This window comes from Dendropsophus ebraccatus, chromosome 3, assembly GCF_027789765.1.
Source record: "Dendropsophus ebraccatus isolate aDenEbr1 chromosome 3, aDenEbr1.pat, whole genome shotgun sequence".
In the NCBI taxonomy this organism is placed as follows: domain Eukaryota; kingdom Metazoa; phylum Chordata; class Amphibia; order Anura; family Hylidae; genus Dendropsophus; species Dendropsophus ebraccatus.
Genome location: NC_091456.1, coordinates 176,207,256 through 176,495,613, shown reverse-complemented (window position 1 = coordinate 176,495,613; position 288,358 = coordinate 176,207,256). Strand labels below are relative to the sequence as shown.

General features: G+C 42.7%; 1 protein-coding gene across 1 annotated transcript; it reads left to right on the top strand.

The window, feature by feature from the left end:
• The first annotated feature begins 60,843 nt into the window (after nucleotides 1-60,843).
• On the top strand, nucleotides 60,844-275,662 carry CCBE1 (collagen and calcium binding EGF domains 1). Its single transcript, XM_069964814.1, has 11 exons — nucleotides 60,844-61,571; nucleotides 64,779-64,859; nucleotides 244,796-244,848; nucleotides 248,616-248,750; nucleotides 261,200-261,337; nucleotides 265,188-265,291; nucleotides 267,849-267,969; nucleotides 269,896-270,035; nucleotides 270,874-270,909; nucleotides 272,201-272,236; nucleotides 273,177-275,662. Exons 1-11 carry the CDS (start codon nucleotides 61,465-61,467, stop codon nucleotides 273,408-273,410), a joined length of 1,185 nt encoding a protein of 394 aa, XP_069820915.1. The 5' UTR covers nucleotides 60,844-61,464; the 3' UTR covers nucleotides 273,411-275,662.
• Nucleotides 275,663-288,358: the final 12,696 nt, after the last annotated feature.

Here is a 288,358-nt window from a genome sequence, read left to right as displayed (position 1 = left end):
ATCAAAACGTCCGATCTTCACAAATATGGTATTAATAAAAACTAGAGATCATGGTGGAAAAAATGACACCCCATACAGCCCCATAGGTGAAAAAATAAAACCGTTATAAGTGTCACAATAGGCCCATTTTATTAATATTTAATTGCCAAAAAAAAGGATTTCATAAAAAAAAAATATATATAACATTAGAGAATCTGTGTAACCTGCATATGGTTGTGTTCGGGCTGACCTATAGAATAATAGTATCATGTCGCTTTTACCATATAGTGCATTACGTAGACACAGGAACCCCCCCAAACGTTACCATATTGCATTCTTTTTTACGATTTCACCTATTTATATCTTCATAAATAATATATTTGGGATTCCGTCATACATGTTATGGTAAAATGAAAGACGCCATTACAAAGTACAACTATTCCTGTAACAAATAAGCCATTACATGGCTTGTAGATAGAAAACTGAGAGTGCTAGAGCTCTTAGAAGGGGAGGAGGGAAAAACAAGATCAACACTAAGATCAAAATTTGCACGGTCCACTGGGTCATTTTGGGCCTGGTCCTCAAAGGGTTAAGGGGCACTCCGGAGAACAAAAAATGTTTTTAAATCAACTGGTGTCGGAAAATTATACAGATGTGTAATTTACTTCTATTAAAAAAAACTAAGTACTTCCAGTACTTATAAGCTGCTGTATGTCCTGCAGGAAGTGGTGTATTTTTTCGAGTCTGACACAGTGCTCTATGCTGCCACCTCTGTCCATGTCAGGAACTGTCCAGAGCAGTAGCAAATCCCCATAGAAAAGCTCTCCTGCTCTGGACAGAAAATAGGTGATCTCTTACTGCCCCTGCTGACTGGCTGAGAGGGCAACACCACATGCTGACCCAGAGTTACCCCGAGGATATCCCTTCAACTTACTGATGTCAAGAAAAGTTGGGTAACAACCACAATGGTAACTGTAATAGTCACCACCCATGTTGTTTAGAATCAGCTAACCATAAAGTAAGTGCCCCTTTAAGACAGACGCATGCTGCAGCACTAGCCAAATCCCTGTTTGGGGTATATTTACTACAATGATGTGGCATTAATTATTATTTGTTGATTAGCTCAGTCACCTCATTGTGATGTCATAAAGTAGGGGAGCGATGATGTCACCATTGCAGGTGCTATCTGTGTACTGTCCATACAGCCCATTGAAACATAATTGGCCAATACAGGCAGACAATTGCTGACCAGGGAGCGGAGTGTCCTTTTAATTGCCGTTAACGTTCCCTTTGCGGAGCGCGCGCATCTGTTTTTCTTTCTACTTCGATATTTTTGGCTTTGTCACAAAAATATTAAAACTAACATTTTCTGCTATAACATTATCTTATTGCACCGGAGCCAAAGTAAATCCTGTTTTCCGCCGTCTCTTTCTATAAGATGTCAGTAATGCAGGATCTTACGACAGGAATTTTTTTTCCTTTTCTTTTTTTTTTTTATGGATGTTAACTACGCAGAACCAATTGTCCATTACATGGAGTAAAACATTGTAAACCCAGCGCCAAGCCATATAGAATTTTTATCTTTATGCTGTAGGAGCATTGACAATTGTAAATGGGAACGGCTAATACAGTATTAGGCTATGTTCATACTAAGTGAGGTCACAGAACGGCCGGTCTCTGCAAAGATCAATCCGGCCGGGATCCCATAGCAGTAAAGGCAGTGTTCCACACCGTACAAAGTACGGCCGTTGTTGCCAATTTTTGTACTTTTACGTAGTGTGAACATAGCCTTACCGTGTTTCCCCATAAATAATACAGTGTCTTATATTTGTTTTTGCTCCCAAAGATGCGCTCGGTCTTATTTTCAATGAACAGAGTGTACAATATGGCAGCTTCCGGCCACCAGGGGGAGCTCACCACAGTACACTCGTACAGCACAGCAGGGACAGCTTACCGTATGGCGGCTTCCGTCCACCAGGGGGAGCGCACCTAAGCACGCTCGTACAACAGAACAGGGACAGCGTAGGCTATGGCAGCAGGTGATGGGATAACGGCAGACTGTGTAATGCATTTGTTACAATACATTACATTACTTATCCTGTACTGATCCTGAGTTACATCCTGTATTATACTCCAGAGCTGCACTCACTGTTTTGCTGGTGGGGTCACTGTGTACATACATTACATTACTTATCCTGTACTGATCCTGAGTTACATCCTGTATTATACCCCAGAGCTGCACTCACTATTCTGCTGGTGCAGTCACTCTGTACATACATTACATTACTTATCCTGTACTGATCCTGAGTTATATCCAGTATTATACTCCAGAGCTGCACTCACTATTCTGCTGGTGGGGGTCACTGTGTACATACATTACTGATTCTGAGTTACATCCTGTACTATACTCCAGAGCTGCACTCACTATTCTGCTGGTGCAGTCACTGTGTACATACATTACATTACTTATCCTGTACTGATCCTGAGTAACATCCTGTATTATACTCCAAAGCTGCACTCACTATTCTGCTGGTGGGGTCACTCTGTACATACATTACTTATCCTGTACTGATCCTGAGTTGTCCTGTATAATACTCCTTAGCTGTACTTTTTTTTTTTTTTTTTACTGCCAGTGGTGTGAAGTATAATATTCAGTCAGCTGCTATGGTAGTGTTCCAATACGTGTTTTTCTTTTCTTCTTCTTACACTTTGGTAAAAGTGTCTCACTCTAGTGTCACAGGTTAGGACAGGAGGCTGCTGTTCCTTACTCCAACCACTAGATGTCACACTCTCACAGCACAGCTCCAGCTAACACAAGGTCTAGCTACATACACACACTTCCCTTTATAGTAACTACTTCCCATTAGTTATTAGTTAGTAAGTGGCTGGCTTCAGGCCAGGCAGGGCGAGTCTATAGATTGCTCGGTAAGACTTCTAGGGAAACCAGAGAAAAGGGAGTCTTCACCTTTGCCTAACCTGTGAATTATACTTTCTAAACCAGGACTGTCGACTACCTTAGAGAAAGGGACGGATAACTCAAGACTGGAGCTGCAGTAGAGCACAGTGCCATTAAGTCGTTCTCTACCGACAGATGCTCAGCTTAGTAGGAAGGACACTACAAGCCAGCTCCACCCAGAGCCGGGGCCTGGGACTTGTACTACCCCAGTAGAACGGAAACCAGACACTGTGGGGCAGAAGACGGTTAGGTGAGATAACAGACTCATCCATACGTGAGGACAAGGATTTCTTCAACACTACAGAAACACTCCACCTTATCCCGGCAGAGTACATAGTATATTAGGCAGGGGCCCTCCTATCCAGTCCCTGACACTTACTTCTGTCACTTTTATCAACTCACCTATCAATCTATTGGATCAGTATTATTGACAGTAAGCACTGTTTGTGAATATTTTTGACCTTTTCTAAGTAAAGGTTGAAAGTTGCTTAAAGTTAGGCTCTATAACACCAGAACCCACCAGCAGGCCCAACATCAGTTCCAGCAACCCGGGCCACAGCATTATGGGTCGGACCCTCAGGTATCTGAATAAGAAAATGATTTATTGTCTGCTTAGGAGCTACAAAAATTGACTCAATTAAACCTATTTGAATATAATATTTTTTATTCTGTATTAGAATTCTGACTTTTACATTTCTTTGTCATTTGCTTTGTTGCCTGAAATCATTGTCCCACTATGGCCCGGAGCTAAGTACTGTTACCTCGCAGCGCTGGGGCCCTGGGTTCAGGTCTGACCAAGGGCAGCATGTTCAGTTTCTATTTGCTCTCTGTCTGGATTTCTTCCAGATTCTCTGATTTCCTCCTAAACTCCAAGAACTTACAGGGCACTAAGCGGCTTCCTATGAAATTGCTCCTACTGTGTTAGATAGGAAAAATAGATGTGAGTAACATGGACTGATGTGAGTGATAACAATTTATGTACAGTGCTGTGGAATATGTTGGCACCATATAAGCTATAATCCTATGGATGTAAAAGAAAACAGAATAAATTGACATCAGACGTTCCTGATTATAGATAAGGCAGACATAGAAGGCGGAATAATAAGAATCACAAAAGGCTCTGTAAATGATCAGTGAGCGCTGCCAGGTCCGGGCACTGAAGCATGGCCTCCCCTGGCTCGTGTGCTGGGCTGTCAGCAGCCAGTTCCCCCCGTCAGGCCACGGCCAGGATCAGGATCTGCACACTTGGTGGTTTTTGTCATTCAAGCAAAACAAACAAAACCACGTCCAATTCTCTTTGCTTACTTAAATGAAACACTACTGAATGCCCGAAGAAACAAGCTCAAGACTGGTGTGTGTTATTATATATACATCATACCATCCACCATATATAACATCTAAAGGAAACATGGGGGAATCCAGAAAGGTGGCAGCCACAAGAGATGGTATATATGATATAACACTACTCATAGAGAAGGATCAGAGAGGCAGTAAGGTTTGTGGTAACCAAGGAAAATTTGATTGCTTCACATCAATGCTGCAGCCATGATTACATAGTTAAAGGGGTATTCCGCTCAAACATAACTTTTGATATGTTGCTGTCCATGGTGAAACTTAACAATTTCTTCCATACCTGTTATTACCTATTTAGTCTCCTTACCCCAGTTCTCAGCTGCTGCTTTCTGCTGAGAAGGCAAAAATCTGTGTGTGAGCATTTCTTTCTGTCTCCCCCTCCTCCCCCCTCCCTTCTGAGACGGCTGATGTAAACAAGTTCCTGGCAGGCTGTATTTGCAACATTGTAGTTTTTTTTTGTAATGCTAGGAGGGTTAATCTGAGGTCAAGTTGCTAATAAACTCACTGCAATTATTCTCCCAGCATTACAAAGAAGTTACAATGTTGCAGATAAAGCCAGTCAGGGAGCGTCTCCCTTCAGCCGTCTCAGAAGGGAGGGGGGAGGAGGAGGGGGAGACAGAGAGAAAGGCTCACATGCAGATTTTTGTGTTTTAAGCAAAAAGCTGAGAACTGGGGGAAGGAGACTGAATAGATAATAACAAGTATGGAAGGAATTGTTAGTCACCATGGGCAGCAACATATCAAAACTTATGTTTGAGCGGAATACCCCTTTAAAAATGTTGAAAAAGAACAAGAGTCTATTAATTTCATCCTACAGTATCACCCTACTGTGTTGATCCAGAGGAAGACAAATACCCTAATGAGGCAGATGACAATTGCCCCATCACAGGAAGAAAAATTCCTTCCCGACTCCAGAATAATACCTGGATCAATGTTCTATCACATGTAATTTAGTGCCCATAACTTGTAATGTCAGGAACTATTCAGGTCAGTAAAAAATCTCCATAGAAAACCTTAAAGTGACTGTACCACCAGGCCCAGGCTGAAGCACTGGAGGCGGCCGACCCACCCTTAGTGGGAGGAAACCCTAGCCCCTCTATGATAGGGTTCCATTGATTCTAATGGAGTCAGGTCATGGAGGGGCTGGAGTTTCTTCCCAATAAGGGTGGGTCGGCCCACCTCCAGTGCTTCAGCCTGGGCCTGGTGGTACAGTCACTTTAACTGCTCTGGACAGTTCCTGACATGGACAGAGATGGCAGCAGAGAGCACTGTGTCGGACTGGAAAGAATACATCACTTCCTGTAGGACATACAGCAGTTGATAAGTACTGGAAAATTTGATATTTTTAAATAGAAGTAAATTACAAATCTATATAACCAGTTGATTTGATAGAAACATTTTTTTCGCTGGAGTACCCCTTTAATAACGCAGCAAATTGTTTATAGAAAATAATGGTGCACTTTGTTGTATGTTCTCTTACCGCAGTACATACTGAAACTTTTTCTGTTACTTTGTGCCTGTGGTTGGAGGCAATTTCTTGTATTTTCTTGCTTGTTTATCCATTTGTGAATCCTGCTTTCATTTAGTGAACGTTACAGCCATGGTGCGGGGAATCGCATTCAGCAACATTTCCTTTTATTCTAGTTTATAACCAAATCAAAATAGATGAAGTGGTATAAGAGGATGGATTATGTCATGTTGGGACTGGATGCAAAACAGCAGTTCATTATGAGGTCAGACATATTGGGATTTTTCTGGATGTGGTTTTTCGCCGCTACTTTCCACTGAACCCCTGATGTAGCGGTGAAACATGTCGGGTCAGTCGATAGTGTTAGGGTGCTTTCCCATGGGGCGGATATGCCGAGATTTTCCCAATACTAGATTTTTGTGCAGAAATTGTTCAGTATATTACAATGCCAGTGCTGTAGATGAGGTTTTCTGCATGGAGTCTAGACAAAAGGATTAGGCAGTTCCCTTTTAGATGGTCAGTATATTCTGCTAAAATAGGCGTCTTTGGATGATTTTAAAGGGGGTTTTCAGGGACTTATTCATTGATGGCAGATGCACATGGTGCATCCCATCTGATCAACTCTTTGTCAGGCTGCTTTGTACATGGTGTAGTGGGTGTGTAGTAGTAACATTAAGCTCAGTGCCTGGGGACCTGCAGTAACCCAGCACGGCCACTACACCCTATATGGAGCTGTCTGCTTCTGGTTCCTTTCACAAGCGCCATGGATCTGGCAGAGAACTGATTACTGAGATGGTATGGGTCAGCCCCCACTTACCCCCCACTAGATATTTATGATCTATCCTGAAGATAGTTTCTCAAAAAAAAAAAAAGTCCCTAAAAAGCAGATTTAGGGCCCGAATACACAGGCTGAAGTGGCCTGATTCGGCTGATTATCGTTCTGTATATTAGAGACAATGATCGGCTGATCATCTGCCGCCAACTGCGCATCACTATGTGTAAAATAATAAAGTATAAAAGTATAAAATAATAAAGTATAAAATAATATTAGTATAAAGTATAATAATAGTGTAAAATAATTTTATAAAGTATAAAAGTATAAAATAATAAAGCATTTACTTACCTTACTATGTTCCCCAGTGTCCTTGGACCTTCCCCGGTCTTTGCAGCTGCAGCTCTGCCTTCTGTTCCCTTCTGGTCCAGTCTCTGCACCGACAGGCCGCTCATCCAATCACTGGCCAAGACAGGACTGTGGCCAGTGATTGGCTGAGCGGCCTGTCAGTGCAGAGACTGGACCAGAAGGGAACAGAAAGCAGAGCTGCAGAAACCGGGGAAGGGCTTTGGACACCGGGGAAAGTAGTAAGGAAAGTAAATACTTAATTATTTTAAACTAAAGGCAAGGGTTGCACGGACATCGCTAATGATGTCCATGCAGTACCCTAAGTTATATAGGTAAAGAGATTTTATTCTCATTTACCTTCACGCTTTATGTCTGCAATGTGGGAAATAATGTAGATGGAGTAATATGGAGCATACAAACTAATAAGGCTCAGTTCACATTGTGTTATTGGGATATGAAATCTCCTGGCACATTGCACATTCCTATACAGTTAAACAAAACATCCATCAGGTCTATAGTCTTCTATGGACCCATAAAGTACATTTGTACAGCATACATTCCCTGGTGTATAGACAGACCAAATGTATTGTGAACATAGCCTTAGTGACCCAGACTATGTATTTGTATCTGTATAATATATATGTATATGGTTATATATTTATATGGTTACACCCTGTGTGCTGTTAGCAACCAATATATTCACACCACTGTTGCCGCAATCTTTCATCTCCTCCAGTAATGAAAACTTGTATGAGCTACGGATGATACATCAACGACGTTTTTCGGCGATACATGTAAAACAATTTTCTTTTCTATCTCTTTCACATCTGGAAATCGCTGTGACTTCACTCGAAGGCCCATTAATCTTTGTTCTCCTCAGACTTTGTGTTCTTAGGAGAGTGTAGAAGTATGCATGTACTTACGGGCCGACGTGGGAACGCCAGCCACTAACATTTCCATCTCATTTGAATAAATGGAGTCTGTGAATGAATAGGGGAGAAGTTATGTTCCAGCTGGGACTGATCAACCTGTGGGAAAGAGAGCAGGTGTAAGGACTCACATGTCCCGCGCTAGATATTAAGGCTGCGTCCAATTAGGAAATCACATATTATATATATACGCCATTGACATTGATGGAGATGTTCTGTATAATGAGTAATAAGGGTTGTGAGATGATGGAGGGGAGTGTGTGGATTTGTAAAGATGTTCCTTGGTTTGTGGAAGGTTCATGTGACCCTTATTATCGGACCTTTGGGAGGTAGTGGAGCACCTGGTGTGAACCTATATAGACATAGAGTATATGAGCACCATACAGATATTGCCAACTGACAGAGCCTGCACTAGACATTGCTGGAACCAGGGATAGAAGGGCCCTATAAGCATTCCCCATTGTTTTTTTTTTTTTTTTGGGGGGGGGGGGGGGGGGGCATATCATATCTCTTCCTGCCCCCCTGAGCACATACTCTACTGTTTGTAAGGACCGTGTATCATATTGTGTAGTGCATCCTCCTCCAGGAAGTTTTTTGTTTTCATAACAGTCCAACAAAAAGGGTCACAAAATTGTGGGTTCAACATTAGCGATAAGCAAATTTTTCACAATTTCACTTTGGCATGTCGGCAAACATTTAATGGAAAGTTCAGCTTCATCCGAACCAAACTTTAAATAAACTGCACTAAAACAGCAAAACAATTGAAGGCGTTTAGCTGTTTTACTTCTGTTCCAAACGTTTGCTCATCATACTTACCTCTCCGTGCTCCACCGGTGTCCTTCATCACTCCCCTCCCGTCTTCTCCAGTGACAGCCTGCTCAGCCAATCACTGACCATAGTGCTGTCCAGTCCTAGTCAACCAGTGATTGGCTGAGCAGGCCATCACTATACAGGGGCTGAAGGCTGAAGCAGTAGCAGATTACAGTAGGTCCGTTTAGGGCGGTAGCTTGAGCTTCTGTTGGGCCCACAGCCAGCCAAACAGACTCATAGTTTCAGTAGTGTATTGTCTTCTGCCATGATTTGCAAAACAAATTGCTGCTTTTTTTCCGCATTTTTGCACAAATCAGGGCAAAACTGCAGCCAAGAGTCAATTCAGTAACATTTGAGAACATACTGAAGGACCTTAACATGTGACTATGATGTCACCACAGGTCCTTTACTATGGAGGAGGAAGACTAAAGCTAGTGCTACCATAGTTACAGTGTGGTGGGAGGCCCAAGCTTGGTGAACAACCCGGGGCCTATGGTAAAGTTAATCACCCCCTGGGCTGAAGACACAGGAGACTCACAAGAGGACACTGAGGGAGCCCGGACAGGTGAGAAAATTTTTTTTTTTAGGATGTTTTTATTGTTTAGATGTGCGCCCACCATCTTCCTGAACTTGTTCCAAACTTTGCAAAAAGTTTGCAAAAACTTTTTCCAAAGCTCTGAACGAATCTGAGATTAGGAGACTTGGCTCGCTCATCTCTAGTAAACAGGCATCAAGAAAAAAGGGAGCCTAGGAATCCTGTATGAGTGCCATAGCATTCTTTGCACTATGCCTTTTATGAAATTTACATGGGTGTGCCGGAAACTTTGGAGTTAAGCTCAGTTCAGTGCTGACATTTGTGGTCCCATATACTGTTAACAGTTGTCCCTATTCTCTTCATTGCCCCACTTCCTGTCCATTGTGCTTATTGTAATACACATTTCTGATGTACACTCTAGCTGGGAATTCAGCCGGGAATTCAGCCAATTCCCTCCCACTACACCTTCTTGGCCTTTCCACCTCACCAGGGTATTTAGATCCAGGATTGAAGCACTGGACTGAATATTTGCTCCGTATTAACCAAAGTCTAGTTATAACCATGATGCCATGCGATAGTGTTTCTTTCTTTGTGTTGACTTCTATGGAGATTAGAGGCCGGGCACCCAGTGTCATCCTGGGTAACCTTTCCTAACTCGGAATGATAAGAGACGGCAGTCTGGCTGTCACACAATGTTCCCCATGTACCAGATGGAGGTCACTAGTCTCTAGGACATGAGCGTCTCCTCCATGTATTTCCCACCCCTGTGCTGAAAATAAGACAGAGTCGAGGTGACAACTTTACTGTGCACCCAACACGGTGTGAACATAAGATATTATGTAATGCTGCATGTTGTACTTGGACGACGTTCCAGCTGTTTTCCATTCTGCAAACTGTGTTCAGATGTCACGCTTGTGATACAATGTAGCAGAGCTGAACTCAGCCATGAGACGGGGGAAGCCTCCTGCTGGGGACATGCTGAATATAGTTTCCAAGTCATACTATGAATACGTCCGATAATCGTTCCGCGTAATAGGGCCTTAGGTCTTGTATTATAGATTGCATTATATGACTATTACTTTTTATATGCAAAATAGGTTGTACATTGAGGATAGTCAGATTGTATGAACAGCTGTGATATATGAAGGCTAACCCAATGTACTACATAGGCACTCATTGACTTAAAAGGTAATTTAGCAAAAATCAACTGGTGCCAGAAAGTTATATAGATTTGTAATTTACTTCTACTTAAAAATCTTAAGTCTTCCAGTACTTATCAGCTGCTGTATGTCCTGCAGGAAATGGTGTATTCTTTCCAGTGTGACACAGTGCTCTCTGTTGCCACCTCTGTCCATGTCAGGAACTGTCCAGAGCAGCAGCAAATCCTCATAGAAAACCTCTCCTGCTCTGGACCGTTCCTGACATGGACAGAGGTGGCAGCAGAGAGCACTGTGTCAGACTGGAAAGAATACACCACTTCCTGCAGGACATTCAGCAGCTGATAAGTACTAGAAGACTAGAGATTTTTTAAATAGAAGTCTATAAAACTTTCTGAAACCAGTTCTGATAACTGTTGGCTGAATAACCGCTTATCCTGCGGTATTTCTCCTGGTCTCCCCATACTCACACGTTCCTTATGAGAAGGGATATGCTGCAGCCAGAATGCTCCGGCACCATCTCAAATCTCCTATAGCAATAAGGTTGGGGATTAAAAATACCCTCTCCAACCAACCTATTTTATTGGGAACACTACAGTTCCTTATTGGTTACCCTTTGTATTAGAATCAGTGGATTGTGCAGTATGGTGCGGATGTTTTTTCTTGTGACTGTTAGCTATAAGTCCTAGGGGTATCTGAGTACTGGGAGCCACAGTTAGGACCCAGAAAAGGTCATTGCTAAAGGTAAAGTCCAGTTATCGAAGTCTTGTGACCAGTCCGTTTTGTTATATTATAATCTGCACCATAATGCAAAAGCCACATGTATTCAGCAATGGAGAGAAGTGACCGGACAATCTTCGAGCCCTGTCGTTGTATGTCGGTGATGAAGTAGTGGTCACAGGGGCAGGACGTTTTCTAGACTTTATCAGTAATTTCTTTGTACAACACTACAATCAGCTTCTTCCCATCCAGACACGGCTGATAACAGAGAACAATAGACGCCTTCAAGGACTTTAGTTGTCAAGTCCATTTGATGGTTAACCGGTTCCACATAAGTCGTACAAGTTGTGTCTTCATTCTCCGACTGTTTTTGGATACTGAAGGTTGTTGTGGTTTTTAGATCATCCTTGAATTTTATGTTTCGTATAAACAAATCAAGTTCTAGAAACCGAGTCCAAGAGAGAATCGTGCGGAAAAGCCTCGCGCTGACTATAAACAGATGGCACCAAAAATAATGCAATTATAAACAATTCAATGACTTGGCTGATAGAGTCCCATCGCTTTATTATATTAGTCCCAATGATAGAAAAACATTGAGGGGACACGTTTTTTTTAATTTTTATTTCCCTTGCATTCCTTTTTCTCTGTTTTATTTCTATTTCCAGGGGTACAATTAAAGTGTCACTTCCGTCTAAGTTTTTTTTTTTTTTGCAGAAATCAATAGTACAGGCGATTTTAAGAAACTTTGTAATTGGGTTTATTAGCCGAAAAATGCATCATGAAAAAGCAGTTTGAAGCTCTCCCCCCTGTCTTCATGGTTATCTATGGAAAGGGGAGAGGTGGAGGGAGATAAGGCACCAAAACTGGTCAACAAAGAGTTAATTTACAGCTACATCCCCGGGCTATCTCCTCTGAAGTCAGCACTGAGCTCTCTGACCTCTGAATACCGGCTTTCACACAGGTCCCACTGTGTAATCCTTTGTTCTCTGCTGGCAACTAATCTCCCTCCTCCCCCTCCCCTCTCCATACACAGGGCTCGACTGATGTAAAAGAGTCCAGATTTCCTGATAATGAGAAGTGAATGAGAGAGAGGAGGGTTATGATTATTATTATTATTATTATTATTATTATTAATAATAATAATAATAATAATAATAATAATAATAATAATAATAATAATAATAATAATAAAAAAATAAAAAATATATAAATAAGTAAAGTCTTAATTTTTAATTTATTAGAATTTCAGACTGAGGTCACATTTGGTTGCCCAAATGTTAGAGCAGCTCTCTCTTCCTCTCTCACAGCAGGAAGTCACAGTATAAGGCCCCGTTCCCACTGAGCAAAACTAGCGGAATGCCGTTAGCCTCCCGCTCATAATGGGAGTCTATGGGAAATGCGCGCTCCTGCTCTGTCCGCGCTGAAGAATGAACAAATTCCGCTAGTTTTGCTCAGTGGGAACGGGGCCTTAATATCTACTTTTCTTCAGTGAGCTGCAATACCACACACAAACTCAGGACAAGAGTGGTGCTGTTTCTGGAAGGAAGAAGATATGTCTGGCCAACCTTGGATAACCCATATAAAGTGGTGATTTTGGTTTATGGGAACCAGGCGCGGGTGTTTAACTTGGAGATATTGCGACCCATTGTAAGTTTTTTAAAGGGTCCATACATGTCAATACATGCATGTAAGTACAGACATACATGCTTTTCTTATAGCAGTTACATACATGCTGCCTACATACATTCATGTATATGTAGATACTGTTTGGGTTTTGGAGTTCGATTTTTCGAGCAATACAATAAACTATGGGGGAGATTTATCAAATATGGTGTACAGTTGCCCCTAGCAACCAATCAGATTTCACCTTTCATTTTCCAAAGAGTCTGTGAGGAATGAAAGGTGGAATCTGATTGGTTGCTAGGGGCAACTGAGCCAGTTTCACTTTACACTATGTTTGATAAATCTCCCCCTATGTATATTGCTGTATCTGGGCTATAAATATGCTGTGTGTCCTATAGCATAAACCTGCCAGCAGGGGGTGACAACGAGCAGATAAGCAGGATCCCTCCATGATGCAGCTAACATTAAATCTGTGACCATCCTGCTACTTGATGTTAACCATATAATTCTTCATCTACCGCCTAAATCCCCAAACCTAGGCTTATATGACGAGTGGGATCCAAGTAACTCCCTTTTGCGCATAGAAATTTAAAGGGGTTATCCAGGATTAAAAATAAAACAGCAACAACAAAACGGCTACTTTCTTGCAGAAAACAGTGCCGCACCTGTCTTTTAGGCGGTGTGTGGTATTACAACATTGTTCCATTCACTTCAATAGAACTGTGCTGCAATACCTCAAACAAACTGAAGACAAGTGTAGTGCTGTTTCTCTAATCCTTAACAACCCCTTCAACTTGCTCTGTGCAAGATATCCCTCTATTATAAAGCTGGATACAGATAAAACAGGATCACTCCAGTACTTATCAGCTGCTGTATGTCATGCAGGAATAGGTGTATTTTTTCCAGTCTGACACAGTGCTCTCTCCTGCCACCTCTGTCCTTGTCAGGAACTGTCCAGATCAGTAGCCGATCCCCATAAAAAAACATATCCTGCTCTGGACAGTTCCTGTCATGGACAGAGGTGGCAGCAGAGAGCACTGTGTCAGACTGGAAAGAATATACCACTCCCTGCAGGATCCATCTTTGAAAGCAACAGCTCAGGCATGGCGTGATTCATACATCTACATTCACCGACAGGTAGCATGGCTGTACTTTTACATCCTACCCTCTGAGTGGCCCTTCTGAAATGATTGTGCATCACCGGCTATAAGAGATGAGGGCACAGTATATAAAACAAGGGAAAAATCTAAAAACAAACCAAAGGGCTAGACAAATAAAGAGAAAACACTGGGCAATTTGCAAGAAATTGAAGAGGTTTATTGTGTTAAGCCGTCTGCTCCAGTGAGTAAATATAGTCAGGATAGACTTTCCATGGAATAACACATCTGTGAGTTCACATAAAATGTTACCTTGGGGCAAAAACTCTGCCTCAGCCCAACCCGGGGGACATATCCAGACCTGTACTTGTTATGCATGTAAAGTATTTATAATGTGATATATATATATATATATATATATATATTTTATAACCATGTCACAGAGTTAGTATACAGGTCCAATAATTCTTATCATAGGAAGGTGCACATTATTCATTATAGCCCACACCTCAGCTGCTGCATAACCTCTTCTTGAAGACTAGGGAGCAGCTCCCTGCACATTATTCATTCATATGAGGCACCCTTGGTAGCAGCTTGGGGTAATATACACTGCAGGAAACATGATAAATGTGAAGATGTTAGTAGATTGATGTGAATTAAAAAAAAAAAACTGTTTATGTTTGTAAACTTTGTGTTGGTACATGAATTTCCCTGGACTGACAAACCACCTGTGTGAATGGTTCTTTTGTTTCTTGCTTTGCTTTTCTCATTAGGCTGGCCACCTAATGCTCTCATTTTTCCCTTTCATTTCTGGTATTGCCACCAGGGAACAATGTACTAAAACTAAGTAAAAGTGCTGTGATGTGAAATATAACATTATAACAATTGTGTATTTTCATTTAACTTACCTGCCTGGAGCAGCTGCAGCAAGGTGTGTGCTTTGACCATGTAAGAGGCAGACCAGCAGACACTCAGGGGTTTTATAGGAAAATGTGCAAAGCATTGTGGGAGTTGACAAGGGTATAAAACCCCATCAGGTGTAAATGATTGTGTGGATTGTGAAGTTTTGTACTATGTTACAAGGTGGAAAGCAGCAAGCTGACTGCTGTCATGTGAATTATTTTTGTGGAGTAAAATAAAAGTCCTTTGGATTATTTTTCTCTGATCAAGATTGATCTTTTTGAAAGGCCCATGCCCAACATATGGTGTCAGAAGTGGGATCACATTTTTGAGTATTGTTCCAAGTACTCTTATTGAAAAGACTTATGTATAAAACTCGTTCCTGGCGCATTAAGCCAAAAGAGCCTGCATCTGCAAAGAAAACTGCTGGAGGAAAGCTAAAGCTCAAACAGATGGAAAGTCAAGGTGCCAGACCTAAAACCAGACCTGAAGAGGAAGCAGAGGTGCTGGGTGCTGCTTCTCCAACAGTGCAAAAGGTTGCTGAACCTGCTGAGAAGACTTTACCCGAGAGCATTGCTGACCTGATGAAATGGCTAGCTGTGCAGCAGATGGAAGCAGACCAAAGACAAAGAGAGGAAGCCAGGAGATATCATGAAGAGCTGCGACGTCAGGATGAACGCTGGAGGGAATTGTTCCAAACACTAAAACAAGAACAGCGTACAGTTCCACCTCCTCATCCTTCATCTGTAACTATCTCTCCTTGGAAAGACCCTCATATGACAAAACTCACTCCACAGGATGATATTGAGGCTTATTTAACCACATTTGAAAGGATTGCAAGTACCTGTCAGTGGCCTAAGGAACAGTGGGTGGTAAGACTGGCCCCATATCTTACTGGACAAGCCCAGCTGGCGTATAGCCACATGAATGTACAGGATGCAAATAACTATGACTTGGTTAAAGAGATGATTTTAAGGCGATATGACATCAGTGAGGAAACCTACAGACAGAGGTTCAGAGAACTCAAGTATTGCTACACTGATAGTCCAAGAGAAGTTTTCACCCATCTGCAAGATTTGTATATGAAATGGATGAAACCAGATACTAAATCTCCTCAACAGATTGGTGAAGTGATTATACTTGAACAGTTCCTACAGATTCTTCCAGCCGATGTTAATGCTTGGGTTAAGAAACACCGACCCAACACTGCTGACAAAGCGATTTCTTTAGCAGATGACTTTATTCTTGCAAAGAAGGATATAAGCAAATCTATAGCTGGTATACACAAAGCCCCCAGAATGATCTCTGGAGGAAGGATTCAAGTAGCCGGGATGCCATCAAAGCCAGTCACTGCTGACAGAGTCTGCTATATCTGTCAGGAGAAGGGACATGTGGCCAAGTTTTGCCCTAAGAAAAGTGCTAAAGGCCCAACATCTGCCTCATTCTTTGCTTGTAGTGACTTTATCCGGCCTATTAAGATTAATGGACACAATGTGGAAGCTTTGCTTGATTCCGGTAGCAAACTAAGTCTTGTACAGGAGGATTTGATAACCCGTAAGACAGAGTTTCCTAAAGTACCCATTACATGTGTTCATGGAGATACAAAGAATTACTCCACATCAAATGTTGAACTACAATTGGATGAAAAATCTTATATAATGCCAGCTGTGGTGGTTCCTGAACTACAAGTACCAGTAATCCTTGGCAGAACCACTCCGGGATTTAAAGACTTGCTAATGGGAGAAGGCCAATTATCTGCTGTGACTACAAGAGCGCAAGCACAGACGCAGAAGAAAGCGGAGACCTTGGAGGACATTTTCCCATTTCATGATGACATCTTGGAGCCGCCATCAGCCAAACATCCAAGTGTTCCAGAGCAGCAGGATGTCTTCAGGAAAAGACTTTCCAGGGAAGGCAAGTATATGGTTGCTGGACTATGGGACACTGATATTGCATCTGAGCAAAAACAGGACACTGACTTATGTTCTTTATATGAACAAGGTTTAACTAACAGTAATCTGATTAAGAACAATGGTAGGCAACCTACTACACCTTATTTCCTTGTTGAAAATAATATTTTGTATAGGGTGTGTAGTCATCCGAAGACAGGAGAGACAGTACAACAGTTAGTTGTGCCAAAAAAGTTTAGAAAGGACATTTTAAAATTGTCACATGATCTTCCTATTGCTGGTCATTTGGGTTATAAAAAAACATTGGCCAGGGTGCTTTATCACTTCTATTGGCCTGGTGTTTATGATGAGGTCACCACTTATTGTCGTAGTTGCCCCGTATGCCAATATACTGCTTCTATCCCTCCTAAAGCAGAACTTATACCATTGCCAGTAATTGATGAACCATTTCATACTGTTGGTATGGATATTATTGGTCCACTTGAAAAGAGTTCTAAAGGTAACCGTTTCATTCTTACCATAGTAGACTACTGTACTAAGTACCCCGAGGCAATTCCTATGCGCACAGTTACTGCTAAGAGAGTGGCTGAGGAAATTCTGAATGTGTTTAGTAGAGTTGGGTTACCTAAGCATATACTGACAGATCAGGGTAGTAACTTTACCTCTTCTTTTCTGTCAGAAGTGTACCAACTTCTTGGTATTCAGCCCTCAGAACCACCCCTTACCATCCACAAACAGATGGGTTGGCTGAACGGTATAACCAGACACTGAAAAGCATGCTTAGAAAATTTATACATAATAATCCAAAACAATGGGACAAATTTTTGCCTTTCCTGTTATTTGCCTATCGTGAAGTTCCTCAAGAGTCTACAGGATTTAGCCCATTTGAGTTATTATATGGAAGACGACCTAGAGGACTCTTAGATGTTATTAAAGAAGTTTGGGAGGATAAAGCAGGCCATCAGAAAAATGTGGTGGAGTATGTGTTACAAATGAGAGAAAAACTACCTAAACTAGTCAAAATAGCCCATGATAATGTCCAAAAGGCTAAAGATTACCAAAAGAAATGGTATGATCAGCATGCTAGGAATAAATCCATTAAAGTTGGTGATAAAGTTCTTCTCTTACTGCCAAGTAGAGAAAATAAGTTGCTAGCCAGATGGCAAGGACCATACAAAGTGCTTAGACAAACAGGCCCCGTAGACTTTGAAATTGAAACCCTAGATAAAAAACAAAAAAGTAAAGTCTACCATGTAAATTTGCTAAAACGTTGGCTTGAACCAGAGGTTTATTCAGACAGTAACCCATCTTGTACTGTGGTTACAGATTCCACACAGGATATGTCTGAAGAGGTTTATGATTTGTTAAAAAATTGTGCAGAGTGGTCGGATGTAACTATGAATCCTAAATTATCTATAGAGCAACAGTGTGATCTAAAGAACCTTATACAGGCAAATTCACATGTTTTTGGCAGTAAGCCTGGCCGTGTATCTTTAATTTCTCATGAAATTAATACTGGGGATCATCCTCCGATCAGACAAAAACCATATAGAATACCAGAAAAATTAAAGGTTAAGGCAGAAAATGAGGTTCAGGAAATGCTAAAATTGGGAGTCATTGAACCATCTAAAAGCCCTTGGTGTTCACCTGTAGTGATGGTCAGGAAAAAAGATGGAGCAATAAGATTTTGTATAGATTTCCGTAAAATAAATGCCATCTCTAGTTTTGACAGTTATCCAATGCCTCGCATTGATGATCTCATTGACAGATTGGGAAATGCAGCCTACATTTCTACCCTCGATTTGTGTAAGGGTTATTGGCAAATTCCTCTAGATGAGAAATCAAAAGAGAAGACCGCTTTTGTGATGCCTAGTGGTCTGTATCAGTTCAGAACAATGCCATTTGGTCTCCATGGTGCTCCCGCCAGTTTTCAGAGAGCAATTGACATCCTACTAAAAAACCATGTAGAGTACAGTGCTGCCTATTTAGATGATGTTGTAATTTTTAGCAAGTCATGGAAAGACCATTTACATCATTTGGAAAAAGTAATTGCTGAAATTAGAGACGCAGGTTTCATAATTAATCCACATAAATGTTCTTTAGGTTTTCAGGAAACAAAGTACCTTGGGTTTATTGTTGGTAATGGCAAAGTAAGGCCAGAAATTTCAAAGGTACAAGCCATCCAATCAGCTAGTGTTCCAACCACAAAAAAAGAGGTTCGGTCTTTTTTAGGTCTTGTTGGATACTATAGACGCTTTATCCCTAATTTTGCTGACATAGTTGCCCCTCTGACTGACCTAACGAAGAAGACCAGTAGAGAGGAAGTGTTATGGACCAGAGAGTGTGATCTAGCCTACAGGAAAGCACAAGAGATTCTGTGTACAGAGCCAGTTTTACAGAGTCCAGACTTTGACAAACCATTTACTGTACAGACTGACGCTTCAGAAGTTGGACTTGGTGCCGTCCTTAGTCAAGAGACTAATGGTGAGGAACACCCTATTCTTTATGTAAGTAGAAAACTGTTTCCACGTGAACAGAAGTATTCCACCATAGAGAAAGAGGGATTAGCCATTAAGTGGGCTTTGGAAACTTTGCGTTACTATTTACTAGGGAGAGAGTTCATTTTAGTAACGGATCATCACCCGCTTACCTGGATCCATACTATGAGAGACAAGAATGCCAGAATTACAAGGTGGTATTTAGCCATACAGCCGTTTAAGTTTGAGATAAGACATCGATCAGGGAAGAAGCACCAGAATGCAGATCATTTGTCTAGGTATGGTGCTGAGGTAAAGGAGTTGTCTGAGGAAGGACAGGCTTCCTTCTAAGGAGGGAGGAATGTGAAGATGTTAGTAGATTGATGTGAATTTAAAAAAAAAACTGTTTATGTTTGTAAACTTTGTGTTGGTACATGAATTTCCCTGGACTGACAAACCACCTGTGTGAATGGTTCTTTTGTTTCTTGCTTTGCTTTTCTCATTAGGCTGGCCACCTAATGCTCTCATTTTTCCCTTTCATTTCTGGTATTGCCACCAGGGAACAATGTACTAAAACTAAGTAAAAGTGCTGTGATCTGAAATATAACTTTATAACAATTGTGTATTTTCATTTAACTTACCTGCCTGGAGCAGCTGCAGCAAGGTGTGTGCTTTGACCATGTAAGAGGCAGACCAGCAGACACTCAGGGGTTTTATAGGAAAATGTGCAAAGCATTGTGGGAGTTGACAAGGGTATAAAACCCCATCAGGTGTAAATGATTGTGTGGATTGTGAAGTTTTGTACTATGTTACAAGGTGGAAAGCAGCAAGCTGACTGCTGTCATGTGAATTATTTTTGTGGAGTAAAATAAAAGTCCTTTGGATTATTTTTCTCTGATCAAGATTGATCTTTTTGAAAGGCCCATGCCCAACAAACATGAAAAGAACATGACAATAAAGCATGACATAGAAGTAATGATTTATACATATCTGGTGTGCAGTTTGTAACCTGCCTCTAGTATTAGACTCTTCACAGGTGGGTAAGTGCCTCCTAGTAATAACATATTAGGGGTGAGATCTGTGGGTACAAGAGAAGATAGAGTTGCTATGTTCAGGCACAGTGTGGTCGCTGGGATAGATATAGATAAGAGTTGTTACAGTCTGTGCATACTATAGACACTTGTAGTAAAGTATACTTTTATGAAAATAACTTGGAATAGCTTTGACTTAAAGTAGTTGTAGTGTTGGGAGTCTGCAGGCTACAGACCAGGGGGACCTATTCAGACATGAGGTACTCAGCTGGGCTGTTAGAAGACAGTCCTGTATTCTTGGGAAAAGACATCCACCTACGCTATCCTGCGAGCACGGAATGACACATGATCAGGGATTACAAATCCACAAAGTGGGTAGAGGTAGCCGTTGGAGGTACCCCTTAGGAACATAGCATGTTGGCAGTAGAGACTCAGCCTCTGCGCTTAGTTAAACTACTGGCTTGTACGATACCTTAATATACTTGTATAGCCTTCAAAGGAAGAAGGTCAGCATTCCAGCGTTGAGATCCAGTTCTCACCGCAGTCCCTCCTAGAGGTGCTCTAGCCCGACATGGCTAGGGTGTAATCAGACATAAAGACTAAAAAATAGTCCCACAACAGGGCCTGGAAGAATCTCTCAGCGTATTCTCCGTAATAATAACTACAGAACACACTCTCCTCTACTTATATCAACGAGTCCCACCAATGTGTATATATATATATATGTATGTATATATCTCCCTTTAGGGGAATCTAGTTGGAGAAGGGGACCGGACAACCCCTGGTGATCGGTCAAGATCCTCTGAGGTAGCTAGTTCAGGGATTAATAGAGACATAATTTAATCCTTTTGTATAATTTACCTTCAGCTGTGCAGACATAAATTACAGTGACACCTGGTGGTGGGAGAAGCATCCTTGTGAACGGGCAGATGGAGGAAGTGGAGCATTGGGGAGCAGAAAAGGTAGGACATTTCCTGCTTTCCAGATATCCCCTTTAAGAGACACTGGGGGAGATTTATCAAACATGGTGTAAAGTGAAACTGGCTCAGTTGCCCCTAGCAACCAATCAGATTCCACCTTTCATTCATCACAGACTCTTTGGAAAATGAAAGGTGGAATCTGATTGGTTGCTAGGGGCAACTGAGCCAGTTTCACTTTACACCATGTTTCATAAATCTCCCCCACTGTGTCAAAAGCAGGACAACCAGCTATGTGCAGGAGTTACAAAGACTTTACAACAGCAAAATGGTAGGATATAAGGCCTCCCTCACACAACTTTTTCACGGTATTTTTTTTGGACTGAAAAAACAGCACAAAAAACCACAGAAAAAACTACCAGCTATTTTTTTTTTTATCTCTGACCTTTTAACCCTCTGCATTTAAAAGTCATTTGACTCTTTATCATCTGATTCCAGGATTTCCAAGAATACTTAGCATCTAGACATAATGTTTTTTTTAGCGTTTTTTTTTTTTATTTATTTATTACCCCCCATAGAAGTTTATGGGGGGAAAATACCCTATAACCACTACTTCACACTGAGGACATTTAAAGTAATTGTCTGTCATTTGTCTTTCAATGGAGCTATTGTGAGTTTGATCGGAATCCTGGAAGTGGGACCTCCAAACACCATCAATGTTGAAGCTCAAGAAAAACTATTTAAAGGGGTTGTAGAGAATCGTAAATTTTTTTTTTTTTTTTACAAAAACAGGTTGCAAATGGTATTTTGTCTCAGCTTCTAAACTTCAGCCCAGTATCAGTACCAGACGCCATCCATGGACAGGTCCGGCTCTATTGATGAGAGAAGTCATGTTTTTCTGTATCATCCCTTTAAATAGAATTTTTGAACATCTTGACGGCAGAGGACGACACTGGACCTGAACTCTTCCCTGGTAATTGAGGATCCGCTGATGTATGCCTCCTCTCTGATTAGATCCTCCATCTTCTTCTCTTGGGTTTTCTCCCAATACTAATTGTGTTTATGAATCCAAAGAAACAAAACAAACAATTGTGATCAGCCTAGCGCAGACCGCAATCATGGTGAAAGGTGAAGCGCGTGTCTCCTCCGCCGCGCCGCTCACAGGCCTCTATGTCACTGCCTGGCTGATAGAAGGAAAGATATTATTAGGAGAGAATGCCAGTCATTCATCAGAGCTGATTATAGGAATTTCTGCATCTATGTCAGTCCCAGGCACAGGGGGTATAGAGGACTAGGCCTAGAGCCTATTTAAAGCAATACTGTTCCTTTAAAAAAAATTTCACTGCCATTTTACAGTTTATGTATAGAATCTATCTTCATAAAAAGTTGAGGCAATTTATGAATCTATTACATTACTTACAAACTTCAGAGCTGCACTCACTATTCTGCTGGTGGGGTCACTGTGTACATACATTACATTACTTATCCTGTACTGATCCTGAGTTACATCCTGTATTATACTCCAGAGCTGCACTCACTATTCTGCTGGTGGGGTCACTGTGTACATATATTACATTACTTATCCTGTACTGATCCTGAGTTACATCCTGTATTATACTCCAGAGCTGCACTCACTATTCTGATGGTGGGGTCACTGTGTACATACATTACTAATCTTGAGTTACCTCCCATATTATACTCCAGAGCTGCACTCACTATTCTGCTGGTGGGGTCACTGTGTACATACATTACTTATTCTGTACTGATCCTGAGTTACATCGTGCAATATACCCCAGAGCTGCACTCACTATTCTGCTGGTGGGGTCACTGTGTACATACATTACATTACTTATTCTGTACTGATCCTGAGTTACATCGTGCATTATACCCCAGAGCTGCACTCACTATTCTGCTGGTGGGGTCACTGTGTACATACATTACATTACTTATCCTGTACTGATCCTGAGTTACATCCTGCATTATACTCCAGAGCTGCACTCACTATTCTGCTGGTGGGGTCACTGTGTACATACATTACATTACTTATCCTGTACTGATCCTGAGTTACATCCTGCATTATACTCCAGAGCTGCACTCACTATTCTGCTGGTGGGGTCACTGTGTACATACATTACATTACTTCAAAATTTTCAGGCTTCAGAGCTGAAATCTTCTTGTATTTCCTTAATTAGCTGAATATTGGAGAAGGGCTTATACATTACTTAGGAGCCAGCTCTGGGCTATACACTGCTGGTGTGAAAGGACCATACGCACCCTGTAAGGTATATCCAGCCCTACTCTGTTTGTCTCCATTATCAGCAGATTATGAGATACAGTAATGACATTCTTTGATAACACCGACCACCCCCCGCCCTACCTTCTCCTGGTTGCTGTTAAGTTAAATGGCCCCCCTGACAGGCTATATTTACAGCACTGGAAACATCTTGTTAATATGTTTGCTTAACAACATAGAGTGTGTTCTTGGCCTGTGAATAATCGGGCGACCGTAAAACCCTCCCGTGTGAAGTGCCTGTGAGTGAGACAAATGGCAGTCAATAATGCATTTAGATTGTGAGCTCTGTTATCAATCGTCCTGGACTTTGTTTTTGTAATTTAATTATGGGAAAATTAGGCAGACTCTGAAGTTTAGATATCAAAGTTCGGCAAGTGACAGGACCACATGGAGACTTGGACGCCAGCTCATCCGAAACGTGCGTCCTGCCCAGAACATTGTCCTCGTCTAATAACAATGTATAATATATTATACCAGCAACACAGATACAAGCTATCTAAATAATATGATAGGCCACATATGGCTAATTACTAACACATCTGGCAATGGAGAGATGCTCAGATCCTGAATGATGGTTTATTCTGAGCCTGAAGTCATACAGCTAGCTTATTATAAAAGAGAGTGTAATACTGTACAGTTCATGTACACCAAAATGTTTCATCACTTTAGACATTCATACATACATTACATTACTTATCCTGTATTATACTCCAGAGCTGCACTCACTATTCTGCTGGTGGGGTCACTGTGTACATACATTACATTACTTATCCTGTACTACTAATCCTGAGTTACCTCCCATATTATACTCCAGAGCTGCACTCACTATTCTGCTAGTGGGGTCACTGTGTATATACATTACATTACTTATCCTGTACTGATCCTGAGTTACATCCTGCATTATACCCCAGAGCTGCACTCACTATTCTGCTGGTGAGGTCACTGTGTACATACATTACATTACTTATCCTGTACTGATCCTGAGTTACATCCTGTATTATACCCCAGAGCAGCACTCACTATTCTGCTGGTGGGGTCACTGTGTACAAATATTACATTACTTATCCTGTACTGATTCTGAGTTACATCGTGTATTATACTCCAGATCTGCACTCACTATTCTGCTGGTGGGGTCACTGTGTACATACATTACATTACTGATCCTGTACTGATCCTGAGTTATATCCTGTATTATACTCCAGAGCTGCACTCACTATTCAGCTGGTGGGGTCACTGTGTACATACATTACATTACTGATCCTGTACTACTAATCCTGAGTTACCTCCCATATTATACTCCAGAGCTGCACTCACTATTCTGCTGGTGGGGTCACTGTGTACATACATTACTTATTCTGTACTGATCCTAAGTTACATCCTGCATTATACCCCAGAGCTGCACTCACTATTCTGCTGGTGGGGTCACTGTGTACATACATTACATTACTTATCCTGTACTGATCCTGAGTTACATCCTGTACTATACTTCAGAGCTGCACTCACTATTCTGCTTTTCTGAATAATTCACCAACCTTACCCTTCTATGAAAGATGAATAAGCAACCAAATCACATTCCATATTTACATACCCTTAAAGGGTAAAATTCTAGCATTTGCCCTTAGTCTCCTTTAAATTATTCTCAGGGCTTAACTTCTTAATTCTCTGTTATGGTATTAAATCCGCCCGGCTTTCTTTTGGGCAGTAATGAAATATGGTTCCACTTTGTAGTGTTACTGGGTTATACTATTAACGTCTTCACAAAAAAAAAATATAAATATAAAATCCCCGTCCAGCAAATTAAAATATCCAGGCAAAGCGAAAGAAGTCATTAAACTGTGTTTGATATGGAGAAGGACGGAGGAAATGTATCTCTGCAGCAAAGCTCGGGTGTTTTCAGTGGAAAGAAATAAAAGAATATTTAATAAACATTCTTCCTGGCCAAGAATTCGGCTGTTGTTCCCATAATTCCTGATTAGGGCCAATTGGCCGTTAATTGGGATTGTGTGAATCTTTGCATGCGAGGCCCCGGCGCTCGTGCTCTCTTCCCAGTTGCAGTCATGTACAGTCTCCTTTGAAATGCTCTGGGTCCGATCTGATTAATTAGCAGAGAAATCTGATACCGATTCACGTTCGTAATGTCGAGACACTAGTGAATTAGTCTCCGGTGCACAGTGGATGGCTCGGCACCCGCAGTGATCGTGCCCCCCTCTCCCCCGTCACAAATCTAATAGCAGGGAAGGGGTTTGTGCTACCGCTGCTGAGTTTGTGGAGTTTTACTTATACTTGATACACTGTACCAAAACCCCAGCTGTGAAAAGTAGTGCTTGCCTCGGGTTAGAAATAAGAATGTTTGTACTCATGGTCAAGAATTGAAGCATAAAGTATGTTAGAAAGTTGCGAAACCTTTCATCGTTTCATAAAACTGATAGATCCCTTTTATGTCGAAAAGAAAACTTGTAAATATTTTCCATTACTTTTTAATATGGGATGGACTCGCGCATTCCCTTTAAGGGGTTGCCAGGATAGAAAAAGAAAACACAGCTATTTTATTCTTAAAACAGTGCTGTTCTCAGATTGTGGAGAGTATTACAAATTGGCTCCATCTACTTCAATGGAACTGATCTGCAATATCGCACACAAACTGGCTGCTATTCTAGCAAACCAGGTTAGTTAAAGGGCACCAATGTTCACTGTCAGCCTGTTCACCGCCATGAGGTTAAACATCATCTGTCAGTTAAAATGGATTAACCATAGGTTACCTGCAACTTCCCCTGCAAAGAGTCATTCTCAAGCACTCAAGAGAAGATAAACCCACAGTGGAGGAAACCACTAGGGAACCATGGCTAATGGATTGCCCTTCCTTTGGGCTTGGAGGATAAACAGAAAAAATGTATATACCAGCACTCAGAGACCATATTATTTAACAGTTTCCATGGGGCTTGAAGGGTTATTTTCTACCTGTTTATTTTTTTCGATTCTAAAAACTTGTAAGTATTTTCCATGACATTTAATATAGGATGTACTCTTACTTCTCCTTAAAGGGGTTGCCAGGATAGAAAAATCACACAGCTATTTTCTTCCAAAAACAATGTTGTTCTCAGGCTGCATTACAACTTGGCGCCATACACTTCAATGGAATTGATCTGCAATACTACACACAAACTGGCTGCTATTCTGGCAAAACCAGTACAATTTAGGGGCACCAATGATCACGGTTAGCCAGTTCACCACCATGAGGTTTAACATCATCCACCTGCAAAGACTCATGCTCCAGCACTTGAGAAGATAAACCCATAGTGGAGGAAACCACCAGGGAGCCATGGCTAAAGGATTTCCCTTCTCTTAGGCCTGGAGGGTTATTGTTGACCTGTAACTCACATTTATAATAACATTTTACATGGTAACAAATATACAATGGTAATATGAAATAAATAACAGATGCGCATCATTATACAGACAATAATACAGGATGTAACTCAGAATCAGAACTGGATTAATAATGTAATGTATGTACACAGTGGCCCCACCAGCCAAATAGTGAGTGCTTCTCTGGAGTATAATGCATGATGTAACTCAGGATCAGTACAGGATGAATAATGTAATGCTTGCACACAGTGACCCCACCAGCAGAATAGTGAGTTCAGCTCTGGAGTATAATCAGTACAAGTAATGTAATGCTTGTACAGTGATTGCACTAGTAAAATAGCCATATTTCAGTATAGGTTTTCTATCCAATCTGGCTTCCCTTTAATCCAATCTGTGTCCCTGGACCCTCTAACAACCACTTGAGATGTAGTACATGTAGTTACAACCATCCCTACCTGGCTCTATCTGTAGACATTTACTGGATTGTACGGTCCCTACTGAATATAGTGATTGTATTATGTGCCAGAGCTGGAGCAGTATATAAGAAATACACTGTCAACCCCAATACCGTCCAGTGTGTGTGTGTGTTCCCGGCTCATATTCTGACAACACGGTGCTGGTGTTTCTGACATTTTATTGCTGTAGATCCCGTTTTTTCCAGCCACGATATAATTTCTGCCACGTGTAGTTTTCATTTCTTTTCTTGAGTCTAATTCAACTCCCATCAAGAGATTCATCATATTTTCAAACAATTATTTGTAGTAGTTTGAGCCCGAAATCCGAGGTCACAGAGACCAATCGCAGTAACTTGGCCGTTCCGAGCTCGGTCTGTAGTTTGAAGTCTTGAGAATTTAACATCATTAGCGCTGAGTTTGTAGCATAACATAATAGCCGTGTCATTATATAGAGGGGAAAATGTCAATGTAAAAGAATATAAGATCCGAGGAATTCCGGCTAATAAGTCCAACATGGACGGTAATGATTGGCGAGAACGCCGCGCGTTGTGCAACAAATTAGTCAGATACCATAAAACTGATTCGCTTTTTTTTTTTTATCTCTATAAATTTCCTGTCATTTGTTTTGCTCGGTGGGATTTCTGTTTATCTTCACTCTCCCCAATTAATAAAGCGAAAAATTTGAAGAAATGTTTCCAAAGTGCAACAACGCTCTAAAAATAAGTTGTTTGGAACATATAATTGGAAGGAAGGTAAGTAATGAGAGCCCATAACAGGTCACTGGCATCCTCTCCTGCCAAAAGGCGCACTATTTACGAGTTTCTTTTCTTCTCTTTTTTTTAAGTAGAAAAAAAAAAGAAAAAAAAAGATTAAATTGAAAAGAAATTAAATAGAAAATAAATAGACTTAAGGGTACAAATCCTCCAGTAATGCTAATGTCTTGGGAGGGGGGGTTAATTGTCAATACAATAGACTGGCCCATTTTCTCCCGACAAACTGGTGAAAGTTCAATTTGGGAGAAATTTACAAAAAGTGGAGCAGATCTATTTGTAAAATCTCACCCGGTAAGATGCGCCAAACTCTTAAAGGGGTTTTCCAACTTAAAACGAACTTGTCCCATATCTACAAGTAAAAGATGCAAGAGAAACAGATCGCTGATCTCAGGGAGACCAGCCAAACGATAACACTGTCGGCTGCTAGTGAAAGCGCTCAATGCAGTGAAATCCTAGGTGCATTGCCCCCTGGGAAACACGAATATGCAAAAGTAGTGCCCGTGGAGCCTCATTGAAGAGTCTCGAAACACAGGACCAGCCAGATATCCCTCTGGGAAGGATACAGCCAAGGGGTGGCTCCTGTAAGGAAACCACCAAAACCACCATAATAAGTGGCTCTATAAGTCAATGTAATGACAAGGGAAAACCAAGACCAGGTATCCATCCACATACAGCTGTTTCGGGGTGTTGCCCCTCATCAGTGTGGAGCAGGATTCTGGCTAGGTGGGAGCAATGTCTAGTAGAGCCATTAGAGAAACAGATTGCTGATCTCAGGGAGACCAGCCAAACGACAACACTGCCAGCTGCTAGTGAAAGCGCTCAATGCAGTGAAATCCCAGGTGCATTGCCTCCTGGGGGCAATTGGGGGGTTGACCTCCGAACCCCTCTGTGATCTACAGATAGGCCTCAAGTTTCTTTGTTTGAAATAAGACTGTCACATGCCGTACCCACGGCTCTATTAGTTTTCTATGGAGCCGTCGGAAAGAGCCGAGTGCTGTACTTGGCTTTGTCTAGTGCCTCCGCAGAGTATGGAAGGAGCCAAAGAGATATCTGAGCTTGAAGCCGATCTGGATATCGCCAGGGGATGAGGTTGGACCACCCCCCTCTTCTCCCATGATTTCTTACTCGTCTCATGTCCTGCAGATAGAGAACAAGTTAGTCCAAGCTGACATAAATTATGGTAAATACAGGGGCTGTGGTGGCCATGCCCTTTGCATCAAAGCCTCACACACTTTTTAAAAAGTGGCAAACATAAATAAAAGGAAGTTGCAAATGTGTGCAAAAACAAGCCTTGTGCAAACTTTTTTTTAACTTTTTTTTTAATTACAAAACCTGGCAGAAAACCAATACCTGCGCTTAAAAGAAGAAATAAATAAAAACATAAAACAGCACAACACTCTTAACGGTTGATTTCAACTTGGTGGTCACAGCACACTCCACTTGGTAGGGGGCAGTGTAACAATATTTTTCTAGAACAGAGCTGTAAATACTAAAGCTATACCTTGATTCACACCAGTGTTCACTCACTGTTCCCTGGAAGGTCACCTGTGCCCATACATCTTTAATAATTGATGTCTCAGTGATCTTTCATTCTTTTGTTATGCTATCTTTCTCGCCCTTGGCACGGCCGAGAGCTCCTGTGTTGTTAATGGGAAGGGGTAAGCTGCAGGGGGAGCGCTCTTGCTGCAGCTTATCTCTTTCTGATTTTCCATCACATCCAACCCCTATCAACACTGACATCATCTGTCAGTAGTTGTCCGCAGGTCCTTAAAGGGAATGTGTCACCTAAATTTTCGGTTACTGATTAGAGTCAAATACTAAAAATTGTTCTTTTATTCTAATCTGTTTCTATTTTCTGACTGTAATTATATATTTTTCTTCACTTTTTTTATGGGGGTTGCCTTATTGCCTGAGCTGTTTTTAACAGCATTTAGTGACATGCTTTACAGCAAGCCTCATGGACATAGAGGACAATAGTATGTTCCCTTAAGATGAATGGTTAACATCATTGAGCACACTCTGTTACCTTTAAAAAGGTCATTCCACAGGGAGCTGCTATTTTCTCCTCTATCTACTGGTGTCACATGACGCTGCAGTTCTGTGCAGATCACTTTACAGCAGCCTGCTCCTTACAGTTTTCATTCTTACCACTGGGGCTAAACTAAGCTGAGACTTACATAATATTTAAAAGGCAACAACTATATGGGCAACCCTGGCAGCAGCTCTAGTGACACAAACTATTCTAATGGTAACATGTAATGTATAGACATCATGGCAGGCTGCAGCACTAGTGACCCAGACAGCTTCCCCCAAGGGTCTATTATAATGATAACATGTAATATATAGACATCAGGGGAGGCTGCAGCACTATTGTCATGCACTGCTCTACCCAATGTAATGTCTATTCTAATAGTAATATGTATTAAATAGACATCAGGGGAGGCTGCAGCACTAGTGACACAGACAGCTCCCCCCAGTTTAATGTCTATTCTACTGGTAACATGTATTATATAGACATCAGGGTAGGCTGCAGCACTGGTAACACAGACAGCTTCCCCCAGTATTATGTCTTTTTAAATAGTAACATGTAATATACATCAGGTGAGGATGCAGAACTAGTCACAGCCTTTAAGAAAAGTAATTTCTTAGTAATGATTTTGATCCACAGAGTCTTGTTTCTAGTAAAGCGATTAAACCTAAAAATGGCGACATTCCATTGGTTTATATTTATCATCTACATATCTATAGGTGATGAGGTGTCGGGACTTTTCTTATACATATCTTCTTCCGTTATTGATCAACTAATGGGCTAAAAAAAGAGTTAAATGCAATATCAGGTTGGGCAATGCACAAAGGTGTAACTTGATCTATGTGAACCCCAATACAACATCTGTAAGAGTGTACTCCATCTCAGCTACCAGGTATTATGATAATACTGCTGTATGACTGGGCATTTTAGCCCCCGGGGCCAAGGTGGGTCTGGTATAGCTAAGCCAAAGGATATTTCTAACTACACATCAAATTAAAAGTGAGTGTAATAGGTACCCCCTGTAATAAAACCAGATGTGGGATCTGAAAAAAATAATTTCAAGGTAGAATATTTGACAGATCACTTAATAGTTGGAGATTATAAAATCCCCCATTATAGAATTATTGTTCCCTGATAGGAAACAGCCGACTGCATAGAGCCATGTATATGGTACTTCTCCAGCATGTCCAGTTGTGTGAATACTCAAAAGCATTATAGCCATGTAAATGGCTTAGAATGTGTCAGTCTTGTTAATGGAGTGCAAGCTGAGCAGAGTCTGATAGATAAGCATAGTGGCATAGGAGAAGGTTTGGTGGGTAAGGATAGTGACATAGGAGAAGGATTGGTAGGTAAGGATAGTGACATAGGAGAAGGACTGGTAGGTAAGGATAGTGACATAGGAGAAGGACTGGTAGGTAAGGATAGTGACATAGGAGAAGGTTTGGTAGGTAAGGATAGTGATATAGGAGAAGGTTTGGTGGGTAAGGATAGTGACATAGGAGAAGGATTGGTAGGTAAGGATAGTGACATAGGAGAAGGACTGGTAGGTAAGGATAGTGACATAGGAGAAGGTTTGGTAGGTGAGGATAGTGACATAGGAGAAGGTTTGGTAGGTAAGGATAGTGACATAGAAGAAGGTTTGGTAGGTAAGGATAGTGATATAGGAAAAGGTTTGGCAGCTAAGGTCAGTGACATAGGAGAAGGTTTGGTAGATAAGGATAGTGATATAGGAGAAGGTTTGGTAGGTAAGGATAGTGATATAGGAGAAGGTTTGGTAGGTAAGGTTTGTCTGTTTGCTGATAACACTATAGTGTGCAGTAGGGTTGGTATTCCTGGAGTCGTCTGTAATTTGGAAAATTATTTAGCTTCACTAGATAAGTGATCAAATAAATGGAAACTGCAGTTCAATGTTTCCAAATGTAAAATGATGCACTTGGGGAGGAGTAATCCTCTATCTGAGCATCTTTTCGACAATTCTGTGTTAGTGAAGACTTCAGGAGAGAAGGATTTAGGGGTAGTGATTTCTGACATCTCACAATGAGTCACCTGTACAGCCAGGCGGTAGAGAAAGCAAATAGTATGCTGGGCTGTATATATATAATAGTGTGCTGGGCTGTATATATATATAATAGTATGCAGGACTGTATATGTAATGGTATGCTGGGCTGTTTATATAATAGTATGCTGGACTGTATATATAATGGTATGCTGGGCTGTATATATATAATGGTATGCTGTACTGTATATATAATGGCATGCTGGGCTATATATATAATGGTATGCTGGGCTGTATATATATATATATATATAATGGTGTGCTGGGCTGTATATATATATATATATATATATATATATATATATATAATGGTATGCTGGGCTGTATATATATAATGGTATTCTGGGCTGTATATATAATAGTATGCAGGACTGTATATGTAATGATATGCTGGGCTGTTTATATAATAGTATGCTGGACTGTATATATAATGGCATGCTGGGCTGTATATATAATGGTATGCTGGGCTGTATATATATAATGGTATGCTGGGCTGTATATATATAATGGTATGCTGGGCTGTATATATATAATGGTATGCTGGGCTGTATATATAATGGCATGCTGGGCTATATATATAATGGTATGCTGGGCTGTATATATATAATGGTATGCTGGTCTGTATATATATAATGGCATGCTGGTCTGTATATATAATGGTATGCTGGTCTGTATATATATATATATATATATATAATGGTATGCTGGTCTGTATATATAATGGTATGCTGGGATGTATATATATATATATAATGGTATGCTGGGCTGTATATATATAATGGTATGCTGGTCTGTATATATAATGGTATGCTGGGCTGTATATATATAATGGCATGCTGGGCTGTATATATAATGGTATGCTGTACTGTATATATAATGGCATGCTGGGCTATATATATAATGGTATGCTGGGCTGTATATATATATATATATATATATATATATATATATATAATGGTATGCTGGGCTGTATATATATATATATATATATATATATATAATGGTATGCTGGGCTGTATATATATAATGGTATTCTGGGCTGTATATATAATAGTATGCAGGACTGTATATGTAATGATATGCTGGGCTGTTTATATAATAGTATGCTGGACTGTATATATAATGGCATGCTGGGCTGTATATATAATGGTATGCTGGGCTGTATATATAAAATGGTATGCTGGGCTGTATATATAATGGTATGCTGGGCTGTATATATAATGGTATGCTGGGCTGTATATATAATGGTATGCTGGGCTGTATACATATAATGGTATGCTGGGCTGTATATATAATGCTATGCTGGGCTGTATATATAATGGCATGCTGGGCTATATATATAATGGTATGCTGGGCTGTATATATATAATGGTACGCTGGTCTGTATATATAATGGTATGCTGGTCTGTATATATATATATATATATATAATGGTATGCTGGTCTGTATATATAATGGTATGCTGGGATGTATATATATATATATATATATATAATGGTATGCTGGGCTGTATATATATAATGGTATGCTGGTCTGTATATATAATGGTATGCTGGGCTGTATACATATATATTGGTATGCTGGGCTGTATATGTAATGGTATGCTGGGCTGTATATATATAATGGTATGCTGGGCTGTAAATATAATGGTATGCTGGACTGTATAAATATATAATGGCATGCTGGGCTGTATATATAATGGTATGCTGGGCTGTATATATAATGGTATGCTGGACTGTATAAATATATAATGGCATGCTGGGCTGTATATATAATGGTATGCTGGGATGTAATGGGCTGTATATATATATATATATATATATATATATATATATATATAAAGGTATGCTGGGCTGTATATCTATAGGTATAACCAGTAGGAACAGGGAGATTGTGATCCCGCTGTATAGAGCTCAGGTGAGACCACATCTGGAATACTGTGTCCAGTTTTGGAGGCGTCACCTACACACAGATATTGATAAAATAGAACGGATCCAAAGATGGGCTTGACTATGAGATGCCAATGAGCCTTTTAACCTTTTGTGGTAGTTGCATGATCCAGAACAATAAGTGGGGCTCATCAGATTTTTGCGTTGACGTTTTATCGTTCAAACTCAAGACTTTCCTTTTTTTATTTCTGCAACTATGGACATGCCGACCTGGATTGTGAATAGACTATTGTAGTCTATTCTGTAGTCTCCTATCATGTATTATTTACAATACTGGGAACGTCCTGAAGCCAAAAGGCTTTTGGTCCTCTTCATGCATCAGGCCAGAGTACAACCATTACCTCTGTACCCCCTTTAGCTGTGCCCTCGGCTTCAACTCTCGAGCTACAGGAAACTTTATGCCTCTAAATCTGAAGCCGTAATGGACCCAATTCATGACCCTCACTCCGGTAGTAAAGATACAATCCTTATGTAAAAGGAATCGTAAAAATTACAAAACAGGGCCATTTTATATAGCAATAATCCCGCAATGAGGCCCTCACACTGCCTCCAAAGTGTTAATCTGATAGTCCAATCTCTTCAGCACGTCATCGCCCTCTCTAAAGCTCTCTCAGGCAGAACAAACTACTGGCTGGAGAGTCGTAGACTTTGGAAAATAATTCTTAAGAATGCGAGAAGTGGTGACATGCGAAAATTCTTACAAAAAGGAAGAAACATTGTATCAGCGTTACAGGAACCAACATAAACTTTTGTGTCTGTGGATAAGTAAAATATCATGCCTGATCTATTAGAAGGTTTCCAGTAACATGGAGATGGATTGTGGTGAAAGCTTTCTGTTTGGCAAACCCAATCTATAGCAAAATCTTAGGTCATCTGTGGTCTCTTCTACCCCAGGTGGGTAGACGGGCCCGCCCTTTGACCTTTTCTGAAAATCTGAGTTGATCAGGACATCATTCGATGATGTCAATGATTCCACCAACACAAGACCTAGATCTGCTTCACCAACTGGTGGACTGGAACCTTTCTAAGACGTAGCAATTGAATTCATAAAAGAGGCAGAATGATTGATTTTAGGTATAGCCGGTCGGTGACAGGTGGGGTTATAAGGTGGCAGAGAAAGGAGACTCAGACATATGAACGACCAATGGACCAGGAGAGGTCTATTAATAAGTGACAGGAAAATGTCCCATGGCTATGCCCAGATTGCCCATAAGCTAAGCGACTTTCAATACTGTAACTAAGAGACCTTGGCTAGAGATGAGCGAACCGGGTTCGGGTTTGAGTCGATCCGAACCCAAACGTTCAGTATTTGATTAGCTGGGGCTGCTGAACTTGGATAAAGCTCTAAGGTTGTCTGGAAAACATGGATACAGCCAATGACTATATCCATGTTTTCCACATAGCCTTAGGGCTTTATCCAAGTTCAGCAGCCACCGCTAATCAAATGCCGAAAGTTCTGGTTCGGATCGAGGTTCGCTCATCTCTAATCTTGGCATCTCCTGAAACCATCAAAGGTCGGTGGTCTAGAAGGGTATATGGCGCTATCTCTACCCTGCCCCTCTGGGCAGAAATTTCTACAGGCTATACCACCTTACACAATCAAGACTTGCTTGTACTCTCCAAGGGCTCCACAGGTAGGAAGATGAACTATTGTAGTTTTCTCACTTTTGCGCCGTGACGGGAAAGAGGGCATAGCTTGAGTACCACTTTGTGATTCAAAAGTTCTCCCAACATTTTTGGACACATCTCTGGCATAAAGTAAGCAAACTAATAGGTATTGTGATCTTAGGATTGTATAACTCTGCCTGACCCCCTAACCTTACTCGATACTAGATGGTGCTCATTTACTAAGCTTATAATGTGTAACGATTGATAATGTGGATCCGCTGGACCATGGCAAGTGGTGGAGAAAGCCGCACCAGGGAACAGGGTCTAAGAGCTTGTTGGTCCTCCCCAGAGCCACTGCAAGGTAGGATGGGCTTGCTGTGGTAGGCAACCGTAGGTCGCTTCCCCTGGTGTGCCTTGCGGGCAATGTACTGTAGGTAGGGTGAAGCCGAGTACAGTAACGGGGAACAATACTACGGGCAGGAACATGGGTAGGTACACAAGCGGGAACACGGACTGTAATAAGGGGAGGGACACAAAGTCACCAAAAAGGGAAGAGAGCGGGGGGGGGGGGGGGGGGGGCGTGTGCCGTTGAGGAGGCTGAAGAACAGGAGCAGGCACTGATAAGGAAGCCCACGGGGGACCCGTACTGTAGGCGCACCCGTGCTCACCCATGAAGGACATGGAGGAATGGATACGAACACGGCCACATCTGTGACAACATGGCTCAGTATAAGACAGACAGGGCCACATGAATGATCACTGGGTTGTTAGTGCGGCCCTTCATTTCTCTCATTCACCCACCATACATGCCTTATTACAGAGAGGACACTGATCTTATTATACAGGGTGAAAATTGACTCAATAATTGCTCAGTTTAATAGGGTCTTAGACTAGACAGTATAAACTTGGACTAGATAGTCTAAGGATGTGCAAAATTAACTAGCTTCATGCACTATGATAAATGTGTCTGGTCTACATTCGTGCTACGATTTACACAGTAATAGTTACTCATGCCCCATGGTTTCTATTAGAGACAAACAAATTTACTGTAAGAACCCAAACTCTCGACATTTGATTCCTGGTGGGCTAGAGAAGATTGATGCAGCCCTAACTTAGGGTCCTATTAGACAAAGTGATTTTTTAGCGATAATCGATTAACAATAAACAATCGCAAATGACATTGTTTATCGTTAACCTGAACATTTTCACCATATTAAACAGAATCATATTCATAAGTTACGACCGTTTACTCCATCTCATCCCAGCAAAAGAAGGAACGATTTGGAATTACGCTGATTGATTAGTGAACAAATGTTGAATTACAGCGAACGATTAGCAATGACTTTAGGGTCAGATCTAAAACAACGATCAATGACGCACAGACGATTTTTCGATGGTTACCTGCAATTATTGTTTAAATTTGAACGATATAACGATTTTCTGCACAATAATTGTCCTGTATAATAGGGCCCTAAATTCGCTCATCTCTTGTCTCTGTTGTCTCTATAGTAGACAATTTTATACAATTTATATAGTTATTTGGTATTACAGTGATCATGTGACGGCCTTTGTACTTCTTTGGTGGCCCACAATTGGTTTTCCAGTCATTCCAATATACATGTTATTAAAGTGCTATCAAAGCCATTAACTCCGCATGGAGCCAAGCATTACAATGCAGAGCACTATGCAGTGGCTGCGGACCCCGATAAGAACATCACTTACATTCCTCGGACCATTAACTCCAGTAATAATTTGCATCTGTTGTGAAATGCGTCTACAGAACGGCCCCGGCTATTAATATGATAACATTTCAAGAATTCGCCAAGTCTATAAGTTCCTTGTATTAGTAATTCAGTGGCGAGGGAAATAAAACCTTCCTGATTAAACTATATCTATTCCCCCCCGACTTGTTAACATGATGGTTTTCATCTTGGCTTTTCCTTCTTTTTCCATTTCTATTATATAATTGTATGTGAAGCTCGAAAGTCTGTAGTAAATAATGAAAAGGGAAGAGCGGAGCGGCTGTATTTTTATTGGATTGCCGAGAAGATATTCCGCCTCGAGGAATCTCATTTGTAAATGTCCTCCCTTCAGCTTGGATTAAGGAATAGAGCGTTATCTGGAGATGGGAATAATGTACAGAATCCACCCACTTCTGACATTGAAATGAGGATTTTATGGGCTTACTGGATAACATATGACTTGTGAACGAACAACTAAAGCTGCCCGTCCACTCAATGGAAGGTGTATGCATCTTAGTGGAGTGAGCTCCCTCTAGTGGCAGCTGCCTGCAGACAGTATGTTATTATTTATAGGGAATCTGTCTATATATTATCCCAGTAGAGTGAGCTCCCTCTAGTGGCAGCTGCCTGCAGACAGTATGTTATTATTTATAGGGAATCTGTCTAGGTATTATCCCAGTAGAGTGAGCTCCCTCTAGTGGCAGCTGCCTGCAGACAGTATGTTATTATTTATAGGGAATCTGTCTAGGTATTATCCCAGTAGAGTGAGCTCCCTCTAGTGGCAGCTGCCTGCAGACAGTATGTTATTATTTATAGGGAATCTGTCTAGGTATTATCCCAGTAGAGTGAGCTCCCTCTAGTGGCAGCTGCCTGCAGACAGTATGTTATTATTTATAGGGAATCTGCCCTGGTATTATATAGTATAATTATGCAACATGGGCCTCCATGACTTAGAGAAACATAGGAGATTGTTGGCAGCAAAATCTCTCCTAATCCTTCTAGTTTATCCAAGTATCTACTACTCTATCCGTAAAGTATCATTTTCTCATGTTGCTTCTGATCTTTCCCTCAGACCTCCGACGTGGGTTATACTGATCCCTTTAAGAGCTGTTGCCGTATGCAGAATAAAGTAGCATTTTTTTCCAAATCAACTGGTGTCAGAAAGTTATACAAATTTGTGAATTACTTCTATTTAAAAAAAATAAATAAACGTAGGCCTTCTAGTACTTATCAGCTGCTCTATGCTCTGCAGGAAGTGTTTTTTTATTTCCAGTCTGACACAGTGCTCTCTGCTGCCACCTCTGTCCATGTCAAGAACTGTCCAGAGCAGGACAGTTCTTGACATGTTTTCCATGTGAATTTGCTACTGCTCCGAACAGTTCCTGATATGGACAGAGGTGGCAGCAGAGAGCAGTGTGTCAGACTGTAAAGAATACATCACTTCTTGCAGGTCATACAGCAGCTGATAAGAGCTGGAAGGCTTCTTTGGAGTATCCCCTTTAACCCTTCCGGAATATTTTAGTATTTTTGCCATTTTTGACATAACTATATAGGCTTGTTTTATGTACATCAAGGATTTATTTTACCATATAATGCATTTTTAAAAAAAATAAAATCTTTTGGGACAGGCTTATTTTTATATGACATTTGCTTTCCAGTAAAAATACATGGCAGTTTTACTCTGCAGGTTAGTACAGTTACAGGAAAAACATATTTGCATAGTTTTTATGGTACTACTACTTCTAACATGCAATAGAATAGACATTCAGGAGACTCAGTATCCACATGTAACAGTGCTCGCTATGCTATATATAAGGGTCGTGTTACACGGCCAGACATTAGCTGTAATCTGTAAGCTGTGCTTGAGCTGTATATATATATATATATATATATATATATATATATATATTACACAGAGCGGTGCACGGTTGACTCCTCAGCTGATCGCTGTTATTATTAAACATGGCGATATTTGCCTGATAATCGTTCCGTGTAATAGAGATGTAACTACCACAACCAGGGCTTGTGCAGCCCTGCAGTTCCCAACACAGCCACTAGTGGCAGCAAAGAGGCCATGTCTCCCCTTACTTCTGCCACTCAATGTGAAAATGTAAAAAAGTTATATTACAGTCATATGACTTTATTTAAAAAAATATTTGCTATAATATCCCTTTAAATCCTATTACCCATGTAAACAGATTTCTCAAGGTAAATGTATTGCAATTTTTTTTTTAATTCTTAATAAATATAAATGTCATTTGCTAATTCTTTTCTGGGCAATCTGTTGACATGCCTCTGCTGTATGTTACAGTCTGATCATTTTTACCTTCCCGTCTCGGATATAGAAGTAGAACATTATGTTGCTCTGTGAATGTCGTTCCGCCTGACTCCAGTTCTGCGATGTAGTGTAAGACGTCTGCACGGAGTTTATTACCCTACAAACAGCCTGCGACTGGTGAGTGACGACTCCTGGGAGCCCGGCGACTAACAGGAGTGACTGCCGGATCACTTTATAAAGGACATCTCATAAAAAAGGATCCTTGTAAAGAGGACTCAATGGAGAACGCAGTGACGGGAAGCACGCAGTGCGCCGCTCAGATAGATGGGATGTCTGCTACCATAACTCCAGGGCTGGTAAGGCTGGGCCATCATGTATTTCATATATTAGGAAGAGCCTGGCACTCACCAAGTAAATTATGCTTCTTTATTGTAGTGTAGCAAACATATGGTACAAGGACGCGTTTCGGCCAAGCATGGCCTTCATCAGCTTAGGGGTGTACATTATTTTTATTGTATTCTCTATGCTTTGTACTGTGCGTGTGATGTTACATTTTTATGCTGAAATAAAAATATTTGGAAATAATTGGAAAGTTGGAATGAAAAACAACACGGCCTTTAGTAACAATAATCAGGATCATTGTTTTTGTGTAAAGTTTCTTTTTTTAATTTTATTAAAAATTGCTGCTCCTATGTATTATAACAGATTTCTCTGATGTTAAAGAAGCATTCCGCATTTTTTCCCCCCCAGGCAGCAGGCTGGCACATATACTTACCAATGATCGGTGTGCTGCGACGCGGCTTCATTCTGGCCCTGCGGCACCATTCAAATCCCATGGGCGCCCATGTGACCTTTTCACTGACTGGCCTCCACCTTGACTCCTCAGTTTGAACCCACCCTAAGGCCATGTTCACTCACTGTATTTTTTAGTAAAATAATGCCCGCCGTTATAATTAAAAATATTGTAAGGATCGACGTTAAAGTATGTTAAACAACCGCCATGGTTTTGAGTATGAAATAATGAAAAAATCACAATGTGAACATAGCCTAAGCATGGTGGCTTCTAATCTTAGCTGCCCACCAACTTGAGATGCCATCTACCATACCGGGTCCCATGGTCATGGCAGGCTAACAGGAGTCCAATTTCTGCTACAAAAAAACCCTCAACAATAAGTTGGTCATAGGGTATCTTGATGTTGGGACCTTCAGTTATCAGCTGTAATGTGTGGAGGAATGTAGTCATAAGTGTTCTATTCTCCTACAGTGCCACCACAGGAGAGATGAGGTATTACACAAATGTCATTAAAAACAATAGGCTATCCATGGAATGTTCAGACCTATTAGGTCCTCCATAATGAGAGGGCACAGTGGCGTAGCTACCGCGGTCGCGGTGGTTGCCCCCGCGACCGGGCCCGCCACGAAGGGAGGCCCTCAGGGCCCCGCGAGGCCCTCCCGATCAATCACTCTTGTGACTGCAAGCATTGTTTTGCTTGCGGTCACAAGAGTCCGGCTCCGTCTTCCCCTGGCTGCTGCGCGGCTGCCGGGGGTGTCGCGTCTTATCCCCGGCAGCGGGCGCATCCCAGAGCTCCCTGTGCGCCTTGCGCCCTGACTTCCGGGAGCTCTGGGATGCACGCGCTGCCGGGGATAAGACGCGACACCCCCAGCAGCCGCGGACAGACCAGGAGGAGAGAGGATCAACGTGGGAGCGCGTTGTCAGTTGAGTTAAGTTTTTTTTTTATCAGTTTCCGTGGGGGGGGGGGGGGGTTGGGGGGGGGGGAAGAGGGGGCATCTATGAGGGTGGGGGGAAAGAGGGGGGCATCTATGAGGGTGGGGGGAAAGGGGGCATCTATGAGGGTGGGCGGAAAGAGGGGGGCATCTATGAGGGTGGGGGAGGAAAGAGGGGGGTATCTATGAGGGTGGGGGGAAAGAGGGGGCCATCTATGAGGGTGGGGGGGAAAGAGGGGGCCATCTATGAGGGTGGGGGGGAAAGAGGGGGCCATCTATGAGGGTGGGGGGGGGGGAAGATGGGGCCATCTGTGAGGGTGGGGGGAGGAAGATGGAGCCATCTATGAGGGTGGGGGGAAAGGGGACCATCTATGAGGGTGGGGGGGAGGGGGGAGAGGGGCCATCTATGAGGGTGGGGGGGAAAGAGGGGCCATCTATGAGGGTGGGGGGGGAAAGAGGGGCCATCTATGAGGGTGGGGGGGGAAAGAGGGGCCATCTATGAGGGTGGGGGAAAGGGGACCATCTATAAGGGAGGGGGGGAGGGGGGAGAGGGGGCCATCTATGAGGGAGGGGGGGGAGAGGGGGCCATCTATAATAGAGGGGGGGAGAGGGGGACACCTATATGGAGGGGGGAGAGGAGGCCATCTATAAGGGAGGGTGGGGGGAGAGGGGGCCATCTATAAGGGAGGGTGGGGGAGAGGGGGCCATCTATAAGGAGGGGGGAGAGGAGGCCATCTATAAGGGAGGGGGTAGAGGAGGCAATCTATATGAAGGGGGGAGAGGAGGCCATCTATAAGGGAGGGTGGGGGGAGAGGGGGCCATCTATAAGGAGGGCAACATGGGGGGGAGAGGGGCCATCTATTTGGGGGGGGCAACATAGGGGGAGAGGGAATACACAGAGGGGTACATATATTATTAGGGGGTCACATAGAGTCAGGGCTACCCACTAAATGAGGGTGTAAAGGGGCCAATACAGATGTGCAGTGTGTATAGAGATGAGGATGGTGCCGGAGTGAGGAGACTAATATGTCTGTCTGGCAGATTCTGTGGTTTCGTGGCTCGGAGAAGTTCTCATAATGGCCCAGGACAGATGGAGAAGAAGATGAAAAGGGAAGAACTCTGATTAGAAAAGACGTCTCCTGTGAGTCACCTGATGTAACTGCACTGTAAAGTATATGGTGTATAGAACCTGTGTAGAGCTGGGGCCACCTCTATATGACTGGATGAGGTGATTTAGTATACTGGATTTGGTCAGTAACAATATGGTGGTAATGGTAGTGGTTGTGGTGTGGCGGTATTGTTTCCCTCCTATATACTGGTATTACTGGTAATATTGGTCTCAGTATACAGGATTTGGTCGGTAACAATATGGCGGTAATATGTACGGTGATAATACTTTCTCTTCCAATATGCTGGTGTTATTGGTAATATCTGTCTTGGTGTGTGTATATATATATATATATATATATATATATATATATATACACACCAATAGCATCACTGGGTCGTGAAAGGAGGGGGGGGGGGCCAAGTTGGCCCATCGCACCAGGGCCCAGGAGACATTAGCTATGCCCCTGGTTGGGCACCTCTATCCTGGATACAAGATGAGATACGGTTGGGCACCTCTATCCTGGATACAAGATGAGATATGGTTGGGCACCTCTATCCTGGATACAAGATAAGATACGGTTGGGCACCTCTATCCTGCATACAAGATAAGATATGGTTGGGCACCTCTATCCTGGATACAAGATGAGATATGGTTGGGCACCTCTATCCTGGATACAAGATGAGATATGGTTGGGCACCTCTATCCTGGATACAAGAAGATAAGGTACAGTATGGTTGGGCATAGATGTATGCAGATTCTGTATGGTTTCCTGCTGCACATTTGCCCACAGATGTTACAGCAGTGTTTGGAGATTCTGCCCGTGTGTTTGAACCCGACCAAACAGAACCTGGATTCATTGCTAAAGACAATACAGTTCATGCAGCCCATAGTGTCTCTTATTCATGACACCACTGCAAGGCAATGGTGGCTTGTTATCAATGGCAGGACACATATTGGGCACCATGACCTCAAATTTCCTTCTGCTAAGCCCTGGGAAACAGTCTGGGTAGATGCAGGGTTCAGTAATGAAAGGGTCACCTATGTTGGATGGGGGACAAGGAAAATGTTGGAGTTACTCCAGCTTGTCAATAGATCCAACAACATTCTGGTCATCTGGACAAAATGTCTTCGAATGTGTTGTAGAGTCATACTTACCAGTCAGTGATCTCTCACTAAGTGGTGTATAACCCATAGGTAACCTCTAAGAAGGGTAGGGCAGGCTCTTTTACGCCCTCTAGTGGCAAGACACAGTGTACAACCAGACCACACGTCTTATCCTTTCCATGATATAACTGCACGCTAATTTTTGCAGTACATATCAGTAGATAGCATTGTCACCTTGCAGTGCTGGGTTCCTGGGTTCACATCTGACCCATATCAGCATCTGCATGGAGTTTGTATGTTCTGCCTATGTTCGCGTCGGTCTCCTCCAGGTTCTCAGGTTTCCTCCTGCACTCCAATAGCTTATTTGTGTCTCCTCTAATAGCGGCCCCTGTGTATCTGGGTGAGATAGGAACATTAGACTAGTCGATTAGTAATAACAATCTATGTACAGCGCTGCGGTATATGTTATAACTATATAAGTAACAAGAATAAATAACTCATGTAAAGGCTTGAAATTGTTTCCTAAAATAAGTTCAGGTTTTGTCTGGCTTCCCCAAACAATGTCTGCGGTAAAACAACCCACCGTCCTCCCTCTACCGATCACCCTGTGTATAAATTACGCTGAGAACATGTGTGCCGTCCCCTGGTTTTTATCATTTTGGACAAGAGGCATTTTCATTTATTAAAATAATGTGAATGCGAAGGCCGGATGACCTGAGAAAACACGGTGATGGCTGTCTCCCCGCTGAGATGAGGGAAACGAGGAGTAAATTGTGCTCAGAGCAAGACAGCAGCCCAGACAGAGTATCACCCCGGCGGCTTCTCTTCTCTAGATCAGACTCTGCATAACGCAATGTGAGACATGTATTATTCTATAGCAAAGAAATGTTTAATCACAGCCTAAATTTTCTGTAAGATAAAGATGCATTTAATGGGGTTGTTCAAGTGTTTTTTTTTAATATAAAAATAAAAGTTATACTCACCTATCCTGATCCCCCCGTAGATGTTCTTCTACTGTCTCCTGGTCCCCACTCATCACCTATTCTTCCTCATTCACAGACAAACTGCGCCAGCAGAAACTACCCACTCAGCCAATCACTGACTGGCAAGACAACAAGGAAGCCAATGATTGGCTGAGAGGGGAACTCCTACCCGTCTCAGAACCAGGAAGAATAGATGACAAACAGGGACTAGGAGATGGTGGAGCAGCATTGGCGGTGTGGTATGTATTACTTTTATGTTACTTTTATACTTAAGTTGCACCCAGGCTTATATTAACAAACTTTAAGGGGGTTCTCCAACACTCCAATACAACTGGTCACATAGGTTGCATACTGCTATGGTTAATATACAGACAAAAAGAGGAAAGGGCAACAGAAACCTGCCAGTGCTAAGACTTACCGTATATACTCCCCTACTCATACACACGTTAAAAAAGAAATTCCTCTAAGGGTAGTTTCACACGTACTGGATCCACAGCGGATTTCACGCTGCGAGTTTGCAGCAAAATCCGCTGCGGATCCAGTACTGTGAAGCTGAATGGGTCCCATACACAAAGCAGCTCCTGTATGGGACCCGGCCCCTTTAACCCCCCCGCCACCGGCCACCCGCAGCCCCAGCACCGAGCATACATTACCTGCTCAGCAACAGAGCTGTGTGAAGCTCCCGGATCCCCTTGCTCCTCTTCAGCCAATCAGTGCTGCCGTGCACTGATTGGCTGATGAGGAGCGAGGGGAGCCGGGAGCGTCACACACAGCTGCGGTGCCGAACAGGTAATGTATGCTCGGGGCCGGGGCTGCGGGCGGCCGACGGCACTGGGAAATCCCAGGCCACTCAGCCAATCACCGGGACAGTGCCACAACGATGTCCCGGTGATTGGCTGAATGGCCTGTCACTTCGGACAGTGCCAGGAGCGGGCTGAAGCTAGCAGGGCGTCAGGGAACACGGACAGGTGTGTAGGGGTTTATTGATGCATGCCGACAATTTTAGGTCTGGACCTAAAGAAATAATCAGCTGATTGTAGTCTCTATTACACATAGAGTATTGTTGTACCGTGTTAGCCATAGACATCAGTAGAATAGAGAAGAAATCAGGCGAAGTTTTGTATAACATCATGTCTGACGAAGGGAGCTAGACTCTCGAAAGCTTACAATCAAATATACTCAGTTAGCCTCCAAAAGGTATTGCCTGATTTCTTCTCTATTACACATAGCAATAATCGGGCAAATCGGCTGATTATCGTTCCAAGTAATAGAGCCCTAAGAGTCCAAGTAGTTCAGATAAGACGTTGCTTTATCTTTAGGGCCAGATTGGTCTGAATTCTTAGAATTCCTGGTATTGAATGGGACATTGGGACATATGGTTCTAATAGTAACTTTACATTATTAGAGAAGTAAGATTTTTTTGGCCATTAGATGGCACCTCATACCTCTCTGCCATAGAATATAAAAATAAAATACATTCCCAGAGTAGTTTTTTTTTTTTTTTAAAGCTAGGGAGGTGACACATGGCAAGCCACTATAAAAACTATGCTTCTCTTATTGTTCTACCTTCTACAAAGTTGGCATAGACATAAGGTCCCACTAAGACAATGGAACCTCATGTCTATCCCAACTTTCTAGAATGTAGACCATGTTTCCCAGATCTCCATAGACCTTGATGTCTACCCATCAATTGGAACAGAGCTGATGCCAGTCCTGTGCCATACAAATCTTTATGCATCAGTGGCTATTTGGACGATTAAAGCGAAGAATGGTCCCTGTAGTGGCCTGCCTCGTAGCACCATCCTAGCCGTAAAACAAAAAGTAATTTATCGTTTTCAAGAGTAAAACATACAATAAACAAGAAGTAGACATCATTACGGGAGATGAAAGAATGGCTGATTTATGTCCCGGAGGATTAAATGTTATTAGCTCTCGACATATTTGATTTGTGGCTCGTGGAGGTAACGGTAAGGAGCGGGAATGAAGACCTTCTGACCAACCATGACCAGCTATGGAGGAGAACTACTATTAATAGCATCTGGAAATATTTACTGTATGTAACTGTCAGAGAATTCGCTCACAGCGTTATTTCATAAGCCGTCCAGACTTCTTGTCAGCAGTCCTATCAAACCAGGGAGTCTTCTGGTTCTCGATAATAAGAATCTAACAAAGTCAGGATCCGAGAGGGGGCAAGACGTAAATTGCCCGAGGCTGTAAGTAAATGGAGGTAAACATTGTTCTTGAAATACTACTTCCCTTTGCTTGTAAATACTCCAACGTTAAACCGCACATAAATGTCATGATCTGTGGAAACGCCATCTTTAAAGGATCATTCTCCGTGCTCGGTGAGATACGGGATTAAAAAAAAAAAAAAAAAGTTGATTCAAAGTTCAAACTTCGACCGCTTTGAAATTCCAAAATTTTAAATAGAAATTTTACAACTAACACCAGTCATAAACATAAGATAACTGCGCAAGGGAAGAAGTTCAACCATCTACAGGCACATTAGAGGGAAAGATAAACCCCTCAATGAAGGTTCCGCTACGTTGATGACATCTTTTAATTGTGCAAAACTATAAGACCTGAGGCTGATATATAAAATACACAATATTTTTGGATGACATGAAATGGAAACTAATAACACAGAAGAATTCGTGATTTTTACATATTTCTTAGCTAATTGTTTGCTAAGTTATAAATTCACCCTTTTTTTCCAAGTTTAAGTGACAAGGAACATTAAAGGGGTAGTGCGGCGGTAAAAAATTATTCACAGAATAACACACATTACAAAGTTATACAACTTTGTAATGTATGTTATGTCTGTGAATGGCAGCAGCTGATGACGCGGCTGGCACTCGGGAAGATCGGAGGTGTTCGGGCCGGCCGGCCGAAGATGACGTTTGGCACAAGATGGCGGACGCGTGTCGGCACGGATCAGGTATGTATAATGCACTACACTTCCGGGTACACGGGTGGGGGTGGTGGGACACGGGGAAGGGGGCCATTCACAGACATAACATACATTACAAAGTTGCTGTTCATTTAACATATCCGTTTAATGGGAAAAAAATTAAATAAAATAAAAATTGCTTCATTTGTGTGTATCTGTTTGGATCTGTTTTTCTATTGACCCCCATTTTAAAACAAAAACGGATCAAAACGAATAAATTATTTTTTTAGCATACACAAAAACATGGTTGACAAAAAAACCCCAAACAAACAAAAAAAGCATGCATTTTGATCCGTTTTTTTTTTAAATAATGGAAGTCAATGGAAAAAATTTATCCAAATGCTTGCGCACAAATGCATGTTTTTTTTTATGTTAAATGAACAGCAAAAAAGTAATGTGAACTCAGCCTTAGCTGCATTTTCTGGCCTATGATCACTTTTTTCAGAACAAGTTGTACAAAAGTTGTAAAAAAAAGAAAAGAAAGAAAGAAATGCAACCAGAACCTGCCGTATAGGAAGGGGACCCAGCTCTTAAGTTTGCTTTGTATTTCCCCAGAGCAGGGGTGTCACAAAGGGGTTAAAAAGCATCTGTCACCCATATTCTGTTATTCTATGTTTCTGAAACATTCTTTATAGGTGCCAGTTTATTTATCCATTTCCAGGAGGAATAAGAGAGGGGCGGCACAATGTAGAGTAAAAAAAAACAAACAAAAAAAAAACAACGATCCAAAATAGTAATTTCCAGAGGAATGCTGGCATTTATTAAGACAGACATGTAAGGATTGCAGACAGGTATATTCCCTATTATTATTTCCAGGTTAGACCCCCCACTGATCTTACATCCAGGGCTTACCTCAAGCGTATTCCCAGAAAATCACTTTAACTCTTTAAAATCTCTTGATTCCATTGTGTGCTAATGTCTCCTCCTGCTTCTCTATGGCTTTCATGTTTAATGGGTTGCAAATGTTGGAGCATTCTTTCCGCTACCCTTACATTGCTGACATGAGCTTGCATGTAATGTCATAAAATGGTAAAAGCATTTGACAACATTTAATTGAATTTTTATTCCAGAGTATACAAAGCCGGTGCCTGCATTCCTGGGAGAAGCTGTCCAGATGAGGCCCTGCGCTACTCCAACAAAGCATGTGCTATGATATGAATGTCCCTAAAACTCCACTAAATTACCATTACACTAATAATATGCTCATAAATTCCCAGAAACCAGATTGTTTATTAAGCAATGGTTTGATGGAAGAGGCGCATCATCAATCTCATACAGTAACTCCAAGATTCTCATGAAAATCTTCACCGCTCCTTCGCTTTTCAACTTGGAATATTTTTTTAAAGTGACTGTCACCTCCTTTTTTGCATTCTGACATCTCTACACAGGTGTAAAGGGTAAATTTTGCGTTTTTCATACCTTATTTCATATCATACGTCATGGTGCTTGTTCAAGTAAAAAGTGTCCTTTTATAAACAGCAGATTGTATTAAGTGGGCGTGGCCTCGCAGCAGTAGCGCCACTTAGTCCCACCCACAACAGCACCGTCGGCACCGCCCCCTTGACGCCCATTGGTTGGCTGACGTAAAGGTAGTGGGGTCTAGACCTTTTGGCCAGCCTGTTCCAATGGCCAGAGATGGGGCGGGGTCAACTGTGGCATTGTGGGCGGGGCTAAGTGGCGCTAATGCTGCGAGGCCCCGCCCACTTAACACAATCTGCAGTTGCTAAAAGATGACTTTTTACTTGAACAAGCACCACAACGTATAATATAAAATAAGGTATGAAAACTGCTAAATTTACCCTTTACACCTGTGTAGAGATGTCAGAATGCAAAAAAGGAGGTGACAGTCACTTTAAAGGAAGTTTTACAATTACTAACATGGAGAGAAAGGAGCGCTGCACCTCACACCTATGGCTGACACTAATGCCTCTCGACTGCTTTTAAAAACCAACGCCAGGATGTTGGTATATAATTTGATCAAACCATATTGCCTCATGTACCACGTGCAGGTCCTCTGGATCATGAGTCCCTACACTAACTCAACACTGTGTCGGTCAGCAACCGCTAACATCGCAAAGCGAGCGCAAGTAGGGAAGGGAGGCCAAAGAATGGCCCTGCAACCCCAATGTCACAGGACCAAACCCACTGGGCCCCCCCCCCCCCCCACCCTGCAGGCACCACAGACGGAGAAAGCGACCGCCAAACAACACGAGTGTGATCAAGGTGTTACTACTCACCACTACACCAGAGGTAGAATGGGAGAAATAGGAAGTAGTAGAAAGGTAGTAGTAACACCTTGTTCACACTCGTGTTACTCGGCGGTCGCCTTCTCCACTGGCGGTGCCTTCAGGGTGTGGGGTGGCCAAGGGGGTTTGGTCCTGTGACATTGGGGTTGCAAGGCTGTTCTGGGGCCCCCCTCCCCTGTTGTCGCTTGCCTTGCGGGGTTGGCAGTTACTGATCGACACAGTGTTGTTTTAGCGTAGGGACTCATGTGAGCCAGGGGACCTGCACATGGTACATGAGGCAATATGATTTGATCAAATTATATACCAACATCCTGGTGTTGCTTTTAAATGTAGCCATAGGTGTGAGGTGCAGCAGCTCCTTTCTCTCCATGTAGAGTTTTACAATTACTGTGCTCAATACTGCCCCCTATATACAAGAATATAACTACTATAATACTGCTCCTATATACAAGAATATAACTACTATAATACTGTTCCTATATACAAGAATATCACTACTATAATACTGTCCCCTATATACAAGAATATAACTACTATAATACTGCCCCTGTATACAAGAATATAACTACTATAATACTGCTCCCTATATACAAGAATATAACTACTATAATACTGCTCCTATATACAAGAATATAACTACTATGATACTGCTTATATATACAAGAATATAACTACTATAATACTGCCCCTATATACAAGAATATAACTACTATAATACTGCTCCCTATATACAAGAATATAACTACTATAATACTGCTCCCATATACAAGAATATAACTACTATAATACTGCCTCCTATATACAAGAATATAAATACTATAATACTGCTTCCTATATACAAGAATATAACTACTATAATACTGCTCCTATATACAAGAATATAACTACTATAATACTGCTCCTATGTACAAGAATATAACTACTATAATACTGCCCCTATATACAAGAATATAACTACTATAACACTGCTTCCTATATACAAGAATATAACTACTATAATACTGCTCCTATTTACAAGAATATAACTACTATGATACTGCTCATATATACAAGAATATAACTACTATAATACTGCCCCTATATACAAGAATATAACTACTATAATACTGCTCCCTATATACAAGAATATAACTACTATAATACTGCTCCCATATACAAGAATATAACTACTATAATACTGCCTCCTATATACAAGAATATAAATACTATAATACTGCTTCCTATATACAAGAATATAACTACTATAATACTGCCTCCTATATACAAGAATATAAATACTATAATACTGCTCCTATATACAAGAATATAACTACTATAATACTGCTCCTATATACAAGAATATAACTACTATAATACTGCTCCTATATACAAGAATATAACTATAATACTGTCCCCTATATACAAGAATATAACTACTATAATGCGGTTCAGGGAAGAAACAGAGTGCTGCACCTCACACCTATGGCTGATACTAGTGCCGCTAGGCTAAATAAAAAACACATCAGAATTTTGTGTATGAATTGATCAAGCCATACTGCCCCATGTACCTCGTGCCGGTATCTGATACACATGGGTCCCTACACTAAGTCCACACCGTGCCAGTCAGTGGCCACCAACCCCGCAGGCGCGCACAGCCAGGGAACGGGGGCCATGGGACGGCCCTGCGACCCCCATGCCACAGGACCAGACCCAAAAACACCACACCAGAACCCGGCCAGCACCGCCGGTGGAGAAGGTCGCCCCCAAGCAGCACAAGTCTGGATAAGGTATTACACTCGCCATAGCTGCAGCCTGCGGGGTTGGTAGCCACTGACTGGCACAGTGTGGACTTAGTGTAGGGACCCATGTGTATCAGATGCCGGCACGAGGTACATGGGGCAGTGTGGCTTGATCAATTCATACACAAAATTCTGATGTGTTTTTTATTTAGCCTAGCGGCACTAGTATCAGCCATAGGTGTGAGGTGCAGCACTCTGTTTCTTCCCTGAACCGCATTTTGTTTCTCTCTTTTCTCCGTGTTTTGCACTCCTCCTGGTGAGACCCACATGACCGCAATTAGCAGGAGACACCTGAGTGCACATGGTTTTAATCCCTCCTGCTTTTTTCCCATTCTGTTTGCTGCAGCTATGGTGAGTGTAATTCCTTATCCAGACTTGTGCTGCTTGGGGGCGACCTTCTCCGCCGGCGGTGCTGGCCGGGTTCTGGTGTGGTGTTTTTGGGTCTGGTCCTGTGACATGGGGGTCGCAGGGCCGTCCCATGGCCCCCGTTCCCTGACTGTGCATGCCTGCGGGGTTGGTGGCCACTGACTGGCACGGGGTGGACTTAGTGTAGGGACCCATGTGTATCAGATGCCGGCACGAGGTACATGGGGCAGTGTGGCTTGATCAATTCATACACAAAATTCTGATGTGTTTTTTGTTTTAGCCTAGCGGCACTAGTATCAGCCATAGGTGTGAGGTGCAGCACTCTGTTTCTTCCCTGAACCGCATAACTACTATAATACTGCTCCTATATACAAGAATATAACTACTGTAATACTGCCCCTATATACAAGACTATAACTACTATAATACTGCTTCTATATACAAGAATATAACTACTATAATACTGCTCCTATGTACAAAAATATAACTACTATAATACTGCTCCTATGTACAAGAATATAACTACTATAATACTGCTCCTATATACTAGAATATAACTACTATAATACTGCCCCTATATACAAGAATATAACTACTATAATACTGCTCCTATATACAAGAATATAACTACTATAATACTGCTCCTATATACTAGAATATAACTACTATAATACTTCTCCTATATACAAGAATATAACTACTATGATACTGCTCCCTATATACAAGAATATAACTACTATAATACTGCTCCTATATACAAGAATATAACTACTATAATACTGTTCCTATATACAAGAATATAACTACTATAATACTGCCTCATATATACAAGAATATAACTACTATAATACTGCACCCTATATACAAGAATATAACTACTATAATACTGCCCCCTATATACAGGAATATAACTACTATAATACTGCTCCTATGTACAAGAATATAACTACTATAATACTGCTCCTATATACTAGAATATAACTACTATACTACTGTCCCTATATACAAGAATATAACTACTATAATACTGCTCCTATATACTAGAATATAACTACTATAATACTGTCCCCTATATACAAGAATATAACTACTATAATACTGCTCCTATATACAAGAATATAACTACTATAATACTGCCCCCTATATACAAGAATATAACTACTATAATACTGCTCCTATATACAAGAATATAACTACTATAATATTGCTCCCTATATACAAGAATATAACTACTATATAACTGCTCCTATGTACAAGAATATAACTACTACAATCCCCAAAGAAGATTGCAGTCTGCACCACTGAAGACACAGAACACTCTATGGTGGCATAAGCCGCACCAGGGAGCGGAGTCTAAGGGACCACTGGTTTTCACCAGAGCCCACTGCAAAACGGAATGGACTTGCTGCGGCTTGCTTGGGACTTGCTTGTCTTGCTAGTTACGGCAGACGAGGTGTAGCAGGAACAGTAGGCAAGCAGTCGGGCAGGAAGGCAGGTGGTCACATCGTTGCAGTCACAAGCGGAACCACAGGTGGCAGAGACTAGAGGCAGAAGCAACGGGCTGGAACAACGGGCAGGAACCCAATTAATTAGGGGCACACTGGCCCTTTAAATCTGTGACAGCCGGTGGGTGCGCGCCGGCCAGGAGAGACGGAAGCAGGGGCGTGGCAAGGTGAGACGCCTCCAGGGGCCGAAACTAAAGTAGGACTGAGCCCCTGCACATGGGCTGCGGCGGCTGCAGCAGTGTTAGGAGAGGGAGAGCAGGTGCGGGGGTGGCTCGCACCACGGGACGCCGCCGCAGCCCTGACGATAAATCACAGTATAAGGAACAGAAGATAGGCACTCACCAATCTTGTGGCTTTATTTATTTAATGTATAACAAGTCTCAGAAGGGAGGGGGAGGAGGGAGACGGAGAGAAATGCTCACACACAGATTTTTGTGTCTTCAGCAGAAAGCAGCAGCTCAGAACTGGGGGAAGGAGACTAAATAGATAATAACAAGTATGGAAGGAATTGTTAGTCTCCCAAAGTTATGTTTGAGTGGAATACCCCTTTAAATATATCTATTTTGCAATATCTTGTTTTCTACATATGGGGAAATAGATATGTCCTCTACCTGGACACAACTCGTCTAAGCCTGCTACACAGTGATGACATTGAGGAACATGAGCAATGAGGAGTATCATCCCTCCGATGCTTCTAGAACCCGCTCAGCAGATTAGCATCCTGAGCCTATCAGTCTCACATCATAACTTATCATGTCTGCGACCTAAATCCCCAGCCCCATAGTGTCGGCTGACCTGGGTAACACCTTCATGTATGTTCTTGGGGGAATCCATCACCTCCCGCTGCACTGACACCACATTCCCCCTGTGCTAGATATCACACGCCATACCGTTGAGTCAGGATCTGATGATCTTTGGATTGCTGATAGTAAGGTGTCTGCTGGAGTGCTGAGAACACACAGGACCCAGGGCTGCAGCTTCTCCCTTGAAATATATACAACCCAATTCTATGTCACCTCCAGGGATCTATACATCATGATGTCTTGCCGTGACCTTCTATAATACAGAAGAGAAAGAATTTCTTGGATTAAAAAAATTACAGTGAAAATCTAAATCTGGATGAGGGGCACCTAATGGGGACTATAAACCTGGTCATCTATATAGCATAGGTGAGGGTCCATATCTTAAAGGGGTACTCTGGGAAAATCTTTTTCTTTCAAATCAACTGGTGTCAGAAAGTTATATTTATTTGTAATTGACTTCTCTTTAAAAATCCCAAGTCTTCCCATACTTATCAACTGCTGTATGTCCTGCAGGAAGTGGTGTATTCTTGAAAGTCTGAAACAGTGCTCTCTGCTTCCACCTCTGTCCATGTCAGGAACTGTCCAGAGCAGGAGAGGTTTTCTATAGGGATTTGCTACTGCTCTGGACAGTTCCTGACAGTGTCCTATTCCTATTAGGGTCCTATTCCACGGGCCGATGGGGGCCCAATCAATAATGTAAACGAGCGCCGATCTGCTAGATCGGCGCTCGTTTACTGGGCCTATTCCACGGCCCGATAATTGTTTAGCGAGGACTGCAGGGACATCGTTACCGATGTCCTTGCAACCCTTGTTTAAAGAGAACCTATCATCTAAATTTAACTGTCCCTGTTATAAAAGTTTATCTTTTCCTAAGTCTATTCCTGAAGATACAGACTGCCTTTGCAGTCTGTATCTTATACTTTACCTACTCCTCTGTAGCGGTGCAGCAAGGCCGCTACAGAGGAGTAGGTACTAGGTACTACACCGTAGGTAGGAGTAGGTACTACACTGCTACAGAGGAGTAGGTACTAGGTACTACACCGTAGGTAGGAGTAGGTACCACACTGCTACTGAGGAGTAGGTACTAGGTACTACACCGTAGTAATACCGTATTTAGGACATACATACACAGCGATCTCGTGCTGTATAGCGCAAGATCGCTGTGTATTGACCGTGTGGCGGGCAAAGGCTCATGGGAGCCCTTCCCGCTGCTGTGCATGCCGGGAGTTTCCTGTCGCGCGCCGGCTCTTTTGAAAAGAGCCGGTGCACGAGAGTGAAGGAAAATTTGAATAAATAAAAAATGCGGCAGAAAAATGAATTAACAATATTTACAAATGTTGTTTGAAAATTTAATTAAATTAAATGGAGGAATAATTAAAAAAATAAATAAATCGGCCGTGATTGGTTCTCTTTAAACACCATACTTTACCTATGTTGCAGGACTTCTCCTGCGCTCCTCCTTCCTTCCGGTCCCGCACGCAGCAGCAGCTTCGGAGCGGCCTGCCTGAGCTGACAGACCGCTCAGCCAATCACTGGCCACGGCAGTCCTGGCCAGTGATTGGCTGAGCTGTCTGTCAGCTGCTGCGCACGGGACCGGGAGGAAGAAGGAGCGCAGGAGAAGACCTGCAACATGCTTAGGTAATGTATTAGCATATCTGAAAGGCCGAGAGGATACAGTATATGAATATAGGCAGTGAACCATCCCTATTCAATGTTCTGCCTCACCAAACCCATCATGATCAATGGCAGCGAGATCCCTTCATTTCCTTTACTTGATAAAGGTCACATTTGGTTTGCTGGTCGTCCATCCAGAGCGGCCACATAGAGAAACACCCGTGTCACCACCTATAACTCCGCTGCAGTCACTGAACACATTCAATGGGGAGATTTATCAAACATGGTGTAAAGTAAAACTGGCTCAGTTGCCCCTAGCAACCAATCAGATTCCACCTTTTATCCCTCACAGACTCTTTGGAAAATGAAAGGTGGAATCTGATTGGTTGCTAGGGGCAACTGAGCCAGTTTCACTTTACACCATGTTTGATAAATCTCCCCCATTGAATCCCATGTATTTTTGCAGAATCTGCTTACACAGGTTTGTTACTTACCTGCATCAATACACATATAGTTTTGGAGATGGAATTTACTAGAGAACTGGGGGGCAACATTTCCATTCACTAACAGCAAGCAGAGATCTTATAATGGTAATACATTGAAATTACATTCGAAAGCTGCACTCCAGTGAAAAACTTTTTCTTTCAAACTGGTTCCAGAAAGTTATATAGATTTGTAATTTACTTCTATTTCAAAATATTTAGCCTTCCAGTACTTTTTAGCTGCTGTATGTCCTGCAGGAAGTGGTGTATTCTTTCCAGTCTGACACAGCGCTCTCTGCTTCCACCTCTGTCCATGTAAGTAGCAAATCCCCATAGAAATCCTCTCCTGCTCTGAACAGTTCCTGACATGGACAGAGGTGGCAGCAGAGAACACTGTGTCAGACTGGAAAGAATACACCACTTCCTGCAGGACATACAGCTGCTGATAAGTACTGGAAGACTGGAAATTTTTAAATAGAAGTAAATTACAAATCTATATAACTTTATCAACTCAAACCAGTTGATTTGAAAGAAAAAGGTTTTCGCTGGAGTTCCCCTTTAACGAGTCTGATCAATATTGTAGAAACCCTATAAATATCCAGGAATAAGACAAATACATTGCCTGTGTGATCCGTGCAGCGGCAGGTCTGGGGTCATGGATGACTGAGGGCTGAGATCATCCTGATAATCCTGTAACCACATCGGCTGAGCAGGAAGGAAACGCGTCTGATCCTTAACTAGAAAAGTTAATATTTACCTTCAAGTGAGTTAGGGCCATATTAGAAGTAATACGGTAATGGTGTGGCAGGAGCTGGGGAGGACATGAACTTACCTGTAGGGTTGCAGCTATTAGGGGGATCTGGCCACATGTATTACTATTGCTGCATTAGACTTTAATAAGCTGTATAAATAAGCCTGCAGTGAGCTCCCCCTAGTGGTGGCTTCAAGCAGCCAGAATGTTATCAACAATGTCTATTACGCTCGGCAAGTATAATGCTGGTAGTGTTGCTTACTATGTAACTCTGGTCGGGGGCTTGCTGTTGGCAGTGTTGCTTACTGATGGCACGTTGCTGGCATTAGGGGCACCCTGCTGTCATTATACGGGAACATGCTGCTCGTGGTATTGCTTATTGGGGACACTGTGCTGGCAGTATTGCTTAAAGGATGCTCTGCTGACATTGTTAGGGGGTACAATGATGGCAGGGTCATTTTTTGATGATACCTTGCTAGTAGTGTAAGTACATTGTTGATGGTATCGCATCTTGGGGCACTCTGCTGGCACTGTTAAGGGGCATGCTGCAGGTAATATTGCACATTAGTGGCGCTCAGCTGGTACTGTTAGGGGACACACTGTCTGTAGTATTGCCTATAGGAGACACTCTGCTGGCAGTGTTACTTATTGGTAGTACCCTGCTGGTAATGTTACTGAGCACACCGCTGGCTGCATTGTGGGACACTATACTGGCACTGTTAGGGGGCACAATGTTGGTAATATTGTATATAAGGAGAACTCTGCTGGTACTGTTAGGGGACATACTGCTTATATTGTATATTACAGACACTCTGATCGCAGTCTTAGGGGGACACATTGCTGGCAATATTGCTGATTGAGAGACTACTGGTATTGTTGGGGAGCATGCTGCTAGTAATATTGCATATTGCACTCTGCTGGTATTGGTCGGGGGCAGACTTCTGCTATGATTGCCTATTGGGGGCACTCTGCTTGGACAGTTAGGGGGCAATCTGCTGGTAATTTTGCCTATTGGGGGCACTCTTCTTGTAGTACTGACTATTAGAGGACACAATGCTGGTAGTAATGCCTATTGGGGGCACTCTGCTGGTAGTATTTCCTTTTCGGGGCACTCTGCTGGTACTGTCAGGGGGCACACTGCTGGTAGTATTGCTTATTTGGGGCCCTTTGCTACTACTGTTAGGGGGCACTCTGCTGGTACTGTTAGGGGGTACACTGTTGGTAGTATTGCCTATTGGAAGAAGATTGCTGGTAGCATTGCTTATTGGGGGCACTCTGCTGGTACGGTTAGGGGGCACACTCAAGACCGGCACTAGGCAATAAACTAATGCAAAGCCTGAGTGTTCCTTCCTTAAAACATTCATTTCTTATTGGTGTCGCAGCCTCATGACCCCTGACCACCCATCATAAAAGCGTCGGTGGGCACTCAGGGGTTAATGGGACTGTTTCATCCAGGCTGAGGCTGTAAGGTTTAGTTTAGGAGATGGTAGACGTCTGTGAATGGGATGAGACTGCTGGGCCACAAAGCAGCTGGATAATCCCTGGCCTGGAAGAGCGGAGGCCGCGCCGAGCGGAGCCACTCACTAGATCCTCACAAAAACACGTTTTGTTTCATTCCAGCTGCTAAAAATGGATCGTCCAGAAAGCGGAGCCCAGATCCAGCATTACTGGATCAGCCAGCAATAAACGTCGCAGAAAAATCTGCGTTTTAACTTGGTCCAAGCTGAGGATTCCTGGTTACAGAGACATGAGGCAATGTGTCTGCCCAGGAGAATCTGACCTGGAGATTACTGCCAACCGTTTTTTTTTTTTTTGTTTTGTTGCAAAAACAGCGCCACCCCTGTCCTCAGGTTATGTGTGGAATTACAATTCAGCTTCATTCACTTCAATGCAACTAGACTGCAGTACAAACTGAAGACAGGAGAGGCGCTGTTTCTGGAAGAAACTGTTCTTCTAAGCCTGCATTCTTTCAGTACTATTAGGACAGAGCCGGGGCCAGCCTTAAAAAGGTACTCCAGACATTCAGAATTTTTTTAAAAATATAAATAAATACATAAAATTTCAATGTCTAGAGAACCCTTTTAAAGTGTTCTATGAGTTGGTATAGTATGTCGTTTGTTTGCTAACTGTGGAATATTAAAGGGGTATTCCACTATTTAAATATTCAAAATAACTTTTGATATGTTGCTGCCCATGGTGAGACTAACAATTCCTTCCATACTCGTTATTATCTATTCAGTCTCCTTCCCCCAGTTCTGAGCTGCTGCTTTCTGCTTTAAGACATTATTAGTATAGTATGAATTGAAAAAAAATTATGGTTCACACAGAATTGGAGAAATGAGGTGCTATTCACTTCCCACTGCAACAATCCATAAAGCATCAGTATCTGTTAGAGGAGTCCCCGCATAATAAACTGTGTTCAATTTTCCTGTAGCGCCCCAGGAGGAGACATGCAGTATTACACTGTTCTCATTGAAACAAATATCTAGACATATAGACATGCTGTGTCCTCCAGAAAGAGAGATGCACTTTGCAGCTGTTTCATAGTTAATAAATAAGGACTGTCACTATTATCACCCTAACAGGGGACATAAATGTGGGGTCTCTAAACCCCCAACATAGGTTTTTTATTTTTATTAGATTTTCAGAGAATTTAAAAAAAGTCAGCTTAAAGGAGTTGTTCACCATTTTTTTTCCTTTTAAACCAACTGGTGCCAGAAAGTGTTAGAGATTTGTCATTTACTTCCATTAACAAAATCTACAGTCTTTCAGTACTTATCAGCTGCTGTATGTGCTGCAGGAAGTGGTGTATTCTCTCCAGTATGGAGCGCAGGAGAGGTTTTCTACAGAGATTTGCTGCTGCTCTGGACAGTTCCTGACATGGACAGAGGTGGCAGCACTGTGTCAGACTGGAGAGAATACAGCATTTTCTGCAGAACATACAGCAGCTGATAAGTACTGGAAGAGTCAATCTTTTTTTAACAGAAGTAAATTAAAAATCTCGGGCACTTTCTAACAGTTTATTAAAAAATATAATTTTTTTTTAATGAACAACCTCTTTAAATGTTCCAACAAGGAAATTTACTACAAAACAAATGTACCTCTTTATAGTCTTTCTTAAACGGTAAATCTGTATGTGTAAGGGTCCATTTACACAGAAAGATTATCTGACAGATTATCTGCCACAGATTTGAAGCCAAAGCCAGGAATGGATTTGAAAAGAGGAAAAATCTCAGGCTTTCCTTTATGACCTGATCTCTGTTTACAGTCTGTTTCTGGCTTTGGCTTCAAATCTTTGGCAGATAATCTTTCTGTGTAAATGGACCCTTAGTGTGCAAAAATATAAGAAAGGGTTAAATCCTGCTCTCTCACTTGTGTGATCTGCCATTCAGGACTCGAGTGACTTTTTTAAAAAAAATTTTATCGATACATTTTGATACATGATTGTTTTGAATACATTCACTTCTACAATCTCTCCTATAACAGTAACTGTAGACACTGCTATTCTATACACAGTATCAGTCTATGGCAGGGGTAGGGAACCTTGGCTCTCCAGCTGTTGCAAAACTACAACTCCCATCATGCCTGGACAGCCAAAGCTAAAGCTTTGGCTGTCCAAGCATGATGGGAGTTGTAGTTTTGCAGCAGCTGGAAAGTCAAGGTTCCCTACCACTGGTCTATGAGCTATGGATCTGGTGCAATGTGCAACCCCTCTAAATGCTTTGTGTTCTAGGAGACAGATAGTGATTAGCTTATTACTGTCCAGATGCAGGAGTCCCCCACCCACCCCCTGTGAGGAGGTTAGGAGATGACATACCAGGCTCAGCCCCCTCCCCTCTCTGATCACACAAAAAAAGAGGAAAGAAAAACATCCCACAAGGTTTACAACCCAAACCTGTCACATGAAAGCATGAGATCAATCCCACCTTGAGGAGCAACACAAGGGGGCAAAGAGAAGCAAGATAACAGGAAGACACATATAAAAAAAGGTGTCCCTGCAAACAGGCAGTCCCATGCAAACTAAGAACAGAGCAGAGATAAGAGAAGGGGGGGAAACCTTACAACTCCAGCAGAGATAAATCCAAGAAGAAGAAGAAGAGCTCCAGAAGGGATCTCCAAGAAGGATCTGTCAAGCTCCAAAAAGAGATCAAGTTAGGACAGTAGAGTGCGGACCCGAAAGAGAACTGCTCTCCTGGAGGCACAGCTGGGACTGTGTGTGTGTGAGTCTTCCAGTGTCCTTCACTTGTCTTCCCATGGTCTGTAATCTGCATGAACAGCTCCACCTCCAATATTAGACAGCAGGCAGAGCAGCTCCAGCTATAGTCTGGACTCCAGCTCCCTCTTCTCTGAAGCTCAGCACTTCTACTACAGGTTCCAGTCCTCCTGAGCGCCCCCTGCAGCCCAGCTCTGGTAGTGTTCTCTACGTCCAGAAGAGCAGAAAAGGCTGAAGATTGCAAAACTTTGGTTGGGGGGAGAGAGCAAGAAGCCTTCAGCCAGCAGGGCAAGGAGGGGGCAATGTGTGAGAGGGGTGCCCGGAGGATCTGCCTGTGCCTGGGCTGCCTCTTGCTGCTGCTGTCCCTAGGACTGGCCTGGACCTACAGGGAGGAGGTGGAAGCAGACAGGTGGGTGACTACTTCAGGTTACTGATAGATTGTTATTAAGCCTTGTGTCCAGTGGGGCTATGATGGATTAGGTTACCTCCAGGTGAGGGGCCCCTGTGGGCATCACCTGTCATGACCTCCCCCTGATGATGATGAGTCTTAAAGGGTTATCGCATTGGGTTCATTAATCAGTTTCAAGAATCTTTACAATTTTGAAAAAAAAATAAAAAATTATATATATATATATATATATATATATATATATATATATATATATATATACACAGTATACTGTGTATATATATATATATATATATATATATATATATATATATATATTCCCTCTTAAATTTTAATAGTTAAAGGAATTCTACTCTACTTCTACTCTACTTTAGTACACAATGAATTAATTCTTTTTTTTTTTTTTGTAAATTTTTTCAGGAGTTATATGGGCAGTCTTTTTTTTTTTTTTAGCTACCTTTTATTATTGTGTAACCTCCTTATATTGATTTTTATATAGGGAAATATATAGGAAAAAAATATATATATAATACTAATAAAAAATATATATAATAATATAATAAAAAAATAATAATATACAATAATAAAATATTAAAAATAATAGAGTAAATTATAGAATGATACCATAAGTATCTAGGATTTATGGTGTTTTTTTTTTTTTTGTTATAATTGTGTGAGGTTCGCAGTAAAATTGCATAGAACCTCAGTGTTTTGCTATTAGGAGAAATGGGACAATTCAGAGAATTCCATAATGGTTGGAATTATTGCATATTGCATGCAAAAATTATTTCTCTATGGAGTTAACAGGTCGGTCACTGTCTTCATGTTGGACTCTCTAAAGGATAGAATTATATTTGCTTTACTGTAGAGCAGCGATCTCCAACCTGTTTCTTTCCAGCTGATGCAAAACTACAACTCCCAGCATGCCCTGACCTCTCTATTCTTCATGTTGGACTTTCTATAGGATAACACTGTATTTGCTGTACTGTAAAACAGCGATCTCCAATCTGTGGCTTTCCAGTTGTTGCAGAACTACAACTCCCAGCATGCCCTGACATCTCTATTCTTCATTTGGGACTCTCTATAGGATAGCTTTGTATTTGCTTCACTTTATAGTACCAATCTCTAACCTGCAACTCTACAGCTGCGGCAAAACTACAACTCCCAGCATGCTGGGAGTTGTACTTTTGCCACAGCTGGAGAGCCGCAAGTTGGAAAACACTACTTTAAAGTGATAACGATGACTATTTCCCAGTCCTGTAATAACCCCCATCATCCTTGTCCTCAGCAGGGTTCACAATCTTACAGCTATTAGTTATGGGGCTTATCCAGGATTAGAAAAACATAGCTCCAAAATAAGCAGCGCCACACCTGTTCTCAGGTTGTGTGTGGTATTGCAACTCTGCTCCATTCACGTCAGTAGAGCAATATATTTTTTTATCCCTTTAATTGTGTCTTCACGCATAGTTCATAATATATACCTTAAATTCCATACTTGCCCTGTGACTACTTTGTAATTTCATATATTTTCTGATGATTTCCACTTAAATGAGATGAGAAGAACATTGCTGTCCATAAAGAGCACCCCTCTTGTCCATGGTCCTGCCTGGCACTGCAGCTCAGCCTTATTTATTTGAATTGCAGTACCAGATACAGCCTATGGACAAGGGTGGCACTGTTTCCTAATCTTATGCAGTACCCACAATCTGTCCCCTCCAAACCACTTGTACCTTCGGATAGCTGCTTTTATTCCAAGATCTGTCCTGGGGTCCGTTCGGCAGGTGATGCAGTTATTGTCATAAAAATAACTTTTAATCCGGCAGCGCTGTGTCTAACGGCCGGGGCTTACATTTGTATATGCATTAGGCTGGCACCACCTCTCTGTCCTTCCTCCCCATCCTCCTCATCATTAGGAATGCTCCAGGCAGATTGCTTCCTATTCCTCACCTGTGAGTATAATGAACATGGACTGGATCGTTAATACACCTGTGCAATGTTCAAACAGCAGTAAATGTTCCTGGATCATTCCTAATGATGAGGAGAGTGGGGAAGAAGGACGGAAAGGTATACGATATACGCCCGCACAATGCACACTGCGTATGAGCTTACGGCCGGATCGTATGCGGCGCCGTGAAAAATTAACAAGACCTAAAGGTGTATTCCAACAATAGGTAACCTAATCTAAAATTCCCCCAAACCGTGAAAATTTATACCACTGCCCAATAGGTGGTCACAGTCACATGATATCATATGATTATGGACACCATAGGTGAGCAAAAACATAGTAGTAGCAATAAACTTAAGGAAAGAATATGAATGTTATTTTATTTCATTATGGCTGACTTATGAGGTTTTTTTTTAAAGCCTTGTTCACACAGTTAAAGGGGTTGTTCACCCAATATTTTTTCTTTCAAATCAACTGGTGTCAGAAAGTGCCAGAGAATTGCAATTTACTTCTATTAAAAAATCTCCGGTCTTCCAGTACGTATCAGCTGCTGTATGTCCTGCAGAAAGTGGTGTATTCTATCCAGTCTGACACAGTGCTCTCTGCTGCCCACCTCTGTTCATGACAGGAACTGTCCAGAGCAGGAGAGGTTTTCTATGGGGATTTGCTACTACTCTCAACAGTTCCTGACATGGACAGAGGTGGCAGCAGAGAGTACTGTGTCAGACTGGAAAGAATATACCACTTCCTGCAGGACATACAGCAGCTGATAGAATTGAGATTTTTTTAAATAAAAGTTTATTACAAATCTCTGGCACTTTCTCTTACCAGTTGATTTAAACAGTTGATTCAAACAGCAACAATCTTATCCTCAGGTTGTGGGTGCTGAACTCCTCTTCATTCACTTCATGGAACTGAGCTGTAATACCACATATCAATTGAAAACAAGGGTGGTGCTGCTTTTACAAGAAAGTGTCAATGGGGGAGATTTATCAAACATGGTGTAAAGTGAACCTGGCTCAGTTGCCCCTAGCAACCAATCAGATTCCACCTTTCATTTTCCAAAGAGTCTGTGAGGAATGAAAGGTGGAATCTGATTGGTTGCTAGGGGCAACTGAGCCAGTTTTACTTTACACAACTTTGCTAAATGAATGTATTTGCAAAAATATTCAACTTCCCGGGTCCTACAAGTATAAGTATATTAGCCAAGATGGGGAAGACGTTCCTTACATTGACTTTTTTTTGTTCCTTATGACTTGTAGGGAAGTCTGTTCAGAGAACAAAGTCACCACCACCAAGTACCCGTGTCTGAAGTCTACGGGGGAGCTGACTACCTGCTTTCAGTAAGTTTTCCGGGTCATTGTCGATGTTTGGCTGTTGATAGTCACACGTGTTTGATGCTGCGATGGAGCAGATAAGCAGCGTGTCCGGGCGCTCAGCGCTCTCCATCTGTAGGATTAACCCTTTGTTGTTGTTGATTTTTGCATTGGTGTCCTATATTTCAACGGTTGTAACCGTTGCGAAGAGAAGAGCGATCTTTCCGTGTGGTCGGAGTCAGACTAGTGATGGATACAAAGAGTCCGTATGTTGTTAGGATTCAGATTTGTGGAATATCTGGACACATTGCGACAATACGATACCTATAGGCTAAATGAAAACACCAAACTATATATGTAACGGGTGGTTTTTGTTGTGTATGTTGTTTTTGTAACTCCTGCAGAGAAGACTCTGGAACAAGCCAGAAAAAAAATCATAAGTAAGCCTCTGATATATAAAAATAAAAATCATATATATATATATATATATATATATATATATATATATATGTATATATTAAACAATGCAACAAATCAGTACTTAGTGTGTATTTAGTGTGGCACAACGAAAGAAACAAAAGGCAGAAATGTGATAAAAACATCTAAAAAAATGTAGAGTTTGTTATACCAACGCTGTGTGTGAGATGATCCTTAATGCCGTAATGTTATAAAGTGTGAAAAGTTTAAAATAACAAATGTTCTTGTTTTATATATGAGGAGGGCGGGTGGATAGATAGGTGAATAGATATCAGATAGAAAGATAGAAGAATAGGAAATTATAGCTAGATAGGTAGATAGATATATGATAGATAGGAGATAGATAGATAGTATAGATATAGATAGATAGGTAGGTAGATAGATATATGTTATATATATAGGAGATAGATATAGATAGGTAGATAGATATATGATAGACAGATAGGAGATAGATAGACAGATAGATAGGAGATAGATAGACATGATATTGAAAATTACATAGATAGGCAATCTATGCCTTTGTGTCTATAGCTTCTGAAAAAATCTATGCATCTCTATGGTGACAGACTACAAACAAACCCTGTTGTAGTCTGGCCCTGTTTGTTTGTGTCTTCAGTCTGTTTTGCCCTCTAGGATAAAATAGTGAAGCAGCACATGACTGCAGGATCAGACAACACCCAAATAGCCTGTGTATAGTGTGTCACCATCCAGACATCGGCCTGCACAGGAGCTGTGTACCCACGGGACTCCTTGTACTTTTATGGCTGCTGCTCTTATACTCATTGGGGGGGCACAATACTCCCCTACACTTCATGATGGCTCTTGCTTTTTATTAGGTGATGTATAAAAAAGAATAAAAACTACAGCTAATGATGACGCATCTATGGAGATGGCTGCTGACATTTTTGGAGTTTTTGTGGCCACGGCTTTGGGTCAGATAACCCGATATCCCGATATTAGATTTCACCTAAATGTAATATTCTTGATACGTGATACCCACTTACCTTCCATTAGGTAGAGCCATTCATTACCCCACTGTCAGCAATTGGGGAGAATCCAGGGGTGAAACAAAAGAAAAAGATTCCTTGGGGGTCATTATCTATTCCTTGTGTTTTAGACCATTATATGACCAGCAATCTAGTTCTGTTATGGAGAGGCCCTCATGTGACCCTGGATGCTTTATGGCAGCCTGTGTCTGCTGTCTGCTGTGTCTCAGACTTATAATATGTGTATTGGGAGGTAGTGTTTCTCCTTCTAAAGACTACGAGCTAATATAGGGATCTTATAGGCCAGGCAATGGTCTCTGGGAAAAATATGCAAATTAGCTTTCCCCCAGAAGAAAGAGAGCTGACTCTATAGTGCCACCTTTTGTCAGTTGTCAGTGTTTTCCAACCTGTGGCCCTCCAGCTGTTGCAAGACTACAACTCTCAGCATACCCCGACAGCCGAAGGACTTGTAATCGATTTCCCTGGAAAAAGTCCATGGATTGCTGGGTGGTATGGATATAATATATTTATGAAAATGATCTATTGTTTAAATCAACTACACTGGTACCATATATTACGAGCATAATTCGTTCCGGGACCGTGCTTTTAATCCAAATCACTCAAATCAAAGCAAATTTTCCCATAAGAAATCATTGAAATGCAGAAAATTGGTTCCACACCCCAAAAATAATGAAACAAACATTTAAAAACAGCTGAATATGTGATATGTTACTGTACAGTATAGCAATCAGCATGTGGAGTATAATGTATAGTAACTGCATAAACCTGATAACACAGCAACAGTTTGTAGATACAGGATGAAGCTGCAGATCCCATAATGCAGTAGGGTAGAACAACAGGCTAGAATAGAGAAGCAGGGCTGCTGTCAGAGGTCTGTGTGGTCACATTACAGCAATGGGGAAGGGGTGGGTTCAGCACGGACCAATCAGAAGGTAAAATCACAGAGCTGAGTGGGAGGACAGTGACAGAAACTTTTTTATACAGCAGTGTTTATAGCTGAGTGTAAGTGCAGGCACATTATAGCAGCAGTCTGTATAGCTGAGTGTAAGTGCAATCACATTATAACAACAGAGTGTATAGCTGAGTGTGAGTGCAGGCACATTATAGCAGCAGTGTGTATAGATGAGTGTAAGGATGGAAAACAGAAGGACTGACAAAGACTGCAGGAAGCCCTGCCCTGCACTAAATCTTATAGATTTTTCCAGTCTGACACAGTACTCCCTGCTGCCACCTTTTGCTGTATCAGGAACTGGCCAGAGCTTTAGAAGTTCGCTATAAACATTTGTTTTTGCTGTAGACAGTTCTTGACATGGGCAGAGGTGGCAGCAGAGAGCACTATGTCAGACTGGAAAGAATACACCACTTCCTGCAGGACATACAGCAGCTGATAATTACTGGAATACTTGAGTTTTTTAATTAGAAGTAAATTACAAATCTATATAACTTTCTGAAACCAGTTGATTTGAAAGAAAAATATTTTCACTGGAGCACCCCTTTAACACAAAATTTGACAGCCTAAGAGATGGAAGCAACTATTGTTGTTTTACAGATGTAGCAGAGGTGAGTTTGTCATGTCACACAACCCATGGCTTGAGCATTTACATGAGACTAAAAGTAAACGCCTGCATTCTCCTTAGGGAGTTAACACAATGCACCAGCAATACAGCTCATCAAAGTTACATGACGGATTCGCCTCTGCTACATCTGCACTATAATACACATGTGGTTTAAATGCTAACGGGCTCTTCAAGCTGTCTGCAAGCGCCTTCTTATTGGGAAGCGTCCTTCACACGGCTCTTGTGATACATTCCTTACATTACGCAGGCAGCTTGGCTTGACAATACTTTGTTTGAAAACCAGAAGTGGCAAAAGATATGGGTGTAAGTGTGTAACCTGGAGCTGTCTGTATGACACTGTGTAGATGCTGATACTATCTGCATAAAAATATACACGTATAGCTGAGCTCAAGGGACTGGGAGACGTCCAACACTTTCTTTATCTTCCGCAAAGCAACTTCTGAAACAAGTGATAACCTCACCGGAGCATATATATGTATATATATATATATATATATATATATATATTATATATAGTGCAGTTCCTGACGCAGCCAGTGGTGGCAGTAGAGGCGGCGTGTTGTTGCTTACCACAGGCACTCAATGTAAAAAGAAAATATAAAAACTGGGGGGAAAAAAGAGACGGTCGCAGTTCTGGACACAGCCAGTTGTGCAGCAGAGAGGCTGTGTCATCGCTTACTGCTGCCACTGCAATAGTATAATAAACTGTATAATAAAGTTATGTAACTTTATTAAAGGAGTACTCCCACCATTTTCCCCCCTTTCAAATCAACGGGTCAGAAAGTGTAATTTACTTATTTTTATTAAATATCAAACCTTCCATTACTTATCAGCTTCTGTATATCCTGCAGGAAGTAGCGCTCTCTGCTGCCACCTCTGTCCATGTCAGGAACTGTCCAGAGCAGCAGAAAATCCCCATAGAAAACCTCTCCTGCTCTGGACAGTTCCTGACATGGACAGAGGTGGCAGCAGAAAGCAGTGCATCAGACTGGAAAGAATACACCACTTCCTGCAGTACATACTGCTGCTGATAAGTACTGAAAGATAAAGTACAATTAAATGTCAAACTAATTAAAGAAATGTGAAACTAATTTTTATTTGCCAGAATACCCCTGCGACCTAGTAGTGAAGTGACCTGAAATTTTGGAGGGTCATTTCATTTTAAAATCTACTCGTATTGTTTGGCTACTAAAGGTGATCAAAATAGTCAAAAAATCCCTAGCAAAACTACAATAATTTGCCTACCTATTTAGTTCTATAATATAGCATGCAAAAGTTATATGGACATGTAAGAAATACAAAAAAGTGCCCTTTGCAGCAACTATTTTTGTTTTGTCCACCAATGAATCTAAATAGAAAAATGGTGCAATGTTACAGGAAAAAACAGTTTCTATAAGGACCTGTGTGTATCCATGGTAACAGACTACAAACAAACACTGTGTAGTCTGATTGATTGATTGATTCATCTATCGCAAAAAAAAAAGTTGAGGAAAGATGAAAAGGAGTAAGGGCCCTATTACACGGGACGATTATCGTGCGAAAAATCGTTATATATTTGAATGTAAACGATAATCGTTCAGTGTAATTGCAGGCAACGATCGAAAAATCGTTCGTATATCGTTTTTAGTTGATTTAGATCTGAACCTAAAATTATTGTTAATCGTTCGCTGTAATTCCACATTCGTTCGCTCGAGTTCTGCATTTGTTCACTAATCGTTCAGTGTAATTGCACATTGTTCATTGTTTTGCTGGGATCAGAAGGAGTAAACGATCATAGTAACGATGCTAAACAATAGTAACGATCATAGATAACGATTGTAGTAACGATCGTAACTAACGACCATCGTTCTGTGTAATATGGTGAACGATTTCAGGTTAACGTTTGTTTATCGTTAGTCATTAAAAATTGCTCCGTGTAATAGGACCCCATGTCTACAGGGTTTGTTTGTAGTCTGTTACCATGGAGACACATAAGCATAAGACCACACTAGAACATTTTTCAAATTTGAAGGATTTGCTTAATTTGTAACATTAGATCCCACTGCAGAAAGGGTTAAGGATGAGCACATGGACCAAGTATGCGACTTGCTAAACTCCTAATCTGGGGAGAATCTTTGAGCAATTTAATTCACTCTGATTTCTCAATGTGTTCTCAGGAAAGTCTTATTCGTGTAATCATGTTCCATTCACAGTCTTGTGAGCAATCCCTTCTCCACCAGTTTGGCAGAAGGAAATGGCTGAGGAGCACTTCACATTTACTGCTTCAAGAAGGGGAAATTCCTATCAGCTAGCATGGCGGATGAGCAGAGGCCTCGCGTGCTGAGGGTTATACATCATCGCCGTGCGTCATCTTACGGTTTGGTAATATCGCGTTCCTCGTCTTGGCAAAGTGGAAAACAGTCTACAAAATCATACAGATAGATAGACCCATATTGGGGAGATTTATCAAACATGGTGTAAAGTGAAACTGGCTCAGTTGCCCCTAGCAACCAATCAGATTCCACCTTTCATTCCTCACAGACTCTTTGGAAAATGAAAGGTGGAATCTGATTGGTTGCTAGGGGCAACTGAGCCAGTTTCACTTTACACCATGTTTGATAAATATCCCTCATAGATCATAGTAATATATAGTTATATACCATCTTTGGACACTTTGTCTGTCAGAGTAGGTATGTATGACCTTGGTGGCGGGAACACAGGATAAAGTCTATAGGGGGTTTACGACTGTATGTTCTCCTTTGAGGAAGCACAGTCCTTATTGGCTCACTCGTGGTGGTTTTGGCCGTCAGTCTGTGGTGTATGGGGCATCTGTGATCAAAAAGATTCAGATAAAGAGATAAGGGCTTACAATCCCCCTGCCACATAGACGAAACAAGAGCACGCAGCCATGGATAGATGGATAGATAGGAGATAGATAGATAGATAGATAGATAGATAGGAGATAGATAGATAGATAGGAGATAGATAGATAGATAGATAGATAGATAGATAGATAGATAGATAGGAGATAGATAGATAGATAGATAGATAGATAGATAGATAGGAGATGGATAGATAGATAGATAGGAGATAGATAGATAGATAGATAGATAGATAGATAGATAGATAGGAGATGGATAGATAGATAGATAGATAGATAGATAGGAGATGGATAGATAGATAGATAGATAGATAGATAGATAGATAGATAGATAGGAGATGGATAGATAGATACATAGATAGATAGATGGATAGATAGGAGATAGATAGATAGGAGATAGATAGATAGGAGATAGATGGATAGATAGATAGATAGATAATAGATAGGAGATAAATAGATAGATAATAGATAGGAGATAGATAAATAGATAGATGGATAGATAGATAGATAGATAGATAGATGATAGATAGGAGATAGATAGATAGATAGATAGGAGATAGATAGGAAGATAGATAGATAGATAGATAGATTAATAGATAGACAGACGGATAGATAGGTAGGTAGGTAGACAGACAGATAGGAGATAGATGGATGGATAGATAGATAGATAGATAGGAGATAGATAGATAGATAATAGATGGATAGATAGGAGAGTATGAGACACCAACACTTGAGGTTTTTGCACTTGAGCACACGTTCCACATCAGTTTAATAGTTTCATGATGTTGTGTTTTATATGGGGATTGTCGGCGGCCGTATAACATTCCTACATCTCATCTACTGATAGTGAGAAGCAGTCCTACAGGCTTTTTCCTCTATTACTGGACATTGTACATTCGGAGGTCCCCTCTCTCTCTCTCTCTCTCTCTCTCTCTCTCTCTCTCTCTCTCTCTCTCTCTCTCTCTCTCTCTCTGCTGCCTGCAGGCGTTCACAATTAACCTCCATGATCTGAAGACTTATTTAAACTCTCACAAATGACATTGTACATGAAATAGGATCCCGCTCCGACATCTGACAAGAAACAACACATCTTCAGGGTGTTTACTTTCCTCTCCGCTTCCAAGATGCTGCACTGTATGGGGTATTCTGTATGACGGAGACTAATCCTGCTGCCGAATATACAAGGAGAATCAAAAGTAATATTGTATATATAGTATATTGGTTGTATTACTTTCAGAATGATATATGATATAGGCCAGGGGTAGGAAACCTTGGCTCTCCAGCTGTTGCAAAACTACAACTCCCATCATGTCTGGACAGCCAAAGCTAAACCTCTGGCTCTCCAGGCATGATAGGAGTTGTAGATTTGCAACAGCTGGAGAGCCAAGGTTCCCTACTCCTGATATTGGCCATCGATTAGCAATAGGAACTCCACTCAGTAGGTGACTACACAAGAGATCCTGACTGTTGTCATCTCTAGTGTTAAGAAAACTTGCCGAAAGTTTGGGTTCGGCAACGTTTGACCAAACCCAAACTCTCGGCATTTGACTCCAGGAGTCTGAAGAAGTTGGATGAGGCCAGGAAAACATGGATACAGCGTATGGCCTATGGCTGTATCCTTGAGTTACAGGACTCCCTAGGGAGCAGCATCCAACATCACCAGCCACTTGGAGCCAAACGGCGAGCGTTCGGATGCGGTCGTATGTTGCCGAATCCAAACTTTCGGCACGTTTGCTCAACACTAACCATCATTCTGTAGAATGGCCGGTGGTGTTCCTTGGGGTTCTTCCATGGGGTTCTTCCATCATCAATGATGAAGAGGATGGGTAGGAAACCATTAGTCGGAGCTACGTACTATAGGGTATTAAGTTCATGGACAACTTTGGCCACCATGTCATTGCACAGTAGTTCAGGACATCTCATTAACAAATAGGATTTTCCATCCTAACCAGACCTGCACACAACGTTCCCGTATTCCATCCTGAATTTCTGTTTTCTATCAGAATAAAGTACATAGGGCTGAGATTGCCCAGAGCAGTATCAGTAGTGCACTGTCCATCCAGCAATGTGTTTACATCTAGAGGATTGAATTCTGGAAGTCGCTCATCTAATCTGCTCGCACTGTTTACAAGTTTGTATTTCCAGTTTTCTCCATGTTGGACGCTGGTTCTGCTCTTCCATAAACATTTACAGATTCATCATTGTCTATATTTGTATGATTTTAGCATCGCACATCATGTACAGAGCTCACAGCCTTACTGCCAACACAGTGATGTACAATCAGAGGTACCAGAGTGACCCAGAGCTTGATAGTGGTCTCCAGAGTCCACCACATACCATGGATTGACCATGTGTTCCCAGACTGAAAAACATGGACAATATGTAGTCCTCTTCATTATGTGTGTGAGCTGAGTAGCCCTGGATATTTATGAGAAGCAGAAAACTCCGCCCACCAGCTGCTGATTGACAGTTATCTATCTATGCTGTGTATAGGCAGTCACCTGTCAATCAGCAGCTGAAGGGCGCGGGGGAGGGGTGTGGCAAGAATCCTATTCTCCTGCATATTAGGAGAACGGCTGAACAGAATGATGTAAGTAATTCATCAATCTGTTCAGTATTTCTGTCACTAGTTTATGCTGCCCTCATTTAAGGCGAAATAAACCTAGTGACAGATTCCCTTTAAGTAAAAAACTAAACTGAGGTCAGGTAAGTCCTTGGATTGTAGTTGAAGCTGCTCCACAACTGTAGGTGGTCTTGTCTCTTAAAGCAAGGATTGCATATTTGCTATATGTCGGTGGGTATGTCTCTATGTTAATAGATGTGATGACTCTATAGGGACATGTCCAGGACTGGACCATCTTAGGGACTGGCTAGTCATTTCTAGAAATTTGCTGCTGATACTTACTTTTTGGTTTTTGTCTGTCTGTTATCAAAGTACTTACTACTGGGACATGAAGAAAGTTAGATTGTCTCCTGGATTGGTCTGAAAGGCCTCTACTGTCTACATCATCCTTGCAGTACTGTAATGGTCTACATACACTTTAGCGGTGGGTTCAGCCATCAGTATAGAGTGTATGGGGTTTCCCGATATTTCACAGGTGAAGCTAGGGGTCGGATGTGATGAAATTTCACTGCCAGACCCCTTTGTTTTCAGAGAGATAAGCCACTCCACAGCCCTTTGACTGAAGCTTACCCCTCTACATAGAGAAGAGAGGAACGATCGGCCATGCCAAACAGTCATGTGTATAGGGAGGATGGGAGAGATATCCGTCGGCTAATCAATTAATTATTCGACTGATGGTTATTGAAGGTATACAGCCACCTTAAGACAGTAATCACTGCCATGTAGATGATTAAGATCCTTTGCCCAGCCATGATTAAGGGTCTTCATGGTATAGTTCCCATTCTAGTGTGTGGGCACATAACCGTGTACTTTGCTGGAGCCCAGACACAAAAAATCGGACCTCCTCACTACATAAAAACCAAAGTTATCCAGTCTGGAAACATACTTATGGACAAACACGGTACCTAAGATTTTAGAGGATAGTGTTGAATGTTTTAGACCCAGAAAACCCCTTTAAGTTATATTGAGCAATGTTTTTTACACCAGCCACAACAAAGGGATCAGCTGATCAACAAGGGTTTGTTCATTGGTCAGCAGGTTGACCGTCATATTATACAGGGTGATACCGTGTTTCTCCAAAAATAACACAGGGTCTTATTTTTTTTTTTTCTCAAAAAATGGGCTAGGGGTTATTCTAGGTATAGGTCATGTCCCCACTCTATATGACAGCTAGCCGCCGTACTGTATGCCCCACTGTTTTTAGGCTGCTATACTGTTCCTCTGTAATTAGGCCTCCATACTGTATACTAGTGATGAGCGAATAGTGAGATATTTGAATATTCGATATTCGTACGAATATCCCGCGAATATTCGAATATTCGATTGAATATTCGATCCCATTAAAGTCTATGGGAACAAGTATTCGATTAGTGAAAAACATCTATTTGACCATTTGGAGGGTGAAACTGGAAGCTGGGGGATATGAACGCTTATCGAATATTTATCGAATATGCACGGGATATTCGTACGAATATCGAATATTGGAATAACTCACTATTCGATCGAATATCTATTCGATCGAACAGTATTCGCTCATCACTACTGTATACCTCCTTCCCCCTCTGTAGTTGTTTACCCATACTGTATACATTACCCCTCTGCAGGTGGTCCCCATACTGTATACCTCCCCCTCTGCAGTTGTTCCTCCATACCGTATACATCCGCCCTCTGCAGTAAGGCCCCCCATACTGTATCTATAGAAGAAAAGAATTAATCCAGCATGGTCAGTAAAACTTCTGCTTTGCTTTATTTAAGGAATAGTAAAAACAGGACAATTCGCCATCGTGCAGCGCACCTGTTAGTCTTTAATGACGCGTTTCAGATGCATGCGCCCTGCGACCAGGTCTGTGAGCAAAAGCGCATGCATCCGAAACGCACTACTAAAGACTAGCAGGTGCGCTGCACGATGGTGCGAATTGCCCTGTTTTTACTATTCCTTGAATAAAGCAAAGCAGAAGTTTTACTGACCATGCTGGATTAATTCTTTTCTTCTATGGATGTTCAAGCACATAACCAAAGGCGGATCCACAAGTAAAACTGCGGGTGTGCTGACATTTATGAATTTTGTTACCCCCATACTGTATACCTTCCTCTCTTCCTTTGTGGTTGTTGCTCTGTACTGTATTCCTCCCCCCTGTAGTAAGGCCCCCCATACTGTATACTTCCCTCCCCCCTCTGTAGTTGTGCCCCATCTAATAGAGCCCTCACTATTCTGCCTTATCTAGGCCTCCAGCTGTCATTTACTCCTCCACCCTAATGATAATGAGATGACTCTGCCCATTCTTTCTCAATCTACACAGCAAAGCTGACAAGCAATCTGCAGATAACGGGCAATGTCAGCTAACAGGCAGCATTATTGCAACTGTTCTAGTGGAAGCTGCCTGACTTTCATGTGGATAATAAAAGGAGAAAAGAAAAAAGACCACCAGTTTCTTGTTATAGGTTCATAATGAAAATCCGATTTCAAGAACCTGTCATGTTCTGACAATACGTTCCCTTTATTCCCTTTAAATGTGTGAAGCAGAAGGATGATTTGTTATGGGATCGTGGACTCTTGTACATCTGTAGTTTGTGTACTGCCTGCCTATAAACATCGGCTGATGGGAATATAATGTATGGAGCTCCTGATCACCATTTTGGCTGATGATGATAATGATGGCGATGATGAAGATGGAGAGGTCTGGTATACGGGAGAAGCCTCGTAGATTGACGGGAGGAGTAATGAGGCCGGGTAATGATATTTTGTGGTTTTTGTAAATTACTGACAGGACTTTGCTCTGATTTTAGTCTCGTCTTTTCTGTCATATTATCTCCATCAGCCTGAACGGTCTGGATTAAATAACGTTGTTTTGGCCTTTAACAACTTGTATGTCATTATTACATTCGCATGTGATGTGTATTTTCCCAGAAAATCATTTTAAGGTAGAAATTTAAATCTTATTAGGAGATGTAGGGACTTCAGGAAGCAATTTTAGGCTTTAGCGTATTAGATTGATGGACCACACAGTTCTCGGATTGGCCATAGACGAGTAATAGATGCCTGTCAGCAGTCGCGTCACTCATCATCCCTGATCTTCCCATTACACAATGTATATAGTCCCGGCAATTCTCTGCAATTTAGTAAGTCGTGGAGATCTCAATAGTCAAAGTCATGACGTACAATGAGAGACTTTGCCTATGAAGCTTATACCGTCAAAGCGTATATGGCCACAATGAAGCTGGACTCGGACTAGATGTTTTTCTAGAAAAACACTACTAAAAATGCCAAATTTGGCTCATGTTGTTTTTTGGGGTCAAAAACTCTGCGGCCCAGTCTTAGCTGGGAGTCAATGGCTAAAATCAATCGCAATACCCATAGGACATTTTTTTCAGGGAAGTTTTTTTTTTTTTTTTTTTAAATTGGTGTATTCAGCGTTTTTCTCCCGCAAACATCTATGGAGTGATAAAAATACCATAAACATCTTGGGCGAGATTTATCGATTTATCAAACATGTTGTAAAGTGAAACTGGCCCAGTTGCCCCTAGAAACCAATCAGATTCCTCCTTTCATTTTCCAAAGAGTCTGTGAGGAATGAACACCACTTTACACCATGTTTGATAAATCCCCCCCCCCCATGTCTATATGTATATTAGTGTTTATTTCCTGCATTTTTTTTTTCTTATTTTTTTGAATCCCATGCTAAGCAAAATCACATGACTTATTAAAAAATAAAAAAATAAAAAGAGAAAATATGTACAAAAAAAAATAACAAAAAGGCAGGAAAAACTACCAGAAAAACGCAGTTCTTTCAACCCTTAAAGAGGGATCTTTCACCTCCAGATGAGTCCGTCTCGGAAGTGGAGGCGGGGTCGCTTGGCCATGGACGTGAAGATGACGCAGGAGGACCCCGGAGGAGCGCGTAAAGGTAAAAATAGGCTGTTGGTTATGTTGTCCCCAAGGGCAGCAACATATTAAAAATTTTAATTTGAGCGGAATACCCTTTAGGGGATTTTTTGAGTTTTTTTTTTAAATTGATCCTCAGAATCATTATCTGATTGGTGGGGTCCAACGCTTTTCATCCCCATCAATGTGCAGAGAACAAAGTCGGAGGCAGACCGTTCCATAAACTATATTGTGACCATGCCGGGTTACTGCAGCTCAGCTTTCATTGAAGTTTGAGACCTAAACCCAGCCTGTGCAGTGTGAAGAGGCCGTCCACTGTACAGCAGCGAGCGCTTCATGTGATCTCTTCTTTACATGTTACTACCTGTTCCTCTTTACTGACCTCTCCTATTCAGACTACACTGTAACAACTATTCTTGGTTCAGCAATATTGATGTCTGGCCATAGTAGGAGGACAACCCACCATTGCCCTGACTATCATGGGCAACACTTTCTTTAGTAATAGCTAATGGAGGCAGCATGTAGTGAGATCATTCCTGCATATGGTTGGCCGTGTATATTAGGAGCTGTCTCTGTAGTTGGGGGTCGACCTCAGCGTACAGCTCATTTTTCAGTGGGGAGGATGAGGCACATAGATAAGTATGAATTAGGGTTAAGGAGGCTCTAGATACTAGAAATACATGAGTATAAATTACATGAGAGGAAGAATTTCACTGCCAAACATCATATATTATTTCTCTGGATGGCATTATTAACATTGCTGGATTATCAGGTACCAATATATTACATTGTCGTAATACAGAGCCAGGGAGAAGAACTACCATTGTGGTGTCCTCCGTGACTGCAAAATCAGGTTGACCTATGGTTATATCCAGCCTGACCCCGGCACCATGGTCTGGGCTTGTACCTTCCTGGACACCACTAAAGCCTATTGAGGTGTGGTGATATGGACCGATGACTCCAGAATGTGCTCATACTCCAATGCCTACTGAATGTTGGAATTATCACAGATCTTAAATAGACAGTGTTTCTCTTTTTTCTTTACCTGTGGATGTATCAGTACTAGAGATGAGCGAACCTGGAGCATGCTCGAGTCCATCCGAACCCGAACTTTCGGCATTTAATTAGCGGTGGCTGCTGAAGTTGGATAAAGCCCTAAGGCTATGTGGAAAACATGGATATAGTCATTGGCTGTATCCGTGTTTCCCAGACAACTTTAGAGCTTTATCCAAGTAAAGCAGCCCCAGCTAATCAAATGCAGATGGTTCGGATGGACTCGAACCCGAACCCGGTTCGCTCATCTCTAATCAGTACTAATAGACACCATAATAGACTAATATATAATAGACTAATACGAGATTTACTCCTCTTACCTTGGCTACATCTAATTTGAGTGCTGTATGTTTAAAGGCACTATGCCTGTCTTGCCTGTAGTTGTATCCTTAATATTTACTAGGTCTATCCAACATATATATGACATTTATCATAGTATGTCCTGAGAAGCTGGAGGGGCAGGAGAATGAAGGGGGTAGTAGTATGATAATGGAGGGGCAGGTGGGGTGTGTAATATACTGAGAACCTGACACTGTGGTGTGTAATATACTGGGGACCTGATACTGGGGTGTGTAATATGCTGGGGACCTGACACTGGGGTTTGTAATATACTGGGGACCTGATGCTGGGGTGTGTAATGCCCCTTTTGTGTTGCTCTTACTGTAAAATTCTAACTGTAAAATTCTGAAAAACAAAATCATTGGTGTTGTGCTGCCCAGCCACAGCCACTGATTGGCTGGGCGGGAGAGCAGGAAGCCGGGACCCCGTGCAGCAAGGAGACAGGTAATGTATGCAGACAGCGGGAGCCGATAAAGGGGGTGAGTGATTTACATACTTGCAGGCCGTCTTTCAGATCAAGAAGCTGTATGTTACTAGTCTTTATGGTCTTAAAAATATACATATTCTTGTTCATGTCTATGTTGTTCTGTATTGTTTTTTTGCACTTGTACCGCCATTGTGGTTGGGTCCAGTCCTTATGAGGGCCGGGAGCTCAAAGAGGCAGAGACAGTAATTGGGATTAGGGATGGTCCGAACCTAGTTCGGTTGGGGTTCGTACGAACCCGAACTCTCGGCAATGATTCCCGCTGTCTGCCCTCTCCGTGGAGAGGTTGGATACAGCTGGAGGACCGCCTGGAAAACTGGGATACAGCCATAGCCATAGGCTGTATCCCAGTTTTCCAGGCGGTCCTCCCGCTGTATCCACCCGCTGCACGGAGCGGGCAGACAGCGGGAATACGAACCCGAACCTCGGCAGTTTCGGACCATCCCTAATTGGGATCCTTCGTCCCAATAGGGGGCACTGTCCTACTAGTTATCCTAGTGGCCTTATGGTCTGTCTGTCCATCCATCTATGGCATATCGCTATAAATATAGTTTTAAAGGATTTAATAAATGATACTTCTACATTGTAAATAGTACCCAGGTCTACTATGGTGACAGATAGATAGATAGACAGGAGATAGATAGATAATAGATAGATAGAATGATTTACAATATGGAATAGCTATAAATAGATATGAGATAGGGTCCATTTACACAGAAAGATTATCTGACAGATTATCTGCCAAAGATTTGAAGCCAAAGCCAGGAAGGGATTTGAAAAGAGGAGAAATCTCACGCTTTCCTTTATGGCCTGATCTCTGTTTATAGTCTGTTCCTGGCTTTGGCTTCAAATCTTTGGCAGATAATCTGTCAGATAATCTTTCTGTGTAAATGGACCCGTAGATAATGATTGTCATTCAGCTTTTGACAGAAGATGATGACGAGGATATTTTGGAGAGAACATATGTACTTAGTTGTTGTCGGAATCTTCCAGTCCTGTCTGGATGGTACACGTTGCAGCGGTGCGATCAGCTGTGCGGGTCACTACCTATCCTCACATCTGTCTGTACCGGGGCGGCGTCACACTTTGGACATTCCTTTGGTTCTGGTTACAGTTGGATACTATAATGGATTGGAGGCTGATGCTGGGAGCGTGAACCCTGTAATATGTTCTGCTAATTATTAGGTATCAGGTTATAGACGCTCCAGGAGCGCCCGGGGCAGGGGTGTTCTATGGAATCTGATGGAATCCTGGAGGAGCACATTACAGCTTGTACTTCACCCTGCAAGCTCTTCATTCAGCTGTATGGAGCGGTGAGTACTCTGATGCAGCTGGGCTGAATCATCTCCATAGTGCACTGACACTCTGTGCTGTATATCTGGGACTGATAAAGTGCAGATGTAGCAGAGCCCAGTTTGTCATTTGTGGTTTTAGGCAAGCTATGAAATATAATTCATATTTTACCTTTAGATTGAGCAGGGATCTAACAGTAATTCACAGGACCATATACCATAGATCAGAATACTACCCCTACACAAGGCGAAAATCCTTATCTTTCAAATTAACTGGTTTCAAAAAGTTAGTCATTTGTAATTTATTTCTATTTAAAAATCTCAAATCATCCAGTACTTATCAGCTGCTGTATGTCCTGCAGGAAGTGGTGGATTCTTTTCAGTCTGACACAGTGCTCTATGCTGCCACCTCTGTCCATGTCAGGAACTGTCCAGAGCAGGAGAGGTTTTTATGGGGATTTGCTACTGCTCTGGACAGTTCCTGTCTTGTACAGAGATGTCAGAAGAGAACACTTTGTCAGACTGAAAACTTCCTACAGGACATACAGCAGCTGATAAGTACTTGGAGACTAGACATTTTTAAATAGAAGTAAATTACAAATCTATGTAACTTTCTGAAACCAGTTGATTTCGCTGGAGTACTCCTTTAACAACTAACCACCAAGATCCAAAGCAAACTTCTTAAAGGGAAACTCTGGGGAAAAACACCATAATTTAGCTAAGTAGCTAAAAGGGGTACTCCAGGTTTTTGTTTTTTTTTCCAGATCAACTGGTGTTAGAAAGTTATATAGATTTGTAAATTACTTGTGTTTAAAAATCTCAAGTCTGCCAGTACTTATCAGCTGCTTTATGTCCTGCAGGAAGTGGTGTATTCTTTCCAGTCTAACAGTGCTCTCATGTCAGGAACTGTCCAGAGCAGGAGAGGTTTGCTTTGGGGATTTTCTACTGAGAGCTAAAAATCTCAGAAAGTTGAAATACATAGTACCCAATAGTTCAATACCTTTATAGTAATATAATAATAACTATTATACAACCAATTTATTCCTATATTTCTCCTAAAAGTTATGTATGTAAACTTTTAAACTTTTAGAGAATCTAGAACAGGGGTGTCAAACTCAGGCCCTCCAGCTGTTGCAAAACTACAATTCCCATCATGCCTGGACAGCCAAAGCTAAAGCTTGACACCTGGGATCTAGAAGAATAGCCTGATCATAGGTTGTTCCCAGCGATCACTGATTGGTGTGGAATCTTGCAAAAAGTGTTGCGTTTCCCTGCAGCACCACCACAGGTGAAATAGAGTATTACACCATGACCTCTTGAATCATTGATCTGCACTTGTAATGCATGGATATGCTCTTCCTAGCTTGTTTCCACTTTACCATCAGAGTCCTGGATGAATGGGTGACCCTAATAGGGCATTTAAAGACTGGTTTTCTACACCAGACAACTCCTTGAGTCTCTCCATCTAATCCTGTTTGTAGCACAAGGCTTTCCGGTAATCTTGGATCCTTCAGTTATTATCATTACAGCCTCCTTTACACTTAATCCAGAGACACCTGTCAGATGGACAAGAAGCATGGGCAGGGGGATAATCAAAGCCGACTGCTGTCCATAGAGTGATTTATGTCCGCCACTTTTAAACCCCTTTAAAAGGTTATTGATAAGCGTTGCCCCTTTAAAGTGACAGCTCAGCAGTAACGTGGGTATCAGAAGGCGCTGATGATGAATGAGAGTGCTGTACTTTCTGTGAATCACATATACACCCGCCCAGGCTTGTCACCGAGATACAGACATAATCCTGACGAAACACCAACACCATGACACTGCGTTCTACGCCCGCTCTTATCTGCAGGCCTGGTATACTACATTGTATTGGACAATATCAAGTACAGCCGCATGTTATCTGCCAGGTTTTTCCCAAGGATATTGTGATAATATTTTCCGCCTATACAATATTTCCAAAATTAAAGAATTATATTTTGTAAACTTTTCCCGGTGTATATAAAATAAGAAATGAAGCAACTTTGTAAATGACCTTGATCGAAAACTCTCCTTCATATTATTGGTACAGTATGTATTGTTTCCGGATTATACTCCAGAGCTGCATTCAGAAATCTTCAGATTTCAGAGCTTCAATGTTTCAACAATCCCTGCCTGTACAGTGTCTGTAGAGACGTGTGTATTCTGGGACGCTAGTTGTACTCGGCACTGTACTGTAATGTTAGGGCACTATTAAATGGCCCGATAATAACTGTAAACGAGCGCTGATCTGCTAGATAAGCGCTCGTTTACTGGGCCTAATATGCTGCGTCTACACGGAGCGATAATTCGCCCAATCGATCGTTTAACGATTTTGAAGGAACAATTTGGTTTTTATAATGATCAGCGTTTAGACGAATAATAAAATCATTAAAAAAATTGTTATTGCGATCGTTTTTAAGATCGCTTAAGCCCATCTTTCACATAGGGTGAATCTTTGAAAGAATGTTTACACGAATCGATCAGCGAATTTTTAGCGAACGACGATTTGAGAACATGTTGAAAGATCAAAATGAACGATTTCTCGTTCGTCGCTTGATTGTTTGCTGTGTTTACACGGAACGATTATCACTCAAATGCCATTGTTATTGTGAAAATTCTAACGATAATCGTTCCGTGTAAACGCAGCATTACATGGCCCGATACCGTTACCGATGTCCTTGCAGCCCTTGCTAAAACTGCATACATTACCTGTCCATGGTCCAGGGCTCCCTTTGTGGTCGGCTTCTCCCCGGCCCTGCGCACTGCATCATCAGAGCGGCCTGTCTTAGCTGACAAGCCGCTCAGCCAATCCCGGCCAGTGATTAGCTAAGCGGCCTGTCAGCTCAGACAGGCCGCTCTGAAGCTGCAGAGCGCAGGATCCAAGGAGAAGCCGACCACAAAGGTAGCCCTGGACCATAGATAGGCAATGTATACACTTTGCAAATCGTCAGCCGCCGGCTGGCGATTGCTAGATCGTCTGGGCAGCCCATAGAGGATAGCGACGGTCTGCTATTGCTATATAGGTCCTTTGTCTTTCAACATGTTGAAAGACAAACAACAGACAACGATTAGCTGACATCGTTCACCTCGGCTGATTGTTGTCTTCTAATACACAGCACGGTTATAGGTCGTAACGGCCGATAATCGTTTCATGTAATAGGGCCTTAAGTGTGCATGGGAGTAGTAGGCAAGATCATTAGCTGTTGGCTGAAAGAAACATGCATTTGTAATGGTGCGTTTACACAGACAGATTTTCAAATCCATCCCTGGTTTTGGCTTCAAAAGTCTGTGAGATAATCTGTGTAAACACACCAATAGGGGAAGATGGGAACACCAGATGCTGGCTGAACCAAGCATGCATGTGTATTGGGAACAAGAGAGGTATAGCTGTCAGTTGCTTGTGTACAAAGAGGATGGGAGGAATAGAAGTCGGCTGAACAAATTCTGCATGTGTAGGGCTATGCTCACACATAGTATTTCGCTCAGTCTTTTGGTCCGGCTTTTTCAACCAAAACCAGGAGTGGATTGAAAAGACAGAAGCTGTGCAAATCTTTCCATTAGAATTTTGCCTTGTCAGTTCCACTTCTGGCTTTGGTTGAAAAAGGACTGACCAAAGACAGACGGAAATATTGTGCGTGAACATAGCCTTTGGGGAGGAAAGATGGAATAGTTTTCGGGAGACAGCTATTGAAGATGTAGGGCCACCTTAAATGTACCAATTCCCATGTGAATTTAATTTTTTTTACCCTACCTTGTCAGCACCGGCCCAGAGATTCCAGTAGCACAGTCCTTTTTCCACAAAGCCGTCCGGTTCCTGCAATCGGGGCCAGTTTCTTCATGTGCACTTTGGCTTGTTCTATTTAATGGAGGTGGGCCTGGGGGCCCTAGTGTAACAATACCAACTCCCCTGCATTAGAGTCAAGTTTGGCCACGTCACAGATATTGTTAAACTGGGGGCGCTGGGCCCACTTCCAGTGTATAGAGCGGGCCAAAATGGACCGCACCCCTGGGATTTCTGTGCCGGTGTTGACTAGGTAGTGTAAAAATAAAAAATTTGCATACAAATTGGTACATTCACTTTTAGGCTGGGTTCACACTATGTATATTTGAGGCTGTATTTGTGAGGCTGTATAGCAACCAAAACCAGGAGTGGATTGAAAACACAGAAAGGCTCTGTTCACATAATGTTGTAATTGAGTGGATGGCCATCATTTAATGGCAAATATTTGCTGTTATTTTAAAACAACGGCTGTGCTATTGAAATAATGGCCGTTATTTACTGTTATATGGCGGCCATCCACTCAATTTCAACATTGTGTGAACAGATCCTTTCTGTGTTTTTAATCCACTCCTGGTTTTGGTTGCTATGAGGACCTGACATGAGGACCAAATACAGCCTCAAATATACATAGTGTGAACCCAGCCTTAAAGATCAAAGTTTCTCCATCTATACATTGTCTGTTCTACAGCTAGTGAGGCCTGCTAGTGACACATCCTCATCTCAGCGTGTTTACAGAACGTGGTAAGGGCTTAGTCCGTCACGATTTGCTAACAAAACTTCCTTTTGATGGCTCCATCCTTAATGAGGGAGACTCTGTTTCCTTAAACAAGCCACCACCGGGCCTTCTAACCACGAGGTTACACGCCTGAGCGCTTTTGCGTTATTGCAAATCCATTATAAATTGCAAAGTGGTGCCCGGGATTTACGAGGTCTCCGCTATGTAAAATCAACCAGATCCCCGTTCCAGGAGCCTGCAGTTCACTCGTGTAATGTGGACACATAATCCCCCTAGCTAATCGCTATTTCAGAAACTAGTGGTTTTCGGTTTCGTCAAATGTAACTCTCTTACTGCCACTGCCATATTTCATAACCTGCCTGACGGATTTCACGTTACCCAAATCAGACCATTTGCTGTGAGATTTTAGGGTAAGTGACGGCCATAAAGCTGCAGAATCAAGTTCCACTAAAATGGTGGGGTTGTGACCGGGGGTCTTGTCAGATTCTTCCAAATTTTTTCCATACTACTAATGGGTTGGGATTGAGTAATGGAAAAGTTGTTCTGCCCGAGGGGTACAGTCAGGCAGTATTTTCTTAAGATTATTGGTTAAAAATAATATGACGTCTATTGGGGCTTCTTAAGCTTAATTTCCACGTCCGCAATTCACAGACCTCTGTATTAAAGCTAGTGGGAGCTGTCTTTTTATTTTGCTGCATGGGTCACGGCCCTGTACACACATATGTGTATTGAAATGTATTGGTACTATGTTCTGTATGCAGAAAGAAATTCAGATGTGTGAATGAAGCCTTATTCAAACCCATAGGGGTATCTAGAGATGTATCAGCTGCAGGAACGTCCTGAATGCAGCCTGGCGGCCGGCAGTTTAACAGCAACGAACGCTGTTAAACGTAGTGTGAACATAGCCTAATAAAGTAGAGTACTAGAGTTGAGTTCCCCATCAGTAATATCATAAGGCCCATGGTTGGTTAATGCTATAGGGCTGTGTGGTGTACCCAGGATATTGGACACATGGAGTTATGGTTATTAGAGTTGTGTTGATACCCTGGCAGGATATGACCACTATGTTCTGTTGTAGCACCTTTTATTGTGGATATGTTATATAGTGCCCTGCGTTATTCTGTTCTGTGTATAATGGGGCATATCTAAACAGAATACTTTGTTGCTCATAGCAACCAATCACAGCGCAGCTTTCACTTTACCAGAGTAGTTAAAAAAATAAAATCAGAGTTCTGGTTGCTATGGGCCAACTAGGGGAGACCATAGCAACCAATCCCAGCATAACTTTCATTTTGTATTCTCTTTGACTGCCCTCCATACTGTGCGCTGGGGTTGCTGTTAGAGATGAGCGAATCACTGGAACATTTGTTTCTCTAAGTTTGTGAATATTCATGAATCACATACAAACGAATCTCATTAAAACAGGCAAACTATAGCAGCTACAATACTGGGACAGAGTAGCAATTTTTTCAACAGATGTTGCTGTGACAGTGTCAAAAGTTGGAAAATGACAATTTAAAAAAAAAAAAAAATGTCAATCAGTTATTCAATTTCTGCCATGGACAGTAGTGGACGTTGGTGGAACAGCGGCGTAATATAAATTTTCTCCCAGGACAGCAGTGGACATTGGTAAATTTGCACCCAGTGAGGTATTAGGCCATGTTCACACAACTTATATGTGTTGTATAAATAATGGCCGTTGTTGCAATTTGCAACAACAACCGTCATTGACATTACGTTGTATGTCAATGAATGGAATCCCGGACGGAGCGTATACGCATAGTAAACGCTTCGGCCGGGATTCCATCCAGCCGGACGAAAAACTGACATGTCAGTTTTCTGCGTCCGCTATTCATTGAATAGTGGCCGCAGAGAACCTTCCAGTTCACTCCATTGTGTGCAATATTGAATTGGGATGCGGGCGCATACGGACGCGCGCGCATCCCATTTCAGCAGAAATGAAGATTATCAGAAATGATGTTCTTCAGTAACACCGACCGTTCTGTGATCCGGCCGGGTCACAGAACGGCCGGTGTTATATGTAGTGTGAACATGGCCTTAAGCTAGACACTGTTTTAACTGTGACTTCCTATAATGCACACCCAGTACCCAGTGACTTGGTAAAGGTGCAAGGCTCCTGAGAAGAACACCATGTTGGTGTGGGGAGACTTGAGGGCCATTTATTCTCCAATGAGAATTCTGGGAAAAAGGGTATGCAAAGTTACTCTGGTGCCACCTTTTTAGTTAATGTTTATGCTCCTTTAAGAAGCCTCAAAACATGACTGGGGATTTAATAAACCGAGCCAAAACAATCTCCAAAAAATTATATAAAATCTGCAATGCAGATGGGTTATAATATAAAAAAATATATATATAGCCACAAACAAGATAATGCATCGTCATGACTAAATAGACTCTAGGGACCGAGGATAAAGTGACTATAGTATAACGTGTATGCGTGTCCTTGTGATTTCGGATCAGTATGGTTTGTTTCCAGATGGTTGGCATCTGAAATAACCATATGAAAATCTGTCAGGGATCCAAAAAAGTGAAAAATGTAGATCATGTGTATTCATTCATGCTACATTATACTTAACACTTCGGTAACACTCAACCATGAGGGCCAAACCCTGCAAGCCAGAATCCATGTGTAAAATATGAATGAAGACCAGTTAGCGGGGAGTAAAGCAGTGTAGTGTTAGTGTAGTAAAGTCATTACAGCATTGTCTCGTTCACGCTTAACAAGTTGCTATGACTTGTCAGAACTTTTTTAAAGGCCGGATGAGCATTGAACTATGGAAACATAGAAACTATAGACACCAAATAGTAGGCCCAATATTTTTGCTCAGTATTTTTGGTCAGTATTTTGGAACCAAAACCAGCAGTGGATTGAAAACACAGAAAGGCTATGTTCACACACTGTTGAAATTTAGTGGATGGTCGTCATTTAATGGCGAATAATAGACGTTATTTTAAAACAATGACAATTGTTTCGAAATAATGGTCGTTATTTGCCATTAAATTAAAGCCATCCACTAAATTTCAACAGTGCGTGAACATAGCCTTTCTGTGTTTTCAATCCACTCCTGGTTTTGCTTGAAAAATACAGACCAAAATAATGTGTGGGAACATAGGCTAAAAAGGACTATTTGCAACTAAATGGAATGTAATAGTGGATGATATTATTCAACTCTATGGCCATGGGAAAAAAACTCTGAATATTTGGTGCTCGCTATCAGTGAAACAGGACTCCTATGTTAGCAAGCGAATTATGTCATAATCTTGAATTTTTTGGAAACAAAAACACAGCAGGTACAGTAAAATGGTTAATTGATCCCTAGGACAGTGTATAGCATGGGGCCCTCTTAGGCTTGGGGCCAAATACTGGCTCTCATGATAAATGTAAGGCTGGTGTGAGCTTGCAGTGACCTCTCAGATGGGAAATGTGGAATGGTATGTAGCATCAATCCCCTCATTCATTACCCTGGTGGCGACTGTGGGTCAGATAGATTAGTCTTGCGGAAATCGATCTCCCACTGATAAAACCAAAACATCCCGAGCTGTTTATGGCACAGGGGGGAATGGGAGAAGCTCGGGGTAGCTGGACGCAATGTTCTAACAATATCATCTGCGTTTTACTGTTGTATAAATACCTGTCATTCCCCTTTAGTGGAAATAAGTGATAATGAAACACAAGCCAGGATTTCAGCCCCTCATTCCACCCCCCCCCCCCTACAAAATTCCATCCATTTCGAGTTACAAAGAGGCACGAGTTGAGTAGGGTGGTACGATACTACATATTATCTGTATTTAATCTCATTTTTATTACTATGGTATTAGTACCAGATGAGCTCAGCCCTTTCCTGGTTGGAAAAAACATCAATGAGCATTGCACTTTATCACTGCCAGATGGCAGATCTCCTTTGGGTCAGTGGTTCATTGCAGTCTCATCCTTTTGATAAATAGGCACCTCCAGAACCATGCACATGAATGCCTTTCTTACTAGATAATAATGGGAGGATCATGGTTGGCCATTCAGAAAACGATATTTATCAGCAGAAAGTTTGGAAACTTAACCTGGGTGGATCTGGGTCAGCTTTGGGATACGGGCCATAATGTAGACATCCAAGATCAGAAGTGGTGTCTTCTGTATAAAGGGCATGATGACGTACAGTAGCAGTTTTACTCAAAGTTGCTGTGCTGGACAGTTTGCTTCTTTCTTAAGGGTACTAGAATATATGTGGTATGTGGTATCGGTGCCGGTGGACTGCTTGGGCGTTCAGTAAGTCATTGTTTTTACACCAGGATTGGTGATTGAACTTCGTGCCACCAGGCATGCCCCTTGTCAATTTGAACTGTATCAGTTATAAATCTACTTTAATTTTCCCGCTATGTAAGGATAGCCTAAAGATGACCATAGACTTTAGATAATTGTCGACTGAATACTCCATGGACCTATAATTATTGCACTCCATACACATGATTGTTTGACCTGACCAAGTATGCCTTTGTTGTCATATGGATTTATAAGCCACCGCTTGACCTTTGATGGTGGATTATCTCCACTGAGAACGAAATGTATAGCATGGTACCGAGAAAATGGGTTCAGGCATGTTGGGAATCAAGATACCAAACCTTCTTTCCCCCTTATACATTAGGCTTGGCTCACACCTGCATCAGAGCTCCACTAGGGGCCACTCATGTGTGAACCCACCATACTTAACAGGCTTGTCCGACAATCATATAATGTGCACAGTCATCTTTATTTATATTGGGACTGTCCATCATGTCAGAGGAAACAAATCTTTGAATTTGGCTCAACCAGGATTTTGCCTGTAAGACAGCTGCTAATTTCCCTTGTTCTACTGAGATTCATTGGAGAAGATAGCTATGAGCCAACCCATAGTTGGGACAACAATTAAAATTTGGTTCCTGTCTTTCCTATTCGTAGGTTACAGAGAAGAAGCAAGTTTAGGCCCTTGCTGACTGGGAGGCAGCAAGTACAGTTATTCTAAACCATACACCTTTTAAGTAAGAGTGCTATTACGTGGGCCGATGGCGATCAATACTGTAAACAAGCACCGATCTCCTAGCTTGGCGCTCATTTACTGGACATATTATACGTCCCGATAATCATTTAGCAAGGGCTGCATGGACATTGTTAGCAATTTCTGTGCAGCCTTTTGCTTACACAGTTTTTACATTACCTATCCATGTTCCCAGTCTCCCATGTTTCCATGGATACGTAACGTAAACTGTTTGTGGAATCATCAGGCACGGTTGGCGCTCGATTTTAGGTCAAGGACTAAAGAAACGATCAGCTGATGATTGTTTTATCGTCTGATCATTGTTTCTATTACACGGAGTGATAATTGGCCGAATCGGCCCCTATTACAGAGGCCAAAAGGGTCAACAATCAGTAGACAAACTAGCCAATGCTCATTCATTGGATAAGCGCTCAATTCTAAGTTGTTTAAAAATCATCATCCATTGGCCACAGGTCTCCCTGTGCAATAGGAGATGTCCGTCTGATGGATGATTAAAGCAAAGGCGCCAAATTAACGATTTAGAAATCGTTTGTACAGCCCAGGTAGACGATTACTGAGCTCAATGAGATTGCCACTCCTTTACTGTGTGGCACAGGCTGTGTAATGGGTCCTTAAACCCCACCCACTCCACCAACCACCTATAAAGAAGTGCCCTTTTTTATTAGAAATTTGTGTGCCTTTTTATTTCTATTCATTTCAAAGTTTATTGTCCCTTTAAATCTATTTCAATCGATTAAAATCAGGAGAAAAAAAAGTTTTTATGCTCTTCATATGGAAAGGAAAATGCAGTGATGTTCACGCAATAACACATGGACCGCTACATGTTCACAAACAATGTGATGATCAGGAGAAAGTTATTAAACGTTGGAAAAGGTCGCTCCGAAGCTGGTTTTTATCAGCAGGATGGGGGAACGTTGCGGTGAGCACAATATTCTCCATGCTGTAATGTGTTTGCTCAAGCTGAGATATTTATTATTGAACATTAGAAGCTAAACCTGCCCTAATCCTCTCCCATGTCAAACATTATTGATGTTGAGTTATTCTGCTTCTATTGATTGGACATGTTGGCATCGCAGGACTCGGCTTCAGAGTTATGTTGGAATCGAACATGAGGTCTACCCATGAGTCAGCCCCGTAAGCACGGCAATGTGGTTACGAGTTTGTGTTTCTTTAGGAAAGTAGAACAAAAAAAACTTTGGACAAGTCAAGATTAGCAACTAGATAGCTTGGGTTCTTGCCTATGGCTTGGAACTTTTTGGATGACCACGAATGAATCAGGTTAGTATTGATATTTTAAGTTCTCTGCCAGTATTTCTCGACATGGACAAAGCTAGAGGAGTTGAATATTTGTAAAAGAAGTAAAATTGGGGGATGAAGGGGAATTTAGCAGGCTCTATTAAAAAATAGGGAGTTCTAAGTGCCTCCTTACTTGTGACTGGAGTATAAAGGAGTCCAGGATCTTGTAAGGAGTTAGATTATAACTGGTGACCACCAAGAGTTCATTAGTGTTCTGGTTCGTTGGTTACCTAGTTGTAAATTTTGTGGCTTTTAAATAGGCAGATAAGTCAACCATATACAAATTACCACCTATAAACCAGAGTACAATAGAGAAATACTAATAGGCTTTCAATGGGAAAAATAATTAACATATGGCCTGATAGGGTTTCAGCTCATGGTTTTGGGAAGAGAAGTGAGTAATTGTATGCTTTGGCTTGAAGTTATCTAGTAATCTAGGGGGCTATAGAAGGAAGAATCACCTTGTGAATGAAAAAAGAGCCGCATAATCTTAGGTTTTGTCTTCGGAGGTTATCCATTATCTAAAGACTAGAGATTAAATACTAATTTCATTAAGAAGATAAATTGATTAATGACCAATTGCCATAGGTAGACAATTTTATAATTGTAGGGTTGTGTCTTTCCAGTAATCTGGAAATGCTTCCAGCCTACCAGTAGGTAGGATCTCTATAATCATATGCTTGTGCCCTGAAGACTTAATAGTCAAAAGAAGGTAATGAAGACATACTCTGGGCTTTTCTTGGATACACAGTCCTGTAAATGTATGGGGGCGGCTTGGCAAATGACATATAATTGGATGGCAGTGGTGGCTAAATACTCATGGCTTCTGATCTTGTGATCTTGTGTCACTTGAAAACAAGTTACATAGGAGACATTGATGCTATATCATTAGGACATCTAATCGGTCGGGTTTGACTAATAAGACAAAGGGGTTCAGCCATTGATTACAATAGTCTGACCATGAAGAATCCAAGTGGACACATCAAAGAGTTTATTAATTTTCCAACGCTCTTATGATAATTTTTTTTGTAATCTACAAAGTTCGGGTGTCCATTGATACCTCCATTAGACCTGGCACTGGCTTTGAATTGGCGGGGGCCAAAAATACTCATTGTTTGACTCTACACATTCAGTATTTTTCAGTATAGTAGTTAGTTTGTCCTAATGAAACTAAACTAAAAAGATCTTGACTCCTTCAAGTCAATGTGCGGCAAAAGTATTGTCAGGTTGATGGTGTTTTTGTCACGTTGTTTTAGGCGAGGCAAGGGCTGCTCGATAGTCAGCCTGTGTAATTGCTCAGTAAACGAGTGGCGATACACTTTATAATCAGACTGTGTAATAGGACTGGGCCGTATTGCACGGCAACGATTCAACGACCAACAGGAAATCGTTGATAGTTTGATAGAATCTGGACCTATTTTAATCGTTGATCATTCACAAATCGATCAAACACCATTTGGTGTAATAACACGTCGTTTGGTCATTCCCTGGTCTATCAAACAGGAAAGGGCAAGCGCAAGAACGACCGTAAGGATCATAACGATCCTCATCCTGTGTTGTTGGGTAGACGATTTAAGATTGTTTGTCATAGCAGTCGTTTGAGATCGTTTATCGTTATTCGCCGAAAAATGGTCCCATGTAATACCACCCTTACTGTGAAAGCAACCAGAAGTTATATTACAGAAGAACCCCTTTAAGAGTTGTCAACCACTACTGCTCTGCTTTCTTTGAATAAACCATGAAAAGAAACAAGTTGTCAAGCTGTCTGGAATGTGGACCTTAACATCTCCGGCCTTAATAAAAATCACGTAATAGCAAGGACGGCTATCTTTGATCTTCAAGATAACTTGAAATGTTTAGTAAAATAGATGCAGAGATAAGATGAGCCGGTTCCTACCTGGAAAGTCCTGCAGTATTATCTGCTTACACAACCTGTGTCACAATCCTAGCCATCTGCCACGGTTAGTTTGTCTACATTTGTATCACTGCTCCTCTTTGTACTTTGATCTCTAAACAAAGTAAAGGAAAGATGTCAAACGTAGGGTTTGAAGTATTGTCATTGGCTTAAAGGAGCGTTCTGGAATTGGGGTTCACACAAAATGAAAGGGAGATTTGAATTTGCCCAAATGTTGGCAATTTAGAGGCACTACCTGTCATTTCATGGTTATTTCCTTGGTGTCTGTCACTTTAAAAACTTTTAAAATGTTTTAGAGGCATGTTGAAAGTTTTGATTAGTCGGGATCTGGGTGTTCAGACCTCTCCAAATCTCAAAAACAATGTGGGAGAAGCACTTGGTAAGCACTTCCCTCCCCAACTTGCTGTGAGGAGAAGATCTATGTGGACTAAGGGTCCTTTTACACATGCCGATTATCAGCGATCAGCGTGAGGTTCCATATTTTTTAATGATTTTTTTTTTACCCTGGATTGTACCGTTTTTATTGTGACTGATTAAACGTCATGGTGAAGAAAAATCCACAGGTACCATATGGTTTTGCAGTGAGATGCCTTAAAAATAGCAGGAATGGGGAACCTTCGGCCCACCAAGAAGTGGCAATTCCCATCATGCCTGGACAGCCAAAGCTTAGAATTGTAGTTTTACCACAGCTGGAGCATGCACCAAGCGATTATCGGCCGTGTCAGCAGCGAGTGTAATAGTGTCAGTAGCAATCAGGGAACAAGGAGCAACAGGCCGGCGCTTGTTTGCTCCTCGCCATCAGCCCATGTGATAGAGGCTTAAGTATAGACTAATGCTGGGTTTACACGGAACGATAATTCGTCCAATCGAATGATTAACGATTTTGAAGCAACGATTTTATTTTTATAATGATCAGCATTTAGACGGAAAGAAATCGTTGGAAGATTCATAAGAAAAATCGTTATTGCGATCGTTTTTAAGATCGTTTAAGCCCATCTTTCACATCGGGTGAATCTTTGAAAGACTGTTTACACGAAGCGATCTGCGAATATTTAGCGAACGACGGACGGCGATTTGAGAACATGTTGAAAGATCAAAATGAACGATTTTTCGCTCATCGCCTGATCGTTTGCTGTGTTTACACGAAACGATTATCGCTCAAATGCGATCGTTATAGCGAATATTCTAACAATAATCGTTCTGTCTAAACTCAGCATTAGGGTCCTATTAGAGTAAGCGATTTTTAACGATAAACGATCGCTAACTAAATCGTTCATCGCTAACCTGAAATTGTTCCCCATATTACACAGAACAAAAGTTGTTAGTTATGATCGTTACTATGATCGTTCACTCCATCTGATCCCAGCAAATGAAGAAACGATGTGGAATTACACTGAACGATTAGTGAACGTATGAGGAATTACAGTAAACAAATGCGGAATTAGGACCCTGGGGCGATTGTCATGCAAATTATCATCAAATTTAAAGAAGTCTGGCGAAAATTTTTATTAAAGTGTTGTATTGCCCCCCAAAAGTTATACAAATCACCAATATACACTTATTACGGTAAATGCTTATAAAGTGCTTTTTTGCCTGCCTGGTGATGTCACTTCCTGGATAACATGGTGATGTCACTTCCTGGATAACATGGTGATGTCACGACCCAACTTTCAGAGCTGTGTGGGCTGTGGCTGCTGAAGAGGATGATGGCAGGAGGATGCTCAGTGTCCCTCCAGTGCCCTGTGTCCCTCAGTGTCCGCCTGCCATCATCCTCTCCAGCAGCCACAGGTCGTGACATCACCATTTTATCCAGGAAGTGAAGCCTTACTGCAGTAGTAAGTGCAGGGAAAAAAGCACTTTAAATGCATTTCCCGTAATAAGTGTATATTGGTGATTTTTGGGGGGCAATACAATACTTTAATAAAAGTTTTCGCTGGACTTCTCCTTTAAAGGAAGCCTGTCCGCCAGGTCAGCCCCCCTGAACTCACCCCATTCCCGGACAGGGCCCGGTATGTATGCCGGGCCCTGTCCGTGGTAGGGTTTGGAGGGGATGACCCGGCTGACAGGCTCCCTTTAAAAGATAATCATTTCGTGATAAAGCAGGCAACGGACCAACGAGAAATTTTTCATCATTCATTTGGTGCTGACACCAAAATCATTGTTAATTGTTCGCTGTAATTCCGCATTCGTTCACTAATCGTTCAGTGTAATTCCACTTGTTCCTTCATTTGCTGGGATCAGATGGAGTAAATGATAGTAGTAACAATCGTAACTAATGAAAATCGTACTGTGTAATATGGCAAACGATTTCAGGTTAACTATAAACGATCTCCTTTGCAATCGTTCATCTGGAGTTCTAGAGTTGGGGAGTTCTACCCTCACCTTCTCTAGAACTCCAATTTTTCTCAGATGTTGAAGAGAATGTTGTTACTGCAATACACCATGAAACAAATACAATGTCACCTGAAATTATTTTGTTGGGGTTAATTTGAGGCTGGACGCCTACCTACCGACTAGATACCATAGCAATAACGAAGACTAACCACCAACATACCAATAATTATATTGCTATTATATAATCGGGACATATTTATTCCCTTTACAGGGATTGTCTCGTCAAAATCTAGACTTTTGGCAAGTACTCTTATAGTAACAAGGCTTGTCCATGAAGAAGTCAGAAATCTGAACATTTACGGTATATTGTATATTGAAGTCCATTAGACCACGCCAATGTGCAAGCAGATCCTACAGGCTTCGTATCCCAGCTGCTGGGAGGCTGCAAACGTGTGAACTGTGAACCAAATATATTTCATTATAAATTTTATGAGAGAGCAGTTCTGCCGACAGATGGAAAGTTCTCTGCCTCGAATTACATGTAGAATGGGCTGCCATGCACATTATTAGGGCTAAAAAAGTTGTAGGAATTTATCTTTTTTATGTCTTGTTTTTACTTTCTGATTAAATATTTGTTCTGTGTGATTACTACGGCAGCCATATTGCCTGAGAGTTTGCTTTACAGCAGGGCGTAAAAAAAAAGAAGTCATGCTTCTCGGCTTGACCATGATCAACCCATTTTCTGGAAAGTACAAAAATTAAATAGGAAACTTTTTTTTAATGTAGTTTTTATTGTTGTTTACTAAAGAACACAGGGAATGGAGCCGCCCTGCTGGTCACAGGTGGAAAATACAACTTCAAGTTACTGTAAAGAATCTCCAGCCCAGACTACTGCATAGGGTTTCATCATAATTTATAGAGCTGCGTAACCGCAGTATCATGTCCTCACCGCTTACCCGGCCATAGATGATTTACGTCCGTCTGATGTGGTCCGCATTATCTACATATTAAACGTAACGGTTATACGTGGATGTTAATTTGCGGCACAACATCTGTTTTACAGCAGTCGAAACGTCAGAACATGATTGCATGTAATCGGACATAGCTGAGATGTCAGCTGTATTTTTTCAGGTTAATTTATGCAGCCATAAGAATTTAATAAAACGATTGCTGTTTCGGGTTGGATTTTTTTATTGCTTTTATAGTTGAGAACAGATTTTAAATTTGGCTAAATAAATCCTATTTCTGTACCAAATAGGAAAAAAAGGTTGAAGGGGCGAGAGGCAGTAATTGTTATATTCACTAAATGTTCACTCCTGGGCTGGTAGGACCCGGTGTCCATGATGTAAAGTCTCAGGTATGGGGTCTTGTAAAGAATTAAAGGGAGCAAATGCCCAGTTGAGTCTTGATTCATTGCTATGGCCAACACCTCCTATAAGTTAGGGCCCGTTCACATTACGGAATCGGGGGAGAACGGAGGCACGCAAGCCCTCCCATTCAAACAGATAGCAGGCAGGATTTGGCACCCAGTCCATGCAAAGAATTTCGGCCCTGATTCCGTAGTGTGAACGGGCCCTTAGACTGCATGCCACTGGGAATTTGTCATATCTATCAACAAGGTGGCCAAGTCTTTTTATAAGACTATAATGGACACCTGATATCTTAGCACAATAGCTGCATGGTCACAGTTTACCTTTGTTCCACTCTTGATCATAAAAATCCATCAGTGATATCTATCGCAGGCAAAAACCTAAAGCAATGACATTTTCGGCTCTACCGTATCTGTACAGGGTAAGTTCTCCCACTATGACTGACGCTGAACTTTTATGGTCTTTGCCAAAGCCATTTTGTAGACAGCCAAAGACTATGTTTACCCACTGACCTACAAAGTAAGGCCAGTTCTTTATGCTTAGGAATAGGAGGGTTTTTTATGTATCTATGTTTTCCATCACTCCCTAGGGCAGCATCTATGTTTTCCACAACTCCCTAGGACTGCATCCAACTACTTCAGCCACTGGTAATCCAATGCCGAGCGATCACACATGCGCATCTATAGTTCTGAACTCAACCCTATTACTTTTGGGATGATTGGAACATCGACTGTGAGCCAGACCTTCTCACAGAGGCCCTCTTGGCTAAATGGGCACAAATTCCCACAAAATCCTGAAGAATGCCTTTCTAAAAGAGTGGACGCTGTAATAGCCACAAATTTGTCCCAACTCTGCCTGTGATTTTGGAATTGGATGCCCAACAGCTCGTATAGGTGTGATGGCCAGATGTTCACATACTTTTGACACATAGGGGGAGATTTATGAAAGGGTGTAAATACACACCTGGTGTAAACTGCCCACAGCAACCAATCACAGCTCAGCTTTCAGCTCTGGTAAAAAAAGGAGGAGCTGTGATTGGTTGCTGTGGGCAGTTTACACCAGGTGCATATTTACACCCTTTCATAAATCTCCCCCATAGTGTACATATAGGTGGAATTTTTTTTTCTCCTGCACCATTAGGCACCTTTGACACATCCAAGACCTTCAAAAGAAATGGATGTTGGTAGACGATGGTTGGAGGGTATTCCTTGCTTTTTTTGTACCATCAAGTTCTTCAAGATCTTACCAAGGTTCCACAGGTGCAAGTACATAGTACTGTTGTGTCTGTAGTGTCATCGACCATCCATGTCACGTCTTTCAGTAAGATGCCTGTACCAGACCTTTTTATGCCACACACAGACATTTTTTTTTTGGACAGACAATATTTTTGGAGACATTTTTAGCAATTTTAGTATTAATTACTCATGTATGTGTGACCCAATCCTTATATATTCCACCCACATAACCAAAAGGCCTTCCGTTCTGTGCTGTGTGAATTCTACCGGACTGTCCGCAGAGACTCCATTAGATAGAGAGCTCAGATATTCTTAAAAAAAAGTGAAGGTTTGGAAGATGTCCAACTAACAGAGGACTGGGAATTAGGGCCATACACTGAGTGTAGGTGTGTAACATGATTTACAATGAAGATCTAAAAATAGTAAAAAGAAACCAAAGCACTCCTGTTAGTCCAAAAAAGGACTTCCACAGCTTAAAAAATACTTAATAGTGAAATGAAGCAAAGTTACAGGTTCTGTAATCCACAAAAGAGAACCAATAGTCCATAAAAAATTGCAAAAGTAACAGCTTCAAGGCGGAATTAAAGTGCAAAAAAGTGCTATTTATTACCTCATGGTACAAACAATACAGCGACGTTTCGACCTATGCGGTCTTTTTCAAGCTGACCGCTTCGACCTATGCGGTCTTTTCAAAGACCGCATAGGTCGAAACGTCGCTGTATTGTTTGTACCATGAGGTAATAAATAGCACTTTTTTGCACTTTAATTCCGCCTTGAAGCTGTTACTTTTACAATGAAGATCTGACACACATCATATACCATGGGGAATTACTACAAGGCTATAAAGATGGGCTTATCTGGAAGGTGACGGCTCTGGGTACATGTTGCGCTCTCTTGTAGCCTGTACAATTCTCCGCTGGGTTACGATAACAAATGCGCGGCGTCCCTTCAGCATCTGTTTCTTTTCTCTTAAATCCCAGTCCTTCATTTCAGAAAATATCCTTTGAATAATGGCTCTTACATAACAGTCCGACAAACCCGGCTTTTCTGCCAGAAGAAGAAAAAAAATTGCTAATTATTTTTTTAACTGATTATGGGTCAGTTTGATGAATGACCCAGAAACGTGGAGCACAAGTCCAAAATAAACAGAGGAGTGCGGTCGGAGTTATGGGGGAAACAGACTGTCCTTCTTCATGACTTACAACATCGCGAAATATAGGGTTGACTTAATTGATATTTGCATTGTTCGCGAGGATGACCTATTTTGCTCCAAAAAACCCAAAATATACAAGTTTGCCAGTGAAACTACAGGATAGAGGAAAAGTACGAGATCGTGGGGGGTCCGACCCCTGAATTCCCCAGCGATCTCCATATCGGACTCCACCGGCTCTGTTATGAGTAAAGCCCCAGGTCAGCACGTGACCCGTGGCTCTATTCATTCCTACTGTTTCCGTCACTCCATAGGAATGAATAGAGCACAGGTCACGTGCCGACTCGGGGCTCGTTTCATAAGAGAGCCGCCGGGGTCCGATAAGGAGATCGCCGGGGGGTTCAGGGGTCAGACCCCCTACGATCTCCTACTTTTTCCCTATCCTGTAGATTTTTCCTGGAATACCCCTTTTATCTGCCGTTCAGGAATCTGTTGATTTGCTGTTGCTGCATTATTGATTATATTATAACTAGGCAGATATGGCATTCAAAAGTCTGGAAAAGCATGGTGACGACCTATATGGCTAGCTGTCATTAGGCTTATCAGGCGTTGCAGTATAAAGCTATGTTCACATGGTAAATTCTGTATGTTTTTTTGTAATGCGGGAAACCGCTACTACCAAAAACCATGCTCCCATTCACTTCAATAAGAAAAACACACAGGAAAAAGAAGAATTTTTATTATAGTAATAATACTAATAATAACTATTGATTTAAAGGAATTTCCCCTTGAAGGACACTTAGCATCTGTTTTCTCTACCTAGAGGAGGAGGGCGTGGGATGCAGGTATCGCTGTTAGGGAATGAAGCAGCCATGTTGATTATGTAACTTGAAATTAAAATTTGACAAGAACTTCCGGTCACATTCCACACACCACCGCCACGGGTCATGTGACCACTCACAGCAGTAGCAGCGTGACCCCGGGAGTCACAATGTCACACAGGGGCACACACTCATTTACAAGAAAAATGATAATAATAAAAAAGAAAAATAAATAAACAGAGCAAATATTTACACATGATATATCCAAGGTTCAAGATGTCGTCTCTGCAACACAATGATTCTCCATGGAACAAGGAAACCCCCCGAGAACAGGAACTTTAATGTATTATAAAATTTCACCAGAACGTTTTACTTCATTTGTATGTTTTTTTTTTAAATTTTATTAAGGATAAAAAGTTATTAGTTTTATAGTTTTGCTCATCACAAGCGAATTATTATTGTTACTGTAAATCTTCTTGAGAAAATCCTTTGTTCTCTTGAGTAAAATCGTAATTCCTGGTTTTGGGGTAACATTTATGTAATGATTATTAGGCTGGGTTCACACTACGTTTTTGCAATCCGTTTTTTTCATCCCTTTTTGCAAAAAACGGGTGGGGAAAAAAAACGGATGGGAAAATGAATCCATTTGTGTGCATCCGTTTTGATCCGTTTTTCCATTGACTTCCATTATAAAGAAAACAGATCAAAACGCATCCAAAATGTAGCTGACCTTATTTTTGTGTAGGTTAAAAAAAAAAAAACGGATGCGTTTCAATTCGTAGTGTGAACCCAGCCTTAGGGTAGGTTCACACTGAGGAAATCTTGCGGATAAATTCAGCGGAATTCCGTCGGCTGTACGCGTGCCTTTCCTCCGGCTCTGTAGACACCATTCTATGGGCCGGCTGATTCCGCATTTCGCCGAAAGAATTGACGTGTGTTCCTCAGTGTGAACCCACCCTTACACTGAGGGTGCAAAACAAGATGGCTGTTTAATAAGGGTAAAACGTCCCTTTTGCACAAAAATGAGTTTATCTCTTTTGCGCAGCTCATGCCACTTTCTTTAAAGGGGTTAGAAAAACACGGCCACTTTCTTTCAGAGACAGCACCGCTCTTGTCTCCAGTTTGGGTGCAGTTTTTGAAACTCAGTTCCATTGAAGTGATTGGAGCTTAATTTCAAACCACACCTGACCTGGAGACAAGAATCATGTTGTCTCTGGAAGAAAGCGGCCATGTTTTTCTAACACTGGATAACCCCTTTAAGGAGGGGGGCATTAGTTATATCTGAATGCAGAAAAGGATGGTGGCAACTATAATAGCTCCAGTCCTTCCTTAAACACCATCATGGAACTCAATGGACACAACCATGGACCATCATATGCCCTTTATAGCACCAGTCTCCTCATGTGTTATAGAGAATATATTGGCCACATAAAGGACCAGGACTCATGTCTATAACCTCAGCTACACCTCTGATATGGAGGCGTATATTACTCACCACAATATTGCTGATTATCCTGAGATCCGGTGAGAATAAGTAGTCGATGGAGACATCCCTGCTGCCATCATGTAGAGTGATCATAGCCTGTAGTGTTTAGGATCAGTCTCACCTCCAGGCTCCTTACAGGGATATCACTTCCCTGTCTGCACATTGTCAGGATCAAGTACTTCTCTCTGCTCAGTGCAATCTTCTATCATGGGATGCCGATAATCTCCTTAATGTAGACATGTTCATAGAGAGGCCCCTAGAACAACAAAGACAAGACGATACCATCACGTCCACAGCTTGTCAAACACCTACTCACCACTTCTTTAATTCTGCTTCTATATGTGGTTTTTGCGAAAGCCGAGTGACAGCCGGTAAAGCCGTATTAGAATCAGGAATGGAAAGTCATCCTAGTTATGAGGGTGGGTTCACACTATGGAACCTGAGCAGAGAATTTCCGACGGATTCCGTAGCTCGTACCCGTTCACGGTCAAGCGCCTTTCCGCCAGCTCCATAGACACCATTCTATGGGCAGCTCGATTCTGCTATCCGCTGAAAGAATTGACATGTCAATTCTTTCAGCGGAAAGCGGAATCCACCCGTGCATAGAATGGTGTCTATGGAGCAGTCGGAAAGGCGCGTGGCCATGAACGGGTACGAGCTACGGAATCCGGCGGAAATTCTCTGCTCGGGTTTCTTAGTGTGAAACCACCCTCAATTCTTTCGGCCGATAGCGTAATCGGGCCGCCCATAGAATGGTGTCTATGGAGCCAACAGAAAGGTGCGCGGCCGTGAATGGGTACGAGCTACGGAATCCGGTGGAAATTCTCTGCTTAGGTTCCGTAGTGTGAACCTACCCTTTAAAGCAGTATATGGGCAGCAAGGCAAAGGAGAAGCCATAGGGGGCTCAGAGTGGGAAGTTGTACTCAAGCACTGACACACCCTGTATATTTTAGAGGGTTGGCCAAACTAAATCGATGGGTTTGGACAACTTTTGACTGAAGTTGATGGTGGCCTTTAAGGGGCACTGGCCATAATTATAGGATCGTAGAGACATGTTTATTAATGCCTTAAAGGGGTACTCCAGTAGTTTTCCAGTCAACTGGTATCAGAAAGTTATACAGATTTGTTAATAACTTTGTTAATAACTAAATCCCAAGTCTTGCAGTACTTATCAGCTGCTGTATGTTCAGCAGAAAGTGGTATATTCTTTCCAGTCTGACACAGTGCTCTCTACTGCCACCTCTGTCTATGTCAGGAACTGTCAAGAGCAGGTGCAAATCCCCATAAAAAACCTCTCATACTCTGGACCGTTCTTGACATGGACAGAGGTGGCAGCAGAGAGCACTGTGTCAGACTGGAAAGAATACACCATTTCCTGCAGGACATACAGCAGCTGATAAGTACTGGATGACTTAAGATTTTTAAATAGAAGAAATTTATCTGTATAACATTCTGATAGCAGTTGACTGGAAAGTATTTTTTTTTCACCAGAGTACCCCTTAAAGACACTAATAGACATGTCCCTATGATCATATAATTGGGACAAGTGGTTCTCCATTGACTTGGTGTAATGTAGGTGACTTTTTCTCATTTTATAAACTGAAACCTGATCATTTATATCCGTCATATATCGTAGGAAATAGAATGGTGTCTCTTCGTACTTTCATGTTTTCCCGTGTTCCTTTGACTCCAATGAGGAGCTGTTTGTTTATGACAATCCGTCACTTACATAAACACGGTATCACGCTGCTTGACGGCTGCGCAAGTCTAAGGAAATCCTTTAATCCCGACCCTTAAGGCCTGCGGCGGCGATCCTCTGCTGTGTTACATGGAGCTGAGGGAAGAGGTGTAATCCTTCTCTGGGTTGTTATACAAAGCGTTTCATATACTCTTATTACCACATCGCTCACGGGTTTATATGCAACCGCGGACTTCCTCCATAAGTCATCATTACACAGATCCTACACAGTGTAGGGTAATCATCACCTTCCTTATGTACGACCATTCTCGGCATGTGGTCGTCAGCGGGTGTAATAACTCACGGTGGGGTGAAACTACCAGAAAGGAGCTCAGGATGTTACAACGCGTTACTGTTCTCTGGTCATATTCCACTAACAATGTAATGAGCCCTGTGGGATGCTCAATGGCGGCCATCTTTGTATTTAGCCAATGTTTCCAGAACAAAGAAGTAGAAAATGGAAATAAAAAGAGACGACTCAAGAACTAAGTCTTATGCAAAAATTTGTAGACCCTCGAAGGAATGTGTCAAATACAGGAGTCGTGTTAAAGGGGTAGTGTGGTGTTTCAAAATGATTCACTAAATAACACACATTACAAACTTATACAACTTTGAAATGTATGTTATGTTAGTGAATGGCCCCCTTCCCCGTGTACCCCCGCAACGCTAGACCCGGAAGTGTGATGCACTGTACTCACCTGATTCATGTCGACCTCCGTCCGCCATCTTGGGACAATGATGTCATCTTCGGGAGGCCGGCCGAACCGCTCCAGCCGTCCCTAATGCGGCCCCCTCCCTATGCTGCGTCATTAGCTGCTCAGCCGCGATTGGCTGAGCATAACTGTGCTCAGCCAATCGCGGCTGAGCAGCTGATGACGCAGCAGAGGGGGGGCGGCATTAGGGACGGCTGGAGCTGTTCAGTCGGCCTCCCTAAGATGACATCATTGTCCCAAGATGGCGGACGGAGGTCGACACGAAGTATAGTGCATCACACTTCTGGGTCTAGCGTTTGTGTGTGTGTTTGTGGGGGGGGGGTACGGGGAAGGGGGCCATTCACTAACATAACATACATTACAAAGTTGTATAACTTTGTAATGTTTGTTATTAAGTGAATAATTTTGAAACGCCGCTCTACCCCTTTAACTTTTTACTTCGTAAACCAATAGAAAGTGCAGTTTGTATTTCACCTACTTGGACAAGAGAGATCACTTTGCCCGTAGTGTGAACTTCTCCTTAGACCCTGACCATGTAGTGTATGTAGCTGCAGTCAATTACCGTACGAATATTGTCATTGAAAGGGTTAACTCCACCACACCAACTTGGTGCTTACTCTTCCCCATGGCTACTCTCCATAATCTATAGAGTCACATTTGGATAAAATGTCTAAGGTGAGCCCTCCTCCATCTCCTCCATCTCCACCACTTACATCTGGATAAAATGTCTATGGTGAGCTCTCCTTCATCTCCTCTATCTACACCACTTACATCTGGATGAAATGCCAATGGTGGTCTCTCCTCAATCTCCTCTATCTCCACCACTTACATCTGGATAAAATGTCTATGGTGAGCTCTTCTTCATCTCCACCACTTACATCTGGATGAAATGTCAATGGTGGTCTCTCCTCAATCTCCTCTATCTACACCACTTACATCTGGATGAAATGCCAATGGTGGTCTCTCCTCAATCTCCTCTATCTACACCACTTACATCTGGATGAAATGCCAATGGTGGTCTCTCCTCAATCTCCTCTATCTACACCACTTACATCTGGATGAAATGCCAATGGTGGTCTCTCCTCAATCTCCTCTATCTACACCACTTACATCTGGATGAAATGCCAATGGTGGTCTCTCCTCAATCTCCTCTATCTACACCACTTACATCTGGATGAAATGCCAATGGTGGCCTCTCCTCAATCTCCTCTATCTCCACCACTCAAATCTGGATGAAATGCCAATGGTGGTCTCTCCTCAATCTCCTCTATCTACACCACTTACATCTGGATGAAATGCCCATGGTGGTCCCTCCTCAATCTCCTCTATCTCCACCACTCACATCTGGATGAAATGTCAATGGTAAGTTCTCCTCCATCTCCTTCATCTACATCTGGAAAAAATGTCAATGGTGAGCTCTAGTGATGAGCGAATAGTGATATTCGAATATTCGATATTCGTATGAATATCCCGCGAATATTCGATCGAATATTCGATCCCATTAAAGTCTATGGGAACAAGTATTCGATTAGTGAAAAACGTCTATTTGACCATTTGAAGGGTAAAATCGGAAGCTGGGGGACTTGAACGCTTATCGAATATATATCGAATATTCGCGGGATATTCGTACGAATATCGAATATTCGAATATCTCACTATTCGATCGAATATCTATTAGATCGAACAGTATTCGCTCATCACTAGTGAGCTCTCCTCCATCTCCACCACTTATATCGTGATGAATTTTCAATGGTGGGCTTTCCTCCATCTGCACCATTACATCTGGATGAATTGTTAATGGTGGGCTCTCCTCCATCTCCACCACTCACATCTGGATGAAATGTCAATGGTGGGCTCTCCTCCATCTCCACCACTCACATCTGGATGAAATGTCAATGGTGGGCTCTCCTCCATCTCCACCACTCACATCTCAAAATGTCTGAAAATCAGAATTTTTGCAATCAATGCTGGAGGTAAAAACGAGATAATCCTTGTTTGATCATCTGAACAACTTTAATTGCAAGGGTTGTCCAGATGAAAATGTTAGAAGGTTGATGCCACCAGGTTTTAAATGATTGATCACCCATTCAATAGACACCATGTAAAACCACATTTGTATCATGTGTACAGTAGCTTTCCCATATGATGACAAGTAATTGCCAGTGTTACCTAATTGGAACGGCTTTAGAAACCACAGTTGTCCTAATGGGACTCTTTGAAGGATAACAGATCATGGCCTTAGTATTACTCTGCTACTTTGTGAAAGTACTGGATACAGTGACGACCCGGAGAGCCTCCGGTTGTCATCACAAAGTTTGACAATCACCATTAGCCGAGTGGGGCAGGATGGAGGGTTATCTTAAGAGTCACAAGTCGGTCCCTTTCGCCGTCTATCAGTAAACCACGGGCCATTGCACTATTGCACTTTCAAGAGGATCTTCCTGCTTTGTTCATGTGTCAGGGATTGCATACCACTAAGAACTGGAATTCCACCTACTGTAAACATTTGTGCGGAGCAGAACTCGTGCCGACCACTGGAAATGCTTCAGTGAAAATTATTATGAAATTATGAAGATGTATATGTTGTGTGTTCGGTTTTCCTACTAAGTATAACAGACCGATAAAGATCAGCTACGATTGTCTCTTTACTCTCCTCTTGATGGGTTCCAGAGGAACACAAGACCAGGACATGTCGTAAAGAGAGAATCCCAAATGTAACTCTGGGCAAAAAGCCTTAATCCAGTTCTTGCCCTGAGTGGGTTACAGCAATTTTTTACAGCCCAACCTGCCATGATGAGCAAACTTGGTCCCCAACTTGGTGCTTATGATACAAATGGTATTCTATTAGAGATTAGTGAACCTCAAGCATGCTAGGGTTTGTCTGAGACCGATCACTTTGTATTTTATTATAGGTGGATGAAGTTGATGCAGCCCTAGGGAGTCCTGAGAACTGCGTCTAACTTCTTCAGCCACCGGAAGTCAAATGCAAATTGTTCGGGTTCAGAGGAACCCAAGTATGCTCAATGTTCACTCATCTCTATATTCTATTCAACCGTTGATCCACAAAATATAATAGATATAGTCCTGAAAGGCTGTATACATATTAGTATTATTGATAAGAAGATGTATACAGCCCTCCACTGAATATGCAATATGCCACTACCGTCTCGAAAGGTGATGGTCCCCAAGTTGGGGCCTGTACTTATTTGGCATTTATGGCATATTATGTGGATATACCCTAACTGCTATGGTGGCAAAACCATGTTAAAAGGGGTTTTACAGACTTCACAATTTAAACAATCAAATCAAAATTTGATCTGTGACTCCTGGAACTTTTTTTAAAGTGACTGTACCACCAGGCCCAGGCTGAAGCACTGGAGGCGGGCCGACCCACCCTTAGTGGGAGGAAACACCAGTCCCTCTTTGATAGGGTTCCATTGATTCTAATAGAGTCACATCATGGAGGGGCTGGGGTTTCTTCCCACTGGGGGTGGGTCGGACCACCTCCAGTGCTTTAGCCTGGGCCTGGTGGTACAGTCACTTTAAGGAGCCATGGTGATGTGACTTCAAACAAAATTTTTCATTGATGGTGTGTCCTTAATATAGGGCATCAATATCTGATCGGTGTGGGTCTGAGTATGGCTTCCTTATACAAGATCAAGGGTGCCAGCTGAGGTGTACAGCTCCATACATTGTGTAGTGGCCATGCTGGGTTACTGCAGTGCTCATTTACCCTGTATGGGACCAGTGCCTCTTCTATACCCATGACCATACTATAACTCCTATGAATCCTTGATACTGAATGTGAAAAATTCTGTAGGTTCATATTGTACCTACAGCTCCATAACAGGAGTCCATAGGGTCTCTCTGTGTCACCTCCAGTCTCCATGTCCTTTGCCATGTATATGATGCCTAAGCCTCCTACTAGTTGCCTTATACAGAAGGTGCACATGACGCCTTCCCTAGTGTTTGATATCCCATCTAAACATGTGTGAATGTATTAGCCAGACCCCTGCAGAATGTGGATACAAACCCTCTAGAATTTGCCGGTCACACGTTAAACCTCTCTATTTCGGGATTGGGGGGGGGGGGGATAACGAAATGTGTTGCTTCCTTGTAATAAGATGATCACAAGCCGATGAGTTGAGCCAAGAGGACCTGGCTATTTGTAGCGTCTGGCTGCCCTCCCGTGTACCCTGCCTGTAATTCTTCTACAGTGCGGATAACACTTCAAGAGGAGTCTGTATTTCCTAATAAATATCCTTGTTTCTGGGATTTTCTTGGCCCTCGCTTCATTGAGTCATGTGGGGTTATAATTAAAAACTTTTGACATTTTATCTTTTTTTAATGATGTGTGAGTTGTGGGGAAACATCTTTCTATCGGGTGTCGTCTTTTCCTTCTGCACAGTTTTTATGGGGTGTATTTGCAAAATGGCGCACACAGAACTATGTCATTTGAGCTCATGTATGATGTATTAAAGACACACTCAGCCAATCACTGGCAGCGACACTGTCCTATCTCTATCAGTGATTGGCTGAGCGGCCTGTCACTTCAGACACCGAATCAGAAGTTCCAGTAGTGGCTGCAGACAGAGGGCAGAAGCAAGAAGAACTCCGGCAGCGTGAAGAGAGGTATATATAAGGTTTATTATTTTTATTTTACACATTGGCCGCGCATCCCTATTACACGTAGCAATATGTAGCTGGTGGACAATTTTTTTTATTTTTTAGGCAGGATTAAATGGCGCAATCAGCCGATGATCACTGTCTTTATTACACAGAGCGATAATCTGCTAAATTGACCTGATTCGGCAGATTATCGCTCCGTGTAATAGGTCCCTTAGGCCTTGATGGGTGGAGTTCTACTTGCTAGCCTTTAAAGGGATCCAAGGCCTAGGGCTCTTTTATCTAGGCCTGTCCAAGTGGTTCTTGAGTTCTTAGTCTATTTCCTGTTTTCTGGTGTTTCCTTACCCTGATGTTGCTGTGAGTTTCTCTGAACATTTACAGCGTTTTTGCCTTGTTATTTTGCATAGTTTAGTCTAGGGTCAATGCAGGAATATTACAGGGTCAGCTAGCTTAGTTTTATTGTCAGTTTAGTTAGGGTTAGATAGAGAAAAAATTATTTAGGTTGTTCTTTGTTGTTTTCTGCTCTATGGCTCTATGGCCGGCTGATCGTTACAGTCATTTGTTTTTCAACACGTTAAAGGAACAGGAGCGGTGACAGCAGACCGCCACTATCCTCTATGGACGATCTTGCGATCACCTGGGCAGCCCCCCCCCCACAGCTCCCCGCGGCCACCCTCGTACTCATGCGCTCGCTGCAGCCACGTGTCATAGCAGTGGCAGCGAGCGGAGAACGAGTGGCTGACATCGCTCGTTTTCTCCTCTAGTAGCCCAGTGTAATAGGGGCTTTGGTTAATTTGGTCATTTTGTTAAGTATCTAGCCATCACCTTCAGTTCTTGTCATCTGATGGGGGTTTGACATTGTTACTTCTGACTTCAATACATGATTGTATGATTTTTAGTTGCCGATTGGTCACCCCTTCCTTTCCTACTATAAGTCCTGGGGACATCAGAGTCATTGTCAGGCAACTGCTATGAGTGACGCCAAGTTCTGCTATCTAGTAACCAAACAATGTACTTACAGAAAGTATCAGGTATTTATGTGAATGGGACAGAGGTGCAACACCAGACGTGGTCATGGACAAGAATGGCGCTATTTGTGGGAAGTTGCAGTATTTTTTTTTAATCCCATATTCATATTTAATAGAGAATACCACGGTCCTTGATAGTCCTTGTCCTGTGCCTAAACAGCGTCCTGTAATGATGTAGTGTTTGGTTTATAAAGTGCTATCCTGTTACACACAATATAAATAAATTACCCGCTTTAAAGTTCATTCACCATTACAAATAAATTGAGGGTACGGGAATTGGCTAAAGCTTGAATTTTTTCGTGTAAATGTCAACGTCCAACGGAGCCGTCTAAGTGTCATGAAACCTAATAACATAATGAGATAATTGTGCTGAAGCTTTTATGTAAACCAGACGCGGTGTGGAGGGAACAAAGTGCGAGAAAGTAAACCCCCTGGAACGACGATGACGACGAATGTCCAGAAACTACAACACCCAGCATGCCCTGGCAGCCACACTGAAGGGAGAGAACAAATACAGTTTCCACAACAACATAGAGATCTGCCTGACTCCCCTACAAATCCAGTTTTGCATTGCTGTAGGGATATAGGAGTTAGTATAGCAGTAGTAATGCTTGGGCATTGTATGGGGCTGGTATTTTTTATTTTGCCAGGCTGGAAATTGGAGCTTTTCCTCTTAATATTACATGAACCCTAGTAATATGGTAGTATTATATGGTACAATATGGTCTTATTGTTTGGCCTTTTTGGTGGTATTAATTGGGCTTTGTGTCGTGGTATTATTAAGGCATTGTATAGCGGTATTATGTAGGTTGCTATGGAAGTATTATATAAGCACTGTCTAGTGGTATGAATTTGCACATGATATGGTAGGTTTATTTAAGTGTTATGGTGGTGCTATAAAGTACTGGATGGTGGCATTGTATAGTGGTATACATTTACACTTATTATGGTGGTATTATTTGTACATTGTTTGGTGGTGCTATTAAGTATTAGTCTTATATAGGCACTATATAGTATACATTTGCACTTAAAGGAGTACTCTAGCGAAAATCTTTTTCTTTCAAATCGACTGGTTTCAGAAAGTTATTTTTAAATTACTTCTATTTAAAAATCTGAAAGCTTCCAGTACTTATCATCTGCTATATGTCCTGCAGGAAGTGGTGGATTCTTTTCAGTCTTGCACAGTGCTCTCTGCTGCCACCTCTGTCCATGTCAGGAACTGTCCAGAGCAGAAGAAGTTTTCTATGGGGATTTGCGGTTGCTCTGAACAGTTCCTGACATGGACCGAGGTGGCAGCAGAGAGCAGTGTCAGTCTGGAAAGAATACGCCACTTCCTGCAGGACAGACAGCAGCAGATAAGTACTGTAAGACTTGAGATTTTTAAATAAAAGTAAATCACAAATCTGTATAACTTTCTGAAACCAGTTAATTTGAAAGAAAAAGATTTTTCACTGGAGTTCTCCTTTAATATGTTTTGTATTATTTAGGCTTTGTTTGGTGGTACTATTTAGTATTATTTTTGCCATTTAAAGTGGTATACATTTGCACTTGTATAGTGGTTTTATTTGGCTATTGTTTGGTGGTATTAGTATTATATAGGCACTGTATAGTGGGATAAATTTGCACTTGTTATGGGGGTTTATTTAGACATTGGTGGTACTATTTTGCGTTAGTATTTAGTATTATATAAGCTTTGTATAGTGGTAGAAATTTGCACATGGTATGGTTGTGTTATTTAGGCTTTGTTTGGTAGTAATTTGGTAGTAATTTAGTAATATATAGGCACTGTATAGTGGTATAAATGTGCACTTGGCATGGTGGTTTTATTTGAATGTTGTTTATGGGAATTAGTAGGGTACTAAATAGGAGGATTAAATCAGAATAGCACAGTACCATTTATTCAGCATTGTTTGGGATTACAGGTCACAGGTCCTGCTCCTTCTCTGTCTGCTGGTAATCATTAGAACACCGGGCCCCTCTACCTCTCTGGGCCCCTAGAGGCGCTGTGGGCCCCGGCAGTTGCCCGGGTAAGCCCTGTGCTGATTTTGGCCCAGTATAACAGTATCATTTATACATGTTATGTGATTTTATATATGTGTAGTGTTTAGGGCGCCTATTGGGTTACTAAATGGTGGCATTAAATAGTAATAGTATTATTGCTATATTTGGGCTTAACTAGGTACTATTTGGTAGTATAATTAGGACACCAGTTAGCAGTATTATTTACACACGATATGGTGGTTTTATCCAAGCAGTGTATTATACGATAATAATTATGTGTATTATGAGTCTTATGCGAGCATTATATGATCTAATATTTTCACTGTATGACAAAGGTTTCATATGGTCGTATTATTTGGACACCACGTGGTAGTGTTATTTGTTCAGTAGATAGTAGTTTACACTGCAGTTACTAGGCGTTATTTTTTTATCTTTTACACCTGGCCTGTTATTATTTTCTTAACTGCTCAAAACCTCGGAATTCTTGTGTGATTGGATATTCGGCCCCTCAAGTATTTGCTATTCTGTACAAGGTTACTATTTCCACAGCATCCCGCCACACTGTGACACATGAAAGCTCGGGGTAGTTTAGGGGTTGTAGCCTACTTCTAGCATTACGGAGTCGCTTTAGGGGATGAGGTCCAATTCCTGCATAATCATCTACAATATCAAAGGCTTAGGCAAATTGTATCCGACCAGCGCTCTTTACAATTGCTTAACCGTTTATGTATCTGGAACTGCCAAAGGGTTTCGGGTATAAAACAGATTGAAATTGACTGAGAAGATTGGATTTTAGGCCGTAATTGTGTATCTGGATCCATTTTCCAGGATTCTACATGGTGTGGGCAGGAACAGGGAATATTATAGGATTATTGTCATTATCCTATATTTTTATAGTGCTGGAATATTACTCAGCCTCATTTACTTCTTCACGCCAGAGGAGCTTTCAACCTGATTTCCTTAATACAGGATCTGTAACCAGAGAAGTTAGTGGAAATCTGTGATGTGAAAACATCCAATCTGTTCTGTTTTTATTAAAATTATAGAGATTTGCATTGATTTAGTGCTTATTCCGCATGGTACTTCTGTGTTGTAGAATGGAAAGTACCAAAAGGATCCTTTAGTGACCCTATTGACCTACAATCAGACCTAAATGTAATGATTTACTACATGGTCCCTGTGTAAAAATATAAGGACTGCTGTCCCTTCTGGGTATTTCTCACCATGACGTGTATTAGTTGTCCCGTGGATTTACACTCATTGACCAAAAATAGAATGCGCCAAGATGGAAATGTCGGAGGGGGCATAGAAGTGCTCCCCCCTCTGCCCTATAAAAAGGCTCTTCACATTTTCATTCACACCAAATCAATTTAAATCATAGAGGTATTGTACTGATGTGGTGTCCCACTGTTAGTGTTCTTTGCACCTGTCAAAAAGCTTTCTTTCAGGTTAAGTGGTGGATGAGGTATAATAAGTTTCCCCACTAGGTGTCAGTATTTCTTATGTTCCTATGTATTTATATGTATTGCACAGCTGCAGAAGTCATGGGTTAATAGCTGTTGTGTTTAATGCTGACCATAAGATGGTGCTCTTTCTCTCTCAACCTATCCTGGCTCTTCACACACATTCACCCACTGTAGAGGAGTTAGCTCTGTGTAAGAGGAAGTGACACGAGTCAGTTGAGTCTAGCCACCAGTGTGAACAGATGCAACTAGAGACCAACAGTTCTTCTATGCAAACAGCTACTTATACTATGCAGTGCTAAGCACACACAAGAGAAAGTAGTCACCAAGGAGTACCCTGCCCCACGCCAGGAACATGTCAGAAAAGTGCAGGGCAGTATCCTGAAAGAGCTAGGAACTAGCTTCAGTAGGACAAAGCAACCAATAAAGTAAAGGTCTACGTATCCTCCTGTGCAGTGCAGGTAATTGAGAAGACTGACACACCTGGCTACACCCAGATAACCACAGCTGGGGCTCGTTCTACCCTACTGGAATGGGTTCTACGCTATCAGAGGGCAGAAGGCCCACTGGACTCTGGTCTGGGTAGGTCAGTTGCCACTCAGGGCTGCTGTGGCAAGAGACCAAGGGACTCACCAATCATTTGGGGAATACCACCAATACATACCAAACAAGCAGGTATCAACATCACACCTGTGTGCTAGACTAGCACTGGCGTCATGACAACTAACACCTCCGTCTGAGCTGACAAACACCAGTACCAACATCCCATCGCATCACCACGCTGACATAGTTGTGCAGCTGTGTCAGTACAGTACTGCAAAGATTTAAAGGGGAGCTATTAGCAAGTTAGATGAATCTAACCTGCTGATAGCTCCCTAGTGGGCATAAGGCACTAAGGATGAAGTTATATCTCTTACCTTTATCCTGAAATCCATTCCCATGCTGTTAGTTGTGCCTGGTAAGCCATAGGGAGCACCGGGGATATGGCTACTGCCCCTCTGGCCTGCCACCAGGGGCGGATCGTTACGTGGGGGGGGCTATGGCTGGATTGGTGCTCAGAGGGGTGGTAGCCATGCCCCCAGTGCTCTTAATGGCTTACAACTAACAACACGGGAACAGCACTGAGGATAAAGGTAAGAGACTTACCTTCATCCTCTGCATTCCCTGCCCACTAGGGAGCTATCAGCTGCGGATAGTTTCCCTTTAAACCACTTCGGAGCACCCAGTATCAAAATGACACATGGTGTCGGGAACTCAAAACTCTATTCTTTTTCACAATGTCCATATATATGGACCATGTAAAAAGGCATTGGAGGCTACTTTTGGGTAGTGTACCACTTGATGAGAGATTGTGACTGCTAGACATGTCCTTATAACAAAATTGAAGACATTTTGCTCAATTAAGAGAGAGGGGGCATCATTAGATTGAGAGAAGCAGGATGGTGGTTTCAATGAATTATCCGCCATCTAGGCCGTTCGGACGGAGCTGTTAGGAGGTGTTGGGAGCAATGGATATGTGACGGCACACACAACAAACAGTCCCCCATCATAGTGTAGTGTAGTTCCTATAGAATTTATTGGAAAGGAGCAAATTAGCACATGACCTCCTTCAATAATTATGGTGGCCCAAAAGTAGTGGATGGGGTCACCCCGTTTTGTTTAGCTATAGTATTCACACATCTCTGAGCCGATTTGTAGATCTGTTCACTATTCACCTGATTAGAGATGAGGGAACTTCGAGCACACTTGGTTTCACCCAACCCTGAATGCTCTGCATTTGATTACTGGTGTCTGAAGAAGTTGGATGCAGCCCTAGGGAGTCCTGGAAAGCATGGAAACAGCCAATGGCCTATGGCTGTATTAGTGCTGCATCCATCTTCTTCAGCCACCAGTAATCAAATGCAGAGCATTTGGGATTGGACAAACTCAACCGTGTTCAAGGTTCCCTCATCTCTACACCTTTATGTTTTTACTCATCATAAATTATACCCAAAGTCTGTGAATCTTCTACAATTGCAAATTCTTCCAGAATTGTTGAGTAATTGATTGCTGTTACTGTTCGGAGCTCATACCACACACAGGCCTACTTAGCCTACCTTGACCTCTATGCTAGTGAATTCTAAATGCACCATTACCAAATTACTTCTACTTTATTACAGCATCCTGACACTGTGTAGAGGTCATCTCATCTCATATTCCACCTATCCTTATACAGTATCCAAATTCAAAGACCCCATACCTTGATTCAGTGAGGAACGCCCGAATTCCTCATATCCTAAATCAACCAAGTTGCTCAAGTTCTACGTATACATCTGTTTCTGGCCGTGAAAACCTTCAGCCATTTTTCTACATCTTCCAAGATTTAAAATACTAACTTTGATTTACAAAGACCTCTGAGATGCTGACAGATCATCTATCAGCAGAACCTACTCCCTTAAACGCCTTCTTTTGCGTTCTGGTCATAACCTGTATCTCTCCCCCTCTTGGATAACCTTTTCTTACTCCATCAACAATGTGTCTGGAATTTCTAATCATGCCAGACCCGACTCTGGAAACAAAGCTTGTAACTCATAGCTGGAACTTGAGAAGATAACCCAGAAAATTAAGGTGGCCATATATTTTATTTAAGTACCAGCCAAAGTATCAGATTTGGCCACCAGTATGAGGTATATGAAGGACTCCCATCTCTATCATGTTGGTGGGGTTGGTGGACCATGGGGTTTCACTGTCAGATTTGTTCTCTGAGGGATAAGCCTGATCCAGCGCCCCCCATAAGGAACTTTAGTGTGAGGGGAAGCCCGGGGCTTAAAGGTTATTCGGCTTCCAGTTATTGAAGGTGTATGGGCATCTTAAAAGTTGCATTGCTTCTTCTAGTTTGGTGTTAGAACCCGTATTTCAATATAGAAAGTTCCTGGAATTCCATGGAGTTATTGCTAACCCTCACTTGGTTCATAGCTATTGTAGATGGAGAGGTGGCAGTCACACCTTGGCCCTGGTGCCTGAAGGGTCTGAAAGCGTTTGTGCCATAAAGGATGTCCACCATATTGTAAATGACACATAGTAGGTAGGTAGTGTTGAGTGAGCATTTAAATGCTTGAGTGCTCATTACTCAAGTTGAGTATTTTTCAATGCTCATGCTCGACTGAAGTAATGAACCCCATTGGAATCAATGGGAGACTCGAGCATTGAACCAGGTGCCCCCTGCTCAGTACAACGGGGGATTCCTGGTTATCCTGTTTACATTATTTTGTTCTAATTTTTGCATATTTCATCCCTTGAAGATATGTTTAAACCGAACAGGTATAATTGGCAGCTAAATACTGTACCCGAGCTCCTCAAGATGCTCAGTTGAGCATACTCGTTCAATATTACTTCTTACCATTCTCACCAGTCCCTGCCCACAGTAGGACTGGTAATCTAATTTCCTTCTATCCCATACAAACACACTATTTCATTTGGCCCTATCATACGGAAACATTATTGTGCGAAAAATCGTTATATCGTTCTAATTTAAGCGATAATCTTTACCATCTGTAATTTGTATATCATTGAGTGTGACTTTTGAGCTGACCATGATCACTGACTAATCGTCCTATCTTTCTAGCTGCTGCCATTCCTGAGTTACAAGAAACAACATGCATCTCTCTGGTCCATTTGCGTACTCGCCCCCTTAGCTCTCCTTCCTGCCCACTGCTGTCATTACTATTAGGGTGCGTTCATACTGAGGTATTCTCACAGATAAAGTCAGCGGAATTCCACAGTATGTCAGCGCGCACGGTCGCGCGCCTTTCCGCCGGCTCCATAGACACCATTCTATGGGCCGGCGTTTTCCGCTATCCGCCCAAAGAAGTGACATAAAGGGGTATTGGGAAGGGGGATCATTTAGAATATTGTTTTTATTACCCGGATAACCCCTTTAAGGCAGCATAAACCTAGTGACAGATTCCCTTTAAACCTGCCTGGAATAAACATATATCTATCCTAAGATAAAAAGAAGGGAAATACTAAAAGGGCAGACTAGATGGACCAAGTGGTCTTTTTCTGCCTACAATTGTCTATGTTTCTATGTTGAATGCATAGACTATTCAGGGGCAAATAAGTGACATCATTTTTTTCAGGGATTGAAATCCCCAATAAGACTTTTCCAATGTAAGTCTATGGGGCTGTGGAAACCCCTTCCATTTGCATTGGATTTCACACGGAGTACATCTTTTCCATAAACAGATATAAATAAGTTCTGGATAAAATTTCCAACTCCGGATCTGAAATTCCAAAGGATTTTCTTTAATTTTGAGGGAAATTTTCTATCATAGACAACCTAGACGGGTGGCTGGCCTCTACATACCGGCAGCCTCCAATGGCTCCATGCTTCTAATCTTGGGAGTTGTCTTCCGTGCTAATGTCCAGGTGAGTAATAGACGTTTTAAGTGAAATAATATGGCAGAAGGCTTAACGTTAATAATCTATACAATCCAGCCAATGAATTGTCAGTAATATACAGAGGAAGAAAGATCAGACAAGGAGTCTGGAAGTCATCAGGATGGGTGTAAATTGTAGAGAGAGCAGCCATATTATGATTGAATCTTTGCAGGAACTCAACAGCCGACATCTGGAAAGCATCTCTGTCCCAGCGGTATTCCTGTGTATTAGCTTTATAAGATCCTGATCCTACATGTGATCTTTCTTACTATAAAGGGATCTTGGGTCTTTGAGATGGAAAGAAGCCACCAGCATAGCCCTGTGTAAGGTACAGTAACAAGGATCAGGTTCGGCCTATGGGATTTGTTCTGTTTTTTGAACCCATGGTGGCATCGTGACCAGGTATGCACGGCTTACGCCAACACATAACCCGCCAAAGACCAGGGATGAAGACAAGTGCCCGCCTTATGGCAAGGAATTTATAGGCCTAGCAGCTAAATATAAATGCAGCATTGTATATTGTATGATAAGCTTACAGCATAAATAAATGTAGCAGAGCTGGAGGGGTACTCCGATGAATTTTTTTTTCTTTTAAATTACCTGGTGTCAGAAAGTTATATAGATTTGTCATTTACTTCTATTTAAAAATCTCTAGTTATCCAGTACTTATCAGCTGCTGTATGTCCTGCAGGAAGTGGTGTATTTTTTCCGGTGTGACACAGTGCTCTCCTGCCACCTCTGCCCATGTCAGGAACTGTCCACTGCAGGAGAGGTTTTCTATGGGGATTTGCTTTTGCTCTGGACAGTTCGCACAGTAGAAAGAATATTCCACTTCCCACAGGACATGCAGCAGCTGATAAGTATTGGAAGACAAGATTTTTTTTAATAAAAGTAGTTTACAAATCTATATAACTTTTTAAAAAGTTGATTAAAGAAAAAAATTAAGTATCCCTTTAAGCCACTGTATCCTTGGTACTGTGTAATACTTCTGGAGATGATTATAGATTATATGGCCATAGAAGTCAGAATAGTGGAGATTTCTGCCAGTCAGAGGTCTACAGGAGGATGGAGTCCTGATCACTTTCTGTGCAAAGAAGAGGAATCGCTCAGCTGTTTCTACATCTGTATAGCCTATAATACATCAGCATTGGTGAGTGTAATACCTTATTCATACTTGTGTTGTTTGGGGGCAGCCTTCCCTGCCGTTGGTGCTGGCCGGGTTCTGGTGGGGCATTTTGGGTTTGGTCCTGAGACATTAGGGTTGCTGGGCCATTCCATGGCCTCCCTTCCCTGCATGTGCACGCTTTGCAGGGTTGGCGGTCACTGACCGACACGGTGTGGAGTTGGCGTAGGGACCCGTGTGTGCAGTGTCCCAGAACATGCAGACTACTACTCCTATTATGCCCATTTCTCTTGCTGTGTCAATGCCTGTTCTGGTAAGTGTTTGCACTGCAACTGCTGCTGGTTTTCCCCTAGTATTCTCTGGTAATGTGCATTCTCATGTGTATTCTCATGTATTCCTGTGTATTATTGCATTGTACAGTGGTATGCAAGGCTGTTGATCACGTGACCTGTAACCATGGTTCCTCCAATGGCCTACTAGCTCTGGCCAGGAGAAACCATGTGACCTCCCACTTCCTCCTAACAAGTTAGTCTTCCCCTTGCTGCTGAGCAAGGAGGTTGTGTGTGTCGTCCCTCTCCTGCCTCAGAGGAGTTGTGGATCGAGTGCTCTGCTGTATTCAGGTCTTCGGCTGTATCTGCCTGCTCAAGTGTCCGGAGTCTTCTCTCTCATCTGGGTGTCATTCCGTTATCTCTCCTCATCGCTGCAAGGATTCACAGCAAGTATTACTCTCAAGCTAATCCACCCAGCATGCTATTTCTCTCATACTCCTACTCCCATCATCCGGCACGTATTCTCACAGCCTATGCAGCACCACTCCTGCTTATTTGTCAAAGCCTGCTATATACCCGGTTGCATCCGGACAGAACTGTTGCTACTAGTTACCTCATCTATAATAAAACCGCTGTTACTGAACCCTGGCATTGGTGTTCACTAACTGGTGCCCTGACTAAGTGCAGCGAAGAATTGCATGCCCATCATCACCCGCAGATTCCACAGACCGGCTCTACAGCTGTGCCGCCCTCAGGCCTATACCGTGACAAGTATAACCCCTGCAGCTGCCCCGGTCATTGCCCGCTCATAACACCAGCGCTGTGGAAGTGGCCCCCAGGGGCCAGGGCATCGCATTTTTGGCGTCACGAACAGGATGCAGACTGTGTTGTGCCAACTGTCAGTGCCCCCAGAACTGTACTGAAACCCCCTAGAGACTTTGCTGATTGCTATGGGGTTGATTGAAGTGTTTCGGGCCCTAAACTGTACACAAGATGGCTGCCGTCTTCTTCAATTTCTGGCTGCGCCATACCCCGGTGAGGAGGGGGTTAACAGCCATGCTGCCAAAGCGCGGGAATCGCCCGGCGCCATAGACTTTCCATTGGCTGCTCCTGATTGGCTGCCTGGGCCGGATGACGTCACTGTTGCTGGGCAGATTCTGGAACCTGATCCTCCAGCCTGGCCCTCCTCCCCTTCCTGCTACAAGTTCCGGCCAGAGCGTAGCAAGATGGCGGCCCCCGAGAAACGTTTGCCTGCAGCTGCGGCGCCAGTGATGCCGGAGCTGCCGGAGAGCGATCCTGCCTGCCTGCTAGCACCGCTCCCATCCTACAGCGACACCAGCTGGGCCGCTGCCCCGTCGGACGACGGAAGTCTTCGCCGGGCCTTCATCCCGGCCTCTGCTAAACAAAATGAGGGGCCCATACCTGAGACCAGCATTTCTCCGGGACCCGGTCACTCCAGCACCGCTGACCTCGCTTCTTGGACCGGAGGGTCCTCATCACCGGACAGCGAACATATTGTAAGTGGACCGACTCTGTTGTCCTCAGTCCCTGGCCCTAAAGGGGAGAACTCTGCTAAGGCCTTCATATCCCCGGGTCTGTGGCAACCTCCAGGGCGTGATTCGCTGCCCCTGCCGCAATGGATGCTCGGGCCGGGGCCTAAGATTATGCAGCTGATCGAGGACATTCAGCAGGCCCTCGCTGCCCTGTCGCCTGCCACTACAGCTGCCACCGCTATGCCTAGCGCTACTCCTGCAGCTTCCACTACAGCGGGCCCGTCTACTACCGCGGTCCCCTCTACTGCCCGCACTGCTGTGGCTAAGGCTGCCTCTTCTACCACGACCGTCACCTATCATGTGGCCCCCATCATCTCTCCTATCACCATGGTGACGCCCAGCATTGTAGTCACTACTGCATCCAGTGATGCTTCTGCTCCAGGCCCTTCACGCTATCGCTATCCGTGGAAGAAGAAAAAGAAGAAGCCTACTCAGGGTCCTCCAGGACATTTCTGCTAAGTATCCTTACAGAGACCAGAGCCCTTAAACTGTTTCTGTTGTCTAACTGTTTAATTGTTTCAGGTTCCTGCTATGCAACGTTCAAGGTTCGTGCCTGGTCCTCCTGACCAAGTTCCCTGTACTAACCAGCCATGAGCTGATGGACACTTACAATAACAAAAGGTTCTCTAGTGCCTGTCCCAGAGCCTTTTACATGGACGATGTTCTAATTGCCTAAAAGAGACTCTACCTAACAGAGACACTTAACCCATTCCTTCCTAATGCACTTTCCTGTGATTGTGTGTTCCACACAGGGTATTATTGCACTTATTTCATTATTGCACTTATTCTACCATTGTATTCCAGTGTTATCGAAGTCTTTGTATTTCCTCCTCTGAGTAAGCACAAGGTTACATAGATTGCCTCAGAGTAGAGCGCCTCTTTTGTAAAACAGTATATTTTCCAGTGTCTAAGTCAGATAGCTCCTCCTCTGAGTAAGAGAAGTCAGTTTACATATACCTCAGAGAAAGTCCAGTTTATGTAGGAGTGTATTTTCTCATCCAGTCTCATTATTGTGTATTATTATCATATCTATAGCTGGAAAGATTTAGTTGAGCCAGTTCGTATGCAGATTTTTCTCAGATTTTCATTCAGATTTTTCTCAGATTTTCATTCAGATTCATGTGAGCCAGTTCTCCTCAAGACCTCGCAGTATTTGTTGTCCTTTGTGTTCCCCTTCCTTTTGTTTCCAGTATTTGTTCACCTCTGTCTTGTCCCAACACAGTAGTAATCACACATAGTCTTACCTAATATTCACACTGGTCCATACATATTGCACCTTGGATACCCTTTCGTGTGTTTGGCCTATTGAGTAATTGTGTTGTATGATTGACCTGTATGCATGGGCGCCCAGATGTATGCTTGCTTTTATTATTTTTTTCCATTCTCTTTCAGGTATCCAAGACATTTCACAAACACGCCAAGATAGTACACAGGTCTTCACGTTCTCCTCCAGTAGGGTAACACATTTAACAGAAAACCTACTGTCTAACTGGCTGGAATATTGAGGGTCCCCCGCCAGCAGTTAAGTTGTCCTGGCTTACACGTCAGATGGTTCACGCACTAGCTACCTGGTCGCCAGAGTACGTTAGGCACCCCTAGGTGAAGTCCTGCCACTAGGGTTGCTCATCCTCTCTCTCTTCTCACCTGTGCCTTGGGCGTGGGAAACACACACCTCATCACACTTACTCTCATCATTCATTCCTGTTGTTTGATTGTCCAGTCTATTCATGTTTGCTGCCTTCTAGATTCGCCGAGGTCGGCTCAAATTTGCTAGGGAGGTATGCAGTGTCCCAGAACATGCAGACTACTACTCCTATTATGGCCATTTCTCTTGCTGTGTCAATGCCTGTTCTGGTAAGTGTTTGCACTGCAACTGCTGCTGGTTTTCCCCTAGTATTCTCTGGTAATGTGCATTCTCATGTGTATTCTCATGTATTCCTGTGTATTATTACAGTGTACAGTGGTATGCAAGGCTGTTGATCACGTGACCTGTAACCATGGTTCCTCCAATGGCCTACTAGCTCTGGCCAGGAGCAACCATGTGACCTCCAACTTCCTCCTAACAAGTTAGTCTTCCCCATGCTGCTGAGCAAGGAGGTTGTGTGTGTCGTCCCTCTCCTGCCTCAGAGGAGTTGTGGATCGAGTGCTCTGCTGTATTCAAGTCTTCGGCTGTATCTGCCTGCTCAAGTGTCCGGAGTTCCTTCTCTCATCTGGGTGTCATTCTGTTATCTCTCCTCATCGCTACAAGGATTCACAGCAAGTATTACTCTCAAGCTAATCCACCCAGAAACGCTATTTCTCTCATACTCCTACTCCCATCATCCGGCACGTATTCTCACAGCCTATGCAGCACGACTCCTGCTTTATTTGTCAAAGCCTGCTATATACCCGGTTGCATCCGGACAGAACTGTTGCTACTAGTTACCTCATCTATAATAAAACCGCTGTTACTGAACCCTGGCATTGGTGTCCACTAACTGGTGCCCTGACTAGGTGCAGCGAAGAATCGCATGCCCATCATCACCCGCAGATTCCACAGACCGGCCCTACAGCTGTGCTGCCCTCAGGCCTATACCGTGACAAGTATAACCCCTGCAGCTGCCCCGGTCATTGCCCGCTCATAACACCAGCACTGCGGAAGTGGCCCCCAGGGGCCAGGGCATCGCATGTGAACCAGGGGACCGGCACGTGGTACATGGGGCAATATGGTTTGATCAAATTATATACAGACACTCTGGTGTTGAATTTTAAAATAGGCCTAGCGCCATTAGTATCAGCCATAGATGGGATGTGCAGCCGTTCCATTCTCTCCATGTCATCGTCTATAATACATTGCTTAGAATACAAGGGGTGCACTGGACATTGATGTATTGATGATGTTCTCTATAGCACACCATGAGCATGGATGTCCCTCAATAGCTGTCACCTAGTAGTCATAAGACATTGGAGTTACTAGTGCAAATCCAGTACATGCAGTCATATAGACAGCAGATAGCAGTGTGTGTGTTTTTTTTTTTTAAATTTTCCTATAGGGCCCAATGTAGCTGTATAGGCTGCCCATGGGATATGCCAGCTTCTGACCCTGTAAAAAAAAAATTAAATAATCTGGCATCAGAAAGTTATACAGATTTGTTAATTACTTTTATTTAAAAAAAATGTCAAACCTTCAAATACTTATAAGCTGCTGTATGTCCTGCAGGAAGTGGTGTATTCTTCCCAGTCTGGTGGTTCGACTACTGGGTCCCTATGTGATCTCAAGAACAGGGCCTTGTTTATAAAGCTGCAGAAGAGGGTCAAGTGATGTACATGGCTCTCTTCATAGACAAAGAAATCAGGTCCCCATTATGGATACTACGAGGGGGATGGGGTTCTCTAATGTTTACACCCCCTACAGTCTATGGCTAAGTTCACACAACATATAAATGAATTGAACAACGGCTGTAATGTAGTTGCAGGTTTGCAACCACGGCAGTTATTTAATGAATTTGCCGATCGGTATAATTGCTATGGAACCCCGGCTAGAGTGTATACACTCTGTATACACTCCAGCCGTGATTCTATGCGGCCGCAGAAAAAAACTGACTCGTCAGTTTTGTGCGGCCACTATTCATTGATTAGCAGCCACGCAAAACTGACAGTGCAGATAATGTAAAGTGCGGCTCCAGCCGCACTTTACATCGTCTGCAATGGGTAATTGGAATGTGGGGACGCCCAAATGTGCCCGCATTCCAATTAAAAAGAAATTAAGTTCATCCGGCTGGTACTGAAGTACCGGCCGGGCTGAACTTCACAGACAGTGGCCGTTCTGTGACAGAGTCGTGTCACAAAATGGCCACTGTCATACAGTGTGTGAATCAAGCCTAAAACTAAATTTAACTTGGAATACCCCTTTAAATTTTTAGGCATCGTAAACACCTTTCCTGACAATCTCTAAGGACATTCTGTAGAATGTTGCTGGGATTTCCCGCTGTGTTAGAGGCAGAGAGAGCTGCTCCACCCTGTTAGTGTTCACACGGCTACTGTAGAGACCTCACACTGTGAAACATCTGTAGATTAAAAATTAATACCCGTCCCTGAGCATAATCTCTCTATATATTACAACTATTGAGAATATTTGTGTTTGAAAAGCCCCTTTAAAATGTTGCTACATGTGGCCGCTCTTCTTGTGTATTTACCTAGCTTTAGGAACGACCCTTCAAAGCCGCCTATGAAGTCTATCAAGCTAATCCTGTTCCTTTTATCCCCTGGCATGGGAATTGTTTTTATTATTTTTTTTCTTTCAACATTTACCCAAATCTTGAATAGATGCCCCTCCCCCCCCATACTACTACCATGCCATTCCCTGGACTTGCCCTGTAAGGCTTGGCTAATGGACAGTGTTTTCTGTTATTCATGCTCCGGCCAAATAAATGTCACTTTATCTGGGATTTAGCACAGCTTTTGCTAAATAGACTTTCGGAATGAAATCATCCCTGCGAGCCGTGAACTTTGCAGTTTGCATCCAATTAGTATTTATGATGGCGCTCGGGCTGTGTGTACAGGACGCTGATCTAAGTGATCTACATAAATACTCCTCGTCCTGGTGTCTCCTGCAGATTCCTAGGACAAAAGTGCATCTGGGAGCACCGCTCTCCAGCACAATGTGAGAGATGGAAGTCACGGTGAAATTATATTCACCTCCTCCACCGAATAGATTTCTAGGAAAATATTATTTACTCAGCGTTTGCCCAGCAAAAATATCCATTGGGGGTTCCAAGCTTATTTGCCCCATCTAAAGGGGAACTCCTGCAATCTAAAAAAACAAAACACAAAAGCATATTGGTGCACTCAGCGATCCCCCAACAATCCCACTTGTCTACACTGCTCCTAGCCCCAGGTTCACACTTTTACAAATGATCCCAGTTTTACATCATGGCACCCGGTTGGGAAACTATATCTCCCAGCATGCATTGCATCTCAGAACTAACTGCCAGTTACCCACCCCTGTCTTGTAGTATTGGCCCACTACTGGCTCTATCTGTTTCTGAATTGCACAGTAAACACAGTATCTATCTATCTATCTATCTATCTATCTATCTATCTATCTATCTATCTATTATCTATCTATCTATCTATCTATCTATCTATTATCTATCTATCTATCTCCTATCTATCTATCTATCTATCTATTATCTATCTATCTATCTATCTATCTATCTATCTATCTATCTCCTATCTATCTATCTATTATCTATCTATCTATTTATCTATCTATCTATCTATCTCCTATCTATCTATCTATCTATCTATCTATCTCCTATCTATCTATCTATCTATCTATCTCCTATCTATCTATCTATCTTATCTATCTATCTATCTATCTATCTATCTATCTATCTATCTATCTATCTATCTATCTATCTATCTCCTATCTATCTATCTATCTATCTATCTATCTATCTATCTATCTATCTATCTATCTCATCTATCTCCTATCTATCTTATCTATCTATCTATCTATCTATCTATCTATCTATCTATCTATCTATATGCAAGTAGTTCAGCAGCACTAGAAGGTAGTGTAAACGGGTGCCTATTGTAGTCTTAACCACGGACTTCCTTGTATATTCTTAGTAAATTCAATGGCACTCCAACTTTGGAGTGCCATTGAATTTACTAAGAATATCTATCTATCTCTATCTATCTATCTATCTATCTATCTATCGAGAGAGACACACACACAGACAGAGAGAGAGATGAAACAACAGTGTCTCCTTTCCCTAATACTACTCAGGAGAGGCTGTTGTTTCTCTGCTCTTTGTCAGGTGATCACTGTGTGATGTCAGCGGTGGGCGGGGTTACAGATGAGGTGTTACAGCTTGCCTGTCAACAGAAGAGACAGGTATCATCTGTCTCAATAGGGAGGGGGAGGAAAGAGGAGTGGAGACCAGGCAGTGAGGATTTTCTGCAGCTTCAGGGTGTGAGTCAGGATGTGCTGCAGACAAACAGATTATAGGTGGGGATTAGATTATAGGTGAGGATTAAACAGGGTTTAATCAGAGTTCCCCTTTAATCCCTATGTGAGTCTTTGGAAACAACCACATGTTAAAGGTTTATCCAGGCTTAGAAAAACCTGGCCGCTTTCTTCAGCACCTCTCCTGTCCTCAGTTTGGGTATGGGTTTTGCAACTTTGTGTCCTGGAGCATGCTTGAGTCCAATCTTTTGGCATTCGATTACTGTTGGTTGAAGAAGTTGGGTGCAGCCCTAAGAAGTCTGGGAAAACATGGATACAGCCTACATCTTGTGCCATTTGGGCCACGTTAAGACCATGTGTCTGTAAGATTCCATTTACTGAATTACCTCTTTAAACAATGAATATAAAGATGTTTTCTTGTTTGGCAGAATAATAAGACAGTACAATGAACACTATCTCCTACGTCTTGTACTTAGGAATCCAACACGGCCGGGACAGAAATAGTTCTGCGACTTGATGAATACTTGAGGTATTTTATTCGACAGCTTTCGCAACATTTAATAACACTTTATATGCTCTAAGCTGTCAAGGACCTAACATATGAAGTCCGTCGTGATATCCTCAGGAATGTGCTGTTGCTTTGTATCTTAGCAGGAAACCGTAGACGAAGAGTAAATATTCCCAGAGTCATCGCAAAGGAAGGCTGAGTGCTGCAAAATTCATCTTGTGCAACTCATTGTCCTTATGTGTGAAGCCTTTAAAGGGAATATATCATAAGGTTTATATATTAAACATCTCTATTTTTTATATTTTTATCTATTTTTTTTATATACAGTACTACTAGAGAAGTCACAATAAACAGGCACTTCCTGCTATTTGTAGATCAGATGTTAGCTTTGCCGTATAGACTGGGCCAAGATGAGCAGGGTCATCTCATTATCATTATTGTGTGAATGAGTTATGAATTTCCCAAGGGACTGCTGAAGAAGGGCAGTTTTTAGGTAATTTTGGCCAAGGGTGAGTGGAGAAAAAATCCTCACTTTTCTCGCATTCTTTTTACCTTGTACCCCACCCATAATACCCCAAACAGTAATAATGTCCTCCCTGGTCACTCTAGTTTGTAATAGGTCCCCCATTAGGTAAGTTCCCTCAGTAGGTAAGATCCTCCGTTTGTTTTCTGCAGTTAATATCCCCTGTTAGGTAGATGGTCCTTATAGATACTATTCACCATCAGGTAGGTGGCCCTTTTAGATAATATCTCTGGATAGGTAAGTGGCTCTTATAGATAATATCCCCATTAGGTAGGTGGTCCCTGTAGATAATATCCCCCATCAGGTAGGTGGTCCCTGTAGATAATATCCCCCAATAGGTAGATGGTCCCTGTAGATAATATCCCCCATCAGGTAGATGGTCCCTTTAGATAATATCCCCCATAAGGTAGATAGTCCCTGTAGACAATATCCTTCATCGGGTAGATGGTCCCTGTAGATAATACCCCGCATTAGGTCGGTGGTCCCTTTAGATAATATCCCCCATCAGGTCGGTGGTTCCTGTAGGTAATATCCCCCATCAGGTAGGTGGTCCTGTATATTATATCCCCCAATAGGTAGATGGTCCCTGTAAATAATATCCCCCATTAAGTAGATGTTCCTTGTAGATATTATCCCCCATCAGGTAGGTGGTCCCTGTAGGTAATATCCCCCATCAGGTAAGTGGTCCCTGTAGGTAATATCCCCCATCAGGTAAGTGGTCCCTCTAGGTAATATCCCCCATCAGGTAGGTGGTCCCTGTAGATAATATCCCCCATGAGATAGATGGTCCCTGTAGGTAATATCCCTATTAGGTAGGTGGTCCCTGTAGATAATAACCCCCATCATGTATATGGTCCCTGTAGATAATATCCCCCATCAGGTAGTTAGTCCCTGTAGATATTATCCCCCATTAGGTAGGTTGTGCCTGTAGTTAATATTGCTTGTTAGGTACTAATAAGTAGTCCCCCCCCCATTATAAATGCCCCTCTTGCCAAGACAGAAACAAAAAAAAGTCATGACAGAGTTAGGGTCCTATTACCGGGATCGATTTTTAACGATTAACGACAAACGATAAATGATCGCAAACGAGATTGTTTATCATTATCCTGAAATCGTTCACCATATTACACAGAACAATGGTCACTAGTTACGATCATTACTACAATTGTTATTGCGATCGTTACTATGATCGTTTATTCCTTCCGATCCCAGCAAAACAATGAACAATGTGCAATTACCCTGAACGATTAGTGGAAAAATGCAAACGAATGTGGAATTACAGCAAACGATTAACGATCATTTTAGGTTCAGATCTAAATCAACAATCAACGGCATAAGAACGATTTTTCAATCGTTGCCCGCAATTGCACAGAACGATTATCCTTTAAATTTAAACGATTTAATGATTTTTCGCACGATAATCGTCCCGTGTAATAGGGCCCTAACAGCCACCCTCCACCCCCCCAGGTTTCCTCTTTTCCTCACCATGTCAGTCTACACTGTCACTTTAGCCTTCTGTTCATTAACGTCTGAGATCAGGACAAGGCGGCTGAGCTATAGACATGTGTAGTCCAGTGTCCTGATATATCGGAGAGCTTTGCCTAGTATGAACTCCATAAAGCTCCTCTGATCAGTGCACGAAGCCGCAGGAAAGGGAGAGGAGATGGCAGGCATAGAGCAGTAGTGGGAAGGTGTAAGTTATTGAGCGGAGAGGTCCATCACTCTTATCACGAGCCATGTCCTCCAGCTGTCAGTGCAGACAGGGGCGCCGGCTGCCAACTGGACGCAGGTTTTGGCACCCATCTCTTCTTATGAATAAAGGCACAAGCACGATGATTTATAGGCAAGTACACTGTGTTTCCAGATAGGCAGATCGCCTGCTCGTGTGAGTACAGCCCTGAGCGCCTGAAGCATCTCAAATCAGTGACAGCTGTGCTGACGCTGCCGAAAAATACAGTGCTCAGTAGCAGAATCTGACTTTCAGGTAGCCATAGATGTCCTTTATACCATATCCCACCATAGAGCATGGGGTGCAGTATAATTTGTTAGCCCACCTTTAACTCAAATATGTTTATTTAACCTTGACCACGAGCGATGATAGAAAGACACCTGTTTTCAGTAGATAACCTGTTAGCTTTGCTGTATAGACTAGGTACAGATGAGCAGAGTCATCTCGCCGATTCATTTGCATGAGCCAAAACTTGATACTACTATATATCAAATAGAACAGCACTAAGAAAATAGTGTTTTATAGCTGTACAGTGTGTACAAGTAATACCACATTACAATGTTAATTAAAATAATACATACGATATGCAAAAAAAATACTACTATATAGTGCCCTCAAGCAATAAATGCAGTTAACACATAGGCTCAGTTGGCAGGGACTTGGTAAATGGTAAATTTTATTAGAGGATAATACCCATACAGAGTCTTCCACTGTATATATCACCTGTTAGCTTTTCTGTATAGACTGAGTATAGATGAGCAGAGTCATCTCACCAATTAATTTGCATGAACAAAGTCTTGATTTCACTAGATATCAAATAGAACAGAAAATAGTGTCTGACAGCTGTATAGTGTGCTCATGAATAATACCCATTTAGAGTCTACCACTGTATAAGTGCCTGCCAGCTAAGTCATCACATAAAGTGGCTGCGAGCTATCCTCTAATAAAATACCTGCTAGCTGTGCCCATTTACCAAGTGCCTGCCAACTGAGACTATGTATTAACGGTATTTATTGCTTGATGCTATGAGGGCACTATATAGTAGTATTTTTTTTGCATACTGTATGTATTATTTTAATTAACATTGTGAAGTGGTATTACTTGGACACTACATGGCATTATATTATTCACAGTATTGTATGGAAGTATATAGTAATGATGGTACTATATGGTAGTGTTACTTGCATACTGTATGGATGTAGTATTTAGGCACTGTAAGGCCGGACAATGCTTGAAAATTTTATTTATGTAGCGAGTATTTGAGTACATAGTAATGTTAGTACTGCTATATATGACCATGTTATTTGGGCGTTCTAAGGCAGGATTACTTGTATGACTGTAACACTCAATAGCAGTAAATACATGGTTAGGTTATGAAGGCACTATATGGTATTATTATTTACATACTATATGAAAGTATTATGTAGACATTTTTAGGTGACATTACTTGGACACTGCATAGCACTTTTATTTAGCCACTGAATGGCAGTATTGTATGGGACGTACATAGTAATGTTGGTATTATGTGACTGTAATATTTGTGTACTGTATGGACACATTTTAAGGCATTATAATGTGGTATCTCATACATTGCATGGCTCTGTTATTTTGGCACTGAATGGCAGTATTGTATGGGAAGTAGAGTATATAGTAATGTTAGTACTGTATTTTTTTAGGTATTCTAAGGCGGCCGCGGTATTACTTAGAAAACTGAATAGTATTGTTGTATAGGAAGTACATAGTAATGTTCTGAGGGCACTATGTCACAGTATTATTTATGAAAGGATTGATTAGGCATTGTATAGTATATAACATGGATACTCTATGGCTCTTTTGTTGCACTGAATGGCAGCATTGTGTGGGAGGACACATAGTAATGTTGGTACTATATGGCGGTATTAAAAGCATGCAGTATCAAAGTTTTATTTGGGCATTGTAAGGCACTTATATTTAAGCACCGAATGGCAGTATTGCAAGGGAGGTACATAGTAATGCACTTTATGGTAGTATTATTTGTATATTGTATTTCAGTATTATTTTATTTCTGTTTGGCAGAGTTATTTATAGTAACATAGTTAATAAGGTTGAAAGAAGACAAGAGTCCATCAGGTTCAACCTAGAGAAACCCTACTGTGTTAATCCAGGGGACAGCGAAAACCCCCATGAGGCAGATGACAATTACCCCATCACAGGGAGAAAATTCCTTCCTGACTCCAATGGCAACCAGAATAGTCCCTGGATCAACGTATCACTGGAAATCTAATGCCCATAACTTGTAATATTATGTTGTTCAAGAAAAGCATCCAGGCCACCCTTGAACGTATTTAATGAATCAGCCATGACAGCATCATGTGGCAGATAGTTCCACAGTCTTACCGCTCGTACAGTAAAGAACCCACGTCGATGCTGATGGTGAAATCTTCTTTCCTCTAGACGTAGAGGATGCCCCCTTGTCATAGTTACAGACCTAGGAGTAAAAAGATCACTACAAAGACCTCTGTACTGTCCCTTCATATTTTTTACATTGTGATCAGATCGCCCCTAAGACGTCTTTTTTTCTAGCATAAATAACCCCAAGCTTGATAACCTGTCCTGGTACTGTAACCCACCCATTCCCTTAATGACCTTTGTTGCCCTCCTCTGCACCCGCTCCAGTTCAGCTGTGTCCTTCTTATATACCGGTGCCCAAAACTGTGCACAGTATTCCATATGTGGTCTGACCAGTTATTTATAAAGAGGCAAAACTATGTTCTCATCTTTAGCATCTATGCCTCTTTTGATGCATCCCATTATTTTATTAGCCTTGGCAGCTGCTGCCTGGCACTAATCACTAAAGTTGAGTTTACTGTCCACCAATACCCCCAGGTCCTTTTCAGAAGCAGTTTTACCAAGTGTTTTATTATTTAGCACATAACTGAACTTAATATTTCTACGGCCCAAATGCATAACCTTACATTTATCCACATTAAACTTAATTTGCCATTTCTCTGCCCAAGCCTCCAGCTTCTCCAAAACCCTTTGTAATATGATATTATCCTCCTCTGTGGTGATTACTCTACACAGTTTAGTATCATCTGCAAAAATGAACATTCTGCTCTGTAGCCCCTCTACAACATATTTACATACATATTACAACATTTAAAAAGAAGTGGACCCAACACTGACCCCTGTGGTACCCCACTAGTAACTAAAACCCATAATAGGGATTTAAAAAAAAAACAACAGGAAAATTTTTTGAAAATGGGGGGCTTGTGAGCAAGGTGGGTTACTTAGGTCGAGAGCCCCATTCTTTATATAACGGATGGATGTATCACTCTTGATAGACCTGTTCATCCTTCTTCTAGTTCCCACAATCTGCATTTATCTACTGTAAATTGTTTCTTTTACTATGAAAGGTGCTAAGTGGTGTAAAGTAGGTGGCACTCAGTAACACTTGGAGACGTCTTCTAGCCAGACATCACCACATCAGTGAGGAATCAGCAGCAGGACATCTAAGTGGCCACAAATGCTATGGATTTCACCAGGGAGCCGGCCAAGGTGAAGGGTCAAACACCTCCAGAGGTTATCGTCTCAGGCTAAAATAAATGTTAGTTGTTTGGTCTTTAAACACTTCCAGATTCTTAGCCTCATAGAAATTCCAGTGTCTAACGTGAGTTGTGAACCTTGAACTACTGCTGTCATTCACACACTAGTGTAGACTGCCATGAATGCAATGTGGCAAACACCTAATATTCAATACCAGTTATACCCATTTATAGGAACACTGGGGGTGGCAACCAATATGGCCGCCAGTACAGCCTTCATGCCCAGTATGGCCACCTTACCCAGGGGCGGATTCAGTACACCACTGAAAGTATAAGTCATTTTGGGTGGCCATGGGCCCCCCAGGAGCTCAGGGCCTCGGGCTTCGCCCGAAAAGGACCTATTGTAATCCGCTACTGACCTTACCGCTCCCTTATCCTTCCTAGACTTTCAAAAGATACATGCTATTATGAAGTAGTAGGATGACAACATATAATCACTGTTTCTATGGTTACAGACTACAAACAAATACTTTTTTTTTTTTTTTTCCACTGGAGTAACATGTCTGTGGGCTCAGACTACACATAGGGCTTGTTTGTTGTCTGTAACCATGGAGACACACAGGCATGCAAAGGAATATCGGCAGCGAAAATACCGTCTATTATAGTAAATATGTGACAAACTACCATTTAGTGTAAAAAAAAAAAATTATGAGGTGTAGGAGCAATTTAAAGGGAACCTGTTGTCACTTTTATGACACATCGTCTAGGCAGTTATTGGGGGCTTGTGCAAGTCTGCTGATGTTGATTGACAGATTTCATCCTGTATCCAAACAGGATGAGATCTATTAAAGGGGAATTTACTTTTCCCATATCCATCGGATAGGGGGAAAGTAGGAGATGGCGGGGGGCCCGACCCCTAACTCCTCCAGCAATCTCCATATCGGATCCCGGCAGCTCTGTTATGAATAGAGCCCCAGGTTGGTACATGACCTGTGGCTCTGTTCATTCCTATGGAGTGACGGAAAGAGCCGAAAAAAAGCACTCTTCCACAGTCCTCTGATCTTTCCGTCGCTCCATAGGAAAGAATAGAGCCGCGGGTCACGTGACGACCTGGGGCTCTATTCATAACAGAGCCGACGGAGTCTGATACGGAGATCACTATGGGGTTCAGGGGTCGGACCTCGCACCATCTCCTACTAAGTTAATTTTTTCCCGGAATACCCCTTTAAGGCTGATGGTGCAGGGAGGAGACACCCTGAAGCCTTGTGTTTCAGGCAGCATGAAAGCAGGGTATTGGGAATGCTCCAATTTATTGGAAGCACAAACAGATATGTAAGAGGTACCATGTGTTTCCTTGTCCTAACAGCTACATAACAGTGTCAACAGTCTGGAATGTGAATTGCAGCTGATAGATTCCCTATAATTATGTAACATGCTGTGTCCTATAGTGTTGATGAATTCCTTATAAACCTTTAGGCTATGTTTACACAACATATATTTTGAATTAATCACGACCGTTGTTGCAATTTGCAACAACGGCCGTGATTAATTCAAATGATACCTTGCATTCAAAATAAATAAAATCCTGTCTGGAGTGTATACACAGGGGGAAATTTATTAAAAGGCTAAAATGCCTTTTTTGGGCGCAGGTGGGCCTGTTCGGCGTAAAAATATTTGCAAATGGTCTATTTGCGAATATTTCATTCGCATTGGACTCATCTGCGCCGCCTGCACCAGTGGGGCGGAGAGGGAGCGTTACGGGGGTTTGGCAGCATGCAGAGAGGGCGGCCTCTGTGTGCGCCACATTTATCATTTTTCCAGAGGAAAAATTATAGTGAAACCTATGCCAGCTCTGAGTTGGTGTAGGTTTCAATTTTTTAGGCAGTGCGCCTCTACATAAATTCTCAGAGCTCTGGAGCTGCGGGGACATTAGTAAGCCCGGAGTAAAAAAATGCCGGACTTAATAAATGTCCCCCATAGTATATGCTCCGGCCAGTATTCAAACTGGCTGCACGAAAAGCTGACATGTCAGTTTTGAGCAGCTGTTATACATTGAATATTGGCCGCACAGACCTGTCAGTTCACACAATAGAGAGCGTGGCTCTGGCCGCACTCTCCATTGTGTGCTATGGTGAATTGGGATGCGGGCACACACTGATGCACCCGCATCCCAATTCAGCACAAATGAAGTTCATCCGGCCGGTACTGCAGTAACGGCCAGGATGAACCTCACTGACCCGGCCGGGTAACAGAACGGCCGGTGTCATACGCTGTGTGAACCCAGCCTTATAGTGGTTGGAGAATTGATTTTATAATATACAGAGACAAATCACAGTCTTATACTGTCCCCTTTATCCGGAGCCTCTTCCTAGTGCTGTCCAGGTTCCACTAGTTCTGGTCCCGATCTGAGGTCTTGTTGCAATATGTTGGTAATGGCGCCAGGAGTATACCCACTATAGATGGGACCTTCTTTGCTTCCCATAAGACCCTCCATCCACATAGCCATGATACATAGTATGATCCATATGACATCAGGGCGGCAGCTGATATCTCCTGCTCCTCCCGCTGTGGAATGTACCATTAATGAATCCTCTTAATCTCCGATAATCCACAGAGTGTTCTGGTGTCATATACTGAAGAGGAAAGTCAGGATGAATGGAAAGTGGAAGGAGAGGAGATCTTCAGCCCTGGTCAGGGGATTTTTCTAAAAGGCTTTTCATGTAAACAGAATTTACCATTTTCTATAAAAAATAAGTTGAGTTGATCTTTTAAAATAACCAAATTCCATAAATTATGTTATTATTGCTCAATTCTCACATTTCTTCAAAAGCCTCCATTAGTTTTGGTTAGGATGAACCAATGTTAATTATTGTAGACCCCCTATGTAATGTATGTAACTTCTAATCCTGTATATATTAATATTCTACTATCTATTTTTATCTATCTATCTATCTATCTATCTATCTATCTATCTATCTATCTTCTATCTATCTATCTATCTATCTATCTATCTATCTATCTATCTATCTATCTATCTCCTATCTATCTATCTATCTATCTATCTATCTCCTATCTATCTATCTATCTATCTCCTATCTATCTATCTATCTATCTATCTATCTATCTATCTATCTATCTCCTATCTATCTATCTATCTATCTATCTATCTATCTATCTCCTATCTATCTATCTATCTATCTATCTATCTATCTATCTATCTATCTCCTATCTATCTATCTATCTATCTATCTATCTATCTATCTATCTATCTCCTATCTATCTATCTATCTATCTATCTATCTATCTATCTCCTATCTATCTATCTATCTATCTATCTATCTATCTATCTCCTATCTATCTATCTATCTATCTATCTATCTATCTATCTATCTCCTATCTATCTATCTATCTATCTATCTATCTATCTATCTATCTATTTATCTCCTATCTATCTATCTATCTATCTATCTATCTATCTATCTCCTATCTATCTATCTATCTATCTATCTATCTATCTATCTCCTATCTATCTATCTATCTATCTATCTATCTATCTATCTATCTCCTATCTATCTATCTATCTATCTATCTATCTATCTATCTATCTCCTATCTATCTATCTATCTATCTATCTATCTATCTATCTATCTATCTAATCATCTATCTTCTAGTAGCAGTGAGAACCCACCAAGTAGTGCTAGAAAGAAGAAAGCCACCAACCTGTTACAACCTACAACCAATGCAATGCCCTTGTGTGGCCCCCTCAGTCTCCGGGGCCCATAGTAGCTGGTATGGTTGTAGTCACCTCCATGTTATTGTAACTGTGGTGGCACCAGCAGAAAGCCATGTCCTGACTCAGATGGTCTATAATTAAAGGGGTTATCCAGGAAAAGACAAAGCTACTTTCTTGCAAAAACAGCACCACCCCTGTCCTCAGGTTGTGTGTGGTATTACAATTAAGTTCTATTCCCATGAATGGAACAGAGTTACAAAACTGCTCCCAACCTGAGGACAGGAGAGGTGCCGTTTCTGGTAGAAAGCAGCCATGTTTTTCTAAGCCTGGATAAACTCTTTAGGCGGATGGGTGCAGTGTAACACAGCCCGACATTACCTGGGGTTACTTATATTAGCATGCTGAATATTTTACGCTCATGTCTTGTGTTTCTCATTCCTATGTTTTGCAGTCGCAGCATTGTACAGTAACTTAGGGGGTGTTCTATAGCCGAGTAATATGAGACGCTGTTTCATCTCTACCAGACTTTATGGAAAAATATGAAATTGCAAAGAGTGAGAGTGCGAGGTATATATATATATGCAGCAGGTGATGAGCAGTATATACGCAGCAGATGATGAGCAGTATATACGCAGCAGGTGATGAACAGTATATACGTAGCAGATGATGAGCAGTATATACGTAGCAGATGATGAGCAGTATATACGCAGCAGGTGATGAGTGGTGCTATATAGGGGATCATCGCTGGAGGAACGTGGGGGGGAGAAGCCTATAGACGCTCACCTTCAAGTGGAGCAGTAAACAATGGATGACACGTTCTGTGCCGGCCCTGCAGCTGTTTATGAGGTCACTGTAAAGTACTTTATATATGGAGCGATGTAGACTGTGCTGACATCTCTGCTCTGTGTATCTGCGGTTCTTAGTCCTGATCCCATCAGTGCACCGAGCAGTCACGTACCTTGTAGGTTTATAAAGATTTCACTTTAAGGACACGTGCATTAAGTGATATTTAAAAAAAAATCCATTAAGTAAAAATTCCTGAGTTATTAGGTTAGTGGAACCTTTAGGGCTCTGTCAGACTCCAGGTGCAAATATATCTATCTATCCATATATCCGTCTATTCTATTTATCTGTCTATTCTATCTATCTATCTATCTATCTATCTATCTATCTATCTATCTATCTATCTATCTATCTATCTATCTCCTATCTATCAATCTATCTATCTATTATCTATCATCTATCTATCTATCTATCTATCTATCTATCTATCTATTATCTATCTATCTATCTATCTATCTATCTATCTATCTATCTATCTATCTATCTCCTATCTATCTATCTATCTATCTATCTAAATGTAGAAAAGTCCACAGCACTCCAGATGTATGCCAAAATCGTGAGGTGATTTATTCAAAAGAACATGTGGAAATTAACAGCAAACACAAGCGCGACGTTTCGGTGGCCCATGCCACCATTTTCAAGCGTGCAAAGTGAAACACAAAGCAAACATTTGTACATTCAAGTTGCAAGTGATAGGTGATTACACATTAAACAATGAGTATCATCTGTGAGGTTAGGTCACGAGGGGTGCTGAATTCACCCCCAGTGATTTACATATGGTGATGTCATAGTGTTGTTATAAAGCCATATGTAAATCACTGGGGGTGAATTCAGCACCCCTCGTGACCTAACCTCACAGATGATACTCATTGTTTAATGTGTAATCACCTATCACTTGCAACTTGTATGTACAAATGTTTGCTATCCATCTATCTTCTATCTATCTATCTATCTATCTATCTATCTATCTATCTATCTATCTCAGATTAAAATACATATAGGGGATTTGAAAAAAATGTAAGCCAGGGATGCATAAGGCACCCTTATCTTACTATAGCATTACAAGTGTGCATAACACCACCACTAACCTAAATACAATAGACAGCGACATCTACTCTATCTATCTAGTTGCTTACTCTCTCCTGATCTGCCTGGCCACTTAGCAAATCCCAAAGCAAGTCCCCCCAAAACTGTTGTCGACCAAATCCAAATTTCAGATTCATTCTGAATTGATTTGCTCATCACTATTGATAACAGATATCATCACTACTACGAATCTTATCTCTGGTTCTTATTTTACTGGTCATCATGTAATACTTCATTTCCTCTGTGGAGGTGCTATAGTGAAATTGATCATTTACTTTGAGTTCCCTCCCTCCCTTGCCATAATTGTGAGACCACAGTTGTCCCCTAAAAAGAGAGTTAATGGTTTTGTTGCACTGTTTTGTTTTGGGTTTATACAGTATCTTACGGATATATCTCTCTACTAGCTTTGTTACTATGTTATATGGGGACATCCAGTGATGATCTGAAGGAATAACCGTAAAGTTGGAAGCCTTATAACATTGAGAACTCAGGAAAGCCCTGTCTGTAGTAATCACTAATCTGGTTCTTTACGCCCCCCCCCCCCCTTCACCCCCTTGTTTTAGTGACCTTGCTCTGCACCCCAATGATGAGAACAGATGGATTGTCATTGGGTGATGATGCGATTTATAAGGCTGGGATTCCCCAGTGTGTTCATTCGTGGCTTCATACTTTGATGGTAATCATATGTGCTGAATGGACTAGACAAGATGATGTCAGGCTGGAACCGATATCAAATGCAACGTAAAGTTGATTTATGCAGGTGAGCAAGTGTTCATGTGCAATGATCTGCAGCCTGTTAACCCTTGTGGTTTCTCAGAAAGATGAAAACTGTTACAGGCGATAAGACCTATTGGGTCACTTAGAGGTCATGGAGGAGCACACTTCTCAACTTCTCAGGACCTCTATAAAAAAGAGGAGCTCTATGCATGTTATATATTTACATATTCATATCATTTGGCAACTTGTAAGACTACATTGGGAAATGTGTATGGGATAACCCTAAAACAATCAGAAACACCACCAAAATGCCAACTATTGCAATAAGGTACGAGAAACATGCCAAGGCCGAAGATGGCGGCTTCTATAAAGGGGTATTGTCCTGGTCTTTCCTGTGCTAGTTATTGTTCTTGTTTCTGATTTAAAGGAGTATAGCTATGTGAGATATGTTGTAGATGTCACCTAAATCTAGGTCTCACTTCTGGGGCTCCCACCTATCTTCAAATTCATAGCTCCTCATCGCCCCTCCAGTCCTCAAGAGGTGGGCCGAGAAGCCCTTGATTTAAAAATAGATAGGGTTCCCAGAAGTGAAATCCATGTGTCTATGCATAAGTAGTGTTGACTACTTGCCAAACTGTTTGGGCTCTGCAGCGTTGGCATTTGACTCATGGCGGTAGTTTGATGCCACCCTAGGGAATTCTTGAAAACATAGATACACACAATGGCTGTATCCACGTTTTCCTGGCAGCACTAACCATAAGTGTCCCAGATTGGTATACGGCTTTTAAACTGATACTGTCACCCCTTCCCCCTCACTCTATGTGTGGTTTTCCGTACCATCCACAAGCTTAGATGCTGCAAATTTGATTTATCGGTATAAAACTCATTTCATCGTTGGACAGTGTCACCTAGGCAGGGTTTTATGCCAGTTGAGCCCTCTTCACAGCAGGAAGTTAAACCCGACCTAGGTGACACTGTCCACCAAAGTAATTAAGCCAAAGTAAGGTAGGTGACAGTATCACTTTATCTCCTGATTGATCCAGATTCTGACCACAGCTTTGTTCCTCTAAGGTGCTTCTGCCTCCACCTTTGGAATTCTTCTTCTGGTACCTGTTGTTCTACTACTGGCTCTGATCATTCACTCTGTTCCTTACTTCTATCCTGCTGTGACCTCACATCTCTTGTATCTTGGCTGCTCTCCTGGTGATGACCCTTATCTTTGTTCTAGACTACTAACTAAGGAACCTCCTAGAGTAAAGTCTATACCTCCTTGTGGGATTTAAGGGCATTTACTACTGTAGACACTCATCCCCTATTGAGTGCAGGTCATGCTGTGGGTCTGACCACTGTGACTCCTTGTAATCCTGAAAAAGTAGAACTATATAGACTCAACTTTTCTTTGCGTCCATAGTGGTAACTTGTCTTCAAAGAAGAAGACCAGGGGACTACAACCTTGAAAGGTCACATTTGGTAGAATTATGGGGACTTTTGGTTTGGCCACCTAGCAATGTAGCTATATAGGGTTGCGGGTTGGGTAGTAGGCATAGGCAGATTTCACCCATGTCAAAATGTCAGCAGTATTGGTTGTCACCTAACCTTTCCATTTCACGAAAGAAGACAACTTAAGGACTTACTGGTAATTTTAGGGTAACAAAAGAAGGAAAGCTTACTCAGTTTTCTTTATCCCGTACTCTTGCCTGTGTTATAACACGAGTAAAAGTTTTAGGATGTCTTTTCCTTTCGGAGAGGTCCTCTTGACCTAGAAGCGGAGAAGTGTTTGGCTTTCAGATTTCATTAGTAACAAGCTGTGTAGTTGGACGAAACTAAAATATTCTACGACCTTACCCCCCCCCCCTCGGAGGGTTATAAAATCCACAGATCAAAGGTTGGTTATAATGTTCTGCGTGTCGTGATCTGCGAGGCTTCATTACATTATTGACTAACACGAAAGGGACCAAACTCCTGGGCTCAGCAGTAAAACATTTTATGTGTCGGCTGTGATTTTCATACACGTCAGGATCCCCGCGGGAGAAATTGTTTAGCTTCTATTGCACCAAGTGGTGAAAGGAGAGATTTCACCTGGAAGGCAAATTATTTCGAGAGCAATTTATTCTGTCTCACGTTCGGTGTGGTCTAGTGTTACACAATTAGCTTCACGATAACATGTCGGCTCGGTTTAGCTTCTGTACTTCGCAATCTGAAAACTACTCTTCTAATAGGGGTGTACTGAAAGCTTTAGCTTTGGCTGTCCAGGCATGATGTGAATTGTAGTTTAGTAACAGCTAAAGGACCAAAGATTCCTCATCTCGGGTCTTTATGCTCAGGATTGGAGGTCCGTTGAGTAATATATTACGGAAGTGCATAATTGGAATATGAAATAATTGGATTTTAATATAGGCTCTTTGATAATCATATGTCATGGGCAGTGGTGTTGCTTTCACCCTTGGGTACATGTCCTTGGCCATTGGGTCTCTTGGCTCCACACATGACATGGTATCCTGTCACCCTCCATTCATGCCCCATGGTGTTCCTTATACCTTTTGAAGCCTACCAACACCTCTGGCCTATTGGTACATCCAGTGGATGGTACGGGTAGCACCCTGCTTTGATCCTGACCATATAACATGGCTTTTGAAGCCCCAGTCAATGGCAACTATGGCATCTATGTCATGCAATCCATTTGTGTCTTGCAACATTATCATAAGATGCTTATGGTTTATTGTAACAACTGGGTCCCAACAAAAGCCCCCAGGTCTGCCCATTTTGATGTTCGGTGAATGTTCATTAGGCCAACAGATATCTTTCCTGATCCCTTCATACCATGAATGTATGACTCAGCTGAGTGTTCATGTGTTCTGAATGGCAAGAGGAGGGCTAAGCTGCTGCCAGATTCCAATGGTAGTAGCTTATCTCTCCAAGGGCAAAATGATTGGGCAGTTTAAATCCAACATGTCTGATCCTTCTCTCCCCTTACATAATCTGTCAATAAAAAGTCTGGAGGCCTCCATACACATTGGACGGCTGGCTGGGCCTTCAGAAAATTCCCAGGTTCCTTTCTTTTCTTTACATGTCTGGCCAATCACAACACAGCACCTACTCCTCTCTGCTATGCCATGACATTAAAATTGTACTGGAATGAACGTCTGTTGGGTTACACAATTCGTTACTATAGATGACACATGGAGGGAGAAGGGGTTACTGATGCGCTGGCTTTGCAAATTCTTCGTCATTGTCATTCAACTGCATTAGGTTAGATTTCCTCCCTTTAGAGACCTGAATAGGAAGAAAACTCTTACTTATGATACATTAAAACAAAACCCAGCTGTGCGAATAACTAGGTTAAGAACAACTTTCTCTATATAAGACTATATATTTCTTATAAGAAGACAAAAGGCAAAGAAACTTTAACACTGTATGTAATGGAATCCATTTTATTGGAGTAAGGGGATATCCGTACAATTCTCTGTATCGGTGCTCAGCTGTTTCCAATGGATCTAGTTCTACTGTGCTCCAGCAACGTGTCTTATTCTATCACACCCGGATCTGCCGCTCGGGGTCTTCGTGTTTATCAGTGAGGGGCTGCAGATTTGTTGACTTTGGCCCCTACGACCTCCATAAAAACTACAGTTGTGGTTTCCTGTTTTTGCCAAATGCACGTATTGCTTGGCCGAGGTGGAATCACAGCGGAGCGGCCTGAGGCCCGAACGTGGAGAAATTAATTCTGCCAGGACCCATTACATCATGTCAATTTACCTAATGAATCATGGGAGCTGGCAGACACATCACACTATATCACTGGCGCAATTTATCACCGCTAGGATCTAAACAAACATTTTCACAATGAAATATGGAAGAATGCTGCTCTTTGGCTGGGGGACGGGAGAATTTCTAGGTTTAGTATGGATATTTGTTCCCAGATAGATAACGTGGATCCTTCAAAGGGCATAGAAACAGCCCATGCTGCAGGGCCCGATGGGGAAGGCAACAAATAGTGTTCATTCACCTTTGTGAATGAACATGGTGTAATGCTTCATTTCCCCTGTGGGGGCACTGCTGGGAAATTAAACACTAAGGGGGAGATTTATGAAGAGGTTGTAAAGTAGATCTGGCTCAGTTGCCCCTAGCAACCAGTCAGATTACGCTTTTCATTCTCCATAGATTCCTTGGAAAATGAAAGATAAATCTGATTGGTTGCTAGGGGCAACTGGGCCAATTGTACTGTACACCAGTTTGATAAATCTCCCCCTAAGGGTCCTATTAGATGGGCCAATGACGGCCTGATTAATAATGTAAACAAGCGCAGAGCTGCTAGGCTGCGGCCTGTCAGTTCAGAGACCCATTCTGAAGCTACGGCGGGCATCTGAGGATGGGGGAAGCCATTGAGTCTTCTGTTGAGCTTAAAGGTATGATGACTACAAAGCCAGTGGCCTATTCCTTAAAGGGTTGCATGACTACATTTATGACTATATTTGTATAGGCTATGTTCACATGCCGCCTTTTTCTATCCGCTTGACTGTCGTCTTTTTGAACAGCCATTATTTTGTTAGGCCGATTATTGGACTTTATTTTATAGGGATGTTATAACGTTAATACGTTATTTCTACAATCATTAAGAAATATTGCTTGTTATTTGGGCTCAACATGATGTCCATAACTACAGATGGCTGAGAAAGCCATTAGGCAGCCAAAGAAAAGACAGAGGCTAAACATAGCCTATACCTGATCTTGTGACATTAATGTGGTACAAGGGAAATTTTTAATATGGTTAAAAAAAAAAAAAAAATGAGTAACCAACACAGTGGGATATTCGGGATGATCACAAGATTGTCCATGACCAACACAAAGGTTACAGTCATTACACTCTCTGGTCATTGCATAGCTCCAACCTTGGGATATGTTTTCCTAATGAAAGTACTGTACATCCACCATCTTGGATACTTCTCCAAGGCCAAGTTGTCACCAACCTTTTCTAGAAACTAATAGAACCCACAACCAACCTTGGAGCAGCAGACCTGGGTGGCCTCCATCATCTGATGTAATGACCTTACAAGATGTTAGGATTCTGAGCAAGTAAAATCTTCATGTTCTCGGGGCATAATGAAGCCGTAAATCTGTGGTTAAGCCTTGAATGAGATTATGTAGGGCTGGCGAGCACCCCAGGCCTAGAGAGCTCTCTGGTGTCCTTATCTGGCTGACACTACCTGCTCAGTCAACCTCTATTATAAGTGTATTATATTCTGCCATTAGGGGCTGCTAGTGGGATCCATAATTTGCCTTCCCGGCTGAATTAGCTAATTATTATAAATGTTCTGTATTCCGGCGCAGGTGGTCTTCATTTTTATTTTGGCTTTGCAGCTGTCTAAACTGTTTAGTTTTTGCGGTTTAAACCTCTGACTTGTCCTTATAGCTCCAGGGGGTACTGGTTCTCATTGAAGAGATTTCAGTATGGAGTGGCAATGCTGCATGGGAACCATTATGCAAATAAGCTCTCCTCCAGAAGGAACCAAACTGTCTCTTTACTGCCACCTATGGGAGATAACTACTGAGCCTTGTAATACTATCAGTCATAATAGGCACGGTAGGTAATCATCTGTAGACAGCTGTTTCGGTCAAGTCCCCAAAACAGTTGTCTATCAGTGGTTTACTGGCTTGACTATTATCCCTTTGGGCAGCTACTAGAGATGAGAGAATCTCAAGCATGTTCTGTGCGAACCCGAGCGTTGGTTCTTGGTGGCTGAAGAAGTTGGATACTGTCCAAAGATTGCCTGGAAAACATGGATATACCCATAGACCATAGGCTGTATCCATGTTTTCCAGAACTCCATAGTGCTGAATGCATTTTTTGCAGCCACCTGTAATCAAATGCCACATGCCCAGTTTTGGGCGGACCCAAATGTGTTTGAGATTTACATAGTAAGGCTAGGTTCACACTGCGTTTTCAGCATCCGTTTAACGGATCCGTTTTTTTTAACGTCCAGAAAAATAGGGTCAGCAACGTTTTTTGGTCCGTTTTGGTCCGCCAAAAAAAACGGATCCGTTTTTTTTTTATAATGGAAGTCAATGGAAAAACGGATGCACACAAATGAATCCGTTTTTTGCAATCCGTTTTTCATGCGTTTTTTGCAAAAAACGGATGCGTTAAACGGATGCTGAAAACGCAGTGTGAACCTAGCCTAACATATTTCTCTAGTAGCTACCTCCTGTTGGAAGGTATAAAGGAGATTGAGATTTCCATCTCAAGTTTTCTTTAAAGTGTATCCCCATCTCAACTATCACAGTAGGGTTTGTCAAGTTAAAGGGGTATTCTAGGAAAAATTCACTTTTCCTCATCCACAGGATAGGGGAAAAGTAGGAGATCACAAGGGGTCCGACCTTTGTACACCCCACCGATCTCTGTATTGGGCCCCATCGGCTCTGTTATGAATAGATCAAGTTAGGGTGCGTGACCCGCGGCTCTATTCATTCCTATGGAGCGACGGAAAGGGCCGAGTACGCCGGAAGATCGCTCTTTTCGTCTGCTCCATATAAATGAATAGAGCCACGGGTCACGTGCCGTGCCCACGGCTCTATTCAAACCAGAGTTGGCGGGGTCCGATGCGGAGATCAGGGGAGAGTACAGAGGGTGCCCCCCCTGCTATCTCCTACTTTTCCCCTATCCTGTGGATAGGGGAAAAGTAAAAATTTTTCCTGGACAACCTCTTTCAATATTTTTACAAATACATGCATTAAGCAAACTTGCCTCCTTTTCCTAATAAATTGCTCTTTTCCTCCCATTGTTGGCAGCTCGTTGTCTAGGTGACCAACCACCACTCTGCTGTACAAGCAGTGGTCTGGCTGGTGCATAAAAAGCTAAAATGTAAATATATAGGGGGACATTTATGAAGCGTCTGCCCGAGGCGTACGACAGGGAGAAGGTGCAGATTCACTTCTTCTCCCTGGCTTACGCCCGCCATACACCCCGCTTGCCCGATGGGCGGGCTGGGGGAGCTTGGGGGGGGCGTCACAAGGCGGGGAGAAGGCGTGGCCTCCTCCCGCGCTTCATTTATCATGATTTACGCCAGGCATAAATCATGATCCAAATCTAGGTGTAGATTTAGTATGCCGGGTGCAGGTTCGGGCGCCCGGTTGGCCGCATTCACTAAGAGGCGCACGCCTCTTAGTGAATCCTGCCGAGGAAAGGGGGCAGGGCCTGATACAAGACCGGCGTACAAGTACAATCTTCATAAATCCCCCCCATAGAGTTATGGTGTATATGTACTGTAATACAGCCAGACCACTGCTTTTAGAGCAGAGTGGTGGTCGGTAACCTAGACAACGAGCTGTCAAAAATGAGAGGGAAAGAGCAGGAGACAGGTTTACTAAATGAATGTGTTTGCAAAGATATTTAACATGACAAGTCTCACAAGGATAAGTATATTAGCTGCGATGGGAATACCCCTTTAAGGTGGCCAAAGTTTGACCGTGATCTTCTGTAGCCCCAGCACTGGGCACAGATTAACCCTATAATTGCAAAGTTTAACTAAAAGTAAATTTGTTTACATCCCCCGCAGGGTTATAAAAGCAAAGTGAAGAGTCAATTAACCTTTTGGCAAGACCATAAAAGACCAAGAGTCCCCCCGTGGAGTCCCGTCCCCTCCCCCCTCCACACTTGTTTATAGGCCGTAAAAGTCTGCAAGATTTAACGAAAAGTTTAGACTGTTGGCTTCATCTGAGGGAAAAATCTGATGACTCTTAATTAGGAAAAGCTTGTAAAACAGATTCGTATCAATCTGAAAACTGTACAAATTGTAAACAAATGTGCACATATGGTTGAGATTTGCACCAGGGTAGAACTTTCCATCTCGCTCTCGTTCTATAAATATCCGGACTTCTATACGTAAAAATAGGCTGTAATCCCCCAATACTTTGCTTCTCCATAAAGTCACCCGGTAGTTTACATTGTGTTTATTCAACCTTTATAGTGAAGGTCAACTTTATTCATTTCTTTCGCTAAGTTCCTTATAGTAAAGTTCAAGTTCTCGGAAATAAGAAAATGTAATAAAACATGCCAAGTCAATCTGAGATCTCGAGTCATTCTTCTCACTTAAAGGGGTTATCCAGAGAGCAGAACAGGTTGGAAATTTTCCGCTCTCCAGGTAACCCCTTTAAGTTGTCATTCAATTTTTTTTTTCTTTTTAATTTTCTATTAGGAAAGCCCTTATAATCCTCAGGGTTGTCAGCAAGCGCTCCTAAAGACATTTAGGAAGACCAACGTACTCCAGTTGTCCCGCTGGAGTCACTAAAAGAGGCCGGCCTCTTAGTGAATGCGGCCTATCTTGCGCCTGCTGTACGCCGGGAGCAGAAATCTATACCTGCTCCTCAACAGGTGTAGATTTCTGTCATGATTTACACCTGCGAGCAAGTATATCATCATGGTAAATTAGAACCACCTAATGCCCTACCAGTGTCGGGGGACCCGTCCTAGTGGGCGACACCAGCCCCAGACCTTGTTACCTTGGATGAGCGGAATTTTGAGAGTTCCCTTTTGACACCCGCGCTGTGAGATAGACTTCATAGGCTTCTAGCAACTTTGCTCTATCCAGATCAGTTCCTAGTTTTGGGTCCTCCATTTTAGTGAATGGTGTTGAGTTTAGTGGTCGGATCTCCATTGAATTCTTTACCTGTCCAATGCGGAGGCACGACCTTAGTCCAGTATATCCACAAAACAAATGGGTTATACAGTATAGCCGTATAAAATAGTCATTTTTATTTAGCAATTTAATTACAATCGAATAAAAACAAGCGTCAAACTCCAAACTTGAAACTGCCCAGGACAACAGATCATCCTAGAGCCCACACTGTCATTCTCCAACATTAGCAGTAGGTGTGCAAGAGTTTATGCCATCCTATAGCCACAGGTGACACAGTCGTTCCTATATTGCACCAAAAAATTACGGCATTGCTCCCGTGTCTATACATAAAGTTGCTCACCCATCACTGAATCTCGTGGACTGGAACCCCGACGTGCATTTCACCATCATTTGCTTCCTCAGGGAGCATAGTGAAAGCCCCAGGTCTGCCATCTATATATATCCATGTATATCTAGTAGGCCCTCTCAGACATGATAATCTGCAAAACTGTGTATAATTAGGCACAGGTTCACACAACATCCAAATGACAGCCATTTTTATTGTCCATTATTTTAAAACCAACAGGTACACAATTGGTATTGCTAGATTTGTATTGACCCAAACTTAAAAAAAAGTTGTTTATCCTGAATAATGTAAAAAAACATCTAAATATCTATTTTTCTCAAAAAAGTTATTAAAAAAAATCCAATGTACCCCAAAATTGGCTGCAACCTGAAGATGAAAATAGGCTGCATCCTTAAAAGAGTTTTTCACCAAAAAAGAAATCTTTTAAATCAACTGGTGCTGAAAAGTACCAGAGATTTGTAATTTACTTCTACTAAAAAGCCTCCAGTCTTCCAGTACTTATCAGCTGCTGGATGTCCTGCACAAAGTGGTGTATTCTTTTCAGTCTGACACAGTCCTCTCTGCTGCCACCTCTGTCCATGTCAGGAACTGTCCAGGGTAGTAGCAAGTCCCAATAAAAAACCTTTCCTGCTCTCCAGAATTGAAAAAAATACACTACTTCCTGCAGGACATACAGCAGCTGATAAGTACAGGGAGACTGGAGGTTTTTGAATTGAAGTAAATGACAAATCTCTGACACCAGTTGATTTGAATAAATAAATAAATAAATAAATAAAATAAAAAATAAATAAATATGTGTATATATATGTATATATATATAGTGAACTACCCCTTTAAAGGAATTTAAAAACGTACGTCTACTTTCTTGCAAAAACAACACCACCCCTGTCCTCAGGTTGTGTGTAGTAATACAATTCAGCTTCATTCACTTCAAAGGAACTGAGTTGTAAAACCCACACCCAAACTGAAGACAGGAGAAGTGTGGTTTCAGGAAGAGAGCAGCCATGTTTTTCTACTCTTGGACAACCCCCTTAGGTGGTAAATAGAAGATCAGAAGTTTCCTGAGAAAGGAGCTGGAGCAGGTTATCACACGGACTGTGACAGGAGACGTGACGTGACGTGAAGGGGCTATTAGCCAAATATGTGGAGGTCTTCACCTTGGACTCGCCAGAAGGGCTGGTGGCGCCATTGGAAGTATAAAGGTTAGGCAGACTCCGGTGTATTATAATGCTCATCCAGGGGCGGGGGATGAGACTTGTCTATTTGTACACAACTATAGCTGCAACGGTCTCCTGATTCCCAATGGATCCCTGGATCCTTCGCTTTACTGCGGCTTAAGCGGTTCTTCATTCCAGGCGCTCCCTGCAGGGAATGGATCGGCATTCTCTGGGAAGCATCCTGCAGGCCCCTCCAGCTGCCAGACTAACTACATGTCCATTTCCTTCAAGGAGACAGCCAAGTTACCGTCTAGTTCAATGAAAATTTTCTTCTTGTGATTTATAATTTTTGGTAATCTGAGTAAGGCCGAGCTTTCCAATGTGTATCTTTAGAAATTCTTTGAGTGTGAATGATAAAAAACATTTTGCTTATTGCCAATTTACTCTGGATAGGGACTATGTATAGAGCTGGAGAATTTGTGAGCCCTGTACACTGTACCAGGCTTGTCTTATAACAGGCACCCATAGTCTATCTATCCCTCTATTTAAGGGGTACTCCAGCAATTTTTTTTTCTTTAAATCAGCTGGTGTCAGAAAGTAACACAGATAAATGAATTACTAAAGAAAAAATAGAAGCCTTTCAGTACTTATCAGCTGCTGTATGTCCGGCAGGAAGTGGTGTATTCTTTCCAGCCTGACACAGTGCTCTCTGCTGCCATCTCTGTCCACGTCAGGAACTGTCCAGAGTAGCAGAAAATCCCCATGGAAAACTTCTCCTGCTCTGGACAGTTTCTGACATGGACAGAGGTGGCAGCAGAGAGCATTGTGTCATACTGGAAAGAATACACCACTTCCTGCAGAGACATACAGCAGCTGATAAGTACTGGCAGACTTCAGATTTTTAAATAGAAGTAATTTAAAAATAACTTTCTAATACCAGTTGAATTGAAAACAATATTTTTTTAAGGGGTATTCCACTCAAATATAATGTTTGATATGTTTCTGCCCATGGTGAGGCTAACAATTCCTTCTATACTTGTTATTATCTATTCAGTCTCCTACCCCAGTTCTCGGCTTTTGCTTTCTGCTGAAGACACAAAAATCTGTGTGTGAGCCTTTCTCCCTTTCTCCCCCTCATCCCCCCTCCGTTCTGAGACGGCTGATGTCAACAAGTCCCTGGCAGGCTTGATCTGCAACATTGTAGCTTCTTTGTAATGCTGGGAAGGTTATTCTACAGTAAGGTTGGTAATGAACTTGCTGTGATTATCCCTCCCAGCATTACTAAGAAGCTACAAAGTTGCAGATAAAACCAGTCAGGGACTTGTTTACATCAGCTGTCTCAGAAAGGAGCAGGGGGAGACACAGAGAAAAGCTCACACACAGATTTTTGTGTCTTCGGCAGAAAGCAGCAGCTCAGAACTGGGGGAAAGAGACTGAATAGATAATATCAAGTATGGAAGGGATTGTTAGTCTCACCATAGGCAGCAACATATTAAATGTTATGTTTAAGTGGAATATGAATATGGTAAGGGTGAAAGATGGTATGACCCTAGGTCGTTAAATTAGCCATCCAAATAACACTAAATGTTACTCAGAAAAACTTTCTATTTCTATGTGAGCACTTGAATTATTTAGGTATTAGGTATATAATATATGGGATTATCATGTGAGTGTTGTATGTCATTGATTTTAGATGCTAAACCACATGGCACTATTATTTAATGGCAACCACAGTATTCTGTAGACAGTGAGGGAGATTTATCAAACATGGTGTAAAGTGAAACTGGCTCAGTTGCCCCTAGCAACCAATCAGATTCCACCTTTCATTTCTCACTGACTCTTTGGAAAATGAAAGGTGGAATCTGATTGGTTGCTAGGGGCAACTGAGCCAGTTTCACTTTACACCATGTTTGATAAATCTCCTCCCGTGTTTTTTTTTTTCCAGTACTATCTGCTTTGTCTCTATTATATGTGTATTGCATAAGTGCGATATAATGGTGCTGTGTAGGGCAGAATAATTTTTTAAACTACAGTATATGGCACTACTATTGCTGCTTTGTACCAGGTACTGTTTGCATATAACTTTAGGGTGGGAGTCAATATTACTGGTGGGCCCCAGGCACCCCAGGCAGATACTGTTTGCTTGGTACCTTGATCTGGGCTCTGTCTGGCGGTATATTTTTATACCATTACCATATTGTCAGCCTGCCCAGGAATAATGAAAAACTGAGGTGATGACAAGAATAATAATGGACGGGTATAAGTTGTGGGAGTCCAGGAGAACGTTCGGGCCCCTTCATGTGAGAGATACTTATAATGTCCTGTGCGGTTTGCACATTTCTCTGCTTTTCGTGCCGTAATATAAGCAGAGGCTTGGACCGAGATGTCCGAATGACAGACAGAATCAAGACGCTGCGAGGCATGTTACTATATCCAGCGCACACGGGCGAGGGAACGTGAAATAACTCTGTGTGGCAGATAGAATAAATCTCTGTGCAGAGTCCAAATATCCCGAGGCAAGTAGCCCCCCAAGGAGAGCGTGTCTCCACTGCCTGCTCAGCCTCCATTAACACCCTCATAAGTGGCGCCCACAATCACCCTTCAGCACTCACTGACCCCAGGCTCCTCCGCCGGGCGTTAACTCCCTATAATAACTTATTATATGAACTAATTACTTTACAGATAAAGAAAGGTTTGAGGTCCCGGTGACGGAAGGTTTACAGTAGCGCAGCATCGGGAGAGGGCGTGATTTCTGTGCGCCAAGATGTCTATGTGCAACCTAGGTAGGGTGAGTGTTGAGACGTCTCCAAAGCTTTCAGTCAGTATCAATGTGACTGTTACCATTGAGACAACGAAGACGTCCCTATGAAAAAATGTGTGAGCTCATTCTCTCATCTTATATTTAAAATGATATAATCCCTGGTGGTCTAGGGCAGTGGAATGGTTAAAGGGGTATTCCTATCAAACATAAATTTTGATATGTTGCTGCCCATGGTGAGACTAACAATTCTTTCCATATTTATTACGTTTTCAGACTCCTTCCCCCAGTTCTGAGCTGCTGCTTTCTGCTGAAGAAACAAAAATCTGTGTGTGAGCTTTTTTCTCTGTCTCCCCCTCCCCTCTTCTGAGACAGATGATGTAAACAAGTCCCTGACTGGCTCTATCTTAAACATTGTAGCTTCTTTGTAATGCTGGAGGCTTATTTTGAAGTCAGGTTGCTAATAAACTCATTGTGATTAACCTTCTCAGCATTACAAAGAAACTACAATGTTGCAGATAAAGCCTGCCAGGGACTTGTTTATATTAGCCATCTCAGAAGAGAGGGGGAGGAGACAAGGAGAAACGCTCACACACACATTTTTGTGTTTTCAAGCAGCAGTTCAGAACTGGGAGAGGAGACTGAATAGATAATAATAAATATGGAAGGAATTGATAGTCTCACCATGGGCAGCAACATATCAAAATTTATGTTTGAGTGGAATATCCCTTTAACTCATTTTTATTTAGGGCAGCAAAGGGATTACAAATATTGTCCTGGGTGATTCTGAGCAATGTAAAGGTTATTAATAACAACCCTGGTGGTGAAGGGTATTAAATTAGTTATAAATAATATATCTTAAGGCATATGGCAATAAAATGTTTAATAACTACATCTCTGGTGGTCTAGGAGAGTGAATGGATGAATAATAACATTTTAGATGGGCTAGGGTGGTTTAGAATAATAAGACCACCCCTGGTGGTCTAGAGCAGTGAAGGGGTTAATAATGATATCTCTGGTAATCTAGAGCAAGAAAGGGGTCAGTAATAGCATCTCTGGTGGTCTAGGGCAGTGAATGGTTTTATAATAGTATCCCTGATTATCTAAAGCAAGGAAAGGGTAAATAATAGCATCCCTGATGGTCTAGGGCAGCGAAGGCGTTAATAACAATATCCCTGGTGATCTAGAGCAAGGAGGGGTTAATAATATCATCTCTGGTAATCTAGAGGGGGAGGGGCAAGTAAAAGCATTCTTGGTGGTCTAGGGCAGTGAAGTGTTTAATAATAATATCCCTGGTGGTCTAGAGCAGTGAATAGGTTCTTAAAGGGGTTATCTAGCTCTACAAAAACACGGCCACTTTCTTCCAGAGACAGCACCATTCTGTCATCACTCTGTGGTTTGCAATTAAGCTCCATTCACTTAGGGTCCACTTACACAGAAAGATTATCTGACAGATTATCTGCCAAAGATTTGAAGCCAAAGCCAAAAACAGACTATAAACAGAGATAAGGTCATAAAGAAAAGCCAGAGATTTCTCCTATTTTCAAATTCATTTCTGGCTTTGTGTAATCTTTCTGTGTAAATGGACCCTTATTCACTTCAATGGAAAAGAGTTACAAAACCTACACCCAAACTGGAGAGAAGAGTTGTGTTTTCTCTGGAAGAATGTGACCATGTTTTTGTAGCGCTGGATAACCACTTTAATAACATCCCTGGCAGTCTAGGGCAGTGAATAAGTTCTTAAAGGGGTTGTCCAGCGAAGATCTTTTTTTTTTTTCAAATCAACTGGTGTCAGAAACTAATGCAGATTTGTGATTTACTTCTATTAAAAAATCTCAAGTCTTCCCATACTTATAAGCTACTATATATGTGGTGTCCCACCACGGGTGTTTTTAGTTTGGACACCTGCTGCAACAGTCCTGTACTACAAAGTAAAGTGGTAACAAAGGTGCATTCTCAGGTTTTACCACAAAATGTCACTGTATATAGTTATGTATGTTGCAGAGCTGTAGTAAGTCTTGGGTTGTTATTGTATCTTGTGATTCTGTACACCAATGAGAGATGATGTTCCTTTCTTCTACCTATCTCTGCCCTTTTCACTTCTACACACTCTCTGTTACATACAGGAGCTGTTACATAAACCCTGTAGGAAGTAGTCACATGAGGAGAGGAAGTGTAGGACCACACTTAGTCAGTTCTTTTCTGAGGAGAAGGACACACAGATCAGGCATCCCTGCTGAACTTAGCCAGGAGCCTGGCTCCACCAGGTTCCCTGTCTGGGACAGACCAGCTGTAGTGGAAACACGTATGGAGAACACAGAGACTTTCTTTCTTAGAGCAACACTTCTACTTAAGATGCAGTGCTAAACACTAAAGAGAGGACAAGTCAGAGAACACCTCAACCTACAGCGTGAACATCTCTAAAAGTGCAGGACAGTATCCTAGACAGAGGAACTGATCCGGACAGAGCAAAGCAGCCAAGGGCCTATGTATGCCCTGTGTATCTCGCACTGCAGGTAAGGCCGGAAAACTTCGGACACTTTGCTCAACTCAGGTAACCAGGACTGGGGCTTGTGTCATCCTCATAGGACGGGTAGCGACAAAGGTCGAAACACAGGCACAAGTATTCTTCTTTCAAGTACTTCTTCTTCAAGTATCTCTTCTACTAAAGTTCTGGCAGAGCACACTCTTAAACTGGGTTAGGGCTCTCCCAACAAACTCCTCTCTACTCTTCTGACAAACTCCTCTCTACTGTTCTGAACTCTACTCGGCACTCAACCAAGCTAGCACTACTGTTCTACCTCAGCACTTCGGCAACTCTCTGTACAGATCCAGTGAAAGCAAGTCTGTATCAGTCACTGTATTATCCGAGACTTGTCAGTAAAGATCAGTTTATTTATTCAACTGGGTGCTGGTGCTGGTAATAATTGCACCAGCAACTGTCTACACCAGCTACACTATACTTGGATCACATTCCCCTTTCTGTGGGTGGTGGTACAGACAGTCTGGGTGGGTCATATCTCCACACCCATCACAACCTGGCAGGTCACCCACCATTGGGGACCAATATAGCCAGCCACACACTAAATCAGGTATACCATCACACCTGTGTGGTGAACTAGCACTGGCGTCACAACAGAACTATAACCGGCTGAGCTATATACCACCAACCAACCACCATAGAAGTGGCGTCACCCAGGACAACTTAACAGGTGACCGGTCGAGCGGCTACCACATATATCCTGCAGGAAATGTTGTTTTATTTTCAGTCCTCAGTGCTCTCTGCTGACATCTCTGGCCAAGACAGGAACTGTCCAGAGGAGGAGAGGTTTTCTATGGGGATTAATAGAAAACCCGAGACAGAGTTCCTGTCTTGGCCAGAGATGTCAGCAGAGAGCACTGAGGACTGAAAATAAAACAACATTTCCTGCAGGACATATAGTAGTTGTGTACAGCTGTGTAATAAACATAAGTATATATATTGACATCTTGTGGTAAAACTAGAGAATGCACCTTCATTACCACTTTACTTTATCGTACAGGACACCACATGTATAGTAGCTTATAAGTATGGGAAGGCTTGAGATTTTTTAATAGAAGTAAATCACAAATCTATATAACTTAGAACAGTTGATTTGAAAATAAAAGATTTTCGCTGGATAACCCCTTTAATAACATCCCTGGTGGACTAGGGCAGTGTATACATTCTTAATAACATCCCTGGTGGACTAGGGCAGTGTATACATTCTTAATAACATCCCTGGTGGACTAGGGCAGTGTATACATTCTTAATAACATCCCTGGTGGACTAGGACAGTGTATACATTCTTAATAACATCCCTGGTGGACTAGGGCAATGTATTTATTCTTAATAACATCTCTTGCAGTCTACGGCAGTATATACATTCTTAATAACATCCCTGGTGGTCTAGGGCAGTGAATAGTTTCTTAATAACATCCCTGGTGGTCTAGGGCAGTGAATAGTTTCTTAATAACATCCCTGGTGGTCTAGGGCAATAAATAGGTTTACTAGTCGCTGTGATTGGCTATGGATAGTTTGAGCTGAGACAAGATAAGCAGGATGCAATAGAGAATAGATAGACAAGCCACGCTGCGCTCAAAGTGGACCCCTGTATAGCTGAACTGGCTATGACATCAATACATTCCATACTAGGAATAAGTTCCAGACCTGGAGGATTTCTAGAGGACTGGATTCCAGATTAATGGAATTTTGGAGTCATGGCTGATGTTGTTTTTATCATTAGTAAAGCTTTGTTCTATTTTCAGACTCGTTGTAACTAATGTCAGTCAGGCTGAACGTTCGGTGCTCGCTTGATTTTGCTGACACGGTGTTCTTAGTAAACGAGGTCCTTGCCGGTGATGGATGTCGATGTGCACAGATTCCGTCCGTAAACAGATTGGTGTATGGACGTGGAATGTGCATTGTGCAATAATCATAGACAAAGCAATGACTAACACCAGTGCGTAATAATCAGAATAGCTGGCGTCTGCTCCTGCTGGCTGCGGCATTCTTAGGTTTTAGATATCAGGCCAACTTTATCCTAGTAATTTACGGCCATGTCCGGGCTACTGTAAATTAGTAAATCATGCCTGTCATCTGTGCCTGTCACCGCTGTCACTTGTGCCTGTAATTTCTGGAACCTGTGCCTGCAATGTTCACAATTGTTACCTGGGCTGTTCCCTGCTGGTGATCATCTATACCTGTCACCAGGGCCGGACTGGGACTGAAAATCAGCCCTGGCACTCACACCCCTCCAGCCCACATACCATATCACACTGTGTCCTTATGTCGTGTTGTTTGTATTGCACCTCAGTTCCATTGATGGGAATGGTGCAAAGTCTATCTATTTATCTATCTATCTATCTATCTCCTATCTATCTATCTATCTATCTATCTATCTATCTATCTATCTATCTATCTATCTCCTATCTATCATTATCTATCTATCTATCTATCTATCTATCTATCTATCTATCTATCTCCTATCTATCTATCTATCTCCTATCTATTATCTATCTATCTATCTATCTATCTATCTATCTATCTATCTATCTATTATCTATCTATCTATCTCCTATCTATCTATCTATCTCCAATCTATCTATCTCCTATCTATCTATCTCCTATCTATCTATCTATCTGTCTATCTATCTATCTATTTATTTCCTATCTATCTATCTATCTATCTATCTATCTATCTATCTATCTATCTAAACAGCAGAATAGAGTGCACTCACAGAAAAAGTGATTGGAGTGCCAGCAATGGAGACTGGAACCACGTCCCCTATTCAAACAAATCCAAGAATTTGCAGCGCTTCCATATGGTGAAAAAACTTGTGGTATTTTATTTCAAAAAATTATCAGCCAGTGCAACATTTCTGTTTCATCATGAGACCTTTCTCAAGAATGCTTGAGAAAGGTCTCATGATGAGATAGAAATGTTGCACTGGCTGATGATTTTTTGAAATAAAATACCACAAGTTTTTTCACCATATGGAAGCGCTGCAAATTCTTGGATTTATCTCTCTACCTATCTATCTCTTTATTTATTTATTTATTTATTTATTTATTTATTTATTTATCTATCCATCTATCTATATATTTAGTAAGACAATGATATTGTTACAAGTTGAAACCCCCAAAAATTGAACAAAATTGATTTTTATACATTTTTTTTGCTTCTGCTCCCTTTTTCCCTCTGGTTTTTAGTCCCATACACCAGCCATTATAGAGTTTAAAATGGCTCCATATACTGTGTGTGAACAGAGCCTATTTGTTTGCTCATAATCCACTTTCCTTGTAGGACTGGATTATGTAAGAGTTACAAGTAACAGATAATACCTCAACACTGTGACCACTACCATCATCACAACAACATGACTAATACCACTATACTGTCACTGAATAAATCCACTACACAAACACAAGTATTACCAATGAAATAAGTATACACAGGACAAATAATACGGCACACCATGACCACTACCATCATCACCATACAGTGACTGGATAATACTGCTGTATTAATATTCCCTTTATACTACCGGTATATAAAATGTAATATTCTGCCTCAGCATTGACTAGAGATGAAGTTCAGAGCATTTGGGTTCATGTGAACCTAAACTTACTGTAAGGTCTCTCATCTCTAGCAGTGACCACATAGAGGTAAAGATCCAGATATACAATGGATCTACAGACCTTAAGAGTACGTTCACACAAACAGGATCTGCAGCAGATTTCATGCTGCAGATATCATTGTTACTCAATGACGGAACCCAGCATCAAATCTGCTGCAGATCCTGTACGTGTAAATGCACCCAAAAAGTGACTATAGTGCAGTTACATCCAGTGACTTACAGGAGGCGTCTTCCTACATGAATCATAAGTGACGTTCTTGGTAGTCAAAGCTGTCTGTTTTTTCCTCTTCTTTCCATCTGGCTCAGCCCATCATGAAGATTTCTCCAGCCATCACTTGTCTCCCCAGAATCTGCGAGACAAAGACTTTAGGCTCCACGCTGCAGCACCATCCTAACCTTATACCTCATTATAACCCTATATTCCCCATTGCTTTACACAGTAACAGTGCCCCCTCTATGCTCCTACATAAGCAATCAGGCCCAATATGTGCCTCCAAATAGTAGTCAGGCAGCTCCGTGTGCCTATATAGTATTAGACCCTCTGTGTTATGTCATTATATAGGCAGCTTCAATGCTCCCCTATAGTAGGCTCCCCTGAGCAGCAGTCCCCATATACCATAGGTCCCACTGAGCAGCAGAACTTATATAGCACAGGTCCCCATATGCAGCCCCTAAATAATATAGCCCCCCACACATAATATAGATGCCCTGTGCAGTCCCACATAGTATAGCCCTTTCGCCTGTGTAGCCCGCAAAGTATATCCTACCTTTGTAGCCCCCACATAGTATAGGTCCCTGTGTAGCCAGACTCCACATAGTATAGCCCCAACATATTACCCCCTCCCCATGAAGCCCCGCACATAGTATAGGTCCCTGTGTAGCCAGCCCCCACATAGCATAGCCCCAAAATATTACCCCCCCCCATGTAGCCCCCCACATAGTATAGGTCCCTGTGTAGCCAGCCCCCACATAGCATAGCCCCAATATATTACCCCCCCATCTAGCCCCCCACATAGTATTGGTCCCTGTGTAGCCAGCCCCCACATAGCATAGCCCCAACATATTATTCCCGCCCCGGTGTAGCCCCCCACATAGTATAGGTCCCTGTGTAGTCAGCCCCCACATAGTATAGCCCCCAACATATTATCCCCCCCTGTAGCCCCCCACATAGTATAGGTCCCTGTGTAGTCAGCCCCCACATAGTATAGCCCCCAACATATTATCACCCCTCCGTGTAGCCCCCCACATAGTATAGGTCCATGTGTAGTCAGCCCCCACGTAGTATAGCCCCAAAATATTACCCCCCCAAGTAGCCCCCCACGTAGTATAGGTCCCTGTGTAGTCAGCCCCCACATATTATAGCCCCCAACATATTATTACACCCCCCCCCCCCCGTAGCCCTCTACATAGTATAGGTCCCTGTGTAGTCAGCCCCCACATAGTATAGCCCCCAACATATTATTACCCCCCCCCCCCCGTAGCCCCCCACATAGTATAGGTCCCTGTGTAGTCAGCCCCCACATAGTATAGCCCCAAAATATTACCCCCCCATGTAGCCCCCCACATAGTATAGGTCCCTGTGTAGTCAGCCCCCACATAGTATAGCCCCCAACATATCATCCCCCCCCCCCATAGTATAGGTCCCTGTGTAGTCAGCCCCCACATAGTAAAGCCCCCAACATATTATCCCCACATGCAGCCCCCCACATAGTATAGGTCCCTGTGTAGTCAGCCCCCACATAGTATAGCCCCCAACATATTATTATCCCCCCTGTAGCCCCCCCACATAGTACAGGTCCCTGTGTAGTCAGCCCCCACATAGTATAGGTCCCTGTGTAGTCAGCCCCCACATAGTATAGCCCCCAACATATTATCCCCCCCATGCAGCCCCCCACATAGTAAATGTGGCCCTCTGTAGCCCCCACATGTCATTTCCCCCTGTACAGCCCCCACATTGTAAAAAAAAACAACAAAAGTATACTCACCTCGGATCCAGCAGACTCTTTCCGGTCCTCTCTGGTCCGCTGCTGTTATCTGCTTACATTTTCCGTCATCAGCAGCCCGATGCAGACCGGCCCCGGAGTCTCACAGCTCCAGCCCCGCGGCGCCTGCACCTCTCTCATCTACTGCACGTCGGCGGACGTGTGACGTCATCCGTTACTGCCGGCCACAGAGCAGTAGATGAGAGAGATGCAGGCGCCGCGGGGCTGGAGCTGTGAGACTCCGGGGCCGGTCTGCATCGGGCTGCTGATGACGTAATATGTAAGCAGACAACAGCAGCAGCAGATGCAGAGCGGCGGCGGCCGGTAGGGCTAGCGGAGGGGGTTGGTCGGCAGCCCTCGGACTGATAATCTGAGCAGCCCAGCGGGCATTTGCCCGGCCTGCCAGATTATCAGTCCGGGCCTGCCTGTCACCACTGCCATGTGTGCCCATCACCACTGGCATCTGTGCCTGTATCCACTGCCATGTGTGCCCATCACTGCTGTCATCTGTGCCTGTCACCACTGCCATGTGTGCCCATCACTGCTGTCATCTGTGCCTGTCACCACTGCCATGCGTGCCCATCACCACTGGCATCTGTGCCTGTCACCACTGCCATGTGTGCCCATCACCACTGTCATCTGTGCCTGTATCCACTGCCATGTGTGCCCATCACCACTGGCATCTGTGCCTGTATCCACTGCCATGTGTGCCCATCACTGCTGTCATCTGTGCCTGTCACCACTGCCATGTGTGCCCATCACTGCTGTCATCTGTGCAGCATCCACTGCCATGTGTGCCCATCACCACTGGCATCTGTGCCTGTCACCACTGCCATGTGTGCCCATCACCACTGGCATCTGTGCCTGTATCCACTGCCATGTGTGCCCATCACCACTGGCATCTGTGCCTGTATCCACTGCCATGTGTGCCCATCACTGCTGTCATCTGTGCCTGTCACCACTGCCATGTGTGCCCATCACTGCTGTCATCTGTGCCTGTATCCACTGCCATGTGTGCCCATCACCACTGGCATCTGTGCCTGTATCCACTGCCATGTGTGCCCATCACTGCTGTCATCTGTGCCTGTCACCACTGCCATGTGTGCCCATCACTGCTGTCATCTGTGCAGCATCCACTGACATGTGTGCCCATCACCACTGGCATCTGTGCCTGTCACCACTGCCATGTGTGCCCATCACCACTGGCATCTGTGCTTGTATCCACTGCCATGTGTGCCCATCACTGCTGTCATCTGTGCCTGTCACCACTGCCATGTGTGCCCATCACTGCTGTCATCTGTGCCTGCATCCACTGCCATGTGTGCCCATCACTGCTGTCATCTGTGCCTGTCACCACTGCCATGTGTGCCCATCACCACTGGCATCTGTGCCTGTATCCACTGCCATGTGTGCCCATCACTGCTGTCATCTGTGCCTGCATCCACTGCCATGTGTGCCCATCACTGCTGTCATCTGTGCCTGTCACCACTGCCATGTGTGCCCATCACTGCTGTCATCTGTGCCTGTCACCACTGCCATGTGTGCCCATCACCACTGGCATCTGTGCCTGTCACCACTGCCATGTGTGCCCATCACCACTGGCATCTGTGCCTGTATCCACTGCCATGTGTGCCCATCACTGCTGTCATCTGTGCCTGTCACCACTGCCATGTGTGCCCATCACTGCTGTCATCTGTGCCTGCATCCACTGCCATGTGTGCCCATCACTGCTGTCATCTGTGCCTGTCACCACTGCCATGTGTGCCCATCACTGCTGTCATCTGTGCCTGTCACCACTGCCATGTGTGCCCATCACCACTGGCATCTGTGCCTGTCACCACTGCCATGTGTGCCCATCACTGCTGTCATCTACAGTATATCTATCACCTGTGCCATGTGTGCCCATCATTGCTGTCATCTATGCCTGTCACCACTGCTATGTGTGCCCATGATTCCTGTCATCTATATTCATGACCACTGCCATGTGTGCCCACTACAACTTGCATCTATATCTATCACCACTGCCATGTGTGCCCATCACTGCTGTCATCTATGCCTGTCATCACAGCTATGTGTGCCCATCAGTGCTGTCATGTATATCTATCACCACTGCCATGTGTGCCCATCGCAACTGTCATCTATATCCATCACCACTGTCATGTTTGCCCATCACTGCTGTCATTTGTGCCTGTCACTGCCATCACTGCTGTCACCTCTGCCTATCACTGTCTCCTGTGCCTGTCACCACTATCACTTATGCCCATTATCGGCATCCTCTGTACCAGTGTACTTACGGCTATGCTTTTTGGCCCTGTTGTCTGTTGATAATAGCGAAGAAGAGACAGATGGTTGCCGGTATTCTACAATAAATACACAGATAACGAATGTAGTTTTGAAGACATAAACTCAACTTTCCCGTTTCCCGTTTTTTGGCAGCTTGTCATACATCTCAGCAATGCTAATGCAGAGTATGTCTGAGGCCTGAAATGTACAAACATCTGCTGGGCATTTTAAGGGCAGTCGATCGGCCGTGTAACCATCCGCAAGAAACATATCCGTTTTTAAAATGCTGACAAATTGGAACACAAAAACTAAAAAAAAAATTAAATAGATCATCAATCATATTGTTCTCCGGCAAACGTAGAAACATAGACGGTGATGGAAGAAATCCAGAATGCCCGAGCAGTTTTTCTTAATATTTAATTGAATATTTTTTCTTTTTTTTTTACTTCATGTTCTTTGTCCTAGGAAGGATTTATGTCGGGGCATGATTAAAATCACTTAATTTCCAGATCTTTCCATAGGCTTGTTCTATCTGCTTTTTCAGTGCTGTTTACCTGCATAACCTTGCAGACATTAAGGGGATTTTCTGGGGAAAATATATAATTTGGTTACGTGCTTTTCTTACTTACTCACTTGCACCGGTCCCCTGCCGCTCCTGTCATGTCTTCTGGTCCCCACTGCAGTCCCCTTTTATTTCCTTCCAATGATGTTTTGTGCTGACAGGAACTGCCCACTGATCTCAGTGACTGGCTGAGAAGCCATAGAACTTCATGAGAAGGAGGAAGAAGAGGACTGCAGCAGGCACTGAAATCAGTGGGGGAGTGGGGAAGGTGAGTATGCAGACTTTTTTTTTTTTTTTTTTTTTTCAGTGTAAAGAGGTAAATTTACTTTCCCTGTAAAACACCTTTTTGAAAACCATGTTGATATGTGGTAAAACCATGTTGGCCAATGCAGAATAGTTGGGCACACTTGTTGATCAACTATTCAAAAGGGACTTTGTGATATATTGATGGCTTATCCTTAGGATAGGCTATTAATATTTAATGGTGCTAAGCAAAAGGTCTGTAACACTTCCCTTCATTGTTTATCGAGATACAGCTCCATATATGTAGTTGTGGCCATGCCTGGTACTGCGGTCCAATCCCTATAAATGGGAATGCGATTGTTAGACTGCAACCAATCAAATATTGATGGTCTATACTGAGGACAAGCTTTTAATATAAAAGTTCTGAACAAATTCTGGAGACTGTGCTAAGAGCCAGAGTCATATGTTTGGTGTTTCTTCTCCTATGTTATTTGTAGGATTTAATACCTTGTGATATAGCTTCAAATTTTAGATCTTTAGACCGGACCCAAGTTTCTTTGTTTTGAATACAGCCGCAGGTCATTGCTGGGGTCTCTCTGGTGGCTGCATAGGGAATGAATAGAGCTGTGGGTTACATGTCGACCCAAGGTTCTAATCAAAATAAAGCTGCATGGGGGCAATCTGGAGGGGTCGGGACCCCCCACGCCCCCGATCTCTTGTCCTATGGATAGGGAGCAAGCAAGTTTTAATTGAAAACCCCTTCAAGGCCATTCCCCAATAAGCCCCACCATCAAGGGGTTTTGCCTGCTGAACTTGTGCTTCCTATCTGTCCATATGTCTTCTGCAATCTTCTCTTTGTAAAATCACAGGATAGTAATGGTTTTTTAGATATTCGAATGGTCTACTGAGGGGTGGTCTTCACATTGGAGATGTCAATATACAAAGAATATAAGAGAACTGAAACTCCAACGCTGGTCTAGATCTGTGATGGTCTTCTCAAGGAATTCATAGAAACTGAAGTTCTACTTATTGAGCTTCTTGAAAACTCATCAGAGACTCTTCATGAGACAAGATCCACCTTCCTCCATTGTCTAATGCAGAATCGCCTTTTCCATTTAGAACAGGTGGTGAATCGATGACTAAGCTTTGCATCACGTGGGATGTAGACTCGGGTGTTCAGCCAGTCAGACAGACTGCAGAAGCCATCAGAGCTACCTAGAATACTTCTCCATATGTGGCCCCATTACATCTCATCCCTTACCCCCCGCACCGGGTGAAGCCGACATTGGCTTTTTCCTGCATATTGAATGACCCACACAATGGTTACTACTTGTGTCCTTGTTTGGGCTCTATTTATATACGTAACAATGAGAATCCGGCAGATAAATCGCCCGGAACGCGTTGGCATTTACAGAATAAACCTGAAGGAAAACAAATTAGGAGATTTACTTTGAAGTCAAAGCCAATGCAAAGATTTACTCTAGCCGGGCCCAGGAGTGAGTCAGTGTGCGACCACCTGTTTATGGTCCTGCTTTTTCTTTTACTCCTTCCTCTGCATCATCCCGGCATCATCACCATATTGGAGATCTCTGAAAGGGGATGTTTAATCAGAAAATTAAATATTTTTTTTAAAACCATATGCAGTTTATAATATTATGTAACGTATCTACTATCAATGTAAAGAAAATGTATCTTTCTGTCTTTCTGTAAATGTTGCTGTATATAACTTTGCTGTATAGACTTGAACAGTATATACAGAGTCATCTCATTATCTAATTTTAATACTGGAAACCACAAAGGGGTGGTGCATTTTTTTTTTAAGACAACAGCCATGTTTTTCCAATCCTGTATAGCCCCTTTAAACCTTTCACAGTAATTTTTAAAAAAATCTTTCTTCATACACCACCTATTTTTTGGAGTTTGTGACCCCATTACTAACTCCACCGGGCTCCAAATGGCTTAAAGTACCAAGATGTAACATACATAACATTTATATTGTCCCCCTTTACTATGTTATTGGTACCATGGTCTTTATGAAAGCAGCACTCTCAATATGAGACTGCAGCAATCACCACCATACCTTAATATTACCATAATAGTATATAGTGATCAGCAGACCATTTCCAGAAAAACTCCATACTGTTCAGAACAGTAATGGTGTGTGCACAGTAACTGTGTCCATACGCCATCCATAGTATAGTCTTAGTATACAGCTAGTATACAGACAGCATAACACTGTAATGACTGGGATTGTTGATAATGCTGATCCCAACTCTATAACCCCTTAGATGATTCTGTCAATAACGAAAGTCACAAATAGGTAAGTTTCCATAGAGGATTTTCCATTAGAAATCTAAGGCATACACCTAGACTCCTGCTGTGGATTTACAGCTCCTAGGCTAAGGATTAGGCTAATCCATGTAAAGGTTACACTGCCCGTCTAGGCTAGCCATGGAGATTCCACAAATTGCATGACAATTTCCCTCCGAAAACACAGATTTAAAAAAGATTCCACTGTTGTTAACCCATTAGTTGGCATGCTAATGTTACGGACAGTTCCTGACATGGACAGAGGTGGCAGCAGAGAGCACTGTGTCAGACTGGAAAGAATACCTCACTTCCTGCAGGACATACAGCAGCTGTTAAGTACTGAAACTACACATCTTTATAACTTTCTGACACCGGTTGATTTGAAAGAATTTTTTTTTTTGCCTTTAAAACACTTCCCTTGTACTCGTGCCCCTTCGGTCTAAGACTTGGCAGTAAGCCTGCTCTGTAACATTGCCGACAAGAATAATGAGCGGCCTGTTGTTCTGGATCTGCTGTTTGTACCATAGACAGGATTTGATAGATGCCATTTTAATGGGCAGCGCCCGGCACACAGTGACAGGCCCCATACACACAGCTGCTAATGACTGGTCCCCGACCACTTTCTCTCCATTAGCGAATGTCAGCGGTAGATGGGAGAGAACAGCCAGGGCTACTGGACGAGGCAGACCACCGATAGACTTGGATGTGTGCTCTCGCTCTACGATTACAGCAGTGAAAGCCATACTGGGTGTGTGTGTAAACTGGACATCTCATTGATGTTCAGCCCTGGCCTAATGCGTCCCCTGAGCTCGGACAGCTGTCGGCTGCAATTTAACATTTCTTTTCAGGCCATGCCATAAGCAAAACAGAATTATAATGTCATTGATAGAAGTCCCTGTAAATAGCCCCATTTATTATGCGGAGGTTGGGGGGGTTAGTCTCTCGGCTACTAAGAGTGCTTTTAGTATGGTATCAACTTATCTCTGCTCCCAGACAGAATTCAGCTGTGTCCTTACACGTTACAAGTGTTTAGACAGAAACACTTAAAGCTGCAATAGATTTCCATCTCGGTCCTGGAAAAAGGACTTTGAGGGCCAGAAAATGAATGTTATTACTGTTTATTTGTTAACAACGTGAACAAATATACTTAATCCTTAAAGTTTGAGGAGTCAGCTGAGGACTTTTTTTAAGCTCTTGTTTGGTTCTTACAGGGAGGTAGATTTAGCTGGAAATCCTGATTTAAAAAAATGAAGGAGTCCCCTGCCTGTGTATGTCATTTACCTAAAGGGGTACTACGGTGAAATATTAACTGGTGTCAGAAAGTTATATAGATTTGTAATTTAATTTACTTCTGTCTAAAAATCTTCAGTTTTCCAGTACATATCAGCTGCTGTATATCCTGCAGGAAATGGTGTATTCTTTCCAGCCTGTCGTAGTGCTCTCTGCTGCCACCTCTGTCCATGACAGGAACTGTCCAGAACAGGAGTAAACCTCTATAGAAAACCTCTACTGCTCTAGACAGTTCCTGACATGGACAGAGGTGGCAGCAGAGAGCACTTTGTCACACTGGAAAGAATACACCACTTCCTGCAGGACATACAGCTGTTGATAAGTACTGGAAGATTAGAAGTGAGTTACATATTTGTATAACAAATGATTTATTTTTCTTCTGGAGTATCCCTTTAAAGTAAACGAGCCATCCCTTTAGTTCATAACCATTGCTGAAAACCAAGTCGATCCATGCTCCCCAACCTGTGACCATCCAGCTGTTGCAACACTGGCGATTAGCCTGAAACATAGGTTTCCTTGTTATGATTCTCAAGCTGTTGCGAAACTACAGCTCCCATCATCAGAGGAAACAAAATTATAGACCTGCACAAGGCTGGGATGGGCTACAGTACAGTAGGCAAATAGCTTGGTGAGAAGGCAACAACTGTTAGGGTACGTTCACACAGGATCCGCAGCAGATCTGCAGCAGATCCGCAGCAGAAGCAGAAAATCCGCTGCAGATGCGGTACGTGTGAACGTACCCTTAGCACAATTATTAGAAAATGGAAGAAGCACGTGATAACTGACAAACTCCGTCTGGGGCTCCATATAAGTTCTCGCCTCATGGGGTAAGGATGATTCTGAAAAAGATCAGCAATCAGTCCAGATCTACACGGGAGGACCTGGTCAATGACCTGAAGAGAGCTGGGACCACAGTCTCAAATATTATCATTATTAACACACTAAGCTGTCATGGATTAAAATCCTGCAGGGCATGGAAGATCCCCCTGCTCACACCAGTGCGCTGGGCCACTCAGCTAAGAGTAGTAGTAGGTGGTAGTACTGGGTAGGAACCCGGTTAGCCACTTGCCTGATGGTAGTCACGGAATTGGCACGAGGGATAGCAGCTGCAGACCGGGAACCTGACCAAGCGGAGGCCGAGCAATTCCTCGTTGTCCTTAGTCAGGGCACCAATAATAACACCAATGCCAAGGTTCAGAAACAACGGTAGTTGTGTATTTATTGTAACGGTGGTAACTAGTAGCAACAGTCTCTCCGGATGCAACCGGGAATAAGGCAAACTTGAATAAAGCAGAGTAATGGGTGATGCTGCAATAGGCTGTGATGATAGCGTACTGAATGATGGAAATAGTAGTGAGACTGAAGTTGAGATGCTGGGCGGAATGAAACTGAGATGAATATTTGCTGTTGATGATTAGAGAAGATGATGAGAGGAATGACTGAAGAACGGCACCCAGATGTTTAGTATAGATGAGGATCTTGAGACTTGAGAATAAGGACACAGCCAGGAACACTTCTGGTAATGCTGCAGCAGAGCACACGTCTTAACAGTGGAGAGAGGACACACACACAACCTGTCCCCCTGAAGGCGGAAGACAGGACTGAGGCAGAGAGGAAGTCACATGGTATTCCCAGCCAAAGCTCGATGGCCATTGGGGTTACCATGGAAGCAGGGAACAGTCACGTGACACCAAGCCATTGCATCATCACACCATTAGGCACATAGAACTGGATGTATACAAGAAATAGGTGAAACAACAGACCTGAATACTGAGAGGGATGACATAAAATGAAGTTTGCAGTGGACCATAACTTTCCAGAACAGAGGCAATAAAATACTGACTGACCCAGATATAGACATACACTTTTGAGAAATAATAATAAGAGAAAATCTTTTCTGGGACACTGCACCAGCACATGTCCAGGCCGTCTAAAGTTCATCAGTGGCCATCTGGATGATTCAGAGGAGGCAATGGAGAAGGTTGTATGGCTAGATGAGACCAAAATAAAACTTTTTGGTATCAACTGCAGTTGCCGTGTTTGGAGGAAGAATAAGGATGAGTACAACCCCAAAAACACAATCTTAAGCGTGAGGAATGGGGTGTGGAATTATCATACTTTGGGGGGTGCTTTTCTCAAAAGGAGACAGGGCAGCTTCACCATGTGGATGGAGCCATCACGAGATTTTGGCCAACAGCCTCCTTCCCACACTTAGAGCATTGAAGATGGGTGTTGGCTGGGTCTTTCAGTATGACATTGACACAAAACACACAGCCAGGGACAACTAAGGAGCGGCTCTATTGAACCCAATAGAAAATCTATGAAGGGAGCTGAAACTAAATGTTGGCCGGTGACAGCCCTGAAACCTAAAAAGATCTGAAAGAAGATCTGTATGGAGGAGTAGGACACAATCCCTGCAAAATTAATTCTATTGGCAAGAGTGGGTATGGTTTTAAAGGGATTTTCCGATTTACTATCACTTGTCGTCCACCATATATGGGACAAGTATGAGATCCCCGGGGGAGGGGGGGGGGGTGACCTCTGTGCCCACTGTGGATCCTATAGCGATTCCCCAACTGCTTTGTTTTTGGATGGACGGCCCGTGACCTGCAGCTGTATTCATTCTCTATGGAGCCGTCGGAGACAGCCGAGTACACCACTGTGCTATCTGTGTACTAGGAGGAAAATGGGGGGGGGGGGGGGTTATATAGAAAAATGAGATATACTGTATGTGCTAATCATTGTGAACAGGCACTTAATGTGCATATTGAAAGAAATGACTAAGTGACACACGGCTTGACACATTGCTCTCGCCAGCAGCGGAGATCAGTTTTCAGTCTTACGTGTGGGTCACAAGTTTACCTCCATAATTAGCCGTCTCTTGTTATCGGGTTACTTTGTTATTGTTGCTTATGAATAAAATCCTTCCAGATCTTTTACAGTCTTAGCTAATAGCAGCCGACACTCCCGGCGGGAACTGTGTCACTACCGAGACGGACTACTTTCTGCAACAGATGGCGGACCCTCTGGACCGAGAATGTCCTTAATCCCCCCCTTTTCCAGTTACATAGTAACACTGACCTTTGGATCGCGCAGGAAATCACTGCAAATTCATATCTGTCATGTTTATAGTCTACAGAAGCATTAATGCTGAAAGTCATTACGGCAGCACATGTTGTGTAATCAGGTACTGGTCGCTGGTCTTTGTCACAGTCAACATACAGTATGTGGTCAAGTTACGTCTCGTGCTTGTTTATATAGTTCAGCGTACACTCATTTGTTAGCGGAGCCGCTCATGGAACCACCCAAACAGCAAACAAGCCGTCTTCTGGGAGAGAACGGGTACTTAAGACTTCTTGGATGGATGATGAGTTGTGGAAGTCTTGATCCTGTGCTTGATCCTACAACCCACTGGGTGGGGACAACTTAAAGGAGAACTCCAGGCTCGGGTGATTTTTGGCAGAGTGCTGGGGAGGATAAAAGAAGTAACATGCTCTCACCTCCTCCGCTCCATCGCTGGTGCCGGTATCCCGCAGCTCCATTGCCCTGGTCCTGGTCGCTTCCTGGTAATAGAGTGAACCTAGGACATGACATGTTAGGCCTGCTCAGCCTGTCAGCGCCCTAGTATCGGTTAACTGTTTCTTACTCTGGGAAAACTATGTTATAGTTGCCAAACAAGAGTCTCCCCAAAAAAGTATGCGGACACCTCCCCCATGTGTGGACAACTCAGTTCTGAACAGGGTGCTGGTTAGGACTGAGCATTGGGTCCGTCACTGAATTACAGAACAAAGATGTTCCTGAACATTCTCTGAAACTTTAAATCAAAGTTGTACCCAAGTGCCCTGGACTCACATGTGAAAACAGTTCTTTTATCAGAATGGTTCAAAAAATTTGACTCATCATTGGATGTTTTAGTGGTGGGAGTGTACTGAAACCTGGCAACAAATATTCATTTCCCCACAGCTCCCCCACAGGGAGTACTAAGAATTACAGGGTGTTCTTGAAAAGAAAGATCTATCTGTATAATACATGAACCTGTTGGGTCCTCCAGGGACAAAAATAGTCACTATTAGAGATTAGCGAACCAACCCCAAGCATGCAACATTTGATTACCGGTGGCTGAAGAATTTGAATGCAACCCTAGGGAGTCCTGGAAAACATGGATACAGCCTATGGCCTATGGCTGTATCCATATTTTCTAGGCAGCCTTAAAGCTGCATTCAATTTCTTCAAGCCCCGGTAATCAAATGCTGCACGCTTGTATGGTGTCCCACAGTTAAGTGCCCTAGGCACCTTTTGTAAAGTTATCTCTTTAGTTCAGTCGGAATTTTACACCCTTTGATAAATCTCCCCCAGTGTGTTAGTGAGGAGGTGAGACACGTGTATGAAGCAACCAAAGACACTCAGTTCTTTTAGTCTATCTCGTATGTTTACTATGCAGTGATAGACACTACAAGAGGGAGAAAAGTCGGGGATAAACCCAGCCCAGGCCAAGAACCACTCTACAAAGTGCACGGCAGTATCCTGATCTACAGAGGAACTAGCCTGGATAGAACAAAGATACCAGAAGGTCTATGTATTCTATCTCGCAGTGCAGGTGACATCAGTAAAGCTGTTCTACTTTATCACCGGGACTCTGCATCTTTGCATCCACACCAGCACCTGTGTACATTCGCCACACACCTTGGGACATTTTCCCCTTTCTGTGGGTGGTGGTACCAATAGTCAATTGGCACTCAGGGGCTACCGTGACAGGAGCCCAAGGGACCCATCACTATTCAGAGGAGGTCTCGGAAATGGAATATTCCTACTAGTAGCTATTGGGATTAACTAGGTGTCAAATATACCTAAACCTGAATGAAAACCATCAAACTCAACAAGGTCCATTAGAATTCAAAAGATTTGTTGGTAAACCAATCTGGCCTCAGTTTAGTTATAAATGGAAACCATGACACTAGTTGTATTCTCTCATTATTTTAGTCATCAAGGAACATTACAGCTAAGACCTCTAGGACACTGTTAGGATGGATTCCTTTGTGATGAGGCTATTGCTTAGTTCTATAAACAGCGCCTCACCTGTCCATAGGTTGGGCATGGTATTGCAGTCTTGCAGTCACTTCAATCGAGCTATAGTGCAATACAACCCGAAGACAGGTGTGCAGCTGTTTCTGAATTGGTCATATTTTTTTAACCACTATGTAACCCCTTTAATAAATTGCACATTGAGTACACAGGCTTTGGCACTCACCATACACTTGCCCTCAGTTTTGGATATTCTGGCTCACATATGATTCTATAAGTGATGCGCATTGTATTTGTGTAACACTCATACGAGCCATATACATGTCCAGCCTTGATGCACGCACACTTCATTATAATAGGCCCTTAAACCGGGCGCGATCTTGGGATCAGGATGGAGGTTGAGGAGAGATGAGTCTTGAATCAGAAAATGTTCCATATAAATATTTAATTGAATAACCTATAACCTAAAACATACAGATGGGCTCTTTAAAGAAGAGAGCTGGCGTGCGCTTTGACGACGGTCGTTGTAAGTAATCCGTATTACAGGAAATGGAGGAAGCATTGTCAATCCCCTGCAGACTGCATCCTTCACACATAATAGACCTACATATTATTTCATTTCAAAAAAGCTTTTAAGGCTCTCTGTATATACTCCTACCCCTTGTGTCTGTCAAGAGACTTCAGTGCCAGGGAGCCAGGAATTTTGGCTTGGCTTTATGGAGCGTTACAAAGGTCAGGCCCGGATCAGGAATGTAATTGTAAGCTTAGCTAAGTAACACAAGATTATTTCATGCATTTTAATGTCAATTAAAAACATATATAAATATATGAGTATGAGGAAGAAAGAAAAGTTCCGTAAGAATTCCATGTCAGCACCAAGTTCATGGGCTGGGTTGTAGACATGTATCTTATCAATAGTGCCTGAGACTGCAGCTGCATGGTGACCGTGTTGCAGTAAGGGTGGAGAGCCGGCTGTCAAGGAGAGACGGATTAACCATAGCGATGGAAAGGATGGGTAAGTACAGTATGCCCCAGGGGCAACTTGAGAGTGTTGATGCCAGGGTTGGGTTCTTTGGCTAGGGTAGTAATCTCAATGTTTCCACTGGGTGAAAGAAAGACTAGCTACAACTCTGGCCGTGAAGTACACCTTCAAGCTGTTAGCTGTTAGCCCTCCACACTATACATACAGACGCTTGGTTTGGCCAAATGTAAATAAGATGTCAACTGAAGGAGTGGAGTAAGCAGACCTCTCATCCTGAAACAAGTAAAATCAGGCGTTAAAACTCAACATGTTCTTCTCAGTCAGGATAGAGGTGACACATGGCTATACACCTAATGGGGTTGGACACTTAATAGTAAAATTGCTCAGTGTACAGTATTAGTAAGTGCACTTACTGACAGCAGCTCCCTGTGTACCTCATAGAGCAAAAATATGCCTCCCCTCCACCAGGCTGTGCTGCCCTGCTCTGTGGTGAATCTGTCCATAAGATGGCTGACATGGAAGAGCATGTGACCATGCCCCACCGCCCTGTGTCCACCATAGGAATATACAAGCTCAGTGGTGGGCACTGGGGGCGTGGCATGGTCACATGCTCCTCCATGTCGGCCATTTTATAGACAGACTCCGCACAGAGCAGAGCAGCCCAGCCTGGAGGAGGGGAGTCTGATTTTAGCTCCTTAAGGTACATAGGGAGCTGCTGTCAGCATGTGCGTACATGGACCAATACTATACATTGAACAATTTTGGCTGGCCTTGCTGGAATTGGCAGATTTGAACAACCTAAGTTTATATTCCCATAATCGTCCCATACGAAATTGAGTTGCCATTGGGTTGCTGGATGTTAATAGACCAAGATAAGTCCTGTGACCTTTCCTGACCAAAGACTAATTTGTTTTAACTAGATTGAGTAATTGGTTGCCATTAAGACTCAGAAAAGTGGTATCTATCCATTATAGGGAACCAGTCATCACTTTTTTGCTGATTGAGCCACAAGTTATGAGGGTAGTCCCCATTGGCTTCTGCCGTACTAAATTGGTCAAGATATATCTTGCCGGGAAACTTTGGCAATTTTTAGCATGCCCTTCTGCTGCCCAGTTCTCAACCATGAGCCATCAGAAATCTTCTTTAGAAACAGTAAGTCGAAGTAAAAAAATGAGAGGCATTCCCTTCCCTAAGGTTTACGCCAGTCAGAAATTTTTCAAATAGATTTAAAAAATTTTTGGAGATGAGTATTGAGTATTGAGTTTACTCAGTGTGAACTCGCCCTTATGGTCATCAGAAGATCAGAAGGACCTGGTGTTTATTTCCCTCTCAGACCATTTCTGACCACCTTTGGTCAGTTCCTAGCCCTTTGCTTGTTAGAAGTTCATTTGAAGAGGGAAGTCGTGTATGTCTCTTATTTACCCAATAGCACACAGGCAGCCAAATATGACTGGGCCCCCTCTATTAAAGGGACCCATAGCAGCTGCATGGTCTCTCTCTAGGGTACGATAACAATTCTATACAATTTCTCAGTAATATTAGAATTCTTGGATCCTGGTTATTCGTAATTCCAACTAATCTCCAAAGCCAATAGAGAAGTAGAAGAAAAAAATTCCTGAGACTTCCGCTTTAACAAGTTCACCGCAGCCCAAAATCTGCCCGTTCCAAGTCCTCCTTGGCATTCTCACACTGTCACCAGATCAGGTTTTCTCTTTTTACGAATGTCTCCTTGAAATAAAGAGATTTATCTGAATGTATTCATTTCTCAAATAATCCTGACTGGCCGGTTTATTGGAAACAGGAATGTTATGCTTTATAAATCTTAAAGAAGCACTCCGGGAGTTTTTTTGTTTGCTTATATAGAGCAGCATAGGCTAGTAGGCGATTATTAGAGAAGTTGTGGTGTATACCCTGTGCCTACCTGCTGGATTTCAGCCATATCAATTTTCATTTGCCCTCTGAAAGGATTTTCTAGGTCTGTCTTTATCTCCCATGATGCCTCTGGCTTTGCAGAGAGAGGGGGGCGGACAACGATCAGCTAACATTGTGCATGTGGGTTGATCCTTGCCTTTTAACATGACCTATTACACAAAATGATTATCACCTGTAAGAGCAGCTAATCGGCTACAGATGATAATCATTTGGTGCAATAGGGCCCTTACAATGGAAACATTTCATGCAGTGGGCGGAAAAGACAAAAAGTTAGAGAGTGAAGCGCCCTTGGCTCTATTTAATGATTGGTGGAGATCTTGTAGTGTCCCAGTTCAGGGGTCACTAACTTGTTTACTGCCCTTCAGAAAGTAGTTCTGTCAGGTGTCACCCCAAGAGCTAAGAGCTGTGATTTTCTGCTCCAGCCACTAGGTGTCTCACTCTGCCATGTGCACGCTCCAGTGTGAAAAAGGTGTATCCTATTTGTTATACTGTATGTTGTCCAATCACAAATGCAGAAACTCTACACTACCCTCTCTCTATTCTTCTCTCTTCCCGTCACACAACCCTATATAGGAGAGGGGACTTCGTGTTTGGAGGGAGGTGTCTAGTTGAGTTCTGATTCAGTCAGGATCGTGAGAGGAGCCTTAGTTCTGTAAGAGAGACTGAGACCACTAGTATGCAGTGCTAAGCCCTTAGAGGTGGGGTAACTGTGAGCTGGGACAACCCCAGTCTATGCCTATGATTCTTAAACATCAGGACAGTCCCCCCCTGAAGGAGAGAAAGAGGGACTGATCCCTAGTAAGACAAAGTTGCTAGGTGCCGAAGTATCTTACTGACAATGCTTGTCCACTTTGGGAAATCTACTTTAATATATATGTATATATTTATATATTACTATTACTACACTACACTACCCTCCCTAGACCAAGTCTTTCTTCACTTCTTTACCTCTACCTAAAGTTTACCTCGAGAGTTGTATTATTTTTTTTACTAGCATCTTTGAGCAGTTCCCTACTGTATATATTTTGTATTGCACGTAAACCTTTACAAGTAAAATATCAGCTACTGGTTCAGTGCTGGACTTTGTCACCTTCCTAACAGCGCACCTGCACCCTCACACAATACACCTGTCCTATTTCTTAAGGGCATTGCCATGGGTCCGGGGGTGCGTATTTGCCACTTCTGGTGACAAGGTTCCCCAAAACACTAGAGCCCCCCAGCTGCCTCAACACCAATGTGCAGCCGTCCAGCCACATCAATCTGAACACTGAGACTCTAACCAAACAAAACTTTTAACATATGTCTAGGACATTTAACTTTTAAAAAAAATTAACAGTACCATTTAAATGGTCCAGGATTAGGAAAACATGGCTGCTTTCTTTCTTTGGTATTACAACTCTATTTTAATCACTTTAATGGAACTGAGCTGCATTACCACAAACAAACTGAGGACAGGGGTGGCACTGTTTTTGGAATAAAGTAGCCATGTTTTACTAATCTTGGACAACCCATTTAAAAAGTGTTATGTTACTAGCTTCCATACAGTGTATCTCCTCTAAAACGTAGATCAGATGTTAAGTTCTTAGATAATTTTCTGTTTTTAAATAACATAAAATATTTCTCTTCAATATTCCCAAAAATGCCATTAAATGTTTTGGCAAAAAATGTTGCAACCTACAGAAACGCCTGACTTGAACCCAAGAAACACACACGGAATCAGGGATAGCTATCTGGAGCCAGCCAGGTGTTGTGCCCTGAGATAGTGAGCTCCTAGTTGTGATAGCGGTTACAATAATATAGGCAACATACGGGGGTCATGTGATGTAAATAATGGTATATACAGCTGCATAAACATTCCACATGTGAAGAATGTGCTGGACGAGGGGTTAAAAACATAAAACGCTGAACGTCTAAATTGCCGAAATGTGATCTCTATTTATAGTCGGAGGTTTCTACCTACAGGTGATGAAGGTTTTTATATAGTCTCCGATCAATGGCTTTCCACCTATTGCAAAACTGCACTTCCTGACATCAATAGTAGCTCCCCGAAACTTAAACTACTCATACTAAGATACATATATACCTATACATCCCTACAACTGTAGCTGGACCTCAATGCAAAACCTGTATCAGGGCCTCCTTTAGAAAACCACTGTAAAAGGATTGGGGTTGACAGCAGGTGGTGCAAAGTTTGGGTCAAATTTGAGGATGCCAGATATTATGTAAGCATTCAGGGATGGGGCTCAATTGCATGGAAATTGATTGTCTGGACTTTGCCATCTGATCAGCATTACCAGGCTTCATCATGGGCTCAGTATTACCAGGCTTCATCATGGGATCAGTATTATCAGGCTTCATCATGGGATTAGTATTATCAAGCTTCATCATGTCATCAGTATTATCAGGCTCCATCATGGGCTCAGTATTACCAGGCTTCATCATGGGATCAGTATTATCAGGCTTCATCATGGGATTAGTATTATCAAGCTTCATCATGTCATCAGTATTACCAGGCTCCATCATGTGATCAGCATTACCAGGCTTCATCATGGGCTCAGTATTACCAGGCTTCATCATGGGATCAGTATTATCAGGCTTCATCATGGGATTAGTGTTATCAAGCTTCATCATGTCATCAGTATTACCAGGTTCCATCATGTGATCAGTATTACCAGGCTCCATCATGTGATCAGCATTACCAGGCTACATCCAGTGATCAACATTACCAGGCTCCATCATGTCATCAGCATTACCAGGCTCCATCATGTCATCAGCATTACCAGGCTCCATCATGTGATCAGCATTACCAGGCTCCATCATGTGATCAGAATTACCAGGCTTTATCATGTCATCAGCATTACCAGGCTTTATTGAATATGTTTTTCTTGTCATAAACAAATTCAATTAAGTCTGGTAATGCTGATCACATGGAAAACCCCATAAAGTAAATGGCAAAACCCACAAAAATAACTATAAAATAGGCTATAAAAAATATGTAAAAAAACAAAACAAAAAAACGTGCCTAGCTTAAGGCTATGTTGAAATAGTAGGGCAACAACGGGCATTCTTGTCATCAAATAATGCACTGCATTAAACTCTATTTGAGCAGCGGCCGTTGTTCCTGCTCTGTGCACACAATGTATGGCCTGGTGTTCTATGGTTACTTGGATTGCAGGCACACCCAAAAGTGCCCGCAATCCAAATAGAAATAAAATGATGTTCCTGCGACTGATATGGCAGTATGGGCCGCAGAAACATTTAAAACAGTGGCCGTTGTTTTAACTGAATGTGAACATAGCCTAAAACTGTGAAGCACATTTGTTTGGAGCAGTCGTAGGGAACCTTGGCTCTGCAGCTGTTGCAAAACTACAACTACCGCCATGCCAAGACAGCCAAAGCTAAAGCCAGGCATGATGGGAGTTGTAATTTTGCAACAGCTGGAGGGCCAAGGTTCCCTATCCCTGCTCTGGAGTGTTCCTTTAAATGAAGTCTCATGACTAATCCTGTTAACAGAGCTTTTCATAATGACCTTAAAAGCACCTGACTCCTCACATGAAGTGGAGTTTATTGCTCCTGTTGTAGGTTCCGGAGCGGTCACGTGTGTTAGCGGTTTGTCTGCTGGGCTTATAGATCTGTATGTAATGTGTTAAGAGTAAAATCTCCTTCTGTTTCTGAACAAAAGAGAGGGAACTAAGGGAAGGAGAAATAAAAAAAAAAATGAAAATAATAAAATATCTTATCCTATTGTATTTGCTGAGAGATGTGGGGAGAATTTTACAAGCGGCACAGCCACAGAGCCGGATAGTTACTGCTTAGCTTATACAGCCAGAGAATAAACATCTCAGCAAAGTGGCCATAGCTGTGTATATACACGACGGGGGAGATAACTATTAACTGTCTGCTTCTTAGACAGTGTATACTTAGACTGGACAGTCCGAGCGCGCCAGGCATATAATAGGGACTGGGAATGGTTGAATGTCTGACGCATCTTTTGTGAAATCAAGGTAAGAAAAATGGAGCAATTATACGACGATTATGTGGTCTCCATAATCACTGTGAGGCTGATGCATGTTTACACCAATTTTGCTAAATTTTTGAAAACACTTGACAGTGTGGGTATGGTCTGTTATGGTAAGGGCTGTAAGCAGGTATTCAGTGTAGGGAGCAGGGCAGGGATGCAGACTGCTAGGAGGAGGGAAGGAGCAGGGAAGGGATGCAGACTGCTAGGAGGAGGGAAGGAGCAGGGAAGGGATGCAGACTGCTAGGAGGAGGGTAGGGAGCAGGGCAGGGATGCAGACTGCTAGGAGGAGGGAAGGAGCAGGGAAGGGATGCAGACTGCTAGGAGGAGGGAAGGAGCAGGGAAGGGATGCAGACTGCTAGGAGGAGGGTAGGGAGCAGGACAGGGATGCAGACTGCTAGGAGGAGGGAAGGAGCAGGGAAGGGATGCAGACTGCTAGGAGGAGGGAAGGAGCAGGGAAGGGATGCAGACTGCTAGGAGGAGGGTAGGGAGCAGGGCAGGGATGCAGACTGCTAGGAGGAGGGAAGGAGCAGGGAAGGGATGCAGACTGCTAGGAGGAGGGTAGGGAGCAGGGCAGGGATGCAGACTGCTAGGAGGAGGGAAGGAGCAGGGAAGGGATGCAGACTGCTAGGAGGAGGGAAGGAGCAGGGAAGGGATGCAGACTGCTAGGAGGAGGGAAGGAGCAGGGAAGGGATGCAGACTGCTAGGAGGAGGGTAGGGAGCAGTGCAGGGATGCAGACTGCTAGGAGGAGGGAAGGAGCAGGGAAGGGATGCAGACTGCTAGGAGGAGGGTAGGGAGTAGGGCAGGGATGCAGACTGCTAGGAGGGTAGGGAGCAGGGCAGGGATGCAGACTGCTAGGAGGGTAGGGAGCAGGGCAGGGATCCAGACTGCTATGAGGATGGTAGGGAGCAGGGCAGGGATGCAGACTGCTAGGATGAGGGTAGGGAGCAGGGAAGGGATGCAGACTGCTAGGAGGAGGGTAGGGAGCAGGGCAGGGATGCAGAGTGCTAGGAGGAGGGTAGGGAGCAGGGAAGGGATGCAGACTGCTAGGAGGAAGGTAGGGAGCAGGACAGGGATGCAGACTGCTATGAGGAAGGTAGGAAGCAGGGCAGGGATGCAGACTGCTAGGAGGAGGGTAGGGAGCAGGGAAGGGATGCAGACTGCTAGGAGGAGGGTAGGAAGCAGGGCAGGGATGCAGACTGCTAGGAGGAGGGTAGGGAGCAGGGAAGGGATGCAGACTGCTAGGAGGAGGAGTGGAGGGAGCAGGACAGGGATACAGACTGCTAGGAGGAGGAGTGGAGGGAGCAGGACAGGGATGCAGACTGCTAGGAGGAGGAGTGGAGGGAGCAGGACAGGGATGCAGACTGCTAGGAGGAGGAGTGGAGGGAGCAGGGATTTAGACTGGGAGTGGGAGAATGCAGGGCAGAATGCAGACTGCTAGGAGGAGGAATGGAGGGAGCAGGGATACAGACTGCTTGGAGGGTAGGGAGCAGGACAGGGATGCAGACTGCTAGAAGGTAGAGTAGGAGGGAGCAAGGTGGGGATGCAGACTGCTAGGAGGAGGATTTGGAGGATTGGGGCTGGGCTGCAAACTGCTAGGAAAAGGAGTGGGGGAGCAGAGCAGGGATGCAGACTGCTAGGAAGTGGAGTAGGAGGAAGCAAGAAGGTGATGCATAAATGCTAGGAGGTGGAGTAGGAGGGAGCAAGGTGGGGATGCAGACTGCCAGGAGGAGTAGTCGGAAGGAGCAGGATGGTGATGCAAACTGGTAAGGTAAGTAGTGGAGGGAGCAGGGTAGGCATGTAGACTGCTAGAAGGAGTACTGGAGGGAGCAGGGTAGAGAGGGAGTACTGCTCTATAATGTCCTCTATGCTGCTGCTACTTGGAGGGTGTATTATGCCTGTTAAGAAGCAAGATCTTCTCTTTTGTTTATATACATTGTATGGGAGACATCATAGCAAGTGGTCTCCATCTCTTCTAAAGCTGATATCAGAGACAACTAACATTTATAAAAATTCAGGATACAAATCATTATATAAAGATAAAGGTGGAGATTTATGAAAGGTACGCCAGAGGCAAGGTGCAGATTCGCTAATTCTCCCTGGCGTACACCTCCCTTACGCCCCGCTGGCCGGCTGGCGGAGCTGGTGGAGCTTGGGGGTGTGTGATAAGGCGCAGGCGCAAATCATGACGCAAATCTACCCCTGCTGGAAGCAGGTATAGATTTGGTACGCCGGGTGCAGATTCAGGCGTCTGGCTGGCTGGATTCACTAAGAGGCGTAAGTGAGTGTATCCTGCCGTAGGAAAGGGGGAGGGGCTTAATATAAGACCGGCGTACTTGTACACCGGTCTTCATAAATCCTCCCCAAAGTATGTACAAAAAGTATATGTTTCAGTGTATAGTTAAATGGATTATCCAGAATTAGAAAAAAAAAAAAAAAAAAAAGCTGTCCTTCCGATGCCTGTGGTATTTACTATTCATCTCCATACACTGCAATGGAACTGAGCTGCAATACTACACCCAACCTGAGGATGAGTGTGGCACTGTTTATGAAAAAAAAGCATACATGTTTTTCTGAGACCGGATAACCTCTTTAAGAAAATACATTTCCTTTAAACTTAGCTAAGACCGTCATTTCCTATGCACGATAAAGATCCGCAACATCCTCCTCAATGATAGATGGAGCCCATTAATTCGAGAAGCCTTTTTTCCTGACGCTATGTGAGTTATTACTACATAATGCCTTTCCCCGCTGCTATTAAACACGATAGGTTAGATTAGAATTTGGAAGCGATGACAGCATTAGTCATTACAAGGTGTCTGCAAACAAGACCACTCTCATATACCTGTTGAGGCCGTGACTTTAGCTTAGGTTGGGGGGGGGGGGGTGTTGGCAGCCGCACTAGATACATCAAGTACACGGAGAGGGCTAAATATCTGGCTGTGGGGGTGGGATGGTGTAAGCACTTCTTGGAGGTTGCGAATTACCGTCGCTAGGAAACGTCCGTTGACTTGATTTTAAATAGAAACATTATAGTACTCCCCTGACTAGCAGCATAATATGTAATAATAGCGCTGTTTGGATAGCCGCGTTCTCTCGCTTTGTCTTATTTATGTCACTCCCACATGGGACCCTTCCAGGCTGTTTGTGTTCATTCGAAGAATTTCGGTCTTTTTGCACCTTTTTTTTTTTTAACGTGTTATTTTACAACTTTACTTTGGAAGTGTTCCACCTCGTAGATTAGGATGGGAGAACGTGGGTTCTGGGTCGAGGGTCGGGTAGGAAGTCAAGTATTGGTTCTTATCGGCCGTGGTGAGGTATCGAATACATAGGGAGAAGCAGAGACGTGATCCGGAGGTCTCCATTGTGCAGGGTTGATTTTGGAAACCACGTCGAAGGACGTACAATGAGCTGATGGGGATTTTATGAGCGGAGATTTAGTACGTTCGGCTTGAGCCAGTGTTCCCACTCGCTGGACTGTGTGCGGAATTTGCGAATCTGGCAGAAGGAGCCATCAACGAAAGAAAACAAAAATAGAAATTGTGTTAATGTTTTCCTGCTGCTCCTGTGACTTGTGCGCCAGACTGGAATACCCTCGAAGTAAATATTTTAGGCTACATGGTATTCTTATGGATGCTGAACAAAAATAAATACACAGGATGTCTTCAGTAGGTCTACGTGGTAGCCAAGCTTGGTTCCATACAATCCTGGTAAGCCTTAATGGGGTTATCCAGCGCTACAAAAAAATGGCCACTTTTTCACCACTCTTGTCTCCAGATTGGATGGGGTTTGAAACTCAGTTCCATTGAAGTAAATGGAGCTTAATGGCAAACCACACCTGAGGGGAAAAGTGGACATGTTTTAGTAGCGCTGGATAACCCCTTTAAAGGGAACCTGTCACCCCCCGTGCCGGGGTGACAGGCTCCCGACCCCTCGCTACAGCCCCCTATACTCACCTGATCCCGCCGGGGCCCGCTTCTGGATCCGGTCGGGTCACGGAGATCTCAGCCGCTGCAGCCCGGCGCGCACGCTGAGAGATGAGTCCAACACTCATAGAGAATGACGGAGCGCTGGACTCTCCGTCATTCTCTATGACCGTTGGACTCATCTCTCAGCGCGCGCACCGGGCTGCAGCGGCTGAGATCTCCGGGACCCGACCGGATCCAGAAGCGGGACCCTGCGGGATCAGGTAAGTATAGGGGGCTTTAGGCGGGGGGTCGGGAGCCTGTCACCCCGGCACGGGGGGTGACAGGTTCCCTTTAAAGGGGGACTCAGGTTAAGAAAGATTTCCAACCAACTGGTGCCAGGAAGTACCAGAGTCTTCCAGTACTTGGACTTCCATGTTCTGCAGGAAGTGGTGTATTCTTTCCAGTCTGACACGGTGCTCTCTGCTGCCACCTCTGTCCATGTCAGGAACTGTCCAGAGCAGCAGAAAATCCCCATAGAAAACCTCTCCTGCTCTGGACAGTTCCTGACATGGACAAAGGTGGCAGCAGAGAGCACTGTGTCATACTGGAAAGTATACACCACTTACTGCAGGACATACAGCAGCTATGTATTAAAAGACTGGAGATTTTGAGGTAAAGTTAAGTGAAGAATTTACTAAAGTAATTTACAAATCTATATAAATTTCTAAAACCAGTTGATTTGAAAGATAAAAAAATTTGCCGGAGTACCCACAGTTTCATACATAGTTATGCTTTATCTATACAAAAACAGATAGATAGATAGATAGATAGATAGATAGATAGATAGATAGATAGACAGACAGATAGATAGGAGATAGATAGATAGATAGGAGATAGATAGGAGATAGATAGATAGATAGATAGATAGATAGATAGATAGATAAATAGGAGATAGATAGATAGATAGATAGGAGATAGATAGGAGATAGATAGATAGGAGATAGATAGATAGATAGATAGATAGATAGATAGATAGGAGATAGATAGATAGATAGATAGATAGATAGATAGGAGATAGATAGATAGATAGATAGATAGATAGATAGATAGGAGATAGATAGATAGGAGATAGATAGATAGATAGATAGATAGGAGATAGATAGATAGATAGGAGATAGATAGATAGGAGATAGATAGATAGATAGATAGGAGATAGATAGATAGATAGATAGACAGATAAATAGGAGATAGATAGATAGATAGATAGATAGATAAGAGATAGATAGATAGATAGATAGATAGGAGATAGATGATAGATAGATAGATAGATAGATAGATAGATGATAAATAGATAATAGATAGATAGATAGATAGTAGATAGATAGATAGATAGATAGATAGATGATAGATAGATAATAGATAGATAGATAGATAGATAGATAGATAGATAAAGAGGTAGAAAACCGCAGCACTCCAGATAAGTTCAAAAGAAAGTGGTTTTTATTTTTACCGAAAAAACTTGCGACGTTTCGCTCTCACTGAGAGCTTTATCAAGCAGTGTAACAACATGGGCTCAGGTCAAAGTATAAATGTGTTCACATACAAATAGGATGATTGACAGACAATCAATAAATCAAGTGAATAAAAGTATAAAATCCATATAGACTGTAGTGACATTGATTTTCAAAATAAACCATGATTATATCTATCTCAATGTGCATATGTGGCAATAGTGTAACTCCACTTTAGTGTAGTATAATAACGTACATAACCGATATATTCATAATACATCAATTGGGTACACAGCGGGGAGGTCACTCACCAAGGAGACGTTAACAGGTGTGGCAATAAAGTACGATCATAACAAGATACGTAAAGAAGCATAGCGATTTATCAAAACATGTTGGCTCTACCAATGAACTTTCCGAGTTACCCTGTGACATATACAGAGTGACTTGATTGGCTAGCCACATGGACATGCGCAGTTGTTCTGCAGAGACGCCGTGATTGATGGAAGATACAATCGCTATGCTTCTTTACGTATCTTGTTATGATCGTACTTTATTGCCACACCTGTTAACATCTCCTTGGTGAGTGACCCCCAGCTGTGTACCCAATTGATGTATTATGAATATATCGGTTATGTACGTTATTACACTACACTAAAGTGGAGTTACACTATTGCCACATATGCACATTGAGATAGATATAATCATGGTTTATTTTGAAAATCAATGTCACTACAGTCTATATGGATTTTATACTTTTATTCACTTGATTTATTGATTGTCTGTCAATCATCCTATTTGTATGTGAACACATTTATACTTTGACCTGAGCCCATGTTGTTACACTGCTTGATAAAGCTCTCAGTGAGAGCGAAACGTCGCAAGTTTTTTGGGTGAAAATAAAAACCACTTTCCTTTGAACTTATCTGGAGTGCTGCGGTTTTCTACCTCTTTATACGTCTGGCACGACTGGTCCCTTGTGCTTACCGCTTGGCACCACCTGTACTATATTTGTGGAGTGCTGCATGACTTTGCCTACTTTAGATAGATAGATAGATAGATAACAGATAGGAGATAGATAGATAGATAGATAGATAGATAGATAGATAGATAGATAGATAGATAGGAGATAGATAATAGATAGATAGATAGATAGGAGATAGATAGATAGATAGATAACAGATAGGAGATAGATGATACTGTAAATAGACACAAGTGAACAAAATAGATGATAAAAAAAATATAAAAAACATGAAATGTCCATGTTGCGAGCATTGGATGAAATCCCTTTAATCCGGCATCCAGTAGTCCGGACGTTCTGGCAGTCTGTCCTGCATTATCTCAGTCTCGGATCATTCGCTCATTTTCAGTAGTCACTCAGTATAATTATAAGATGTTGGGCGTTAACGGGGGGGGGGGAGGGGGGGGAGGGGGGGGGGAGAAACCCGACACCGACTAGTAGTAATCCCCCCTGTACGGGAGCCCGGCGGGGAGGACATACTGGTGTAATTATAAGCAGCTTGTCACTAACCACAAGACGCTTTACTAGCATAGTAAAATGGCTAGAAGCGTGTTGGGCTATGGGGTCTGATTCTGTCCGTCTCCCATGATGTCATGGATTATTTCATGTCATAAAGGGAGCGGGGAGCATTTGCTGCAATCACCGCTGCTGCATTTTATTGTGTTGTACAGGAAGATCTGTCACAATTATCCTCTGTTGTGACCTTTGTTGCACAGCTGGGGCCATGTTTCTACCAGATGGAAGTCAGACGCCTTCCTTCCATGAGCTCTTAGCTTCTCGTTCTAGCTCTTCAACTACCAGAAAATCCATTTTGTTTTGACATTTTTTGAAATTTTTTTCAAAATGTCAAAATTTCACCCAATTGTGTGTATAGAAAAGGTACACAAATCCTGATTGTGTCTTACTGATCCTACGTTATGGACGTCTTATTTTACATACGGTGGAATCTATGTCATACAGGCCGGTAGTTTATACCAAATACATAGGCGTATCGGTTGCCTAGTACATATCAAATACATATATACAGAACACCCGAGATGTCTATTTGTTACATCGCAGCACGTAGGATAGAAAAATAGTAGAATTCTAAATCATGATATACACTGATTATATAGAAATCAGACATGGCCTATAAGCGTAATAACCCCAATCAAGGATGTAGTCAGGTCTATTGATATTCAGAAATTGTTGCCAGCCCAAATACAGATGCATTAGGACCCAGGAGCTTTACATTTTATATGATGGTATACTGGGCCCTAAATATGAGACTTGTTAGAACTGTGTAGTCACAGGTGCAGCTACCATGGAGGCAGACCACGCAGTTGCTATGGGGCCCGTGTGGCAGGGGAGCCCAGGGCTTCCTTGGTGAAGCTTGGTCTTCCTCTATAGTACAGCTCTCACCAGCATCCCCACCCACTCCCTGGACAGCTGAGAGCCCAGACAGAAGCACACCCAGCCCCCACGCCCCGGCATACAAATGCTCTATGTTTTGGTAGTAAAGACATAGTTGTTTCCAGTAATTTCCTTCCATTTGCAACGCAATTTTTTCATTTACCGAAAAAGGCTCCTTACCCCAGAAGAAAAGGTCTCCTGCTGCTGTCTGTTGTTTGGGTAATTCTGTCTCTAGCAGCAAAAAGATCAAGACAAAACAGGAAGTTGGGGTGGAGCTTACCTAGTGCTATGCAGGGGAGCAAGTCTAGGCTGTGTATGTATAACCGGAACTGGCCAGATTTTGATTTTTCCTATATATAGTGCTCAATGCTCTAGCAGAAAGGAAGGTGAAGCAAATGTTTACCTCCAGGGATATAGAAATGTAGAACTTTTTTTCTCTTTCTTTTTTACTATTTGGATTGCAGTATTGGAAAGAAACTGATTAAAGGGGTATTCCACTCAAACATAACTGCCCATGGTGAGACTAACAATTCCTGCCATACTTGTTATTATTTATTCAGTCTCCTTCCCCCAGTTCTGTGTTGCTGCTTTCTGTTGAAGACACAAAAATCTGTGTGTGAGCCTTTCTCTCTGTCTCCTCATCCTCCCCCCTACCTTCTGAGACAGCTGATGTAAACAAGTTCCTGGCAGGCTTTATCTGCAACATTGTAGCTTAATTGCAATTCTGAAATGATTAATCAGAATTACTTCATTAGCAACTTGACCTCAGATTAACCCTCCCAGCACTACTAAGAAGCTACAATGTTACAGATAAAGCCTGCCTGGAACTTGCTTACATCAGCTGTCTCAGAAGGGAGGGGGACGGGTAGACGGAGAGAAAAGCTCACACACAGATTTTTGTGTCTTTAACAGAAAGCAGCAGCTCAGGACTGAGGGAAGGTGACTGAATAGATAATAGCAAGTATGGAAGGAATTGTTAATCTTATGGGCAGCAACATATCAAAAGTTATGTTTGAGTGAAATACCCCTTTAAAGAAGATGAGTAGAGGGGTTTGCATATTTTTATCCATAGTTTATAGGCACATTGCCAGAGCAATTGACTAAGAATGTAAAATATCCAATTTTTTGACTGGTCAGTCTCCATAGAGACACAATCTAGAAGTTTACTAAACGTCCTACTCCTATAAGCCAGTAAAGACCTCGACGCTGACATTTTTGTCAAAACAACAGAGTAAGAAGAATTTGTTAAGGGCTTAGAGCGTTAGTCCCGAGGGAGCAGTAAGAAGACTGGCTTACTGCTAGAACTCTGCTCCATCACATGTTGGGAAGGAAAAATCATTAGGCAGTGGATGACGCTAGTGCCAAACTAACTAAAGGAGGCCTGAAACCAAAGGACCGAATTAATGATCTAGAAGATGCAGCCCGGCTTTACAGCATGGATCACATTCACAGTCTACACAGGGATCCATGAAACCTAACACTCTGTGCCCTGTACATCAAGGGCCTAATGATCACATATTAGAGAGAATACATGTCTCCTGCTCCAGATTTATAGCCGTTAGAACACTGCAATTCTCCCATATACTCAAACCTTTTCTTGTATATAGGAGCAGTATTATAGTAGTTATATTCCTGTATATAGGAGAAGTATTATAGTAGTTATATTCTTGTATATAGGAGCAGTATTATAGTAGTTATATTCCTGTATATAGGAGCAGTATTATAGTAGTTATATTCCTGTATATAGGAGCATTATTATAGTAGTTATATTCCTGTATATAGGAGCAGTATTATAGTAGTTATATTCTTGTATATAGGAGCAGTATTATAGTAGTTATATTCTTGTATATAGGAGCAGTATTATAGTAGTTATATTCTTGTATATAGGAGCAGTATTATAGTAGTTATATTCTTTTATATAGGAGCAGTATTATAGTAGTTATATTCCTGTATATAGGAGCAGTATTATAGTAGTTATATTCCTGTATATAGGAGCAGTATTATAGTAGTTATATTCTTGTATATAGGAGGCAGTATTAGGCTGGGTTCACACACAGTATATTTCAGGCTGAATATTTGAGGCTGTATAGCAACCAAAACCAGGAGTGGATTGAAAACACAGAAAGGCTCTGTTCACACAATGTTGTAATCAAGTGGATGGCCGCCATTTAATGGCAAATATTTTCTGTTATCTTAATACAATGGCTTCTGTATTGAAATAATGGCCGTTATTTACCGTTATATGACGGCCATCCACTCAATTTCACCATTGTGTGGACAGAGCCTTTCTGTGTTTTCAATCCACTCCTGGTTTTGGTTGCTATGAGGACCTGACATGAGGACCAAATACAGCCTGAAATATACTGTGTGTGAACCCAGCCTTATAGTAGTTACATAGGAGCAGTATTATAGTAGTTATATTCTTGTATATAGGGGGCAGTATTATAGTAGTTATATTCTTGTATATAGGAGCAGTATTATAGTAGTTAAATGCGTTTCAGGGAAGAAAAAGAGCACTGCACCTCACACCTATGGCTAATACTAGTGCCCCTAGGCTAAATAAATTAAAACCATGTGCATGTGCATAATCCCTCCTGTCTTTTCCCATTCTGTCTGCAGCAGCTATGGTGAGCGCAATACCTCATCCAGACTTGTGCTGTTTGGGGGCGACCTTCTCCGCCGGCGGTGCTGGCCGGGTTCTGGTGTGGTGTTTTTGGGTCTGGTCCTGTGGCATGGGGGTCGCAGGGCCGTCCCATGGCCCCCGTTCCCTGACTATGCACGCCTGCGGAGTTGGTAGCCACTGACTGGCACGATGTGGACTTAGTGTAGGGACCCATGTGTATCAGATACCTGCACGATGGTACATGGGGCAGTATGGCTTGATCAATTCATACACAAAATTCTGATGTGTTTTTTTATTTAGCCTAGGGGCACTAGTATCAGCCATAGGTGTGAGGTGCAGCGCTCTTTTTCTTCCCTGAACCGCATTTTGTTTCTCTCTTTTCTCCGTGTTTTGCACTCCTCCTGGTGAGACCCACATGACCGCAATTAGCAGGAGACACCTGAGTGCACATGGTTTTAATCCCTCCTGTTTCAGCCATAGGTGTGAGGTGCAGCACTCTTTTTCTTCCCTGAACCGCATTATAGTAGTTATATTCCTGTATATAGGAGCAGTATTATAGTAGTTATATTCTTGTATACAATGAGCAGTATTATAGTAGTTATATTCCTGTACATAGGGGGCAGTATTATAGTAATTATATGCACAAGCCAAAAAGACAGAAATGGCTGCACATCGCACCCATGGCTGACACGAAAGCTTATTCAGCTACATTTAGCAGGAAGCACCTGTGTACATAAGGGGAGGATCTCCTAGTATTCTCCCATTCTACCTGCAGAGGAATGGAGAGAGAGGTAAGAGCTTGTTCACACTTGTGTTGCTTGGCGTCCACTTTTTCCGCCTGTGGGGTCTGGGGGGCCCTTTAAGGTCTGGTCCCGTGACAATGGGGTTGCAGGGCCATTCCGTGGCCCCCCTTCTCTTCTTGCGCACGTTTTGCAGGGATTGTGGTCGCTGACCGGCACAGTGATGTTTTTTTGGTTAGGGACTCATGTGTATCAGAAGACCTGCACGTGGTACATGAGGCAATATGGTTTGGCCAAATTATATACTAACTTCTGAAGTTGGTTTTAAATGTAGCTTAATAAGCTTTCGTGTCAGCCATGGGTGCGATGTGCAGCCATTTCTGTCTTTTTGGCTTGTGCATATTATAGTAATTATATTCTTGTATATAGGGAGCAGTATTATAGTAGTTATATTCTTGTATATAGGGAGCAGTATTATAGTAGTTATATTCTTGTATATAGGGAGCAGTATTATAGTAGGTATATTCTTGTATATAGGAGCAGTATTATAGTAGTTATATTCTTGTATATAGGAGCAGTATTATAGTAATTATATTGTATATAGGGAGCAGTATTATAGTAGTTATATTCTTGTATATAGGGAGCAGTATTATAGTAGTTATATTCTTGTATATAGGAGCAGTATTATAGTAGTTATATTCTTGTATATAGGAGCAGTATTATAGTAGTTATATTCTTGTATATAGGGAGCAGTATTATAGTAGTTATATTCTTGTATATAGGAGCAGCATTATAGCAGTTATATTCTTGTATATAGGGAGCAGTATTATAGTAGTTGTATTCTTGTATATAGGAGCAGTATTATAGTAGTTATATTCTTGTATATAGGGAGCAGTATTATAGTAGTTATATTCTTGTCTATAGGGGCAGTATTATAGTAGTCACGGAACGGCCCGGTCTCCGGCCGGATCATCTCGGCTGGTACTTAAGTACCGGACGGATGAACTTTCCGTCCGCAGAGCTTTGATGCGGGCGCATCAGCGCGCACCCGCATCAGAGCTTCCCATAGCCCACAGTGAAGCGAGCGGCTGAACTCAAAGGTGCTTTCTGCGGCTGGAATTCACTTAATTCCGGCCGCAGAAAACTGAGCGCATACGATGTGTGTATGCTCCGGCCGGGATCCCATTGCACATAAGACTTTGTTACACACCGCAAAACTACGGCCGTAATTCTGCGGCGAGAACTACGGCCGTAGTTTTACGTTGTGTGAACATAACCTTATAGTAGTTATATTCCTGTATGTTGGAGAAGTATTATAGTAGTTATATTCTTGTATATAGGGGGCAGTATTATAGTAGTTATATTCTTGTATAAAGGAGCAGTATTATAGTAGTTATATTCTTGTATATAGGAGCAGTATTATAGTAGTTATATTCTTGTTAATAAGAGGCAGTATTACAATCCTCATTATGTATTGTATTTATGGGCATTCTTGTAATGAGAAGTGCTGTAAAATATTTAAACTATTTCCTGGAGCACGTTTGACATCTAATAGCACATGTGTAAGGACTTGATGAGATAACGCATTGAAAGTGGACAATAACAGTCATAGAAAGCAGTGTCACGTTATAAACCTCGTGGTGGGTTAGTATACAAGTTCCTCTTGATATGTTGGGCTGCCAAGAATTCCTGATTAGCTAATAACTATGAAAGTGACTTGACAGCTTATTGAAACCAGACTCACTCCTTTAATTTATGGTAAGCATTCTATTGCCGAGTCACTGTCATTCCATTACGGCAAATATGTAAAACGCTGCCAGATATCTGCCGATTCCCAGGGAAATTAACTTTACTCTAATTGACATCAAAGAACAAAAGAACAATTACTGCGAGTAGGTGTTAGATGTGACAGAACGTCCTACGAGCCACCCGACATATAAAGCACATGAGAGCTTGTTTGGCCACCATTGCCGAGTCATTAAACGCTAATCCTGTAACATCTGCTCGCACTTTGCATGGGATAATTAGTCCTTACGTTAAATGGAATTGATGGGAAAATAAAAAAATTACTAATCCGAAAATGATTCCTTTGTCTCTTGCCTTGTGTGGATTTTTCTTTTTCCCATCTGTATTCGTGCAAACCATTTGGCAGATTCTTAAATCTTTGGGAAAAATGACAAAATCTGTCAGTGGAGTTGGAGAGCGGATGATGGTGCGGAGGCTCAGTCTGAGAAAGGAACGATTGGGGGGTTTAGTGCTCGGCTCGGGGCTTCCAAGTAATTGACTCAAACAAAATTCCATAAAAGCAAAGATTCCGCACATTTTTAGAAATAGATGGTTTGCATGTTGTTGGCCAATTTTTCATACTATTCCTCGGAAAATGTACAATCGCGAGTGAGAAACGAATGCGTAGAATGAAGTGTCTAGAGAGGCCAACTAGGGTTTGTGTTGTGTTGGGTGACGAGTTCAAATCCAACCTGGGCAACATCAGGGGTTACTGTTAAAGGGACATTACCACCTCAACTAATATAGCTATACTTGTAGGACTTGTCATGTTTTTGGAAACATATTCATTTAGCAAACTTGTCTCCTTCCCCGGATATGCTACTCTTTCCCTCCCATTGTTGACAGCTCTAGGTCTATGTTACTGACGACCACTCAATGTATGGATGCTTAGATTGTGAAACTAATCTGTGTTGTTCACTATGGATAAGAGTATAGGTGTCGGGTAGATGGCAGATAACTCAATAGTCCTAAGATCGGTCCGGTGATTGTGTGATCTGCCATCTACCCAACTCCTATACTCTCAGCTTCTACCCAGGATTGGCTGGCTTTCTTTACTTGATGATTATGGAGTTATCTGGCTACAGTGGAGTCCTCTTTACTTTGGAAGTGCTAAGTGATGTTGGTCTGGTTGGTAGGTTCACCTTTAAGATAGAATACCTCTGCTATATGTAGGCTAAAGGGCCCTATTCCACCGGACGATTATCGTTCAGATTATCGTTAAATCGTTCGATTCTGCACGATAATCGTTCTGTTGAAATGCAGTTAACGATTAACGACCGAACGAGAAATCGTTGATCGCTTTATAAGACCTGGACCTATTTTTATCGTTGCTCGTTCGCAAATCGTTCGCATTAAATAAGACATCGTTCGGTCGTTCGCAATAGATACGAACGCAATAGCGAATAAATAGCGAAGAGAAACGATCGCAATTACGATCATAAGTAACGATTATCGTTCCATGGAAATGACCGAACGTTTTCAGGTCTTTTGCAATAGCGGTCGTTTGAGATCGTTAATCGTTAACGATTATGCAAACGATAATCGTCCGGTGGAATAGGGCCCTAAGTGAGACTGTAGAAGACTTTAAGATTTTAGAAATAGGCAGAAGACTTAAGCAGTTGAAGCAGAGTGATTTGAGGGGTACTGTCCATTAAGTATTAGGGTACTATTACACGGAACGATAATCGGCCGAATTGGCCCGATTTGGCCGATTATCGTTCCGTGTAATAAATGCAACGATCAGCCGATGACAACGATCATCGGCTGATCGTTGATATAGGTTAGACCCTATTTTCGTCAGGCGCCGACCGCGCACCGCTGCGTGTAATAGCGGTGCGTGGCCGGCGACTAACGATATACATTACCCATCCACGTTTCAGGGCTGCTCCTGCCGTCCGCTTCTCCCGGGGTCCCGCACACGCTCTAGCTTCACAGCGGCCTGTCAGCTGATAGGCCGCTCAGCCAATCACAGGCCGCGGAGAAGCGGACGGCAGGAGCAGCCCTGGAACGTGGATGGGTAATGTATGCCAGTTTAGCAAGGGCTGCAAGGACATCGGTAACTATGTCCTTGCAGCTCTTGTCAAATGATTATCGGGCCGTGTAATAGGCCCAGTAAACGAGCAACGATCTAGCAGATTGGCGCTCGTTTACAGGTATTATCGGGCCCTGCTCGGCCCGTGTAATACCACCTTTAGACTATGCTGGTGAGGGTCTTTACAGCTTTGTCCTAGCTGCAGTTCTGAATTAAAGATAGAAAACTAGTTCTCACTGATAACCCGACCTTGCTGTGATAAGACACCCCTGCATTCAGGAGTACTTGACACCAATGTGACAGCTGGTCGGAATCAACCTTGGTATTAGCCAGAACAGGACTTGGCAAAAGCAGGGGGGCCCTTAAGCTAGAGGAAATTTCGCCAACTCTTGGTGGCATCTAACTTCTCCAGCTGCCAGGAGTCAAATGCCAAGCATTCGGGTTTGGAGAATGTTGCCGAGCCCAAACAGTTCCACGACTCCACTCAACACTGCATTTGAACCAATGTCTTTCTGTCCCTGACTGAGAAAGTGTCAGTAATATGTCACTTTAAGGTCCGACTACACAGCATTTGTTTGTAGTCTGTAACCATGGAAGCACGTCAGTCATAATAGAGGATTCACACACAAAACACCAGATCTTTAGTTAAGACTGAAGCTTTGTCTGTCCAGAATTAATGGGATTTGTAGTTTTGCGAAAGCTGAAGGCCACAGATTCCCCTGCCCTGACCCAGACTAGTCACCAATGGACGCCTGTTCCATTCACCAGAACTGACCCCAGCAGCAGGAATGTTGTTATCATACACCTTGTACACCATGTTGTCTATGAAAATAGAGCCACTTGTAAAGCACGTCTGCGCCATTTATCTCTTGTAAATCTTTCGCTACTCTATGTTTCATTATTTGTTTTACTTACAAGATGAACCGATGAGTAGAAATGCGATGGCCAGGCGGGAGGAATTACCTTGACATTTACAATAGCTGACTTGATTCTTATGAGATGAGAACCAGATTTCAGGCAGAGGGAGAACAATAGAGTAAAGCACGTGAGGGTTCTTCCTGCCACGTGTTGCCAGTCCTGATTCAGTAAGATAAAGGTATTTCTTACATTTTACATGACTGACTTTTTGGTACTAGTCCATGGATGTTTAGGTCTTACCAGTTTCATTGGAGTGGGGGGTGTAGCATCTGCCCCTGGTGCTGGGGAGGGCACCATCGAGGTACCCAACGAATATTCTAAGTATATACACACTAAAGGCCTTAACTCCTAACTGTACCTTTCTTATTATGTTCCTTTCCGGCTTCAGGCAGCTTTTTTTGTTCTAATGCAAATAAGGCAAGTGTCCAGGGGGCGTTGCCCAGCATGGTAAGAGTCTGGTTAAGTCCAGCTGCTGTCCTCCTTAACTCTGCCCATTGCCTGCTTGCATCCAGCAATATGTTTTACTTAAAGCGGAGATCTGTGTAATTTACCTGGGCTCTTACCATGCTAGGGAACGCCCCCTGGACCCTTGATCTTCTTTCGCATATACACAAAAAGGCTTAAAGGGGTTATCTGGTTAACTATATATAGTGAGCTTTACAAGTATATAGAAAATAAGAAAAATGTTATGCTTACCTCTCCGAGCTTCTACAGTGTACTCCTATGGTACTTCAGTGTCCCCCCACTGAATGATCCCGCCTTTACTTCTGTTAGGGCCACGGCGGAGTCCCGTGCTCCGGACCGCCGCCGCACCCTCTCTCCCGCATCTGCAGCAGCCGGTGTCCATAGGCAGGGATCCGGCGCTGCTGTTGCTTCGGCCCCGGGGGGCGCCTCACCTCACCGCGCTCCTGTCCGTCGCTGTCCTCACCTCTCCGCTCCCTGGTGAGGTTAGTGCCATCGCTAGTGACGGTCCAGTGGATCCACTACTCCAGGCGTTACAGTAGGCTCCAACCATGGATCCCGGCGAGGTGCCTGATATCCGTGAAGTAGCCCGAGTGGTCGCCCTACAGGCTCAACAGATCCAGCAACAGTCACAGCTGATCCAATAACTGACTGCAGCCGTACAGCAGCATACCACAGCTCAGCAGTCATCACCTCCTGCAGCCTCTTCAAAACTACGACTGGCTCTCCCAAGTAAATATGGAGGTGACCCCAAGTTGTGCAGAGGATTCCTGATCCAATGCACTATGCATATTGAACTTCTAAGCAGTCAGTTTGCCACCGAGCGCTCTAAAGTGGCTTTCATCATCAGCCTATTCGAAGGTAGAGCTCTGGCTTGGGCCACACCGCTGTGGGACCGTGATGACCCTGTTGCTGCTAATTTCCGAATCTTCCTGGCTGAGTTCCGCTCTGTCTTTGAGGAACCTGCCCGTGCGTCTTCGGCTGAGACTGCTCTCCTCAATCTATCTCAAGGAACATCCTCCGTTGGTGATTACGCCATCCAGTTCCGCACACTGGCCGCAGAACTAGACTGGAATGAGGCCGCCCTTATTGCCACCTTTAAAAAGGGCCTGTCCAGTCGAGTGAAAGATGTGCTCGCTGCCCGAGACCTTCCTACCTCCTTGAACGAACTCATTCTACTGGCTACCAGAGTCTACACCAGGTTTTCCGAGAGAGAGGAGGAGGTCCAGCAAGAACGGCGTCTGAGTCTGCCCCGTCGCCATCCCCGGCTGGCACTGGTGTTCCAGAATCCCGTTGCTCCTATGCCCCAGTCGTCTCCAGAAGTTCCTATGCAGGTGGAACAAGCTCGCCTGACGACTGATGAGAGGGCCCGTCGACTGGAGCTGAATCTCTGCCTCTATTGCGGTGGCGCTGATCACTATCGGCAGAGATGTCCCCAACGTCCTCAGCGTCCAGGAAACGCTCGCACCTAGGTCCGGTGGGAGAGGCCTCCCTAGGTGTGAATGCCACCTCTCAAGGTTGACTATGCCAGTCTCCATCCAGACTCCCTCTGGGCAAGTTCTCCAGACTACTGCCCTCATCGACTCTGGCGCTGCTGGCAGTTTCATTTCTGCTTCATTGGTCCAAAGATGGCGGCTACCCGTGATCCAGCTAGCCCAACCCCGGTCTATCTCTTCGGTCACGGGCGAGATTCTTACCGAAGCTGTGCACTGCCAGACTGCACCCCTAGTCCTCCAGGTGGGCGCCTTAGATCAGGAGAGGATCTCCTTCTACGTCTTGCGCCATTCCTCTTCCAACATCCTGCTGGGTCTTCCTTGGCTGCAATTACATACCCCTAAGCTGGACTGGAGAACTGGGGAGGTTCTCAGCTGGGGTCAGGACTGTCCAAATCGGTGTCTGAGGTCTCCTCAACCCAAGTGCTCTACGAGGTCACCTACTTACGCCAAGCCTCTATCCGGATTACCGGAGGAATACCAAGACTTCGTTGATGTCTTCTCGGCCAAGGAGGCGGAATCTCTACCACCTCATCGGCCCTATGATTGCCCTATAGACCTTCTTCCAGGAACTTCTCCTCCACGTGGTCGAGTATACCCTCTCTCTGTGCCCGAGACTGAAGCCATGTCCTCCTACATCCGGGAGAACTTACAGAAGGGCTTCATCCGTAAATCCACGTCTCCCGCTGGCGCTGGACTTTTCTTTGTGCAGAAGAAGGACGGTTCCCTCCGCCCATGCATAGACTACCGGGGCTTGAATAAGGTGACTGTTAAGAACCGCTATCCTCTTCCGCTAATTCCCGAACTATTCGACCGTCTACGTGGAGCTAGGATCTTCTCCAAGCTGGATCTCAGGGGAGCGTATAACTTGATCCGTATTCGTGAAGGAGACGAATGGAAGACCGCTTTCAACACCAGAGATGGGCACTACGAATATCTGGTCATGCCATTCGGCCTATGCAACGCCCCAGCGGTCTTCCAGGAATTCGTGAATGATATATTCCGCAATCTCCTCTATGTCTGCGTCATTGTCTATCTTGACGACATCCTGGTCTTCGCCCACGACCAGCAGACCCACGTGTCCCATGTACGGCAGGTTCTACGAAGACTACAGGCCAACCATTTGTATGCCAAGCTGGAGAAGTGCGTTTTCCATCAGCGCAGCCTGCCGTTTCTTGGATACATTGTCTCCGACCAGGGCCTACAGATGGATCCAGCCAAGCTCTCAGCTGTTCTCCAGTGGCCACGTCCTGTGGGACTTAGTTGGCAAATCCAAGGAAACGTTGGATAGCTCTACTATCGGCAGTTCATCCCTCACTTTTCTACCCTGGTCGCACCCATAGTGGCTCTCACCAAGAAGAAGGCGGATCCCAGACGTTGGCCTCCAGAGGCCGAACAAGCCTTCAATAGCCTAAAGTCTGCCTTTGCCTCTGCTCCTGCTCTAGTCCGTCCAGATGTCTCCAAGCCGTTTTCTCTTGAAGTCGATGCATCTTCTCTGGGCGCAGGAGCCATCCTCTCGCAAAGGGACACATCAGGCAAGACCAGAACCTGCGGGTTCTTTTCTAAGACTTTCTCCCCTGCCGAGAGGAACTATACGATTGGAGACCGTGAATTCCTGGCTATTAAGTTGGCACTGGAGGAGTGGCGTCATCTCCTAGAGGGGGCTAGACATCCCGTTAACATCTACACGGACCACAAGAACCTCCTCTACCTCCAATCGGCTCAACGCCTCAATCCCCGGCAGGCCAGGTGGTCCCTCTTCTTCTCTCGGTTCAACTTTACCATTCATTTCCGTCCAGCCGAGAAGAATATTAAGGCCGATGCATTATCCCGAGCATCCGATGTCATGGGGCAAGAGGAATCCCCTCGTCACATAATACCTCCCGATCGCCTAGTACCAGTTGCCACTTCTACTCTGCAGAGACTGCCTCCCGGTAAGACTTATGTGCGCCCTGCACTTCGAAAACGCATCTTGAAGTTGGGTCATTCCTCTTTGGTGGCCGGGCAACCAGGAGCTCAAAAGACCGGGCTATTGATCTCCCGTCACTACTGGTGGCCCAATCCCCTTCAAGATGTCAAGGACTTTGTGGCTTCCTGCGCAGTCTGTGCCAGGAATAAGTCACCCCGTCAAAGACCTGCCGGCCTACTTTTGCCTTTGCCAGTCCCGGACCGTCCCTGGCACCACATAGGGATGGATTTCATCACGGACCTACCTCCATCCGTGGGCAATACAGTCATTTGGGTGGTGACTGACCACTTCTCTAAAATGGCTCACTTCGTGGCCCTTCCTGGACTACCCTCTGCTCCTCGTCTGGCTCAGTTGTTCTTCTGACACATCTTCCGCCTGCATGGACTTCCTCTTCACATTGGGTCCGACCGAGGCTCTCAATTTGTCTCCCAAGTTTTGGTGTGCCCTCTGCTCGCAGCTCCAAGTGAAGCTGGACTTCTCATCTGCCTATCATCCCCAGACCAACGGGCAAGTGGAGAGAGTCAATCAGATCTTGGGTAACTACCTACGTCATTTTGTTTCCAACCGCCAAGACAACTGGTCCGATCTACTTCCATGGGCAGAGTTTTCTTATAACCATCTGGACTCGAGTTCCACAGGCAAGTCTCCTTTCTATGTGGTCTACGGGCATCATCCTCGTCCTCCTCTGCCTCTCTCTCCATCATCTGAGGTTCCTGCCGTGGAGGAATTGATCTCTGACCTTCAGTCGATCTGGGAACAGACTCGACAGTCCTTACTCAAAGCCTCTGAACGCATGAAGAACCAGGCTGATAAGAAGAGGAGACCTGCCACAAATTTTCTCCCAGGTGACAAAGTCTGGCTCTCGGCCAAGTATGTCCGTCTCAAGATTCCCAGCTACAAGTTGGGTCCTCGATTTCTTGGCCCTTTCTCAGTGCTAAAACGCATTAACCCAGTCACCTACAAACTCCGTCTACCCCCTACTATGCGAATCCCGAACTCCTTCCATGTCTCCCTCTTGAAGCCAGTGGTCCTCAACCGATTCTCCAGTAAAGCTTCGTCCTCCACTCCACAAGCCGTCTCTGACGACGTATACATTGTTGAAGACATCCTAACGATGAAAACTGTCAGAGGAAGACGTTTCTTCCTAGTGGACTGGAGAGGTTTTGGTCCTGAGGAGAGATCCTGGGAACCCGAATCTAATATCCTGGATCGGGATCTCATCAAGGAATTCTTGCTGACCAGAAAGAGGGGGAGGCCAAAGGGGGGGGGGGTACTGTTAGGGCCACGGCGGAGTCCCGTGCTCCAGACCACCGCCGCACCCTCTCTCCCGCATCTGCAGCAGCTGGTGTCCATAGGCAGGGACCCGGAGCTGCTGTTGCTTCGGCCCCGGGGGACGCCTCACCTCACCGCTCACCTGTCCGTCGCTGTGCCGGCCGGCGCGCGCGTCCCCGCCTCCTAGGGCGCTCGCGCGCCGGCTGTCTCAGATTTAAAGGGGCAGTGCGCTCCTAATTGGCCTGTATGTCTATCACTCCCCTATAAGTTCCAGCCCTGCCCCCTTCCAGGTGTTGGAGCCTCTACATGCTTCCCATAGCGTTTGGCCCAGCTCCCTGTTGTTCCTGATTCCTGTCCGCTACCTGGTCCCTAGTCCTTGTTCCTGATTCCTGTCCGCTACCTGGTCCCTAGTCCTTGTTCCTGATTCCTGTCCGCTACCTGGTCCCTAGTCCTCGTTCCTGGTTCCTGCTCCTCTGTTACACTATTTCTCCTGTGTTCAGCCTGTCACCTGCGGTTACGCCTACAGACCTCTGCCAGCACCATCTCCTGCCTACTGCTCCTGCCACGCCTCGCCTGCCGTCACTAGCAACTAAGCCAGGGGTAGCGACCTGGGGGTCGCCTGCCGCAGCAAGTCCATCCCGCCTTGTGGCGGGCTCTGGTGAAAACCAGCGGCCCCTTAGACTCCGCTCCCTGGTGAGGTTAGTGCCATCGCTAGTGACGGTCCAGTGGATCCACTACTCCAGGCGTTACAACTTCCAAGACGGACTCGTCTCAGCAGTAACAGCCTGCTCAGTCAATAACTGACCATGGCGTTGTCTTAGTGGTCAGTGATTGGCTGAGTGGGCTGTCACCCACAAGACGAGTCCGTCTTGGAAGTGAAGGCAGGATCATTCAGTGGGAGACACCAAAGACCCATAGGAGGACACTGGTTGAGCACGGACAGGTAAGCATAGCATGTTTATTCTTTTCTGTATATTTGCAACAGTCTATACTGTATATAGTTTTCCCTAACCAGTTAGCCCTGTTTAACTCAACAATGAAGAGGGCCTTTAAAATGAAGAAGGTTTTCCTGGAATCCTGATGAGTGGCCTACTTATTCCTACATGAGATATCATCCAGCTTCTCAATGCTAAATACATCTAATCTGATCCTTTGTATATTGATACTGGAATAGAAGGCAGAATACAACATAAGTAACCACATTTGGTAGTAAAACTAGGTAACAAAAAAAAAAAGAGTGACCAGAAAGTGTAACTAAGTAGTAAATTGTTTAATAAAATTCTCGATATTGTAGGATTATTAAAAGCTATGTGGGGGAGATTTATCAAACTGGTGTAAAATAGCATTGTCTTAGTTGCCCCTAGCAACCAATCAGATTCCACTTTTCATTCATCACAGGTCCTTTGGAAAATGAAAGGTAGAATCTGATTGGTTGCTAGGGGCAAGTAAGACAATTCTACTTTTACACCAGTTTAATAAATCTCCCCCAATATGTTTTCTGCTTGTTTTTTTATTTCCATAGGTTATGCTCAGAAAAATATTATATCCCACCAAAAATAAGTTGGCTATTGACTTCAGACAATGCCCATGATCCTTTGTGATCTGCAGGAAAACCTGACAGTAGGTGTTCAGTTTTCCTGCAGCGCCACCACAGGAGAAATGAAGCATTACACAATGTCCACTCATATAAATGTATGTCTATGTAATGCAGGACAGGAGTGGTCCTCTGGTCAAGACAGGAGAATCTTGAACAGAAAACCTGATCTGTAAACTTAACATTTCCTATAGTGGGTGTATATGAAAGTGGGCATTGTAAAATAGTCCTGTAAGGAGGTTGGCGTGCACAAAAAATGTAAACACAGAAATCACATACAAACTACTCAAGAGGATATTTGCATCTCCAGTAACATAGTTATACTTGTAGGACTTGTCAAGTTACATATTTTTGCAAACACATTCATTTACCAGACCTGTCTCCTCTTCCTGATATGCTGCTGATTTCCTCCCACTATTGACAGCCCATGTCTAGGTTCCAGACCACCACTCTGCTCTAACAACCATGTGATGTGCTGTGCCTTAAAAAAAAAAAAGCTATAACGTACCTGTGTTGAGATATAGGGGTAGATTTATCAAACATGGTGTAAAGTGAAACTGGCCCAGTTGCCCCTAGCAACCAATCAGATTCCACCTTTCATTCCTCACAGACTCTTTGGAAAATGAAAGATGGAATCTGATTGGTTGCTAGGGGCAACTGAGCCAGTTTCACTTTACACCATGTTTGATAAATATCCCCCAAAGTGTGTATAAATTGATATATATACACACCAGCCAGACCACTTCTTTTAGAGCAAAGTGTTGGTCGGTAACCTAGACAACAAGCTGTCAACAGTGGTAGGTAAAGAGCAGCATATCAGGGGAAGGAGGCAAGTTTGGTAAATGAATGTATTTGCAAAAATATTAAACTTGAGTGCTTATGATTTCCTTGTGCAACTCCTGATGGATCTCACTACACTGCTATACCATAAGTCCTGGAAGTATCTGAGTGCCAGGCATTATTAGTATAGGACTAGAGATGAGCACAACTCAAGCATGCTTGAGTCTGATTGTTCGGAATTTGATTACAAGTGGCTGAAGAAGTTGGGGAATCCTGGGGAAACATGGATACAGCTTATGGCCCATGGCTGCATCCAACTTCTTCAGTCATTAGAATTCAAATGACAAATGATTGGACTCGAGCTGCTCCCATCTTTATACAGAACCCAGTAAAGCCTGGTTTTGCAGTCTAGCGATCCACCAGCGCTGTTACACTACAAAACCTCCAGGATGGGTCAATCAATTGATCAGGTGATCATGCAAACTCCTTTGTTTTTTTTTACATTCTTAAAACAATACTTTTTAATTTTTCGCCATCAGATAACCCCTTTAAGAATTGTAACCTATATGTCCTATTAAGAACTTTTCCGTAGTATTTCAGTGCCGCTCCATAGACGTTCACTCATTTGATCTTTCTGTGGAATCTAAGTGATTTGACCTCGCGGAGAGGTTCACTCAACTGTTACCAGTCATAATTAATCAAATCATAGCTTAACGTATTAGTATGGATTAATGGAGTGAAATATCTCTTGCTGGGGAGATCAGGTTTCCCATGTGCTCCCCGCCCTTACATAAGAGGAATGGGAGTGAAGATTCGCCTGGCTCTAATAAACGCCAAGAGATGCAATCGTCGTGTCACTCGCGGATCTGATCGGCCATAACATTTTTGGAGCGCCCCTTTGGACCACACTGCCTCGTATTCTCTGTAATTGTAGTCTATGTGCCCTAAATCACTGGCTAAACATCATGTAGATGAGATTTACTGGATGATCCTGCCTCTTGCGCAGTGATTAAGTAGAGCCATCGAGATAAGTGTAAACCGTTTGTGTCTGTGGCACCGGAACGATTATTCATTTAAATAGGAACCACATGAAAGGACGGAGAAGTCAGACATCTGCTTGGAATTGCGGCTTTAGGAATCTCACTGATGCTGATATAGTCTGATGTAAACCACATTATGGTCATTAAGCTAATAGTAGGGTGAGAATACATGATAATAGAGTTATGGGCCAGGAGATGATTCGATAATTCATACTGGGCAGTGGCTGTGATGGTGCCGGGGCTTTGCTAGCCAGGCGATTGCTTAGACCAGTCAGTCAATCTCTTATTGCTGGTAACAACAGTACTTTGCCAATATAAGGTCTATTGGTGGGTGAACGGTCTCACTCCAGGGCTGGGCAACAAGCTTACAAGGTTGCCCTCTACTTGTATATAAAGTAATATTACCATAGAATGCCAAAATAATGGTAACATACTGTATCCAAATAATATAAACATGCAGTGCCCTCATAACAGTCATGTACAGTTCACATAGTACTGCCATTCGGTGCAAAAATAAACTATGATTCAGTGTCTAAATAACACTGTAATACCATGCCTAATAATACTGCCTCAATAGTACTACCACATCATGCCTAAATAATACTGCCATATTATGTCTAGATTATACCACCCTACCATACATAAATAATACTGTCATAGAGTTTTTCAATAATACTGTCATACAATTTTTAAGCAATGTCGCCATGCCGTGTTTAAATTATACGACCATACATTCCTCAGTTATACTGCCATACAAGACCTAAATAATAACCCCATACAACATAATACTGCCATGCAATACCTAATAATACCATCATACAGTGCCTAAATAATACTGCCATATAATACCTAAATAATACTGCCATACAATACCTAAATAATAACCCCATACCACACCTGAATATTACTGCCATATAATACTAATAACACCATCATACAATGTTTGCATAATACTGCCATACAATACCTAATAGTACCATCACTCAATGCCTGAATAATACTGCCATATAATACCTAAATAATAATGCCATACAATGCCTTAAAAATAACCCCATACAACATAATACTGCCATGCAATACCTAATAATACCATTATACAGTGCCTAAATAATACTGCCATATAATACCTAAATAATAATGCCATACAATGCCTAAAAAATAACCCCATACAACACCTGAATATTACTGCCATACAATACCTAATAGTACCATTACTCAATGCCTGAATAATACTGCCATATAATACCTAAATAATACCGCCATACAACACCTGAATAATACTGACATACAATATCTAATACTACCATCACTCAATGCCTGAATAATACTGCCATATAATACCTAAATAATACTGCCATACAACACCTGAATAATACTGACATAAAATACCTAATAGTACCATCACTCAATGCCTGAATAATACTGCCATGCAATACCTAATAATACCATCATACAGTGCCTAAATAATACTGCCATACAATACTAATAATACCATCACTCAATGCCTGAATAATACTGCCATATAATACCTAAATAAAACCGCCATACAAGACCTAAATAATACTGACATACAACACCTAATAGTACCATCACTCAATGCCTGAATAATACTGCCATATAATACCTAAATAATACCGCCATACCACACCTGAATAATACTGCCATACAATATCTAATAGTACCATCACTCAATGCCTGAATAATACTGCCAAGCAATACCTAATAATACCATCATACCGTGCCTAAATAATACTGCCATACAATACTAATAATACCATCACTCAATGCCTGAATAATGCTGCCATACAATACCGAATAATACCATCATACAGAGCCTAAATAATACTGCCATACAATACCTAAATAATAACCCCTTACATCACCTGAATATTACTGCCATACAATACCTAATAGTACCATCACTCAATGCCTGAATAATACTGCCATACAATACCTAAATAATACCGCCATACAATATCTCATTAATACTGTCCTAAGATACCTAAAAAATACTGCAAGCAAATACCTTAATCGATGGTCGAACCTTCAGCATGCTCTAGTTTGTCGGAACTTGTATCCAAATCCATGTTTTCCAGGACTCCCTAGGGCTGCGTCCAACTTCTTCAGCCACCGGTAATCAAATGTCAAACGTTTGGGTTCGGACAAACCTGAGTGTGCTCGAGGTTCACTCATCTCTAGTCAGTGACTGTGCAATTTCACATGGGCAATGTACATAATGTCGTCGCTACAGATCTGGCAGTAAATACCAGGATGATAGGAGAAATGGAACAGTAACTTATTAGGGGTGAGTAATTTTTTTTTTTTTTTTTTTTTTTTTACTTTTTTATTTTTATGCTTATTTTGGCAGTTTTTTACAAAAAAAAAAAAAAAAAAATTTTATATAAGAATGAACACACTTATATCCACACACATAAAACTAAGTTTTCTTGTTCCCTTCATGAATCCATTTTTTGTTGACCCTTTGCTGGACCTATAGAAACTCCGGGGACCCATTAGACCATGTTGTAATTGTTTTTGTACAGATAAACTGAAGTCAAAAGTTTATATGGTTCTTCCATAAAGTAACTAATCATCCAATATCCGTAAAGATTTGTATCAGGCACAGATGAGCTGTAAAAGCTTCATCACCAGCACCGGTGAGATGGAGAAGGTGCGACATCATATAAGTGTCCTCAGTCCCTCGTTCCGTAGACTCCATACTGTGGCTTTTTTAGACCTTGTTGTACTGTACATTGCTGTATCGGGACTGACTCATCCTTTGGCTCTGACTTGCTTTGCTCCTTCGTTCATAGTAGCATCCACAATGTATATTTGAGGAGTTTTATTACTACGTGGTGTTTGCAGCTTTGTTTAGTAAGCCTTGGTTTATGAGCATTTACATCCAGGGTCAGCCAGGTTTTTGCAAGAAAGTTAGAGAATAATAGGAGAAATGGTGTTTTTCATGACATCTCTAGGGAGATTTCCAACTTTGAACAATGGCTTCGTAAAAACTTCTGGGGTTGTCTGAACTTTTCTATGGAGAAGTGATTATCGGTTGCCTGGAGGCTTGGATTCCTGGAAAGACAACAAAGATGGTGTTCATCCTGCCACCTTCTCTTATAGTATGGTGCGAGCCAAGCTGTATTGTGTAACCAATTGTAAGACTCGAAAGGTCACCATTTATTCTTCTTCAAAGTTTTATGGTCTTCTAAACAATAGCCATGGTCTATTGTTTTTTTTCCTAAAGTTGGTATATGGCGGTGATGGTCCAAATTTTGGTCCTGAACACCTGCCAAAAGTGCAGTTGGCTATATCCTTAAAAAGTTGTCTGAACCCAATAATTTTTGCAGGATCTGTGCACTACTTAAAGTATTTGAGGTTCTAACTTGGGAAAGGAGGTGCTGGGTATGTTCATTATGACCAGGTGTAATTGTTTATGTCCTTGGGAAATAATCTGCTGTATGTGGTGCCTGGAATGGCCAATGGGTATGGCACTGTCTTATGGGTAATAATAATTGTGAGACATGTAGCCTACAATTCATGGCCACATATGTTACTGACCAATACAACTTTGCCCCTATTTTGTAAAAAACTAAACAAAACATGAACTGTTGATAGATTCTGGGGGCCAAGTGTGGACAACATTGATCTATGGGGGTGTCCAGTGACCATGTATATTAATAATATATAATCCTATGTATAATGTTTTTTAATTGTATAGCGCACACAGATTCCACAGCGCTTTACCTATCTGTATTTTTTTTTCTTTTTTTGGATGTGGGAGGAAACCGGAGGAAACCCACGGAAACACGGAGAGAACATACAAACTCTTTGTAGATGCCCTTGGTGGGATTTGAACCCAGGACTCCAGCGCTGCAAGGCTACAGTACTAACCACTGAGCCACCGTGCTGCACCCTGCTGCATATTGGTTTCATATGCAGAATCTTTATACACTCAATGCCGTTTTATTAAAGACTTATCTACTATTAATTATGCCATCAGGACTGCAAGGATAGATGAAGAGATTGTTCAGCAAAAATATTGGCCCATGTGGACAGCATCATCTGTCAATTTTGACTCACATTAGATGGAGGGCCTGACATGCCCAGAACACTTCATCCCATAGATACTTTATGGAAATAACATCTGTGAAGACCAGAAAGAGAGGAGAAGTCGTGTATGACCCTTGCAGCAATATTATACTGAAATAGAGGATTGTCCTTTTTCAGTAGGGTAAACAGCTGCTATGAACTTAGTCCTACTGTCCAAACGTCCATCCGCAAGTATCAGAGATCCCATGGTGTGCCAAGAAAAAATTCCCTACACATTACACTTTCTCCACCAGACTGAACTGGTCACACCTGACAAGACGGGTACTTATGCTGCTTGTGCCAAGTTCTGACCACTTCATCAGGCAGTGAAATCCTGGACGTATCTCCAGGTCTTTCTCCAAGTTGCTCCAATCACTCGATTTTCTGTACAAATATGGATTCACACTGAAACAGATATGCAGAAAACCGATCACTGCATTGTATGCTTTGCTTTGAGGTTACAGGTCTAAGGCCTCATGTACACATTCCATGCAGAGTCTCTCTGTGGTATCTTCTGTGGCTTCTCTCAGTGGTATTTTCTCTCTCTTCTCTCAGTGGTGTTTCTAGTTTATCTTCTATCTCTTCTCTCAGTCGTGTCTTTTCTCGGCTGTATGTCCCGTCTCTTCTCTTGGTAGTGTCTTCTCTCGTTGGTATCTTCTGTGTCTTCTCTCTGTAGTACAGTGTCTTATGTGTCTTCTCTTGGTGGTATCTTCTGTCTCTTCTCTCTGTGGTATGTTCTAACTCTTCTTTTGGTTGTATGCTTTGTCTCTTCTTTCGGTAGTATCTTCTGTCTCTTCTCTCGGTGGCATGTTAAGTCTCTTTTCCTGGTGGTATCTTCTGTCTCTTCTCTTGGTTGTATCTTCTGTCTCTCTTCACAGTGGTATCATCTGTCTCTTCTCTTTGTGGTATGTTCTGTCTCTTCTTTCGGTTGTATGATTTGTCTCTTCTCTCGGTAGTGTCTTCTGTCTTTTCTCTCGGTGGCATGTTAAGTCTCTTTTCCCGGTGGTATCTTCTGTCTCTTCTCTTGGTTGTATCTTATGTCTCTCTTAACAGTGGTATCATCTGTCTCTTTTCTCAGTAATATCTTCTTTGTCCTCTCTCGGTGGTCTTTTCTGTCTCTTCTTCCAATGGTGTCTTCTCTCTCTTCTCTTGGTGGCATCTTCTGTGTCTGCAAAGATTTAAACTGTTTCACTGCTCCCAGCATTATAGTGCTACATGATGATGGGAGTTCTGATAATCCGTTCCATTGCACACCGTCCATATATACAGACCGTGCACAGAAGGTGTGCATGAGGCCTAAGCTCCAATTAAGAAAGGACTTAATGTCTCGTGGCCATTTGGTGTATACGATATATAGAATCTTTTCAGCCTGGGATTCTGCCTTTCTAGTCTATAAAGAGGGCAAGAAGGGTATCTGGGTGTACATAGACTTATAAAAGTTCCTTACAAACCTTGTTCACTGCCCTTCCATTGGTAACCAATTATTTTTTTAACAGCAAAGTATTGAAGACCCTAAGTTTGTGCCCCCCAGGATCAGATCCCCACAGACATTCCTTGGCATGTGCTGAAGTGAGAAAAGAATTCTGTAATTAATTTCTATCACTAATATCTCCCTGTAATGCTCTGGTGGTTATTAGAGGATTAGCGGAGGCTTCAGATCGCTTCTTTCCAGGATATAGCACTTCATTCCCTCGTTCTCCTTCCAAGTCAGGAATGTCATGACGTCCTAAGAGCTAGAAATGTCTGTGGAGAAGTATGCCAGGCATGTGCATGGAGCACACAGTTTTCATATTGGAGCATTTGTTGTGACCTTGCCGCTTGTTATTTTGCCTTTATAAACTGTGCTCTTCTCGCTTGCATGCAAACTTTCCATTCAACTGTGCCAAGAGGGTATTTTTAACCCCTTAGCGGTCCCTTCTATCTTTATATCAGTTCATAGTCTGTGTAGTCATAATTGCTTCTCAATCTTCCAATATTTCCCACACAACATTTATGGAAACATCAACAACCTCACCTGGAGATCCAGAAATCCTAAAACCCTAAATCTACCAAACACAATCTTAATTGAACTGTCCAGTTCTTTGGAGTTATCAGGTGTAAAAGTGGCCAAATATCCTGAATAACTGTTGGCCGACAATGATCTCTCCTGTTCTCCCCATAGCTGTGCCCGTCCCTGTGTTCTGTATGGGTAGGAGATGATGTAGTCATACAGCTGCAGTTTCATCATGCCTAACCCCTGTCTCCACTGACATCATCTGTTGGTGGGGTCTTGGATGGCCCCCATACGTTTCATACTCACGCATCAGCTGCAGGTTCTGCCGACAAAAATGTAAAGTGTATGAGGACCTTTAATGTCTCGTATGCTACAGGTTACACTTATCTACAGGTTGGACTGGAGATAAGAGGGATAAAGTTTGCTAAAGGGTATATTCGAAAAATGTTTTACCTTGACGAGTCCTACAAGTATAACTATGTTAATTTAGATGGGAAATATCCTTTTAACCCCATGACGACCCATGACGTACCTGTATGTTCTGGGGTGGGTAGAGGGGTTCAGAGAGGGGTCAGGCCATGACCACGCTCTGAAAAACACAGCTCCCGGCTGCGATCAACAGCTGGGGACTGTGGCTATTAGCTGGCATGGGCGCTCACAGGCTAAAAGTGATCAATAAGTCGCATATACACAAGCAAGCCATCAAATAAAATAAAAGCTATATAGGTTACCTATTGTTGTAATTGTACTGACTTGGAGAACATAGATAACTTATCTGTTTTACCATAGCACAAATGGCATAAACATGAGCACAAAAAAAATTGCCTTTTCATCAAGGGGTTAAAAGAAGTCCGGCCCGGCAAGGATGCGACAGGCGGCAGAGGAGAACACAACAATGAAGCACTGCTTACCTCTCCCCGTGCCCGCGCGATACGCTATCTGACAGGCCCCTGGACCCCTGCTGGAAGGCATTTCCCCCTGAGATGTGATGACGACACAACTTGGGGGAAAATCCTGTCCCAGCTAATAGACAACCCACTCAGCCAATCAGTGACTGGAATGGCCATTCCATCAACCGGCTTGTGAAATCGACTTTGGTGGAGATCCCAGAGTCCAGCGGGGGTCCCGGAGCGGTGATTCTGTGCTGAAGAAACAGTAGAGTAGAGTTAAAGGAGAAGTCCGCCAAAATTTTTTATTAAAGTACTCTATTGTCCCCCAAAAGTTATACAAATTACCAATATACACTTACTATGGGAAATGCTTATAAAGTGCTTTTTTCCCTGCACTTACTACTGCATCAAGGCTTCACTTCCTGGATAACATGGTGATGTCACTTCCTGGATAAAAGTGTGATGTCACTTCCTGGATAGCATAGTGATGTCACTTGCTGGATAACATGGTGATGTCACGCCCCGACTCCCAAAGCTGTGCGGGCTGTGGCTGCTGGAGAGGATGATGGCAGGAGGACACTGAGGGACACAGGACACTGGAGGGACACTGAGGGACACAGGGCACTGGAGGGACACTGAGCATCCCTCTGCCATCATCCTCTCCAGCAGCCACAGCTCCCACAGCTCTGGGAGTCGGGTCATGACATTACCATGTTATCCAGGAAGTGACATCACCATGGTATCCAGGAAGTGACATCACCATGGTATCCAGGCAGTGACATCACCATGTTTATCCAGAAAGTGACATCAACATGTTTATCCAGGAAGTGACATAACCATGTTATCTAGGAAGTGACATCGCCATGTTATCCAGGAAGCGACATCACCATGTTATCCAGGAAGTGACATCACCATGTTATCCAGGAAGTGACATCACCATGTTATTCAGGAAGTGAAGCCTTGATGCAGTAGTAAGTGCAGGGAAAAAATGACTTTATAAGCATATCCCATAAGTGTATTTTGGTTATTTGTATAACTTTTGGGGGGCAATACAATACAGTACTTTAATAAAAAATTTCGCCGGACTTCTCCGTTAATACCTTTTGGTTATTTATTTATTTATTTATTTATTTTAAATCCTGAGGCCGGACCCTGGGAATAATTATGTAAATTAGCTCTCTGCCAGTAGACAGAATACTGTTACTGCCACCTATAGGTGACTGCCCTGTAACTCAGTGTCTGATCATTTATCTGCCAAAGCAGAGACACCTTTAGCACGTGGCAACCGAGAAACCAAGCTCTGCTACATCCATGAGCCTTAGCGTGCCTTCACAGTCCATATCATATTGCTATATAGCTCACATTATGTCCCTGCCACAGCAGGTGCACATTCTGCAAATAGCTTAGCAGCATTCTCGCCACCGTATCTTGCCGGCAATCCATAAATTATCCCCTATGAACAAGCCGCAATGGAAATAAGGCGATAATTTGGAACATGGTTCTCTGGGACAGTCCCGGATAAGACGATACCCTTTGTTTCTTCCCCTATTGCGCACAAGAGACTGATCCCCGCAGTGAACTGAACTTAATACAGCGCCGGCGTGTGATCCGCGACCGATTCAGATCGATCCCCCCGGGGAGCGCATAAAAAATATTAAGATCTCAAGATATATTTGGCTACTCAATTTAGTTTATTAACTTTCCTAATCGGATTCAGCTTTGCCTATTCCCCGCAGCCTTGTAAAATACATCTGGATCCGCGGCACAATCACTGATATTCCCTCTGTAAATAATGGATAGATGGTTTCCACACGGCCATTTATCTTCTCGCTGTCTTCACGTTCATCGGCCCATAGGACGGAGGCATCATAGGGCTGTGTACAATGTGTAAGTCATTTATGGCCTGGGAAATATGGATGTTACACACAAGAACGAAGTATGAGAGAGTATACAGCCCCTCCGGCGAAAATTCTGGAATCCCAACAGTGGTGGGCACCCAAGTTCATAGAAAATCACGGATAGGATGCAAAGGAAGGTTTAATAGCTGAACGTTCTGCATTGTGATATATACTTAAAGGGGTACAGCGACTTTTTTTCTTTCAAATCAATTGGTGTTAGAAAGTTATATAGATTTGTAATTTACTACTATTTAAAATTCTTAAAGAGATACCGCGGCCGGGGCTGAAGCATAGGAGGCAGGCTGGCCTGCCCCCAGTGGAAGGAACCCCCCGCCCCTCTATGACGTGGCTCCATTGATTCTAATGGAGCCGCGTCATAGAGGGGAGGGAAATCCCTCCCACAGAGGTCCCAGCCCGGTACCCGTGGATAGAACGGCACCTAACACGGGAATCGGGCTGCGGTTCAAAAAACGGACCGCATCACCGACTTCCCCGTGACGTCCCTGTTCTATCCGTGGGTCATATTAAAGAGGATGTACATCCTCTTTAAGTCTTTTAGTACTTATCAGCTGCGCATAAAAGAAGAGAAAAAAAAGCCAAACTTTAAAAAAAATATTATGGAATCATCAACATAAAAATTCCAGTTAGCTTTGAGATTTGCATCATTCAGCGTTTGAATATAAAGAATATGAAGTTGGATGCAGCCCTAGGAAGTCAGGGAAAACAAGGATACATACAACTTAATGAACTGAATACTGACCTATATACCACTAGTCTAAGTATGTAAATCTTCAGTAATAGTCAATGTAGTTTACAAACAAATCTTTGAAGAAAATGCTTCTTTGTTTACATTTGTGTACATAGAAATATCCCCACAGTGCATGGGACAATGGATCTGGTCTTTACACCGCAGCGCTCTTTAGATCCGCTAGACTCTCACCCTTCAGGGGAAACCAGGAAGTGGCAGCAGATGCTACGCCACCCTTGATCAACCTGTATGTTTTCCTTTTATAACCTTCCTATTTTGTTTATACTTTTATACACATACAAAAAAAAATTACACAAAATTGCCTGGGAACAACCAACATCTTATGCTGCACTCCAAGTTTTATATTCCTTTCCACTGATACAATTGTCCTTTTCTCATAGTTAGCCATATACCACATTTCAGTTTTCAAGGTCTAAAAGCTACTTCCTGGTTCCGTGCAGACTGATATGAATATTAGACTTGTACCAGGATTTAACTTAGAAATTAAAATTAAAGGGGGATTCCAGAAGAATTTATTTCCTCTTCAGGATCTAGTAAAACATCTGCCATTAATAAAAATAAAATAATTTCCTTTCAAGTATAAATGTGTCATGAAGCCAGAATGTTTAGCTATTGTTTTTTCTCATATTGTTTTGTCATATTTATATATATATATATATATATATATATATATATATATATATATATATACTGTATATAAACACAACAATCACTGAACTCAGGGAGAACAGTGAAAAATTCCAATGGAGTACTCATTTACGAGTCTCCATTGATTGTCCCATACAAAATTTAAATATGCAAAAAAGGGGTCCGTGGAGCCTCAGTTACGAGTCTCAAAACACGGGAATAGCCAGATATCCCTCTCTCCAGAGAAGGAAGCCCATTGCCAAGGGGTGCCTCCTAGTGGGGAGAGCACCAAACCACCCTGATATGTAGTCCCTCAGGTCCTTACTCTGTTGCGAGCTTTAGGACCCAAATAGGGAAACACCAGGGTGGCCCCTGTGAGTCAAAGTCTAACTCTGTGGCGAGTATAACGACATAAGACAAGGGTTAGAGGGATGAGGGATATCTGGCTATTCCCGTGTTTTGAGACTTGTAACTGAGGCTCCACGGACCCCTTTTTTGCATATTTACATTTTGTATGGGACAATCAATGGAGACTCGTAAATGAGTACTCCATTGGAATTTTTCACTGTTCTCCCTGAGTTCAGTGATTGTTGTGTTTTGTTGGTCTATTTATCATTGCCCCAGTAGCCAGAATCCTACTCCACACTGACGAGGGGCAAATACCCCGAAACTGCAGTCTGTGGATGGATGCCTAGCCTTGGTAACCCTTGTCTTATGTCGTTATACTCGCCACAGAGTTAGACTTTGACTCACAGGGGCCACCCTGGTGTTTCCCTATTTAGGTCCTAAAGCTTGCAACAGAGTGAGGACCTGAGGGACTACATATCAGGGTGGTTTGGTGCTCTCCCCACTAGGAGGCACCCCTTGGCAATGGGCTTCCTTCTCTGAAGAGAGGGATATCGGGCTATTCCCGTGTTTTGAGACTCGTAACTGAGGCTCCACGGACCCTTTTTTTGCATGTATATATATATATATATATATATATATATATATATATATATATATATATATATATATATATATATATAAAACATGGAAAGGTGAACCCTAAAAATGTATGAGGTTTAGTGATGAGCGAATACTGTCCGATCGAATAGATATTCTATTGAATAGTAAGGTATTCGATAGTATCGAATATTGTCGAATAGCACGACGAATATGCGATAAATATTCGATAAGCGTTCAAATCCCCCTTCCCTTTTCCTGAGGTGTCATTGTGGACTTGGTGACCTCCAAGTGGTCGAATAGTTGTTTTTCAATAATCGAATACTTGTTCCCATAGACTTTTATGGGATTGAATATTTGATCGATTAGTCGAATATCAGGGAGATATTCGTATGAATATCGAATATTCAAACATTTCACTATTCGCTCATCACTAATGAGGTTATCAAATGAAGATTTTTTTTTTTTTTTATTGAGGTTGACCTAATGATCAGCTGATTGCCGCAGACCATGAGTGATCAGCTATTAATGTCTGAGAAGATGCTGCTCTGAATACATTTTCCAAGCAGTGGCCACTACAGGCAGAGTGTGGTATTACATGCCACCCATTAAAAAATAATAGTAATAGTCTGCAAGCGCTGTACTTTGTCAGCTTTGTTCACCATGTTGTGTTAGCCTCTTCATGCTGTTTTAATCATCTGTGCTGGAAACATTTAGCAATCTGACCCTTTATTCCATATACACAAACTTATTTATAGAGGGAAATCCAAGAGTTGATGATACATCCCTGATACTGTTTATTTTGTTTTTAGGAATTTGTAAAATTGTGACACAGCAAATTCCGCAGTGTTAAAAGAACGACCGCGCCGTACAATTATTTACTAATGGACGTTCATCCGTGGCCTTATAGGTTCTATATGAGTCACTGCCTAGAGGTGATGCTTGTCCACTCTATATTATTAGGCATCTGGTCCATTATCATACAGACAGAATCAGTGACTTCATGTACCATTCCTTTTGATAGCCTTAACTTTTTATCCTGTTGGCTCTCCTGCATTTTATATATAAATATAAAGGAGTTTTTGGCCAATATAGGTCCTGGAGCATTTAGCTTACCCACATGGCCATCTTTAATCTCTGTGGTGATGTTATCATTAGAGATGAGCGAACCGGGTTCGGTATTTGATTAGCGGGGCTGCTTAACTAAAGCTCTAAGGTTGTCTGGAAAACATGGATACAGCCAATGACTATATCCATGTTTTCCACATAGCCTTAGGGCTTTATCCAACTTCAGCAGCCAACGCTAATCAAATGCCGAAAGCTCGGGTTCGGATCGACTCGAGCATGCTCTAGGTTCGCTCATCTCTAGTTATCATACCTTATGTTATACTATATTATTCAGTCTGACATATACTGCTTTGGGGTCAGTTCAACCTGTTTTCAAAAAATATTTTTTTTTTCCTAAATTGGTTCCCTGATGAACCTGAGATAAATGATAGGAGAAACATGTTGGAACCCAAAATTTCATTTTGTATTTGTATTATGTGAGTTGCCCTTATTATACATTATACCACCTGAAGTACTTCCACTGGCAATTTATATCAGGGCTTTAAATTAAATCTTTTATTTAAATAGAATTTTTTTTTTTTTTTTTCTGATTTACTGTTTTAGCCCTCACATTTCAATAAGGAGGGAAATGAGATATCAATATGAACATTTTGTTTCCATATGAATTGAATTATATCTGTTTCAGGCAAAAGCTGAATGACAGCTACTCCCAGTATTCATATATGCAGATACCCTTCTTCCAGTACCTATCAGCTTCTGTATGTCCTGCAGGAAGTGGTGTACTCAGACATGATGCTCCCTTCTACCACCTCTGTCTATGTCAGGAACTGTCCAGAGCAGGAAAGGTTTTCTATGGGCATTTCTTACTGCTCTGAACAGTTCCTGACATGGACAGAGGTGGCAGCAGAGAGTCACTGTGCCAGACTGGACAGAATACATAACTTCCTGCAGGGCATACAGCAGATGATAAATACTGTAAGACTGAATATTTTTAAATAGATGTAATTTACAAATCTATATAACTTTCTGACACCTGTTGATTTAAAAACTTTTTTTTTCCTCCGAAGCTGGAGGGTATATGGCTTTGTATTTAGCAGTTGACCTGATATAATGGTGGACTCAGAATATGGTTCTAATACACCTGGCCTGCTTCTAACAATGCAACTTTATAACCCTAGAAGTTAAGTTCGCTATAAATCTCCATATGTTTAGCCGGTTGCTAGTATGAAAAGGATTATTTTGCCTGTAATGCATCTCATTTGCAGCAACAAATATGGAATAGATTATATTGGAAAGGGGGAAAACAGATCCATATTTCTCTTTCATGTTGGAGTGAGATTAATTTAATTTATGTCATATATATATATTTTAAAGGGGTATTCCACTCAAACATAATTTTTTAAACGTTGCTGCCCATGGTGAGACTAACAATTTATTCCATACTTGTTATTATCTATTCAGTCTCCTTCCCCCAGTTCTGAGCTGCTGCTTTCTGCCGAAGACACAAAGATCTGTGTGTGAGCTTTTCTCTCTGTCTCCCCCCCTCCCTCCTCCCTCCTGAGACGAATGATGTAGACAAGTCCCTATCTGCCACTTTATGATGTCTGGGGGATAATCACAGTTAAGGTCAAATTGGCAATGAATATACTATTATTATCCCCCAGATGTTACAAAGTTGCAGATGGGGACTTGTTTACATCAGCTGTCTCAGAAGGGAGGGGGGAGGGGGAGACAAAGAGAAAAGCTCACATACAGATTTATGTGTCAGCAGCAGCTGAGAATTGGGAGAGGGAGACTGAATAGATAATAACAAATATGGAAGGAATTGTTAGTCTCACCATGAGAAGTAACATATGAAAAGTTATGTTTGAGTGGAGTACCCCTTTAAATATTAATACTGACAATGTTGGAATCCACACTGGACCTGAATGACATACTGTAGGACGGTGCACAGCACACGACATCCCGTAAAGAGCTGATGCCTTGTTTGGTTAACATAAGGCCTTTTCCGCACCTACATCCACAATGATTTCCCTTAAGCCGTCTCTAATGTCCTGCAGGAGGCAATGCTAATGAATAAATCACTGCCGGACGGGGAGAAGAAACGCAGGGAACGTGTCTTGTATCCGTCTGATAAATGGGTTTTGCACACTTATTCCATAAAGCCAGGCTCTCCGCTGACCCTAGGCCATGATGCATTCAGATCGGTATGAGCTCTCTGGCCCAGGTCCAACATGGTGATTAAACCTAATGATCTGCAAAGCATCTTAAGTTATTGAGACGATTAATCAACAAAGTCAAGTGATACTTAAAAGGTTTCAGTGACTTCCTGACAATTGGAGGGACCTCTACATATAGTATCATCTACTCTAATAGTAGCCATACATATAAGGTAGCCCAATCCCCCCCATACACATGAAGTTATCTTTAACAAGAATAAAAGGACTGGGCATTTGAGGGGTTAATGTTGTGATGCCTGGCTGTGTAGTGGTTAATATTTTTAATCCTGGTGGTCTTGAGGTTTATAGAAATATCATATTAGGGGGTTAATATATAATATGTTTAATGGACTAGGGAATTATAGAGAAATCACTAGTGGTTTGTGGGTTACTAGTAGTAGGGGAATGTTGTCTACACCGTTGGTTTAGATATTAATAAGAAGAATCCCTATTGGTACAAAGTAGAGATGAGCGAATAGTGAAGTATTCGAAAATTTGAAATTCGAGTAGAAAAGTCCCCGATATTCGACTATTCGATCAAATATCGAATCCCATTACAGTCTATGGGAGAACAATACTAGGTCACCACTTGAAGGTCACCAAGGGCCCAATGACACCTCAGGAAATGATGCCAACACCCCTGGATGCATCTGGGACACCAGGGGAAACAAGCCTGACTGCTTCTAACTTTTGGGGGTCCCTTCCTACCCAAGGGCCCTATTACACGGGATGATTATCGTTTGCTAATGTAATTCCACATTCGTTCGCTGAAGTTCCACATTTGTTCACTACTCTTTCAGTGTAATCGCACATTGTTCACTGGCCCTCAAACTGTTGTAAAACTACAATTCCCATAATGCCAGGGCAAAGCTTTGGCAATTATAGTTTTATAACAGCTGGAGGGCCGTGAGTTTGACACCCTTTGTCCAGAGGCTAATATGAAATATCCCTGATGGTCTACAGCATAATATGGAATATTCCTGGTGATTAAGAACTTAAAGAGGATGTACCATCAGGTACATCCTCTTTTATCTGACCCAGGGATAGAACACCGCCGTCACGGGGAAGCCTGTCCATCTTTTGAACCGCGGGCCGGTTCCCATGTACTGCGCCATTCTATCTATGGGTCCCGGGCCGGAGCTGAAGCACAGGAGGGGGGGCGGCCATTGATTCTAATGGAGCCGCGTTAAAGAGGGAAGGAAATACCCTCCCACTGGTGGCGGGCCGGCCGACTCCTGTGCTTCAGCTCCGGCCCAGGACCCGTGGATAGAACGGCGCTGTACACGGGAACCGGGCTGCGGTTCAAAAAACGGACCACAGCACCAGCTTCCCCGTTCTATCCCTGGGTCAGATTAAAGTGGATGCACCTGATGGTACATCCTCTTTAATATGTAATATGCCTTGTGGTCTAAAGCATAATAACTAATGTCCCTGCTGGTCTAGAGCTTTTTAACTAGTGGTTCAGAAGTTAAAGGGGTAATGTCAGCTACCGAATATTCAGTTTGGCGAAACTGTGTCTCCTCTTACTTTATGGTATGGGGGGCGAGGGCATAGGGGAAGCGAGAATAGGAGTCATCATGCTGAGCTGAATCAGCTCGGCACCACTGTGCCTCCCACTAATGTTTTATATGTCTCCATGGAAAAGCCAAGCCCTGGAGACATGTGTGATCTCAGAAGGAGATATAGAAAGGAAAGGTTTTCGGGAAAGTATTTAGGGAAAGAATAGCAGCGACCCAAGTAACATCAGAGCCAGGTCACTGCTATCAGAGCAAAGAGCAGTGGCTGGGAACCTAGGCAATGAGCTGTCAACACTACAGGGAGAGAAAGGGGCCAAACTACAAAAGAAAGCAATGCATTTGTAAAGTTTTTTTTTTTGCATTCTCTATCACCTTACAAAAGTTTAAAGTGAATCTAAAATTGAAGTTTATGCTGCCTTAAATGATGGCATCATAAAGTGACAGAAATGCGGAACAGATCAGTGTATTCTCTTCAGCCGTTCTCCTAATATGCAGGAGAATGGCATTCTTGCCACGCCCCTCCCTCCACCCTCCAGCTGCTGATTGACAGTTGACAGCCTATACACAGCATGGATAGATAACAGCCAATCAGATTTTTTTGGTCTAAAAATTGAAAAAAGAAAGCAGTTTTGCTGACAAATTGTGGACATATTTGTTTTCTGTAACATAGTATAACTCTTTTTCATCCATTGAGGTCTACGTTTCCGGTGGTCATTTGTCTCCCTAGAGTTCAGTGTTGTTGGTGTCTCTAGGCCTGGACCAATATATCATCTATGGGTTATAACCAGGGCTTGTTCTGCAACTTTGGCCAAGCTCAGAGATGAATACATTTTTCTGCCAACCCTTCCATAAAGTTTTACAATTTGCCGCCAGCCATTCCAGGGAAAATCATGAACCGCCTGCAGCTCTCTAAAAAATCATTAAGAATGGTGTGAAAAAAAAATTGTACATATAAATCCCCCTATCCCTGTAAGTAGAGGAGAACCTTGACGGAAATATCGCTTCCACATTTAAGTAAATCATTTTTATGATAATTCACTCCCCAAGTGTCAAGTTTTCATCGGACCCGACTTTATGCACAAAGAAAAAATAAACTTCGCCCTTAAGTTTCCATAACTTTTTTCTTTTCTTCCAAAGCAAAAACATCATAAAAAAGAAAAAGATCTCCCGGTGTTTACTTATTTGGAAGCCGAAGGTTCGCAGCCAGTTTCAATATGCTGGAATATCAAATAATGTCAAACACACCAAAGATGCAAAGGATTGTGGGCTTAGCTGTCCAAATAAACATACTCATTCGCGTCTCACTTCTCTATTGTTGTGTGGCTGCGGGGTAAGTGGACCCTAATCTTGGGTGGATTTTCAGAAGGAACATCTGGAACGCTGTTTGGAGTGGTACATGAAACCCAAGCTGACCCTCAGCAGATCTCACCCACTTGCCAGCGCTGTGACCCCACAACACTCTATCAGCCAACTCATAAAACCGCATTCCTCACTTCTCTGCTTTGGCCTTCCCTGGCTTTATAAAGCAGAAATGAAGTGCACTTCTTTGTGCCTCATCTAAAATATAAAAAAAAAAATTCATAGGAAATTCAAACCAGTTAAGGAATCTGCGCTTTATGAAAATTTTGTCATATTTTAGTAGTCGGTGTGGAAATATTGGAATTTTTTGTATTCGCTCGCGGGGCTTCAGGTGGAAGCAGCTGAAATTCATCAACAAACCAAAATTTAGGTAAAAAAATTCTGTAAAAATAAACCAGGGCATTGTAAATAGAAGTCTTCTTCTGTTAACCTATTGGAGATCTGGTCATGACTAGAGATGAGCGAACCTCGAGCATGCTCGAGTCGATCCGAACCCGAACTTTCGGCATTTGATTAGCAGTGGCTGCTGAACTTGGATAAAGCCCTAAGGCTATGTGGAAAACATGGATATAGTCATTGGCTGTATCCATGTTTTCCAGACAACCTTAGAGCTTTATCCAAGTTCTGCAGCCCCCGCTAATCAAATACCGAATGTTCGGGTTCGGATCGACTCGAACCCGAACCTGCTTCGCTCATCTCTAGTCATGACCATCGGGTCTTGGCCCTTGGTGCCACCTTACTGGTTTAAGGGTTTGAAGCTCCTGAAGGAATTGTCTTAGTGGTCTCCTGGTTTTCACCCTTTAACCCTTGTACGAGGATCTGGACTTCAGAGGCATCAGGAGAAGAGATGAGTGAACCTGGAGCATGCTCGAGTCCATCTGAACCCGAACGTTCGGCATTTGATTAGCGGTGGCTGCTGAAGTTGGATAAAGCCCTAAGGCTATGTGGAAATCATGGATATAGTCATTGGCTGTATCCATGTTTTCCAGACAACCTTAGAGCTTTATCCAAGTTCAGCAGCCACTGCTAATCAAATGCCGTATGATCGGGTTCGGATGGACTCGAACCCGAACCCGGTTTGCTCATCTCTAATCAGGAGTGAACCTGGTATAGGTCACCATGGAAGCTGTGTCTAGAGTGAGAAATATACTAGCAAGAACAAGCTACTGGTGTACAGAATGAAATGTTGGATCCCACCACTTCTTGCAAGTTCCCAATCGATATTTGGTGGTACTGGCTTAAGGGTCATGTTTGCACAAATCCAATAAAGTCTTTATTTTATTGAAACAGGCAAGCAATTGGCCATTGGTCTATTAAACTCCATGGCGCTCCATAGATCTGTTACTTCTGGGCTTGATACTTATGAGTCACCTCAGTCCTCAAACATTTTTAATTGGTCCAAACCTAATGGAAAAAGGATTACATAAATATTTGTTACATAGCATTCCTGTAATTCTACCATTCCGCAAAATAATTCCAAGCAGTTCAATTTATCACTATGTTCTTGGAATATTTGAGGAGACACAGAAGAACATACAAACTCCATGGAGATGTGGTTCTTGAATTTGAAGTGATCCCAGTACTGTACCGAGCAACTAACTAATGGTGTCTATGACTGCGATTGACTCGACTAAACCCTATCACGGAAGTTGTTACTGCTTTGGTCCATGTCCAAATCCTCTTTTACAGCAAGGGAAGATATTGAGCGCTAATCTTGAAAATCGTTGCTTGTTAAATAAGCCTTGACATAGATTGATTGATCATAGGCAAGGCCCTTTAAAGAGACTCAACAGTCAACTGTCAGACAGCAGGTGGGGGAAGGGGTGTGGCAAGAATCCTATTCTCCTGCATATTAGGAGAACTGTGGAACAGAATGATGTAAGTAATATACTTCAATCTGTTCAGCATTTCTGTCACTAGTTTATGCTGCCCTCATTTAAGGCATCATAAACCTTGCAACAGATTCCCTTTAACTTCACTATTCACATGCTGTTTATGCAGGATGGTCTGCAGCCAATAATGATGATTTAAAGTGAATCTGTAGGCACCTTGGACCCCCTTAAACCACTGGTACCTTTGTTTGTCATCGCCGATCCATGTCTTGTCCCATGGTCCATTTGTCTCCTGGTACCAGTATTAGAAAAAAAAAATCTTTTATTCTGGCGCAGTGCCAAAGAGGTGGGCCTTAGAGCGTTTCCTGCCTTTCTTCTTACCATGCCCCTGGAATGGATTACCTTGAGCCACAGAAGAAGACACAGCCACTGAAGGCCTAGGGCACCGATTCTTTAGGCCCCGCCTCTTTGACACTGCGCCGCCAGAGTAAAAGTCTGTTTAAATTTAAATGCTGGAACCAGGAGTCAAATGGAGTCAAAAGAATTTACATTGTGAGTTATTGGGCCATGTTATTTTCTATGAACACTCATTCTCCTGTCAATCTTCTCGTGTTAAAGTCTATGAGTGACAGACCTCTTGCTTCTGGCCATTGTTTTTAGCTATTCCTACTTCTTTCTTTCACTACATAAACTCTGTTTTTACAGTTGGATAATTGCAGTAAAACAAGATTTTTTTTTTTGTAAGACGGTCGCAGTTATTATTTATTACCAGCCGATGGTGGATTAATGTAATAAGCACAATTAAGTTTTATTGGCTCCACAGTCATTGGCGCTGGTTATACCACACACAGTTCTGAACACACCCCACGGACTTTCGTATTTCATTCTTGTGCACATTTGTCGGCCAAGTATCTCACGTTCAGAGCGGCTTTTATTTCTTCGGTAATTAAGATTTTTTTCCTGATAGTTCCTTTAAATCACTTTAAATCACTGGCTGCTTGTTGAGTGCTGCGATGAACGCGATCACCATGTCAGTTCGTAATTTTCAAGTCAGAAGTTTTTAACGCTGACATCAGGAAAAAAGTATAAACTAGAACATAAGGGGAGATTTATTAAACATGGTGTAAAGTTAAACTGGCTCAGTTGCCCCTAGCAACCAATCAGATTCCACCTTTCATTTTCCAAAGAGTCTGTGAGGAATGAAACATGGAATCTGATTGGTTGCTAGGGGCAACTGAGCTAATTCCTCTGTTGTTCTTCCTGAAAATATAGGAACACTTTGTGACATTGTCAGTGCTAGAGATACACATGTAAAAGTTGGCAGTGATTTATGCCTTTAAGAACAAAAGGATGAGGCAGTTGAAATCCAACATGCCTGATCCTTCTGTCCTCTAACATCATCTTTGTCAAAAGGCCCTCCTATACACAATAGACAAACACAACAGGTTTGGCCATTAAAGGGGCTGTCTAGGCTTCCAGAAACAGCACCACTCTTGTCCTTAGTGTGGGTGTGGGTTTTGCATTGAAGTGAATAGAGCTGAATTGTAATACCATGCACAACCTAAGGACAGGGGTGGCACTGTTTTTTGGAAGAAAGTAGCTGTGTTCCTGGATAACCCCTTTAAAAGGTTGTAAGGACACGCCCCTTTGACAAGCTGTAATGAGTGTTGTCGATTTATTCATATGGTGCCAGGATGAATACCAAAGAAATGAAGAAAATTACTTAGGGAATGCAAGTATTTGCTAAAACAGGCACGTCCGGAGAGAGATGCATAACATTCCCAGCAGAAGTATATATAAAATCAAACCAGATGTAGTGCATATATAAAAGGATATATAATAGGTATAAGTGTTGTGCATACATCAGACCAGCTACAGGGTCTATATAATGAGGACTAGAGTTAAAAATACTTAACATTAATATTAGCCATAAATTACCAACTATAGAGCCTAATAGAGCACCGCATGGCCTATTTGGCTCCAAACACCATTTAACCCTCAGCCCTACAACAAAGACATCTCCCCAGCCGCCCTTCTCTGTACTGACGAGCAGCAAGAACCCCAAAACAGTCTGCAGATGGGTGACTCTTCCTTCTTGAGGAGATTTTGGTCTGGCTGGGGTAATAGAGATGAGTGAATCTCAACCACTCTCGGCATTTGATTACCGGTGGCTGAAGAAGTTGGATGCAGACCTAGGGGGTCCTGGAAAACATGGATACAGTAATAGGCCATATCCAACTTCTTTAGCCACCGGTAACAAAATGCCACATGCTCGGGTTTGGACAGACCCAGGTGTGCTTGAATTTCGTTCTCTAATAATAATCTTTAGTCATGTTTTAAGGTTATTTAAGGGAATTTGTATCGACTTGCAGGAATGCTACCTCTCCAGTAGGTGGCACTAGTGAGCAAACCCCCTTCTTTCTGGAGGACATATTTTTTTTCCATCTTGGTGTCAGTAAAAACGCAGCTTCCTCAGTCCCAGTCATCCAGGTTTCTGACGACTTCATCTAAAGAAGAGGACATCTTCAGGAGACAACCCCTTTGAAGGAAATATATCTCCTAATTTTTTTTAACTAATAAGAATCAGATGCTAAAACTTGCATAAAGCACCCGGGATCGCGGTGGTTCAGAGCGGGGACGCCACGCGGGCCCACTCTGAACTCTTCTAGCAACGCCAGGACGTACGGGTACGCCCTGGGTCATCTAGGGGTTAATTTTTATTTTTTTCATTTCACTTTTTGGACATTGTTATGGGGCCAGCTATATTGCCTGGGCGGTTCTTAACAGCATTAAAGGGGTTATCTAGCGCTACAAAAACATGTCCACTTTCCCCCTACTGTTGTCTCCAGTTTGGGTGGGGTTTTGAAACACCGTTCCATTGAACTAAATGGAGCTTAATTGCAAACCGCACCTGAACTGGAGATAACAGTAGGGGGAAAAGTGGCCATGTTTTTGTAGCGCTGGATAACCCCTTTAAGTGATATGTTTTAAAGCAAGACTCATGGACATGGACAATTGACAGACTCTGCCCCCTTGAGATGAATGGGAAACATTACTGAGCATGCTCTGTGACCTTTGAAAAGGTAATTTCGCAGGAAGCTGCTATTGTCTCCTCTATCTACTGGTGTCACATAACGCTGCAATGCTGTACAGATCACTTTACTGCAGACTCCTATTATCACTACAGACACAACAGGATTATAAAAACATTATTTAAACAACAAGTCATTTTTTATGACACATTCCCTTGGATATTAACATGTTTCTCCATGATCTAAGGTACCATTAGCATCCCATGTGTGGAGTGAAGCATCTGCATTTCGGAATCACGGATATTTTATTAGTCCGGCACTTTGCTGCACTCGAGTGGGGGGGATTTTAAGTGTTCATTGTGTCAGAGAAAGATAAAAATAAAAAGTTTATAAGTGTTGAAAGTGAACTGGTTATAACCCAGTGGGAGTAAGAACAAGATGGAATGGAGGAGAATGAATGAACATCTGCACCAAGGATAGTGTAATTATTATTCCCTATGCAACCGTTCAACAAATCTCGGAAAAATGAGACGGCCTGAGATAAATTGAATCAAGATCCCGCATTGGTTATGTGTCTGCGAGTATCTATGTATCATGGTATCTGCCCACTTCCAAAGAGTGAGCCGATACACAGCCGCCCTGACTGCCAGAGATACATCGGGATGGCGGTTTGTACAAAGTGTTAGTGGCCTATTCCACAGAGCGATAATCGGCCGAATCGGAATAGAGAGAACAATCAGTTCAGGCTGATCGTTCATTTAGGTACAAACCTAAAATCATCGTTCACCACCAGCGCATCGCTACGGTTGAATAGCGGTGCGCGGCGGCGACCAACGATTTCAAAACATCATACATTACCTGTCCGGGTTGCAGGTCTTCTCCTTATCTCCCTGTCCCGCGCCGCAGCAGCTTCGGAGCGGGACTGTCTGAACTGACAGACCGCTCAGCCAATCACTGGCTGGAACCGCTGCGGCCAGTGATTGGCTGAGTGGTCTGTCAGTTCAGACAGTCCCGCTCCGAAGCTGCTGCGGCGCGGGAACGGGAGAGAAGGAGAAGACCTGCAGCCCGGACAGGTAATGTATGAAACAAAGGCTGCAAGGACATTGGTAACGCGCTAAACAATCATTGGGACCGTGGAATAGGCCCAGTAAACGAGCGCCAACCTTTTCGGTGCCTTACCGCCGGGATGATATTATGTCGGTGGTTGGAATATAGCTCAGCCAATGGTGGTATAGTCATGACGCCAGTGCTAACTCAGCACACAGGTGTGATGGTATACCTGCTTTTAGTGTGTGTGTGGCTGGCTTTATTGATCCCCAATGATCGGTGACCAGCCGGGTTGTGTGAGGGTGACACAAGCCCCAGTCTTGGTTACCTGAGTGTAGGTAAGTGTCTAAGCGTGTCCCGGTTTCACCTGTGCTGCGAGAAAGAGTACATTGACCTTGGTTACAGTTGCTTTGCTCTATCCAGGTCAGTTCTTCTGTCTAGGATATCGCCCTGCTCTGTTAAGAGAGGTTCTCGGCATGGGCTGAGGTGATCTCTGACTTGTCTTCCCTTAGTGACTTAGCACTGCATAGTGTCTGTGGTTGGAACTTGGAAAAGGAAAGCCTCTGAGTTCTCCATACATGTGTGTCCACTTTCACAACTGGTCAGTCCCGGACAGGGAACCTGGCAGAGCCAGGCCTTAGCTAATTTCAGCAGGGATGCCTGATCTGTGTGCGTCCTACTCCTCACAGAATCAGAGGGAAAACTAAACAAAGTGACTACTTCCTACAGGGTGTGTAAAAGTCCCTGTGAGTGGTGGAGAAGACAATGTGCAAAGGAAGGAGAATAGAGATAATCCGACATGGAGAGAGAGGAGCGGCTGCACATCAGCCATAGGTGTGATGTGCAGCCGCTCCTCTCTCTCCATGTCAGAGAATAGAGATAGATAGAAGGAAAGGAGCATCGCTCATTGGCTCACAGAATCACATAACAAGACAGTAACCCTATAGTGACTACAACTGTGCAACAAAATCATACATAGTGACATCTAGTGTCAAAACTCATATACAACTTCATCACCACTTTAATTTAGAGTACAAGGCTTTTGAGACAGGTGTTCAGACTAGAAACACTCGTGGTGGGAAACCACATTACTGTAGAAAAAGGTTAACCCTAACTGCACAGCTTATAGGATATATATAAAGTATATTCCAGTGTTTGGAAAAATTCATTTGTTGCAGGGCCAGGGGTTGTTTGCCCAGTCCCTCTCACTTCCAGTTCTCCTTCTTCCAGCCCCGCAATCTCTAGTCTTTTTTTCTGCTTTCAAGACAAGAACTTGATGCAGGACCTGCCTGCTCAGCCAATCTGACACTACTGTGGCCAGTGTTTGGCTGAGCAGGCAGGTCCTGCACTGAGGTCTCAACATGGATGGAGGAAAAAGACAGGTGATCAGGGTCCAGAAGGAGATGAGTGTGAGCTGCGGAGGGAAAGGGGGTGATAAATATAGCTTATTTATTGCTGAGACCCCCACGTGGGGAGCAGTGGAGGCAAACCACGCAACTGCTAAGGGGCTGTATGCTGGTGGGGGTCCAGGGCCTGCCCTGGCAAAGCATGGTCTGCCTCTATGGAAAAGCTCAAACTATCATCCATACCCTCCCTCCTTTTTGCATAAGGCTGGGTCCACACTGAGCTTTTGCAGTCCGATTAACATATCAATTTTTAAATTGTTACTTTTAGCGTACACAAAAACGTGGCCAAACACATTTTTGTGTCCGTTACCAAAAAATGGGGGGGGGGGGAGAGACAAATCTTTTTTTTTTTAAGAATGAAAGTCAATGGAAAAACAGATCTGAATGAATTGCACACAATTGCATCCATTCCCCCTCCCCCCAATAAAACGTATACGTTAGACTGCCAAAACTCATTGTATTGCTAGCCTCACCCTGCAGAAAACAAGTGACTATACAGCTGTGTTAATGGAAGCATTGAAATGTAATTAATCTTGTAATGTAACCACTAAAAACAACATTTTTCAGGCTATGTTTCTACATCTCTTTAGGCAAAATAATGGCCGTTTTTTTCATAATTTTTACTAGGGATGGTCCGAACCGAGTTCGGATTGGGTTCGTACGAACCCGAACCCTCGGTAATGATTCCCACTGTCTGGCTGCTCCGTGCAGTGGGCGGATCCAGCTGGAGGACCGCCTGGAAAAATGGGATACAGCCATAGCCATAGGCTGTATCCCAGTTTTCCAGGTGGTCTTCCCGCTGGATCCGCCCGCTGCACGGAGTGGGCAGACAGCGGGAATCCGATGCCGAGCGTTCGGGTTCATCAGAACCCGAACCTCGGCGTGTTCAGACCGTCCCTAATTTTTAGATGTAATAATCAGATGTCTGTCTATTTTACATTTATAGGCAGTAATGTATTGGAATTAATGCATATTTAAAATCATTGTCGCTAATAAAAAAAAAAGTAAAAATAAAAAAGTGTAAAAATAAATATAAAATATTTTTTTAATAAATTATTTATTTATGTTAATTGTAAAATTAGTAATTAAACATCTTGGATTGTGGCAAATATGCAGCGTCCTAAAGGCCAATATGAGTTGTGTCTTTAAGGGGTTAAACACTATCGCCACTTGATTTTTGCGGAATTTTCCAGAAGTTTTCCTAAATCGATATAGGAAGAATACAAACACCAGATATAGAGACGTCTCCATTAATGGGCGACATGAGATTTGCAGAAAATAAAAACACGGTTGCTTCCAGGTACTTTTGAGATGTCTGTTGGAAAAATTGATCGCCAGCCACCCAGCTGCTTGGCCTGACAACAAGTAGGATCAGAGATGATTTTGCTTTGGATCACTTTCTAGAACAATCGTGTCTGCTAGTGTCCAGAATATTAATAAGGCGTGTTACAATAACAATTCGGTGTGACCCGACCACAGATGTCAATCCTGCTCCGCACCACTGACTGTGAGAGAAAACTGCAATACTTAAACTGACTCCCCCCCCCCCCCCCCTCACAAGAATATATCCAATAGGTCTGTGCCTGAAAAGAAAGTGTAGGCAGAGCTACCCCCTTACCTCTACCACTACAGCCATGCTATTTAAAGTGAATTCTAATGAATATATATATATATATATATATATATATATATATATATATATTAACATTGAGTGGCAGCAGTAAACTAAAGGGCTCCCCAAGCCCTGGTCCCCACAGAAATATATATTGCTAGCGCTGCTTTATGCAGATGCTGAGCCAACCCTAATGTATATATATTACGTGTTACCGTTAGAATAGACATTACATGGGGGAGCTGTCTGTGTCACTAGTGCTTCAGCCTCCCCTTATGTCTATATATTACATGTTACCATTAGAATAGACATTACACTGGGGAAGCTGTCTGTGTCACTAGTGCTGCAGCCTCCCTTTATGTCTATATATATTACATGTTACCATTAGAATAGACTTTACACTGGGAGAGCTGTATGTGTCACTAGTGCTGCAGCCTCCCCTGATGTCTATATAATACATGTTACCATTAGAACAGATATTACACTGGGAGAGCTGTGTGTGTCACTAGTGTTGTAGCCTCCCCTGATGTCTATATGATACATGTTACCATTAGAATAGACATTACACTGGGGGAGCTGCCTGTGTCACTAGGACTGCAGCCTCCCCTGATGTCTATATAATACATGTTACCATTAGAATAGACATTACACTGGGGAAGCTGTCTATGTCACTAGTGCTGCAGCCTCCCCTGATGTCTATATATCACATGTTACCATTAGAATAGCCATCACACTGGGGGAGCTGTCTGTACCTGACATGCCATTGGGTTGGGGGCACTTCCTAAATAAATTAGCGGGGGGATCTTTGAAATTTCAAATTTTAAATATTTTTGTTTTTTTCTTACTAAAAAATGTATTTCCCCAGAACAAAAAAAAGGACAAATCCACTAAACACAGATCCTTGAGTCATCATGTTAGGAGCTTTGAAGTGGTAGGATGCTCTGTACAGGAAAATCTTAATCATGGGGAGGAGTACAGGGACAGGATACACTTCCTACTAGATGTTGGTTTGTCTATAAATGAATAAATAAGTTCTTAGTGAGAAGGGATGTGGTTTGTGGTGTTGATTCTTCTTTGGGTAGGGGGACAAAAGGGGGGGGGGGGCATTTTTGTCGTGGTGGGGGGATAGTCCACCTATGATAATGTCAAAGGGAATCTGTCACCCTGGGAGAGTGGGCTTCACTGCCCCGACCCCTAGATAGAGCCTCCCATACTTACCTCCTCCTGCCTGTTCTGCTCCTGATGCCAGTCTCATCACAGGGAAATCACTTGCATTATGCAAATGAGCAGAAATGAGTCCAAATTCCATAGAAAATCACTGATCCAGTGAGGGCGGTGATTTCCTACCAATGGGATTGGGAGCAGGACTGGCAGGAGGGGTAAATATGGGGGGCTCTATCCAGGGGTGGGGTGATTGAGGCCTGCTCCCCCAGGGTGACAGGTTCCCTTTAATTTTTTTCAATTTTCTCAGATACAAAATAAATAAAAATAAATGCTTACACTACAGGCAAAACTAATGTAGATCTTGAGGGGCGGTGCATGACCACCAAAGAGAATCCCTGTCTAGCCCCGCCCATGCAGAACCTACATTAGGATAAAACAGGGTTATCAGTATTGCCTTGAGTAGGGATGGTCCGAACCCTCCGTGGAGCGGGTGGATACAGCGGGAGGACCGCCTGGAAAACTGGCATACAGCCTATGGCACGGAGAGGGCAGACAGCGGGAATCATTACCGAGAGTTTGGGTTCGTACAAACCCGAACCAAACTCGTTTCGGACCATCCCTAGCCTTCAGCTTTCCTTTTATAAAAGACGTGAACTCCAGAGCATGGGAATAACCTCAGACGGGTCTGATTCCTGGTAATAAGTTCCACCAAACACTCTGGGCTATGCTGCCTCTATTTTTTTCTAAGCTATAGATATAGAGGAATTTATAGATAAACTCAGACAAGATCCTCTCTGTCCAACAGATGTTCTGGCAGCGGTCTTTGCTGTTTACGACCTTCAGCGTTTTAATGGAGACGTACGTGTTAAATACATGTTCAGCGTTCGGTAATCGAAAATCGAGGTTGTACAAATAACACATGTTATCTTGCGGACTTTCATCATTGTTTTGTACTGGAATTGGCAGCTGTATAAAGACAAATTACCGAGTCATGCAATGCAATGCAATTCATTATTCCTGGACTACGGGTGTAGTTTACATTGGTATACGCTAGGTCTGTATCTGCTATGTATCTGCAACTCATCGTCGTTGCCAGACGGGCAGCAGCAGACAACTAATGGATTTTATTGGCAACCTATTAGACCTATGCAATTACATGCCTTGTACTCGCTGTTGTATGGTCCTTCTTGGCATGTAGCTTAAAGGGTTTGGGACTACTGTAGGTGCAAATATTATATTTAAGCCCAGCAAGACTGGCAGGAGTAGCATAGCACCCTGTATATAATCATACTCTAAAGGATCCGTGTACAAAAAATATATATGCACTCTATATGGCAACTTATCCTCCAATTTCCAATATGGTTAAAAAGTTCGACACCCTCTATCCTCACCAGCCTGGAGTTAGTCTGCAATACAAACCATGTGCCTTTTTCTACTCCCAACATTCCTGAAAGTCAACCAAGTGAGCAAGTGTGTTAGCTAGTGACTAAGCCATAGGTACCTGCTAGGGTACCTTCTACAAAGATGGTGCCATAAGCCACTGTAGATGCCTACACAATTCCTGCTTTTTATTACACAGATGCTTCCTATGGTTCCTCCTTATATCACCACTAGGGTGGCCTCACATGTTGTGATCTCCTGCCTGCACTAGTACTATGACCAAGACCAATGTATCTGTACATCAGTCTTACGCTGGAGTACGCTTCTCTCAATAAGGGTTGTGTTCTGCTAATGGTAATTGATATGTTCCATTTTTGGACTACACATTTGTTTGCTTCCCTAGTCATGAACTCCTTTAATTCTTAAATAGAGCCAGTATATTTTTAAATCCATAGTTTTCAATGAGCCAAGGCCATACTTAATCTCCCTGAATTAGAGCCCGACCCCCATAAATAGATGGATAATGAAGACATATACTGTACACTACTTTCATAGACCGTCGGTAGAGTTTGCTATCTACTGTTAATTCTTTCTACTACTCTGCGAACAGTATCCTGACTTTTGGCTTTACTCAAACTACCTGGCTTGTCATTTCCCTTGGTTTGTTGCTATGGTTGGTTAGTTCTCATGGTTTGACTCCTGGCTCCGTCTTCTGTCTCCACATCTGGTTTTGTCCTTTGGCATGGCCTCCTTCGATTCCTGGATAAACCCTAGATATCTTCTATGTATCCCCAGCTTTTAGTGGCCAGGCGCTACCCTGAGGACCATGACCGGAAAATTTCCAAGCACTGGAGCCCAAGCTCCTAAAGGGGTCAACGGTGAAGATTACTACTTTATCAGGCCATTGGGAGGATTTGCTACCTACCATGTTTTCCCTCCTGCTCCTCGTATAGAGTCATCTTTCGGTTCCTCTATTATACAGGATTTGTTCTGCTTTCCTCGTGTTCCTGCCAGCAAAGAACTAAAACTATTTTAACTTCTCCTTAATCAAAAACAAATCCCGGTGGTTCATTTCTTACAACAGGAAGGCAGAAAAACACTGACGGGAAGCTCGGACCGATCATCCCAATTTATCTCCATATACTTTTTTTTTTCCAGATGAACGTCTATTGAAATTGGCAATGGATACAAAGTCTAGTAGTTCATTGAAAGGATTCACGTAACATCTAACGAATGATAAAAGGCTACAATGATTTTAGGCGATTTAGGCACAGTTTAACGTGCGATCGACATTTCTGGAGCTGCACCTTAGATACTACTATCAAAATAGTAACAGCAAATAGAACCACATGTGTAAAAGTGGCTGGGGAGAGGTATAAAAAACACATGTGAAGGTTTTCCGACTCCATTTGGTTCCAGTACAATGTTGTAAACAGACGAGAGCAAGAGAAGCACGGGGCATTGTTGTGATTCCTTGTGGATAATCAAATTCCATCCAAACAAACATGTTATGTGGGATTGGCCGCAATATCGGGGTGTATCTGGCCAACACTAGCATTCCAGGGACATATGCGAAAGTCTGGCTCTCATCCATTCGTAGATATATTCTTGCCATGCACGATCATTTTTTGGGCACATCTGGTGATCTACAAGTAGTCAGCACTTCAGGACCAACGGAGTCGCGTGGAAACATGCTGCAGTAGCTTATGAGTTCCAGATCCTAATGTTTTGAGTAGAGTCTTTGCTAAAATGAAGTAGACCTCCAAGAAACATGTTTAATTAAGGCCACCTAACCGTCTTAATTATCGCTGCTCAGCCATTCAGTGTCTGAGGTGGGACTGCAGATGCTGATTGGCTGAATGGTGTCCTGCCTCAGCCGCTGATTGGCTGAACAGTGTCCTGCCTCACCCGCTAATTGGCTGAACAGTGTCCTGCATCACCTGTTGATTTGCCGAACAGTGTCCTGCCTCACCCGCTGATTTGCTGAACAGTGTCCTGCCTCAGCCGCTGATTGGCTAAACAGTGTCCCGTCCCAGCCGCTGTTTGGCTGAACAGTGTCCTGCCTCAGCCACTGATTGGCTGAACGGTGTCCTGCCTAAGCCGCTGATTGGCTGAACAGTGTCCTGCCTCAGCTGCTGACTGGCTAAGCGGCGATAGTTAAGACAGATAGAGGACCAGAGAGGTAGGTATACTTACCTGCTCGGCTGCTCCCCTCCTCTACCAACAGAGCACAGCCTGGCCCCCAGAGGATTAACTTAATTTTCAGATTAACTAGGTACCCTCCACTCTGCCGAGCCGGGGGCACCTTGTTAAATACTCGAGTCTCTCATTGTTTTCAATGGGGCTCGTTACCCGAGTTGAGCACTTGAATATTGAAAAATATTCGACTAAAATAAAGAGCAGTCAAATATTTTGGTGCACAGAAACATACCATAGAGCAAAGATCCAACAGCACGCTGTAAAAAAGTCCAATATGCCTTACAAGTAGCAGATGTGGGATGCAAGACAGAGAGTCTCCAATCCCAGTAAGAGGCCGTAGTACATAAGCGTGAAGTAATTTGATAGCATCCAGTAGCGTGGAAATCAAGCAACATATGCAGGAGCAACGCTTCGACCCAACAGGGTCTTTGTCAAGCCTCTTTTGACAAAGACCCTGTTGGGTTGAAACATTGCTCCCTTGTATGTCCCTTGATGAATAAAATTCACAGATTTCCATGTTACTGCATGCTTTTGGATGACTGCACGCTTATGTCATGGAGACTTGTTAAAAGTTTTCATCGGTCAGTGTCAGGGTCTGTGTGACCGATCAGGAGAACGATTATGGAGAAGTCGATGTACAATGCAGTCATCCTGGTCACATAACACAGAGGCGGGAGAGGAACACACAGCAGCGCGGACTTCTTCTGACTCGTTCTCCTGAATGGTCGTGGTCTAAAATCTCAGATCCTGATCAATCAAAACTTTTGACGTGTCAAAAGTTTTGTTTATAACGACAGGAACACTAAGTGGAGAATCCAAAAAGACTCTCATCCCCTATAGGCCATACTGTTATTTCTACAATATGTTATACCCACTCCTATGTATATTGGGGGAGATTTATCAAACATGGTGTAAAGTGAAACTGGCTCGGTCGCCCCTAGCAACCAATCAGATTCCACCTTTCATTTTCCAAAGAGTCTGTGAGGAATGAAAGGTGGAATCTGATTGGTTGCTAGGGGCAATTGAGCCAGTTTCACTTTCCACCATGTTTGAAAAATCTCCCCCATTGTGTGCATTGGCTAAACCTGAAGCGTTCCCTGTATTGGAAACCGTTTAGCCCCTGTCCTGTATAAGTCATAAAGCGTCTCCTGAGTACATTCACTGTGTAACTCGATCTACTGGATTTTACAGGTGACTTATCTGGGATTTCTTTGACATCATTTAATAAAGTTTTCTGACAACTTTTTAAGCCGCGGATGATTATTAAGCCAAAATGTTTCATGCCCCGGGCTCTATAATTCTTCTGTCACTAAGGAAGGTTTTTCTAGATATTATTTACTTTGTTATTTTTTGACTTATAGTTCTAGTTATTACCTTTGGCAGAGGTTTATTTTGCTAAATACAGAGGATTTTTTTCTTCTTCTTACTCTATTCTGTACAGACCCAGCTATACTGTTGACTCCAGCTCTATCATGAAGGGGGGGGATTATTCGCAACTTTTTCCTCCACGCAGCCTTAGGCTATGTTCACGCAACATATATTTTCGTGAATTATTTTCACGGAAATATACGTTGCCTTGTCTTGTATGGGATCCCGGCCGGAGGGTATACACATCGTATACGCTCCTGCCGTGATCCCTCGCGGCGGCGCAAAGAGCTGACATGTCAGTTTTCTGCGGCTGCTATTCAGTGAATAGCGACTGTAGAAAACCCTGTCAGTGCACAATATGAAGCGAGTGGCTGAGGCCGCAAGCTTCATAGTGTGCTGTGGGGAGTTCTGATGCGGGCGCGCACGGATGCGCCCGCATCAGAACTCTGCGGCGTGAAAGATCATCTGGCCGGTACTGTAGTACCGGCTGGGATGATCTTTTGAGAGACCAGCCGCTCCGTGACCCGGCTGGGTCACGGAACGGCCGGTCTCTTACGCCATGTGAACATAGCCTTAGTAAATCTGTGCACCATAGTACATAGTAAGTCACTAATGATGAAACTATGACATATCTGAATATCCAGTAAGTAGTGGGTGAGGGGTCTATCTGGGGCTGCATCCAACTTCTTTAGCCACCAGTAATCAAATGATAAGGATTTGGGTTCAGAAGAACATACTTGACGTTTTTAGACAGGCCGACGGCATCAAGAAGCGATCACTGATCTCGCTGATCGATGCTCGTTTGCTGAGTCCTTAGGGTTCATTTACACAGAAAGATTATCTGACAGATTATCTGCCAAAGATGTGAAGCCAAAACCAGATACAAACTATAAACAGAGATCAGGTCATATAGGAAAGCCTGAGATTTCTTTTATTTTTTTTTTTTAAATCCATTCCTGGCTTTGGCTTCAAATCTTTGGCAGATAGTCTGTCAGATAATCTTTCTGTGTAAATGAACCCTATTGCTAAGTTTACACGGAGCGATAATTGGCCCGATTGTACGATTAACGATTTCGAAGTAACGATTTTTTTTTATAACGATCAGCGTTTAGATGGAACGATATATCGTACAGAAAATTCGTTTTACGATCGTTTTGCGATCGCTTAAGCCTATCTCACACAGGTAAAATCAGTGAACAACTGTTTACACGGAACGATCTGCCAATTTTTTGCGAACGACGATTTAAGAACATGTTAAAAGATCAAAATGAACGATTTATCGATCGTTCGCCGTGTTTACACGTACGATTATCATTTGAATTCGATCGTTATCGCGAAAATTCGCCCGATAATCGTTCCGTGTAAACGTAGCATTACAAGGCTCAATCAGTCGATAGCCTGGATCATTCATGCGACCTACAATTTCATAATAGTCAGCTGCACATTCTGTTTAGATGGGAAGATGATTTTAATGGTCACACCTAATGGTGTGTTTACAGATTTATCTGACAGATTTTTGAAGCCAAAGCCAGGAACAGACTATAAACAGAGAACAAGTCATAAAGGAAAGACTGAAATTTCTCCTCTTTTCAAATCCATTCCTGGCTTTGGCTTCAAAAAGCTGTCAGATAAATCTGTCTATGTAAACGCACCCTAAGATGTGATCAGTAGACAATCAACAGATTTCATATACATTGGCTGAGCGCTGGCCCTTTTACACCGGCCTTCCCGCCTGCTGATAATCGCCCCATGTAAAAGGATTGTAACAATCTACATGAAGTGATTTTTCAGTAACTAGTCGCTTCCCACTGCCTAGCGTTTGTCTAGCACTAATGCAAAAAAATTTTTGTCTCCGAGCCCATTTCTATTTTTGGCCCTAATTTTGGAAGTACAACTTTAAAATTCTGCTGATATAACGCAGCTTTGCCTCTCAGTTCTCAGTTGACGTTACATTCTTCCTGAAACGTGTGGCAAAAATCAAGTAATAAAAATATTTGGCAACTCATGGTCACTGGGACCGGGGCCATCAAGACTGGTGGCTTTCTTAGTTGTGAAGGTCATTACTCTATCTACACAGCAAATAGGATTCCTGCCCCCTCCACCACCCCTCCGCTATGAAAAATTCTGAGCTCAGAAATATGGAATTATGTCAGCTCCACATGACATGATGTAATCACATAAGAAGAACGTTTGGGAAACTTGTCCCGGTTCCAGCGTATGTATTTGTGTTGTAGATGCAAAAGCCAAAGCATGATCAAACAGAAAGAGCTGGCATCCTGGACTTGTTGTAAACTCAATTTTGTATGAATGGGCTCAGAAGAGGAAAACATCTATCTATCTATCTATCTATCTATCTATCTATCTATCTATCTCCTATCTATTATCTATCTATCTATCTATCTATCTATCTCCTATCTATCTATCTATCTCCTATCTATCTATCTATCTATCTATCTATCTATCTCCAATCAATCAATCTATTTATCTATTATCTATCTCCCCTGTATCTATATCTTCTATCTATCATCTATCTATCATCTACATATCTCCTATCTATCTATTATCTATCTATCTATCTATCTATCTATATATCTCCAATCAATCAATCAATCTATTTATCTATTATCTATCTCCCCTGTATCTATATCTTCTATCTATCTATCATCTATCTATCATCTATCTATCTATCTCCTATCTATCTATCTATCTCCTATCTATCTATCTCCTATATATCTATCTCCTATCTATCTATCTATCTATCTATCTATCTATCTATCTATCTATCTATCTATCTATGTATCTTCTATCTATCTCCTATTTCTCTATCTATCTCCTATCTATCTATCTATCTATCTATCCATCTATCTATCTATCTCCTATCTATCTATCTATCTATCTATCTATCTATCTATCTCCTATCTATCTATCTATCTATCTATCTATCTATCTATCTATCTATCTATCTCCTATCTATCTATCTCCTATCTATCTATCTATCTATCTATCTATCTCCTATTTATCTATCTATCTATCTATCTATCTATCTCCTATCTATCTATCTCCTATCTATCTATCTATCTATCTATCTATCTATAGATTTGTAGTAAGAGGAGCAGGGGAGTTACAAAGAGGGAGACACAGGAGTAGGTAGACATGCACATCTAGTTTATGAGGAGATATTTGCCGAGACATTTGGAACCATGCCAGTCTCTGCGAAGCACCAAGACTGATTCCAGACTGGAAAGAATACACCTTTTCCTGATAAGTATTTAAAAGAAAAAAAAATGGTGAACTACCCTTTTAAAAAAAAAGTCAAGTTTAGCACTGTACTGTAGTACTCTCAGTTGTCCTCCTCCCGGGTAACCGGCATCTTTGGTCCATTTTAACAACAACCATACACTGTAGTTGGGTGAGCCTGAAGGAAACACTCAGTGACTACCATCAACAAAGCCCTAGACCAGGGATGGGGAACCCTCCAGCTGTTGCAAAACTACAATTCCAATCATGCCTGTACAGTCTTTGGCTTTGGTTGTCCAGGCATGATGGGAATTGTAGTCTGGTAACAGCTGGAGGGCCGAAGGTTCCCCATCCGTGCACTAGATAGTCCAGACATCTAGTTTATATCTATGTACCAGTAACTTTATTTCACTTGTCAGTGCAGAAGGTTGTTCTCCAGTGCTGAACTCCCTGCTGTAAGGTTAGAAGTACATAACAACCATACACAGCCACTTGAGAAGCTGGAGACATCTTTGTTCTCCCTCCTATAGAAATGCAGCCCCCTCAAACTCCTTTTCTTCATGTTTCTATTTATTCCAGTGGAGGTTACAGTCTGGGGAGAAGCAAAGCCATCATTTCTTATGGATTGAGATCTGTCATGACAGACTGTGCGGAGGCCTCATTGTCTGGCCCTGCGCTATGTTCTACTGTCAGATATTATGGAACAGGTCAGGGAAAATATCATTTTTTTCCCCTTTGTCTTCAAAGCCGTCTCCCCTGCCTGAGGGGGGCGTTATTCCATGTTATTGAACCCTAATTTCATCCAGATGTCACTAATATATCTGTAACTCCTACTACATGTCACAGAGCAAAATCAGCATAGACATCGTGTCCAGGAAAAGGAATTTAGGCTATTTACTGTGATGGTTGCTACTTGGCCACCCCTGTGATGGAACTCAGGTGTAGGTATTTACAGGTGTGATGTAGGTACCTGCTTTGGCTGGTACGTTGTCCCCAATGGTCAGTAACCTCCGGTAGCCTGGAGTGGTAGCAGACCCACCCAGGATGTTGGTACCACCACTCACAGAAAAGGGAAAATAACCCAAGTATTCGGTGGTGTGTGTGGGTGCAGGTGATGACGGATTTGACAGAGTCCTGTGCATTGAATAAAAATAGAATACTTTACTGAACAGGGCTTGAGATGAACAGTACACGTAACACAATAGTATCTTGACAGATCTTGATTCAGCAAACACTGTGACTGACAGTGAGGTAGAACCAGAGCTTGTGAGAGTTGGTGCTTTGTAGAGGAGGGGTTTTGCCAGACGAGCCCTGCCCAATGTAGTATCTGTTCTCTGCCAGAACAGAAAGAAGAGATAAGTGATACTCGTACTCACAGATGAATAGTTGTGGCTCTGAACCGCCTATGGCCCCCAGTTGCGAGATACAAGCCCCAGTCGTCAGTTTTCTGGATGTAGCAAGTTGCCGAGACTTCCCAGTCATCCTGCACTGCGCAGTAGGATACATAGATGTTTTCCTTGGCTGCTGTGTCCTACTGGGGTCAGTTCCTTTTGTTTCAGGAGACTGCCCTGCACGTTTTGGAAAGGTTCCTGGCGTGGGCAAGGGTTATCTTAGGTGGCTTCTCTCCCCTAAGGTGAACTTAGCACTGCATATTGAATGTAGTAAATAGTAGGATAACTTTGTAATGAGATAGTGTCTCACACGTCTGTCCGCTTAGACACTAACACCTAGTAGGGAAAACAAAGTACTACAACTCCCACTTGTTAACCTGAGAGAGTGACTTACTCAGATGCTCTAGACAGCACCCGGGGTGGGATACTTACTATCTATCTATCTATCTATCTATCTATCTATCTAATGAAGGAATCCGCGGCACAACCAAAATCGTGAAAAAATCCAAAAGTGTATTTATTCCATAAAAGTAAACAAATTCATGCATGAATTTGTTTACTTTTATGGAATAAATACACTTTTGGATTTTTTCACGATTTTGGTTGTGACGCGGATCCCTTCATTATTTACGAGGAGATGTGGATTCGGTCTCCAGCTGCTGGCACCCACTACACTGTTTAAACAGAGTGCACTCCATTGTGGAAGTTTATCTATCTATCTATCTATCTATCTAGTCATCCATCCATTTTGGTATTTTTAGCATTACTTCCATGACTTCTCTAACACTGAGGAATAATACAAATAAAATCTGCTTAGAGATGTGGTAGAGGAGACGTTGCTGGTACTTGCACAGATCATGATGTAATGCATATTTTTGATGCTTAAAAATCTTCTGGCGCCAAATATTTATTCGTACAGTATGTCTCCACGCACCAGGCACAATAATAATAACAAAGTCCGACTGTACAGACAGACTGGAGTTATCTGATGCCACGGAAATTTCCATAAAGTATGACATAGAGTTGACGTACAAATTAACAAAGCTTTAATTAGAACCAGAGCGACTATGAGATTCTGGAGCCATCTTGTGTGGGATAGCAAATGTATGCACCGTCCTGCAACTTTAACAAAGATGTTGATCCATGCACTGATACTGTAAGGCTGTTTCTTGGCACAGTTACATTCTTCTAAGGTTTTTGCACGGTCTAGAAGAGCCACTTTAAGGGATGCTCTCATGACAAATATTTGGGGCCGATGATGTCCTATACACGTCTTTAAGATGAGAGACCTCCATAGCTGGGGAGCAAGGGAGAATTCCAGCTGTCTCAATAATTCTTTAATACCTGTGGCTGAATAAATTGGATGCAGCCCTAGGGAGTCCTGGAAAACATGGATACATAGGCCTATGGCTGTATCCATGTTTTCCAGGACTCCCTAGGGCTGCATCCAACTTCTTCGGTCAGTAGTCAAATATCAAGACTTTGAGGTTTGGATGGACCCAAGCATGCTTAAATTGGGCTCATCTCTAATAAGACCATGGATGGGGAGGAGCCCAAACTAAACATTTGCATTGCGGCCTGTGAACCTTTAGCTATGTCCCTTGTCATCACTGATCATATCAACATCATAGAGAGAAACCAATTAGGACTCTCTTAAATGTTCTTTTTTTGCTTGCCCATTGACTACCAATAGGCACATAGAGCAAACAACGAGCACATGGAGGTCAATGGAGGCCTATAAAGACGTATTACATGAATACTGGGACCCTTCCAGGCTCACATGCCAAAACGTGTACAAATATTGAGATGTGAACTCGGCCTTATCGACACCTCTTTATAACTTTTTGTGGAGATACACTTAAAAGTCTAAAATCTGCTCAAACAGGTGCTCCCATCTAGGTCTACGATGTCATCCTTAAGTCATTCGTCTTTAAGGTTTGAACTTTTTTAAGTTTTTGACTATTTCGAGCAATCAGAGATTGGCTACAGCAGCGAGAGGTCTTATTTCTTGGCCCATGTCCAAGTTGAAAGTTTAACAGATTGGTTCAGAGCCGCTATATAAGTTCACTTTATAAAGTCAAACTAAGTCGTCTCAGATTTGAAGCCATGACGGGTGAGCGGTTGGGAGCTTCCGTCTACACAGGTGTCTTCTGCTCTGAAAGCCTCCGAACGTGTCCTGGCAGACTGTGTGGCTTTTTGGCTTGGCTTCTCCATGTGGGTGTCACCTGCGGAGCAGACGTGTGTGTAGTGTAGGAAGTGATTTGTAGATAGTTTGGGCTTAGTAAGTAATAGAAATCAGATCTAGGAAAGGCAACACTGGAGACAAGGCTTCTAAGATGGTTGTATTCCCTCTGCTTCCTAAGTGATACTTAAGCCAAAGGTTCACTAGATATGATTCCATACTTTTGGAACATATTGGGGGAGATTTATCAAACATGGTGTAAAGTGAAACTGGCTCAGTTGCCCCTAGCAACCAATCAGATTCCACCTTTTATTTTCCAAAGAGTCTGTGAGGAATGAAAGGTGGAATCTGATTGGTTGCTAGGGGCAACTGAGCCAGTTTCACTTTACACCATGTTGGATAAATCTCCCCCCTCCACTTTACCCAGCAATGAACTATCTCTAGTTGTTTGGTCTGTATGATGTGGCAATGCCAGCTGGATTTCTCCGGAACGCTATGACTGATCTGGCCGTGCAGCATATGATCTCCTATTCTAAGCTTAGAAAATAAATGCGTGAAGGATTTGTTACAGGTCGACGCCGGGATCTTTGATCATCTGGATTAAAAGCTGCGGAGGTTGTAAAAATAAGCGAAAGCTGTTTTTCTTTAATGTGGCTCTGTCCCATTAAGCCCTAAACATGCCGTCTCCTCCGCAAGTGTTTCATTTACCCCGATGATAAGAGAGTTGGACGCCTCGTGCTGTTACCTTAGCTCAGCCATCTGCATTCCAATATGTTTCGTGTTTGGCCCCGGCCATGGGGCTCCTTGTCAGCCGCTGCTCCTCACAGTTACTCGTCATGGGACCAGATGGACCATCTCATGTATGGGAATATCACCGCAGAACACGGAGGAGTCAACAACCTGCCTGGACAAGGATCTCATTATGAATATTCATAGTCATGAAGCTACGAGAGCCGGGTGTATGTTCAGTATCAAAAAGTCACAAAGTTTCAACAAAACTGGGATTATATAGGAAGACAACAACATGGCTGCTTTCTTCCAAACACAGTGCCACCCCTGTCCACAGGTTGAGTTCGATATTGCAGCTTTGTCGTAGTCACTTTAAGGGAGCTGCAATACCAGACACAACCTGTAGACATTAGGGGGGACATTTATCAAGACTGGCGTATGAGTAGCCAGTCATAAATAAAGCCCCAGCCCCCTTTCTCCTGGCCAGATTTACTAAGAGGCGCGTGCCTCTTAGTACAGCCAGCTGGCCTTGTGCTGGGTGCAGGTATTACGCAAAAATTTAAACCTGCTCTGAGTCAGGTGTTGATTTTTGCCTGATTTTCGCCTGTACCCAGGCGTAAACCTTCAGAAATCAGGTGCGGGAGGAGGCCACGCCTCCTGCTTGCCTTGTCGCCCCCCTCTCTTCCTTGCCAGCCCATCAGATTAGTGGCCCCTTTTTTTTTTTACCTATTCCATTGGCACATAATATTAAATCCCCCCTAGCTGTCTCTTTCTGTGTACCCAGGCACTCCCCCTACCTTCTCCATCCCCCCCAGAAAAGTCTTGGTTGTAACTTGATCCCTGATTATTGATAACAGAAGGAAGCTTTTTTTTTTTTTCTGATAAGATATATTTAAAAATTTCTTAAATATGCGTGTTCTATTAGTCTATGCACTGTGTCTTTTCACTACCTGTAGTTAGTTTGTAAATGGGTTCATTCATGTGGTATATAGCATATACTCATGGTCATACTCTATATACTGAATGCCGACTGGCACATGCATTAGCAGGTCAGCCATCAAATCCTTATCAGATGGTGCGGCTGGTAAGTGTGCTGGGAGGTGTAATACAACTCGACTGATTTCTACCCTATTTGTTGATCACTAGTACAAACTATGACAACTGCGACTAAAGGTTCAGAAATAGAAATGAGCGCCTCTCATGTACACTCTGGGTCATCCCGACCAAACGCTCTACACTTGATCACCGGTGGCTGAAGAAGGTGGATGCAGCTCTAGGAAGTCCTAGAAACCATGCATATAGCCATAGGCCATAGGCCGTATCTATGTTTTCCAGTACTCCCTAGGGCTGCAACCAACTTCTCCAGCCACCGCACGCTCGAGCTTCGCTCATCTCTATTCGTGGTCCATCCCTTTCTTTCAAAGCCGTAACGATTATTTTCACTTCTATGTTTTATAGGAAAAAATGCTGCAAAGGATTTAAGTTCGTCCTCGGACAATGCATCCCGGAGGGTGAGTGTCACCTTTACTCAGTTTGTTTCATATTCTGTGTGAGTGTGTAACTCAGCTTTCCTAGTGTCCTGAACAGAATATAGTGAGATACTCCCCTTTTGTGTATCACAGTATATCTAAGCAGGTATTAGGAAGCTTGGTGAAATCTATAATTGCAATCCCTTTGATTTTCACCCAGCTTTCCCGGAGTCCTGAAGAGCATAACTGGTTATATACAGTACCTCAATAAATCCTTATTACCTGTATCACTAAAGAGTAAGAGAGGTATAAAGCTTTAGAAAACTGTGCAAACTCTACAGTTTCTTAGTCTTTACACATCTTTTCTAGATTCCTGACCGGCATAATTACTTACATACCCTAGTAGAGGTTTTGCTGAATTGCTAAATATAAGGCCTCCCCTTAAAGTAAGACCTAGCAAAGTTTTTGTTTGGAAGCATGCCCACCGAACAGAACATGAAGACCGTCACCTTCTGCCAAACCCCAATGTTCCCTTAAATGTGCAGGCAAGGCATCAAGAGGCCCGCTGCCTGTCGCCAACCCTGTTGTCCCCTACTGCCAGATGTAGGGCTGCACACAGCCTGCCGTTATCCCGTTGCCTGCTGCCATAGCGTACCCTGTCCCTGCTGTGCTGTATGAGTGTGATGCGGTGAGCTCCCCCTGGTGGACGGAAGCCGTCATACCTTATGCTCTGTTCCTGCAAATATGACCTAGCTCATCTTTGGAAGCAAAAATTGATATAAAACACTGTCTTATTTTTGGGGAAACACGGTGTACATTGACACATCCCCTTCCCTGTATCACAGCATAGCTCAGCTGATATTTGGCCTCAGAAAGCTGTGTGAGCTCTATGGAGACAGACACTTTAATTCTCACCCAGCTCACCCGAGATTCCTGAACGGTATACATACTTAGATATACAGTTCTACATCCCCATTCCGGTATTATAGCTAAGAATCAGAAAGCCATGTGGTCGCTATACAGCCAGTCACTTTGACTCTAACCCAGCTTTCCTAGACATAACTATATATTAAACTATACTCCTCCTCTGTATTACAACAAGGTTAAGCAGATATCCTCAGGTTGTGTGTGGAATTGCATTGACCACAATGCACTTGAGCCGCAATACCAGGCACAGCCTGTGCGCCATAGTGGCACTGTTCTAGATGCAGAGACTTATTTTCTCTAATCCCATCTGATTCCTTTCAGCAAAACATGGGAAGAAAACATTATAAGTAAATTGTAATATTACATTGGCTTGAATAGAGTCGGGCTGCAGTACCAGGCACAGCCTATACACAATGGGGGCGCTGTTCTGCAAGTAAAAAGTTACTGTTTCTAATTTCATCAACTCCTATCAACAAGACATGGGATCTCATCCATCTGTCGGAAATTGTAGTTTTGCAACAGCTGGAGAGCCAAAGGTTCCCCATGCCCGACTTAAATGGATCTAAGCTGCAATACCACACACAGCCTATGCATAGAAGTGGCGCTGTTTTTGGAAAGCAACTAGTTATTACCGTTAATCTCATCTTATTCCTTTCAACAAGACATAGGAAAAAAATACTGGAGTGATGTGTCAACTCCATATATTCCGGCCTAGGTCACTCCTGGCAGAGCGGCACGGTGATCGCCCCCTATAGAACGCTTAATATCTATCTGGCAGCCGGCGGGGTTGTTCCACGGTCTCAGGCTAAAGGCTTTGCGTCTAAGTGGTCTCGCAGGTCGCCCGGGGCTTAGCAGTGAGATGAAGGTGTTAAAATGCTCGCGGTGTATTGTAGAACGGATTACTGGATCTTTGGCATCTCGTCCCCAGCTGAGTCATAACTAACATATTAAACTCCATTGCCAGCTTACATTACACTCCTCCAAGTGTGGAGCAGTAGATCATATGAAACAGCCGCTAGTATGGGAGCCAATTGCCGAAAATCAAGCCCTGGCTCCCCGCGATGACAGCCCCTTCACCGTACACCCCCCCCCCCCCCTCTCCTTCCTTTGCCCAGATCCCGCCATGTGCAGGTTGCTGACTTTAGAAAATAAATAGAAAATTTTACCATGATCTTCTAATTATTTAAAGGGGTACTGTTGTCAGAAAGTGCCAGAGATTTGTAATTTACTTCCATTAAAAAAAAAAAAAAAAAAAAAAAAAAAACGCCAGTACTTATCAGCTGCTGTATGTCCTGCAGGAAGTGGTGTATTCTTTCCAGTCTGACACAGTGCTCTCTGCTGCCACCTCTGTCCATGTCAGGAACAAATCCCCATAGAAAACCTCTCCTGTTCTGGACAGTTCCTGACATGGACAGAGGTGGCAGCAGAGAGCACTGTGTCAGACTTGTAAGAACCAACCACTTCCTGCAGGACATACAGCAGCTGAAGTATGGGAAGACTGGAGATTTTTAAATAATAGTAAATTACAAGTCTATATAATTTTCTTACAACGGCCGCACTTTGTACGAAAAGACACGCTGCATGTTCTTCTATAGGATCCGCTCCAGCCGGGATCCCAAGCGGCGCCGCAAACAACTTACATGTCAGTTTTCTGCAGCAGCTATTCAGTAAATAGCAGGCAAAGGAAACCATGTCAGTGCACACTATGAAGCGAGCGGCTCCGTGCGCTATGCTCTACGGCCATAAAGATCATCCGGCCACTACTACAGTACTGGGCCACAGAACAGCCATGTGAACATGGCCTTAAAGGGAATTTATCATCTAGATTTTTAATTTACTGACCGGAGTCAGATACTGAAACATGTTCTTTTTTTTCCTAATATGTCCCTGTTTTCTGATTGTTTTATATATATATATATATATATATATATATATATATATATATATATATAAAATTTTCTACAATATTATGGGGGCAGCCATCTTGCCTGAGCTATTTTAACAGCATTTAAATATACAGTACGCTTTACAGCTGGGATGGGTAACCTTTGGGCCTTCAGCTATTGAAAAACTACAATTCCCATCATGCGTGGACAGTCAGTCAAAGCCTTCCAAGCATCATGGGAACTGACAGTCACCTGTCACTGTCTGTGTTATGTATTCACTGGTGTCACCTGTCACTGTACTGCTGTCTGTATTATCTATATACTAGTGTCACCTGTCACTGTACTCCTGTCTGTATTATCTATATACTGGTGTCAATGTACTCCTGTCTGTTTTATCTATATACTGGTGTCACCTGTCACTATCCTCCTGTCTGTGTTATCTATATACTGATGTCACCTGTCACCGTCCTCCTGTCTGTGTTATCTATATACTGGTGTCACCTGTCACTGTCCTCCTGTCTGTGTTATCTATATACTGGTGTCACCAGTCACTGTACTCCTGTCTGTTATATCGATATACTGGTGTCACCTGTCACTGCCTTACTGTCTGTGTTATCTATATACTGGTGTCACCTGTCACTGTCCTCCTGTCTGTGTTATCTATATACTGGTGTCACCAGTCACTGTACTCCTGTCTGTTATATCGATATACTGGTGTCACCTGTCACTGCCTTACTATCTGTGTTATCTATATACTGGTGTCACCAGTCATTGTACTCCTGTCTGTTTTATATATATTCTGGTGTCACTTGTCACTGTCCTCCTGTCTGTGATGATAAGGAGGATACTGCTGGGAAATGATTTGTACAGAACAGGAAGTCTCAGTTTAGTTTTAGGTTCAGTGGCCAGAATGTAAATTACAGGATTCTGGATTATTTTACACTAGAAACAATAAAATGGAAATTTATTATTTTTGTGTTTTTGGTCTCTTTACAGATTATGATGTTTGCTCGGAGGCCCCATGTGAGCAGCAGTGCACAGATAACTTTGGACGGGTCCTGTGTACGTGTTATCCTGGTTACCAGTACGACCGGGAGCGACACAGGAACAGAGAGAAGCCATACTGCTTAGGTATGTATACTATATATGTGCAAATGGTCAGGGACCCCCATATGCTTGGGCCCCATGACAAACCACTGTATTGTCAGGGGGTGAGTAATGGGGACCTCCTATTCCTGCAGTCATTTGATGGCCACCATGTTGGTTCTCCTACCCACACAAATAAACTTTTTAGGACTTTTTGATATTTTTATAATCTGGACCCTCAGGATTAGTGCTGATGCCTTGTTATCCCATATTCTAAATTCTTACATATTCTAAATTTTCCTCAGCCCCCAGCGTCAATGTGAAAATCGATATTTAAAGAAATTATAAGGAAGCAAAACATCAGCGGACATTCAGCATTCTCCATCCATTGTTCTCAGTCACGGATGAAATTATAAACTAATCTTGTGTTGCAATATTTAGGGCTGCCCGTAAGTGTTACAGGGCATGCGTCATCAGTAGCTTTGAGTTATTCTGGCGTTCAGTTAAAGTGAAGGACAGGCTGGACCTCACGTTGTGTTGTTTAAATTTTTTTTTATGAATAAATTTAAAAAGTGCGTAGGGCCCCCCCTCTTTTCTAAAATCAGCCAAGTAAAAAACCAAACAACAACAGCCTAGTAATACTAGGGTCAGAAAGAACATTTATCATGGCCCTTACCAGCCTAATAATACCAACCATTTTTTGGACTACTGGTACCCATCTCTTTCCAGTACCCGTGTGGCGGTTATATTCTTATTTATAGGGGGCAGTATTACAGTAGTTATACTCTTGTATATAGGGGCAGTATTATAGTAATTATATTCTTGTATATAGGAGCAGTATTATAGTAGTTATATTCCTGTATATAGGAGCAGTATTATAGTAGTTATAATCTTGTATATAGGAGCAGTATTATAGTAGTTATATTCTTGTATATAGCAGTAGTATTATAGTAGTTATATTCTTGTATATAGGAGCAGTATTATAGTAGTTATATTCTTGTATATAGGGGCAGTATTATAGTAGTTATATTCTTGTATAGAGGAGGCAGTATTATAGTAGTTATGTTCCTGTATATAGGGGGCAGTATTATAGTAGTTATATTCTTTTATATAGGGAGTAGTATTATAGTAGTTATATTCTTGTACATAGAGGGCAGGATTCTAGTTTGAATAGTCGTGTACATAGGAATGGATAGTAATACTATTATAACCCATATACTAGTACTGTACTATCTCTATTGAAATGTGCCACTGACCTGTGATAACCTTCCTCATATTTGTGTAAAGCCGTAGGCATCTATATACACATAAGGCTAATATCACATCTGGCCATTAGACGACACTCACATTCACCTTGGTTCATCCAGCTCCATGTAGATATATAGCTTCCACGTGATGAGAAGTGTAATTTATTAAACAGAACAGACATATTTTGTATCCAAAGTGTTAGTAATATATGACATAAAAACACTGTACATGAATTATATGCTCGGAACCCGGCCATACAATGTAACACGCTCAACAGGAGGGAAGACTGGTGCTAGAGGCTCCTGCAATAGGAAACATGTGTAGAGCAGAGGCTGGGAGCGAGGAATAGGCAGGAACAATTCCCTCCAACATACTGGACGTGTAAGGAAACCTATGCATGAGAAAAGTTATACTACACCAATACTTTTGTATGTTTTACCAATTCGTTTTATCTATTGTAACATTCTGTGTTTGTTCGTTTTTTTTTGCCTTTTTATCTAATTTAGCTTCAATTATAATATATTGATGTATTATATTAGACTGGGTTCACACTGCGTTTTTGCAATCCAATTTTTTTCATCAATTTTTTGCAAAAAAAACCCAGATAGAAAACAGGTGTATTTGTGTGCATCCATTTTGATCCGTTTTTCTATTGACTTCCATTATTAAAAAAAAAAAAAAAGGAACATAAAACTAATCAAAACACATGTGTTTTGAGATCCTAGCCTTAAATATATAATTTTTAAGGTGGTAATTGTGCTTCATTTGGTGCCATGGACTGTGAGAGCAGCTACATCAGCCACCTTGACATAAGTCAGAAAATGTGGGAGAGTGTAGTGGGCATGCTCTGAGATATATGTAAGGGGACCTGTGCAGGGGGAGGGAGTATTGGTGACCATCCCCTTTTGTGTATGGTGGATCCTGTGTTATCTGCTTTCAGGTTAATAGCAGTTGTCACCTCTCAATCTGGCGATGATATTGCTATCTGAGAAGTGACCCCTATAGAACAGCAAGGGATAAGGAGATGTCAAGTGATCTGTGGGGGTCTGACCACTGGGACCCCCAAATATCACAAAAAAGGATGTTAATTGTCCATCAAGTCAGTAGAGTGTAGTGCACATACTCGGTCACTGCTAGTCACCATTCATGATCAGTGAGGGGTCCCAGTGGTCTGACACCCCTCCCCCCCCCCCCCCCCCCACACACACACATACACACACACACTAATTAGCTACTTATCACTAATCCTGTGGCTAGGGTAGAACTTTTAATCATAGGATGATCCCTTTAAGGCCTAAACAGGTTTGAGTGTTAAAGGGGTTTTCTTCCAGAAACAGCGCCTCTCCTGTCCTCAGTTTGGTTGTGAGTTTTGTAGCTCCGTTCCATTGAAGTGAATGGGATTGAATTGTAATACCGCACACAACCTGAGGACAGGGGTGGCGCTGTTTTTGCCAAGAAACTAACTGTGTGCTTATTCTAAACCTGGATAACCCCTTTAAGGGGTTAAGGCCATAACTGTCTTTTGTTAAAAACACTTTGTGAACCACCAAAGAAATCCTCTCTGATCTTGGACCAATCCTGACATATATGTTGTCTGATCCGCAGATAGAAGCATACCTACTGTATCGGAAACTTCCAGTCAGCGAAATCATTAACTATAAAGAGACGTCGGCTCTTTATAAAGTGTCACGGCCCCTTCATTAGAGAAGTGGTTAGGTCCCGGCCTCCATATTCCCATGAAAACATCTAACAAAATGTATCATGTGACGCAGGTGACATCACTCCTTGGAAATATATTGTTATACTTAAAAAGAATGACATCACTACTGACCTAGTATAAAACATTTTATTGCATTGATGTAAGACCTTTAAAATCTGATCACTTGCATACATATACAAAGAGGATGCACCTCTTCTCACTGGATATAAGAATATACAGTATTTCTGAAGCTACGGTCTCTAAAGCCTGGGAGAGGGCAGCACATGTGTTGAGGCTGCCACCTAGAGGATGAAGAGTGTAATACATTTGTTCATATAGGAATTTGCTCAGTAAGCAACTCTTGTATGTATATTTTATTAGGCATCAGTTCTCCCTCATCCAATTCCTACTGACCCCAAAAACTGTGAATAATGACTCAGAAATGCACCATTGGATGTGGCACGCAGAAGTACTAAACTGATGTGGGTGGAAATAGTCACAGCCATATATATATATCTGGACCTCTGAAGCTAAGATCGCCTCCGCAGTGTGCAAAACTGTGCCCATTTATACAGAATGACCTACAGCAGATGGTAAATAGTATATACCAGCAACCCCCTCCAGGCTATAGAGCCATATTGCACGAAAAGATTATTGTTAAATCGTTAAAGCGACTCTGTACCCACAATCTGTTCCCCCAAAACCGCTTGTACCGTCAGATAGCTGCTTTTGATCCAAGATCTGTCCTGGGGTCCATTTGGCAGGTGATGAAGTTATTATCCTTAAAATCAACTTTTAAACTTGCAGCCCTGTGTCAACTTGGCGTGACCTAGAGTGTCTGAGCCCTAGGCCTGCACCGCCTCTCCGTCCCTCCTCCCCGCCCTCTTCATCATTAAGAATGCCCTAGGTAGGGTTTCCACTAATCACCACTTGTCTGAACACTGCACATGTGCTGGATAGTTCAGTCACCTGTGCAGTGTTCAGACAGGTGGTGATTAGGAGAAATCTTGCCTGGGGCATTCCTAATGATGAAGAGGGCAGGGAGGAGGGACGGAGAGGCGGTGCAGGCCTAGGGCACAGACACTCTAGGCCACGCCAATTTGCCACAGGGCTGCAAGTTTAGAAGTTGTTTTTTAGGACAATAACTGCATCACCTGCCAAACGGACCACAGATCTTGGATCAAAAGCAGCTATCCGAAGGTACAAGTGGTTTGGGGGGGTGGTCATATTGTAGGTACACATTAAAGTCACATTAAAGTGTTCGAATTTAAGTGATAATCTTTCCCCGTGCATGCAGGCAACGCAAACGACTAATAAAAATTTGTTTGTATGTCGTTGATCGCTTCTTTCGAGCGCTGATCAGCGTTAATCGTTCACTAATCCTTCAGTGTATGTACACATCAATTGTTCATAATTAGGAACGTTCATAGACTAGAGCATACGAGCGATCGTAATTGCGATCATAACTAAGTACTTTTTACTTCCGTGTATTCTGGTGAAGGATTTCAGGTCGCTCCCAAAAGCGCTCATTTGCAATCGTTTATCGTTAATTGGTGGAAACAGAAAATTGCTTCGTCTAAGGGTCCTATTTTACGGGCCGCGGAGGGCCCGATCAACGATGTAACTGGGCCTATTTCACAGCCCGATGATCGTTGAGCGAGGGCTGCAGGGACATCATTACCGATGTCCTTGCAGCCCTTGTAGCATACATTACCTGTCAGGTCTTCTGCTCCGCTCGTCTTCCTCCCCGGGTCCGGCTCTAGCTTCAGAATGGCCTGTCAGCTGACAGGCCACGGCGGTGCCGGCCTGTGATTGGCTGAGCGCTCCGTCAGCTGACAGGCCATTCTGAAGCCAGAGTGCGCAGGACCCGGGGATGAAGAGAGCGTGGAGCAGAAGACCTGACAGGTAATGTATGCTGCTGCTGCTGCTGCTCAAATCGTCGGTTGCCCACCGCGCACCGCTATTCAACTGTAATGATGTGCGGTGGGGGAACGATGATTTTAGGTCTGGCCCTAAATGAATGATCAGCCGATGTCACGATCTTCGGCTGATCGTTCTCTCTATTTCACCAAACGATAATCGGCCGAATCGGGCCAAATGGGGCCGATTCGGCCGATTATAGTTACTGTGGAATAGGGCCCTAAGGGTCCATTTACACAGAAAGATTATCTGACAGATTATCTGTCAAAGATTTGAAGCCAAAGCCAGGAATGAATTTAAAAAGAGGAAAAATTTCAGGCTTTCCTGTATGACCTGATCTCTGTTTATAGTCTGTTCCTGGCTTTGGCTTCAAATCTTTGGCAGATAATCTGTCAAATAATCTTTCTGTGTAGAAGGACCATAATAGAACCCTGAGGGTCCATTCACACAGAAAGATTATCTGACAGATTATCTGCCAAAGATTTGAAGCCAAAGCCAGAAACAGACTATAAGCAGAGGTCAGGTCATAAAGGAAAGCCTTAGATTTCTCCTCTTTTCAAATCCATTCCTGGCTTTGACTTCATATCTTTGGCAGAGCACCTACATATATACAGACCACACATTAGACCATCTAAACAACTACAAACTCCACAACAGACAAAAGAGAGCCATAAATACATATAAGGGGAGATTTATCAAACTGATATGAAGTAGACCTGGCTCAGTTGCCCCTAGCAACCAATCTGATTTCACCTTTCAGTTTCCAAGGAATCTGTGAAGAATAAAAAGTGGAATCTGACTGGTTGCTAGGGGCAACTGGGCCAGCTCTACTTTACCTAATAATAATAATAATAATAATTCTTTATTTATATAGCGCCAACAGATTCCGCAGCACTTTACAATTCTGGGGTACATACATAGACAAAAAATAGATATTACAGAGAGATACATATAATTATCCATACATGAGGAGTGAGGTCCCTGCTCACATGCATGAGCTTACATACTATAAGGAGGGGGTGCGAGACAGAATGGCAGAGGGGCAAAGTGCATCATTGTTCTTATGGTCCGGCCATCATTATTAATAAGGCAGTGCGGGTAAGGGTGGGTGAGCCTGTCACCAGCCAATGCCTGCATGCACAGGTCTAAGTGCTTAAATGCTTGGTGTGTGTGTGAATGTATGTATGTATGTATGTATGTGTGCGTGGTGGAGGTAGGTGGGTGTGTGTGTGTGTGGTGGTGGGGGGGGGGGGGTAGCAGTCAAAATTAGGTAACCTGGTAAGCCTGCTTGAATAGATGAGTTTTGAGGGCACGTTTGAAGCTTTGTGTATTGGAGGTGAGTCTGACAGTCTTGGGTAATGTATTCCATAGAACTGGTGCAGCTCGGGTGAAGTCCTGGAGACGGGAGTGAGAGGTGCGGATTAAGGTGGATGTTAGTCGTAAGTCATTAGAGGAGCGTAGGGCACGGGTAGGGCAGTAGACAGAGATGAGGGAGGAGATATAGGGAGGTGCAGCACTGTGGAGAGCCTTGTGGGTGAGCAGGAGGACTTTATATTGTATCCTGTGTTTAATAGGGAGCCAGTGTAGTGACTGGCACAGGGGGGAGGCATCAGTATAACGGCTGGACATGGGGATGAGCCTGGCCGCTGTATTGAGAATGGACTGGAGAGAGGAGAGTTTAGAGGAAGGAAGGCCGATTAGTAAGGAATTGCAGTAGTCAAGACGGGAATGAATCAGAGCGACAATAAGAGTTTTAGCAGATTCGACAGGAAAGAAGGGACGGATTTTAGAGATGTTTTTTAGATGCAGATTACAGGAACGTGAGATTTAATATGATGAGTGAAAGAGAGATCCGAGTCAAACATAACCCCAAGGCAGCGGGCTTGTTGTGTAGGGGTTATGGTCGCACCACAGAAAGAGATGGAAATGTCAGGTGGAGGGTGTTTAGTAGAGGGAAGGAAGACAAGAAGCTCAGTCTTAGCAAGGTTTAGTTTTAGGAATAGGGAGGACATAGCGTTAGAGACGGCAGACAGACAGTTACTGGTGTTCTGTAGAAGAGCGGGGGTGATATCACGGGAGGAGGTATAGAGCTGGGTAATCCCTTTGATAAATCTCTCCCATAGTTTTCCCCCCAGACCTCCTAACCATAGACCCCATAAAATAACAGACCCCAGAATAGACACTCTATCCTAAATAAGTACAGACAGTATATTAGACCACATAAATAAAATACATACCTCAGACTGCCTTAGTTTAGACCCCTAAACATACCTTAGCACCCTTGATTTAGGCCCTAGTTCAGACCCCTCAACACAGACCATGGAGCGGATTCCTATAAAACATACCCTAATATACCTTAGTGATATTCAGATACTCACCTCTCCCCATTCCTGTACTCTTCATCATTTCATAGGATACCACCATCACATGTCAGATACTGCTCATAGCACTAGCAAATCCCTATCCTGCTCTGGACAGTTCCTGACATGGACAGAGGTGGCAGCAGAGAGCACTGTGTCAGACTGGAAAGAATACACCGCTTCCTGCAGAACATACAGCAGCTGATATGTACTGGAAGACTTGAATTTTTTTTAATAGAAGTAAATTACAAATCTATATAACTTTCTGACACCAGTTTGTATAAAATATATTTCCGACAAAGTACACCTTTACAATGGTTACACAGAACAGATTTATAGGGACACTAGGGGCTGCTACATGCGACACGGTCTTCTCCTCAGCCTTAGTTATTTTCTGAACTGCTTCTACTGTCAGTGTATAAATCATCGGGACACATACGTGTTCTCATTGGTGTTGGACACTGATAACGCAGATGGATAACTTCTTACATTGTTTTCCACGACCTCACTGGAAATCTTTATTTAGTCTCGGACCGTAAAAGTATTGTGATGCAATTTGTCATTTCCCTGTAGGAATCTAAAAACTTCACATGTAATCCACTTTATTGGTGGAGTTTGGTCTTGGATGAGTCTTAAATGATGTGTTTACTACGCCAGACACATGAGGGATTAGTATATACAGCAGCTGCCATGCCAAGGGGAATAGACATTAGGCTGTGAGATCAGGGACCGCTGGGATAGGTCAATATTTGGGCGGAGAACGGAACTATTTTATATTGACACATTGAAATTGTATGGATGCATATCTATCGTTGCCTATATCTAAAAGGGGAACTGTCATCACCTTCATATTTATGTACAAACATTGGGAAAAAGAACAGATGATCTACATAATAGATCCTTCCTGGGTTTTGTGTTATACACTGCTCTACAGCTGCAAAAAAAGGGGGGGGGCTCCCACTTTACTAGTCTTATGCATTTTTCAATCAAATTATCATGTAATCAGTTGAAATTTAGGGGTTAAAAAATATATACTTCTGCATCAACCCTGCTATTACAGCTTTATCCCATTCAATAGAACTTCAGCTGCAATACCAAGCACAGCCACTACAAGAAGTATGGCGCTATACCTGGTAAATAACAGAAGGGGCATGACATTCCAGCCCTTCAATCGGCAAATCAGGGGGTGTGCTGAGATCGCCAATGACTTAATATTGATGGATTATGAAATGCTTGAGGACCCCTTTAATTCTGTTTAAGGTCTAGAACTGGATGAAATCAGTGTGGTAAAGTTACCAGACACAACTTGCAATTGTATGCTATATGTTGCTATGAGCGACCATGCTGACCTTTTGACTCCCGACGCCCTAAGGAGTCATGGAAAACATGGAGACAGCCATAGACCATAGGCCATAGGCTGTAGCCAAGTTTTGCTGGCAGCCCTAAGGCTGCAACTATCGTCTCCAGGCAGTGGGAGTCAAATGCAGAGCGTTCGGGTTTGGCTGAATCCAAATGTTTGGCAAGTTTGCTCAATCCTGGTGTCCACCTTTCCTTCAGCCCCATGCTCTGAGGAGACGAGAAAAAGGACTCCAAAAAATTGTGGAGCTAGAGAACACCTTTCATTCCAAGGGAGCCCAGCAACCAGCCTTTTTTTTTTTTTTAAACCTACCACCAATTGGCGCAGGGTGGGCCAATTATCAAAGAGACCCAGCACAAACTGTAGATGTGCACTAAGTACTGGTGGAAGCCAGGTGATTCGCATTGGATCAGGAAAAGGTCACTAACTCACAAGTATTTTATCACTATCATCATCATTTATCATTTATCAATAATTTTTAGGCAAGGGTTTTCAACTAGATCTTCTCTTTTCACACCAAGGGATATCATCAGAGTGGGGTATCTGTCATGGAGACCCTGTAAAACCGCTATGAGCTAAGAGGGCAGATGGGGGCGGGGGGCAAGTATGGCCACCTTTAATTTGGCTTATCATCAGAGTTTGGCTATAAGCCTTTAAAACTTCTATGAGCTAAGAGCTGGCAGGATGGAGCAGGAGATCGATACTGGATGGGGGGCAAGGTGAGTATTACCACTTTAATTAATAGCAAGGGTGTTCAGCTGGATCTCCTTTTACACCTACCACCATAAGTCATGTCATCAGAGTGGGACGTTTACCATGATGAGATTGGCACTGGATTGGGCCTAGGTGAGTATTGCCACCTATAATTCGACCCAAGGGTGCTTAGGACAGGAGAAAAAGGACTCCAGAAACTAGGAGAACTCAAGAACCTCTTTAGTTTTAAGTCCAGACAAAAATTCTCCATTTAAAGTTATGATATAGAAGATTTCATCTGCGATGGGGACACAACAAAGCCTGCTGTGAACTAAGAGCTGGGGGAAGCAGGCAGGAGACCGTCACTGTAATGGGGCAAGGTGAGTAAACCTATATAATTTAGCCCTAGGTTCTGAGGACATAAGAAAAGGGACTCCAAAAAAAGGAAGGGGAAAAATTCTGTCATTGTAACCATCCATAACCTTCATGAGTACCACCCTTTCGTCAGAGCGGTGGATTCCCAAACAGACTCTATTTGCTTGTTTAACTTGGTAACGGCTAAGCCAAAAACAACAAAAACAGCGTTACATAGTATTTCTCCTCATTTATCCTCACTCCGCAATCTTCTGCAAGACTTCCAAATATCAGATCCTTCATCCGTGAGCTCCTGCAGCCAACCGGGCCAAATAAAAATAGATGGGAACGTTCTCAAGGCAGAAATAATAATAGGAACGGATGGGTTAAGTACTACACTTTCCTGGTGAAAACTGCTCTCTGGTGAAAAGTAAGAGCCTGTTATTGATGTCTTATATAAAAATGGATGTACGATGTGCTGTGTTTGGCAACCACTGAGAGTCAATCACCACTGCAGAACGTCTCGTAAAACACCAAGATCCCATCTAGAAGGAAAGGCTGAAACGTGATATCTCCTTAAGATTTAAAACCACTTTCAAGGCCGAGCGAGCTCAGTGGAGAGTGCACTCCTATTCTTCATGCCCATATCATCCAATGACTACATTGTGGTCTGATATGATCCAATTATATAAGTTCAGGCGAGGACTGTTTAGGGATCTCCGAGGAGACATTTTCATCAGCATCACACGTAGGTAGGAGGTTAAGATGTAGCAGCCTCATCAGTTCTCGAGAAAGGGGAGCAGGAAATTTCACAATGTGGTTCAAGAGCCGGGAAGAATATTTTCTGCCGTCCCCGAAGTCATTGCGAATGTGTCTTTGGACGACCCAACGAGGAGCTTTCATACTAGTGAAAAATTACAAGAAATGTTGAGAAAGCGATTGTCTTAGGCCAGAGGAAGTCTCCAAGAATTAATATGTTCCTCCTTATATGTTGCCAAGTGTTTCAGTAAAAGTCATGTTCTTTAGATGTGTCCAGGGACATTGTGAATGGGTGGACAGTAGTGTTGAGCGAACTTGCTGAACCTTCGGTCTCCACAACGTTCTTCCAATCCCGAATTGGATGCCGCCTTAGGGAGTCTTGGAAAACATGGATATAGCCATAGGCCATAGGCTGTATCTAAGTTTTCTTGGCAGCCTTAGGGTTGCATCCAATTTCTCCAGACGCTGGCAGTCAAATGCAGAGTGTTCAGGTTCAACGAACATTGCCAAACCCAAACTTTTGGACAGTTCTCTAGGTATTTACTAGGATTTCTCCCTCATATAAGGTTTTCTACTTGGGTGTTTGTAATGGAAGATTTCTTAGACACATATGTCATTATATCCCCTAAGGAGTTTACCATTCAACTTTCATTCTCCAGAATCATAAAGTATATCTACATATTAATTCAAGAACTCTTCCTATATCAAAATAATACCAGTCGGGTATGCCATTGAAAGGGTATGTCCACCAATGTCCATCGGTTTTGTTCCAAAGAGTCTAAAATCTAAAAAAAAATAAAACAAAGTAACATTTTGATAACCTTGATTAAAATATCAGTGTCACCATGGTAACAGACTACAAAACTTGTGTAGTCAGATACTTTAGTCATAATCATTGCCACAATAAGGGAGAAGTAGAAAACACAGCTTGCCTACAAGACCAGGATCGGCTCCTCATTTTTTTTCTCATTTTAGATGCATCGAGAGAATGATACATAGCTGCAGCTTTTAATGGGGTTATCACAAGATTAAAGGGGTTATCCAGTGCTACAAAAACATGGCCACTTTCTTTCAGAGACAACACGACTCTTGTCTCCAGTTCAGGTGCAGTTTGCAATTATTCTCCATTCACTTCAATGAAACTGAGCAGCAAAACCCCGCCCAAGCTGGAGACAAGAGAGGGGCTGTCTCTGCAAGAAAGCGACCATGTTTTTCTAGCGCTGGATAACCCCTTTAAAAGTGTGTGGATAACTAGCTGATATTTGGTTGTGCATACTGATCACAAGAACAACAGCCACCTCTCCTTTCATTCTCTATGGGACCTCCGAACATTGCGACTGCTGAACATTTTCTGAAGTCACATAGACAGTGAATGGTCATGTGATCACCGGCTTGACCCAAAGAAAATCAGTGTTTAATGTGTCCTGGATCATGTGACTTCTTGTACCCTAAAGGATGACACTAAACACTAAAACTGAATGCATCTTGAGCATGCTCGGGTTTATCCGAACCAGAACTTTCAGCATTTGATTACTGGTGGCAGAACAAGTTGGATTCAGCCCTAAGGCTGCTTGAAAAACATAGATACAACCATAGGCTATAGGACTGCATCCAACTTCTACAGTCACCACCAGTGTTGAGCGGACTTGCTGAACTGTCCGGGTTCGGCAACGTTCTCTGAACCAGAACAATTAGCCTGGAGAGGTTAGACGCAGCCCAAGGACTGCCTTAAAAACATGGATACAGCTTAAAGCCCATGGCTGTGTCCATGCTTTCCGGGCAGTCCTCGGGTTGCATCCAACTTCTTCAGACAGCAGGATTTAAATGCTGATCTTTTGGTTTCGGGCAAGTTCGCTCATCTCATGGTAAATGTAGGCAGCATTAGAAAATCATTTCAGTGGGAAGATACGAATCAAGATGGCAGAAATCCTGTGTGCCATTTCAGCTAAAACTTGGAAGCACAAGACATACACATAAACCCTCTGTGTTACTCTCTAATAATAGTCTATGCTCCTCTATATAAGGAAAAAAAAATTTTTTAGGAGTTCCTCTGTAAGGTGAGAGGATATTCTTCTATTGATGTGTATGCTGTGTATTCTTACAGATATAGATGAGTGTGCGCTGAAGAATCAGACCGTCTGCTCTCAGATCTGCATCAACACTTTGGGGAGTTACAAGTGCGAGTGTCATGAAGGTTATTTCCTGGAGGAGGATGGTAAAACCTGCACCAAGGGGAATCAAGGTAAAGACTACGGCATATAGCATAAAATCCCTATATAGAGATGATTTATAGAGTATACCTCATATACTTGACTCTATTTCTATTCTACAGAGAACAGTTTCTATAAAGTTTTCCTATAACATCTCTGCTACCTGCTCTCACTGCTAGAGACGCCGCACAGACGCCGCTCGTAAATTCTGCCACTTTTACTCAGTGTGCACGGGGCTCTACCATTGCTAGATCATTCGTATAACTCATGTATTACAGCGTGCTGTCATGCAGGGTGTACTAGGAGTCCCAAGCTCTGAAAAAGCAAAGTCAGGACCTGCTTTGGGGACAGCAATAAAGCACCCAGAAATGCTGCCCTACTTTTCTTACTACACGGGCCGATGGGGGCCCAACGAATACTGTAAGAGAGCGCCGATCTGCTAGAAACCTAAAATCATCAGCTGCATCACTATTACATGGAGCAATTCGCAGTCGGCGGCCGATGATTTTAGGTGTGGGCCTAAAGCAACGATCAGCCAATGATCGTTTCATCGGCTGACCGTTGCCTCTATAACACCGATCGATAATCGACCGAATCGGCCTAAGGATACGTTCACACGTACCAGATCCGCAGCAGATTTCTCGCTGCGTATTCGCAGCGAGATCCGCTGCAGGTCCCTGCCCAGTAAACTCTATGGGCAGACAACCCGCAGACATCCCGCTGCGAGTTTGTCAGCAGCCCGCCCCGTTAACCCCCGGCCGCGGGAGCCTATACATCACCTGGTCCCCACTCCGGCTTGCTTCGGGGGTTCCCGGAACGTCCCTCTCAGACAATCAGTGCGCTGCCCCGCCGCAGCGTACTGATTTGCTGAGCGGGACGTGAAGACACTGGGAGCCCCGACGTAAGCCGAAGCGGGGACCAGGTGATGTATAGGCTCCGGCAGCTGGGGGTTAACGGGACGGGCTGCTGACAAACTGGCAGCGGGATGTTCATCCTGCTGCGGGTTGTCTGCCCATAGAGTTTACTGGGCAGGGTCCCGCATTGGATCTCGCTGTAAATACGCAGCGAGAAATCTGCTGCGGATCAGGTATGTGTGAACATACCCTAAAGGTCCTATTACACGGGCCGATTCAGAGGAGCAAGTGAGCGCCGACCTTTTAGGTCAGAGATCACTTGCTCCTCGTTCCCCGCTTGCTGTCGGCGCATGTAATAGCAATGTAGGTGCGGGGGCACAAGGATCTGGGGGGGGGCGCCCCAGACGATCTAAAGACCGCGATGATAACAGAGATAGCGGCGGTCTCCCACCTCCGCTCCTATTACACAGAGCGATGGCAGCAGATTGTTGCTAGGCTGATCATTTGTGTTTCAGCCTGTTGAAAAACAACGAACAGCCAACATCGTGCATGTCGGCTGATCGTTGTCTTCTATTACATGAAGCAATTATTGGCCTTGACGGCCTTCGGCCATTAATAGCTTCATGTTATAGAGCCTTTAGACCTTTGCCCCTTTTGGACAAGTATGTAGATTCCATACAATCCATTAGATGACATCACGGACACCGCTCTGGTATTACGATGTGTTGACCTGACCTCCCCCCCTCATACATAGCACAGCCCCTCAGTCTTATACAGATTAGTCATTAGTATTGCATTAGTCGTAGACTCAGTCACGTTACAATCTCTCGGCAGAACAACAGTTATTTTTTTTTTTAAATTGTCAAACCCATTAGAATAATTTAGAAGGTTAGATAAATGCGGCCAACAGCGCTAAATAAAAGCTGGACTAGAGTCTAAAGAAAGATAGCGCATCTCCCCTGACAATCCCCAGAGCGGGGGTCACCTCTCCGCATCGCTCCTCAGCTCTGGAACATTTCGCATTTCACATATCTACAGGAAAAGCAATGTTAAGCTCATTTACTTTGTCTGGAACTGCTTTAGAAATGAAGATGAATATCTGCCCGAGTATTTAATGGCTTGTGTATTTTAGCGTAGATCAAACGCCGCTTGCCCCGCTGCTCTCGGCCTTTTTTTTATTTTATTTTATTTTTTTTTGTGAAAATGTTTTATGCTTTTCATATTTCTTTAATTTATTACCTGCAATACGTAGAAGTGGGTAAAACCAATAATGATTATTGTTACAAATTTAAATTGCAAACACATTGGCACTCCGCAGCCAGGAAGAGCTGTATTACAACATCCATCATGTAAATAGCTTCAATATTGGCCCCTACGACGTATCATTCAGGTCTAATATTCGTTATGTGAGCAGTATCTGTGGAGAGGGGGTATAGCAATGTGAAGAGCATCACCAGCTGGTGAGAGGCGGTACTGCACCTAGAGGAGATGTCCAAATGGATCATGTCTGTAAACTGTATAGGTGCTGGGGTCAGGTACAAAGTATAAACAGGGACGGCGTCAGCATAGGCCTTACCCGGGCAAGTGCCCAGGGACCCAGAGAGGGAGAAGGGCCTCGTGTTCCAATGTTCAGCCCACTCACTGTAGTGCATGGTGAGTGCTGAACAACAGAAGACAGAAAGAGAGCGGGACCTGTGAGCTTTCTGCAGAGAGGGATGAAGGACCTGATCACATGACCCGCAGGTCCTCAATCAGTATATACGTTGGATGCCTGGGCAAACATGATGTGAATGGGGTCTTGTAATATTTAAATATAAAATCGAAAAAAATGATCTATAGAAAGTTAGTGCTGTCATAATTAAAATAATATAAGGAGGAAAAAATACAATTCATTTTATACTGTACGGTGATTATAATAAAAGTGAATCCCCTCATTTTCAGTCCCTAATTGATCAGTAAAAAAGAAAAAAAAATAATCATTTTAAAATTAAAAACTCATTTAAAATTGAAAGAAACATCAAAAATGTAGTGAAGAAAAAAAAAAATAGCATCCTTCAAGGGGTTCTCCATTTACTTGTTAATGACCTATCTGTTCAGCAGATCCATCATAGAAAATTGTCATCAGAAAAAGACCTCTAGGTCCATTTAAAGGGACCCTGTCACTAAGACAATGCTATCTAATCTATCACCATCATGTTATAGAGCAGAAAGAGCTGAGCAGATTGATATATATCTTTGTAGGAAAAGATTCAGTATAACTTGTAACATATTGATTGAAATCCCTGCTTGTTCTGTGTTAAGGAGTCCAGTGGGCGGTGTCACTCAATGGACCGGACTCTTTAGCATGGAAACATCAGAGATATCAATCAATAAATTACAAGTTATACTGAATCTTTTCCCAGAAAGATATATATCAATCCACTCAGCTCCTCCTGCTCTATAACATGATGCAGATAGCTTAGGTAGCATTTTCATGGTGACAGGTTCCCTTTAAGTGGTCTTGCAGTGTAGTGGCCGTGTGTCGTGTAGTGGTCGTGTCAGGTTGCTGAAGCTCAAAAACTATTGAATTACAGTGAGAGCAGCAGTGCCCCCTAGGGGGACTAAAACATAGTTCAACAAAGTTTACAAAAACTTTACGACACAGGAGTACTCCAGCAAAAAAACTAGTACCAGAAAGTGCCAGAGATTTATTTTTCATATATAAAAATAATAGATGTTTTTGGACTGTGCACTTTTTTCTGTGCCCTTTGTCTGGTTGCAATAACAAATACAACCATAGGTAAAGGTGGCGCTGTTGTTTTTTATTTTTTTTATTTTTTTTTTATTTTAATTGTATATCCTGTTACTGTATATCAGCCCCGTCCTCTACCACAGAAACCTGATCCCTCCCAAAAAGCAAAGAGATTTCCCAATGTGATTTCACCTTTAAATGTGATAATATGTGAGATCTGTCAGCGCTGCAGCCGGCGACACGTTCAGAGATGATAATGAGTTTATTCCAGTCTAACAAACATCGCTTTACTTACAGGAGAATATGAGCAATCCAACAACGTGTTGAAACCAGGAATTTGCTCGGATACTTGTAAGGAATTTCACCAAATAAAACAGACGGTTTTACAGCTAAAGCAGAAGGTACGTGATCAATCCCATACATGTCCGCCCAGCCAGGGGCCGCACACATATGAAACACTTGTTTTTTTTTTTTTGTTTTTTTTTTTGTTTGCATGATATTGAGCAAAGATGTATTGAGACACATGTATCTTCTTATTTTTCTATAAACGTACATTATAGGTGAAAATTATTGTTCTTTTAAATCAACTGGTGTCAAAAAATGAAACAGATCTGTAAATTACTTCTTTTTAAAAATCTTCATCTTTCAGTACTTATCAGCTGCTGTATGTCCTGCAGGAAGTGGTGTATTCTTTCCAGTTCTGACACAGTGCTCTCTGCTGCCACCTCTGTCCATGTCAGAAACTGTCCAGAGCAGTAGCAACTCCCCATAGAAAACCTCTCCTGCTCTGGACAGTTTTTGATATGGACAGAGGTGGCAGCAGAGAACACTGTGTCATACTGGAAAGAATTCTCGACTTCCTGCAGGACATGCAGCAGTTGATAAGTACTTGAAAGCCGAACCTCACCCGACACAGGACAACGAGATACTATAACATGCTAGTTTTTGTCTGGTGGAATAATACCTCGCTCCCTGCGGGGTTAATATACGGCAAGAGCTCATAGTGTGTTTGATGGCAGCCACTTCAGTGCTTCAGTCATTACATTGTCCGCGCGTTCTCTGTACATCAAAGAGTTAATTAAGTCTAAGTAAAAATTCCAAATCCTGAGAAGCCCCGCTAGCGTTTCCGTAACACATGTGGCCTAGGTAATATAAAAGTGCTGGAATGTGAGCGGTAATAGCGGCTACACACACTATAGGGGAATACACAATCCTGCCGAGGTGTTAGATATTGCAGCCATTAATGGGTTCCTGTGCCCACAGCCTGGCACCACCTCTACCGCTCTGCTCACATGTCCTGGATCTGGTTTGGGTTTCCAGCGTTCATAAAGCATCGAATATCTGCACAGTGTGATTGTGAGCACCTCATCGGAGAACAGCGGAAACACTAAGCCGCTATTCAGGGCACATTACTGGGTTTTACAGCTTAGTCAATGGTTGGCTGAACCCATCTATGGTGGAACCAAACTCTCTAAGGAATATGGTGAGATGGGACCAACATGCGATTTCAAATGCCCTTATACTTAGATATAAGATGCCACGTATGTTTCTGACAGTAAATCTGTATCCACCCCCCTCCCCACGAACCACTGGTACTGTTCGTTAAATTAACTAAAGTCCTTCCCGGATCTGGGTACAGATTGGCTTTATAAATACAACCACTATGGGGGAGATTTATCAAACATGGTGTAAAGTGAAACTGGCTCAGTTGCCCCTAGCAACCAATCAGATTCCACCTTTCATTTTCCAAAGAGTCTGTGAGGAATGAAAGGTGGAATCTGATTGGTTGCTAGGGGCAACTGAGCCAGTTTCACTTTACACCATGTTTGATAAATCTCCCCTTAGGTGTCTCCCTTCCTGTCAAACTGTTACCCATGCTCACTCCATACCAATATTTGGTCTTTTCTTTGAAAAAAAAAAAAAGAGGGAGAAATCATTGCTTGCATGGTACAGTCAGCTCTCCTGTCACACAGCACCAAAACCTCTGTAACCACACACTGACATTATACTGACAGAATTTTTTCATAAAAGAGAGCATTGTCTCCTGGTAAGCTGCAGAGCTGATAATAGAATTAGCATGTGTCTCTCCTTGGGTGAGCGTACAAAGGGCTGGGACTTCCTGTGTTTGGTCTCTTTTTTTTGAGCATAGAAAAGACCAAATATGTCTCTAGAAGAAAGTGGCCATGTTTTTCTAACGCTGGATAATCCCTTTAACTTCTCAACTTTTCTCAAGCACATGATGCAAAACAGTCTCACAATATCAGAAAGCATGAAAATAATACATTCACATACTGCACTGTCAGTGGTTTTAAAGGAGAAGTTCGGCAAAAATTTTCATTAAAGTATTGTATTGCCCTACAAATCAAATTGTTATACAAATCACCAATATACACTTATTACGGGAAATGCTTATAAAGTGCTTTTTTACTACTGTATCTAGGCTTCACTTCCTGGATAAACATGGTGATGTCACTTCCTGGATAACATGGTGATGTCACTTCCTGGATAACATGGTGATGTCATGACCCGACTTACAGAGCTGTGCGGGCTGTGGCTGCTGGAGAGGATGATGGCATAGGGACACTGAGCATCCCTCTGCCATCATCCTCTCCAGATTGCCATTTTATCCAGGAAGTGATATCACCATTTTATCCAGGAAGTGACATCACCATGTTATCCAGGAAGTGACATCACCATTTTATCCAGGAAGTGAAGCCTTGATGCAGTAGTAAGTGCAGGGAAAAAAGCTCTTTATAAGCATTTCCAATAATCAGTGTATATTGGTTATTTGTATAACTTTTGGAGGGCAATACAATACTTTAATAAAAATTTTCACTGGACTTCTCCTTTAATGTTATGGCTGGTCGGTGTACGTAACCTGTAATACCCTCAGTTGAGCGCACACTTTCATTGATTGTTCTGAATAGTAATGATTTGCTATCGTTCTCTCTTTTTTAGTTGGCATTGTTACCGAATAGCGTTTCCGAATCCAGCAAGCAAATCACAGCCGATAAAGTGTTGGCCTCCACCATGTACGTTCAGGGACCACCTGGGTTACCGGGAGCGCAGGGACCTCCAGGTAGGACTATAAAGAGTATTTATCAGCAAATCCCAACCATCTGTATAACTTTACTGCACAGGAAATGAAAACGCAACTGGGCACAAGACTCCATTGCATATGAATGAATTGGACAGCAATGTACGCAGGTTTACCATGTCGTAGTAGTAAGCAAGGCCAAGATCTCCATAGTGTACCCCATAGCCGTTCCTCGAGCATAAAGCAGCAGGATCACTGATATGGGGGGCCATAGCAAACTTATAGCATGGGCTCCAACGCTTGCCAGGGAACCTGTCAGGTGGATATTACATATAAAACTCCTTGCATCACGAAACTTTATCTACTACTAATACTTATAAAATGTCTGCCTTCTTTCAAAGCCCAGAAAACATACTTTTATTAAAGCTTTACACCGGAGTTTACAATTGTTTCATAAAGTTATATAGATTTGTAAATTACTTCTATTTAAAAATCTCAAGTCTTCCAGTACTTATCAGCTGCTATATGTCCTGCAGGAAATGGTGTATACTTTCCAGTCTGACACTGTGCACTCTGCTGCCACCTCTGTCCATGTCAGGAACTGTCTACAACAGTAGCAAATCCCTATAGAAAACCTCTCCTGCTCTGGACAGTTCCTGACATGGACAGAGGTGGCTGCAGAGAGCACTGTGTCAGACTGGAAAGAATACACCACTTCCTGCAGAACGTACAGCAGCTAATAATTACTGGTAGACAAGATATTTAAATAGAAGTAAGAAATTGCCCATAATCATGCCCCAACATTGTCCTGCGGTGCTTCTCCTCTGTGACTTGTTCTGGCCTTAACTCCTCCCCTATGACTACTTGAGGCTCATTTGCATTATATATGCACTGTATATGCACATAGTATAACACAAAGTAGGAAAGCTTGTTTTAATGGAGCTAGTTCATATGCAATATATATATATATATATATATATATATATATATATTGCTTATACAGTGCAGTATAGACTATTATTAGACTATAATGTAAAGCACATGTGCATGACGTGTGCTGCATACTTTAGATGATGTGCCACTTATAGTTCGTCTGTCATCTTGACTCCATCTCACCCCTATGACTTGAGTCATCTATAACATACAAGGTGATGTTATTGCTCTCATTGCTGTTATTAAGCTCAAAATTTTATTCAAAATTGGACTTTTTTACATGGCGTTTCCAATTGTCTCAGGGCCAAGGTTTAAATGGTCATTATCATTTCAAACAACTTCAATCCTTGTGATAGCCTACGTGATTCCTAACATATTATTACTCCTTACCCCAGAAAAACTGCTCTTAAGTGTTGGCCACTAGGTGTCTCCCTCTTATGTAAACTGCTGTCCATTGCCTGCTGTTAGGGGAAGTCTGTCTCTGGTAATAAACTCTAAAACTATAGTAATGCTTTGAAGAGGACCTGTAGTCAAATGTCAAAAGATAATGCTGCCATCATTAAATAGCCGAGGGTGTCCTGATCACACACAGTTTTACGGTTTCTTGATATGGCCTTCCGTTCCACAGATATGTGGATTTATTGTTTCTCTGACGACTCAGTTAATAGTCAGATGGGCGTTAACTTAATTTTTGTAGAAGCCATGGAATATCAGGTGATGGTAGTGGTTATACTGTCAGGGGGTATGTATTACTAGGGATACACACCCCTCCATATAAAACACTCCACTGGTGGTGGTAGTCCTGTCCCCAGTGCGCTAAAATACTCAACTAGCACATGGTTTAAACTCCTAATAGCAAAAACTTACCTTCATCCTCAGCACCCTGTGCGCTATAGGGGCAGATCAGCCGGATAGATGCTTCCAACCTGCTGATAGTTTCCCTTTAAATGTCCTAATTTTGGCTTTCAAAATGTTGGTGCACTGTGTTTGCTTAAAAAAAGGAAAAAAAGTAAAAATTACATTTTTTTTTTAAAGGATTACCTGGTCCAAAAGGAAGTGCTGGTCAGCCTGGTCTACCTGGACCTCCAGGCCCTCCAGGCCCACGAGGCTTCATGGGGCCAATGGGACCTTCTCCAGAAATATCTCATGTTAAACAAGGGAGGAGAGGACCTGTGGTTAGTGCTGTGCAAATTATGTCTGATACAATATTATCTATCTATCTATCTATCTATTATCTATCTATCTATCTATCTATCTATCTATCTATCTATCTCCTATCTATCTATCTATGTATTATCTATCTATCTATCTATCTATCTATCTATCTATCTCCTATCTATCTATCTATCTATCTCCTATCTATCTATCTATCTCCTATCTATCTCCTATCTATCTATCTATCTCCTATCTATCTATCTATCTATCTATCTATCTATCTATCTCCTATCTATCTATCTATCTATCTATCTCCTATCTATCTATCTATCTCCTATCTATCTCCTATCTATCTATCTATCTCCTATCTATCTATCTATCTACTATCTATCTATCTCCTATCTATCTTCTATCTATCTATCTATCTATCTATCTATCTATCTATCTATCTATCTATCTCCTATCTATCTATCTCCTATCTATCTATCTATCTATCTATCTATCTATCTATCTATCTATCTATCTCCTATCTATCTATCTATCTCCTATCTATCTATCTATCTCCTATCTATCTATCTATCTATCTATCTATCTATCTCCTATCTATCTATCTATCTATCTATCTATCTATCTATCTATCTATCTATCTATCTATCTCCTATCTATCTGTCTCCTATCTATCTATCTATCTATCTATCTATCTATCTATCTATCTCCTATCTATCTATCTCCTATCTATCTATCTATCTATCTATCTATCTATCTATCTCCTATATATCTATCTATCTATCTCCTATATATCTATGTATTTGGAATTATCTGATTCTACAATAATCAGGGTGATCTGGTTATTTTCAGGGTCCCCCTGGAGCACCAGGCAAGGATGGGTTAAAGGTATGTATAACTATTGTATTTTACTATTGTGTTTTGCATTGTCCATCAGAAATCCAGTGTGTTGTCCTCCTATGCCAGTTCAGTAGAACTTTTGCTCAGTCATTTTCTAGTAATTGGCGGGATGATGAGGACAACCTCCATCCTGCCATTCTAGGCCTTGTATTTCACATACAGTAGTGTTTTTGTTAGTATTTTTTAGCCAAAAACTATATTAGAAAGATTTGCACCTTCTTCTGTATTTTGGGCTCACTCTTGTTTTTGGCTAAATGTACTGATCAAAATATTATAGGTGGAATTTACTAAAACTATCAAAGTTTTAACCTAGACAGACTTTGAAGGCCGAGGCTGATGCATCTGGCACAAATGAAGAATCACTATTCTTGCACTTGAGGTTTAGGTTACACTATTAGGCTATGCTCAGATGCTGTATGAGACCAGGCCGGGTCACAGAATGGCCGGTCTCATTAAAGATCATCCCGGGCGGTACTGCAGTACCGGCCAGATGATCTTCAGAGCTGCTGAGTTCTGATGCGGTTGCATCTGTGCGCGCCCGCATAATAACTCCCCACTGCACACAAAGAAGTGCGGCCGGAGCCGCTCGCTCCACAGTGTGCACTGACAGGGTTTTCTGCGGCCACTATTCAATGAATAGCAGCCACAGAAAACTGACATGTCAGTTGTTTGCGGCGCCGCTAGAGATCCCGGCCGGAGCATATACTATGTGTATACGCTCTGGCTGGGATTCCATAGACAGCAAGGTAATGTATTTTTTCGTATTAATCACGACCGTTGTTGCAATTGGTAACAACTAATGTACTTCGACGAAAATATACGTTGTGTAAACATGATCTAAGTTACCTTATCAGGCAAAGGTAATGCACCAAATGTTTCCTTTCCAACCATGCCACACTCCTTTCAAAGTAAGCCACACCCCCTTGTCAAACAAGGTGCATTGTCCTGTTCTTTTTGATTTATGACAAATATATAGGAATTGCTTTGTGTTACAATTCTGGCACATTGGACATAGGTAATGTAGACCAAGTTGCGATCCCAGACATACTCCCATAATGGTTGTCACCAATCTCCATAATATAATAGTGAATATATCATTGACCCATCTAGTACATTTCCTGCTTCTGTGTTGTTCTATGGCTGGCATTATAGCCATTCAGAACTTTTTCAGCCCTGGGTGTTACATTGGTTATAATTCACAAACAGATCTGAAGACGTATGTGCCAATAATTAAAAAAATTTTTAAATGTTTAAAATTTTACCTTTTTTTTTTTTCCAGGGTGATCGAGGAGCGCCAGGACCGAGAGGACTACCGGTAAGATATTTTATCTCTAAGTCCACAATGGTTATCTCTACATTTGAGTTTTTACATGTTGCCTTTAATCCATCCAAGTTCTAGCAAGCCTGGGCCCTGTAGTGTAAAGGACACTATCATTTAGAAAAACTTTTGACTTGTCACAGTCAAAAATTTTGAACAGTCTTGGTCTCCTCCCCAATCAGGAGAATGAAACTCCCCGACTTGCAACGATTTCCACCCTGCCACTCCATTACAAGTCTATGGGGCCACAGGATTTGCTGCACCGTTTTCATGTACTTTAACCCATATGCTAAAGAGGAGGTTTGGTGCACTTGGGGCGGGAATACCACTCTCATTGCACCAATCCTTTCTGGCCGTACTGCCCCATCTATTTAATATTAATTCCACGTTCTGCATTGATGAATGCCAGAGAGATATCCCTGTGGAGTGCTGCCCCAATATTCATTAAAAGGGGCGGGTCGGCCTGGGGGGATATCAGTGAGCTGAGGGTGGTAGTCCCGCCTCCAGTGCACCAAACTGCCTCATTACCATATGAATTAAACTAGACAAAAACAGTGCAGAGGATCAAGGCAAGAAGCTTACCTTCACCCTCAGCGCCCTGTGCTCTATAGGGACATATCAGTAGGTTAGATGTTGATAGTTTCCCTTTAAGACTGGGGCTACATAGTGATTCCCAGTTGCGTGACCAGGAACGCCCATATCCCATGACGTAATCATTTACCGTACTTCTTTCTCTCCTCCAATATCATTTGTTGGAGAAGATTCTTCAGCCCCCAAAACACATTAGACAGCCAGCATGTTCTGCCAAGTTTTTTCTATTGTTTTTGGGACCCTTACACTTCCTCTTTTGGCCCTTGCTTGTATAAGACCATTGTATACAGCTTCTTCGCAGAATTATGTATTTTTCTGATCACCGTAAAATCTATTACACCCTCAGGGCCCCCCAGGTTCCTTTGACTTCTTGCTACTAATGATGGCCGACATCCGGAATGACATCGCGGAGCTACAGGACAAAGTTTTTGGCCGCCGAACACATTCCTCCGCCGAAGAGTTTCCGATACCTCAAGAGTTTTCCAACCATCACGACTCAGTGGACTTTGGTTCTGGAGAGGACTATAAACAGAGGACTGTGTCAAAGAACCTAAGAACAGACAAAACAACTCATCATTAACCAACCACAGCCCGGGGGAGGGGGGAAATAATTTTATATGTTTTCAATTGTATAAAACGATGCACTGATAATGGAAAGAGTATCTATTTTTGTTTTTTTGAATTTATTGTTATTAATATTATTATTTGTATTAATATTTGGCTTCTCGTTTGTACAGTCGCTTCACCCAAAGAGTCGTATTCCCGGGAGGTCGACGGGAGATCATGCTGCATTACTGGGAGAAATAAATTAGCATCTTATAGGAAATATTAGAAAAAGTTCTATAGCAATTTGTTTTTTTTTTTAAGTTCAAAGAGTCCATAGTTCCAATGGTATATTTGTGTTGTTCCATATGGGGAATTGTCTCCCATCTACCTAAGTTAAAAAAAACAAAGCAAGAAAGTTGATGATTGATAGAGATGAGCAAAACTTGAGCACACTTGGGTCCATCCCAACCAGAGCGTACGGCATTTGATTACCGGTGGCTGAAGAAGTTGGATGCAGCCCTAGGGAGTCCTGGAAAACATGGATACAGCCTATGGCCTATGGTTGTATCTATGTTTTCCAGGCAGTCTTAGGGCCCTATTCCACAGTAACGATAATCAGCCGGATCGGCCCCATTTGGCCCGATTAGGCCGATTATCGTTTGGTGAAATAGAGAGAACGATCAGACGATGATCGTGCCATCGGCTGATCGTTCATTTAGGGCCAGACCTAAAATCATTGTTCCCCCACCGCGCATTGCTCTATCTTCAGAATGGCCGGTCAGCTGACTGAGCGCTCAGCCAATCACAGGCCGGGACCGCTGCGGCCTGTGATTGGCTGAGTGTGGCCTGTCAGCTGACCGGCCATTCTGAAGATAGAGCTCGCGGGACCCGGGGATGAAGACAGCGCGGAGAAGAAGCCTGGACAAGTAATGTATGATGCTGCAAGGGCTGCAAGGACATCGGTAACGATGTCCCTGCAGCCCTTGCTCAACGATCATCGGGCCGTGGAATAGGCCCAGTAAATCTAGCAGATCGCCGCTCATTTACATCGTTGATCGGGCCCGTGGAATAGGACCCTTAGGGCGGCAGCTCCGGTATTCAAAAGTGTGTTCACACTTATGGAGTACTATGCAGATCATAAGCTAAATGAATGACCAAGTAAACCCAACAATTATAAAATCTGTTTATTTGTTATTGGGACAGAACAACAGGAAATGTACAGATCGTAAAAAGTTGAGTCAATCTGTGAACACAAACAGTGGCCAAGAGGTCAAAATCTAAATGGTTATGGGCTGGCACTAGATCAACAAAAAGGCGTTCCAAGCCTATGCAATTTAACTATAAGTGTGTATAAGGAGTTCTTTTAGTAAAGGCATAGTGCCTGGGGTGGAGGCCACCATTACTGGGGTGAGGCTTCCCAGGACATAAAGTGAATCTGTACCAGTGAACACGCCCTGAAAATGTACTGTTCTGTTGTCTTTGTCAATCCTGGCTTGGTCCTGGGTCTGTCTGTCTCCTGAGACAGGTATTCTGGCTAAAAACAACTTTTATTCTGGCGGCACAGTTTCAATAAGGTGATGCCTAGAGCATTTGCGCCCTAGGCCTACAGCGTCTCTCTCCCCGCCTTTCTTCTGTCACCAGGCCCCTGGGCGGTATCTTCATCTTTAACAGGCCCAGTGCACGGATGCTCTGGGCCCCGCCTCATTGACACCATAGTGCCAGAATAAAAGTTGTTTTTAGCCCAAATACCATCCCCAGAAGACAGACAGACCCTGGGACCAGGCATGGATTGGTGTTTTGGAGGGCATGTCTGACGGTACGGAATCACTTTAATTTGCTGGGACTGTCTCTTTTGACAGTCCTGGCAAAACTGTGATTTTGGCAACTTTGCATCACATCTCACACCATTTTGGTCTCCACGGGGGCAAGGAGATTACATGTAGTCACCCTTTAACAGTAGATCCTGTTGCTAGGCAATGGCATAACCATGTTGGAATCCTGCTTGGCTACCATATTTAAATAGTCTATGTTTCTAAAATAACATTTGATTTTGCAACTTTTTGTACCAAAACCCATTATGTATGATAAGCAAGATGTACTCTGTACAGGGATCTGCACAATATTTGAACTATTAAGGTACTTTTTATATATATATATACTACTGATTGTGTATTCTGTAGTACATCAAAAGCAGTGGTATATATTGTTATATGTGTGCTCTCCCTCCCTTCTTCTGCTCCTGTGTCTTATTGTATATTCTATGGAGAAATAAAGGTGGAGACTGAACAGCCATTCCAGTAATTTCCCAATAAAGATGGTCATTTTTAGAAAAAAAAAGAAATTGTAAATTCAGTGTAATCTTGTGCATGGGAATGTGCCGACTCTTTTCTGATCCCTGGAGATGCAAAAGAGGAACAATGCAATCTTGGAGTTATTCCAGTGTTGGGGTAGGTAGGCCTGTTTGTTGGGTGTTACTATGGGCTCCATTTGAATGCCACTGGGTGAGCATTTGCTCTATCATCATCTATCGCTGGCCCTGTTTGGCTGATATCCACCCCATGTAATAGGGCCTAAGGTTTTACTGGAAGACGTGTAGTTCCTTCTTCTTGGGTGTGGTCCCTACTCCTGGTTTGACCAATGAACCATCTCAGTTCATCCCGACATTAAACTCTTTGGTTCCTGGCTTGATGTCTCTCTGATGTCTTCCATTTTTCTGGTTTGACCTATGAACCATCTAATTTTATCTCTCAGAATGGTGCTCCTTCATTCCTGGTCCAATATCTCTTGCTTTGTCATCTTTGTATCCTCTTTTCTTTTGGTCCAACCTCTGGATTAATCTCTGGCACTGTATTCTTGACCCTGACTGGACCCCTCTGATTTCTGATTACATCCAGTATTCACGGCCCTTGGTCGGAAGATATTCTAAGGTCCTCAACCTAAAGTCAGAAGCTCCATAAAGTGGTCAAGGGTTAAGACAAGGGCAACCCTTCAGTAGTGTTGAGTGAATTTCCCCAAACCTGAACAATCGGCATTTGACTCCTAGCGGCTGGAGAAGTTGGATTCAATCCTAGAGAGTCCATAGGCCGTATCCATGTTTTCCTGGCAGCCCTAGGGCAGCATCCAATGTCTCCAGGCGTTGGGAGTCAAATATCGAGCACTCAAGTTTGGAGAACATTGCCGAAGGCAAACAGCTCGGCAAGTCCGCTCAACACTAGTCTTCAGCTTGCATCAATAAGAGGGTTTACTTTCCTCAGCTGTGGGTGTAGGAACTTTTTTTAATTTTTTATGGAGGAGATAGCTCCATACAAATACAACAAAGTAGGCATCTAAGCTGCTGAATACCATGTCTTGGAAGCCGATGGCTGATGGTTCCTTGGAGCTTTCACTTCTCACTTCCTTGTTAACCAGTATAAACATTTCATGATTCCCCCACCCTTTACCCCATAGCCAACTTCCTACAGAGGAGCACATGTTCTTCCAGATTTCTGTGAAGCAGAGAAATTTTTTTGCTCCTATTCACATGGCCTAAACTGACTGTTCCTATATAATATCCCATTCCTGGCGTGCGTACCTGGCTTTGTGGTGATGTGGTTTTGGACTACACGTCTCTTCTCTTGCTAGACATGAAACACAATAACTCATCCATTGAAGCATGAACTTTCCCGATACAATTCAGCCATGCTCTTTTTAAATTATTTAACTCTTTTCTGATGACATTCTCACTTTATATATAAAAAAGATTATTATACTTCAATTCCTTTTAGGGTGCCTTCACACCTACCGGATCCGCAGCAGATCTCACAGATCTCAGATCGACATCAGCTGCGGATCCAATATCAATTCACACCTATGATAGCACATACTCGCAGCAGGATTGACATCCCGCTGTGAATATGTGCTTTAACCCCCCGCTGTCCGCAGCCCCCCCGCATCCCCCATCCCCGGCCGCATCAGCCCATCCCGGCCGCATCCAGCAGCCCACATCCCCCATCTCCAGCCGCATCCCCCTCATCCCCAGCCGCATCCCCCCATCCTCCCATCCCTGGCTGCATCCAGCAGCCGGCATCCCCCCATCCCTGGCCGCAACCTGCAGCCCACCGCCGAGAGCATACAGTACCTGCTCGGCGGCGCGGCTGCAGTGAGGCTGCCGGTTCCGGTCCCACTCAGATCATCGATGGGGGGATGCGGGCGGGGATGGGGGGGATGCGCTGGGGATGGGCTTATGCGGCCGGGGATGGGGGATCCGGCCGCGGGGCTGCGGACAGCTGGGGGTTAAAGCACATATTCACAGCGGGATGTCAATCCCGCTGCGAGTATGTGCTATCATAGGGGTGAATGGTACCGGATCCGCAGCGGTTCTCGCTACGAATCCGCAGAAGTGAGACCCGCTGCAGATCCGGTAGGTGTGAAGGCACCCTTAAGGTACTTGTTTACTGTCCGTAAATAACATAAATTTACAATAGGAGAATGTAACTCTGTACATAGCTGGTATTGCCTTTAGGATACAATTGTATCCATTCTAGACAATGCTCTGTGAGCTAAACAGCCTGGACTCCAGACTAATACATTGTACATAACTAGTCCTGCTCTCAGCTGAGAAGTGATACAATTGTATCCAGTCTAGACAATGCTCTGTGAGCTCTACAGCCTGGACTCCAGATTGATACAATATGACAAAGTAGCAGAGAGGTTTGTACAGGTGCATGTATTCTTAGCTCACAGAGCATTACCTAGACTGCATACAATTGTCTCCACTTCTCCCTGTTGCCGGCTGTTGGTTGTAGCGCAGATGCTAGTACAGGTATCGCTAAGCAAATATTCATCTGAACTTTGTGTTCCATTTATTTAATAGATCATTTTCCTCTTGAATATACATGCCAGCGCGGTTTGCCAAATCACCAGATCGGGCCGTTCAGTAACTTGGCAAATTACCAGTCAGCTCGGTCAGCCAGTGGCCACACAGTCTGGTTTTTAGGTGACTCAAAAGTAAAAAAAAACATTTAGTAAATAGATGCCCATCATCCCTATAATCTATAATCAAACAAATGTCTTTACTTATCAGGTTCACAGTTTGTTTTTTAACATATATTTTTTATTAAAGGGGAACTCTGGTGAAAATATTTTTCTTTCAAAACAACTGGCTTCAGAAAGTTATACAGATTTGTACTTTTATTTAAAAATCTCAAGTCTTCCAGTACTTATCAGCTGCTGTATGTCCTGCAAGAAGTGGTGTATTCCTTCCAGTCTGACACAGTGCTCTCTGCTGCCACCTCTGTCTATGTCAGGAACTGTCCAGAGCAGGAGAGGTTTTCTATGGGGATTTGCTACTGCTCTGGACAGTTCCTGACATGGACAGAGGTGACAGCGGACTGTGTCAGACTGGAAAGAAAGGAGAGATGGCCAGGAAGCCATCTTTTTGGTATAAGAAAAAAACCCTTTAATGTAGGTTAAACCCAATAAGGCACTGTACTAAGAGTGTGAGGGGGAGTGTGGTGGGGTCCCAGTATACTGACTATGACTGATTCTGCTTTCCCATAGCAACCAATCAGATTCCAGCTATCATTTTTCAAAGGCATTTTTAAATAAGAAAGCTGAAATCTGATCTGGTTGCTATGGGCAATTGCTCCCCTGTTTAATCGATCTCCTCCTATCATGACTTGTAAAAAGTTTCCTAGAACCAAAGGGTCACTGTAAAATCTGATACAACACAAAATGTGGAGGAAAACAGGAAACCAGCCATCCCTATACGGGGAGATTTATCAAACTGGTGTAAAATAGAATTGGCTTAGTTGCCCCTAGCAACCAATCAGATTCCACCTTTCATTTTCCAAAGAGCCTGTGAGGAATGAAAGGTGGAATCTGATTGGTTGCTAGGGGCAACTGAGCCAGGTTTACTTTACACCAGTTTGATAAATCTCCCCCATAGAGTCCAGAAACAAATATATTCTGTAATTTTAATACTTTAGCAATTGTAGAGTTCACTTTCCAGTGGAAAACCCAGTTTTATAGAGTCATTGAACACAACAAGACAGCAAGCTCCAGTGCAGCAGCCTTGATCTTGGCGCACTTGTATCTTGTATTCAGTCTCTGTACATCCTGCTAAAATTCATAGGAACATTTAGAAATTGATAAGACAATGTTATAAATCTGATAGATTATTCAATGGTTTATTTCTCAGTGTGAAAAGGGATGTCTGAGACCACATTGATGCCACAGTGGAGAAGCTAGCAGGGATTATCCCCTTCTTTAGGGTATGTTTACACTTACAGGATCCGCAGCTGATTTTCTGCTGCGGATCCGCAGCAGATCCACAGCAGATTTCATTTAAATAACTGAACACAGCATCAAATCTGCACCATCAAATCTGCTGCGGATCCTGTAGGTGTGAATACACCCTTAAAGTGAATCTGTGACCCCCCCCCCCTGACTGCCTACTGAGTATTTGGCACTGCTTTGGCATAGCTTTGCTGCTCTCTGTTTTTATTTTCCTGGAAAAAAAAAAACACTTTTATTTTTTATGTGAAAAGAGTCAAAGAGGCGGAGCCAATTGATCCCTGAGCCCTTGTACTGTGGGTCGGGGTGCTGTGAGCTGGTGGTACAGCAAGGTAGGCTTAGGTGCACTTGGGCACTTATCGTGGTGGCCAGGAGTGGTGGTAGAACCCACCTCCAGACACGTGCTTGAAAAGGGGTAGCCCAAGTGTAAGGTGCAGGTGGGTCGATACAAAAATAGGACCGAATCCGGCGCTTAACCAAGAAACCCTTTTTACTTGAAAGGACTTCAATGCAATGCAGTACAAAAATAGTAGTAACAGTTTCAAGAGCAGGTGCAGGTGACAGGAGTGAAGAGTAAGGAAACTAGTAGTTGAGGTAGCTTGAGGTGTAGGTGTCTTGGAAGTAGTAATGTACTCTGCCGGGATGAGTTTAAAAGAAGTGTTGAAGAGAGTGAAGAATACTCGTACTCTAACTGCTATCTGACCGCCTTCCACCTACACAGTCCAGGTGACTGCCCTGCGAGGTAGTACGAGCCCCAGGCCCTTACAATTGGGTGGAGCAGGCTTTCCAAGACCTCCCAGGAGAGCCGTGCATAAGGGTCCATTTACACGGAAAGATTATTTGACAGATTATCTGCCAAAGATTTGAAGCCAAAGCCAGGAATGGATTTGAAAAGAGGAGAAATCTCAGGCTTTCCTTTGTTACCTGATCTCTGTTTATAGTCCATTCCTGGCTTTGGCTTCAAATCTTTGGCAGATAATCTGTCAGATAATCTTTCTGTGTAAATGGACCCTAAGTCAGTAAGATACTTCAGCTTGCTGCTCTTTGTCTTACAGGGGATCAGTTCCTTGCTGTGATAACTGTCCTGAGAATACTGGAGACGGGTCCCTGGCGTGGACAAGCTGTACTCTAGAGCAGTGATTTTCAACCTTTTTTGAGCCGCGGCACACTTTTTATACTTAAAAAATCCCGGGGCACACCACCAACTAAAATGGCACAAAATGACACTAAAACAGTACATATTATACATATAGTTAATAATATAGATTCTAAATGTATTTATACTCACGCCTGTTTTCTTCTCCCCCCTGTGCTTCTCTCCACCATACTTCTCCCCCCTACTTCTCTCCTGTGCTTCTCTCCACCATACTTCTCCCCCCTGCTTCTCTCCTGTGCTTCTCTCCACCATACTTCTCCCCCCTGCTTCTCTCCTGTGCTTCTCTCCACCATACTTCTCCCCCCTGCTTCTCTCCTGTGCTTCTCTCTACCATACTTCTCCCCCCTGCTTCTTTCCTGTTCTTCTCTCCCCCCTGCTTCTCTCCTGTGCTTCTCTCCCCCCTGCTTCTCTCCACCAAACTCCTCTCCCCCCTGCTTCTCTCCGCTGTTTCTCTCCCCCATCCCCATGTTTCTCTCCCCCATGGTTTTCTCCTGTTTCACAGGGGCATCAAAGTTTGGGGAACTTTCCCCGCGGCACACCTGACCATGTGTCGCGGCACACTAGTGTGCCACGGCACACTGGTTGAAAATCACTGCTCTAGAGGACCCCTCCTGTGGGTTTAGCACTGCATACTGGAGCAAATCTCTTAGTACCAAAATCTCTCTCTTGGCTGTCTCTTAGTTCCTCCACTAACTAAATGAAGCTCTCCCACCAGGAACTAACCATCCTTTTATAGGGGACATTAAAGCTTACTCTGATTGGTGGGACTGTGTGTGGATAGGAGAGAGAAGAAATATAATAGGAGGAAAAGTGTGGGAAGCACCTGCACCTATGATTGGAAAATCTAAGAAGTAAAAGTTAACCCATTACCTTCCTTCAGCTGTGCTCACATAAGGAAGGACAGAATAATACAAAGTGACACCTAGTGGCGAAACAGAAATAAGCACCTTCATCCTCTTAGTGCAATACCGGACAAAGGTACTTTACCCAGGTGGAATAAAACTTAGTGGACCACCTATACCGGGACACTGCACTTGCACCGCTATGTCTCACTATGTTGTATACATAGTGTACGCCGCTGATTGTGCAAGGGGCAGGCATACAGCATAGTAAGGCGTATCAGTGCAAGAGCCCAAGGAATAATAGGCTGTTTGTTCACTTTAAATAGGCACTGTCTCAAAAAAAAACTTTGGTATGAGAAACATAGACAGAAAGTGGGAAGAGAGGTGTGCGGCACCCTGTGTCTCTCCCCACTCGTTCCCATCCGTCGGAGTCTGAACACTCAAACTTGACCAATAAAACTTTTGATATGTCTTGCTGACGTTTCAAAAAAAAAAAAAATTTCTCCGTGGAAGGTACTGATTAAAATTGATGGTAGAATTTATGGAATTTTAGATTGGTGGTGGTCTGACTCTTTGTACCCTCATCAATCACCTTCACTGCGTGCATAGAGGGTCAGTACACTGTGCAGCACATGTAACTACTCGGCTGGTGGGTTACACCTTGGATGTATGGGATAAAAGTTCGCCAGTAACTATAGGGTGGCACTTTTTGCAGTTCTGAATAATGGTAAGGCTGGCGCAGAGAGTCCTCGTTCTCCTCCATTGTAATCTATGACTCATAGTGAACCAGTACTCCTTCACATTTGTCTACATGAGTTTATTTAGTAGAAGATATAGCCAAGATTCTCGTAACATTGCTCGGGATCTGCCAAGGCAAACCACTGATAACAATGTGTGAGAGAGAATGAATTCTCAAATTGTTATGACATGAGCCCAGATGAGGATATCACCTTCTGGTGATCTATAATTCTAAACACTCGACCACAATGTCAAACAACCTCTTTCTGGGCAAATATTTGACTTGAACAATCATATTGTTCCATTTCCAAAATTCTTCATTCCTCCAACCTCAAGTACGCTTTTTCGCCTTGAATGCATTAGATATTCAAGGACTGCTATGTTTCGCCCGCGCCAAGTTCTCCACCTAAATTTTTTGTTTAAAAAAAAGAAAAAATCTGATTATAGTCTTAATCTGTTTCCCACACAATGTCTCCCCAAAGCCATCCTCCGGTCAGGATGAATATGGCCTATAACTTGATGTTTCTTGTTCTTGCACCTGTGTTATTTATCTATGCTTATAGAGAACCTGGTTTGCCTGTTCCTCTGGGTGGTCATTGGGTAGGATTTCATGTGAAGAAAAATTGTTGTGTTAAAAGGGTATTCCCCTCAAACATAACTTTTCATATGACATGGAGAGAAGGGAGCGGCTGCACATCCCACCTATGGCTGACACTAATGCCGCTAGGCCTATTTTAGAAACCAATGCCAGGATGTCGGTACATAATATGATCAAACCATACTGCCCCGTGTACCACGTGCAGGTCTCCTGGTTCACACGGGTCCCTACGCTAACTCCACACTGTGTCGGTCAGCGACCACCAACCCCGCAAAGCGTGCACATGCAGGGAAGGGAGGCCATGGAACGGCCCTGCAACCCCAATGTCACAGGACCAAACCCAAACTTCCCCACCAAAACCCAGCTGGCACCACTGGTGGGGAAGGCTGCCCCCAAACAACACAAGTATGAATATGGTATTGCACTCACCACTGCTGATGCAAACAGAATGGGAAAGACATAAGGTACTGACATGTGAGCACAGGTATATCCTGACAATTTGGGTCATGTGGGTCTTATGAGGGGAAGTGCCAGCTGCTCAGAAAAGGGAGAACTATAAAATACGACATGGCGAGAACAGAGCGGCTGCACATCCCACCTATGGCTGATACTAATGCCGCTAGGCCTATTTTAAAAACCAATACCTGTGCTCACATGTCAGCATGTGAATGAACCGCAGCCACTGCCAACTAATCCCCACAGGGATTAAAGACAGTCAGTATCCTCCTCCACTCCAAGGCAAGTAAAACAGGCGCAGGTCTAAGGGGTAATAGTAATATAAAATATCATCAAATTTATTAAAAGAATTATGCCAGCGACACAACGCGTTTTAAGACCAGTCCGGTCTCTTTATAAAGTGTCTAAGACACTTTAGATGAAATACGGGCACAAGTATTCTTCTCTCAAGCCTTCTTCTCTTCAGTACTCTCTTCTCAAGTTCCAGCAGAGCACAGTACTAGACTGAGTTGGGGCTCTCCCGACAAACTCCTTGGCTCTCCTCAACACTAAACTAAACCAGCACTGCTATACTACCTCAGAACTTAAAGCATCTCCCAGCACAGATTCAGTGAGCTCAAGTCTGTATCACAGAAGTCACCTATTAAAAAGCTGTCCTGTATTGCAAGAGACTATCAGTAAAGCCACTTTATTCATTCTACTGAGACTCCGTGATCATTGCACCAGCACCTACACATACCGGCTACACATTCCTTGGGTTACTCTCCCCTCTCTGTGGGTGGCGGTACCGACAGTCCGGGTGGGTCATCTTCCCACTCCGGACCACTGTGACAAGAGCCCAAGGATAACCCAAGTGTGAACAGATGTATAGATGTAGGTGTGACAAAATAGACCAGAGTCCAATGACTTAACCAGGATAACTTGGTTTACTGATAAAAACTTCAGTGCGAAAAACAATAAATACACTTTAGTAACTGGAGGTGCAGGCAGGAGGTAGTAGCAAGAGTTAGGTTGAGTAGAGGAGCCCTGTCCAATGTCCCAATGTACTCTGTCGGGATAGCGTAGTGGAGAACAGAAGTAGAAGATACTTGTACTCATGTATAGATTTGCTAATCTGACTACCTTTTGCCCTTGGTTTCCTGTCCTGCTAGGGTAGTACGAGGTCCCAGGACCCAGCGCTAGGTTGAGCAGACTTTCTGAGACTTCCTTGAAGAGCTTTGCAGTAGGATACGTCAGCTTCCTTAATGCTATGTGTCCTACTGGAGTCAGTACTTAACTCCAGGTTACTGCCCTACGTCTTGTAGAAGGTATCCATGGTGTGGACAAGGTTTTTCTCAGAGGACATCACTTACTTTCTAGGGTTTCTAGCACTGCATGCTAGCGGTAGTCTGCAACATAAAAGAATAAGTCTCCTGGTCCTTAATAAGGGTCCTGGCCTAAGCCAGGCCCTGGCTTCACGGCAGAAGTTGTTCTCTGTGTCTGTCTCTCTCCACTGACTCAACTAGAAGACCCTCCCACCAGGAACTAGCTCCTTTTTATAGGAAAAACTTAGCTAGTGTGTGATTGGTGGGGTTGTGTGTGGATAAGAAAGAAAAGATAGGATAGGAGGAAAAGTGAGGGAAACAAGTTTGCACCTGTGATAGGAGGAAACATAGCAGGTAACTTAAAACAATAAACCCATAGACCTTCAGCTGTGCATGGTACAATACATACATAATAAATACAACAGTGACACCTAGTGGGGGGAAACACACAATGCAATCTCCTTTATCCCCTTTTGTGTAAACCTAAGAGAGTTAGGGCCCTATTCCACCAGACGATAATCGTTCAGATTATCGTTAAATCGTTCGAATCTAAACGATAATCGTTCGGTTGAAATGCAGTTATGGTCCTTTTACACGGAACGATTGGTCGTTCGTTTTTGCACGATAACGGTCGAATTCGAACGATAATCGTACGTGTAAACGCAGCGAACGATCAAACGATGAGCAAAAAATCGTTCATTTTGATCTTTCAACATGTTCTCAAATCATCGTTGATCGTTCGCAAAAAATTCGCAGATCGTTCAGTGTAAACAGTCTTTCAGCGATTTCACCTATGTCGCAAAACGATCGCATAGCGAATTTTCCGTACGATGTATCGTTCCGTCTAAACGCTGATGGTTATAAAAAAAATCGTTCATTCAAAATCGTTAATTGTTCGATCGGGTGAATTATCGCTCCGTGTAAAAGTACCATTAACGATTAACGACCGAACAAGAAATCGTTGATTGCTTTATAAGACCTGGACCTATTTTTATCGTTGCTCGTTAGCAAAACGTTCGCAAATCTTTCGCATTGAATAAGACATTGTTCGGTCGTACGCAGTAGATACTAACGCAATAGCGAATAAATAGCGAAGAAAAAACTATCGCAATTACGATCATAAGTAAAGATTATCGTTCCATGGAAATGAGTGAACGTTTTCAGGTCTTTCGCAATAGTGGTAGTTTGAGATCGTTAAACGTTAACGATTATGTGAACGATAATCGTCCGGTGGAATAGGGCCCTTACTTTACCCAGTTGCAATAAGACTTACTGGCACACCTGTGCTGGGACACTACAGACAGGTATGTATATACTTTATTATTTTCTTTACAGATTCATCAGCCATCGGCCGATCCTCAGTATTACACTATGGTGAATAGTTTTGTAATGTGTTTCAAATACCATGTAAAAGTGCAGCCCTGGAGTTGTCCCTTAAAGGGTAATGGTACTTTTACACGGAGCGATAATTCGCCGGATCGCACGATTAACGATTTTGAATGAACTATGTTTTTTTTTATAACGATCAGCAAATAGACGGAACGATACATCGTACGGAAAATTCGCTATGCGATCATTTTGCGATCGTTTAAGCCTTTCTACTTACACTGAACGATCTGCAAATTTTTTGCGAACGATCAACGATGATTTGTGAACATGTTGAAAGATCAAAATGTACGATTTATCGCTTGTCGTTTGATTGTTCGCTGCGTTTACACGTACGATTATCGTTCAAATTCGATCGTTATCGTGCAAATTCGAACGATAAATGGTTCTGTGTAAAAGGACCATTAGTTAAACAATTTTTTTTTTACTTTAAATCAACTGGTGACAGAAATTTCCAAAGATTTGTAATTTACTTCTATTAAAAAATCTTGTCTTTCAGTACTTATCAGCTGCTGTATGTCCTGCGGGAAGTGGTGTATTATTTCCAGTCTGGAGAGCAGGAGAGGTTTTCTATGGGGGATTTGCTCCTGCTCTGGACAGTTCCTGACATGGACAGAGGTGGCAGCAGAGAGCACTGTGTCAGACTGGACAAAATACACCACTGCCTACAGCAGCTGATAAGTACTGGAAGACTTGAGATTTTTTTATATAAGTAAATTAAAAATCTCTGGCACCAGTTGATTTGAAAAAAAATAATGTATTTATTTATTTATTTTGGTGAACTACCCCTTTAATGCTGTACATAATTTATTGTTTCTACCAAAGTATGGGATGAGGAAGGTTTTTGTAAAAAAAAAAAAATTGTGTGTGTAAACTAATAAAATTTTTTAAATATATAAGAAAAAAAAAAACGACATGAGACCATTGTCTAACACAGGAAACGATGAAAAAAAAACAAAAAAGCAATCTCACATATGGGTTTGCGAGACCATTTCGGAGCCGACATCCTGCGTACCCCTCCCAGCGTATTTTATTATACAATTTTCATACAGGTTTATAAAGGAAGAATATTACCAGAATAATTTGACTATTTTATGGGGAGTAAAATATATTCTTAATAATTTTTATATTTCCCAGATCCCGGGTTATTATTAGGATTGCCTCTCCGTACATTCCTTTCCTTTTGTTGTGGAAAGTTGTCGAAATGGGAGAGTATCGTGTCATCATCTGACAGCGGATTGGCGTATTAGTAACACGCCGAATCCATTGAGTTCTTGTCCAGACACGATCGACAATCCGTTCCGTATGTTTTCCTTTCACTTTGGAAAGATTAACAACATATTGCAGCATTGAAGTCCTATCTATCGATCTGACACGACACGCGAGAGCCCCGCTGAACGCTCCGCTGCACATGGTTGTAATGTGAGGCTCCCAAATCTGCAAAAGGAAATGTAACTCAGGTGGAATTGGTTGCAGATTGTGTGAAGAGCGACGAGACAGCTGGGAGACATTCTTCAGGAATATAGCGACTTTCCAAACCGAAATCCATTGAGTCACATAAAGGGTATGAGTTGGCCAATGGACGGTGAGATTCACACATTGGAACGGGTCTGATAGATGATGGATGGGGTTAGCCGGTGGATCCGTCAGTAGATTTCAGCCTCAAAACTGCTGACATTTCCCTATAAAACATATGGAGGGGAGCGCAAATATGCCGAAAGTACTGGTCATGCTGGTTACATTGTCAAAAGAAACGTCTTGGGGGTATGTTCACACTGAGGAATAGGCGAGGAAAGTTTTCTGCTAGAAATTTACTCTTCTTTAGCCCTGGGGGAATTGGCGGGAAATAGGTGCAGAATTGGCATGGAATTCGAGAGGGATTCAAGCTGAATTTGAGCGGATAGCGGAAATTCAAAGCCCTATTGACTTCTATGGGATTTCTCTAGTTGAGGTTGGCAGTATAAGGGGGCCTTAGACATGCGGTTTTAAGGGGTCTGGCACCATTAGGGGGCACTATTAATGTATACAGTTCTGTGTATAGTTCTATATGCAATATACAAATGGGTAAAGTAGAAAGCTGAGGTATTCCTTTATTGTAACATGGATAAAACTTTACATTGATACATTTTCAGGGACATCAGACGCCACATCCTGAGTGTTCAACACACACACACACACGCTGGCCATCTCGCGCGCATGCGCGCTTCATCAGATGACGCCTCTCCTGCC

Coding starts and splice junctions, on each gene's coding strand:
- CCBE1 (XM_069964814.1), top strand. CDS start 61,465: ATGTGTGAGAGGGGTGCCCGGAGGATCTGCCTGTGCCTGGGCTGCCTC. Junction 261,338..265,187: donor CTGCACCAAGGGGAATCAAG/GTAAAGACTACG, acceptor CTTTACTTACAG/GAGAATATGAGCAATCCAAC. Junction 267,970..269,895: donor GGGAGCGCAGGGACCTCCAG/GTAGGACTATAA, acceptor TTTTTTTTAAAG/GATTACCTGGTCCAAAAGGA.